This window comes from Larus michahellis, chromosome 7, assembly GCF_964199755.1.
Source record: "Larus michahellis chromosome 7, bLarMic1.1, whole genome shotgun sequence".
NCBI lineage: Eukaryota > Metazoa > Chordata > Aves > Charadriiformes > Laridae > Larus > Larus michahellis.
In genome coordinates this window covers 7146489-7421505 of record NC_133902.1, presented here as the reverse complement: position 1 = coordinate 7421505, position 275017 = coordinate 7146489, and the positions used below count along the sequence as shown (strand labels likewise).

Genomic DNA, 275017 nt, shown 5'->3' with positions numbered 1-275017 from the left:
AACCCAGACCCCAGTTCAGTGAAGGATGTAAATCCTAATTTCGGATCAACTGTAGAGACTCCACAAGACTTCTAAAATGCTCGCAGTTGAGCAAGAAACAACAGCACCTAGTTGTTCACTGCCTCTTGCTTACAATTACAAATCGATGTGGCCAACAGTGGCTGTTTTTCTAAGCACAGTTAGATCATATCTCCATAACAAACCCCAAACTTGCAGGCAAAACCATATGATGAACTGCAGCACTGCAAAGGGGATGCAAAAAGGTAAGAGTTCTTCTCTCCACAGATGCTCTTGTGCATGAGGCCATAGAAATATCTCCGGAGTACTCAGAAGTTGTCAGAATACACCTGAAATTGTATGGCCTTCCTTCCCTTTGTGCAAATCAGAGGTACTGATGCTTTGCAAGCTGAAAAACAGAGATGTATTCAAAGAGTTGTTGAATTAACTAAATGCAGGAGAATGGCTTAACCTTTTAGTAGATGAATGGTATTGGAGACTTAAGATGCCTAAGCAGTTCTGGTAATGCCATTTTTCCACCTTAATCCTTGGATGAGAATGCAGCCCGAAAATGACAGACATCTATACCCATACCTTTGTTATGGGATATTTTGCTTGTTTAAAGTTGATATGTAACTTGTACATTAATAAACCAATGTGATATCATTATATCTTCTATTTATGTGTCTTTTTAAAGGTAAACAGTTTTTGAGAACTAGATTTAAAATACTTGAGACTTGGGAATAAAAGCTCTTTGGACATATATGCAATGCTGTCAGACAGCAGAGGGCACTGCTGGAACGAACAAGCCAGTGCACAGTGAGGAATATGGGATTTTAACCAGCGGAGCAGTTGAGGTGAGCAGTACATCAGTACAGCAACAGCACCATCGATAGCTTTTCTACACAAAAGTGGCTGCTTTTATTTGCTAATGCTTCGTGTGGGTCGGCCTCCGTGTCACCTACATCTTATTCAAAATGCCCTCAGACAAGGAGAAATCAGTGTGCTCTGGCTGCCACCTGGCATCTATCTGCAACCCAGCAGACAGTTTTTGCAGGCTTTCCTTTAGCAAAATTATCCAGGTAAAGCCATGTTACTTACAAAGGTATTCTGAGTTTTGGGGTTTTTTTTTTACTGTTATCCTAACAAAGGATAATTTTGCTTTAGTACCAATTTTACACCACGATGTTGCAGCAGCAGCTCAGCTAAGTTTATGGGCTTTCCACATTCAGTGCTCACATCTGATCATTTTAGCAGCAATTCCTGCTCAAAAACTATAAATCTGTGAACTGTATGATAGCTCTGCCAGAATTTACAACGTAAGAAATTTGTGCTAAAATGTTGAGCTTAAAAAGGAAAATTCTGTAGCTTCTTTTTTCTATTGAAGTGTATGAATGTACATTTAGGTTAGTGTGCAATTAGTAGCACGCAATTATTATATACTAGATGTACTCTATGCAAACGAGAAAAAGGTATTTCACAGGGTCACAGGGAAGTGCAAAGAATGATTATATAGAAATAAGGGATGAAAATTGATTAATCAAGCCTGCTGATGTATTAATAGCCTATAAAATATTCTTCTCAAAAGTGTCACAGCTAAACCAGACTTTGTGCATCCTATAATGAACCTCGTACAGGCTCGCCAGCCCCATCGTTGGTGTGAGGTTGCTGCTGAGCAAGGACTCCACTATTTCTGTCACCTTGTCAGCGCCAGCGCCACGAGTCAGCATGTCCTCTTAATGCCAGCAAGCGTGTCAGCAGGTAACGTACAGCCCAGCGGAACATCGGTCGGGAATGGCAGAGGACACCAGACCAAGGCTCACGCATTCCTGATCTCTTCCGATTGTGTTTTCCGTGGCTCCGTGAGCTGCGGGAGGGGCTGGGAGTGGTGAGGAGCAGCAGGCTGTCCCCAAAGTCTGACAGCTTCAAAGATATCCTAGTTACTAAGATGGGTATATCCGTGAGCTTGGGCGCCAAAGTGCCCGAGCTATTCCTGAAAATGCTACTTGAAATTTCTCTAATTTGAAAATGTGATGTTCAAGCATGAAACGCTAAATGACATGAGATCAGAATGTAATTAAAAATAATATCAATTAGTATAAATAGCTCTTCACAAAAGCTTTGTAATCTTATTTCCCTAATATAATTGCATAAAAATTAGCATAATGTTGCTAGATTAAAGGACACAATATTGTTGTGGAAACTGCTTTTTTTTAGTGTGCTTCAATACACAGAAAAAAACCCCAATTTGTATATTCCAACTCTCTGTAATTTGAGCTCTCAAAAACAGATGAAAAGTAGTTTGGATCAAAAACACGGTGTGAAACAGAAGGGTACTACGTAGCCAAATCTGTACCTATAGCAATCTCGGTTAAAAGATATTCTTACACTTCGGGGAACTTTGCAATCTTTCTTGTACTTACGCTCACGACACTCCCGCCAGGAAAGAGTGTTATCTACATTTTTACAAGTGGGAAAAGAACAATCATATTATTTGCTTAAGATCACACAGAAGTGGAGTACAGAGGGAACTCAATCTAATCTCCTATATCTCAGGCTGACACTTTAAACACTGGCTGTACCTTGCAGTTGGCAAAACTTTGACTGATATTTATCTGGATTTCACCTTCTACAACGCTTTTTGGTTTTATAATTGTTTTTATATTTCTTTATCTGAATGTCCAAATTGCTATTGTTTTGATATTTGTCATGAGTAGGAAATGGCATGATTTTGCACAGAATCTCAAAGCTCAATAATAATTATCTGACGATTATGCCTGCGGAGAAGACAATAATCACTGAACATGTTGAAGAGACCGAGAAAGAGACAGGAGAAGCTTCGGGCTGAATTTTTAATGATCGTTCATTTCAAGTGGCTGTTGAGGAAAATCTATCTTCACACAACTGTGCTTGCAGTTTCAGAAACACCGATAACCTGCAGCTCCCAGACTTCATCAAGAATCGCAAGTGCTCAGCATAACAGGCCCCAGCTGTGACATGCCAAAGTTGATTTCAAAACAGGAAATTAAGTTCAGGAGCTGAGAGTCTTAGTTCTGCGCAGTAACCCTTGAACAACATACACTTTTACCTTACCGTGATGTAACAGCCATTCTCTGTGTCCTTTATGCTGATAATCCCCCAAGAAACTTGAGTTATGCCTGAAACTACAGGAGAAAAAGCTGCATCCATGTAATGAAAACAAGAACTCCGGAGCACAACTAAGCTAAAGATGATTTGGTGTTACTTTCAAAGTCATGTACATACACTATACATACACAAAAACCCAAGGCACTGAAAGGATAAGGGATTTTACTGTTCTGGTTTCTTTCCTGCCACATTCTCCTTCAACTCACATCCAATCCCTACTTCCATTCTTGAAACACCAGACCTTGTTTGTTGTGAAATGCAACGGTCCAGCTTTCTCCTCAGTTGACCCTGCACTCCAACTCTACATTTTACCAAACCGCAGACAACATATGACCTGAGCCAACAAATGGCAAGTGACATGCATCTTGGCTAAGTGTTGAGGGAGATTAATTCCTGCTTGCCATGACCCTATTTATCCAATTTATGTTTTAATTTATGCAGATTAAAGTCTTCCTTTTTGGAGAGGAAGACACAAATGGGATGTATGATCTCCTTCCAAGATTTTTCTGAGACATTTTCATAACAGACAGCTCTCCGTTCCTCCTCCACCCACTCTGAGGAATTTTTGCCTCACAGGTTTTGCATAACCTGATGTCCCAGCGATGCTTTCATGGCCCTTACCAGGAACTAAAAGCGAAGACAATCACCAGGCTTGAATGTCTCCGACTGAGGTTTAGCATTATGTTAGGTACAAGCCACAAAATAATGGCAAGGACAGCTTGTTGCAAGAACACCCCACAAAGCAGGCCCTCTCCCATCTATGCAGAGCCCGAACATTTCTCTGAGATGCCAGAACTGTTATTTTCACCTTTGAGGAACTTGTATTAGGCTGTCTAAAGAATACAAACATTGATAAATACCTGAAACCAAAGTCGTATGGTAAACAAAGCCCTCCACCCATAATTTCTATGTGAAGAAGCCAGAATGCATCTTATCCCTTTAGACATGAAATGGTCCACGCAAAGGGCATCTTCCTTCTGAACTAAACAGCTACAGAGGCACAGTGAGGACTCTTCTTACAAGAAAGCAACGGTCAGAAACGTGTGTGCTTCAAACCAGGCAAAATAACTAGAGAGGCTGTGAACACACAGAGCTAAATGTACAACCTAGAGCCACGCATCCTTCAGAATACATCTTCATAATTCTAGGAAACATTGAATTGCACACGGCTAGTGTTTCATCAAATACAAATACTGTTCGTCCCCATAAATAATGGTGCTCTACATAAAACTGCGAAAAGGAGAGAAGTTCAGCTTTACTAATGATGACATCACATAACACAGGGTCTAATCCTCAGGTACAGCCTAAAATAGATAGTAAGCAGTTAATGCACTGGAGCTGAGCAGAAGGTCAAATAAAGAGCCATTGAGAAATGCTTCTTACTGTCCCACTGGAAATCACCTTGCATTAGAAGGTCCTGATAGAGCAGACTCAAGGAGAATCACAGCCAAACCACATTTTCACAGGAAAGATGGAGAGCTGATGTTTCTGATTCACCAACAGCTACTGCTCATGAAATTCCAGATTTCCTCTTCATGGTCAGGGAACTCTAATGAAGAAAATTACAACACACAACTACATGAAGAGCACTTAGTGTGCTCTCTCACTCTGAAGAGTAGGTTTCCCAATCACCCAGTGACTGATCATGAAATTCATCTGTGTTTTAAGTCTCTTGGAAGTTCTTCCCTCTCCCACTGCAGGGACAATTCTTCCCAGGTCAGAACAGGATTTGGACTCAGGTCAGTCTCTCCATCACAAGCTTTAGATCTTTCTTCTAAGAGCAACAGCTGAGCTTCCCAGCACAAAGAGCTGTGCCACCACCTTGACCCTGACTGGGACTCCTATGCATTTGTGCCGTGGAGTCAGAGCCAGCCTGCCCTCACCCCCTCCTGCCCGTGCTGCTGGGACACGGGGGGACTGCAGCCGCTCAGCTGGAAGGTTAGGAACAGCTCTGGGCTTCCTCCCCTCAGCACATGTTGGGATCGTTTGGCTCAGACACATGCAAGCTTCATTAGCCATCACGTCAGTCCCTCCGAACTTCCCGTGAAGCCCTTTTGGTAGCAGCAGGCTAATGTCAGATCTCACGCATTTCAGAAACCAGGCTGGGGGGAACAACTCCAAAATCTTTGCCGCTGTGGCTCTCGAGGCCACAAAATAAGTGCAGTTTTCAGTGGTTTTGATACTCCCTCCTGTTCTTATCTATCCTGTAGCTATGGACACAACTGCAATCCTTATGCCGGGAAAAAATAGCCTTGAGTTTAATGACCTGCAATAGACTCTCTGCGTAACTTTATCTCTTAGCTACTCTGACCAAGATCCTCATACGTATTTAGGTCCAATGTCCAAAGGCCTTTATGTAAAACCCACCTACAGTGCAAGTCCTTCCAAAGATATCCCAAGCAGGATATCTTATAAAGGTGGCATCGAGAACTGATAGCCTTTCACTGCCAGGTGAGTTTCTTTAGAAAAAGGAGATCACACGATATCTGCCCTGCTTATTTAGATTACAGATCTTATAAGGAAAGGGAACGCCGTCTTTCCCTGAGCCTGACTTCACTTCCTGGCACAAATAAAAACTTAGTTAACAGGGCCGAAATGCAATTTATTACCACTTTAATAATGACAGGATGAACAGTTTACAGAAGAAAAAAAAACAACAAACAAAACAAAACCCAAACCCAAGAATCCTGAATTTCAAGATTGAAATTTCTAACCCTCAGACTTTTCAGTCCTAAACAGATAGTTTCTTGCAGGCTTTTAGCTTTCAGAGAACTAAACACAAATAGAGCGGAAAAAAATTCAAAGGGTTTCGTTCAGTTTCCCCACCAAAGACTGTTCCCAGAAAAGAAAAAGAGAAAAGCCCAAGAGTAAAATGTCTTGTAGGTGCCCTTGAAGGCTGACACCGCCTGCCACTGCCACGTTCACGCCCCCGTTTCTCTCTACGTGCTCAGCATGCACCTTGCTTAGATAGCTCTACCGAGACTGCCAAACTAGGAAGTTAAAAAACGCAACAAATTCCCTTATTGTTCTTGTCACTGCAGTAACTATTTGTCTTAGCACCATGTGCTAGGCAAATCATCGTCTGTTCATGCTTTAATCTACCTAATCCAGGATGGAAAAACACTACCCAGCAAATCTTCATTGTTGGAATGTTATTTATAGGCATCCTTTTTATGAATAAAAGACCTGCTCATAAGTCAGCTGTCAGATTTCCCGTTGTTATTACAGGTCCTGATCCTGTGCAACCCTACTACTACTAACAGCGGAATGGCCACGCTCTTCACCTGGGAGCCCGCAGCTCTTGGTAAAGGCAAGCAGCACTTTCTTAGCTCCTTTGTTTTTTTAATCCAGCCCCTGCTGGATGAGTAGGCTTGCTCAGTGCAGCTTCACTCTCTACACCCCTTCATGGAGGAACACTGGGTCGAGCATCCTGCTCTTCTTGAACCCCCATGGACAGAGAGGCATTTTGGGGAAGGGGAAGAAGTCGTCGCGCTCCCTCTTCTGTTTTCCTCAGCTCTATCAAAGTCCAACCCCAAATGAAAAGATGGAAATGTGTCTATAATAGAGACAACAGAGCAAAAAAATAGAATAGTGCCACTTTTCTGTACACGCCTTTGTTTGCTGAACATAAAGCCTGAATCAGACACATGGAATTAAAACATTCAGATAGGAAAGTAAAGGCGACAGGAAAAAAAATAATCTGCATATCTTATACTATAGTACCAGAAGCAGGAAAGTTAAGAAAAAGTATTATTTAAAAAAAAGAAAAGGGGCAAAAAGCTCCAAAACAAACAAACAAACAAACAAAAAATGTACTCTCAGTTAATTCACTAAGTGCAAAAGTATATATAAATAAGGCGTTGGTATGCCACATTTCTTGTTACTGCACACAGAAGTCCCATTTTCGTCTCACAAATCTACCCCAACCCTGAGCAACTGTTTGGAGGCTGCAGGGTAGGGATGGGGGGGTGAGGGAGTTGGGTTTTTGTTTGTTTCACTGGGTTTTTTTGAAACAAAACATTAACCTTAACACACACATTCACAGGTAATCAAATGTCATGTAGGCTGTCAGAAAAAATAGCTACCAGTAAATAAAAATGTAGCATTTTAGTAATAAGTTACTAAATGTGCACAGGCTGCAAAGTATCAGTTATTCACCACCGGCTACTTGCTCAGTGCTAGATAAACCTTATTCCTTTTGCCATTCATTTTTGGAGAAATGAATAAATTTAGGCAAATGAGGAGTAGGGTAAATCTGGAGGAATTACAAAGGGGAGGAGTTCACCTTCCTGGCTATGGCTTTCAGGTCTGTCCAGGACTACTTACTCCAGTATAAAACTGAGAGCAGAAATATGATCACATACTAAGAAGTCTAATCAATTCTGGTTTCAACACTGAGCCTATTTAAAATAGATAATGGAATTGCTGTTCCTTGTTCTGTTCTCTCTGCACATTCTCAAGACAGAGGCATTAGGTAAGTCCTTGCCTGCTCTTTCTAACCCCATGTACCAAGGTTACATTTATTTATGTTTTGTTTCTGAGTATCGGTACATACAGTACAGACTCTCTAATTCTTTTATATGAAAAAATGGAGAATGTTTTCTATATTTCTTTGCCTTTTATTATCTGTGGTAAAATATCAAGTATGGACTTTTCTCATGAATGAAAGAGTGGGGTTGGTTTTTTTTTCACCTTTAGAGATTCTGGTTGCCTTCCTCCTCCAAGAAAAATCAATGAGGTTTGACTTGATCTCTATAGTTAATTATATATGTAAATTTAAAAAATCAAAATAGAATTTCTTTATCTGTAAACGTCTTAATATTTCAAATAGCTTGTTTTAGTCTTCTACACATATTGCTTTGCAATTTATGATATAAGATGAAAATCTTATGGTTGCCTGCTGAGAAAGAAAGAACAATATGTCTTTGCTGCATTAGCCCGGCAGATCCACCTATTTTTGCACTCTGTGCACTATGTACATAAGTACACTATGCACTTACAATGACTAGATTAAATAGCGGTCTATAATTAGTATTGAAAAATGCAGAAGGTATTTTTATGCTTCTATTAGATCAGCAATGCTATAACTGAATAAATCACCTTTCCAATGTAAATATCAGCACACAGCCTCAAAATTAAAGATAAACACTGCAGTTCTTAATAGTAATGAAGGGTCTATTGTTTGCTCTGAACTAGACTAGACTGCATTAAGAAAAAAAAAGAGATACAATATTATCAGAGGTGTCAGAGGGAAGCACTGCACCAAGAGCCTATTAAAGGGACACGGTTTTAAAGCAGATCAAGGTTCAGCTGCCAGACTTAAAGTAACAGAGGTCTGAAGTGCTCAGAAAGTGCCTTAAGGAGCACAGCCTGAGCGCTGGGGAAATGGGGGTGTTTCCCCGCATTCTATTTCTCTGTTCTTAAATTAATTCTCCATATCTATGACTCATAGCTTGCCTTTTCCAGATTCTTACCGAACAATTCAAATACCTTCCCTCTTCTTCAGTCTGTATTTTGTAGGCATTCTGTGTCTGGAGGCTGCCCACATGCAGTACAGGGAAACAGAAACACAAAGAACCTTTGCTCTTCCTAAGTGTACAACTAGTGTTTGCTTGATATTGATTACTGACTATTTAACACTTGGCTAAATTTACTGCTCTATTGAGGGATTTATTACAGGATCTTGAAAGACTATTTAAAAAACCCTTATGGGCTTTTATTAGATTAGTGTTAGTAATTAGTGCTTTAACAGTTGAAAGTAAGACAGGGAATGCATATAATATTTTTGTTGCTTTTTTTCCCAAGCATGATTATTCCCACTTTCTTCTCTGAGTGTAGAGGCAAACTACACCATCATTAATGCAGAAGAAACACTCTCCTCCCCATCTTCTTTTCCAAACCTTTCCCTCAGGTAGCAGCTTCACAGGATACATTATGCTGAGTTAAAGGCTAAGCATTTCAAGAAACCTCAATGTTTTAGAATCAGTTTATACTACTTTTTTGTTATATTTGGAAGGTATAGTTTTAAAAAAGTAAGGATTTCATTTCTATCTGACCACTTTTCAGAACTAGGTTGAGTGATATCCACTTACCAGCTCATTTAATGCACCTCCACCAGGGCAGCCTCATAATTCACCACACTCAAATAGTCAATATGACTGATTGCTAATCTTTCAAATTGCATTCAGCCTTGAGCTGTCTTAATATCATAGCACCTATGTTTTAAAATGATTACTAATAGTCCTTGCAGGGCTTTATAAAGAAGCAAGCTTCATTATCCTCATCCTACAAAAGGGAAACAGAGGCACACTGGTGCAGCCACCAGCACCAGGAGGGGAGAGCATTCTAGCCTGGATCTCTGTCCACCAACTTATATGTATCTCAGTTAGCACATTCCATTAATAGCTGCACTGATGCACCTCAAATGGCTTGCTTGATTCCTCTGAGAGATCAGTGACCCCCTGGTAGTGCTATTAGACAGGCAGAAGAAAGGCAAAAGGTCTGCAATGTTCCAACAGGAATATTCCAAACCTTTTGAGAGAGAGCTTTTATTAATGATAGATTCAGTCTGGTGTCATCCAGAGAACAGCAATTGTAGAGGACCACGATATACATCCATCTAGACGCTTTGTAGTGGGGTTGCAGCAAACTCCATGTGTTACTGAAAAATAATTTTCTTTAAGAGGAATGGAATGAACCCCAGCATGTTTGAACCTTTTTCTTTATCACAGACTAGAACTCAGCCACGAGAAGACTTTCTCCTACAGTCCCTGCTCTAGTGCTCCAAAAGACAGATGCACGATAGAACATGATTCCTCTAATTTTCTATATTTCTACTTACATACTTTCAACTTTCACAAATATAAAATTTACATGACAGTGCTGGCACTGTTATTATCAGCATTGATTATCAGTCTGATATTTCCTCAGCACCTTTAAATACAAAGCATACCTGATATCTCTATAAGGAGCATAAAAAGAAATGCTTTAACTTCTTCCATTGCCACTTCTAATGGTATAGACTGCACACACATTGGGATGCAGATGCACTCACATACACTCGGGGATGAAAAATTGCATTTTCCGTTGTTTAAGAAAGAAGAGTAATAACTGCCTAGAAATGCCTAATAAGACCTAGAACACACAGAAAAGGCAGTAAAACATAGCTGCTTTAGGCAGTAATCCGTAGGTTCTTTAGGAAATAGGGATTACCTGAATTTTCCTCTCTCCAGCCACCTAATCCAACAAACGAGTGAATACAGCTGACAAGCTGACATTATCTCAAAGTAGTTACCACAGCTATCTCAGTGCAGACAGAATTTGGACCTCAAATCATCATCTTTATGCAGGATATATTGCTTAGGGCTTCCTTCTCTTTCTTCCTTGTAATCATTCAAGCTGCCAAAATAGATTTAAAGGCTTGTGTGAGTCTGCCTGCCATCATCCGTACATATCAGCGTGTGCTGTCATTGTCAGGTCCACTGTATGCAAGAAGAAACAAGAGCTCACATTTGTCAGGTTGCTGAGTGTGCACTGAGAGCGAGAGATACCCACTGGTGCTGCTCTGTGCTGTCCCCCTCATATGGCTGTGGAAACTGCACGAGCAGGCTTCAGGCAGCAGAGAATTTTCTAGCTTTATCATCTGTGCTGGACCAGTAACAGCGCTTTGTGCTTAAATCTTTGAAACACTGTAATTTTTTTATTCATTAACTTCCCCATTAAACATGGATCCTGCAATTAAATTTTAGCAAACGAACTCCGTAAGAGGGACTGTTATGGTGAACAGAGGTTTCATCACTGTCATATTTGGCCTACATGGAGGGGGTTTATAACTGAGAGAAGAGTGGACACAGACTGCTTGACCAGGACACGTAAGGATGCAAATCCTGTAATCTCAGAGTACACTTACTTCCTTCCACAGTTTACGATAAAGGCACAACGTGATAAGGCTGTGTAACAACTTAATTCTCACTCTCTCTTTGATACTAAAATTCAGCAAAAGACAGAAAAGTGCTTGTGGCAGAGCAGCAGGTGAGAGAGTGGAGCCAGAAAGCAGCTCTTCAGTTAGCTGTAACAGCCTGTTTCATTTTGGGAGGCAGAGTTGGTTCCCTTTGCCCAGCAGGCAAAGAAACAACACTGTGTGTCACTGGAAGACTCCTGAAAGGCAGCTACAAGACAGTATTAGAGTCATATATGGAATAAACTTGGAAATGTTTTTAACTTCTTACATTTCTGCCAGGCATGGCATCCAGATGCATCTGTGTTGCACAAACGGATAAATTTGTGTCAGAACAGGAATGCCTTGATTCTCTTCACATTAGTCTATGTGTGAAGTTATTCAAGAATATACACTGTGCAGTCACACCTTGCTGTAATCTACATTCATCTGCAGATCCTGAATTCTCTTAAAGAATTACACATGTAAGCATTATAAGATCACCTCTGCTATCTCCACCACATATGAATCCAACAACTGCCCCTCATCCCCGTGCACGACGTCTGAACCGCTGCAGCGTGATTGCACATAGCATGTACTGACGAACGACTGCCATCACACGTGAGATGAATCCTGCTTTGGTTTATCTACGCTGCGCCTAAGGCAGCATACACCTATGTGATGCCTTGATCAGCATCGAGGTTCTTGAGCAGACATTTTTTACTAGGCTGATGCATCCAAGAGCATCACAGTGCCAAGCTCAAAAACCCTCGTTCACTAGTTTGCAGCCTGCTTCTGGCAACATGCAAGCAGTAGGCAATTTTCCATGTACACAGTGGACCCAATCACATTATTGATGCTCCATTTAAGGATCAGCCTGACTAGCGTGAGTACACTACATTGTCATCAATTTGTTTAGCTGACCTCATGCAGAACTGCAATGTGCTGCATCACCTCATCCTTCTCCAGCAGCCAAGCCAGGGTGCTTTCAGCTCTGGGGGAAGGGAAGATGCATGGTAGAAGCCATACATAGGAACGACATGCAGGTGACAAGGGACATTACTTGAGTTTAACAATTACTCTCCTTTCTCCTATAGCAAGAGATATCAGCGTAAGAACTGGAATATCCCTTATATGCTGCAAGTTGTGCACTGTGATACTTAAGAAAAACGGAGTCATGATTTCTCTTAGCCCTTACATTTAGATTTTGAAGACTGGAAGCAGAAGAGCAGTTTCAGAGGCAGGTACTGCTGAGAAACCCCATTCTTTTAGCTGTCCAAATAACCAGCACAAACCTTTAGGTCTTCAAGACATGTTGCAAGGTCCAGTTCCGCAACGAGGTGTTTGTCTCCATGCAAACAGGCTTTTTTCCCCTCTGTGGCATTGCAGGAGAGGCTTTATTATGCTGCAGAATGTATCCAATGGCCTGTTATTAGATTTTTAGTCCCATGTCTAGCCATAGGATCGGTTATCATAAACCCAGCACAGAAGACTACAAAGGGACAGTAAAGCCACAAAGTAATTTGTTTGAATTAAATTTTAAAAATACTAAAAAAAGGATTTCTGAATTTTGACACTGCCTTTGTTGTAAACAAAGCAAAGCAAAATATCCCACAGAAGCACATCACCTTAGCCCTGGATACTCGTTTTTTGTTAAAGGTCAGCTTCTTTCTTTGATACAGCAAATTTATGAGGACACACATATATGACAGAGGCTACGACAGTATCACAGGTCACAGCTAAAAACATTGTCCTCACTCTCTGATACAAAGGAAGCAGTTTGCAATTGTTTATAGGGCATATCTAGAATCCTCCAACCTCCTTGGATTTTTCCTTTAGTTTATATGTGTTACAGTCAAAGATCTCATTAAGCATGTGATTTATGTATACATGTGCAAATTATAAACACTATGCTCAAATCAGATATGGTTACTTGTAATGCTTCACTACTACAATAATAAAGCTTATTTTCAAGGCTAACTCCCCATAATAGCTTGGAACGTACATAACATACAAATGCATATCATTATGAAAAATAAAATTTCCAGGTAAAAGTGAATAGAAGAGATAGGAATGATCACAAACACTTGTTTTTACATGATTAGAGATACACAAATCCAGAAATAAACATTTGGAACTGATTTTGCCTGTCAAAGTAGTTGATCAGGACTTCCTGAGGATGTGTAATACTTAAGAATATATAAATAGACTTATGTGTATATGCTCAGTTCATGTTCAGCAATCTCATTAATTAGAAAGACAGACTTAGATTCCACTTGCTTTTAAGTTGCTTTGTCTTTTGTACTAAAGATAATAAGTTTCACAAAGCAAGCTAAAAATAGAATGAGCCCCGCACAAACTAAAGCTAAAAATAGACTGCATGCAAAACTAGCTTTTGCCATTTTCATAGAGAAGGCCGGCCTTCACTCTGCTCCAAAGCCGGCCGTTACAACAGATTTTAGGGATGGATTTGAAACTGGTGGACAATAGAGCGGTAACGAGAACTATGACATTCAGGGCAGCCTGGGCTTTCTGAAAAGCAGCGGTGCGGTAGAAGCACTATCAGCTGTGTCGCAGAAAACAACGAATTGCCAGCGAGGACACGGCTGAAAGAGGGTGACAAGAGATCTAAAGGGGCAAACAAAAGAGTCAGTCAGTGAAAGAGAGAGAAGGGATTTTAACTAAAAAGCAACAGAGGGTATTCTTACTGTCTCAGTACTTCAGCCTTCAGTGGCATAAAGGTCATTCACACTTTAAGAGATAAATATAGTTAATAAAAACAGGTAACTGTCAACATATAAAATTAATAGATCTCCAACCGCTTTATCCAGTAGGAAAAAACCTGTTTTAGGAACTCTTTTGTGTGGTTTGTCAAATGAAAGGGGCACTTTTCAGCTAGCCTGAACACCACCTGTCTCGCGGCACTGAGTCAGAGGAGATGCAGGTTTCCAAGCAGCAGCTCAGCAGCTCCAAGTAGGGCAGTAAGCGGGGAACAAGTAGGACAAAGTAGATTTAGGAACTTTTATGGAATTCAGGCAATCTGACCATGGTCCAAAGAGCTTAAGGGTCTTTTCCTAGATCACACAATAGCACACTGGCAAACTGCTAACATCCTGGCTTCCAGCCAGAAGCACCGTCCTCCATCCAGCTGCCTAAGTGAACAGAAGAGGGAGTTCTCAACTGAAGGAATTTTTACCTCAAGTTTCCAAGCTAGGCTTGATAGCTAAAACAATCGAAAACATTTACAATAAAATGAAAACAATACGTAATTGTATTGTTTTCCAGCTATTTTGGTGCCAAGAAACAGCTTTGGTCAGGAAACCAGTTGTAAATTTGACAAGGAAGAAACAGAGATAAGTAGGACTGCTTACTTGCCAAGAGAGACTCCCTAAATTTAACTGTCTTGAACTTTGCGAAGGAAGAAGAGGCCTTCAGCCCAGTTCAGCCCCACTCTAAATTAAAACACAGTGAAGTCAAGGTGACACCTATGATAAGGTGCATCACCACTTAAATCAAGAATCCATAATAGAATGCAAGAATCAGATACAGTTGATAATATAGCGTTTCTAAGTCCAGGCGTATATGTATACTGAATGTATATGTATACTGAATTATATTATTTCCAACAGTGACGACATCGCAAATATCTCTATTTAATGCCAGTTAGGCAAAGAGCTTTTGGAAATCCTGGCTAGTATCTAATACTATCCCGAGCAAAGTGTGGATACTCATGGCTTAACTCACACGTACCAGCACGGTATGGGAGTAAGCTGTGAAACCCTCCAGGGCAGCTCATATCCCAGCAATGGTTTCAGCACCTCAACTACAAAAATGAACAAAAAAACACCAAAAAACCCAAACACGTTCTGCTGTATTTTTCTGGACAATAAAATAAACAACAGGAAGGGGAATGGGGGAGCTGATGTTTGATCAAAAGAGCAGTCGGGTGAGAGGACCACAGGATGAGATCTGACATGTACTGAGTCCCTGTAGGAAAGAAGCTTCAGAGAAAGGGAGGTGAAAGACTTTGGCGTGGAAATGGTGGAAAGGTGAAAGGCACATTGTCAAGAGATGGGACAAAGGATGGATGAAGCAAGAACAGGATTTACAGATTATGAAGGAACTATTTGAATGCTGTAAACACCAGGAGGGAAAAGAATTGTTTAGGGTGGTTCAGTGATATTTCTAGGAGTGATGGGATGCAGATAAGCAAATGGAAAATGTAAGTTATTAAACAGGAAACATTTCCTGATAGTGAAGGCTAATAAACTGTGGAAAAGTCTCCTAAGGGAAGTGGCAGGAGCCGCTCAGACAATTAAAACTAGACTAGACAACATACTTTAGGGCATAATCATACCCAAGACCACAGACAACAGACTGGATGTGACAAGTATCTTTCCTTCTTGCTTCAGAAATAAAACCATTAAGCCCAGGGGTAAAAAAAGACGATTGTAAACGCAAGGTCCCTATAATGTAGGGAGAAATCACACCTCACTCAAATCAAATACAAATGCAAATTTTTCTTGTGACACAGGATATGGCAGCTTGGTTCCTCCTGAGCAGTATCTACACAAAAGATCCTGTTCTCTAATGTTACATTACCACCAGCAAATGTTACATTACCACCAAAAAAAACCCACCCTAATTCACAATAAACATCAATTCATTGTTTGCTCAGGCATTCTGCAATGTTTAATTAGCTCATTGTTTAAGGTTTAACAGCTTTAAGGACTTTTTCCTTATGAATTGCTGAATTTATATCCTGTTCTACTTCACTGATACCAGCCAACTTTCTAAACCGCAACTGTGATAACTACTTGATAGAAAAACAGTAATTCTTTGTTAGTTTGTAGACATTAGGAATTCTGCAGAAAGCTTTCAAAAATTAGACATTGATTATTTGGTGTATGTTGTGTTTGACAGAAGAAGGGAAGAATACTCATGAGTGCTGGATGTAAGGGCAGCAGTAGCTGCCTGAGGAATAGATTTTTTTTATATTCATTTTTTGAACTTTTTCTCCCCATCATGTTGATGTGCAGGCAGTGTGTTAATGTGCTCATAGGTCGATCTACTAAGATGTGACTGAAACCCACAAGCTTATTTGAGAGAACCTGCCAAATACCTCTCAGCAAAAAATCAGGGGTTGCTTTGTTTGAGAAGGGTTGGATTCAGATTCAGCAATGAAAGGCTCCAAAATCCACTTCCATTTCACTCCTCTGGTACAGAGACACTATATCAGGACCACTGACACTATAATTTGGTGATATTTACCATCCTTCAGCATTTCCTGTGGCCATCTTTGACTTTCATGGTTCTATGGTCATGGTCTAAAAGCTCCACAACCTTGCACCCAATGAAAAATGAACATGCTGCACTTACTCCTAATTGTGAATCATATCAACCGTAAAATTTGATTTGCATTACAGTAATGCTTTGATGTCTAAGTCATGATCACCCTCCCATTGTGCAAGGCACTATACAAACCCAGAACAGTAGACCTTGTTCCAAGAATTTACAGTAAATAGACTGGAATACCTCAGCCGACCTTGATTTCTCACCTGACAACTTTCCTCTCCGGTTTAACTCACATCCCAAAGATTTTGAGACCAAAGCTTTACAGGTAACTATCTTCTCATGTCTCATACATGCTACCACCTTTCAATATTTGTGTCCGGGTTATTCCCACAGTGCAGCACTTTCTCTCCTGAAGGCTCACGCACATGTAACTTGGGAAGAAAGACCGCTCCCAATCACAGGGTGCTGGTGCAGCCATTATTAAAGCATGTACTGACCACTGGGCTAGAGCAGTTGCCAAAAATACGTCTGTAGTCATTCATCCATGCAAACACTAACACATTACACATTGTGAAGATTGGCTTACCTGGTGTTGGCTAGGCATTTATTGATTAAAATATCGATTAAGGCATTGGTGACATTCTGTGCTTGGAACTTGTGGTTCTGCTGTTTCCCAGGGAAGATGGGAAGTCGCTCAGTGCTGCTGGGGGTCTGGCTGCTGTCTTGTGTACACAGGCCTGAAAAAACCGCAATGATCAATTTTAGAAATGGCAGGTCCTAAAGCTAAGTTTCGTGTATGTTTAGAAGAGTGTCAAAAAAACTCAACCTTGTCAAAAACAATTTTTTTATAATTACAAAATATTAACAGAAATACAGTTCTTACAATACGAACGTAGCAATATTGTTTACTTTTCTTATCAATGTTACTAAACATTTGCTAAGCTGGAAAGTGAGTCAACATTATTTATAGTTTTCAGCATGAGTTCAATTTTTGAGTGAGGTGAACTAAAACAGTATCATTTTTTCAAGATTATATTAATTGCCACAAGCTCACCCAAGTCTCCATCTGTTATTACAGCTAGCCACATTTTATATCAAGATTCTATTTATAACTTCTAAATACTTAATAAATGGAATGGTATTGCTAGGTTACTGATATGAAAATAAAGGTGTTAAAAGCAGTTATGAGCCTTCCAACAGATGTGTTATAAAAGGGTATAAATTATGATAATTAGCAATCTAATGACAGGACTCCTCCATAATAATCCCTAAAAATTGATTAGCCATTTATTAAAATGTCTATAATTTACTAAACATAGGCAAACAAAAACTATAGTATTAATCATGATTATAAGAGGTTTCGAATTGTTATTGATCAAAGTTAAATCACCAAAGAGAATTATTCCTGTTAAAGTCCATTTAAACTTTATTACTATTATAAACAACCATTGAAGCGTGCTGCGATAAACAAAATAGTCCTTACTTTTCTGACTAGATCAACACATACATAAGTTAAGCCAGCTCTCTTCCTCTGAATTTCACATTTCTTCTGACAATGAAAAAGCAAGATTAAGATGTTCTATTGAAAAATTTTTCAACCATCTGTGTGGGATCACAGCTGAGTTAGAATAAGGATTCTTCATTCCTTTTGGGAAATGAGATCCTTCATTTCTTAAAATTCCTTGTTGCATTAAGTAATCTTTAAAATACTTCCTGGAACAGACTGAGATAAGGCATCTTGCATAAGTAAATTTACAAGTATATGAAAGGATGACAAGTACAGAACTGATAAAAGGAAGTTTATTTTAACACTACATATATTCAGATGTGGAACTTTTTCCAGAAGAAGTTGCTGAAGGCAAAGTTTCAAAACAAATTATTTAGAGCTGCAACCCTTCCAGAGTTCTACTATTTCACACTAGCACACTTTTTGGAAGGGATATTAACAGGCGTAAACTGATTCATTCAAGACCAGAAGGAGATCGAGAGAGTAACAGAGTCGCCTACTGCAGGATTTTTATGTTCTCTTCTGAATTATTTGATATTAGAATCCAGCTAGGCTTGCTGGATGATGTGCTCCACACTTTATAGCAGAAGCACTCACCTCTTACCAGCCTTTGTTGTTTATATATTTAAGATATTAAACATCTTACTTTAATAAAATCAGGCAGAAAAAATGAAGAAGTTCTCAAAACTGCGTGCCCAGTTATCACTCTCTGAGGATCACAAGTTGCAAATCCATTTCACAATTTGTACAGCTTTTAATTAATCTAATTTTCAACATCTGATTTTTTTTTTTTTCAGTTGGAGTCCATTGGTGCTATCAGTCACAGAAGCATGACCAGCCACTTTGTAAAGGTACTGCTAAACAATTTATTTTTCCAATCACATTAGTGTTTGGATTCTTCTGTTTTGCAAAAGGCAAAAATACACACAACTCAGCGTTTAATGCTACACTGATCGTGTTATCTGCAAACATAAATGCTAAACAGGATACATAAAGAAGGTTATTTTGAAGATACCAGTGTTTGTTCTAACTCTTCATTTTGTTTCCGCCAAGGATAATGCTAAAAATATAAGAATAACTCTAAATGTGCTCCAGAGGTAATCATCCCAGCAAGCTGGGTATAGACAGCTATTTAAATTCTTAAGGACAGGTATGAAAAATCCTAATGTTCTACCTACAACTGCACCTTTTGTTTTACCAGCAGTATCCACCTAGGCTGCTTGTTCCCTTGCTCATCCCTGTGTCCTGCCCAGCCCTCCCTGGAACCAAGTCGGGGTGAAACGAAAATGCACTTCACTCCCAGCACCACCACCACCGGCAGCACCACTTTCTCCTGTTTTTTTGTTATAGTTTCCAAGTTCCTGTAGTTTCTATAGTTCAGCCAGCCTCAGTGGTAGTTCACTTTCTATTTTACAGCCATTTACATGTGCATATATTCCTACTAAGCTTAAGAGAATATTCTTGACACATACTAATATTTCTAAAACTACAAAAAATGATATGCTAATAAAGTTCCTGTATTAAATTCCAACATCCAAAGACCTTTCCTGCAAAGATGTCTCCAATTTCCCAAGCAAGACTCTATTGGCTGTTTGGTGGTTTGGCTTTATCAAGAATTTACAGTCTACAGAAAACAATTATATTCTTCATCCTCAAATAGATCCTCGACAATGGTATACTGCATACGCCACCTGCAAAGGAAACAAACAGTCACCTATCAATATTGTCACCAAAAATGTCATTTATGACAAAAACCTTAAGCCACTGAATTTTGAAGGATATGATGTGAAGGGATCTTCAAAATGGAAGATAGAAAATAATGGACATACAGGCAAGTACTATCAAATTTTTACTGTTATTATGTTACTTGTGCCTTCACTTGGAACCATCCGTTCAGTTCTTCCATGCCCTAGGCCAGGTGTTAGATATCATTACTGCTACTTAAAAGCAAGGAAGCAAAAATAAGACAGCCCGCTTAAATTTCAGAAGCAAAATTGTCTGAACCAAGGTCTTCTGGGAACTTTGTGGGAATTATCTAGTTTTTGAATTCCGGACACGGTCCTTGTGCATCTCAGCAGAAATTGGGTCTCTCCATATGCAGAAAGAGAACTCGAGATGTCTAGGGAACCTCTAGGACTAGGAGGCAGGTGAGTATAGGGGTTTAAGACAAAAGTTTTGGCAGAGGTATATAATTTCTGCTGAATGCGGAACTTAATGCTTCATTTCTGGACTCATCCTTTCTGACTCTTGCTTCTGCACAAACAATTCTGCTGAAGAACACCACAATCTGGGAAAGTCATACAACCAGTGGCTTGCAGTATGGGTGTCTTACCAGTTCTTTAATGATGAGCTGAGATCTTCTCAGATTTCAACCTGTTTTCTCTGCACGCGGAAGCAATCTAATGTGAGCTTGTTGATCTGCTACTTACTGATTCAGTAAACAGTGAATCAGTGAATAGTAATTTAGCACTGTTTCACTTCCTCCATTTTCTTCACTAAAAGCAATGCTAATGATGATGCTTCGACAATATTACACTAAATTACTTTAAAGTGTCATCCTTTTTTTTTTTTAATTATCTATAGGTGTTCTTAAAACCTTAGATGGATTGTTTTAACTGCCAAATCCCTAAAATGGAAAGTTGCAAGTGGCAAATATTTTCCTAACTTAAAATGGAAAGGTAGGAAAGTAGATTTTCACAGCCAGAGGTTCTAGTTTAAAAGATCAGTATTTTGACCAACCATAAGAAAAAGACATGTTTTGACTTTTCTCTCGTGTGTGGGTTAATGGCTTTCCCATTACAGAATTATAGTCCAGAATCTCCCTGTTACAGTTGCTGTGCATAGAGATGGCTTTGACACAAAAATTAACATTCATAAGGATTGGTCAGAGCCCTCATCTTTCCCAGCCATGCAAAAGGATTAGGTTTCTAATCTGGGCTTTTAAAATTTCTTCCTTCTGAGGGCAACCAATTCCTGTGCTACAATGAGTACAACCCTGAAACTGTTTTTATTTAAATTACAGCTGCAATTAGAAGCTCTACATGAGATTAGATGATCATTATGTTCAATCATGTGCAGATAGCAAAGGTCAGTGTCTCAAAGGTCCTACGATCTGAATAAATAAAGCCAACAAAGATAGTTACTCATCCATTTACAGGTAAAAAAGCAAAGTAACTAAATGACTCACGCAAGCTTCCAGTTCATTTGGAATTCAGAGCAGAAATGAAATCTCTGGGGCTTCAATCCAGGTCAAAACAACCTTTCCTATGGAAAGAAAAGTACTGTGCTTAATGTAGAGGTCTTAAGAAGTAAATTTTAAAAATACATCGCAAACGTCTCAAGCAGAGGAAGTGATGGTGATTTATAGCTAGAAAAATATTTCCTAAGAAAATTTTATTTTGCTGTTAGCAACAGATCAAGCATCACATTAAATAGCTATAAGTACCTAGATGTTTAGGCTTAAGTTGCAACACTACTCTAAATTAAAACAGAATATCTTTAAACCCTGCCCCAAACAAACGTTACAATGCAGACAATAGGAGATAAAAACAATGCTTAAAACCCAAACAAATTGTGATCAAATTTACTTTGAAGAATACTATGATAGAGGGTATTCTTCTGGACAAAAAAAAATGAAGGAATATAGGGTCTCCTGAAAGGTATAAGTAGCTCTGGGTTACAATGGCAGTGAACAAATCCCTACAAATCCCCTCAGTGCAATCAAGGAAAGACAGCCTATTACCCTGTTTTCTTCAAAATGCAATTAACTGATGACACTCCAAGGGATATGTCAACGGATGCCGTAAAAGTCTACAAAACCCTTATCCTGGAACAATTCAAAGTAGTGCTCTGCCCTTTTCCTCCATTTTACAAAGGGAAACAAGTATCGTCAAAGATATTTTATTTATTATTATTTATTCAACTGAAGTAATGGGTAACTCAGCTCTCCAGCAAGTGAGGCTCTAGACAAGTCAGTCAAGTTCACAGAGCAAATCCTAGGTAGAAATGGGAACAGAAGCTCCAAGTGCTGTGCCACAGAGGGATGTCCAAATGCTGTTGCATATTACTGGGAAGTGGGCAGTGATTTCGCCCTTTCGTCTCAAGTTAATCTCAGTTAGCATTTTGTAAGAGCTCAGCTTCTGTAGAGTTGAACTGCCAGAACGCTTGGTATGAAAAACCAAACCAGAAGTTTAGGATAAACTTGCATCTCAAGAATACGCATCTCTCTACTCTCAAATACTATTAACGTATGATCTGATTATTATTTTTTTAAACTACTTATTTGTTTCCCCCAGTTAAAGTAACATTAAGCACATCCCCTAAAATTGGAGGTGGAGGTCTGGAAAGAAAATACAAGGCGATAGAACTTCATTTGCACTGGGGAGTCCAAGATGGGCAGCAATACATTCCTGGGTCAGAGCACAGCATAGACGGAGAAAAACAAGCCATGGAGGTAGGTGAGAGTGTTTGTGGGTTATGGCTTTGATTCAAGAACTCCAGCTTTTTAAGATACTGTTGCACAAAATCTATTGGCTAGTTCTGTGAAACCCCCACAGTGGAAATAAAGATCCAAGGACACGTTGGTCACTAACCAGAACACACAGGAAAACACTAGTTTGGCATAGCAAAGCCACAGGAGAGACAACAAATCTGGAGTTTTGTAGCCTTTTGGGAGGAGAAATATTTCCAAGTCTATACAGTCTAATTACACTCTCACGCTGCTTATTCAGATGATATGTTAATTTCTGTGACTGCAACCATGAATTGGCCTATGCAACCAAAAAAAAAAAAATATTCTCTTCAAGGCAAGACAAGTCGCCGGTGCTGAGACAGATGGATTGGTGGAAGGAAACCAGCCCCCTTTCAAACCATGACGTAAAAATCTGCCAGTTCCACTGCACAGGCTGAAAATTGGGGGTTCGGCAGCCCACAGAGCACTTCACCTTCTGGGAAGATGTACGAAATGATACCGGTTTTGATAAATGAAGCTTCAAATGATAGCCCATTTATTGCATAGTTCCTGCCTCGGGTCAAGGGCCTCGAGCTCTGTGTCCCCAGCCTGCGAGCAGCAAAGCAGCTCCGGCCCCGCTGCAGCGTAGGTGCAGAGAGACAGCCAGGCTGCCCTGACAGCAAGCGAGTAGAGGAAAATGAGCAAATAATTGGCCTTGACTGTTGTGTTACAGCTTCATGTTGTCCACATAAGAGATGATGTTTCGGATATAACGGAAGCGAAGAAATATGCAGATGGTGTGGCTGTGTTAGCATTCTTTATAAAGGTAGGTAGCCACATTTTTAATTGCCCATCTCAAATCTACTAGCAATTTGTCTGAGTGATTGTGTTAATGTTGCAGTAGTCCAAGAACTAAGCCTCCCTGTCTTCTGCAGGCATTCAGTGCCAGCACTTAGTTCCTTTGCCCTTTTCTACGTTTTGCTTGCTGTTGTCTTTTAGCCTTGTGGTTCTTTTCTGCCTTACTCACAATGAAATTAAAGCAACAAGTTGTTGAGAAATACATGATTTGGAATCAAAATATTTGCATTTCAGGTTGAAGAAGAAAATAAAAACTATGCAGCTCTAATAAATGAATTGGAGAATATTGAATACAAAGGTAAGACACTTATGTTGGTCAAAACGCAACATATGGGCCCAAAACTGAACACAGTACTCCAGGTGCAGCCTCACCAGTACCAAGTACAGGGGGATGGTCACTGCCCCAGTCCTGCTGGCCACACTATTACCGACACAGGCCAGGATACTGTTGGCCTTCTTGGCCACCTGGGCACACTGCTGGCTCATATTCAGCTGTCTGTTGACCAATACCCCCAGGTCCTTTTCCGCCGGGCAGCTCTCCAGACACTCTTCCCCAAGCCTGTAGTGTTCATGGGGTTGTTGTGACCCAAGTGCAGGACCTGGCAGTTGGCCTTGTTGAACCTCACGCCATTGGCCTCAGCCCATTGATCCAGCCTGTCCACATCCCTCTGTAGAGCCTCCCTACCCTCAAGCAGATCAACACTCCTGCCCAACTTGGTGCTTAGGGACATGGTTTAGTGGTGGACTTGGCAGTGACAGGTTAAGAGTTGGATTTGATGATCTTAAAGGTCTTTTCCAACCTAAATGATTCTATTATTCTATATATTTATTTCGAGCACAGGTAGTTCACAGTCCAGGTAGTTCACGGTCCAATCCTGTTCTAATTACAATAGAGATTGTTACTTGAAAGTCAAAGCCAAAAGAAAAAGGTTAGTTTATCCTGCACTCAGAGCATTGCAGGTGGGAGAAAAATCTAGTTTGCAGTGAAGAAAACCCCCAGAACCAGAATGAGCATTCATGCTTCTGCAGGAGGAAGCAAAGTGAGAGGGAAAAACATGCAGGGTGTTAGCACAAGAGGTGCGCGTATCTTGTATGGTGTGGATCCTGCAGTTGGCAGTCAGGGATCTCACAAGCAGCGCAGTGCCCCAGGCGGCCTGGGGAGTGTGCGTGGGGGTGAGCCTTTACACAGCCACGAGCAACAGCCGCATTTGAAGACAAATATGAACAATCCCTGCAGCAACGCTTGTTCCAAGCAATATTTCCTCGTGGCTTGTCTAGGGCAAGCAGCACAGATGGAGCCTCTGCCACTGAGTTCTCTTCTCCCACCTGAGGAAGACCTTAGAAGGTACTATCGGTACAAGGGCTCCCTCACCACTCCCGACTGCCACGAGGGTGTCACCTGGACGATATTTGAGAAGCCAATTGAACTCAGTGTTCTGCAGGTAAGTCACAGAGGGATAGCCTGAAGGGCCTGCTTATGGTTATTTTGCCCCTTCAGCTGCCTGCTCACTCACACGATTTAGCACAGACTTGTTAGCTGCTCCGCTGCTTTGTTCCTGTGACACACACACTTGCTTGGCATTAGTCTAAACACGTGCCAGGTTTTTGACCGTATTAAATCATCTCTCAAAAAATGGCAGGAAAGGGGAAGGAAGGGGAAATGACGATGTGAAAAGAAAGCCAAAAAAACCCCACAGGTAAACACCTAGGTCAGCGATTTGTCAGCAGCACTTCCACTGTAGTCATCTGCTCACCCCCAAATTTCACTGCTTTTCTCCTGTAGTCGTAAGTATTAGGATATCAAAGCAGAATGCTTAAAAATGCAAACTTTGAGACTATCAGCATCAGGTTTAAGCAACCCATTTTAGTCCCATAGAGAGGAACAGGAGACTGAATCATGGCTGCCTCTAAAATGCAGATTGTTCAGCTGACAGAGTACACGATTAAAACATTCTGATGTCCTGGAGTGGACTCTCAGCAATACTACTGGCCAGCACAGCCTGGCCAAGAGCCAGCACCTGTATTTTAGTTCCCTGCCTGCAGTGTACTCATGACGACTTCAGTCACAGGGCAACGCTCAGCCATACACAAGTCAGCACACCACCGCACACAAGAGCGAGCATCTGCTCACTCTGAGCCAGCTTCTTGCTGAAGCAGTGAGTTAGAAATTTGAAGCGAGGGAAGAAATCTTAGTCCTCTTACTTTGTGTCACTGTGACGTGATGGACAAGGACAGGACTGTGTGCGTCAAGAGGACTGGTGCAACCAGGTCCTTGAGCTGGACAAAGCATTTGGCTCACACAGAAAGGAAGTCCCCATGATTTCAAAGGCTAAAAGAAGTCATCTGGTGGTGACCTCTGGCAAAAGCCTCCATCACATTGTTTCCTGATGGGTTTAATGCATCCATACAGTTCAAAACAATGCCACAGAGTAAGGCACTGCAGATTTATAACATCACAATTTCCAGTGTTCCATGGAAAAAGAATTTAACGATCTATTCTTTCTTCAACGTCTGCAGATTTCTCAATTCTCAACAGTTCGCTTTGATGCGGAGAACTCAACCCACATGGCTGAAAATTTCCGGCCTGTCCAGTTTCTGAATGAACGAAAGGTGTACTGGTCCAGTGCCAGCACCCTCCTGCCTACTGCTAAGGTTCTAATGTTGGTCCTGATGCTTACGTACATCCTGAGTTCTCTTTGCCAATGAACACTTCTCACCTCATTCAAGGTTCTGGGCTTTTTGGAGGTGTTTTTTTTTTGTTGCTGGTCGGTTGGGTTTTTGTATCAAGTATTCTGTCTAACTACCAACTCATGAATCATATCTGAATACAGAATTTAACCTCTTCCTCCTCCAGACACTAACCAAGGACTTCTGTTGCTGCTCTTATATAAAATTAAACGCATTGCACTAAATTGCAAGAATTCAAAGGAACCGTAAGATAAAGCTATGAAGATTCAAACTTAAAAAAAAAAAAACAAAAACAAAAAAAAAAACAAACCAAAACTTAAAGAAAACATTAGGATGGCTTATCTGCAAGCCTGTAGTTTTAACACAACACTGGAAGGACACTTTACAAGCTATACAGAGGACCTACGGAGGAATCTGTTCTTAAGTGCCTATGAATGGTTTTTCTTGGAATATGTTTACATTCAGCACTGCAAATCAGGAAGACAGTAATACATGGAGTAATTCTTGTCATCCCTACATGAAGGTACAACACAGAGCAAAGAAAAAGCGCTCACACACAACTGAGCAACATCTGGGTCATCCTACGTAGTGAAGGATATGTGACAAATTTCACCTGTACTAAACCCCCTCTTCTTCCTTCAGAATATCTGAAATTAATTTTTAGATGAAGATACTGGATTTCTTTCATCTGATCTACTGATTCTGGATTTCAAGTTTCTCTATTAAGCCTATTTATTCAGCGTAGTACAGCGTCTTTCCCTGGGATGCCCATGCCTGATACCATGTGCTAAAAAGGGAAGCTCAACCACATATATTAATTGCACATTCATGGGAATTCCCTCTCTTTGGAGGGCTGCATTTGAAGCATGAGACTTTGGTGATCCTTTACAGTTTTCATTTTCCTAAGAAAATGGGACAGCTCAAGAAATGGCTCTTTCCATTTTAGAAGCTTTTAAATTTCAGCTTGAACATTTCAGCATGAACATTTCCCTATGAATTTCCCCCTCCCTTATTTTTGTGTAATGACATTCCTGTAAAATATTCACATATGGTTAAGATTCATAGTTTTCCCAAGAAGACTGTGATTTGAACTGATTTCTTCAGATCTTACCTAATTACTTACAGAAAATCTCAATATATTGGGAAATGGGATTTCCTTATATTATTCCAGTTCTCTCTCTGAAGACAGACCTAACAGTTTTCTTCGTCTATTGCCATATAACACATCTTCTTTTAGAATTTTAGATTTCGGCCAGACCAAAATAAGATTTCATATTAGCAGACTTGTATTTTTTTTTATTTAGGGCAATGTTTGCAGAGATGACTTTATGCTACAGCTATGTGGCCATTTTCAGGAAAATCATGGCAGTGAGACTAACCACAGCTCACCAAAGGAGAAAAAGCAGAGTGAAAAATTATTTTCATATTTAACAATTAGTAATATAAGCTTCCAAAAACCACATGGGAAAGCAAATTCACCTTTTTAAGTTTAGAGGAATGATTAAGACTTTAACTGTATTTTTAGCTAAATGAAAAACTTTTGAGAAACCTACATAAATGAAAGATTAAAGTTTAAGTGACCTCTATTTTTATTGCCTTGAGTTTTTATTTCGTTCATCCTTGCCGAAGGAGAATCCACACAACACTCATTCAGAAAAGGAATGTGATTTTTTCTTCTCCTATTTTCTTCACAACGTTTAGGGTTGGGTTTGCATTTTGAGGGGAGAGGGGGGACAGGGGGAGAGAAGGGAGGGATTTGCAGTACATTGGGATGTTTCTGGTGCCAGGTGGCTTCTGGAGCTTTTACTTCACAATGGACCATCAGGCTCTTACCTGCACATAGCAAAATTGCTCAGCAGAGCTGGTGCACACACACAGCCATCAGCTGGAGGACAGGCAGATTTCTTACCATGAAGGGAAGGGTACCATGGGTTTACCCAGTGTAACTTCACCTCTGTGCAAACACTTGGCTAGTTAGTTAACCAGGATAAACAGTTGCCTACTTGCCCATCTGTTGAACATTTCTGCGTTGACTATGTCCATTACATCCCTCAACATCCCACAAATAGAGAATGCATCAAGAAATTAAGAGAAAGATGCTTTGTTTTTACAAGATGTAATAAATGTAAGTATTCTGAAAGGCTCACGTTTTAATACTCTTTCAAGATTTACAATCAGCATAGCAAACAGCACAATCACATACAAAAGTCCCGTAGGCCTGGAAGCTCCTGTGTTAAGACCAGTGATGTGAACACTCCTCAAGATGCCTCCACTGAGAACAATGCCTTTTGCATTAAACAAGCTCCCTGCATCTGATGGGAATATGTATAAGAGCACACCACCCCTTTCCGTTCAGATCGTTTAATAATTTCATGAAGTGATTCTCATTTCATAGGCAGCTCTCTTAAGGATGGTTGGAAGAAACTATGGAGGATCTGGGTCAACTGTCATTTATTGCTAGTGATAAATGATAAATCACAAGGACAACTTTTCACTAGGTTGTGCCTCAGTTTACCATATGGATAGAGAGGAGCATTTACAGCAACTAGTTATGATGTGGGAGGATCTTATTTACTATGAAATATATTAAAACGTAGCTAAGAGGAAGAAACAAAAAATCTGCTGAAAAGATGGTTAGTCCTCTGTAAGCACAAACCTCAGCATGAATAAAATCTGAATAGACAAAGATGACCATTTTACTGGGCAAATCTGAATTTTATGCCAATGAGGAAAAGGGAAATGCTACAATCTGCATGTGTGTCAATGATCTAGTTCAACCTGATCTTTGTCAGGGGCAGCTCTTTGCAACCAGGTAGACACATTCTGTTCTGGTGGAGGACGTGACAATTACAGGACAAGCATCAATGCAGTAAATCAATACAAACCTACAGCAAAAGCTATTCGATGAAAAAAACAGTAGAAGACAGGAAGGCTTGAAGTGGGACATTTGGTTTTCTTTTGTGAAGGTCCTTATGGAAAAGTAATTTGCTGTTCCACAGGTAGCCTCAGGCAAAGATTTTCAAGAATTATGTCTATGCTACATTTGGCATGAAGCTTCTTACATTGCGAAGACACTGGGAAACTACAGTAACTTCTGAAGAACTAATAGCCAAGCTGTGATAATACAGGAAAGGGCGGGGGGAGAAACAGAGGTATTTAGAAAGACCCAGAAAGAACAATATTTTCCCACGTACAGAAAAGTTAACACAGAACTTTGCTAATACGTTTCACATATGTTGGAGCCAGAGTTGAAGACCGCTTAGCGGTCTTCAGGGTACTGAAAACTGGAGTACAATAGAAAATGAAACAATGCTGGAAGATAAAATTCACTAGAGATGTATGTTTTAGGTTTAAAACAAAAAAAAAGACCAGCATGGGCTTTGTTATTCTTAATCAAGTCAGAGGTAGACTAGCATTTGGATTACAGAAAACCAGACGCATGAACTGATCGTGTTCAAGACTGCAAAGACCAAAACATTCTGGGAGATTATCAAAGTTTGGATGTAGCTTTGCTTATGAGAACTCTGTCCTCTGGAAGCAGCTTGCATTTCAATTTCGGGTTCACCTGTAATGGCTGTCACGGTACAGTCCATTCACTGTAAGGCTGAACAGCAACTAGGGAGTCACCAGACTGCAGCAAGTCCTCCCCATTTCTAAAAATATACCGAGCTGAGATTACATGCTGTTGTATAATGCATCAAAAAAGCAATCCTTTCCCGGTTTTGGACCTTGATTTGAGTGCAAGCCTTCAGAGGTTTGAGAGGTGAAGGAGCAGATCTGCCATATGAACACAATCCCAGCTTTACTTCTATCACAATCTTCTGACAACCAGTGCGGCGGGGGTCGGGGGGGGCAGAGGGGATGACAAGAGGGGCAGGCACAAAACACCCCATACTAATACAATATGTTTTCAGCAAAACATTTTCTCAGGAAGCAGAAAGAGACAAGGAAACCTAGCCATTACTCACAAGAAATATATTTACATTATCCACAAAGAATTTCAAGAAACTTGCCAGCTTCATTGTACAGTCAGCTCCTCCTGCTGACAAACACGAGCTCAAAATGCACTTTTCTTCCATACAGAATTATTTTTCGATGACTGCTTGGAGAAAAGGATAAAGCTCTTTGCCTTTTCCTTTCCTCCCTTGCTCATCCAGAACTGGATTTTACAGGGAAGACAGCGTTTGCCAGGACAACCAGCAGCCTTCCTGTTAAAGAGATGTCATACAGCAAAATCCACATAAAATACCCTTCATCCATCTGTAGTCAAAAAAGGATACAGAGAAGCCTACCTAGCTTCCCAGGCTGGTTTTGAAGTTTAATAAATATATTAGTACCAGGTGTAACATCAACCACCCACGATCCAGAGACAGGGGAGCTACATGTTGCACAGGAGATAACATTCCACAACAAAAATTACAGTTGGACTCAGTGATCTTAAAGGTCTTTTCCAACCTAAACAATTCTATGATTCTAGAAGTGATTCTATGAAAAATGATTATGCTTAGAGATGTGAGGGTCTCTTCAATAGAGTTTAAAGTGGATGTGGTGATTTTCTTCCAATAAGCACTACAAATGACGTGGGATTTAGAGAAGTTTCAAAGACAGAGAAAAAAATGTCATGGTAGCTCTGTGCAGCCAGAAGTGCCTGTGGAAAACGTTTCATATAGGAGAAAATCGTTCATAAATTAAGAGGGGAAAAAAAAAAGAAATGTAGGATTTACTAGTAAATTACTGTACACCTGTGGAAAAGCCAATAAAACTCCAGCTGAGAGGCACCAAAGACGTACACGTGAGGGAAAGGAGCCTGGCAGCTCCTGCCACGCTGCCCAGCCTGACGGGCTGCTCCCCACAGACAGCGGGGACAACACGGCTGACCACGATCCGGTGTGGAGCACCATCACCTGTGGAAATGCACCCCAAAAACCATCCGAAAACCACCTCATTGTACGCTGCATCTCTCGCTGCTTACAGAGCCTTTCAAAAGCGTCTGTTTCCACACAAGGAGATGAACCCGTGAGGATGCAGCTGAGGGACCCGGGATGCCTGTCTGAAGCATCCCCTACCCCGGGGCAGTGCTCAGCCTGACAGGTCTTTGTGCACCTTGTTTTTCTCGGTGTTATGTCCTGTTTGTAATGTCCTTTGAAGGCAGGACTGACTCACCGCTTTGCTGGTCGCAGGCTGTGGGAAGCGGCAGCACAGACGGGTTGTGGCCCCTCTGAGGTGGGCATGGCGGCCTGCAGCACCCACTGCCACCAAAGTCAGGTTCAAATGCCAGGCAGGGCAGCACTTAAGAATTGAACTGAAAAGAAAAAAAGGGGGGGTGGGGAAGAAAAAAAGGGGAAAAAAGAGAAAAGGATCCTCTCAGCACAGCAGTGGTGGCAGGCTAGGGATTGGGCACCCACAGACCTCATCTGCTGCTGGCTGCCATCTTCTGAGGGTCCCTTTCAGTCAGGCTGAGGGGAGCCCAACAAGCCCGGCAACCCCTTTGCTGTGGGTATCTGCCGGGGCCTCTCTCGGAGGACAAAACGGCCCCGTGCTGCCTTCCCCACCGTGTTTCAGGTCTGGTAGCCCTGGGGCTTCAGGTGGCAGAGACACGGCAGCAAACATTGCACCTCCAGGAAATCCCCCAAGACAGCATTGCTTCGGGCTGGTTGAGAGGTGCAAAGTGCCGCCCCAGCAGCTCCGGGGGACAGGGGAGATGTTTCCAGCACATTTCCAGACTGTCGGAGAAGCCGGCCAACGCCTCGGGGCCTATTGCCGGGTAAGAAGCAATGGAAGAATCTGGGACCAGGGGCGACAGAGTGAGGGCTCACCAGGGCCATGGCGACCTCGGCCATGGTGGGTAAAGCCGGGGCAGTTTATCATCTCGGTGCCCTCCAAACTCTTTCTGAACACAGACACGACTCATTCAAGCCAACTGCGGAGAAGGGGAACGTGCAGTTTTCCTGATGAAGTTTAAATATATTTCCTAAAAATAACCCGCTGTTTGGGGCTTTTAGTATCAGAAACAAATCCATATACACCCATAAAACCTGATTATAATTAGTCACACAAGTAAAATTATGAGCGTAATTAACTACAGCAATTAATTGAAACGCCTTTGGGACGTTATTTCCCTTCTCGCAGTTGAATGCAATTTGCATTTAAAGGCATATTATTTAAAGGTATAAGATTGTAATACATTTGGGTCATTTTATTATCTTTTACCTATTAATATCTTCTGAAATTGTTTAGACATTTAGTATTCAAACACAGTTCTGATTAAAAAAGCTCCAAACAGCTGACACTATTTTAATAACTACGGGTTTTGTTTTCTTACCATCTGTCTCCTCCTAGCTAAACTTTTCAATGCCCTTTCTTTTTATCCTTTTATATGAAGAGAACCTCGCAAAAAATATATTAGAGTCCATCTACTGAAATTACCTTCATAATGCCAGCAGCCATTCCCTTCCCACATTACTAAGACTAGTCGTTGTTCCCAGCACGTAGGAGAAAGATCTTGATTGATTAGTTTACAGATATGTGTGGTTATGAAGGATTTATGAAAGAGAAAGGAAGGCAAAAGTTTTACATTTTGTTGATTGTGCTGATGTTGAGATTAAGCCCTAAATAAATCATAGACATTTTCTATCAAGAATGCTGTATCTCTGAACACCTAGAATAATTTGATTTTGTTGTACATGAAACTCTCATCGTGGCACAAAATCCATTGTTACATGCAGTAAACATAATGTGTGTCCTGGAACCCAACAGTCACTGCTGACCCTATGAAAAATCCTGAGAGAAAAACAGTAAACTCCCTCAGGTAAAGAAAAGTTGCTGCTTAAAAGAGCAGGATAACGATGCAACGACAACCACCGAGGCGCTGAGGTCTTCCTCCAGCCCCTTCAGCTGAAATTCCCTGCAACTGATGGCTACTCAGCTTTCTGTGCAGCAAAACACATATAAATAAATAAAATTGAGGATTCACCATGAATTTTCATGTCCTCAGAGAATTTCGGTGCTCCAAATCATCGATATAGCTCAAACATTTTGGGAACTGGGTGTTGGGACAGTCCCAGCCCAAGGAGTGTCCCTGTGTATAGAGCTCAGGTGAAGTCCCTGAAGCAGGTTGTGAGCAGAACAATTGCCAAAGCTCCATTTACTTCAATGGTTTTACAACAGTTTGATGGGCAGAGAACATGGTGTCTTATCGAGCACTGCAAGAAGGACTCCAGTGTCACTCATAAAAACCCCTAAAAAAGATTTCTATTGTCCTGATTGTTAATATTGCAGTGCCAGAGCATAAACGGGAAGTTTGGGTTTATGGTCCCACAGATAGGAATGTACATGTTATGGAACAAGATTGATTTATTTTAAAAAACAGCTATTAAGCTCATAAAACACAAACATTCATATTACATGGAAATATATTTTAAAAGTCAGTGCAATTTCTACTGCAACCCTAGGAATATTTTGAGATTGTGACAGAGAAGAGCTGGTAGGACAATGGGCAATCCATAGCTCGTGATTTACAGATGCCTCATATAAAGCTTATTAAGAAGAAAAATCGCGCCTGACTGTTTCTCAGCAAGTACTGAATGATCCCAGTAACAGATTCAGCCCCAAGAAAGAGCTGACGGCTTGGTGAAACCTGGTGGCTTGTTTCACTAACACAAGACAACACACAGAGGACGTTTATAAAAGGGCCGTACAACAGAAGAATATGCAGAATCACCTCTGACAGATAAAATTCATTTACAGAAGAAAAAGAACATGGACAGTAAGCTATATAGGATGGAATTAACTCTTCCAATAGCTCATTTCCCCCCTTTGACTAAGACATATATGGCTAAATAAGCCTTAACTTCTCCAGGACACAGAGCTGCCTAGAGTTTGCAACTTTCTGGTGAAACAGACTAAACAGAGGCCTAAAGGGGAAAAAAAAAAAAGAAAAAAAGAGAAAAAGGAAACAAGAAGACTGAGAGAAGGGTAAAGAAATTCCAACACACAAGAAAGTAGAAGTTTACTTTATGAAAGTTATTTTTCAAAAGTTGCCCCCAGCAGAGCCTATAGAAGCGATAGCGTAACTTGCTTCTCCATCCAGCAAATCAGGAAGAACAGTACAATAATAAAACCTGCCGGTCGCATGGGCAGCGGTAATAAAAACTTCAGTATCAGTGCCTGCTTCATCTAACTTACTGCCAAGTTCCTGTCCAGAAAGCTGAAATGGAATGATTAACACATCCTGCGCCCTCATTACAGAGCATTCAATTACCCCAGGATACTCTGTGGCAAATAGACCATTTTCAATACAACCCCGTATCACGCTCTCTGCGCTGCACACTCTGTCGAAGCTTGGCCACCAGCCGTCTGCTTTTCTGCTCCCGATCCTCATCCTGGGATTTTGTTTGCTTTTCTTGTCCTCAAACTTACCTGGAAGGGAATTTAAGAAAAGGCAGTGCTCTTATACCGGTGCTCTTAACACTCCTGGGTTAGAATTTTTATTTAGTGATTTTTATGAGCAGCTCCTTGCAGCACGTTCTCAATCAACAGCAAACTTTTGTCCTTATTAAGAGGAATTTGATCATCACTGATGATTTCTAAGAGTATCCTACCACCAATAACATAATTTCTAATATTGGAAGGACAGTAGTTTCCTCTCCTCCCACCCCTTGCTCCTTTTTTCCTTTTTTTTGAAAAAAAAAAGCAAGCCAAACAATAACATACAGCAAAATGCAGTGTTAACAGTCTTGTCTTTTGTTTTCTAGAAAGCTGCTCTCTACTGTTCATGTTTCATGCATTTGGACTCAAGGCATCAACATCACTTTAACCCGAATCGATCCAGAACGCTATTTGTTAAAGCAGGAAGTTTTTAACAAATTAAATCAAAGTGATTTACGGTGTGAATCTGTAACCCGGGCAGGATCATCTCTGTAAAGGCCAAAGGTCCAAAGTGATAGACTGAAACGCGCAGCCAGGGAACAACCTGCCACATGAGGTTCTCTCCTGCAGGTAACTGCAAAGACTAGATGAAAATACTAATATTCTGAAATAAAAATTCGATTAGGGCCCCAACAAAACAAATAAAGTCCCATATAGGGTACAGCACAGCACCCAGAAGCTAACCCAGCCGTGTAGCACACGAGGGGTCTGAACTCCTGCAAAGCAGAGAGCAGAGTTTTACAGCCACCCTGCCAGCAACTGCATCGTGTGCCGTGACGAGGTAAAGTATCTAATACATTTCTCAGACTGACCTTATAACTGCTGTGGCTTTGAAGGAAAACCACATGCGAATCGCAAGGCTTTCAGTTAAACTGGGAGAATAGATAACACCAAAGATTTAAAGAACCCCAGCACAAATAAAGGCCGTGAGGACACTCGAAAACTGGCTCACTCAGAATCTATTCACCTTGAGCCAGGGCGTACAACTGCGGACGTGGAAAAACTACAAATAATCCAAGTGATCCGCCCATAACTCCCTTGATTTTTGGTATCCCAATTATTTAGGGGATCTAAGTAGTAAAATTACGGGAAAATATTGGTTACAGCTTGCAAGGGTCTGTCAGCATCAGTCAGTTCAGCTAGGGAAGGCATTCTACGTTGGAAGTAATTGTAGTAAAGGCAACCGTAAGCAGGCTGAAGGGCTCCGTAAATTCAACAGGTTGTTCTCTAGCTGATGGGCCAGAACAGCCAGCCAAAATAAATCTGGCCTCTCTCTGCAAGTAGTCTTCCTCAAATACCTTCCTTTGGAGTAATCTTTTATTTGAAGTAAAATACATAAACAAAAGCAAATAATGTCAGTGTTTTACTATTTTACGTATGAATCCAAAATACCCATTATAATCATCACCAAAATAAACTATTGTACCGGCTTGAAATGGTGGGAAACTTCAGTTTTCCTTTCATTCAGATGGAGATCATTTTATAGTAAGACATTCCTCTGCAATAGTGCACATTTTCATGCATTCATGGATATTTTTTCATATCAAGGCCACATACATTAAATTTAGTACTGTGGGAAACAGAAAAGGAGCCTGATGAGAATCTTAAATGACTGTTTTCATGCAAGAGAAATAAACAATGCCATTTCCAATGGCTCTTGCAAAAGTCCCTTAAAACAACACCTTTCCACAGACTTCTGAAAACAAAATAGCAGATATTTGTGCAAAGAATCTATTTTCATATTTGAATGACTGTAGGTCTTTCTGTAGGCTAGTAACTGTGCAGCATTTTTCCAGTAGGCAGTTTACAGCTGAATTACAAGACAGAGAACCCAGCTAAGAAAACACTCCCTGTCCCCCTTTTTCCTCTTTTTTTTTTTTTTTTTTTTTTTTTTTAACCACAGAGCAAAGAAAAAGAAGTTTTGTTTAACAGACTGGAGCGATCTGAGAAATCAGAGCTCAGGTTGCGTACGTGTCAGCTTTTCCATCGCTGATACTGTTCCCTTCAGCTATTCTGCATTTATTTTTAAAAGGTCATTAAGCAAGATACAAAAGGTGAAGTGCAATGTTACAGATTTATAACCTGCCTGAGCACTTGTTAGACAAAGGGTCAATGCTGCCCTGAACACAAAAGCCTGGGTAAAGTAGGCGTCTGCGTTCTACCCTGAAACATCAAAGCCCAGCAGTCAAAGGAAGCAAGACCGAACCCAGCTAAGAGTGAAATATATTAGGGGGGGATATTCACATCTGTGTTCTATCCCTTACCTTCCTTTAATCAACCCTTAATGTATCTTATTTATTTATTTGAACTCTACCCTTCTTCACACTCAACCTATCTTTTGCTGATGTGCCTGCCACTCACATGAAAGAGAAGGCGACTTTAAAATATAGCTAGCATTTTTGTCCCAGTTAAATCAAATAGGTTAAACAACAGTCCAAGCTTCTTATCCCCACAGATTTTGTGCCAAAAGCTAAGCATTCTTCAGGTACTCTTAATTCTTTCCACTTTAAACTGCTGCTAGTTTGCCTCGTGCCTTGCTAAGCAGTCAAATCTCTGGATTATGCTAAGAGCAAAATTTAATGACTTCTTTAACTAAGTCACTATTTGAAAATAGCATATACACTGAAGGCAATCCTATTCTAGCCTCTATTTATTCATAAGCATTTAAAGATATATAATTAGAGGGAAAGGTAAGAAGTTTAAACACCCCGTGTGACATCTTTGTTCACATCTCGTGGTCAAATCGGTCCTCTGATATGCTGCCAACTTTTTATCAAAAAGCTTCCACTAAAATTCTCTTTGTCACAAGTTAAATACTGGGCTGCCTATGCTACAAGAGGCTGCGGGCCCAGAGATTTATTCCCTTGCGTATGTCTTTTAAACAGGAACATTTTTATAATCAAAACTGAAGATGAAAAGGCGAGACCACATGGCAAGCAAACATTTACAATTCACTTGCTCATAAGCAAGGTCATAAACATGAGCGTGCGCTAATGGTCCATGTGCATCGTTTGGGTCTTCCTGCGCAGAATCTTTTCCTGCCCCTTGAAGAAGCTAATACAATGTGAATGGGTTTGATCTAAAAAAATCTGGATCCAAAGGGGTTTTACTCCATATCAAAAGGAAAACCTTATCTAACAAAAAGTCATCGAACTTTCTGTTCGCTGGTGGATCACAAAAGAAAACCTCCAGCATCCAGATAAAGCACTGAGCCATGATTTAAATTGCTGCACGAACATCTGACCATCAGAGCTTAAAAATTCAGCTGGTTCTTCCCTTGTGAGTTTGGAAACAAGTTCAAATCATTGGAGAATTCAGGCTGGAAGGGCCCTCAGGTCTCTGGTCCGGCCTCCTGCTGAAGCAGGGTGGGTGTGCAGCCAGATCAGGCAGCTGGGGCTTTTATCCAGGTGGTTCTTGGAAACCTCCCGCAACAGAAATTCACAGCCACTGCGTCAGCCTGTCCCGCTGCTGCACTGCCCTCTTGGTGAAGAAGTTTCTCCTTGTGTCAGGTCAGAACTGCTCTTAAATCTCTGCCTGTTGCCTCCATCCTCCCACCTTGCGCCACCAAAGAGGCTGGCGGCATCTCTGCAATTCCCCCTCGTCAGTGTTGACCGGAGGGGGCTCGGGGAAGCAGGCGCTGTACGCTTGATGTGGCCCGACGAGCGCTGAGCAGAGGGGGATAATCACTTCCCTCAATCTGCTGGCTCGGCTCCTGCTAGCGAGGCTGCGGGTGCTCTTCACCTTCCTTGCTGGCAGGACACTCTCCTGGCTTCTGCCGAGCTCTCGGTCCTAATCTAGTTTGCTTTGAGGCTGCATCACATCAGTGTACGTTCACCCAATCCCCATTGCTGAGCTCTTCCTCCCTACCTCAGGCAAGCCTTCATGCCCAAATCCTGCACACTTTGTTCTCTCCGTGGCATGTTCCCTTCCGCGTGGCACTGGCACCGAGCGCGGTACACGGGGGCAATTGTCAAAATGTCAATGGAGCGCTTTGGAGGAGGGATCTGTCTAACAATGTCCAGGCCAGATCTCTGTAATCACATTGTTCCTTGCATTGTCTCGTTACTCCAAACATCGTAATACAAACATCATTTGTAAGGCTTTCTTAATTTGCCACTGGTGGTGTTGGATCCTGTTTCTGGCTCTGAAGCAGCAGCTTTCCTTTGTTGTTATCCAGTTCTTAACTCACAGGCACTCTTCAGTTTCCCTGCAGTTTCTCATTGGGAGGCCCAGGTTTATTTATAATACAGATAAATATTTTCTCCATCAAAATGCTGCATGAAGTAAAGGGACAATTTTTCATCTGCAAACTGTCTCAGACATTGTACGCTAAACATAAAGAAAGTTTAGATGAATACTCTGCTTTCTAGATCACATTTCAACAAATTTTAAACAATATTAGCCATGTTCCCGGAGCTCCTGAAATACCCAGCCAAACTTCTCTCTGATGTTAAGATTGAGTTAAGCCTGTTACCTCAAACTATTTCTTGGACTCCAAACACAGCCAGCACATAATCCACCACTTTTCCAATTTATTTTCCAGTTTAGTTCCTTCCTGCTGCCTCAGTTTGACCATAAAAACCTCTCAAATGGATGCTGTAAAGACAATATAAGCTGCAAGATAATTTGAGGAAATAAAAAGCTAGAGAAGATTCAGTAAGAAGATATGTATTTGCAGACAAGATCTGAAAGTTTTGATAAGATGACCTGGCTGTTACAGAAACTGACAAAGTAAAAAAGTATTTCAGAAAAGAAAATTCCTTCATTTAACTTTTTATTTTATTTTTTAAAAATCAACTGTATCTGCAAGCATTAGGGCATGCCCAAATTCAGTGATGACACTGCCTTGAGCAGAAGGCTGCCCTGGATCAACTACTGAAGCTTCTTCCAACCCGAATTATTTTATGATTCAATAGTTCCTTGCAAAATCACACACCATGATATTTCATTTGTATTAAGTCTGTGTTACACTCTGTGGAAAAGGCAGATGGTATAAACCAACCCTGACCCTTCGGTTTGAGTACAAGGGAAATGTATTGCTTGCTTTCACGAGAGACCATGCACTCTGCCTCCGTAAGGTCCCCATGAGCTCCCCGTGCTTCCCACTTTCTGGAAAAGGGAGAAGCGCATTATTTTAGCATGTTATATAGAACTGGAACAACTTGCTACGAAATGTTGAGAGCAGTTTGGATAGACTATTTCCAAAATCCAGAAAGCAGAGTTATGATACAGAAGAGCTCTAAGAGCTAATTCATTTGTACTTTGCACCCAATAAAAATCTAATGCTGAAAAAAGTCTCAGCAGTACTAAGATAAATAACGTTGCTTAACCGAGTACAAGGAGTCCTGTATTTTCAGAGTTCAGACAAACACTTTAACAAAGGCTGTGAAGCATCTGCTCCTGTATTTATTTTTTTTGCAGGGGATGGAGCTGCATGAACTCTGATAAACAAAAGCAGCATGCGACCCACCTAGGGACATCTGTCTGCTCTCCAGTCATGATTTTTAAATAAAAAAGCTTTATGAGTTTGAAGGCAAGGTTCAGTAAGTCAGGTAAGGTGGGACAGGAAATTCAGCTGCCTCAGCTCTGCTGTTACAATTTTATATTGACGAGAGACATGAACGGCTGAGTCATTGAGGTGAGGGTTTATAGCGAAAGACTATGCAGAAGATCAGAATCCGAAAGCTTTCAAGAACTGCTGTCAGGTAGCTCACACTGCGCTACTCACCAGAAAAGATTCACATCATTCCTTCTACCCATCCCTTCGTCCAGCCCCAAATGGCGACAGGCGAGTAATGACTTTGATGGAAGCCTACGCCGTGGGAATCGGACTGGAAACACGCAGCAGGATGGCAACAGATCCATCCAAAGGAAGATTTAACTCTGAGAGATCTGTCTGGAATGAACCTAAATATAAATGAAAGTTGGATTTTGCCATTATTTTTCCTCCTTTGTTTTCCACGCTAACAATTAACAGAGAGCGCCTGCTGGATGGGCTTTTGTACAAATGGATGTTCTTGTCACACTTGTTTATTTATCTTTTTTAGTTGTAAAAGGAGTAGCCATACATGCTTTGGTTGTCTCTGCGCTTCTCACAGGCTTGGCTAAACACAGGAAAGCAGTTTAGGCCGGGTTTATCCCCATGGCTACTGCAGGGCCATCACTGCCACACAAGACACAAATGCTGCTGGCAACCGACTGCGTTCAGGCACAACGATTAACTGCAGTTTAACAAAGTAATAGAAATTTGCCTTGTGATTTTCAGTCTTGAGGTCATTTTGCATGAAATTTAAACAAAAGACTGAACTTGATTTTCCAGAGTCCTTTCAATTATGCTTTTAGATGAACAACCACATGAGCCTACGACACGTCCTACGGACACCCCCATGTCTTGCTCACTTATCTCTCCTCAGAGCCCAACGGGTTTGTTTGCCCAGACTAAATTACAAAAACTAGGAAAACCGATAAAGTCTGTTGCAATGACAAACACAATTTAATCCCCCAAAATCCAAGAGTCTTGAGTCTGTGCGTCTATATAATCAAACAGCCAGGATGTCACCCATCTGGTTTAGTTTCTTTGTGAGGCCCACGAAGCGAGCAACCATCAGCGGGAGCAGCATTTCTAGATTCTACAAATATGCTCAGAAAATTTTGATTTATATTAAATTCAAAAGCATCCTTAATATATTTTCTACCTAGTGGTTGATTTTGCTAAAGGGACCTTATCAAACATTGCTTTTAATTTTCACAAACAGGAAGTCTTTTACACGTGAACAAGGAAGTTAGAGGCTTGTCCCAAACAAAAGGCACAATCTTCCAAGCTTCTGTCAGGTTTTTATTTTCCTGAAACCATAAATCAGCAAGCATGGATGACTGCATTTTACTAACTTCTCATTTCAATTTACTGCGCCTAAGGGAAAAAGCGTAACAAAAGCTGCAATTAACACATCGGCCAATCCTCTGGGCCCTGGGCCAGCGGGGCAGCTGTGCCCGCGAGCCCTGCACTTTCTCAGGACACTTGATGGCCCCGATCTGCAGATAACGGGTAAATCCGTGCTATAGAGAAAAGCAAGACACGATCTGTTGTGCCAGGCACAAGGAGTGCAGGGAACAGGAGGACGTACTCCGGCCATAACCAGCAACTCCACAACAGATGCAAACAATAGGATGAAGATGAAAAAGACTTTTGGAGTTGAGCTTTTAAGATTTAAAGGGAGGCGGGAATGGTCAACCCCTTCTGGAAGCAGGGCATCTGCAGGAGGTGGTGCGTCCATGCTCCCCATCACACTGGGGGAAATAAGAGGTTTTTTGCTTAAGAAGGTCCTTTCCCTGCTGGGTCTCTCTCTTCCCAGGAGAAAGACAAAAAACCCATTCAGTTGATGGACTTTACTCCAGGTTTAAAGGAAGGCTACCCAACTACCTTCAAGTGTGGACCACCTATTTTTAGCACTTCAGACACACACACAGGCATGTGGTCAAAATCCCAGCACAGCTCATTTCATAATTCCTCCTATCTGACAAAATGGGCTCTGCTAATGCCAGAGAGTCCTTGTTTTGATCTGGGAAGTAACAGACATTCAACAGCACAAAAAGGTTGCAGTGTTTTGGCAGCGACATGATCCCTTCATCTATTCAGTGGCCCTTAGTATGCTTCCAAATCAATAAAAGTTTTACTACTGAAAACAGCACGTAGGAACATCTTTGGTAATTAGAATTATTTTTTTTTTAATTGCGCTTTCAATACCTAAAAGCCTTAACAGAGGAAATCCACGATAGGAACAACTACAGATCACATTCTTGGATTCAAATTCAGTTTTCAATATTGAAAATGCACAAATGACTCAAATGACGCTGTGGAATTATCACACTTGTGAACAACAACCGCCGTGAGTGCTCTGAAAATGTATCACTAGGCAGTAAAGACAACTGCGTTGAGGAAGTGTCATCATTTAATGATGCACAAATGCTCCAATTGCAGCTGATAAATATAGCAAGAGATGGCTTCATTTCCAGAGACACCAGCTTCTCTGGCATCATCCTTAGTGATACTGATACATGCTAGTGCTTGCTTACATATCAGTTTAGCATCTTCAAGGGCCATAAAATAAGAACAATAGTTCATTTCCAGGTAAACATAACAACACTGTTTTTGGAAACATTCAAAAAACAAACAACCCAAGCGGTATGTGACTCCTGATAGACCAGCTTACTGCGGACTTTGGTCCAGTTGCCAACTCAACCAGATTTACTTCCTTTTTGGAAAAAAGCGTGATTGTAATTGCAGTAAGTCTCTCATAGTCACTGTCTGCTCAGAGGAAATGTCTCAACACTAGACACAATCAAGAAGAACATACGTGAGCAAATACTCATAGGTGTAGAAGCAGCAGCAGGAACATTGTCAGCACACCAAGCCTGTACAGAAAGTACCTTCAGATTCTCGTTTCAAAGGCACTGCTTCCGAGAGCAAAACTTTCCTGTGCGTAAGGGATCATTTCACTTTTGAAATGGATTGTTTTCCAAGAATAAGTGTCATTATTATTAACATCAATACTGAACAAGGGATTCGACTGAGAAAATATCAGACTTACCTGCTGTAAACAACAGAAGAGCTTCAGGTGAAAATACAGTTCGGGTACAGGCTGCTTATTAGTTACTGGAGTTACCGTTTCCTTCCTTTTTGGAAACTCCATGAACCAACAACTGATTCACCTTTTGAAGTTTTATTTTGCTTCAAAACTGCAATCCACCTGCAAGTGCACATGTCCAAGCAACAGCAAGATCCATTTTGACCTCTTACTTCTGTGCATTTGTCTCAGAGTTGTTACCCCTCCACTGACTAAGTGAAAGATTTTGGCCTTTGACTCCACTTTGTTAGCCTAAAGTCTTGCATCAACTAAAACCTAGCGGTGGGACACATCTAAAATACACTGACATACATTAAAATAATATCAACAAACATGCATCATGAATGCAAAAGACTCTAGAAGAAATCTCATGTTCAACTCTGAGTAAAAGGCCCAAATATTTTCTCAAATGGAGAATTCTCTTTCTTCCTTTCCTTTTTAAACCTCGGTGTTATGACCTGACACGTGCAGGGAATGCTTCCTCCATATCAAATGAGACAGATCTCCAGCAGAATTTACCTTGCTAAGCTCAGTTTGCATCCTGCGCCAAATTTTCCCATGGACTTTTTGCCATTAGCATTAACCTCACAGTCAATTGGATTCACGATCAAGTCTATCTTCCTAAAAAGCCAGTGTTAGCCTCTGTTTATATGAAACTCCATCTTATTTCTGCAGGTGGTACCAGAAAGTGGCCTTCAGGATGATCTCAAATCTTTTTCCCTTCTTAAAGAAACCTATTGGCACATTTGCCACACTTGTAATGACAAATAAAACACAACCGAAGCCATCACCCTCTGCATCGACCACAGCCACAATACAGGGCCCCGTTACGTGAACCGAGCCATACTTTCCACAGTTAGATCAGCAGATAACATCCTTTTTTCCAGCCCAAGTTATTCTGTGACTTTACAGACTTAACGGGTTACAAAACAACATCAGAGGAAACCACGACCGCCTGAGCCACAGTGTGTGGCTCTTCCTTTAGCCAGAGGAAAGAATTCCCTCTGCTGGCGAATGCAGCAGTTTCATTCTCCACGGATGCGAACTGCTCTCTGGAGAGCACCAGGCACCGATGCTGCAGCAGCACCGACACAGTTTTGCTTCGCCTCTTATGAGCTCTATTTATTTTTTAACTTGCATCTTTCCTTTTCCTTCTGTGTCTTTTGTATGAATTTATGTTGAGAGCACTCTTTCTATCTGATGGAAACAGATATTCTGCTTGACCTAAAATGCCTATTATCAATTACACAAGAACAATTAAACAAATGCTTATGCGCATAATTACTAACTGTCATCTACTTCAGATTCTATTACAGCATGACAAATTGTATCTTCAGAAATTGTTCCCCCTGCTGAGGCAAAACCCTGCGCTAATAAGCAATGTGCAGAAGACGCCGACTGCAGATCAACTTTGGTTTATGTTCTCATTTTAACAGGTTAAAAATAAGTTTTTTCATGAGAACGCGTTACGAATCCCGAGCGCGAGATCCCGCTGGCGGAGCGAAGGTGGGCTGGGAGCTCGGCCACACTGCCCAGGTCGCCTGAAAGCAGAAATTCAGCACACGCCATTGACTTCCTACCAAACCCTCCAATGACGGAGTCTTTGCACGATTTTCTTATAATCCCATTCTTTCTGAAATATTTTGAAGCAAAGCCTTTTTTTACCTACTTTTTTGTTAAACTCAAAAGGAGCCTTATTTTACCACAGCATGAGAACCTGGAATAAAATTATTACAGCTCGAATTTTAATTGTCCAAGTACACATACAAAAATTAAGCAATTAAATATTTAAAAAGACATTTAATTTTTTACTCCTACTTGAATGACCTGCAGAAGGATTCTCAGGGGTAGGTAAGAAGGGATCCCGTGCGCAGCCACTGTGCTTCTGAGTCATCACTGATCTCCCTTCAGATCTATCACAATTACACCACAGAAAAACGTGAGAACCGCTGATGTGGTTTCAGTGCACTAGTTCTTCAGACTTATTTGTAAGAAGTCTCTCTCTCTCATGTAGGAAAGGAAAACTAAAATAAAAACAAAGTTTAGAGGAGCTGAAATATCTTGGTACTTAGAACTAAATGCTACGCTGGACAAACCGCAAAGCAGTGCTGTACGCTTACTCACCTCTTTCAGTTTTTTGGATTGACAAATCCATTTAAGCTTACTGAAAACAGTACAGAAACTTCAAAGCAGGAAAACAGCTATTAAAAATTATCTGACAAGAAGTGACACTTCATCTGCATCCACAGTATTTAATTTGTTTGAATAATATAGTTACAGATAAACAGGTTCACTCCATATACAATTACCGATACCTTTTTTTTTAATACAGCTCATATTCCAGTACATCAACACTATTTTATTTACAAGGTATTTATGTACATTAACATCTTTCTAAAGTCAGTGCATTTTCAGTAAGTTTTATACAATAATTTACAAAGTGAATGTAGTTAATAGTTAACTTAATAAATTTACTACTAATTCATGAATTAATTTAATTTAAAAAATTAATTACAACCAATGTAACAAACACAGAAGATCAAATAACATTAGTAGATTGTGCTACCTGCTTAAATAAAACATTTTTAAAGTAAATCAGTTGAAATTCTTTCACTTTTCATGGAGTTTGCGTAGGGAGGAGTAGACAAATGGGTACTGAAAAAAGCTTCTAACCTAGAAATTCACAAGTCATGTTTGCTTTTCTGCAGTCTCAATGTTTAGACCACTTTAAAGATAAAAGACCACGTAGGAGAGGGAGCAACACTTCTCCAGTAAGACAATACTTACTTTGGAACCGCTCTGCTGTCCTCAGAGAGGCACAACCTCCGACAAAGGCTGGGAGGTTTTTGCCCAAGTAAAGACAGCCAGATCAGCTGATATAATTTCTTAAATGGATAAAACTCAGATATTTCTGGAAAACTATAAACTTACTGGGAGATTTGGCATTCTTGTAAAACACATTAAAATGAATCCAAACATTTATTTCGGAGAGCAACCGTGTAAGTATCAATTTTGTTAGTGAAGATACAAAATGTAAAGAATTTGGAAGATGACATATGACAAAATTAGTAAGCTGCTTAGATTCAGCTGAAGAACAAAAGGCCGGAAAAGAGAAACTTTTATCTTCATTCAGATATGCAAACTATTTAACACTGAAATTGTTTAAAGAAATGCCTACTCAAAAAATAACCATCTTTTTTCCAGTCTCTGCTAAGTCTCAGTCATGCTTTCCTTCGTGCAATAAGCCCATTGACTTAAAAGAGCACGTTGCAAGGGCACGGAAAGCAATTCTGGTTTAATTGCAAGTATGTGCATAACCTGTTGCAAAAAAGAAAGCTTGAAAAGGCAACCAAATTTTGGAAAAAAAAGAAACTCCATTAAATTATGAAACCAATAAAAACCCCCATCCATGAATGCTACGATAGCTACCTGACAGCCACAGCTTCTTATGTGTTTGAAATACACAGTGGATAATTCACAGCCATTCACTCCAGAGCCCTTACAACAACAAAAACAAACTATGTTTTTGAATTTAATTATAGGAATTTTCAAAAGTGCAAATTTAAAAAGCAACACCAGTCATGAAACATAAGCTCAAGCATCTTTCCTTCCAAAAGCTGGGAACTCTTTGTGCAATGTGCACATTTTAAGACACCATGCGTGTAATCACAACTACTCTCTTCAACCTGAAGTTTCTTCTTGAGGCATCTCAGAAGGTTGAGATGGCACCCCTCAGGCAGAAAAGCCGTTCCTGAAACATGTTGATCTGCACAGCCAACACGTGGAGAAAACACGATTATAATCAACCATTCAAGCGTAGAAATTAATCTCTTCTCAAATTATGATTTGGTTGTGCTCCCAACATACAGAAAGAAAGCAACTGACACACATTAGTGGTGGCAAAACTGGAAACTTCTCTTACTCTTGATGATAATTCTTTAAGTTTGTGCACTTGTCATTCTCTTGCTTTCCCTGTTTTGCCAATAAAATGCAATAAAACTGCAGGAAAAAGGAGGTAGCAATATCATGTTGTCCAAAGACAACACTACAATTTTTTTCCCCATTATCTTAAACCTAAAGAGAGCCTTAGGGGTTTGTTAGAACAGTTGGTAAACTCTACACTACTTCGTTCAGCTCTTATTTGGACTATTTAATTTAGCTCTTATTTGGTCCTAGTCGGCTTTTCTCAAACCATTTAAAGGCCAATGGCAGTCTCAGCCTGATGTCTAACATCAGAAATGTTTAGAGCATGTAGTGAGATAACAGAACAAAACAATACTATCTTTATATTAACTGCTATTTAGTTAGGGTTTTCTTTTTGTGCTTTCAGATCACAGGGGACAATAACTACACTTAGGTTTATCTGTTTCAACAACATTTTCGCCAAATGTAAGTCTCAGGATGTTTTCCCTGACGTTCTCAAAACAGTCCATGGAAGATCACCTGCTTACTGTAAAACACAGTACTTCTTATAATCCGACTCAAAATCTTCATCCATGCTGCTTGTGTCTGCCATCTTTTTGCCGTCTATCTTTGGCAGAAATTGTGCATAGTCCACCCCCTGCTGCTCGTAGAAAAGAATGTAGGCAGAGTCGGTGTCGATTTCATCGGGATGCAATTCCTGAGAAAGAGAAAAACGTGGTCGGAAACATGCAATGGGACAATTGTGTGACTGCCACTGAACTTAAAATACACACAGCTGCCCTAGAAACAGTATTTTTAAGTGGCTGTTTACAACAAGAAGGATCACATTTTCTGTCTCCCTTATTAGACTTATCAGGCTCCATTATTTACTTTAAAAGTATGACAAATTTTATAGTGATAAATGCAAATACTTAGAAATGTTGGAACTTAAGTATTCCATAATTGACTACAAAAGTGCTAGCATCATGAAAAAATATTCTTGGACTTCCATTTTTAGTAATTTTTCCATCTTTTTACAAAATAAGCTTCTTTCCTTAACTACGGTGGCAGCTGATGAACAGATGTTAACTTGAAAAACATCTCATGTACAATTTCAGTTAACAATTTTAATATTTATCCGATGCAACTTTCGCGATGCTCATGATTTCAAAGAACAGTCCTCAGCAAATGTAAACGTCTTTGGCTCTACATAACCAAGATGAACATCATTTGCTACAAAAATAAACGATTTACCTTACAGCTACTGTCATTGTAGCAGTACCACTTGTTGTTCGGGTTTTTGGCGTAAGTGACATAATGACCCCCTCCCATAATTCCTGAATGGCACTGAAGAAAACAAAGAAGAAACAAATTCTGGATCAAACATCAAAACTCAGAATTCACAGAATAAATGATCCACAAACACAACGACAACGGTCCATGACAATCTATACGCCTGGAGCTGACTAAGCTTACATACTCCAGCAGAAAAAACATTATGCAGAGATATACTTTTCAGTTGTACTGTTTTATGGTAAATTTATTTTGCTGATAAAGGCTCTACTTTGTTCTCCTTCTTGATAGATCCCTACTTTTTGCAATGAAAACAACAGAGTAAATGCATTTAGCCAAAACAATGCCACATAGTTTACCTGCATAAAAAGTCAACTTACCGAAATTGCATATAGATTGTAAATAGGGTTAACACATACTTCTTCTCTTTGGTCATCTGTAATATCGTCCTCGCTGTGGTTATCAATTTGACCATTGATACTGCCATTGCTATACGCATTCTGCTCACAGATGTAGCCGTTGGCTAGAGTCAGCTCACTGTCCTGAGCAGTGTACAGTTCGCTCTGGCTGCCACCCAACATCTGCCCTCTGGTAAGAGCATCACCTTGATCAGAAGTAAGTCTCTGTTCCTGGTCAGTACCGTTCTCTTTACTTGCATCCAAATTTTCTTTGCTACTTGACAGTTTGTTTTTACCCAGTTGCGGTAGTCGCAGACGCCCTTTACCTCTTCCTAAAGTCCTTGGGCTACTATTTGGGCTACTGTTTTTACTTGAAGGGCAGCTGGTTCCACTTTTCCTCCCCAAAGACGGAGATGCTAAAACAGAAAACATGTGGACTCCTAAGATAAATATCTAGACTACGTGTTTACTTATTTTAAAAAAAAAAAAAAAAGTTGTTGTTTTTTTTTTTAAATAACCAAACACAAAAACCCCCACTGTTTCACTGCAACTAACAAGTAATATATAAAAGTTCACTGCAACTAATGAGTAATATATAAAAGTAAAACTATCTTTGCACACTTTATGCAGGAGCACACTCCTCACTCTAAATCCAGCCCACTTACCCAAGCAGACAGTGCCAATGTCTGTTGTCACCAAGTAACTCTTTTCCTTTTTTCTTTTATGGTAAAGCTTCGCTAAGTTTTCCAGGGCAAACCACAGAAATGAGTGTTTCAAAATAAATGCAGTGCTTTGGCCAAAGAAACGTTATCATTTTGTTCATAATATAAATTATTTTTTTCCCCTCCAAATATCAGCATTGATTGGAATTTTCCCTAATTATTACCTACCTTTGATATTACTCAAGACAGTAGTGTTAAGGGAGGAGGGACTTCTGTTCAGTATATCGCCTTCTCCTGGTGTGTAAGTGATCTGCAGATCCATTTTTCTAGACTCCCCCTGGAGAGGCCGGGGTTCAGGAAAGCTGTCAACCTGGAGCGTCAGCTGCTTTCTTTGAAAATGACTTGGATCCCTTTGTACCAAAAAGGCACTTGGGTCAAAATTCTCTCTGGGAAATTTAACAATTTTCTGCGATTTTATCCAGCGGCCATTAACGAACTGAAATCTTTTCAGGTGAATGATCTAAGGAGAAACGTGTTTGAGAAAATTACAGGAGGACAATTACACCACAGTGAGGAATTTCACTGTTTAGAAATAATTTTTCCCAAAACATACACATTTTATCATCTGCAAATGTAAACCAGTAACAATGCCGCAATGTGACAGTTTGCATTTGGGGATCAAGCTGGTAAAACATGGAACTAATATTTTCATGGGGAAGTGATGGAAAAGGTTGCTTCAATTCAGTGATCAGCACTGTGTGTTTTGAATAACCTACCAAATTTGAAAAGCAACAAATGCAGGTGTAGCACAACTAGACGAAAGATCATGTTACCGGAAAGACTGCCTAAGCGTGAACTGTATGTCAGAACAGATGACACTGAATGCAAAACACCACCATTTCCTGCAATGTATCAGCTAAAAAGATTCAAAAGGATTTGAGGTTTGTTTTATTTGCCTGCATTACAGAAATGCGTGAAGCAAACTAAGTCAAAGCCTCTCCTGAGACTGGGAAGAAAAGCAAATCATTTTATTCAGCTCAAGGAGACATATGTAGCAATTCAAATTTGTGATCAATGTACTTTGGGTTTGTTGCTGTAGAGGAAAATTACATGAGATCATACCAAAATAGGGGGAAGTCTCCAAAGATCCAGTTTTTTGGTGGCCAAACAATGGGTCTTGCATTTGGAACAGTAGTACATCTCATCCTCCCCCAGTTCTTCCTCACTGGTGAAGGCTCTAAGACAACTATCCAGATTGATGGGCTCTGCTTGAGCTCGTCGGCTTTGTTCAACACTCTCATGTTCTTCTACAATCTAAAGTGAGATAAAACTGTATCTGACTCGGAAACATACAAACTGCTCAGAAGAAGGCTCTAGTCACAGCATCATACAAACAACATCATATAGTTAGTTAGGATTAAAGATAAAAACTAGATGCACTAAGTTTTAGCAGAAATCTTATTTCAGTTATGAAGAGGCAGACACACAAATAATGCACTGTCCATATTCTTGGGTTCTGCTTAAAATTTATCCATAAAGCACAAGTTTATAGATTCAACTCACAAGTTTGAACAGCTATTCTAGACTAACTCAGCTATAGGCTTACCTTTAGTTATGTTCTGTTGACTCAATGAGGAAATACATATTTTGTAATACATTGTGGAGGCTGGATCAAAAGCAACTCACAACAGACTGGAAAATACACTACTGTGGTTTCTTAAAAGCTTCCCTTCCACATTATGGTTCCGTAAGAGGTCTAACATTAACATATTAATTTATCCAGAATATACTGTTCAATGATTATTGACTTTAGTTTAACAGAAAATGGACAAACGAGGCATCAAATTAAAAGAAAAAAATTGGTGAAAGGGCTTGTGCTTCAGATCTATTAACAAACAACAAAGGGTTTGCAGTGAAATTTTACCCGTTCTTGCGACGTCTGGTAGCGCAGATGGAGTGCTGTTGGATCCCAGTCTACAGCAATGTAAGCATTCCCAACACAAGCTCTATCTTCTGTGCACTCAATTTTACATCCACGGCAAAATCTAAATCAAAAAGTTAGATGTGGTAAGTAAACTGTCCGATAACTAAGTTCTACGTTACTGCACACTCCAACTCTGCTCCTTATTTTGTAACATCTGCACCCTCGAAGTTTCAGGCCTTGCCTTCGATGTAAGAGAGGCATTTTTATAAAACAATAATCAGTGTCAGTTTGCTATTTTACTATAAAACTTTAATAGAGATGAGAAGTGGAAGCAGCTGGGTGAACTCAACCATCTACCTGTGTATAATGCTGACCAAGCCTACCTACGACACCAAAAAACCATGATGTTTTGTCTCCACAGGTATTTTACAACATGATAGCTAATGTACTTTATTTATATAGCTGTAAGAGGCTGTTTTTCAAAGTGAGTATATCTTCTGAAAGGGTTCCTTCCAGAAAGGGTTTGAAATTTTCGTTAGCATGTCTTTGTTTAAGGAAAATTCCAAGTGTGCGTCCAGGGTGAATTTCTTATTGTCCACTTTAGTTCTTACTCTTCTTACTTCTTACTCTTACAGGAACTAGCCAGGGTAGGTGATTTACATCTAAAAGTCTGGGTTTGTATGAAAACCCCACAAATCATCCAAATATGTACATGTATGTGCCTGGATATATACACACGTGCACACAGAATACTGTAAGAGGTTAAGAGGTTTTTGATTTGTCATGTCTGTCTCCTAAGTCACAATTTCTGTGTCAGCAGAGCTTTCAGCTCTTCAAGTCATAAAAGCTGCTTTACAGGGAAAGTCTGTCATGTGAGGGTTTGGGTTCAATTAGATTCTAGATTCTTATTGTTTGATATTACCTCTGAAGTCTGAAATGTATCAAAAATGCGTTACCATAAATTCCATTTCTGCTGGAGTGATTCCCTTCCTTAAGTCTAAAAAAAGGACAATTTACCTGTACCATGGGCACCAAGCACAAGAATTTCCATCCTTCTGAACTACCCTCAGGGTGAAGGGGTACTGATAGCCCATGCTGTCGTCACTGAAACAGAAGAGAACACACCACGAAACATGAGCACTCATTCAGACTGCCAATTTCCTTCCTTCACTATGCTTGCTATAGTTGTTTACTTTAAAAAACACCACGAAAAACCCCTTCAGAATTACAGTTTTGATGAGATTAAGCTATTTAAACATGACCTGCCTTAACATAGCCTAAATTTGTCAGATATAATTAATTATCAATCGCTGGATGAGAACGAATCAACCAATTTGTGTAAAGCCAACCTTTAAGTGCAGCTAGAAGGTATACCACATTTAACTGTATTAAAAAGGATTAGAAGTTATTTTTAATTATTGCCATTATTAAATTGCAGGACTCTAAAATGACTTCTTACAAAAATAACCCACTAAATGGAATCTGCAGGCAGAAAGCATTTGGGGTAAAAGCGCAGGCAATTGTTCCCAAAGTTGTTGACATTTAAAGCTTAATTATACATGGAAAAAGCACATGTTCATTCAAGAGAGGTATTATGAGAAGTCAAAACTGATAAAGATGAAGATGAATAGAGTTTTAAATCCTGTAAGGAAATCTGTGCCACTGTATTACACCATTCAAGCCAAAGAGTGAGATGGCAAACTCACCAGTCCTGCGCATGATTACTGGCTTCCTGCGGCGGGAGAGGGCTGGCAAGCCTGGAAACCTGGATCCACACTGCATCATACAGGTCTTTTTTCCGTGTATGAACTGTACAAGGAACAATTAGCGGCATTCCAAAGAGACTAGGGCGATTCTTCTGAGATGAAAGAAAATACAATTCTGTCCGCATCTGCGAATGTGAAATAAAATAATAACTCAGATGTAAGTATGCATTAACTCATGTTACCATAATTACTAGGATGCTGACCTTGTTACTTATTTCAGGCTTTGGCAATTAAAATAAACCATTAATTCTATTAAAAGTACTCCATTTCAGCCATTTTTCCAATATTAAATACTATGAATTTTGATCATTGACTTGAAATTGCCTGAAAACTTTTTGCATTTTATGGTATTATGGCAGCGTTACTCAGGCATTAGACCCCATCAGCATGGATCTGTATTTCAACCATATACAATATTTTCTATTTCATATGACACATATTTCTTTCTTTTCCCACCGCCTGGTGATATTGTAAAGCAGATGTGCACCTAATGATGCCAATTATGTCCTAAAACGACCTCTACGCTAGGCACGCTTATGTTTGCTAGAGAAAGAAAACCTTTATGTCTAAAGAAGGCACTGCAGAGCTGTACACAACTTATTCCAAGCAGACAACTAGCCTTCATGCTACATCTCCCATTTATAAGAAAGATTTAACACGCTGACTTAATGACACTGAGGTACAGCAAACGGCTACTGTCTTGCATAAATTTCGTACAATTAACTCTTTCCATTGATAAGATTTTTGATAATGACAAGCGTGGATTCTTGGAACAGCTTCCACAAGCTACTTTTCCTGGTTTTTAAGCTGTATAACTATCAGCTTGTAATGTCTCAAAAGCATGATACCGATCACCTACAAGAATCTGCAAAATCTGAATCAAGATAACAGAGATGACAGTGATTAGAGGCCACTACTTGAGAAAATAACGCAAAAAAGCCTCATGCACACACAGAGCAAAGAGGGAAGTTGAATGGTCTCCTGGCCCACATCCACCAGGCTCTAAAGCCTGGACACAGCGCACACAGAACGCGTGGCTATTTGAGGTGCTCAGTTAGCCAGCTTTGACATTTAGAGTTCAACTTAACTACAGATGCTTTTACAAAGAGTAATTCACGCTAACAGAACGACACAGGAATGCACTATGTATCTTCACTCTGTTTCTGTGTAAGAAATAAAGCTTTTGCACATAATGGGAAAGCAATGCATTTCTAGTAGCTCCTCTACTTAGAACTTTTTCTGCTCAAAGAATCTGGAACATTTAATCAGGGAGTTAGCGAACGCCCAAGTATGCATCTCAGCATTAAAGAGCTGGGAAGCATGCCAGTACTAAGGAAAGAAAAATACACCAACATTAGACGTTAGGATTTAAATTTACGAGAGTTGTGTTTCTGTAGAACTTGACGGTCACTTAAGAGAGAAATGTATTCATGCTCCTTCTTCTTAAGAAATAAAGATTAATTTATCATATGGACATTACAAAATCCTCACTGACTTTCTCTCAAAGCATGTTATGCAACAGTTTATAACAAATGCACAATCTACTAACCATTTTTCTGTGGACTGCGATTATATACCCTGTGCATGGACTATCAGAGAGCAAGGGCACGTGCCCGTTGAGAGTCCAGTTGGCAAGGTTACGCTCTGTCCCACATGGCACTACCGTATTTGGCATTCCGTTCGGAATGAGGGTTGGTTTCGGAAGGTCCCCATTCATCATTATGTTGGGTGCTCCGTTAGCTGACGGCCCAGTTGAGACATCTGTAGAGAGACAATTACATTCTCAATTATCTGCAGTAACCAGAACTGATCATAAGATTTTTCCATTCTGTTCAATGCGTTTCATGAAGTATCTTCTACTTTCCTTAAGACCAACATCTAACCTTTTATTTGCCTACAACTTTGCAAAATCAGAGCATGCAAGAGCAAAGAATAATAGAGGTGTTTACAACCCGTATATGAAACCTCAAACAATAAACCCAATACCAAACACCATGCTTCCAATCTTTTACATGTCCTGCCTTAGAGCCAATCCACAAGTAACAAATATTTTGTGTGTTTCTTGTGTTTTTAACTAAAAGAAGAACATAGTGATCTTCCAACCGCCATCCTGGGCATCATCCTAAGAAGGATCACAGACCATCAGTACATACTGAGACTGCTCACCGCTTCTTTGTGGATCAGAAATCTTAACTTATTTGTCTTTTCTTTAATAGTCCTCACTGTTTACTTATTACTAAGAAGTAAGGTTCTCTCCTGAATTTCCCCAGTACCAAAGCATCGTGCATTTTAAATTAACAGGAAAATAAATATGTTTTCTTTTACCTGTCTGCACAGGACTTGATGCCGATGTAGGGGATCCTGGAATTGGTATTTCAAATGCACACAAAAACCCACTCACTGATAACCGGACTTTCTGGTTGTCTTGAGGAAAATTCTTCATAAAAAAGGGAAAATTAGTCAGACATGTGTACACTTCTGTCTGTGACTCCAAACACGTTTTGTTCTTTCAAAAACAGTGTATGTCTCAGCTCATCCCTCCCCTCCCATCTACTTTCTTATGCCTTTCTGGAAGGTAAAAAAGAAGCCAACAAGCACATCCCTTTGCAGATCTCTGCAGCAAGACCTGAGAGTTATTAATGGTTCTCTAAACAGACTGGCAGCACTGAGTTTCAAGCAGTTTTAGTCCTATTCAAAGACAGTAAAAAAAAATTATGTATATACACACACATATACATACACAGTATAGAGAACTAAGCCAGTCATTACTTCTGCCTCTGACATCCTGACAGTGTTTAAACTCATCACAGCACTCTAACTTGAGATTTATTACCTCAAGAGGATTTTATCCTTTTTTTTTTTCCTAAAAATATCATTAGTAATCAATTCAATTAAGCTTCTGCAAGCTTCTACTTCACTATTAATTTTGTTTACAAGTGGTTTACTTTGGTTCGGTTCAGTTTGATTTTAAATCTGTTTAAAGTAAGCCAAATTACAGTTTAACAACAAAATAAAAGTTCACATAGAGATATAACAGAGTTTTTTAATCACACTTTTAACTCAATTATTTTACAGTTCTTGTAAGCAAAGCATAATGTCAAAAAGAATGAAGTAGTATGCCGATGTACACAAATAACAAACAAAAATACCACAAGTACATTGCAGCAATGATTAATTTTTTTTTTTCTTCTTACCTTTATATTGGAGCTATGCACTTCTGCAAGTAGAATCTGTTCCGGTTTTAGCCCACAGAGTTCACTTAACTGTTTTTTCAAGCCTGTATACTTTTCATCCATGTTCAACCTCAGGCCATATCGAACAGGAGTAGTACCATCTAATTTAATTACTTTAAAGGGGAAAAGAAACACACTGGTCAGCAAACTAGGAAAGTTTTAATGAGAATAATACATTACAGCTATTTACTTACCAGAAAGTATTTTTTTCCCCACTTAAAAATATGATTTATTTTTTTACCAGTCTATTTTCAAGGTCTGCAGACAAATGTCAGAAAATCTCTTGCTGCATGGACAGCAGAAAATGGTATCAAAATTTGTTTCACTTTTTAATCATCCTTCCTTTTGCCTCTTTTGCAACAATACGTGGGTTCTTCATAGTATAGTTCATGACCTATAAAGTATTTTTTGTTTGCATACTCCCCCCAGCCCTTCTTTTTCGCTCTAGGCAGATTTAGGGCAATCTCCACAACACAGTGAACAGAAGGAAAGTTCTCAGAATTTCCAGCTGACATGTTTCTGTATTAAGTCCTTTAGTCGAGACTGAAAATGGGCCACCTATGCTTTGTTTTTAAAGATTTTATTTCAGTTTAACTGTATTCCAATGAAAATTCTGGTACTCTATTATATTAAAATAGCTATACTATTTTTAAGCGTAAGTGCTAACACAAACAAAATCTGGATGTTTTGTAGCTGTGCTACATACACAATTTTTATTTTAGCAATGACAAGTTTATAGGGAGTTAAACACTACTACTCACCTGTAATTTCTAGGTGCATGTAGCTATCCATTGGCAAAGGCAAGGACAAAAAATTGAAAGGGTCAAATCTAACACTTATATGTCCACAAGTTTTACATTTTACTTGTGACTTCAGCTGCCCATGAAATAAATCTACAACAATGGATCTGTTTCTTCTCAGATGGTTTTCCCAGGCCTAAAATGAAGCACAAAAAAACCAATACGAAGTTAGAAACTGAAGACTACTTGCTTGAACTAGAGGAAGGAGGATACGCTGGAAGACCTCCAAAGTTCTATTGGCCTACAGAAGTCAAATTATTTCCATAGGAATTGTTTACCAATTTCTAATAAATCGGAAGTATTTAGCTTCAACATGAGTAAAGAAAAGTTATTTCAATTAACACAATAATCAAGACATGACATCATTTAACGTACTTCCGAAAGGATCATCAGATATCTTGAAAAATTGTAATACTCCATAATTCTGAAGAGCTGTTCAAAATGATTGTGAAGTATCATCTTTATACCTTTATTATAATATCTAAAAGTAATTTTCATCTCAAAGGTAAAACTGGCTCCTTAAATCACAGATCTAACGAGTTCCAAAAGATGGTACAGTCCTGGAAGAGTATTGCCACAGACAGTCTCATCAACAACTTAGCAGCCTAGTACTATAAGGGAAAAAAACCACCCAAACAAACCAGCAAACAACCCAACCCATACCTCTGCTGCTACTTCCCAGTCTGGTCGACCATCACTGTCTTTCAGCTCAACATATGGCTTATCATGAACTCTGTTTAAATCCTCATGAAGACCATCCAAAAGAAAAGCCAGAAGCTCCTGTGAGTCTTGCTGTTGAAAGCCGTTAAATCTTGGAGCATATTTTGCTATTGTCCACTATAAAAAAAGCCAGAAAGTTATTTAACATCACGTAATGAAAGTTGTAACAATAAATCAAAATGTTGTAGACAAGACGCATGCTGTCAACCTTCCCTTTCTCTAGGGGAGGTACTAATTTGAGTCCCAGAACCATTACAATACAGGTAACCTCAGGAAAAAGTGCATTGAAAGATTTCTACTATTCAAAGAAATTCTTGCTTTCTACCTTTAAACAACACACATCACAGACTTACCCGCAGCTTTAACGGTGCTATATTCTTCTGCGTTCCACTCCACAACTCCTGAACCAAATCCCCATAGCACTTGGCCATGTGTCCTTTCATTCCTATTGGATTTGTCCTAGAAATTGTAAAGTAATTAATACCATACTAAAATTTAAATAATGTTCAAGCATGGGGATGAACAAGGAAGCGCAAAGGCTTCTTGCTGAACTGTTTTAACTCTCCCAGAAACAAAAGAGGTTATACTTTCAATTATCTAATCTAGCATCTGCTGTATAGCAGTGGTTGATCACACTGAAGTTAAAAGGATTTATTCATACTGTCTACTTCTGAAAGCTGAAACTCATCTTAAAGAAATGTTACAGCCTCTAAAATGCCAGTGGTCTCAAATAGAAAATTACCTGTTAAGTTCATAAAGATGTCTTCCTGAGATGAAATACCGCGTTAGAGGCTGTGTGTTACTGACACACTGGATACTGGAGTTCATGAAGCATGTGTTACCCAGATTGCTTAATCCAGTAGCACCCTTTTCAGTAGGAACTGACATAAAGAAAACATAATTATACCAGTTGCGCAGATGTGAAAAATTCAGAATGGTGAATCAGTGAAGTTAAGCATATGACCTTTTCACAGTAACTGGTTCATTTTATCCTGCTCCCAATTACGAGACTACAGCTAGCATAGATGCAACAGAAGAACGGCCTGTTCAACACACCCGCTCTCTCAACTTCACTTAAGTAAACAGAAATTGAGGTATTTTGTTGGATCTAATCGACTATGGACATCGGTACGATCCATAAAACTATTTTTAGGTAAATAATCATGGTTGGATTACTTTGTTAAAATCTTAACTATTCCTTACCTCAAAAAAATCCAAGATAATAAACATAAAATTTAGAATTTCCTATGTGCCATTTTCTGTTGCTGCATCTGAACATCTACAAATTTATCTGTCTATACATCCAACCCTCCCACGTTTCCAGCATCAAAGTTAATAAAACAGAAAGAACATGCAAAGCAGCACAGGCGTAAAAGACCTCTTCCAATGTTAAGAGCACTTATATTAAAAAGAATTGATTGAACATAATACAGCCTCTTGGATTTTTCTTCTCATCATAATTCAATTACTATGCTGAAACACTTACCTTTATGTCTGTCTATTTTACTGCTGTTTGCTATAAAAGACATCTCTTCTGGCCAGCTCATGTCTTTGTTTCGAACTAAAAAGAGATACAGTACAAGGATTTTTTTTTAATTGTTTGTTACTTACTCCAGAGAGCTTATACAACTTGAATAGGTTTAATTAAAATTTTCTAATATTCAATTGAGATTAGAAATTTTAGTTACTATTTTAGTTACTATTTTAGTTACTATTTTTGCTAGTTTTCATTTCAATGTTTCCAATCGTTTTGGGAAATCCTTCTAATGCTGGCATCATTCCAACCATACCAGTAACATCTTTAGAAAGCATCCTTCAGATTTCTTTCCTCTTGGATAACAAATTTTTCAGTACTTATTGTAATACTTAATAAGGATCCACCAGCTTGAACAAATCTGTTCAATTCATGCGCAATCGCTAATATATATAATGAAAAATTCAAGCGTATTTCGAAACAGGGACAAATTACATGTGTTTCGAGATAAAGTGGGACAAAAACCCGCAAGCCTTCCTAAACTAGCTTTAGCACCAACTCCCCATAGGATCCCCGTTCAACCTCTGCCTTGCACTGACACCAGCCATACAGCAAACTGCCTTAAGGGACGGAGCTGGCTGAAAAAAGGGAGTTATTTTTCACTAGATCACTACTCACATCTGGTTTCTCGGATAGGCATCAAGTCCATGGTTAAGGCAGGTGGCATAACACACAGAGGAAGGGGGGACTCCTTTCAGTGGCAGCGTTGACTTAACGCCCATTTGTTTATTGAACTACAGCCTCAGGGTTCTGCTTCACCTGATACAGCAAGGGGCAGTCCCTCTCCCCAGTCTCCACTCATAAATTCCCATTTCTTCTCTTGTGTCTAGTGATTAATGCAGATACACGGTGAACTACATCAACCACTCTGCCAATTTTAAATTAATTAAATATGAGCTGAGCCAAGAGGCAAAAAGCATGAGTCCAGCTAGCACAATGCAAGACCCAGATTTCCATAGAGCCCCTGTGATGTAAGGACAACAGGAGAGTGGATTAAGAATGTACGCTTCTGGTTCTCACATTAAAAGATTAGCCAAAAAGGTCAACCTCATTGAAAACTCAGCTCATCCATGCACCCTGATACCTTTGAGAAAGGCTTAACGTATTTGAGACCAACAGCACTGCCCAGCGTAGCAGCGCGTGGCAGGAGGATGACACACAACCGACATAAATTGAAAGAAGAAAGGCTGAGATTGTTTATGATGCCTTTTCACCATCATGAGAGCCAGTCAAGTAGGGAAGGCCAAATGGTTCTCTCCAGATGTGAAAATAAAATCAGCTTGTAATGAAAATCTTAGACATGAACCTGACATGGACTGAAACATGCAGTTTTCTTCCTCTTTTGCTTTATGAGTAAGAATGTGTCCATGAAAGTATCATAACCTGAACTCTTGTAAAATTAGTGAAAGAAAAATCAGGTAATGAAAAAGCCTCAGATGCCTCAAATTGCTTCTGTTAAATCTCTGGTATTTTATCCACTGTAAGTGCAGTGGATTATTTGAAGCTTTGGTATTTCTTCCTGTGTTTCTTTCAATACATACATACATAGAGACAGACGTCTACTTACACATACTCCTTCTTCTTAAAACATTTCCCCCCCAGAAAAACACTTGGATAGTAGGCCTATATATTTGTGTAGTTTGGGCAATTACAGAAATGGGTAGTACATACAATTTATTATCATCATATATACTCATATAAAACTATTTGGGTTTAGTGTGCAAACCAATTACAGGCCCTTCTCATACCTTCTATTACTAAATGCTGCTCATCTTGGATTTTAAGATACTCCAGTCTGTGATCTTCATCATCCAGCAAAGTAAGATAGTTCTGCAGGAGGAAAAAATACTTCATACAGTTATTAATTCTAGATTTTAAGTTCTCGGAGGGTATTTTAATCTTGAAGCAATTAAATTAAAACAGTATTAAAAATTTCTTCACAAAAATGAGATCATCAGTTTCCTACCTCTGTTAATTCAATACAGTAGGTCAATGATCTCCAGAAGCATCTAGTTCAATGCTTTAATTTTATGTGGTATTTCTTTAGAATGAGAGAATTGCATGCTCTTAATGATTTGGAGGAATATAGTCTGCTTATTCACTCTGATGTGTTCACATACACATTTGAAAAAGATCCTGGATGGCTGCTGGCTTCTGTGCCAACAACATCATGCGTGTCAATGAAATAATATATTTTTATTTCCATTTAAAACAGTTTCTATGACACTTCATATTAAGCCTTTTAGTAGGTCAATTGCCAATTTTTAAATATACCACAGGATAATTTAGTGTTTATCAGGCTACTAGGAAAACAAAAGGTAATTTTTCTGGGTCATTAATACCAAAATCTAAATTTCACTGCTTGGTATGCACAAAAAGCTCTAGAAAATACACAGCAAGAGTCTTCCAACCTGGGTGGTTAAACTGCAAAGGAAACTTAAAACCACTATTTTTTTTTTTTTCTGTGTGTGTATATTTAATCGTTTCTATGAAAGAATAAGACATACAATATCAAAGAGTTGATAAAAAAAAAGAAAAAATGTTGACATTACCTCACTATTGTATAACCAGAGGCGCATATCTTCTTCTTTTATACGTAGCCTCTGGGAGAGATATTCGTGTATCTCTTTAATTGTCTGCATTCGACTAAAGCAGCCGGTATAAGCCAACACTCTTTTTAAAGGAGCATTTGGTGAAGGTACGTTCCCTGGATTCACAATCATAAGAAAAGGGCAAAAGGTAATGTATACACTCATAGGCCAACCAAAATCAGATCATTAACAACTGATACACTACATACACTATAAGTACTTTTTGTGAAAAAGCAGGACACAGTTCTACTCTTTTTGTTTATGGACAAAATAATGAGTTAGATGGAAAGCTAGTTGTTGCTAACCCTTTGGGACAACAAACTTGCTATCGAAAAGCAGATACATTTACCTCCCTTTCTTACCAAAACCTATTAGAAAATTGCTCCCCTAAGGTTCTCATAGGAAAGAAATAATTTAAAAGTAGTTTTAAAAGAGTGAACTATTCTTTTTTTTCTCTTAAAGACAGAGTATCAGAGACTCTGTTAATTTTCAAAATAAAAGATTTCAGCATTTCATGAGAATTTTCTTTTTGAGAGCACACTGTAAGTAAAAAAAATAAGGTTAAAAAAAAAATCAGTCTGACTGTTCTTGGAAGTAGCATAACTTTGCTCCAGCTCTTGTACGGAGATGAACGCTGCTCTGTGAAGATGAAATCAACCTGGCAGTTTCACAGTAAAACTATTCTTAACTGAATTCTTCAAAACATTCTGTGAAGACGCCTAGGATTTTCATCAGACTTTTTCAACAATCTCATGTTTGCTACACGAACTAATTCCATCAGTCGAGACTGTTGCTGTTTTCCATAATAGGAGCTCATCTTTAAATCAAACATTTGCACAAGCTCAGTTTGAAAGAGATGAGACCAGCTTTACATGCTTTATTTTTTGAGCTTCTTTAGTCTAAACTTGGGAAATTCCCCGCTCCTCCCAGAGACAGGTCTGTAACATATTCATGAAAAGCTTTTATTATACAGCCAAACCCAACCGGGCAACTGCACTACTTAAATAACCACAAGTGACATTGTTCTACTTTCACTGTCAAAAGATTAAAATAAAATAAACAGTACCATATGAAAAGATGCAACATCACATGCAATTTGACAAGGGTGTAAAAATATACTGTAATCATCTTATAAGTCAGCAAAGCATCAGTTTTGCTTCAGTATACCAAGCAAAGTACTCAGGTTTTTTTTAAAGAACACAAAAAAGCATTTTCTGAGATTAGGGATCAGAGGATTAGTTGTAAGATTACAGCAAGAAAGCATATCTGAAAACTCAAAAAGATTAATCACTGATTGGACAAATAAATTAGTGCAGAGCAAAATAATTCCAAATCAAGATCAAATTTGGCACATCAGAAGATTCTCTTTATTTGAATTTTGGCATTTTAGGATGTCCAAACAAAGCAGTTTCCATTTTATTAGGTCAAGTAGGAAAAATGAATTTGGGTAGCAGGCAGTTTCTGTAGCGGAACTGGATCAAGCAGGCAGCCACCATCTACACGTTAAGTTTGAGATTCTACCAAAGCAGTGAAAAACTGAACATCTGCATGAGATTTTTAAAGACAGGCTAACTAAAGCAAGGCTGAAGGATTTAATTTTCAGTGGTCAGGTGATCCCATTTCTGGACACACACTACTGTGGATGCCCACGTGTGTCTGTCTGTATCCAGATGTACAGGTGTGTGAATATCAGGTATTTCTTCAAACCTATTGTGCAAGGCAAGTATGCAACTGCGCATACAAATTGGTACTCGAAACAAATCCTGCAACACTTCCCAGCTGAAACGTGAAGCTGCAATCTAAAGATTTTTCCTATAGCCCATTACTTGTACAATCTTCTGGTGAGCATTACCACCACGATTATGGCACATATTTTAGTTGGATGTTCACACTTCTACTGAATTGTCTTTCTGAAATGCATCAAATAACAGTCTTCATATTCCATTAATTCAATCCTTTTCTAAAGAGTATGAAATAATTTGGGGCATTAAACTCTAGCTGCCCAACTAACTCGGAACCAGTTGGCTGCATCATGATTTCATCTATCGTACCACTGTACTATCAGATACACACCCCACCCCGATGCACAGACGCACGTATTCTATGGCCGCAAAATTAACTATGGACAGGATTAACCAGACCTGCCCTTCTTAGCTGTTGGGTTTATGCAGTGCTCATTGCTCACTTTCATCTCCCCACTCGATTTGCAGTAACTCTGCAACTGAACTGACTGCACTGCAAATGCTCCCTCGTGCCTCTTTCTTCCAAGAGAAGGCAGGAGAAAAGCCTTTCAATCTTTACCAACCGCTGATTGTGCCTCACAGTTGATTAGCTGGTGTACAAGCACAGTGGCAGCAAAGCTCCTACAGCTGCGGCTCTCGCTTTCTTAGAAACTGCGCACTTGGGATTCTTGCTGCATTCTTAAGTTACCTCTAGGTAAATGCTGAGGAAACATTCTCAGGCTCATCATACCCATATTCACCCAGATGTTGGACTGCTGCGTTCGAGTGGCAGGCTGCTGTCTCAGGAAGAGCAGGTAGCGAGGGAATAACTCCAGCTCAGGCACATTTGTTTTGCTGTTTTTGATCACCTAGTAAAGACGTTTAAAACACATTTTAAGAGACTGCTGTTCCAAACGTGTAGGAAATCCCAATAGGAACAGGAATTAATGATTAAAGCAGATGGTTAAAAAAATAAACTATGTTTTACTAGGAGATGAGAAATCCTCTGAACTTCTTATGGGGTCTTAAGCAAATATCCACACTGATTTCTAAGCACTTTTTGAAGCTTATTAGTTGCAGATTGTCAAAAGCAAACACCTCATTTAGTGGAGCACAACACCATGGAAAGAACATTTGTATAATCCCTGAAATATATGTGAATTTACAATGAACCTCATTAATTCTGCTCAGTGTATACTTCAATATAAAAGTTTCACAACTGTTGAAAAACACTCACTCTGAACTTTAGGACTGAATTCAAACCTTTAAATTGTAAGAACAGACTGAAACTTACTTTTGTTGCATTTAGATGTTGACAGGAAAAGCCGAAATTACCCCAGAACAGGACTTGCAGCTTTTCAGCCACCATTTCTACAAAGATTGTGCTACCTAGATCTGCCCAAACGTAGACATACATAAATGGCAGCAATGTTCACTATTTTTGTGACCATGTGAAGCAGAAGAAAACACTCAGCTTAAGTTGTGAGAAGCAATATAATGCACTGAAGTGCCATGGGATTAAACCTCAGTTACAATAAAAACAATAGTGATGAAATTTTCTGGAAAGGAACAATGTAGTAGTCCCTGCCGCGGGGTGGGAGCCTGGGACTGTAAGTACCTGTGTGCTGGCTGCGAGTAATCAAATGGTCTTCAAGAATTCAAGTGTTCAGACAACTAAGTGTCAAAAAATTTCTTAATTATGGACCAAAAAGCTAAAGTTCATACATACATTATTTATATTTTTTTTGCAGACAGGATACCCAAACTGAAATTCTCTCATTCTGAATAGAAGTCTTTTTTCTCACAACCCTATCGCAAAAATCTCAAGCACATTAGTTTGTGCTGTGTGTAAAGAAATGTGGCCTTTTCTGGATCATGAAAGGTGTTTGTTTCCATGGAGAATGTGTGGGAGGAGGGTAACAGAAGTCAGTGATTTTTCACTGTAAAATAATTGCCGGTACTACGGCTAACAGATCGAATTGTCAAAAAATCATACAGCTAATTCTCCCCCATTTCTGACACTGAATTTTTGTGACACCGACCACCTAATCTATATTGCTACCATCAAAAAAATCCCTTCACTTCCTTTTTTTACCTGTCACTCCTATAAGAGACTACCTGACACAGAATAAACCAAACACTATATGGAATAAACATATTCAACAGAAATAGAAGAAACTTTCCAGTGCCTCTAATTGAACAGACCAAATTACGTCAGTTTTTCTTGCCTCTAACATCAGCCTACTTTTTTATAAATTCAGTATTAATAATTCAAGTCATGCCAGCTTTAGCTCCAAATGATTATGACCTGTTAATCGTTTTGCAATATTACACACAGAGAAACAGAGAGATAGCTCAATAAATTGTGAGTAAATTATATGATTCAACAATGGCTGTTGCTACATAATTACTCTTCTTTTTCAATACTGTTGCTGTTTTAACTGCAACCAAAAAAAATCTCATTGGGATAACACAGACTAATTATCAGTCCACTTAGTGAATTCCATTTAATATATAGCACTTTCACATTTGAAAATTATATTCTGCAATACATTCTGCATTATGCCCAAAATTAATTTTTAATTAAAGATATTACAGCTTTAATACAGAAAATACTAGTGTTAGTTACAAAGAGTCAATTTCAGTTCTTCAAGGTTTTTTTTCCTGTTTTTTAATAAAACTTTTATGCAAACAAATACAAATACTTTCTTATCTTTGACACGTTCTTCCTAATTAGTTAATTTTATTACAAGGCTTTAAGTGACTACAGGCAACTCAATAAATGTTGATATAAAAATCAGTATTACTGACTTGTGAATATATTTTTTAATCACACAATTGCAACACTTATGGTTAATCATTTGTAGAACTATTTCACAATTTTATTGTGATTCATTGGCTTTTCTGCTTACTGTCAAATGTAAGAAATGTGAAAATTCACTACATACAAATTATTTGCTGGCAAATGAGTATCCCCTAAGTCTGGAGGAGTGTAACTGATGTTGTGCTGAAGAATGAGAATGATCATCACTTGCCTCACCAGTACGACTTTTAGTTACTCATTAGAAAAAAGAAAGGTAATTATCATAATACTCGAATGTGAATGACACGAGAGAACTATTTATTTTGAATATATGATCTGCTCAAAATAATAACTGGTATTCAAACGGCCACGATATGTAATACCTGCAATAAAAATCAAAACTGAAGAATTAAAAGAGCAGCCCGATTGGATGAGTGTATCAGGTGCTGGTCTTTGCTTCTAGCACTGAACATGGTTAACCAGAATCATGCTGATTCAGCCTTTGACAGTAGATGCCAACTCAGTTTTAGCATCTATTTCTTGTGGAATTTCTTATGATAAATGCTTTATTGAAAAACCTTTGACTAGAAGGTGAACAACTTAACCAGTCTGTGGAGTACTCAAAAGCTGCTATGCTCATACGCGAATTCTTTTTAGTAATACCTGCTCCTGCAGCTTGCAGCTACAGCTCAGAAGTGCTTCTGAGCAAGCATTTTCACACAGAATAGTCTTTGCCTGTTTTCTTTACTGGGATCATCTATTGCTTTTTAGATCTTCACCAAATCTTGCGCATTGTGTTTTCTATGACACTTCCCCCCACATCATTAAATTGTAAGAGAGGAGAAACGCATTTTCAAAGATGCAGGTGTTTTAAATTTATTAGTTTTGCAGACCAGCTGAAAATTTATCTTAGCTTTTAAAGATGAGTGTTTTGATCCCAAGTCTTTAAACTGATCTCAAATTTACTTTTGTCTGCTTTAGCAATCATTGTCTATTGAGCAACAGTTCTGCCCTGCTGCAGTATCTCCTGGGGTTTGTGCTGCAAAACTCCTGGCAAATATCTACAACTTTCTGTTTTTGAGACTGCTTTTTCCCAGCTTGCCCTTCAAGACTCTTCATTTAGACTATTCGTTTTTGGATGAAGTTGGAGATGACCATAAAAGATTACCTTGTGGAACTGGCAGAAGCTTGGACACATGAGGTTGTTTAGATTATCTTGGTGGTTATGGCAAGTAAACAGCGTCTACAATCACAACTTACCGGCCTGGGCAAGGACAGATTTGCTCCATACCAATGGTAAAGTGCTCTCCAAACTGGTTCTGGTACCATTACGTAGTCCTTTCCTTCAACCAACTGCGGAGATCGCTTTAATCTTCCACCCTCCATTGTTAGTGACGCAGCCTTTAAACAAAAAGGGATTTCCTCAAATCTCAAGCAGAAAAAACAGTATACAGCTACAGCAATTTTAGTTCACAAACACAGAAGACTTTTTAATTAGTCAAACTTTTAAGTAGCAATTAGCAACTGTTTTTCATACTGAAAGATGGTATTTAAATGTAACAATAATTAATGCTCCAGTTTCACTACTTACTATTTCTCTAAAAGGCTGTCTAATATAAAATTTGTATTTGATTTCTCTCTTGTGTCACCTACTCCAACAACTTCAGATACTGCACAGAGAAATCCAATCTATACTCATCATTGATGGTGCTGGTCTGTGTTTTATGTTTTGTTTGTATGAATACTGGAAAAACTGTCAGGTTTGGTTTACTAGTTAATAACTATTTTCTGGTTTTATGCAATAGCAATAACTCTTATATTTAGATTGAAAACACTGAAGAACAGTGTTTAATTATTAAAATACTTTAGCGTAACGCTGAAAGTTGTGTTTTCATAAATGCCTTTTTCGTTCGTAAGGTCTGTGAAGCTGTTTAAGAACATTTTGAGTGTTTCTCTTCTCACAAAACACTCAATAGTAGCCTTAAAAACAGAAGACCTTTTTTTTCCCTCTTAAAATAAGAGTAAGAAACCCAAATTCTGTTATATGACAAAACAGCGCTAACTTAGAATTAAGCCACTGGCTGAAAAAAACAACACATAAAAAGCTGTGATAAAAGTACACTAAAAAGATACTTTTCCTATATTCACATGACTTAGATGCATTTACCTTCACTGGCTCTTGTGTTACTAGGGGCTGGTTATCAATAGCTCCTGGTTTCTGAGGATTAAGTTGTAGCAAAGTATTCCCATTGGTTCCAAGGAAACACTGGTTATTATTGTCCGAAGTGTTATGCTGCCTAGCAAAACAGACATCAGCCCCTGGTGTGCCAGGGTAAAGAGTATCTGTAACAGAATACAAAGGGGGGAAAAAAAAAAATCATCTCTATTTTAGTTCATGAGTCCATAACATAAACAAAACAGTTAAACTTGTATCCTTTTTTTGCTTTTAAAAAAGGCTGAAGAAGTTTGCTATCCTTCACACTTCAGTAAAACATGCAACTCTTCCAAACTAGAGAGTGACAAACATATTAGCACTCTCAGAAAAGGTAAAGAAGCAGATCTCTGAGATCCAAATACCAAAGCAGATACTTACACAAAACTGGTTTGAAAACAGCTAGGTTGGCATGAGCAAATGTGTTTGGCATTTGCTGTTGTCTGGATGTTTGAATATCAAACCTTTGAAAATCTTACAGAAAAACCTGAATATATATGCAATAATGCCTTATTTTCATTTCTTCCTCTTGAATCAGCACATAAATTTTATTCTTATAGAACCTCCTTTTGTTATACAGCACAACAAATCTAAATTTGAGGTTAGAAAAAAGAAAGAACCTTTATCTAAAACTTGTCTCCCTTCCTGCCCTTCCTCTATTCCCCAACCCAAAAAAGATCACAGTAATTTATCTACTTCAAATTGAAGTTGTGTTTTTAAGATACAGATTTTAAAATACCAGATGCACATTCAGCTGCCTCACAAGGAAAAAAACATCACCTCAAATTCTCACAAGAACTGACTGAAAATCATCACTAAAATCTCTTCTTCTTTCCCAAAGACGGCTCCCAGAATCTGCACAAACTCATTTAGATCTCATGCCCTGTAAAACTATACGTCTGCTTTTCCTAATTGTTTTTCTGCTTCTTTCTTCTTTGTCGTAGCTGAGGTCATCTCATTGCAAGACATAGTCCGATATCAACGAGCTATGAGCTAGAAACAACTTCAGGTGAAGAGGGGGAAAAAAAAATCCACTCGGAAAATAAATTATAGGACAAAAACTATCTTGAAAACAATTCTGGAAAGTAATCATAGCATAAAAGATGAACTGCTGTTTAAACAAGACTGTTTCTTGCTTATCCACCGCAGACTAAAAAATCCTAGTAATTCACCAACGTCTACACGTCGGCCACTTCTGCAATCTAAGCTGTGTTATCTTTCCGCCTGGAGGAATCCATGCAGTATGTCGTTTTCTCAAAACCTGTTCTACATTAAACCTCCAAGGAAATAAGATGTTATGCTTACTGCTGCTAGTAGTCTCTGAGGCTTCTGATGCAGTAGAAATATTATCTGAAAACTTTTCTTCTGTTGCACTGAAGTAATTAAGACCTCCCATTTTGTCTTCTCCCTGTTCTGAAGTATTGGCTGCAGCAGCTATGAGTGAATTCTTACCTCCACTCAAGACAGATGAAGGCTCTATCACAACAGGGTTTGCATCCTAAAATTGGTAGGCAAGTAGAAAAGTTAATTATAAGCCCATATCAAAGACATTTAGCATCAGCCAAATCAATCAACAAAATTCACAGCTGTATGACCACTTTTGCATATCACGACAAGCTTTATAGAAAAACAAAAATACTTTCTACATCTACTGATGAAAAATATGCAGAAAGAGACAGATGTGTTAAACCAATCGAATAAACTCTTCTGCACAATATAAAAATCACGAAATACCAGAATTATTTTCTCTATCTAGATACACAAAAAGACAACCATTTTAGACAGCTATAATTACAGACTATAAATATTTGAGGATTTGTTCTTGTTGAATTTCATATGGTTAAATGAGAAGCGCAAGCAGGAGAACAAAAAAACACTCCTTCCTCAAACCTGCAACATTTTAGTCTTCTCTAACTTTGTTTTGAAACAAAATTCCGTTGTTTCCTTTGGAGAAGCAGCATTGCAAGGGCAATCTGGCTCACGCTTGGGCAAGAAAAATGCGCATCCCCCCAAAAGCATAACTTGCCTGCCCAGTACAGACAAGATGTAAGAAGAATCCTACCCAATTTACAGCACCAGTCACAACAAGAAACGTCAATGAATGAGAAAGCAGAAGAAAAAGGGAATTAACTGACCCTCCGAGGGGAAAACAGAAAATCCATGCAATGAACTGCACTGTAACAACATTGGAAAAAGGGATATTTCCTGTTTTATGCTGTCCCCTCCACTATTTATCACATCACTAAACATAGTATCTTGTCAAATAACAAAACTGTGCAGTAAAGCTACAAGTACAAAAATAAGACAAAAATGTATGTTGGAATTACAGCAATCATTTACAGATTTTCACGGGAATTCTGAGTGTTCTTTTTGCTCAAGAGGTAGAGTGACTAATGGCATTGTGCTGTTATGCAAAGCATGAGGTATGAAATCATGTGTCCATCTGAGTACTTATACTAGGACAAGGATCAAGTTACCCGGTATTTCAGGCATTTAAGCCATCATCTGTCCAATTCATTGTGCACAAAGAATAACTGTAATTACATGGTTAGTTAATGCATACATTGCAGTTTTCTGAATACTTTTAGTTATTTATATTTATACAACTCAAATACTATATGATTACTTATCACTATATAAAACTCTTTGGAGAAATAGTTTATTCCACTCGTGTAACCTGCAAAAAAAAAATTATCTCCACCTCAATTAAATTCTATTAAATATGCTTTCTTTTGTAAACTTCATAGTGATGCTTTAACTTGAATATTTTAGTTGAAGAGTATGAAAGAGCACCCTGTAACTACAAGGTTTTAGTACGACTCCTTTGATCACCATCAGGTACTGGACTACTTTTCATCATTGCCTATAAATCAAATTTATTCGTCCAGAAAACGCACATTGTGTATTTATGGCCCAAGCAAAGTCAAAACCAAAACAGGTAGCTTTATTATCAAATGGATCAAAAGACTTAAGGGAAGTACTATTGTCAGAGTATGTTTTTATTCAAAAATATTTTGACGTGCAGGAATAATGAAACAAATTACAGAAAGAGGTGGCAGTTTAATGAAGTTGTAGTGAAAAGCTCACCATGTGACAATGATTCAGCAAACCAATTATTTTCCACAAAGAGACAGGAGAAGCTTAATTTCAAGCATTATTGGCTAAGCAGTCATTTGCTCCACGCTCTTTTTTCATCAGCACATTCACAAATACAAAGAAATCACTTATTCAGTATACATTATTATTATTTCACTTACGTATTTGACATATTCTTTCCACTGGTGCCACCATGGCACTGCAATAAGAAACCAGTTGTGCCCTGGCTGAAGGCCATACCTGCTTTCTCTTTCTAACCAGCCTCTGCACATAAAGAATGAAGAACGTGAAGTATTAATTGAAACAGGGAAATCACAGTTGAAAATATTAAAAGGTGATTCTGAAACCCATTTAAGATACTGAGCAAAACACACACCTAATAATCTGTCCTTCCTCTTCTGGAGTGGCAGGTCGTAGCCCCAGAACTATATGACACACCTGGAAAAAGAAAACAATTCGTATTAAGAATGACACCACTCTGAAACAAGCATCAGGTAAACGAAAGAAAGAACAACTCTAATGGGACCTTTCAGAAAATTCTTTTTAATTATGTAGCAAGATTACCTAGAATTGAAAAAGTCACTAAAAAGTATTTTGAGCTACCCAACCTGTTCCCCCTGTTAAGACAAAAATACCAAGAATCTTAAATGCCCCAAGACATTAAGAGGCATTAAGGTGAACAGAAAACGAATTTTCATGTCTGATGCACGTGCTATGGAAGAGCGCAGTAACTGACGTGGATTGGACATACAAAAGTTAAGATGTCTATATGTACTGGAGAGAGGGAATGAGGAACTGGGAGAATGAAAGCTGCTGGAAGAATAAGCTAAAAGTTAGGAAAAAAAAATATGGAAAGGGGAAAAATGGGGAGAGGTGGGAACACATGAAGAGACCGAGGGAGATGTCTAAAGCAGCTCAACCAACCAGACACCACAAATGCTCTCCAGTTTCAAAATTGTAGAACGTTCTCTGAATGTCTGATGCACTTTTTCTTTTTTTTAAACAGACACAGAAGAAAAAAGCACCATCCCCAAGACGGCTACTCAATTTGGGTGGGGTTTTATTCTGAGTACAAGACGCAGTCCCAGATGGCTAATTGTAAAGCCACCCCGGGCTGGCTGGAGCGACGTCCCTGGCTGGTTTCCCCAGCAGCTCCCAGCCCAGGGCAAGCGGCAGCAAGAGCTGACTCTGCGGGAGTCTCGGTTTCCAGTGCAGGGAGGAGGGTCAGCCGTCTCCTCTCCCAGACGGTTTTCAAATTGGTTGCTACTCATAACATGATTTATAGTCTTTTCCTTATGTCTCTTTTGAGGCTATCAATTTGCATCTCAGCTGGAGATTTCTAATGACTGGTGAGATATCTTATTTAAATTTATATTACAGTGTGAGAGACCGTTTCACATTCTGAATAAAACAAAGGCCATTAGCTGCTGGGAAGCAACAGATTTTCCAGCACACACAACACAGCTGGCTCTGATGGTACTTTTTAAACTGATGTAACACTGTGCTAGTATCAGATTCTTCATATAAACTAACTCCGCTGCAAACAAACCAACCTATTTGCTGCCAAGCTTTCCAAGGCGCTCCACTCAGACCACTTAGCTTTTCTGTCTGCAGATGAGACACACAAGCTCATGACAGTTCAAATAAATGCCCAGACAAATCAATGGCAGACTGTCCTGTGCGAGTACACTGTTGAGCCTGCAGCATGAGATGAGGGTGCCTCACATGATAAAGTTATCAAAGGAAATAAAAATCTAAAACAAAAACGTAGCAACTCTGTCAGGAGGAAAAAAATATTGTATATGAGATGTCCAAGAAGCAATGTGTAACAATTGTTATGTGGAATCTTCATCAAGACAAATTTACTAAATGTTCATTCATTCTAACTCAATATGGCATAGATTAGATATTTGTTAGTCAATCAATACTAAGTTATCATAGGATATTTGCTGCTAGACAGTCCAAAAATAAAGACAGCCCAAAAATAAAGACAGCCCTTCTTGAGAAGGTTACAATGTAAGCAAAACCTGATGCAATTAGAGACAAAAAGAATTTGCAGAACTTTCTGATTTTATTCTTCTCAGCTGTGGCGTAGCTGATGGCCTCGGAATACTCTCACTCAGTCCCCACGCAGTCCTTGGAAAAGTATAGTTCAAAATACAATTTAGAAAGTAGTCTAGGGTAATAAAAGGGAGAATCAGTAGTATGCTATTCAGGCAGCCTCTCACAACAATTGGTTGTTTGTTTTGTGGTTTGGTTTTTTTTAAAACCACACAGCTTCTTTCTGATGAGATATTTTTTCTGCTACAATCTGACCCTGTAACTGATTAAGCTTCACTCATAAGATGAGCCCTTCCTGGAAGAACTGAGAGTGTCATACGGGGCTGGAGGTGAATACTAAACATTAGGGCAAATCTTCAAGACTCCATTAGGATTATTATTATTTAAACTCAGCCTCTAAGAAAAATGGGTAAGGAACAAACCACAGTGAATGAAAATACTCTTAGGGAGTTATTTTCTGCACAAAGTGAGACAGCACTAAACTATGACCGGTTTAAGGATTTATAAAAATCCAATTCAAGCTCAATTAAAAACAAATTCAGTACACACTTGATGCTCAGCTTTTGCAACACAATAGTGATATGATATCACAGTTTTCAAGGACTGCTTCATGAAGAAAGCAATGAAAGGTTCCTCAGATGGCCGTAACAGAAAGGGTAGAAGGGAAGTGGTTTTAAAGAGTTAGCAATAGCTTTTCTCATTTCCTGTGTCGCTTTCTTGGCAATGATTTGCAAGAACAACTGCTTAAGAACAAAGCCTTTTTCTAACGGAAAATATAACTGCTGATACACTTGAAATTTCTTTTCATTTTATAGACAGTACACTACATTCACTTTAACAAATTATGCTTTAGGCATCCCCATACACTGAAAAGTACAATAATCAAATAGAGAATTATTCCATCAAGGTAATGCACAACTGCAAATCCACATACCTTATTGCAACAGACAAAACTGTAAGCATGTTGGCACAAATGCTGATGCTGCAACTTCATGGCCATGCAAAAAGCTCATGAGTTAATTACTATAATTTTCAAGTTTAGATTTCCTCTAAACATACCTGAAAAAGTAGATTTAAAAATTCATTGGCAAGTGCACTCTTCACACTCCATATCTGGTAGTCCTCCAGAGTGAGGTGGCCAAGCTTAGTTAAAGGGAGAAGGAAAGGGGAAGGAAAAAACATCAAACCATTAACCTATTTATATTAAAATGCTCATTAAACGTGTCATACAAAGCATGACAAAGACCGTGATTTGATAAAAATTAGCATCTAGCACTGATAACAAAATTTGATCCAATGAAAGAAGAAAAGTCCAGTTTTAGCATAACATATGCAACCTGAAGAACCAAAAAGCTTTGCATGTACAGCGGATGAACTCTGCACAGCACGTAAGCTTTGCTCCCACTCTCCATCACTCAGATGTAGTATTCATGCTCAACCGCCACGGTTGTACCTCCTGAAACCACGAAACCAGCAGAAGCAGTATGTGACTGGTCGGGGCAATCACTTTGTAAGAGACACAACAAGACTAAGACATTCTAAGACTTTGATCATGCAAATAAGCTCTGCACATACTCGCATCCATTCAGAAACCCACCATCTTCCTCTCTGGGTTGGGAAAAACTATTTTGGATCATCACGTCCTTATGGTTTTGCCTTACAACACAGGTCCTATTAATTCTTAATCACTTGCAAAGTTACAGTACACTGTTACAGTTACAACACAAAGTTACAGTTACACTGACCAATGTCAGAGGACCTTCTGATTTTCAACAGTTTAGTGACAGGATCAACCTGAATTTTTTATATTGTAATGTAATTCATAGCCATTTTTCCAGCAGTGGCAGTTACTCCACCTCCTCTTACAGACCATTTTCTCCAGAGTTCACACAGGTCAAAGCTAACAGATGAAGAGAGGTTAAGTAATTTATGTAATTACTGCACCATCAGTTCTTTCCACCACTACATTCATGATGCAACTATGAAAGATATTCTGAAGACTCAGTTGTCTTTTTTAACTCTTTGTGGAAACAAGACTGCTATACGCTTGGTTACAAACTACCCTTTTGAAAAGCAAGCAATAAAAACCTCCAAGGATGAAAGAAAGTTCACTGAAGCTGTATTTTCTACTGCTTTGGTAATGAAAGAATTGTAATAGAATATTTGCCCACCACTTTGTTGGAGTACAAGCAGGCAAGACAACTATTCAAACAAGTAATTAAGCACTTCTAGACAATCTTTATAGTTTTTCTTAAATTATTTATAGTTTACAGACGCTCTTCCTAATTAGCGAAGCAAAGGATGAAATAATGGAAACAACTTCCCCTATGTTGTTTGCAGATGATAGTGCCTATCTTGAAAAAGGAAGAACATAATTAAAGATTCACACGCAGCTAACTATAAAGCACAATATAAACTATTAAGACTTTTTGCTGTGTGTCACGACAGTCATGACAGATGCCCCCATAGTCTCCCGGATACTTAGCTCTGAAATATCGTCATACATGGTTCACTCTTTGTATATAATATTATCGCAAACAAAGTAGTTTCATAATAATAATGCATAAGTTACTACTGAATTAATACAATTCTGCTCCAGCACAAGAGGATAACGTGTCTTTACATAGCATAACATATAAGACACACTAATGGCACTACTCCTTTCTTCACAAAATCATTTTTAACGTGAAACAAAAAAATAATTTCTCCAGAAGAAAAGTCAAGCATCAGATTTAAAACTGGTATTAATTATGCATAGCAAAGCCTTGCAAACAGTATATGCTTCAAATTAATTTCATCTGGTTATGTATTTTTGGTTTAGTTTCATATATAAAAATGGCTTATAAAATTCAAACATGGTCTTTCTCTCACAGAACAATATGGAAAATTTTAATGGAAAACTGACATTTCTTGAAAGACACTTTTATTGACACATCTCTGCTTTAAAGAAAGCACAAGATTTTACTTTCTTTCTTATAAACAAACTGAAGATACTAGGATACAAAAATGACAAGGGAAGAACAGCAAATTCCTACCTTTGTGGTATCATGCATATTCAAAATATCTTCTACAATTTCAGACAAATCCATGCCCAACTCCTTCACAAACAGAAGGATTAGAAAACAGAGTTAAATTCTCATAGCACTCTCCCGAGCTGCGTGTGTTCAGAATAAAAACATAACTGCAAGAAATGTTGATGATACCTCTATGTAATTCGCAAGCGAGCGCTTCAAGACAGTTGTACTTTTGTAACTAAGGTTTCCTTATACGAAAGAGCATACATTAGAGTCACATCATTCTGCTTTGGTTAATGGAAGTCCAAGCTACGCGAGGTAAGTTCCATCCAGTTATCAAGGCTCCTCGGCTAACGTAGTTGAAGGAAGCCTGTATTTCACTGAAACCATGTTCCAACAACACTCACATTCCTACTTTTCAAGGATGACTTTAAGAAACAGGAGCAAATGAACAGAAAACCAAATATAACTTACAGGTATTTTATCAGTACGGTTATCTTTCCAGACCTCTAAAAGTGCAACCACCATTTCTTTAAGCTCAGTGCGAGACAGCACACCATCCCGGTCAATGTCAAAAACCTTGAAGCAAACTGAGAAAAAAGGAAATTACTTTTCCATGTTAGAACTACTCAACAACTATTATTTTTTTTTTCTTGCAGAACGTATGTCTGCAGAGTCACAAGAACATGATTTAGTGCTGACAGTTTTGATGAGGCAGGATGCAAGTGTGGTAGTGAGGAAATGGAGCAGCTGTGTTTAATAAACTGAAATCTAGATTCCTGCAATTCTGTGCTGTGTTTTCTGATGTGACATAGCAGGGAACATATGTGCATCCAGAAATTTCCAGTGAATGATAGCTTTTAAGTTGCAGCAATATGGCTTTGGAAAAGTATGGAACAAAAGTATTTCAAAACACAAGAACTTTGCAGGGAGCCAGCTGAAAAATGGACAGTAAACAAGCCAGAACATGCTGTTTACCACAAGACAATCAAATAGGACATCCGTTTTATATTATATATAATGAATAGATAAGTGTTTGCACTTCCTATATGGAGATACACAGTTCTGCATCATAATGCAGAACATTGCAAAGTAACTTCTGAAATGTATCTTTTTTCCAAACAGGTTAATAATTTATATGAAGCTATGGATAAGCTATAAAACATACAGAATTAGGTTTAATCATCCTTTATAAAAGGATGCATTGATATTTAAAATACCTTTAACTTTTTAACTTCTAAAGTCTGTCACCTTTCACAGACACATACTTGTTCAGTGGAAAAAAAAAAAATCTAAGAAGGTGGAAACAAGTAAACTTCATTGCTCAAACTGAAAAACCTCTCTACCATCAATAGTTAACATTTTGCATACTTACACTTCTGTCTTTCTGCCAAGGGTCCTCTGCAACATGCTGAGAGCCCACAGGAAATTTCTTTAAAATCTATGTGATTGTCTCGGTTTTCATCAAAAGCATTAAACAAACCTGCAAACCACAAAAGCATCTCCTGTTACAGCATCTGGCTGAAACAGCTCACAATCATACTTAGCATCTACAAGAGGAGTTAATGGTTAACATTTGCAAGGAAAAGTTCAAACACTTATAACTAATTTCTTACTAAGCGTAATAAAGATAATTAAGCACTACTGAGACCATTTCAAAGGTGAATTAGATCACTTGTGTATGGCTAGACAAAGCCGGGGACAGGGAGGAAACCAAGAATTCTGAACAGCAGCCTTATTTTCACGCCTTCCTTGCACCGACTGATTTATAGGAGTGCACATCTAAACCAGTACTGTCACAACAAGCATTTTCACAAAAGCTAAAGGACCAACATAGCAAAGGCACTCAGATGCCAAATGCTTTGGCTTTTCCAAAGCGCCTGATAGAAACTCCTACGAAAATCACCAAATACCTTTGCAAATCTGGCCCTAAGTGAGCTAGGAGTTTAGTTACTGGCCTTCAAAGGATTTAAGAGTTCTATTCATTCAGCAGATAGAGAAAACTTTTTTTTATCCCATAAAATTGTTTTCTTAGTGACAATGACTCAGTGGCACTATACTCAGAAGACATATAGAATGACCAGAAACCATTCAAGTTTCCCTACGGCAGCTGTGTAAATTTATCTCACTAAGCAGATAAAGTACACTCACAAGGAAAAGGATACGAGGATATATCCTTATTGAATTGTAAGTTCTGGTGTCCTAACAGCTCACATCCACTGCAGATGAATTCCCCACTTTCTACCAACTGCCGACACTTGTCAGTAAAACTGACCATTTGGTGGTAAAAAATTGTCACTCTAGGACTGCAGACAAAAACTAGCATGTAAGTAGAGTGTTACCTAATGTCCTCATGTTGTGCAGTAAATGGCAATTAGAAAACTACAACCTCCAGTTATTACCAGAGCGGCTTCAACTTGAAAGACCAGCTTGGGTATGAATGTGCCTGCCTTGCAACGCACAACCCTCCCGACCAAGCCTTCTGACCAAAATCTTCTTTTAACTTACACTACTAGGGAAGCCTCTTTCATTGACTGCACGATACAGCTTCTGACTTGCATGCCAAATTGCCATTTAACAGATGAAACTCACATTTGCCATTTAAAAAATGGTCTTCTATTTTATCTCATTCAGGGACAGCAGTATATTTCGTCATTACAGAATCTTAAGAAATCCAATGAAAAATTTTAAGCAACTGCAAGGCAAATTATACAGAACGTCTGCCGTATTTCCTGACAACTAATAAGTATGTAACACAAAGAAGCATCACTTCGTTTGCATTCCAGATTTCCAACAAAAAGAGATTTCTCAGGTATCTTTTCTCATTTTCAAACATTCTGAACTCAGTGGAATGTGTCTCTGCAATTTAAGCTTAAAACATATTTTAAAATAGGCCCACTTTTAAAACCCCTAAAATTTGTACATCAGTAGACTACCAGGTACTGAACACCACAGCAACACCACTTCCTCGCAGGTTTGATCCAAGTTCCATACCTTCACTCAGAGATGGATGAATAGGAGGGGAAACTAAGGGGGCAAATGTTTCTAAATCAAAACGTCCAGTTCTTGATTGAGCTTTTAGCAGCCAGTATCGTTTTTCAAGATCGATGATGTCGGATTCTTCCACTGTATAATCAACAAAAATAAAAGAAATTTTTGGTAATATCTAGACCATGTTAGAATTCAGCACCAAATAAAAATGCAGCATTGTTTTGTTACAAAGAGAAACTACGTTAATTTTTTTTATGCCTGACTCCTGCATGTAAAAATTGAAAACATGAGCAGTAAAGAAATAAAGGTCAAATTTTACTTTCTTTATCTACCGAGTCATCTTACCTATTCACCATCTAGGAGTTCAACATAAATAACACATCATCACAAGTGCTTAGAACTACGGAAATGAATTTTTCCCACCACTAAAGGCTCCAGCAGACTCTCAATTTTCACATATTTCTTCTTGGAGAACTGAACAGATAGATTATATGTTCAATACCTTATTTTCCCAATGTATCCAGTATTTAAATCCTCTAAAAGGGTATGAAGTAGCATTAAAAAAAAAAAATCCCAGAACTTCTATGGAAAAAAGTTTAGTACTTGGCTGCTATAATGAGTAAAACAAGGTGCTCGGCAAAGGTGAATAAAAATAGCCAGGGGAAGAACTTGTGTTTTCTTTCAAAACATTATACACAAATGCCAGTCTCCTTACGTTTTTATCCTTGAAATTAAATATATATATATAAAAATATTAAGTTTCTGCTCAACAATACTTCTAACCTTTTTACATATGCAAGTGTGTCACAACACTGCTTTAGGTCAGTGCAAATTAATTGGTTCTCAAACAGATATGTAATGACAAAGCTGTCTATATTAAGAACTACTACATGTGATCCCATTCCCAGATGGTTCTGAGCCTTTAAATCCACGCCAGCTTTCTAATAGGTTTAACTTGAGCTATTTGGCCTGATTTAGTCTACAGAAACAATAATAATCCTGTAAGGCTTAAGAACAGAAGAGACACAAAAAAAGTTATTTGTCAAATTGAAATTTTATTGATTTCTTTCCCTACTTCTGTCATTAGGAGTAGTAATTTAATCAGAATATTAACTTAGGTAACCTACAATAAGCATGAAGTAGCTGTAACTGCCCACGCAGGCACATCATATATAATGCATCACAAACTACACAACACCTTACCCTCATCAGCAGAAAGTTCGGAAAAATTTTAACAAAAGATTAATATCTGAAGTAGAGTTGGAAGAGTGGAAGGGTTTTGCATCTTCCTGTAAAATATTTTTAGGCAGTCTAACTAGAAAAGTAACATCAGTGAAGACATGTCCTGCTTTTCCTCCGTACAGTCAGTAGAATCACCAGACAGACCATACACTGCATGCAGAACAACCCCAGCAAAGCTGCAGTTCCCAGGTCTTGTTAAGGTGACATACCTTCAGGCTGAACGGAGACATTTTACCTTCCCTCTTAACCCCAAGCACGTGCCACAGCATCCTCACACCAGCATTATCAGCTATTGGGCATTTACGTAGTGAGTGAGAGAAGAGAACTGATCCAGAAGAAAAACCAAACTGATTTCCTTTCTCCTCTCCCCTTCCTTCCTAGATAGATTGATTCCCTTATCTGGCTCACCAGCTCCTGGCTTCGGTTGTGTTGTAATCACAGAATGGTTTGGATTGGAAGGGACCATTAAAGGCCATCTAGTCCAAGCCCCTGCCATGAGCAGGGACATCTTCCACCAAAGCAGGTTGCCCAGAGCCCCGTCCAACCTGACCTGGAATGTTTCCAGGGATGGGGCATCTCCCACCTCTCTGGGCAACCCGGGCCAGTGTCTCACCACCCTGAGAGTGAAAAATTTCTTCCTTATATCTAGCCTAAATCTCCCCTTTCAGTTTAAAACCATTACTCCTTGTCCTATTGCTACAGGCCCTACTAAAATCTCCGTCCCCAATACATAAGGAAACAGTAATCTCAATGTATTAAGGAACATCATTCTACTGGAAATCATGAAAAGTGAAATAGAGTAGTTATTTCTTTGAAGATCAGCATATAGAAACATCGTAGGTGCTTAGAACTGGCACAGATGTCAGCAGCTCCATGATCCTACGCAGAACAGTCCAGTGATGTAGAACTCCACCTGGTATTTTCCAAGAAATACAGGGACGTCCTGATAATTTAATGACATACCTGCTCCCCAATGGTCAGTATATTAATGGATGAGAAAAAATCTACCAAACAACATACACTTTCCCTCAATGTTGTTGCCTCTACAGGTGTCAGGGTGCTACAGTACTGGTAAGAAAGAGCTGGCAAGACATGACATTAGGACTAGAGTACCAGCATTCTGCAGGAAATACAGGAAGAAGTATATTCGTGTAGTTTCAAGAACAGAAATAAACAAAAACTAAAATAACAAATGAAAGGTAAGAGCCACCTTATGAGACAGAACCTGAAGTACATGAAGAGAATCACAGTACTATAACACTACCTAAACAACCCCACGCAAAGGGCAAGTTTGTACTGTCATTTAGAAGAATTGCGCACACACATTCTTGCTCTCATTAGCAAATACAAAAGCATTATGCTAACTCTTGGGCATCAGCATGTAAAATCACTTTGTTTCCTTTTCATCTACCTTTGTGACTAGGAAGGATAACAAATGTGCTGGCTGCACTTCATTCTTGAAATGATGCAACACTAAGAATATTCAAAAAACACGCGGAAGGTCACATTGCCTTTACTGAACGGTAACTCTGCAGGAACCTGCTTTCACTGGCAGGTGCATTATTGGTCTTTAGTAATTAAGAACTGAAAGACAGGTTTGCTGGCAAAATAAAACATGCTCAGATATCTATCGTAGAAGTGAGTTGTACTCCATTTTTTAAATTGTACTTCACTGTTTCTACAGTGCTAACTTTATTGCTGTATTATTTTAATCTCAGAAAAGAAAGGTTATCAGCAAGCATCTTATCTGCATTTCTGCCAAGCAGTGGCTGAAGTTACATGGTCATTTAAAAGACAAAGAATTTTCAAATAATCATCTTCAAAAGAACAGCTGACAGCTATTAGCATAAGCGCTACACTGATATTACAGCCAAGGCAGCTCCAGTGTATTGACTTTCTGCAGAAGAGCCAAACAGTTTAGAAAGTAAAACTGGCAAAGTAGCAAATAATATTCTTTGCACTGATTAGACTTACACAACTCAGGTTGAATACAAATAAAAATGTGGCATTCATAGTAGCAATGAACTGTAGCCCACTGCAATAGCTTCACTTACATAAAATACTGAAAGATTGATTGGATTACAGCACATGGGAAAGTTTAACTCTGAGTTGAAAAGCCAGCTGTTACAGAATTTGATTTCTCCAGAGTGATTTTTTGCACATAATCTTGTAAATCAGCCTCAGGATATGTAGCGCTCCTCTATTGCTCTGTTCCTCCAGAAATGTAAACTGAAAGAAATCTCTTGCAATTTATGATATATACATACAATTGTATTTGTTACTGAAGTTTAAATGAAGCATGATAAAAGCAGATGCACTTATTATACAAACATACTAATGTGTATGAAAAAAATGCCATATTCTAAAGAGGTTTTATATAGATAAAGGATGTTACCTTTTCAAAGTATAATTTTTTTCCTAGTGCCTGTTCAGATCACATCAGGAAGTGTGTGTCATCTGAGCTTTCATTCAGTAGTTCAAATTTTAAATAACGTGCGATTATTTTTAAAAAACGTATCTTATATATACAATATAGTCCAAAACATCAGAACAGACTGGCTTTCTACGCCACGTAAGTAGTCATTTATGTCAATTAAATACACGATATGATTATTTGAGGACACATGGAGATACTACGCACCTGTGAACTTTAACCATATACTACCAGTTTACTACCATATGCTATTTTATGGCTCCCTCATCACTGATTCATTAAAAATATTAAAAACTTTCAGATCTGTGAAATTATGAATAGTGTTTCTTAGTTCAATTATCTAAGAATTAGACAAGTATAACTGCCGGAATGATAATGACAAGTACTCCACAAGCTACAGTTTTCATATCGTAAAGGAAGAACAGGTAAATATTTTAAGCAAAAATATGCATCTGAGAAACTGTAAATCTACTAAAAATGAGTTGATTTAAAACCAGCTGCCACACTGTGATTGACAGGCAGACTGCATGACAGCGATAAACACTGAAAAAAAGCACCCTTCATTTTAATGCCATTTCCACAAAATGTATGGCCTTCTTTAATATTACATAGGTACCAAGCCTTAGAAAAAAATTTAAAAACCTGTTTTCATTTCAGGCACTATTTATTACAACTCTTTATATGACCAGAATTAATTAAGTACTTCAATATATTTTAGAACTTCAATTTTTACCCACCTATTGGTACAATCCTCTCTGGTTCACAGCAGTAAAAGCATACCATATTCCCAACATTTTAACTGAAACCTGGTGGTTTGACTGTTTACCATGATATCCTCTACGCAACACCCAGGCCCCAGTCGCAGGGAGAGCTCTTCATCACGCAACAGCCAAGTCGCAACCAGAGACCGAATGACCGAACACCAAATAGTATTTCTGACTAAACACGCTTGTTTGTCGCTTTTGAATTAACACCGGGAAGACTCTGGGACCTCGGCACAGAGAGCCGCTTCGCAGGACATAAAATAGCCTGGGAACTAAGAGGATAACAGAGTGGCAAGATGCAGATTAAGTGACACTGAGGCTTTTTCTCATTGGCCATGTCTGCTCTAATACTTTCATCTTTTCTTTTCTTTTCCTAATTAAAAAATGGACACACAGAGAAGGGAATATTGTAACTTCAACCAAGATCCTTGTGTGTGTCAGACGACTATTCAGGCATTTATCTAACAGAATGCAGATTATCAGTGCCCTAAGATGGGAACGCACACAGGAGAGGTATTAAACACTACAGTTCCTCTCAAAGCACAAGTGTTCACAGACTTGGAAAAAAAAAAACAACACAGAATGAAATAGGCTCTTAAAGGCACCTTTAATAAATCCAAAATCTTCAGAATTGTCCTCTAGCGGCCTTCCATACATCATTAAGAGATGGTGTTTCAAGAGTGGGGTACCACAACTGCAGTGGGCAAGCTACAGAACACGTATTTACATCCAGACAGCCTTTTAATGGGAGCAAAGTTACACGATCACTTCATTTCACTTTCCTGCTACAGACTCACATCTTCATCTTACCATAAAGCCCTACAGATTTATAAACCCATCTCTGCCAGAAGAGGTTACTTCCACAACACTCAGTTTCAACGTTATACTGTTTCAAAAACTCACTCTTCCCTTTCAACCATGCTGTCTGGTTATCCAGGGCTTCTCTCATTTATTTTGTTAAATTAGCAATAACTGTACGTTCTAAAATATAATTATTACACTGATTACACACTGTCTTACTGCATCTCAGTACGTAAGAGCTGTCAGAAAAAGCAGGAGCATTTTGATGATTTTTTCTGAGGACAGAAGAGAGTCTCTTCAATTCAAAGGAGAATTAGGATGCTATTTAAAAAGAACTCAGTGACACAAGAACTGGGTAACAAAGAAGTACAAATTACATGGTCTGTCAGTTTGAAACCAGTAACCCCTCTGATAAATGGGAGTATTCTCGACATGGAAAAGGACTGAAAACCTGAGTATATAAGCCCTTCACAAGACACTGAAACACACAGAAATGACACAGTCATAAAAAAGGAACGACCACCTGCGTTGCAGCAGCAGAAGCAAGGAAGGAAAGCAGTGAGGTCTCACCTGGAGTCAGTATGACAGCACTGTGCCACCCACCTCTGAGATGGAACAGGGGATGGAGCCCTTGGTCTGAAACAAATCTGAACTGGGCTCATTTTACTTTGACAAAAAGGTCAAGAAGAAACATAAGAGTCACTTGCACTTATACTGAATAGCAAAAAGGAAGGAAAGTATCAACTCTGAAACCAAGGACAGAAAATTAAGACATAAACTGCCCACAAATACACGTAGAAGAAGTACTGGAATAAATTTTCCACAACTGGAGGGGAAAAAAAACCCACAAAACAAAAAGCCTCAGTATCTTAGGGGAGGAATGAGACAGTGATCCCCAAGGTCTGCACTCGGTGGGACAGGAGACCTTCCACATGTCCCATGCTCCCGTCCGTCTGTGTGTTGAACTATGCCACAAAAGCTGTAGGCTGCACGTAGGATGGAGTCAGTTCCATTTGGATGCTTCCAAGAGTGCAAAGCAGCCAGGGCAGGCAACCAAGTGATATCCACCAGTCGCCCAAAATTATTGTGCTATTGACATTCTGCATTTGGACTCAAAGTACCAGAGAAGATTAGGGGTTTAATTTATTATTATCAAGGATGTATAATGATTTAGGGGAACATTCCCCTACAGAGAATTTTAGCGTTAGCAGTAGTCCCTGACAGGATTTATCTTTGATTCACAAGCTACATTGCAGTGCTATTCAGTACGACAATTTAAAAAAAACAAACAACAAAACAAACAAACAAAAAAAAACAGTACAAAACACACAAACAAAAACCACAAAACCCCAAAGGTACCCAATCATACTACGATACTGAGAAAATCCAAACTACTGCAAGCTGGACAATACTCAGGTATCCCTGAAACTGGTTTTGGGGACCAAAGGTACAAGAGAAACCTAAGTTATTTTGGTAGCTTTCAAACAAAATGATTCATATTTATGGTTTAAGTGAAACGGAACAAAATTTGATTAAAAGCAGCAAGTGTGTGCAACTTCCTGTAACTTTAAAATTTCACTTCTAATTATGTGTTGAGAAATATAATTAAAGTCATCTGCATACCAAAATAAATGTTATTTACAAATGAAAAATTAGAATTCCTTTGTTTCCCTGATACCTTGGCTCATTAAGCAAATTTAAATGGAGTCACTGATGCTTTGCAATAAAATGTTTGGTGTCTGTTTCTAAATCAATGTTAATAACTTTCACTATTTTTATCCCTGCCATTTTTCATGTCTCTGACCTATCGTCCAAGACACGTAATGGGAAGCAGGCTGTGAGAGGTGAGGCTCGGGAGGATGTGAAGGGTGTGAAGCCGGAGCCAGGAGAGGGCGTGCTGTCACCCAGCCGGAGTCCCACGGCCGGCTGAGAAATTTATAATTGCGCTAGCAAGTTTCACAAATCAGTTTTCATTTTACAGTAGAAGAAATTTTAAAACCTTTCAGTCTTTCACTGGATTCTGTTAAGAGTGTTTGCCTAGGTTTACTAAACATTATTTCAGCTGCTTGTTCTCCCAAAGGGCAACCATTATCCTAGGTAAAAGTATTAAAAACAAGCCTTCATTTAGAGAAAGGAACTGTCATAACAGCTCTTACTGTTTTACACATTCAGCTGGTGTTAAGAATACTTCTGTACTGAATTTCTTATTCTTTAGATTGACCTGATTAGACTGCAATTACTAAACTTAAAAAAAAACAAAACAGTAAGGCCCCAAGTATTAGTGCTTTACTGCAATTCCACCCAAGCGCTCAAGCACTTATATTTTCCTTCCTTTTGCATTTGTTGTATGAGATTCCTATTCTGTCTCAAATCACAAGGGAAATCAATGGATACACTACAATGAAACTATTTGTCCAGCCCCGGGGGAGGCGGGTTAGTTCACCAGCAGGTTAGTTCACCAGTTCATTTTCCTACTATCTCAAATTCCTGTCAGTTTTCCATATCTGTCATTTGAGAGATACCGGGCTGCAGGTATCGTAACACAGCACAACTACTGTCTGTTTTTCTTATTACAGAATTGAACTAGAAAATCACAAAAAGACAGTAAAATTTAATTTTGTCTAGAGGTCCAAACATAACTGTCAGATGAGCTCTCCAAATTTGGCTAAGACATGGAATCACCTGAACAATTTTTTTCCAAAAATCAGAACAGATTTTGCCCTCATTCGTTTTTTTTCTAATACACCTGTCATCCAGTTCCCTTCATTTTGTTTTTAATTATAGCACTTCAGTCTTAATGTCTCTAATTTTTTGTTTACAACTGAAAAAGAATCTCTTAGCCTGTAATTTGAAGAAAGGCAGGCTTTCTTCTTGATACAAGAACATAGGTGTGGGATAGCTGAAGTAGAATATTATGTTATTCAGTCTAAGACCGTTTCTTTCTTCAATTTTTGATTTTGCACATCTGAAATAGCTGGGAATACAGTTGAGGGTCTGTCTGCAGATGGTAACAGTGACAAGTGTATCAAAACCAGAAGAAGTGAGAATAACATTAAATATGAAATAAAATCTATTAAAACAGTAGCTCTCAAAAGAATTTTTTTTTTAATTATAAACGTCAGTTTTAGTATAAATAAACTATCTGCAAAAAGCATAGTAAAAGCTATTCGGAAAAAGTTTCAATTTCAAAGCACGAAACAAATCAGAGCAAGCCCTCAGGGAAGATCCAGAGGCCTGGGGTAAAGCTTTCTTTGAACACTTAGGGCAAAGGAGACTCGCCAAGGTTGTAGTATGGCAGATCTCGATTTGATACGGCTTGAGGGATTTTTCACAGGGCTGAAGTCTAGAAAATTCAGAGAGGGTTGTTTGTCCAGTACACCTCCAAGTACTTAGTGGTCTTCTCTAACCTCAGTGTCTGCTGCAGTCTCTCACATAATGCAAATAAATTACCTGCCTATAAACTTCTAATTTTATTATGCATTTTCATTTCAGATGGTCAGAACAGAATTTTAATGCTCATATTTAAAACCAAGAGGAAAAAAAATATATACGTTGCTTTATTCAAGCAACCCACCCATTAAAGAGATTAAATGCCATGCTGACACCAACAAAGAAAATCTATGAGTACATAAAACACAACCCGATTGCTCAAATCACTGACATCTCAATAGCAAACACCCTTCTCCTAGGGATACCAGAGTCCCTTAGATGCTTTACTGTAATGTATGCTTACATTATACTTGCACATCAAGTATAATTTATCAACCTTTTGTTTTTACATTTAATTTAAAAAACAGCTGCTTCCTCTTTTACATTAATATAGACATAAGGAAGCATTTGTTCTTTGGAGATTATTCCTAAATGCAAATCCTGAGGAGGCTTCTCTTTAGTTAATTTAGTTCCCTGACTACATCACATGCCAGGAATATTACTTATTTTACTGCAGAAAGGAAATTAAGAGGTAACACTTAGTTTTGAATCAAGCATTATTTTCAGAAATGTCTCAATAGTTTTATGATCCACTATATCTAAAAGACCAAGTATAAAACCAGTATTAATGTCAAGTCACTTTAGATAAGCTTATTTGTCAAAGAGAAGATATTTTCCTTTTTATTTTTTTTTTAAATTTGCTTGGTGGTAAACTTTTACTATAAGAAGTGTTGTAATCTCAGTATTGTTATCTCTTAAAAATAATGACCCACATTGTCCTTGTACATAACAATGTTTTACATTGCACAGCACAAAAAGCAGAGAACAAATTAGCATGGAGAAGAAATATATCTCACTGAACAAATTAGCATGGAGAAGAAATATATCCCACTGAACAGAACTGGATGTATCTCATCAGAGCAGTGAGATTTAATGAACAACTATGGCAAGGCAACAGCTTATGTCTGTGAACTCTGAAACAGTTTAAAAAAACGTGTGTAATAACAAGCATCATTTACTTACAGTGCGTGACTCCAGCCAGGGTTTGATAGAAGGTAGGGGTATCGCTGTCATCAGTGAGTGTCACATACACACCTCCAGACAGCAGCCAACGGGAAAATGTGAAAGCATCTTTGTTGTGCAATAGCCAAACCCTGAACTTCTCATAGTTTACCTTTTCACCCTGTAAGAAAAATAAGAAAACATGAGCTGTTTTTCTCTGCTTTCTCAGTACCAGTAAACCGGAACCATCCAGCCGTATCAACAAGAATGGGGACAATCTCCTATAAAAATAAGTACCAAAATATTTTTTTTTTCTTTGGAGACATGCCTGATTTTCCATTTCATTCTGAAATATAGCACTGGGAGGGAAACTAGACTCCTAAGCTCTCTGCATTTCAACCACCTACTCAGTGTGGCCTTTGGAAAGTCATTTACTCTGAACCTCAGGTTAAAAGGATTAGAAGAAAAACGGCTACATACAACTCAAAATAACAGTTATTTTTATTAATTTGAATTTATTATGATAGAAAAAAGCTCTTATTTGCCAAATAACAGGTGCTATAAAATCATAAACATTCTGTTATATCTGCGCAAGTATATAAACACCTAACACAGAAAAATTACATTTGTGAATAACTAATAGTATGATTAATCACTGCAGTAGCATGTCAATTTTTAGCCTCTATTGACCAAAACCCGCTATGGAGCACACATGTAAACATGACATCCACAGCATGTACTAACTCAGTCTCTCTGCTGGATGTCTCCTGGAACTGACTGTTCAGAAATACATAAAAACTATAGATTCACCAAGTTTAAATGCTGGACAGGCTGTTTAAACCATTTAGTTGAGTGGTTTCCAAGCTGTGGGCATGAAACCATAGGGATCACCAGACTAATTTCTACAAGACTTATAAAACTAACTAAAATAAAAGCAAACCTATTATCAGTAGACAAACTCATTATATGGAGATCCTAATCTCCATGGGAAATAAACAGGGGTCTGCAAAGTGAAAGAGGTTTCAAATCATTGATTATTTAAACTTCCCTAATATCACAGACCATTAAACTTCACTGAATTACACCTCTACAAAATCCAACAATTTGCATTTGGCCATGGACTATCTGCAGCTGCCAACTGCAGAAAATTGAAAATCCACTAGTTCCTTTGCCAGGTTACTCAAATGGTTAATCACCATCACTGCTAAAACATTTGCTTCACATTCCAATTATAATGGATTATTTCACGTTCCAGATGCTCATTCTTTTTATGCCTCTTTTTCATAGAGTAAAGAGTGTTACATTTTTCTCCAACAAATACATGCAGAAATACCCCAATACTTACAGCTACTATCAGTGACTTCCACACGGTTATAATTCAAGGAAGTCAAGATGCTACACTGCTGTTCCGTCACCAGTTTAATCTGGATATATCCACACTACTAACTGACAGCACAGTCCTAACCTTCCCCTTACCAACACTGCTTCTGATCCTTCATCCCTTCTCTTTTGTCACTGCGATCACATTAGTGCAGTCAGGTGGTAAAACAGATCCAGCTGAAAAATAACCTACAGGATTAGGAGCTACAGAAAAAGGGCTTAGTGCTCAGCCAGATCAGTTTCCCAATCCAGTTCATCAAGGCATCATATAAATACCCGAGCCAGCACAAAGGCAGGAGAATGAATGACAGTCAGGAGAAGGGCAACTCAACAATGCGGACTTCGCAGGATTTAACCCATTATGGAACCGCTTCCCAAGCAAAAAAAACCTCTACTGACAAATTAACAGAGGAGAAAAAAGCAGCCCTCAATATATATTTTTTTTAATTTCTCTAACAGTTTGGATCAGAGACAAGATCATTTTCTTACTACCTATTCCACTCTACTTTCCCTCTACTTTTTGCACTGCTTTCTGCAAACACAGCAAGAGCTGTGTCACATTTCATAAGACTCTGCACTGTTTCAATTGATCAGAGGAAGGACAAGGAAGAAGAGGGACAGGAAAACTCTGGACAGGGGGAAAAGCATTTGAAGCGAGCAATGTTTACACCTGAGTCACGATGGAACTTGAGCAACTAGAGCAATACAGGTATCACTGAATTTGTTTCCTGTTATTTCAGAAACAATAGTGAGGAAAACTCAGATATATTTTAAAGTTTATATTTCTAGATGAGTACATGCAATAATTCTGAAGAATAGAAGTACCTATAAACATCATCCTTGAAAGCATAAACTCATCCGCCATACAGCAGGAAGGAAGGCCCACAGCAGGAACATTAAACTTTTTCACTCTCCAGCAATGACCTAGTATGATTAACAGGCCAGTAAATCCTGCTGAGTGGGTTATTACGCTATTTTCATTTTAAAAGAAAAATCAATATACAGCATTTTCTTCAACAGAAAAATGGTATGAAGCCAGATTGATACTTCTCTTCCTGCAAGTCTTCATAAAGTATTTCTGGATTTCGTGGACAGTGTGCAATTAACTTTTAGGGTACAATTCATCACACCATATTGATGAGAAATTATAAATAGGAAATACTGAAGTGGGTCAGCTCCAGAAACTGGGCTGCAGTATACATATGATTTGTGATTCAAGCCAAGAATAAAGAACGTAATCATTGCCTACAAAGCCAACCTGATACCACCACCAGATTAAATGAGTCTGTCTCAGCCTATGCCCATAATCAACGTTATCTTCAATACAGGACAATAAAATTTAAGGTAATTAAGTTATCTAATATCCACAAATAAAGCTTCTAGGTCAATCAGTTTTTCAGTGGAATGTATAAGGATTACTAGATTTTGCTGATCTATAGCCCTCTGATAACAAATGAAGTGACCAAAGCACAAAAACCTGACAATTCATCAGGATCACAAGTGCCAAAGAAGTATCTGTGAATGTTTAAAATTAACAATAGCCTGTTTTAGAGGACTTCAGCAAGCTTCATAAAGATTACATCTCTCAAACCACCTAAATCATAAATAAAGGTTGTAGCTCATGGCAGGCACAGTGAGACAAAAGTAATACTACAAAACTATTCTTTTTAAACCACTGCTGGCAGGCATTTTTAAATCCAGGATGCAGATTTTCCTTCCCCTCTCAGATCTGTGTTCCAGATTTCCTCCCCAATTGCAATAAAATGCCCACACTAATGAATAAATTTCCACTAGCAATATTAGTATTTGAATTTACTTGATAACATGATTATCCTTGGGCAATTATATCTTTCAAACTAGCACAGTAAACAAAGCAGCATGGAGAATGCCTACATTTATATACCAAGCTGCCATTCATATCCATACAAACTACATGTAATATTACAACATAAAAAACTACGAGCTTTTACCCAATTTAAACAAGGTCAGTTTGTTCCCATACATGCAGCAGCATGTATGTGTCAAAGAAATTGCCCAATGTAATTTTCACTTTTTTGTAAATGCAATAGGTTAAAACCTGTATGAAATACCTCAGAGAAACATTTCTTGAGCGATTCTGGGACTTTCCCATCAACGACATGCAGCATCTTCTCCATCTCTTCACGGACAACGTAACTCCCAGATTCATTAGAAAAGAGACTGAAAATGTCTGAGGAAGTAGAGATTCGTTTAAGCAACTACAGTAGCTACATTTTTCAAATATTAAGTTTATGACTGGCTGAGAATGCCAAAGGCTGTGCAACGACTAAAGGACTAAAAACCTAGGTTGATTCAATTTCAATACAGGTAAACAAGGTTTACGTCAAGAAGTATCTCCTTTTTCTTTTACCATTGTCCACTAATCAAAAGGAAAATAAATACTATCAAGTCTGATTCACAAGGAAGACAAAACAACAGAAGTCAGTAGGCAGATGCTTTCACTTGTTTTGAAAAATATCAATGCCACCCTCCTTCCTCTGCCCACATACAGTGATCAGCACTCTTTCTGTAGGATCCTAACATTTACATTCATGATGACTTATCAAATATTTCATTTTGGTGAGTATAGAAAACAAAAATACACTGAATTTCAAAATATACAGCAAACGTATGCCCTGGTTACATATAAAAATAGGGACAGTATACCACAATTTATTTTTGCTTTCCATAAGCATATTTTACACTTACTATCCACTATCCTGTTGTTACTGTTGTAAGTTACATTACTTACATTTTGCTTTCTCTTCCTCTCTGCCTCTTGTGAGTAGAACTAATCCAACTATCAAGTTATTGAAGTGCAGCCCTTTGGATATTCCTCCAAATGAACAGTAGATAACCTAGAAAAATAAAACAGAGAAGTTAACCAAAAAGTTAACAGGGAGAACAAGAGATGTCAGAACTAAAACCAACAACTTATACCGAGGCTTCGTCTTATGTGGCTTTTAGGCCAGTCACCTCACATTCAGCGAAACACACTTCTAGTATTAATTCTGTTATACTTCTGTAGCAATTCCAGTACCTATAAAATAGCCTTTCCAGGGTCTTTTATTTAGTGAAATGCAGGTACTTTTCATGAACAGCAATATAAAAAAAAGTTAGCATCCTCCAATGAAGACAGCTTCTTGCTTGCTCACTGCTGCCATTTCCCCAAACTTCTTGATCAAGGTAACGAAGATGGAACCTCCTCCAGACCAGACTTTGATAGTCTCAGAGCCATCAAGAGGTTGTTGCGGCATCAAGCGTTTCATTGCCCCAGTCACAGGAGATGCACTTCCAGTAAGCCATCAAAACCTACTGCTTTGAAAAGACGTGACACACACACAAAACACCATGTTTCATCAACTATACCTTAACTACCTTAACAACGCAACTGTTGCTAGAATGACTGTTCCAGTTTAGTACCCCGCTCTAACAATAGTATTTAATTCTTTCTTCCAATACGAAGCACTAGAAATCAGGACTATTCAGAATTTACTCAAAGATCGACAGAGCAGCCACCAGGAACAACGCAGTCAATGGAAGGGCTGAAGCATTCACCTTTGACATGAAAGGTCTGTACGCTGCAGCTTGACTTACTCAACAGCATCCTAACAGTGATTCAACACTGATATACGAGATATGAAGGAAGTAAGTCATTTTAGGACAAACATCAACTACTTCTAGTAAACAAGAATTATCAGCTCGCTTACTGCAGTATATTACTTCACCTTGCCTCTTAACACTACAGAGCACAAGCAAAGCTACGTAAACTGTACTGCTCTCCAAACGCGGACTCCTCCTGTAATCCCAAATCTATTTCTACAAGCACTGGTGCTTTATCAGTATCACAAGACAGAAATCTGCATTAGGTATTAGAATTTAAAGCAGTCAGAACTTATAAATTATTCTTACATAGAAGAATTATTTCAGTGTCTTTGTCTTTTAATTTGATTTTCTTGTAGGTATCACACTGAGCATCTGTCCATAAAGAGAAAGTATTAAGTCTAGCTGATGGGGAACTATTACTGTGAAAGACCAGAACAAAGTGATTTGTCACTGATCATGGTTTGGATACAGACTTATTTGCTGAACTTGTTTTTTAAATTTAACTTTTTCAGAGGGAAAGATAAAGGAACAGAGCTCGACTTCCATTAAGAAAAGTGTTGTGCACGTTTTAAATAGTATTTTCTCTGCTTGCAACTGAATTACATTCTAAACAGACAATATTAAAACCAGGAAGCATACATGCAGTAATGCAGTGCTTTTTCATTTTTCTCCAGTAAAGCCTTGAATATATTATATTCCTAACTTCCACATCCACAGAGGCTGGCACATGTCTCCTCCGAGTCTCTGGAGGATAACGTGGGCTCTAACATGAGCTTCAGAAATGTCTAATTGCAAAGTTCAGACAGATCTGTGTTTCCTCAAGTACCTCAGCGTAAGTGAGCTGGGATTCTACAAGAGGTGCAGCAGGTTACGTGGAACAAGAAGAAAGTTACTGAAACCAAAATCCCTCTTTCTACCCCCTCTTTCCCCTCCAGCAACAGCAATCACAGCACTGTGGCCAGAACCCCGCAGTCCAAGCGAAGGCTGGAAGAAGAGCAGAATAGCAGAGCCATGGAATGAGTCACTGCTCCTGCTCTCGCAGGTGTGGCTTCCATCGCAACGGAAAATTAAGCCAGGACTGGGAGTGACCAAACAAAACCAGCCACGGGCCTGTCAAGGGCACCAGATAGATCTGGCCAAGCCACAGAGTGCTTTAGTCGCAAACAGAAGAAAAGGAAACACCTAACGCAGACCAGCTACCGTAGATTTGCAACAGTGACCGCCCCTTCTGCTTCAGGTAACAAGGTGTGGAAAATCCACCACCAGCAGCAGGAAGCAGAATAGCAGAATTCAGCTGCAGAATGGATTCTAGACCACCTCCAAAGCAGTATTGGGCAACGAGGTAGTAAAAAAAAAAAAAAAAAAAAAAAATCTAAATTTTTATTCGTCTCTCTCCTATCACAGTTATTACCAGACAGATTCCCTGAAGACACTTACCTCAATACAGTTCTGTGTGTTACCTGTGGGAAATCCACTCCTTGTCCACCCATCAAGCTATCACTGCTATTCACTTAGGACTATTAACAGATGTCTGAAGGCAAGTAAATGTAAATGAGGCTGATAACACAGAAGGATCTAATTCTACAGAAAACATCATGTAGAACCTGCAGTTTCATTCCCCTATAAGACACAGCGCTACCTAAATCCATTAACTTCCCGTCGGCTGCTCACATCAGCCTCTTCTATTACTAATGTTTAATCCATTTACAAATGCTTGAAGGCCTAAATTATTAAAACTAAATTTGTCCTCTATTTGGGCAGAATGATTGTATAGGCTTCATGGAGAGCATCATGGCAGAGATTTGAATTCCACACTTTCTACTCCTAATCATTCTGATTTCACAGGATGCCTTCAAGGCTACAGTGCCTATGTAAGAAATTTACCTTTATATTACATTGAAATCATTACTTTTTTAGAAATATGCAGTTAGCTCTGCTGAACACTATAGTTTACGTCTTGATATAACTATTTTTAATCACAAAAAAAACATGAAGAGCACAAAAAGGAAGAAAAGTCTTACATTTCAGATAACAGAACTTCCAAGATAAAAAAAAAATATATTCTGAATAAACAAAAGAGAAATCACTGGATTTCTTTCATAAATTTGAATAAAATATGATCTTTTTCTGTGTACTTTATGCTTCTCCATCACTCAAATTTAACCTTTCTGTGCTTTTAGACTTTTTAAGAGCAGCTATTTTATAAATTACCTCGAATAAAGCTGTCTCCTCTCTTCATCCGTCTGAAAGCATATTTCTATTTCATACCCTTTTCTGAGTTTTTTCCACTCATTTCTGTTGAGCTTTGTACATCTCAGTTATGATATCAGTTGAATGCCAAATATTACGTTTATATATTATTTCAACATAACACATTGAGTGTTCATTATATAAACATAGAGAAGGAATTCTATGCATAATGTCCAATGTATTTGTATTTAAAATACGTGATTCCAACCACCAGCAGCTGGTATTACTTTGAGTTTATCTGCTTAGCCATTCTTTGGTAAGAGTTTATAAAGACTGAATAGTTGTATAAGAATATATAACAGAGCTTAATTTGCATTTCTAAGGAAGGAGCTCCACAATTTTTCTATTCATGTGGTATTTGGAAAACTTCTAGTAAGATATGCCATCAAAATATGATGCAATTTTGTATTTTTCAAAATTACTTAATACTGCTGCAGCTTTACTTAAAACAGCCACACCTAGACAGTATCATAGAAATTTGCATTTCAGAATATAAAATTTAGTATAATTATATGGTACATAAGTCATACTTTTTCAATAAAATTTAAGTCTGACATGTTACGTTTGACGGATAACTGAAGAGTGTAACAATATGGTTCCTTTTCTGTTAAAAAAAATGGCTCAGTCTATATGAACAGTTCCCTTCAGATCCCAACCCCTGGCCCTGTGCCCACGTGCTCTCATAAGCCTGCCGGAAGAGTAGGAGAGGATGCTAAAGGCATTCTTTTGGCTCCTTTCTCAAGAGAGCATAAAATGTTCTGGATTCATTTCTGATTTTATCCTTATGACCCTCCTTCTCCCAGTCCTTGAGAAGTCTGTGTTCTTCTTCTTTTGGCAGCCCCCTCATTGCGTCCTTCATGTTTCTATTCACATCATCTCTCTTCTCTTTGCATTACTTGGACTGCAGCTTGCTAACCAATTAGTCACATTTGGAGAAAAAGATGCACTGACACTTAACTACTTAGTAAGTACCACAGATTGCTGTGTATAAACCTTCTCACAATCATAATATATGTAGGTATATATAAAAGGTATCATCTATTTAGTCATTTAAATGACTGCATAGGCCAAAGTTAGGAGGGCCTTAACATTCTTCCCCTTCTCAGTCTAAAATACAAAGCTACTAGAAATGCTCTCTTGAAATACTATTAGCAATCTGTCCTTCCACCTCCTCTGAACAATACTTTTTCTATCAAGGTGCCACAACTGCATACGGTAATTGCATTATTTCCTTAGATGCAAAAATAAATGCTGCGTTCATACATATCACCACTTGACCAGCTTCCCTGCAGTTTAAACAACGCAAACACAGCACATCTCTAATTTCATTTTATTAATATCTTCAACTCCATTTTTCCAAGACATCCTTTCAGAACATTATTGTCACGAACATCTAAAAAATTATTTTCGTGCACGACACTCATGCAAATTGTTTGACCAAAGTTCTACTCGCTTCAGTTGTCTGTTTTATGACCCTGCTGTAAAACTCTGTGGTTTTAATTTAATGAATTCCTGAAGGCCTATCACTGCTCAGATATGAAAAACTATTATTCAAAACATGCAGAGAAGACAGCCCAGAGTCTGAGGCTCAAAATGATCCATTTTAATGATTGAAAGGCTGAAAACTCACAACAAGGCTTTACGCTGCCTAATGACTTTGCCTGCCTTTCCACATCCTGAAGCCAGGACTACAAAGTATCCCTTCATGGTATGAGCAGAATTAAATCAAAAGTTTGTCCAAATTTACAGTATTCAAGCTCACAGTTAGGGCTGCTGCATTGCCTGAATACGATTGCTAGAAGTACACGGTAATTTGTACTAGAATTTTGAGATGTGCCGATTTTGATGAGGTGACATCAAAACCAACTATGACTCTCCCATAATTCTATTTCACCAACTGGAAACCAAGAACTGCAGTATAAGTGCAATGAGTGTCAAAAGAAATAATCATCACTAAAAATGTATCTTTAAGGACAGATTTTTAAAATATACAATAGAAGGTAGCCAGCAGACATTTGAAAACCCAGAGTCTCTATTTGTGACCAAAAGTTTACTTCATCCAAATCAGTAATTTAATCCTTAATACTGGCATAAAAGGCACAAAAAGGTACGCGTTAACTAATAATGTAAAATTCTCAACATCTTATCTTATTTCAAACCAATCATATACAGTGTAGGATACATTTTTTGTTTAATCTTATGAACTACTAACAGTCAAAACTTCCAGACAACATATACAGAAATTAATACTAAAGGCATGCTTTAAGCTATGGGCAAATCATATACTCTCTTGTGATGTGATAGCGCTAACACGCATTGCAATTTTTCGTGTTAAGCACATAAAAATCAAACTATCAGTTATATTACAGAGGCAAGTAATATCATCCTCTTTATCAACACTTAGGAAAAACAAATAACAAAAAATAACAAAGAAAAGATTAAGCTTTGAAAAAAAGTAACTCTGCCACAGCGTGAAACCTTTTGCAATGCACGCTCCCATTATCTAAATAAAACTGGAAGACTTGTACGCTGCCTGTGAGGTCAGTACCACTGAAGATACCAGAAATAGAAGCTGTGATTAGAAATGACACGGAGAAAGATATCATTTGAAAGGTCTCACTAATCTTATTCTTCTCTACCAACAATATTTTAATTTCTTTCTCAAGACAGGGGTAATACTATGAAAGAAAATAATTCTTTTAAACATGCATGTGTGCAGGATGGTATTACTATTTTTTTTAGATATTTACACACAATATTTAGAACCATAGAATCATTTAGGTTGGAAAAGACCCTTGGGATCATCGAGTCCAACCATCAACCCCACTCTACAAAGTTCTCCCCTACACCATATCCCCCAACACCACATCTAAACGACTCTTAAACACATTCAGGGATGGTGACTCCACCACCTCCCTGGGCAGCCTATTCCAGTGTCTGACCACTCTTTCTGTGAGGAATTTTTTCCTAATGTCTGTCTAAACCTACCCTGTTGCCGCTTGAAGCCATTCCCTCTTGTTCTATTACTAATTACCTGTGAGAAGGGACCAGCACCAACCTCTCGACAATGTCCTTTCAAGTAGTTGTAGAGAGTGATGAGGTCTCCCCTCAGCCTCCTCTTCCTCAGACTAAACAGTCCCAGCTCCTTCAATCGCTCCTCATAAGATTTATTCTCCAGGCCCTTCACCAGCTTCGTTGCCCTCCTCTGCACTCGCTCCAGCACCTCGATATCTCTCTCGTATTGAGGTGCCCAAAACTGGACACAATACTCAAGGTGTGGCCTCACCAGTGCTGAGCACAGGGGGACAATCACCTCCCTACTTCTGCTGGTCACACTATTTCTAATACAAGCCAGGATGCCATTGGCTTTCTTGGCCACCTGGGCACACTGCTGGCTCATGTTCAGCCGCTTGTCAATTAGAACCCCCAGGTCCTTTTCTGCCAGGCAGCTCTCCAGCCACACTGCCCCAAGCCTGTAGCGATGCAGGGGGTTGTTGTGGCCCAAGTGCAGGACCTGGCACTTGGCCTTGTTGAAACTCATACCATTAGCGTACGTAGCATATTTTGATTCTGTCTATTTTTTCAGTTAATTTATATATTTATTATACATAAAATTATTTTTAAGAGCTTTTAAAGATAATTAGAAAACAAAGTAAAAGCTGATGGAATCTCAGAGAAACCAAAAGCAAGTACATGCCCAGAGCAAATAAAATCTTCTGTTATAATAGCTATGCATAGTGTTAAAACTCCCCAACCTCTTACTTGCCCAAATCTACATATGGATGTTCAGGTTTACTTCAAAGTGATCTACCACCTATTAGTTGGGTTGGAATCAGTAGCTCAGTAAAGCATACGTCACTGACAACTCATGATCCACCTCTGGAACATTATCTTCAGATACAGAATGCACATAGTGATATTGTATGAAAAATGCCAAGGAATTAAATTAGCTCTTGTATTTGTATAGGCATATTTGTGTGTGCACATCTACAGGTGCACATCATCAACCATGTAGGCCTCCCCAGAAAAACAGCATGTTCATAGATTACCTCAGCAACTTTTGGAGGGACTCCATCACCAAGAACTTCCCTGATGAAGCACTGTTGAGTCATATAATAGGAGAGTCCACAAGTTCTCTTGAAAGCATCCTTCAGTCGCTTTAGCTCTATGTCTGTAACTGTGTTGAGTGAGAAGAGAGGAGGAAAAAAAGATTTGGTCAGTAAAGATACTGTAGAAATGTAATAGCTAAAGGACTCTCAAAATCCAATACATCTTACATTTACCTTTACAATAAAAAGAGAGGAAGAAATTAAATGCATGACTTCACCTAAATAGTGGGAAAATTGGACTACTAGAAAACAAGATCTAATAATTTAATCTTCCCCAAAAAAGAGAAGTGAAGCAGACCTGAAGTCAACATCAATGATTACAACAGTTCACTGCCTGTTTTCTCAGACTACAATAGCATATTATAATTTGTTCTAAATTAAGCACCATTACTGTCACACAAAAGAAAAATAATCTAGCTTTATGATCAATTTTACATTGCACGCAAACCAGAGAAACGATCTGTAACCAACAGTGGTGGATATTATTAAGAGTAGCTCCAGCAGCACGCTTCACGGAGTTTCATCTAGCAACCACTCTACTCTTCTGTATAAAAAAAATATTTAATCACCACTTACGTGCTCGTAAGACCATACAGTGAAGCATGAATTTAACAGGATTACTACAGTTAAACTTTGGACTAAATGTAATTCTTCACCTAAGATTTTCTTGCACCGTCAAAATCTGATCACCAGCTAAAACCTGTCCAAACTTGTTCACAATCTGTAAACATGAAGAGTTTGATGACATCCTGTTTATACTTGCACAAGCTTCCTGAAAAGCAGTCCCTGCTTTCAGATTTTACAAGCATAAAGCAACTTTCTATCAAAGTGTTTAAGTGAAGTATCTTGCTGAACAAAAAACATCCTTTGTCAAAAATTAAGTTGCAGAGAGTAACGTGTCATCCAGGTCATGGTGTGTAAGTTACCATGTAGTGCAGGAAGAGCTATTTACCATCTAGAAGCCAAAAGAAATGATGTTGTACATGATAACTATGGCACTGTATTTATAGTAAGGCATTTTCCTTACCCGGATATAACAAGCCAGACAGAAACAACACTGACATGGCCAAAAGCTTGTGAAGCCTTTTGTCAGCCAAAATAAAACAGAACACTTGAGAGCTTAATCCAACTCTCTTTAAAACTTCTATGTTTCAATTAATTCATTCATCAAAAGAAAAATCACTCCTTAAAAGTAAATCACATCGAAACATTCTTCCCTAGTTTTAATCCTAGTCAGCATTGAAACAAGACTAGTGATTTCATTTAACAATTGTGTGTAAAACCAGAAATTGGGTCATGTTTCTTTTCAAAATTTATTACAAATTCTGGGTACTTTTGACAAGGAAAATTTCAAAGGATTTAAGAAATAAACCTAAAGTGTGACCCACACAGCACTGGTTCTGTCAATTAACATGGATTTGGCAAAAGACATACTCAAGTTATCATCACCACTTATCTTGTTTTAATGAAACAAGCACACTTTAATTATACGGCAGAAGGATGTTGGTATAATACTGTTACCTGGCTTATATGGTGTTTAAATTTCACTATTTCATATTAACATCTGTCCATAGAGTTATTTTCTTTCTTTGTGTCTTTACGTGTGATGTTTAATGAATGTGCAAACACTGTTCGGCACACCAGCTAAAGTTTTCTTCCAAGATTTTTCCTTAGCTAACTGGAAACAGACTCTCTGATACAATATTTACAACCTGATGCAAAACTCTACACACTCTCCAGCTCTTCGGAATCACGGAAACAGGAAGCAAAATGAAGATTCCTCAAAGAAACTGACCCTCATGCCACAGCCTCTCCTCCAAACATGTGCAAAAAATTAAGAGAAGTGCTTCCCATTAGAGAGATGCCTCACCTCGTCTCCTCCACACCTCCTATGCACAACGGAACTACAGCTAATTTTCAGCCAACAGGAACAACTCCCACCACGTTTAATGAGCAAAAGCTTGGGATTGCTAAGGGGACAGAAAAAGGGGAAGCTACTGGCTTCATTATTTTGGCAAGGTATAGCAAACAACCTAGATCCTAGACAAAATCTAGCTACAGTTCTTTGATGAAAGTATTTTAATTTGTTGTATTTTTTATATGCATGAGCACACACACACTTTTATTAAAAATAGACTCTGCATTCTGATTTTTTCCCCTCCTCAGTTAATTTTTTTGAACTCCTCAGCAGTTAGTCCAACCTGGTTTGCGATCATTTGGCAAAAATTTTATACACAAACCAAGCGTTAACTAAATAGATGCTTACAGCTTTACAAATATTATAATGGATTTTCAAGTAACCTAATGAATGCTTACTGCAAAAATAAAGTTGAAACATAAACAATATATACAGCGACTTAAATAGCACTGTGTCATTATCAACGTCTGCAGGTTCAGTTTCCTGACTGCAGAGAAAATTCAAATCATTTTCATTAAAAAATTACAAAATATCTTTTTTCCCAGCATTCATTTCTAATGACTGGTTTGTGTCCCTTGTTCCAGCTAGTTAAAGTTTCTCCGCAGCACGGGGAGAGGAGGGAGGGAGCACAGCTCTGCGTCCTGGTTGCACTGACAGCCCCCACGTTCCCAGGCAGAGCATTTTCACCCAACTCCGGGCACCTTCCAGCTGCCGTCACCACTGAGCCCTCTTACAGCAAAGCTCTTCTCAACAGGGACACCACGACAATCTTGCCGAGTTATACTTGTGCACTATTTTCTTGTTAGGATTAATTAAAAGAAATACAACAGCCCATACTGATGTAAAACTTCCAATCACTGTTAATAGAAAATTTTATTAACCCAATAAATGTGAACTGACTATATCTAATAGGCTAGAATATAAAGTTATTTCAGTCAGTCAAGTACTTTCCTAATCAAAAAATTTTCTGGCCATTCCTTTATGAAATTTACCTGTATTAACAGAAATTAAAGCAATTTGTAATCTGACAACCTTAATTGCAGACCACATTAGTACTCCAGAGATATTTTATGTATCACCTTATATCCTTAAGTGCATGAAACAAGTTACATGTTTCTAGGAGTCACCGAAACGCAACCACCTCTCTGGTGACAGAGCTGCATAGAGCGGTATTTCTTGTGTGAAACTCCGATGTAACAAGGAGCAGTGAATTAATTTAACCCCGGAAGGGTTGCTGTTTTTCAGTTTCCACTTGAAGCAAATAGGTCTCACTGTATCACAAATTAAGAAAACATGCACAGCAATGAAACTGGGGCCAACTACATCTTGGAAATACACAGTACGCCCAAGAGCATGGCAGGCAGCAGTTATTGGTACTTCCTTGAGCACCTACGACTGCCAAGAGTGTATTTCAGGCAGTGTTCAGATATACAAAAATCCCATATGTACATCAAGAAACACAGAAGTGGCTGGAGTCCTGCTGCAGAACGGGTTGGCGAGGAGAAGACTGGGAAGAAAATAGTCAACCAATACTACTAACACCTTCAAAAAGAACTGTCAGCATATCATTTAATAGTGGATGATAAATGGACACTGCCAACCCATGTTACATTGCAAAAGCAAGTTACTAGTGCTAGAGACCATGTAATACTATTGTTTGCATGCAGAAACTACAAAACAGGTCATGGAATTACAGGAAAGGTAATTCCATTCCTTCCCCAGGACACATTAAAATGACAGATGCTGGCCATTTAAAATCATCTGCAAAGCTTTGTAAAAATAAGTTCATTACACATTTAGATCCAGGCACATGAAAGTACTACTGAAATAAGCAGAGTATAAATCAAAGATATTATCAATGTTTACTATGAGTCTGTAAGACAAATAAAATATTTGAATACAAAATCCCAACACCAAAGTACCAATTATTCAACATAGAGATAGAACATGATGGCATGTTGAGAGGAAATAAAATTAAGTCTTAAATTATGAAAGTAACATTTCCAGAAGCAATACATCTATTACTATAAAAATTGGAACACTCACATACCCACAAGCCACCTTTTTTTCCTCTCAATTCCACAAGTCCCATGCAGGAAGCATCATAGACCATGGAGATATTTTTAATCCCACCTTTAGACGTAAATGTAGTTAACAACGCTGTTTCCTACACTGACTGAAGTTCCTTCATTAAGGATATTCACTGTTTCCAAAAGCACAGTCTTACCAAACGCTTTCAGGAGACAGTTGTCTACAAACACCGATGAAAAGACCATTCACGAGCTGCTTTCACTACACAGACACTACACTATGGGATACACTGTTGATGCATTCATAACCTGACAGTGAAAAACAGAACACGTAAGACTTCCCGAAGTAAGTTTACGGTAGCCAACACAGCAAAAACCATGCCAACTGCTCCTACCAGTAACAAGTGGCACAACCTCAATATTATGGCAGAGAAAGCAATGGAATTGGAACTGCACGCCTAATTCTTTACACTTCAAGACTATTGAAGCTAGCTTTTTATTGTGAGGTTCTAATTCAAAATAATAAAAACAATTTGCACTAGTTAGATACTGTATTCTAATTCTTAAAATCATATTTGCCAAATTCCAAAAACCACCATTGAAACAAATGGAAAAGTCACAGTTGTTCCATCTAGGTGACTTTTATAATACAAACCTCCTCAATGCTACCTTGGCTGGATGGCTTCCAATAAAGTCAAAGACACTGTAACAGAAGATTAGCGCTGCTTCCAACTCTGCAGGGAATAGCTGAGCTCCAGTTTGTTTAATAAAGTTTAAATGAAACCACGCAACCTCAGCTAAAAATGTCACCGCAAGTTACAGTAATTGTAACAAACCTTCAGCTCATTCAACTGCCGAGGATATTTTTAGTTTAAAAGCGTTACTTAAACATAATGCTGTTTATATTGATTTACAAAACTACTATTTTTTTCAAACTCACATCTCTCCACGTAATGATTTGTATAGTGCATTCCAAAACAGTCCCGTGCTGGAAGCCACCCTCTTTCCACTGCTTTCATTCCACATTATTTATCACCGACTCATGCTGGAGTTTTCCTTTTAGAAAAAAAAAAAAAAATGTATCTAAAGCTCAAATTATGCAAGCCTAGATGCCCAACCGCAGGCTTAAACTTCGTTTTGCCACCCACATAAAACTGAGCTGGATTTCAGAGGGGATCCCCACCAGCTGTGTCACTGATAGAAACGGGAGCTGCAGGGAATCTGTCTCAGAAAAAAATATGCTACATTTATGTAGAAGCCTAATGTCAGATACCCACATTCTGGACATTAGATACAACTTTCCATTTGAAAAGGGAAAGCAGAAAACACAGGTGAAGTTACTCCCTTCCTCCTCATCCTACTTAAAACTCAGCACAGTGCATAGAAACAAGGGTAATTACCTGAAGTATTTACTGTCTAATACTCAAATTCTCAAATTTACATGTGCTCAATCAACTACTCTCAAATTTAAAGTCTGTTTTGTATAAAATTGTAGTCCAAATAGTATACATAAAACAATAATTTATGTATCACAATTGCTCTTCAGGCAACAGATAGCATTCTTTTTGCTTACCCATTCTGTAACTTTAAAATACATCTTTAGATGTACCTTAAGTTCTGTTTAACTAAACTAAGGTGGAGGAAATCAACCCTTACACTGGAGCTTTGGCAAGCTTTGCAGACACATTCTCTATTCATTTTCGAAAGTTTTTTCTTTCCACATCCTGTAGCACTAATGTCACCCCCACATTCTCGGCTTTATCTTGGGAAGTTTTAAAATGCATTGTGAGTAATGTATGGTCCAACATACAGCACAGCCTCTGGCATTTCAAGACAAAGGTCATACTGAAAAGCACAAGACAACTTTACACAACCAACACCCATGCAAAACTCAGCAAGCTGGGAAGCTGTCTCAGCAAAAGTTCCTCTGCTATTACAAGACTGCTAGTGAAATTTATTAAGAGGCACCAATGAAAATATGACTACATAATGAAATATACCAAATATTGATACTTTTGCTTGTTTATTTCCTGTCCTGGGAAAAGAGATAGAAGAAAAATGGTTACATCAAAGCCAATTCCCCACTGATCAAAGTGCCTCCATTGCATACTCCATCATACTTCCTTAGAGACTAATGAATCTTAGCTAAGGTTTGTACAAATTAACTCAATGGTATGTTTTACTCAAATACTGCAATAAAGTAAAGATCTTCCTTAATTTTTTTGTTTTTTAATGATGCAACACTAGGAATACTATTGAGGTGAAGAATGTAAGAACTGGCACTCACTACAGTCTCTGCCTGGCACCAGTAACTAACTTGCACCCAAAGCAAGATCGAACAGAGTAACTTATCTTCCCATCTTGCAGCATACGGCTGCTCTCCAATGCCCTTGCAGAGAAGTTTAAAGATTTACAGAGGCACTAAAGAGAAGCAACACCAAAATTTACGAGCGAGCACTGCTGGTTAAGATGCAACAGCTCACGCATGAATGTTAGGCATTATAAGAAACAAATATTCATTTTGAAGGGAGCTTGTCTAAAGGTTAAAAGAAGTGGTCAGTCAGGCTTAATGGATTTATTACAGCTTATATAACATAATTACTATATACCTTGCCTGTGACATGTGCAACGAGAGCGAGCACAATAAATGCATTTTAAATTCCTATTTAATATTTATTTGGAGAGTCAGACCAGCCGTAAGAATGCCTTCCTTTACAATGCTTTTTCCCCTACCCTTCAAAATCCAAGCACAATTATGTAAAATGCTGTAGTAATACAGAATGAGATACAAAATGCAGCTTTGAAAAGCGTCCAGTTGTCTGTTGTAGGAAAGGATAAGAAAAGTACTGTAAACTACTACTATGGAGCTGCTTTAGTCAGTGAAAAGGACAGAATCCCAATAGTTTAACTGAGGGTAGGTGGGGAGGTGGTAGTTTAACTGAGTTAATCTGCCATGGCTACTATCAACTGACAGCCAATTAACATAACCTATAACAAACTGGACACACAAAGCACATACCTGTTTTCTTTCCTTTCATCTTATTAGAGATATTAGTGACAGCTGAAAACAAATCAGTGATGTGGTAACAACTATTTACACCAGAATCACAAAAGTAACATGTAAATCATCACTTCCATTAGTATGAGTAGTAGTAACAGCACCAAAAAGCTGATAAAATCTTTATGCCTCAAAAGCCTAAAATATTTAATTTGGCTACATGAAAAGAAATTATTTATTCTAGTTTGCAGGAGACGAACAAAAAAAAAAAAAGCCAAATCAAGGCAGAAGACCACAAAGTATCGACAATGCTGAAAATCAAAACAGGAAACAAATTACTGCATAAGCAGGAAGAAAACAAATGGCGAGGATAAAAAGTTCAGTTAAGGTGAAGGGTCAAGAAACTTTAAGCTCATCTGATTTAAAGTATCTTACAATATATCTAGTAGTGCTGGTACTTTTTCCCGAACTGTAAGCATCAAAACGCCTACAATGCTCTACAAACAAAAAAAAAAATCTGAATTTCCAGTGTCACTACTGGAAGAAAAAGAGCTTGCTATGTCAGTGCCTTAAAAAAAAAAAACAAAAAAACAAAACACCCCTGCAGATCTCAAGTATACAGAACAAGCAATAATTTGCAACCATCAGCATAACACTGCATTTATTCTTTACTAAAAATAACCAAACCCGAATTTTAATAAAACAGACAACTTGATCATCCTTCAGAAAGCAAGCAAAATTCACCTACCTCGAGCTCTACCTGACTTCCAGCTCAGGTTTTAATAATTCTAATATTTTGATCTTTAAGCGACAATTTTACAGGTTCAATATCAAACTCACAGGGCATATAATTCTCTAACCAGACAGTTATCTTCCCTGTAATCACTTGCTCAATATTTCCCCCAGGAATCTTCATCCTAGTTATACATGGAAATTTTATTACTTTTTTCATTAGTCTTTATTGTGACTTAATGGCTGCGGTTATGAAGTTGTCAAGAACCAAAGCAATTACTAAAAAGCTTCAAAGAGGTAAAATGTGCAAGTGAATGTAAAGCATGTTTGGGAACAACCCCCAAACAGGAAGAACAAACTGCAAAAATCTATTGAGATAAATGAACCAGCTATGACTAAAATGACAACATCCACACACACCCATTCCTGCCAAAAAGGAATCCACTTGACAATATTTTGGGCAAAAATACAGACAAAAAAATCCTGCCTCCCCTAATGAAAAAATTAATCCACTCTTAAGGAATCTTTCATAACCAGAGTATCAAAAATGGCACCATTCAAATTAAACAGTGCATCTCACTGAAGACTTAACAGTCTTAACATGACCTTTACCAATAACAGGAATTTAAGGATAACAGCAACACAGTTTTGGTATTAAAAATAAAATAAAATAAATATTATTCAATCCAGTTGTATTTTTTTCCTTCTACCTATTCTTTGGGTTTTGGTCCTAGTGGCTCATCCTGGGGATAAAGCTTTTCTTGGTTCTACTAGACCTAACCATAATGCATATCAAAGGTTTAACATCTTGTATGCAGAGAGCGGAAGAAGATTTAGTTATTACAATAGGATTTGCCAATTTTCTGTAACATGAATACTTAGCATTTATGTGACGCTTTTAATCTTCAAAGAGCTTACTTCTCACAGTTACCATCCTCAAAAAGAATGCCATTAAGTATTATCAGCCTGTTTTATCCATCTGTAAAGTATCTCCATCAGGGCACACACTGTCACATTGCTATTTGGATTATGTTTGCTTCAAGCAAAGCTAATCAGCACAGGTTCTGTGACAACCCTCCCCATAAGACTAGTGTGGATAGGAATTGCTACATAATAGCCCCAACAGTGAAATAATCCTCCCACCATCTGAGCACTTAAATCTTATTGGCTATATTTTATATCCTCAGGAATTAAAGGAGCCTAGTTTTATATGCTTTCCAGTCCAACACTGTAAGCCACAGAAGAAACCTGAAAGAACCTGAAAATTCAGAAATCTCTGCAGATTATTAAAATAATTTTGACCATGCATATGACCACAAATTTAATATTAGGGACAAAATTAATTACTGTTATCAATTAAAGAACTGGTAAACTAATTCTCAGTGACTGCACAACGCAATTTCTAGCTCTGATTAATCACAGGATGCCACCTTTCCCGGCCACTGGCCCCTGTCAGAACACTTACCGCTTCTTCCAAGATGAGGTGCTGGTAGATGCTCTGAATAAATTATCAATGACCCTGGAGAAAACACACTCGAGCTAGCTGACCAGCACAGCCAGGCATGGAAACCACACAGAAACGTAAAAGGTAAAGAGGCAGAAGTACAAGTTTTAAGTGGTTTTAAACACAGAGCGTAAGCCATCTTGCAGTAAGAGCACCGAGAACCCTGAACTCCCTCCGAAAGACAGACGCATGGACAATAATGAATAAGGGGTCAGGGAAGCCCTAGAAGTAATCAACTATGGCTGGGACATTTGCCTTTACCTGAGCACAGTCATCGCTCTTTGCTCACTTTCTAACCTCTTCGTTCCTCATTTTTCTTTCCTTTTCCACCACTGTTTTCTTCCAATGCTTCTTCATGGTTTATGTAGTTTGTACATTTCCTGGGATGATGGTTTTAGCTGTCAGTCTTTTCAGTATTTAGTCCAATTTCAATCAGAAACAGAACTCCACTCTCCTGAGCTGTCCCTTCATCAGTTTTCCCGCTAAATACTGCTGGAGGTTTGTTTTGTCACAGGTAAGTAGAACAGCTTCTGTCACAATTCTGAAAAGCTGCTCCCACTTTATTACCACCATGAAAATCATCCAGACATTTATGCTTGTTAAGATACACAAAATTACATTATATAACTAATTTCCAAGAAATAAACAGCCCATTAAAATGAAAAGCAAAGGCAAATGACAACTATGTAAAAGCAAACACCACATAAGGACCTTACTACAAAATAATATAAAAAATATTTCATACCCTGTCTCCCAAAAGTGTCAAAGATACTAAACGCAACTATACTATGAATTGTTCTTTAATTAAAAAAATAAACAAAACCTGAAAGTTAAAACATAATCTGCAATTTCTGCATAGGAAGGCAATGTTTCCTATAGCCTTTTGTGAGGACGAAAGGCAAGTTCTAATTTGCGATTGCTGGTATAGTTTTGATCGGGCATTTACTCAAGTGTTAGTCTCTGGCAGCTAAAAGAGCAAACTAGTTAAGCGTAGTACTTAAATACTATCACAAGTAAAGAATTATAAAAGATTCAGATAATATTTATATACTGCTACATCTTAATTTCTGAAGTTAGAAGAAAAATATTACTCACTTGGAAGCCAAGTGTTTTGGTAGAAACACATCACGCACATGTATGTACACATACAGCTGATGGACAAAAAAAGGCTCCTATTCTCAGCTCTTGGGCATGTATCTGTCTAAAATACAACCTCAGCTCAGATGCGAAGTGAACTATTTTAGCCTCAGGTCACAAATTTATGTCTTCTGTTACACTGTTACAAACACATAACAAGTTTGCTAGCAATCTGTGAGTGGCTGAAAAATAAAGGCAGAATTACAAATAGACACACTAGCCTACATAGTAAAGAAATAAAATAAAAACTAACATGTGCTTAGTTCTGGGACCCTATTACATGTTTGCTAGAACGCCAAGACCTGAATCAGAGATGTTTTTTAACAGAGAATAGTAAACAATCAGTGTCACTCTTTCCAAACTCCATTTCCACTGATGCATCTCCTGTTAAGAGATTTCTCCATTAACACTCAAGGACTAACATTTTTGAAGAACTAACCTGAAAGATGTCATACTAGTTTTAAGTGTATCTGTGCTCTATTACAAAATTAATCTATACAAATATTCCTTATTAAATGCATACTCTTCCTAAGGCCCTACATTCAGAAAAAAGAAGCAGTATATTTAGATACACCATGTAACAGCTGTATGGGAAACCACCTTCCGCTGATGTTACTGCCACTGGCCAGTTTAGATTGATGTGGTAACTCAAATTTCAGAGTTTCATATAAACACACTGTCCATTGTTTCACAGAAAAGAAGTACAGGAACAGAAAAGGTATTAGAATGACTTAAAACCAAAGAGCTATGATGCCCTGAATAGCATCAGCAGTTGGAATCTCTCCCTGAATCCCCGAAGAGGCTCGCAATATATCCCCAAGGACATTACAGGCTCTATTAGAAGCAGCACATTTACATAATGAATTAGGAACGTTTTATATGAAGAGATATTTATCAAATAGTTTATATTCTGCTTTTCAGCCTCTATTCTTGTAATACTCTGGCTTCTGCAGATATTTAGCTAGTGCTCTATATTAGAATTAGTGTATATTATGGTTCCTTCCTTTTTTAACCTATCTACGTTGCAATCTACTCGTTATTCAAGGAGTAAGATTAGTTCACACAAGACATTTACACAATTATTCTTTAAGCAAGGTGATTAGAAGAGAGCACTGAATTGCAGGTAACAAAAAAAGCAGGGAACTTGTTAGTGGCAAAAAGATTGACTATAATTCTTTAGGAAAAGAAAAATAACATTGTTAGCTGCAAGATTGGAATACAGGGACTAAAAAGTTTTTATATTACTTTTCCACTGATAACAACCTCTGTTAAGATCCTCACAGAATACAGAGCAGGCTATACTAACTGCACTAACCGCCACTGTTTATTTTTCTTAAAGCAATGGTGCCTCTGCCATCTGAAGTGCAAATCCACTTTTCTAATTTTTAAACTAAAACCCAGGATTTAACTGTATCACATTGTTCAGGAAAATGTGGTAAAAGTCTTCTTTACAAGACTAGGAAATTTCCAGAGCAGAGTAAGATTTTGTTTCTGGATAACACCTAACAACTAGAAACACAGATTGAAAGGAAGTGTTTCTTCAGCCCAAAACAGATTCATGATGCCATATTCAAGTTCATTTTTAGAACAAATTTAATCTGCAAAACTGAAGTTCTCATAATTACTATCCCAATACTTCCAGTTCTTTTTTTCTACATTCACACACTTATTAAATCTGGCACTTCCTGTTCTGCTTAGGTTTCTGAGTGGAAATGCGGAAGAACACCATTTTTTTCATTCAAGGTTTCAGAATTTTAAAAGAACAATTTTCCAAACTACTGCAGTAAAATTGTTCATTTAGAACAGCTGTCAAAAAATCCAACTAAATCAGTCTTATGGTCACTTGTAGAGTTCAACTGAGACAGTAGAATATACCTGTTCAAGTACTTAAGTTCATGACTTGCTGCCAAAGCAGTCTGCTACAGGACAAAAACTGAGCACTTCCCATTATCACTGTAAATTAAGATAAGGAATATCAATTTAAAACACACAAAAAATAAATGTAAGCACACATTCTACATTAAATACTTAACATGAAATTAAATTGTGAGTGGATGACGACTGAAAGACCAGGTAACAAAAAGATAGATACAATGTGAATAAAAAGTACAGCTTGTGAGAAGAATTCAAAAGGGCTCGTAATAGGTTTTATTTTTAAAGGATGAAGAATACATTTCTATGCAGAACGCAATTATCTCTTATTTTGGCCTGGTGACATTGCCTCTCATAACTTCTGTGTCCATTTCAGACTCTAAACTAAGCAAAACAGCTTCAAAGGATTTGGATATTAAAAAAAAAAATCCTCAAAGTAAGTGTTATACAAGACACAAGTATAGCTTCCTTTTCCCTTTGTAGTTGGTGGTTAGAAGCACGTATGGCACTCAACAACTAGTGGGGCTGCCTCACGCCAGACCAGTTCTTCAGTGCCTTTCTCTGCAGCTCATGACATGCACCCGCAGAGAACTTGACCAGAATAGAAGTCAAATCCCTTTTTAAGGTACAGAAGAATGTCTCACTAACTGTTTAAAACCACTCTAAAAGGCAAAGCTGAAGCGTACAGCAATGCGTAAAGCCAGATGATATTTCTGCCTGTCTTCTCAGTCTGTCCAAAGCTACCCATTGAGATCAGGGTTCTGTCCTGTTAGTTCCAGCAGCATCCTTGTCCCAGAAGCTCTGGATGGTTTGCAGCGCATTCCACCTTAATACATTAGTGAACACATTAACCTGGGCAGCTTAGGAACACCGTTACATAACTACAGAAGGAGATCATTATTTTGCCCCCAAAACACGACATGGTAAGTACTAGTTGTTAGCCTCATCAGCGCATTTCCATGTGATAGGAGAGGCTCATTATGCGTTGTGATAGGCTAAAAGGAGAAGGGAGAGGACTGAAGAGATCAGAGCATGCTACTTGATATGCCAAGTCACCCTACCTGTGATAGCTAATCACTTCAGTGGAGGTAATGATTCAGGTAAGTAACTATTTCAGTGCTTTTGCCATTTTTACATTAAGTAACATATACAACAGGAAATAAACCCTGGTCATTACAAACTGCCTTGATTATCATTTGTCTAAACCTTTCCCAGGCATATCCTATTTTGCCTCTAAACCAAATAAAGGCCTTAGTGCAAACGTTAGCCTATTTTTAAAAGGAAGTAATTTCCTTAACCTATTAAATTATTTAACCAAGAAACACACATCTCTATCTCCTAGAACTCAGCCGCATGTCCATATTACACTAAAATAATGAAGGAACTTTTTGTTGTCATTATGATGAGTAACTTAATGGTCTACACAGAAAAATGCTGTGATCAATTATAACCTGCATAATTTTTTAAACAGATTTGGTGAACCACTATCAAAACTATACGGAGACACATTTTGTTTCAAATTAAGATCTGAACCCAGTTTATACCCATTAAGAATCAGAAATCCAGAAAAGCTTTTACACCAGTTTAATAAAACTGCAGTTAAAAGAGACACTCTTTCCAAAGATATCCCCACCTATAAGGAGGACTACGCCAACGCTGCTCAATTGTAAACACAAGCTCATAAAAAACCCACTTCTCAGAGGTGGTAAAATTCATTACCTAAAAAAGAAATGCTAAGTATTATTAAACAGCTAAGCTGAAAACACTGAAGCTATAGGGACAGAGTCATCATTAACAAAAGTTAAGATGTCCCTGAAGAAATCACAAAAGAGAATGTGCATTAGGATTTTGCCACTCTTTAGGCAAGCAGGGTATTTTTATTCCAGTAAGTGCTAGCAATAATATAGTCTTCAAAGTTTTGTGAATTAGACCCTTTCAAACTCTTAGGCAGAATCTACATTAATGGATTTTTCTTTTACATTCATCTTTGCCCAAAGGCTTCATTGTCTCATTATGTAAATGACCTTTTCATATGAAAATTAAATGTTAAAGATGCTTTTTGTAGTTCCTCAATACTGCAAATATCACATGGACATCCACAGCAACTCAGACTAAGTATAACTTAAAGAAAAAGCAACTGCTTCAAGCAATATAACAAATTAAGAAATAACTTGTTTTTAAAATACTTAAAATTGTAAAGTCTTCTGTGGAATTAAACTCCAGAACTTTCTTTCCCATACATAAAATTAAACTAGGAAATCACCAGTTTCATTATGAACTATACCGAAGACCAGACTGTAAAATGCATTTTGGGAAACAGGCATGCAGAACTTGAAGACCTGCATATATACCTTCAGCACACTCTCCATCTCATTTGATGTTCCTTGTAGAACCCAGTGAGCAGTCAACACCCAACTGGAGCTCACCTAAAGAGAGGTTGGGCACTTCAAATGAAACACTGTGTCCTCCTGAGTAGCCTCCACTGCACACCAAGTCCCACATGTTACTCAAAATAATTCTGTAAGTTACCACCAAATAGTTCGGTACTGCTAGCTACCTAGGGTGCAGTAATAAAGTGGAGAGCAAACACCCCGCTCATTACAAAGGCAAAGACTTATGAGTCAAGGACAGGCAGAGAAACTCTCACACTTCTACTCATTAAGAACACAACTTCTCTTCATAGGTCTCTGTAAATATGTTACTCTAAAGTCCCACGGCGCGGTACCAAACATTTCTTGGTGCACTCCCAGTCCCTCCATCAGCAACAGTAAAAAAAGACTGCAGATCCCAACCCAAGAAGGAGCACAGCACCCACCTGGCCCAGAAGGACTCAGGTGGATGCAAAGCTCCCCACTGAGCAAATCTTTAAAACTAATAGACTACTGTTAAATAACCCAGGAGGCCCTAAAAAGCCCAACTGCTCCAGATTACAATAGTCCTTGAAATAACTTAGTGGACAGAAACAATTCTGGTATTTGAAAATGCAACACTTGTTCTACCCCTCCTCCATTTCTTTTCTGTAAGCTCACTGTACTTTGCATTTCTTCTTGGACCAAAAAAGAGCAGGATTATTTTTAAAATAATTAGTAGCTAAGTCACACAGATGCCATGATAAGAGCTCAAGGACATACAACTCATTAGACCTACCTGGCACTCCCCATATACAAAATTATTTAGAACAAATGTATAAATTCACAACCTAACCAAAAATAAACTCAATTTTCAGAAGATATTCTGTCATTTTTAAGATGAGAGACATTAGTAACATCCGGTTTTTTTCAAATACAGAAAAATCATAATCAGTCCTATCACAAAGCAGCAGTTGTATAATATTAATTTATAGAATTAAATAGACATATCATGCCTCACCTAACCACATAACTTGCTAATGCTATGCTCTTTTTTATTCTCACGAAGCTTGTCATTCCTTCACAGGCCCATGTTTTTTGAATGTGATTTAATTTTTTTGAGTACTAAAGAATGGAATGCCTTACTTATTTTATTAAATGAGACAGTAGGCTGTCTTCCCTCTGACCAGAAGAAAGGGGTGAGGGTTGTTTTACTCACTTCTTCCATAGTGCCAGCAGCCAGAAAGGCTGATACCATTACAGGTCAAGTATAACAGGACTCAAGTAGCCCCCTCTATTTTTTTTCTCCCTTTCATATTTCATTAGAGATGCTTGATATAATTTTGAAAAGCTTCCTAGTTTCTACTTTTGGTTTATTTTATTTTCTCTGTAGGACACTGCCAAGTAGATTTAGGACCCTGATGTTATTTTTCATAAAAACAAGGCTTTACAAAACTCAAGATGAACAGAAATATTTCATAGAATCTGTCAGGTTGGAAAGTATCTCAGGAGGTCAACTCGTTCTACCTCGTGTTTGAAACTGGGTCAACACTGAACTCAGACCAGCTTGCAGAGGGCTTTGTCCAGGCAGGTCTTGAAAACCTCTAAGGATGAAAGTTCAACAACTTTCTCTGGGTGTGTATATAAAAAAAAAAAAAAGAAAAAAAAAAGAAAAAAAGGCCTGCTGTTAAAGGAGTAAAAACTAAAAACTGATTAGAAAGAGGTGACCACAACAATAATTGATTTCATTGCTTAAAATACAAGAAATAAAGCAGAACTAGTGAGAGTGATATGAGCTATGAGATATATAGGCACATAATCTATAAAACAAATCAATGTTTTGCGTATTCAATTTCAGCCTACACACCAATGTAAGAAAATATATTACGCATATAATAGCCTGATAGTGTACTTTTAGCTTATATCAAGACGTTTAACACTCAAAATGAGGATTTGTTCAGCTTATCCTTTAACTTCAGCCACCATGGCTGGAATGATATTATCTCTTTATGCTCATTTGGCAGCTTTCCTGACCACTTTGATTTCAATCTCTCGTAACATGTTGACAGGACAAAAATGCACCTAATATTATGACACTACTATTATTTAGAGACATGATTCACCTGCTGAAGTGAGAAACCAGAGGACTCCCAACATTTACTGACTCATATTTCAAAGTTTTGAGGGCTTTTTGCTTTAAGATGTTCAACTGTTTCTTGCTTATGAAATGCCTACATTCTTAAATCCTCTTTTATCAGACTTACATCACTGTGTGCACATCCAACATTTCACCACTCACTCACCAAGTTACTGCCATGCTTGGTACAGCTGGACTTGCTAACCATCTAAGAACTACTAAAAACCTACTAAAAGGTACGCGATTAGCTCCCTCAGCACCACAGCACTCACAGAAGCCTAAGCAGAAGACAACGTTTTCCTCTAATTCTGAAGTTTTCAACTGGTATTTCGTAAAGAACTTCTAAAGACCACAAAAGGCATCTCAGGAAAGGAAACTTACTGTTAGTTGACTTAAGTTCACTATACAAATGTTCCTCATTTCCAATAGGAAATAACTTGGGCAGTTAAAAGTAAGAAGAGGTTGAAAACCACCGAGTACACTTCTCTAAACTTGGAACCTGAAGTAAAAGAAGAGAAAGTGGTCACTGCAGCTTAGCAGATGAAGAATTACAGATAAATAACTTCTCTTCTAACAGTAGCCTCTTTTCATCAGTTCGTGGAACTTTAAGTAGAATTCCCCAAGTCACTTGTGCATTGTATTACATGTTCAGCAGAGACTACTCAGGTATCCTCCCAAAACAAGCATCAGAACTGAATGCCGAAGTTGTGAAATAATTACTGCTCTCTGAATTTGAGCGGCTACTTGCAGCTCTACAGATTTATAAACAGGAAGTGTGAAGCTATGCATTCATACCTGCTTTAATCATATGACAGAGCCCTAAAGCCATCAAATACCAGCTGACATAACAAGTCTTGCTGTATAATCTAGACTGTCTCAACAGTGGATTCTATTCATTCTGATAGCTAATTAAAAAAAAAGAAAGAAAAAAAAAGGAAAAAGAAGGCTGAGAGAGATCTAGGCATTTTCATCACATGCATCTGAAAACTCAAAGCTCCTTAAACAGAAGGATGCAGGTTTATACCCCTAGAAAACAACATATCCTGAAGAAAGTTCACCTACCTATGGTGTTCACGCACTGTTTTTCCTATATGAGATAATATAAAGTAGAACAATTGCATTTGTGGGATATCAAAAGAAGAGAATAAACCACTAAAATGGTTCCCTGATTATTTTTCCTAAAAACACACCTGGGATTTAAAAGTCAATTTCATAGTCTGGAGTAATAAAAAGCAGTCTTCCATGGGCTCAAGGGCTGAGTCCATTGATTTTGTCACCAGGTTGAGATCAAGACAACCTCGAATAGATGATTACATATTTGCACAGGTTTTCCATCATTCTTTTGTCAGATTTATTACATCTGTACGCTTGAGGATGTTAATGATCAGACACAAGATATATATGCCTTGATTTAAATAAAACAAATGTAGCTATTATTCAAATTCAATCAGGACACAAAAGGTCATTAGCAAGACTTATCCTCTGCCCATCACATAACATCAGTCATAATTGGAAAGCATACTAACTAATCTTTTTGTGGATTAAAGCAGGTTTTCATTGCTTTGATGGGCTTCTTGTTCTGCAATTGGTAACATCTTTGAGATACACGAACAGGAAAGAAAACTGTCTTCAAAAATTACTATTTCATGACCTCTCCAGAGGCAAATCCTGTAAGACTGATACATTTGCAAGTTTTGCCTCAATAATAGCTGGTGTTTTAACTGCATGCACATTTTTGAAACATGGCACTGTTTTTGCTCTTTCTTTTTGTTCTTCTTCTCAGAGATCATTGTGCACAAAAAAACCCCACAATGAAACAGATCTATCAGAAGCCACTGATTTCTTCGAACAGCATACTCACTGACGTTGTGGCAGTTCCCTTTCTTCAATCCCAGCATACATGCAACAACATTTTACCTTGCTTTAAGCAGAAAGAAACCCTGCCTTCCTCTCTGTCACAAATTTGACAGATCCATGATTATTTGCTGACATTTCTTTTAAGTGGTTACCTGACTGAATATTTAGCACACATAAACTGAAAATGGCCTGAGTTAGCATGACCTGTTCCAAGCTGCATTCACAGAAACTTTGACTACAGATCCTATAATCTCAGAATTTTAAAATACCTTCATAAATTTACACTCAGTCTGTAGTTATATTCTGAAAGTTACTTAATCAGTATACAATAACAGTCACTGGAAAATACAGTCCTTACGGATCTGAAATAAAGTGGCCATCAATACCATGTAGCCATCCTGTGGAATCCTTATCAAAATATTCTATACACAACACAGCATAGTGCAGGAACTGCTGTGCTGAAACTAAAACAATAGTAATGGAAAGTTCTTCCTTTTATAAAGTTTTATTGGCCCAAAGCAGCCCTTTAAGGAATCACGTGTCAAGGATGCCAGCAGAACAAGTAAAAGATAAGGCAGACTTGAGAGCGCTACCTCCTTGGCATGAGGCAAGGCCCAACACTGGGCAATTCTAAGAAAGAGTGAGCAGCCAGCCAGCCAGCCTGATGAACAGAACGGGAGTACAGGAGTCAGAAATCAGAGAACATGCTGGAAAAGGGAAATCCCAAACCAAAAAGGGATACTGCCTGAGAGAGGGAAGCCTGCCTTACCTGTGGCGCTGCCCGAGGAAGAAAATTGCTGTTGGAGGTTAGGGATAAGAAAAAAAAGCAACAAATTCTAGAGCCACATTACTAGTTTATGCCATCACAAACTTAGTTTGATAAAATAAACAATAATCTTATGCCCAATTTGGAATGAGGCACTTTTACTTCACCTGTAATGACCTGTCCAGGAATTTCACCTCTTTAAAAGAAGTTGTTCTCAGAAGGAGGTCTACAGGGTCAGGAAGAGCTCTCACCACAAGTTCAGAACCCGTACCTTTTCCACAGCAAAGTAGTGCCTCTGGCTACTATAAATAAGATGACCATAATTTGGTAATATTCATTACAAGAGAAGAGATGCCTAAAATAGCATCCTTACTTTTCACTCCCAACCTACGTAATAGGACACACAACATAGGGAAAAAGGAAGACTAACAAGACTCTGTGTGACCTGCACTGGTGGACACAAGACAACTTCATCATGCCTATCCGCATGGCCACGTCATCCACAGCACAGTCAGCTGTCTGTACCAAGGAGCAGGAAAAAAAAAAAAAAAAAAAAAAGCCCAGTACTATCTCACGCTCCAGGGTTGAAAAAGGACCATTAACACCAGACTGCTCTCACATTTTCATCTCCTTGAATAGAAGTTACACTTTAGCTACAGTTATTTATATTGTGAGTGTTTAACCACAAAAACTCTCCTCACCTTCACAACCTTTGGCTACTCCCAAAATGGAATTGCAATAAATAAAATTGCAGCCATTCACAACCTAAAAGTCAGCTGTACTTTCTGAAGCTTACAGAACCTGCAGCACTCATTGCATTTTTCCAGATATTCTGAACAACTGAAATTAAAACTAGTGTCTCAAAAACATGATCACAACATTCTGAATGATCACTACTTCTACAAGTACAGTTAACCACTATGGATTACATATGAAGAATTCACAGATGAAGAATTTGTACAATATCACCTAAAATAAAACTTTCTTGGCATTAAACGACTAGGACACAATGTTAGAGAAGGTAAATATAATTGGACATAAATATATTTGGCTTTCCTTTTTTAATGTTTATGTTTATCCATTATCACTGTTTGTGTCCACAGAAATGCCACATGTACCAGCATGGTCCTGTGCAAGTAAGAATGGCCTAACAAATAATGTTTTGATAACTAGACTGTTTTATACATACAATGATTCATTGGTTAAGTAAACAACATAGTTATTTAGCAAAACATCAATTTATATTAGAGCGCCTAAAACAACCTTTCTGTTCTCCTACAGAACAACAGTATTAAATGCCTCATACAGATAGAATAACATCAAAGAAAAATATGACATTCACTGCACAAGAAAAAGTTTTAAATAACTTTAAAAAATTCAATCTTAATTTTATGTCAAGCAAACTTTTAACTATGAAACATCCAGACTGACTTCCTAGATTTTGAAGCAATATATGAGTTTAAATCTAACTTTAAAATTCAGAACATTTGGTTTTTCTTATTTATGAACTATGGAATGTACACCTTGAGCAAACAAATGTATTTTCCACCAAAGAGCTTATTTCAAACACTTCCTGTTATATTCAACTTCACACCTCTACCAAACTACATTCATGGCTCCTCTAAAAACACATACACCAATGCTTTTAAAGACTCTCTATACTTTCACTAGAAGTGAAATTCTTCAAGGCTGTTACATTTAAAATCTGCAACGAAAGTGAGTTTGAATCACATATTTGTTTCTTCTGCTTGACAGTACGTTGCTCCATTTCCTATCTGACATGGCATCCCTCAGAGGCTCCACCACAAAAACCAAATAAAATTATGAAATATTTAATAAAAATCTTATTTCACATCAATTTGTTTCTCCTTCAGTTAACACTCCCTGTTTCCTCCCAGTTTTCCCTTATCAGTCATTTCGTGCTTCTCAGATGTAAACAGAAATAAAAAGGGCAGCCATGTACTGGTTTGAGCTTATGAATTTTATCAACGCTTTAAATATCAAACAGGTGAACTGCTTTAACTGTCTGTACTACATCACATGAACGCACAATAGAGCAACAATTATCAAAAAAAACCCTATCCTCCCTGCAAAACATTTACTGCTGAAAATTACTGTCCCTCTTTGTCCTTGGACTTGGATATCAGTTCTGGAGCAAGGTAGCTGACAGGGTGTAGCTTGCCTTGGAGCCCTGCAGCTGCAAGTATTCAGCGTTTAGCTTGTTTATGTTTTCCCTTCGCTAGTTCCTCTTTAGATTCTCCAGGAGGAATCTGGAAACGGACTAAAACAGCAACACAGATAATAAACCACACAAGCGACATCCATCTCCCAGCCCCAAGCCGCGGAGGGGTGCTCCCCATCACGGATAAACACGCGGACGGAGCCCGGCGGTGCGGGCTGACAGGGCGGCGCGGCGGCTCCTGTCACACCGGGATGGCACCATCTCCCAGCGGCGGTTTTACGGCAGAGCCGGCGGCGGCAAGGCCGAGAGCTCCGGCGGCATTTCCCTCAGCCCCCCGCCGCCCTCCCCGGCCGAAGCGGGACGGCACCAGCCCCCGCCGCCGAGGCGGCCAGGAGAGCAGACCACCACCCCCCCCCGCTGCCTCATTATTAAGACAGGGGAGATAAATAAATAAATATGGAGTGGGGTGGGGGGGAGAGGAAGGGGGCGGGGAAGGAGCCTGAGGCAGAGGAACGGCGCAAGTGCCTCCGCGCCGGGGTCTGCCATGGTGGTGGCGAGGAGCCGCCGCCTCACCGCTCGCTGACAGGGGCCGAGCGGGCCCCCCCCTCCCCGCTCCCGCCGCTTCCCCCTCCCGCGGCCCCCCCCCGCCCTCACCCCTTCGCAGGGCCTCGTCGTAGCTGAGGAAGCCGATGCGGGACTCCTTGGCGCCCATGATGCCCCCCTTCAGTCCATGGCCTCCCCCACCGGCCGGCTGTGCGCCGCGGAGCCCGGGCTGCGCCGTTACCGACTCGGGAGCGCAGGGCGCGGGCGGGGGGGGGCGGGGCGGGCCGGGGCCGCCGGGGGGAGGAGGCGGCCGCGCGCCCTCCCCGCCGCCGCCTCCATGGCGGGTCACGTGAGGAGCCCGCCCCGCGTCACGTGACGGGGGGAGGGACGGCCTGCTCCGGCACCGGCGCCCTTGGCGCCTCCTAACGGGCGTCGCGCGCCGGAGCGGCGGGGGTGGGGGGGAGCGCCCCGCGTCACGTGACGCGGCACCCTCCCTTCCCGCCGAAGGCGCCAGCGCGCGGCTCCCGCTTTCCCTGAGGGGAAGGGGGCGGCTGAGGGGAGCGTCTCCGGCAAACCCGGGGGATATCGGTTCCCTCGGGATAGCGAGGGGCCGCGGAGACCGAGAGAGCGGGGCCGGCTTCTCGGCCGTGCCGCGCAGGGCGCGGAGAGGAAGGAGCCCTGTGAGGAAGAGCTCGCTCTCCCTCCGCTTGGGCATTTGGCACTGTTGAAACCGTCCCTGCTTTCCGCCGGTGCGCACACATGCGCTGAGGAAAGAGGCGCAAGGCCGCGGTGCAACGGGGTCCGGGTAAAACGGCCTTTCCGCTATGGCAGCCCTCCCCCTTCATCCCCCTCATACCCTCAGGGGAGCGCAGCTCTCCTCAGGAGGCCCTCTAAGGAGAAGTACTGCAAGGATGGGATGACAGAAGTTCCTGATCCATTAAAATGTCTTTTCAACGTCGGAAACAGAAACACAGACTGAATTGTAGAAGGATCACAAATACCTCTGTCCTTTGCTGTTCTTCAGCATGTTTGCTTTTAGTATTCAGTTCAGTACTTACACAGAATGGGAGGATTTCCCCAATGGCTTTGTTACAACACTAAGCCTGGTAACATACCCTTGGGTCACTCCCGAGCAGAAAATAAGGACTTTGAAAGAAAACATTGATTTCCAAGGGCAGCTCATTCGAAGGATTGTTCTTGCACAGAAACAAAGCCTGTGAAAACAGCAGTCACAAGTCATTCCCTAAAGCCACCGTTTCCGTACCGATCTTACCACATCAGAGCTGGAGAAAGGTCAAGCCGAAGTTACTTTCTCACTGATGTAAGTTCACGCGTAGGTATTTTTATAGCAAACATTCCAAACAAATTTATATCTGATACGCAAAGCCAGGAATGCTGCTTACAGAGAAGCTAGCTTGAAGGCCAGATTTCTCCTCATGTAACACCACTGCCAAAGTGCAAAGACACCACAAATGAATTAAGCTTCATAAATCATAAATTATGTTTTTTTCCTGCTATCATCTGAACTGTTTATTATCTTAGATTTGTGACAAATAATATATTTATTACAATCAGGCATAAGATCTGCCACAAAGGACCTTTTGCCTCTCTGGAATATAGACTATGGGTGTGAGCTAAAGTGCTTTTAAAAAGTATACATGAAATTGTCAGGAACATGCTTCACTTACCAGTCACTTGTTACATACTTATCTTTTAAAAAGGATATAATGGAGTTTATACTACCTCTTATACTACCTTTACATATCTCTTCTCAATATAGTCTCTCACCCAAGCAGCTTTCAATTTAGATACAATATAAACTCTTTAGAATACTTGAGAGAATTAATTCAACAAAAAACAGCAATATGTCAATCAAAAGTGTAAGTTGGCAATATTAGAAATGTCTGGAGAAGTCTGATTTATCTTGTCATTAAATATATTCCAACCCCTAATGATGGTATTAATTGTGCCATGCACTGTTTGCAGTGGATCACTTTTTTAAAGTATTAACTCGCAGCTAAGAAGACATGGTTTATGGTTTAATTCCTGACTTCACTGTGGTATTCCTGTGTGACCTTATGTCTAGTAAGAATCTTCTAATGTTTTGGTTACTCCTCTGAATTACAAAGATAACAATACATAGAGAGTCCCATTTTTCTTGGAACAAGTTGCCCTGGGATACAGCCAGACCCAAACTGGCAGAGCAGTTACAGAAAGCAATTAGAGCAGGAAGCAACCACAATGGTGTTGTAAGATAGCTTCACACCAATTTCTTCTAGTTTTCATGACAATTTCTCCATGAATATTTACCCTTGCCTCACCTTCCTTAAGTCTCAGTAACAGCAAAACCCCAAGTAACAAGGCACACCACAGAACTGACATTACACTCCCAGGCCTGTTTCATCTAGACACGTAGCAGTGAAGGAACCTGCTAGGATGAGGATTCTCATCCCATGTAACTGCAACCACCACAGTTTATAACTGCTGTCCTGCAGTTATATCTTTATATACGCAGTTATATATCTTTATATACGCAGTTATATATCTTTATATACGCAGTTATATATCTTTATATACGCAGTTATATATCTTTATATACGCAGTTATATATCTTTATATACGCAGTTATATATCTTTATATACGCAGTTATATATCTTTATATACGCAGTTATCTTTTTACTCAATTCCATGTTGCAACATGGATGAATTACCAACATCCTTTTCTGTATATTTACAGAAACCCATCTAACTCTTTTCAGCTTTCAAAAAAACTCAACAAATTAAGCTATTTTAGTTAGTTGCCCCTCTCTATAGAGTACATCATTCCACCAATTCTTAACGGACTCCCTCTATGCCAGTTTCAGATCACTTTTTTGAGTACACATAATGAGACTTACTCCATTTTCAACTAAGGCCTTACCAGCACTTTGCAAAACCATTCCATTTTTATCTATTGTGTCTTGACAGAACCTCTACTTGTAGCATACGCAAGCCCTGTTCTCAGGCAGCAGAGATTATTGGGCAGTATAGGGTTTTTAATGACAACTGGTTCACTTGCTAAATCATAAAAAAATTAATGTCTAAAATTATAATTACAAGTCAGATCCTGCCACCATCCCAGCCTGAAGTATAGTCACAAACAGATGACTTGGTATTTGATGCAAATGAGGAAGCAGAAACTTCTAGCGAGGACGTCCTCTCTCTAGAAGGAAAATGGATTGGAATGACAGTTAACAATTCATATTTTAAAAACAGCTTTCCAAAATGGTTAAAAATATTTATCACATTAAAGCTGGTTGCTTTTCACAGCTAGCTAAATTGTTTAGACTTACACTGCATTTTCGTATGACATTTTAAAAAATCCAACCTAAAGTAACATCTCTTTTATGTCCCAGAGATACAAATGATGTCTAACAAGCAGTAGAATTTTCTTCAAAGAGTGCTTTAAAATAATTTACTTGATCCATTGTATGCACCATGGCTTGCACCAAATTTAATAACAAAGATATTCTAGATTGGAAAATCAGACTGGAGGCTTACTACGACGGCAGTGTCTTTGTTCAGATTAAATTAAGCATGTTCTCAAAGGCATTGAAGCAGGAACCTAGAGATAAGACTTTGTATGCTAACTGTGGATTAGATCTGGCAGTAAGTTTTTAATGAAGCCTTATTGGGGAGCATAAGATTATAGATGCTGCTACTATTTAAATGTAATGTCAAAGGTAAATCAAATTAAGATACAGTGAATTTAGACTTGTATTAGATGAGTTGAGCTCCTCTATTCTGGTGGAAAAGTGCTATGTATGCAAATCTAACTGTAACTGGCCACGTGTCTTTTTGATTGCTGTGATTTATTTAATTATTCACTAATCACAAATTAATTCATAAGCACTTAGAAAATATCTTTAAGTATCCTTGCATCATTGTCAAGTATCTGTGGAAAAACAGACATTTACTGCTGCACAGAAGCTGCAGGAGGCTTGCGGCAACGTTGCCTTTTTGGCAGAGCAGCCGGCAGCCACGAGGAGGGTGGGTTGGCAGGCCACAAGGCTACCAGGGACGGGGGAAAAAAAGTCACAAAGACTTCAGCCAAGGCTGAAGTGGGCATCTGCTAAGGAGAAGGTGTTTCCAGTTGCATGGAAAAGGCCTGAACTCAAAAGAGATAAGCCAAGTAATTGTGGAACTGCTGCATTGAATCAAAAACAATTCTAAGAAGAGCAGTATAAGTCCCTAGGATTTCCTGATTTAAAATTCACCAAAACCAGGAACCAAAAATGCAAGCTCTAGGCCCTTCTCTATTATTTGACTCTAAATCTTTGCCTCACTTTTCCCAATGTCTGTCTCCCCGCTCCATCCTGGAACATTATTCATTTTTTTAAGGATCAGTTGATTTTTTTGCAAACTATTTCAAAATATATAAATGTATTGTGCTATTCTATGTAAATGCTACACGCTATTCTCCAGAATAGTTGCAATCTTTAGTTTTGAGGATGATTAAAAAAAAAAAAAAACAACTACAAAACATTAGGCTACTCTTCAGTATTTATACTTAATACAATATTGGGAAGTAGGACTGAAGGCATTTTCAGCACAAAGATGAAAAAGCATCCAGAGCGCTAAAACTAAATCTGAATCTGTCAGAAGTGTTGTATAGAAACTGATGGCCTAACAGACGAAAAAATATAAAATGCATGAGGGGATAAAGAATTGGTAGATGAATAGGAAAACTCATGTCAGAGGCCTAGGTCACCTAGAGAAGAAGCGATCTCAGATTGTGTACTTCCACAGAATAGTAGCCCATAGCTATTACGGATTATTTACAAAAAGCAGAATTTTGCTGAAACGTGCTGTGTCATCTTTAGGAATTTGTATATTAGGAACCCAGTAAGGGAGTTTTCTAGGTTTTTATTACTCCAGCAAGTGAGCTTTCGGTCATCAAAGTCAAATTTGTGACTAGGGAAATACGTGAGCATTGTGAATGCTCAATTATTTAGGGCTTAATTCTTTACATGTCAAAGGTCAGCATTTCAGTCTGTCCTGATCTGCTCCAAGCAACTGGAGGCAGGGAGGGGAAGTCCATCCCAGGCATTTAAACTTGATAAAAGGTTTTATTTTTTTTTAAGGAAAAAACCTAAACGTGAACAAAACCACGGTCCCATGCTAGAAGCATATAGAAAACTTTGTTTTCTCATATGGTCACAGAGCAGAAATGTAAAAGTAGAACTTGTAATTGCATGTAATGGATTATGGTCAGACAAGTCCTACTCACTGCATTAGGATTTATTCTTTTAAGACATTTATGCGCTTTTGAAACGTAGATCCCAAATCTCCAACACAGACATAACTAACAGAACTCTCTTCACCCATCAGTCTAGAAGGAAACTTGGTAAAGGACTCTAAGAGCCGATTATTGTCTGTAATTTGCATTTATGGCCACCAGTGAGGATTTGCGACACACTGTACTAGGCACTGTACAAACCTGAGACAACTTTTACCCCTTGCTGCCTCACAGAGAGTCCTGAATGGAGAGCAGCAGAGCACATCTCAAATATTTGAAAAGAGCAGAAGGTGGGAGAGATATCATGGTATAATAAGAGTATTTGTAAACTGTAGGCCTGCAGTGTTCATAGCTAAATGGTTTCACATCTTTCTAATTATAATGAACTGATGAATGAGAAAAATACCTCAAATCGTTATCTGCCAGTCTAATTCTGATGTTGTCGGAGAGAGAAGGGAAAATACAAGAGGCTTCCTCAGAGAACAACAGAACTACATATGCAAATTACAACTTTTATCACATCCCACATTTTCTAGGAAACAAGTGATTTAGAATAGTAGTCAGAGGATGACATTCACTACAGATTTATATGAACCAGGGAGAGAAAAAAACAAAACAAAACACAATACAGATTCTTACCAGCACCCTCCTATGTCACATTGGTACCATATAAGCTGTACTCCCACACTATTGCCAGGATGAACTTTGTGGCAGAACATTTCAGGGGAAAAGGCCGTGGCTTTTATGGACAAAACTGAATTTAAAAAAAAAAAAAAAGATAAGAAAATAGATGTAATACTTATAGAATTCAGTTTTAATAAGCTCACTGTAACTAGCAGCAGCAGATAAGAAAACGGAGTCTTAAACATTATCTTCTTTCTTGGGAAGCCCCACCTATTTTTAATAAATTTTGTGTTTATTTTTTAACCACAAATAGTCAAACAGGATTTCTGCAAACCCTGTAATCATCCCCCTCGTTGAAAGGATGTGTTAATGAATGCAGTGCTCACCAGGGTGGCAGTGTGGTGTAGCCAGGGGACTCTCAGGGTGAGATGATTTGGATTTTTCCCCCTTATTTTCAGTACAAGGGCAATTCTCTTTTTACACTTGCCCTATAAATTCCCACTTCCCAGCACTCGCATGACTTGTTCAAGCAGGTGCCCTTCCTCACCCGCCCTGACATTGCTGCCTCTGCCATAACAGCCAGGGCCTGGAAATCGTCCCCTGCTATTTCACAGCAGCAGCAGGCACTTCATACCTTCCTCTTTCTTGATGAGTTGATACCACACAAGCAGTGTGGGGAGGCAGGAGAGAACAGTGTGTCCCTTTGCCCCAAAGGGCTGAGCTCTAGTGTCATTACAGCATGGAGGTGACAACTACTGCTACGTAGGCAATAACGACAGGAGACCTGCAGTGCACACCCTCGTGTAGCAAAAACCATAGCTGTATATCAGGTTGCAGCAGATAGGGGAAGAAGGGTTTGGACAACCGTTCCCAGTCCTCTACAGGAAAAGACAGCAAGGGAAGTGGAGGTATCCCACAGGCCTTACTGGGGCTGTGGGTTTCCTCTGTTTAATCTTGTCACCCCTTTACAAGAGAATTAATTAATATTTTTACTAAGCCACTTCCCTCTGGATGTTTTTGTTCAGGGAGTTCATGACATGTTTAAAGCCACTCAGAATTGCTGCTCATATTACTACTCAATACTTAATTTCAGCTCATGTTATTAATAGCATTATCTACACAACCAAAGAAAATGAGGTACGTCACGCGCATTCTTAGCTATTTTAAGATTGTGGGTAAGTGATCCCCTACTTTTACTGCAGTTGCCTATGAAACACACAGAAGAAAACACCATAAGGCACTCTCCACTCTTGATGTTCCCTTAAGTAAAGCTTCCCTGTGCGTGGAAGGGTGATACAATCACACTTGAGGCCCACAAAGAACAGTAAAAACCCTTTTTTTTCCTGGCAGATTTTGCTGACATTCCTCCAACCCAGAAGAAACAAGGTGCCACAACTAATGAAAGTCACAAGGTAAGTATAAGGCATTAGGATTTTTTGTAAATATCACGTCCTTCCTGATTTTCTATCAACCTGTTTGATTATGCCATATACGGGGAAAAGCGTGATAGAATTAATCAGTCTGCTGGAGTGAACGCTAAAGGAAAGATGAGCTTTGGCAAGTCTATTGCTAGCACTGAAAAAGAAAAACTGTCACATACAAAAAAAAAAGCAGACCTAAATCCAGAAGCATGTCACTCAGAAAGTGAGACATGCTATGATTTATCAACGTAACAAAAATTGATGGGAACATAGATCTCCCATTTCAAAGTGTTGTCTCTTTGTAGATTAAGAGTAGTATCTGTCATCAGGAAACAATGGGAAAAGAAATATGTTTGATAAAAGCAATTCTGTACTCTCTTGTAGGCAGAAAACCAGTGTGTTTTTGGAATGGTAGTAAAGGATTTCTCTGCAGTTCCATCCTCAGCAGCAAAAAAAGTGTTGTGACAAGAGGAAGTACAAAAAATTAATAACAGAAGATCAAATGAAAGGAGTGGCTTTGCAAGAACTGACTAACATTTACTCCATTTCAGAAAAGTCCAAATAGCATTGTAGAAAGAGGATGCTTGCATCGCCCCCAGAGTGCAACAGCAAACCCGGTGCACAGCAGGCAGTGGCTTACCGCTGTGGCACAACAGGGCAGCTTTCCCTTTCAAAGAAAGGGCTTCTTTCTTCTCAGCTCAACAGCTGCTGCACACAGGGTCTCCAACATCTTAGCAGTTTGATTGTTGTAGATAGAAAAAGCAATACCAAAGCATAAAACGTGTAACAACTTCATGAATGTTTTGCCAGCAGCTGATACAATGGAAAGCGCATCTCAAAACAGCAGGGCAGCGGAGTAAAACAAAAACCATGGAGCCAGTACTGTCACGTCATTTGGCACATCTTTGCACTTCCCTTAATTCCATTTCAGATCTTGGAAGGGAAGGCCAAAGCATCTTATTCACTAATTAAGGTTTCACATGATTCAAACACTGAACAAACAAAGGACATCCTCAAATAGAGAAACCTGCCAGCCTTCATGACCTTGCCAACAGACTGATGTCTCAGTTCAGTGCTTTCACAACACAGATAGTGAAAGAACTCTGGACAACCGCATACACAAACATGTATGCATACAAACACATGCACACATTTTTATGCTGCTATGGACACCCTGCCACTGAGGATCATCCAAAAGTTACACCTCCCTGTTTGAGTTAAGGACACTCCAGACACCCTACAGACAGGGGTTAAAAAAAAAAAACAAAAAAACCAAAAAAACCACACACCACACACAAACAAAACGACACCCATAACATTAAAATAACAGACCTCTGTTTTATGGTGTCAAATGGCTATTGATAGTAATTAATGATTTTAAAGTTCTTTACCAAGTAGCATTATCTAAGATAGTATCATGCCTGCAATCTGTCCAGAGTCAATGAAGAGCTGCTGCTGAAGCCAACAAGGCAACAAAAAAAGTCTAACAGCTTGCCATCTGCTCAAACCACTACCTCACACCTCATTCCCCTAAATACAGCAATAAGCCACAACAGGACGTAGATGACCAGATTGCTTAGCTGTCACTTCAGCTGAACACGCAGGGGCTGATGATGTGTTACAGTGGATTCTCAAAACCAAACACGACATGTTGCTGCTGGACAAATAACTCCTTCAACGTTATGCCTTGCCATTTTTGTGGATTGATCATACCCATTCAGCAAGGTAAGGCATTAGGCATTAATGAAAATTTTGCCTACTATATTAAGTATTTGCATGTGTTTTTATTATATAAAACATACTGTTAAATGATCCATAGAAGCCTTTGGCATTGACTCTCCCTTTGGTTAGAAGGCCAGCTACTCGTATGAGCTTTTGGCCTAGCAGCTCCTTTCAGCTACTATATTAAAAGTTAGGCCTGGAATATTGAGTAGACTCTTGAGCAGATTCTTAGCAGTAGAAGACAAATTCCAAGGAGCTGGAGGTTGCCAAATTGTTGCAGCTTGAAGAAAATTGGTACATTCAAGGAAGGGAGCAATTTGAAGTTGTTATGCAGCACTTGGACACCACAACGATAGGCAAGAGTTTCTCCACTCATTTCTCTTTCTCTTATCACTTCCTGGCTGTTTCTTCCACTTTCAGGTAGTTTCAATTTATCCTTCCATTTTTACCCACACAGTTAGCTAACAGCCTTCTAGTTGAGATTCTGCTAGTTTTAGCGATGAGCTACCAGCCATGCATCCGTGCAAGCTGGTGCCTGTATGACCTTGAAATCTTCCGTGTAGCCAATCAAAAAACACCTTTAAACAGTGTTTTGTATCTCCCAGAGAGCATCTCTCAATTTTTAGCATTAGATATTTATTACTTTATGGCATCCAAAGCACTGTGTGACCATTAGCCAGCTAATACCAAAAAAATCACTCCTCTCCCAGCCCGTTACTGTCTAAGTATCAGCTCCTCCATTTTGCTGAAGCCAGCCTAGGGAGTTCTTTTTGCTTGCTCCTCTGCAGGAATATTAAAACAGAATGAGAATGAAGATAGCTGTTAATTTTATGTCACAGCTAGGAAACTGAAGGTCTTCGGATCACACTTTCTCCTCAGTCTTTTAATTGCAAAATTATACTTCAAGATTAGACACAAGTTTCTCACCTTCCTGTTTTCAAGCTACTAGCAAACAAAACCAGACAAAAACCTACATTTTTTTCCCTAATCTGCAGAGCCTGCACAATGCTTTAATTTCAAATAGGTGAAATTCTGCTAATTACTAGCATATTCTAACAGCCCTTGCGACTTTACAGAGAGCTGTGTCAAACTAAACCAAATTATAGGTTTAGTTTGTGCCAATCTTTTCATCATTATCACTAATTCCCTCTGTGGTTTATGTCCCCGCTCCCCCCCGCCCCAGCACGTGTCTTACCAGGTTCTTTGAGCCTCTGGCTAGCATTGCTCAGACGCTCCATAATTATTCATCACCCTAGATCCATCAACAAGAGGTTCACAGCATACTCTTCTCACATTTTGTTTAGACATTAGGTACAATAGCAGGTAATAGAAAATTGAGATTTTTGAGGCAAGAGATGTGGGGATTTGGGTAGAATCAGATGACTAACAGAATTTTTGCTAAAAAAAAAAAAGAAAAAAAGAAGGGGTAAAAAAAAAAAAGGGTTCTTGAGCAGACATAATGCCTTTCTTCTTTTTCTGGATAAGCACTAATCTAGACCCTAGAATACTCCCACTTCTAGATATGATGCTTAGTAACCCATTCCTAATTTCATATTAAATGCTAATTAAAACAATGGGTATGTTCCCTAAATAAGTTAGATCATAACTTCCTATTCCAGATCCCACACTTTTTGCCTTTGCCATCAGACATACACTGAATCCTCAGTGCTTTGACCAGCAGTGTCCCGAGACCCTCGCCTGGCATCCCAAGTCATTCGGCCCCACCATTCCCTGTAGCCACCCACAACCTCCTTCCCTGCCATTAGACTCCACCTTCTGAGATAAAGATGCATGCCCTGCATCTGCATAGCACCTAGCACAACACGATCTTATCATCTAGAGCCCTGGCTGTGAATTATACAAGCAATAAATCATCAAAACCAATTTTTTTCTGCAGATTAATGTTATATAAGTTATGCCTGCCATAAAGTATAAACAGCATAAAATGCACCTCTCTGCATTCCAGCGTGTTGTGAAAGATCATAAAAGCACTTAATATATTATTTAAGCCAGTTAAGCTAGATAGCACAACTGCAGTAATTAGCAACAATTCTCCAAGTCCCCATATGCCAGACAAAGGATCATGTTTAGCATTTTCAGGCTGGTAGGAGGGAATCAGAACATTGCAGAAATTAAATGGCATGCACTGCTTTTTTTTTTTTTCCTTCTGCCTATCTCAGCACAGCCTACATTTCACTACAGCTACCCCACTGCACTATCATTACAAGAGACTGAAACCCATCACGTAAAGAAGGCTGGCCTTTTTTGCTTTTATAATTTTAAGCATAACAGGGTGTTCAATGCTTTAAGAAAGAGAAATGAAGCCACTGCTCTTGATAACTACATTCTGTAGGTTGCAGGGGAATTTCCTTGGGTTTTGCTTTTTTCTTTCCTTTTTTTTTTTTCTCTTAAGTAAAATGAACAACAAAAAAATACCCCCAAAACCTGACTTCCTCTGGAAAAATCCATGAACTGAAATAAGTGTTAAGTGGAAATTTAAAAATACTCCAAGCACTGGCCACCCTTCTCTCATACAGGGTCAGGCGTGGGGCAGGGTGATATGAGGCACAGGCATGGGAGCAGGGGAAAGACAGGAAATGCAAGGAGGGATGTGCACGAAAAGGGCATCAGTGACAACAGAGGGATGAGACCTGAGTCCTACCAGGAGACTGAACTTTGTTACCCCTTGCAACCCCGGCACACATCACATGCCCTGAAGCCTCATCACACTTCGTGCCAGCAGGCAGCCAGCCCAGCGGCACTGATTGCACTAGGAATAGTAGCCAGTCTGACACTCCTGTGCAAAGAACAAGATCACTAGAGGCAGATACCAAAATCTTCTAAAGGAGCAGGGAAAAGATGGAAAGAAGATCCAGATTGGAGAGCCTCTGCCGTAAAGGGTGGCTTTGAAATTGCGGGTGCCATGACTCAGAGAGGGGAGAGACCTGATGCAGGCGGTCTCCTGGCTCTGAGCCCCAACTGCTCCGACCAGTTGTTATTTTCCATCCTCTTCATATGCACAGATACAACATGGCAAAAGTTTTTCCCCATTGAGTTGTTTAGAGAAAAAGCCTCAAGACTGGGAACAAAAAACAGGAGAACCCCTTCTGGTGGCCTAACATTTTACTTCTCTATTGCAAAGAGAGGAAAATCCCTTTTTATTCCACTACAGTTTTTATTATTTTATGATTTATTTTATTATTCTGTTCCTCTCAATTGCAAAAAGAGGAAAAACCTCATGGAAGCGCAGCTGTTTTCTGAGAAGGGCTTGCAGCATGCCCAGGGCAGAGCTGTGAACGTGGGGCACAGGGCACGCACAGGAGGAGATCTGCAAACTCCTCGCTTTATATCCCCAGCAGAGAGCTGTGCACAAGGGGGCTCGCACTTCACTCTCTGAACCAGCAGGGGTTTTCCCAGGAGTTAATTTTCTTTGTATATAACTGAAAAAAGCATCACCAAGTTCTGTACAGCCTCCCTGAAGGTATTCTTGTCGTGATGGGCATTTATCTACCAGGTTGTCTTCCTCTCTCTCTGCTTCAGGCTGTTTTCTTCCATTTTGAGACTAGGAGAGCTCATTCACTGGCTCCTGGAGCAACTGGCTTTCCCACCTGGTTATGCCCACCTTTCTCCCTTGCTGTTGATTTCAAGCCCTCTCTCCCCTCCCAAACAGTGCTTAGTTCTCCCATCTCTCCCTCATTTCTTTTTTTTTTTTGCGCCCTACCTCTACATTGTGAGCTCCTATTTGGCTTATACATTTGGTGCCTCTCTGCACATCTTGCTAATCCCGTGCAAACCCCTGCCACATTCCCTAGGAAGAACTGACCTTTTGGCACAGGCATACCAGTCTCATCATTTTCCAGGCTGCTTCTATTTGTTACTAAGATGGTGGGCAAGTTTGTTAGGGAGAGTGAAGTGAACAAGGCAGATATTACCTACCACACTTTATATTACATGATCCAAAAGAGTAACAAAAGAATTTAAATTATCTTCAATATTAAGAGGTATCCAACTTGTTATAGATTTGATTTTATAAGCAGCAGCAAAGGGATGGGCTTATTAATATATCATTAACAATGCCTATTTCAATTTGCATAAGAAATTGAAAACTTACAAAGCCCAATAAGAAAGAAAGCCTTCAACTATCCTGTTTCCTACAGGCTGCAAGTTGCAAAGTATGGAGGAAGCTGATAATGCTCTTTCAGTTCCTGAGGACTTCAAGCAGCTTAAAAAAATCGTTATATGATATTAGCAAACACCATTAATAAGTTCACTAACATCTGACTAAAAAGCTGAAGACAAACACAAAACTGTTGAAGCATAAAATAATGTAGGAACATCTGAAGATACATCTATTGACAAGGAGGTGTCCAGCGCATGAAGTTAGTCACTTTGGGCACCGTGGAAGGTTTGGGTAGTGGTGTCTTCCAGTACGGGAATACTTGGAACACCCCAATCAGATTTTACAAGAAGTGGATAAAAGAGGGACAGATATATTTACAGCTTCTACACACCACTGGTCACAAATTGTGTTTGGCTTCTTTACCACATTAGTTAAAACAGGCGATTAAATGAGCAACTCCCAACACTTACCAGAAAGGGATTCCTATGGTATCTAAGATGTCTCTAATAATGCCACATAGAAACAATAACTAGGCCCAAATTCTCTTTCAGATCTCTTCCCCTAATACAAGATTTATTAACTTGATATGTATTTATTGACATCCAGCTGCAGGGAGTAGATGTGTCTCCAGTTCTCTGTGAAAGTTTTCATCATCCTTAAGCACCAGGAAAGGAATTTCCAGATCCAATTAGCAAAGCCTCCGCCCCTACAGTCTGAGCAGTTGCACTGAGTATCATTAATCACCCCATCAAATGAAGCATTCACCACCCTCCTGGTAAGAACAAGTTACTGAAAAACATTCCTCATTACAATTCCTTTTTTAGTATTACATTGCAATACATCTAGCAATTATGTTTGGGTTTTATGTTTAACTAAACCACATGTACAGGCAGTTGGTTTAAGTATAATGTAAAATACCTGTATATTTATCTTCATTTATCAGCTCTCCTTCCCTGTGACCTAGCAGTAAATAAATATTGCATCAGATGCCTGCGTATATTACATGCAACCTGACTCATCACATCACACGTGGTATTCAGGCTAAATCTGCCTAAAACAGCAAATAACAAACAGCAGCATAAACCTAGCATCTTCACAACTGTTTCCTTTTTGGCTACATGCCTAGTCTCGCACTGGAAGAGCTGCTGTACTAGAAAACTTGGTTAATGTTTGCACTTGCACAGCTCCTGGAAGACCAAGGCACTCAAGTAGCAGAAATTAATATTCACAAAAGAGCTGTCAGGGGAAAAGGAAAACTTTTCCCTGAGGTGCAGTGTTGCAGTACAGTGTGTTTGACTGGCACATCAGCTCTCTTTGCTTCACGGGGAGAAATAGGAGATGCATAATCTGTTTGTACTCCTGACTTTTCCCCATCCAATTAGAACATTGTTTCAAAGGATTCCTGCCCTTAAGTAGGCAATATAATACAATAAATTTACATAGATGTGGTCTGGGTTATTCCATCTTCTGACATGATACGCTTCAAAGTAGAAATTAATTAATGTCTTCCAGAGGGGCAGGGGGACAGGATACAAACAAAGACTTCTGAGGACTCAAAAGGCATGTCTCATGCCTGATCTCACAGGAGTAGACTCGTCCACAAGACCTTACACAATGAACAAAATGAACTGAAATCTGACTCAGTGCTACCAAAAAAATTCAAGAGACAGGGAAGGTTTATAGCTTTAGTGGTCAGAGCACAGCTTTGAACATGATTGTACAGTTCAACAGTAGAAAAAAGGCATTTTGCAGCCTCAACTGTCTAGTCTCCTGCTCTGCTACTGTACTGAGTAATGCCATAGAAGACAAGATCTCTGCTCTGCTGCAAACCATGTTAATGGACAACTCCTAAATACGACGAGATCCTCAGATGAAGACAAGCCAAGGAAGTCCATCTATACCTCCTGCTTATGTATTTATGGTTTTGGCTGAGATCTGAGTGCAGTGTACACAGAAAGGTAGAAGAACAAAGACTGGGATTTTCAAGGGGAACTCAAGGCCTTCTTCATCCTCTGAAACAGTGAAGTGTACACATGATAAGCCAAGAGAGCCTCTCCATGTTGTAGTCACATGCTCCATGGAAGCTGTAATCTCACAAGGACACAGATAACGGCCATGCAAATATGGGTTATGCCTATGCTAACAACCGTCCCTAGAGCTCCTAAATGGCTTTTAATCTAGCTGTTAATGCGTGTGAAAGCTTGTGCTGAGGCAGCTTCCTTTCTCTTGTGCTCCTGCTAGCCAGCAACACACTCCCCTTCAATACCCTGACTTGAGAGGCAAGGACATAAGCTGGCAACTTCTAGATTTAAACCTTCAGAGGTGAAAAGGAGAGGAGCTGCCTGCCGCACTGGGGACAGATGTCACGATTGCAGGCAGCAAACACAGCAAGAGGGCGGTTGGTAATAGACATTGAGAAACTAGCTACATTTTCAACATCCCCTTCAACCAAACCACCTCTAACATAGTCCTCACAACAACCAGGCTGAAATGGTGTAGGTACACTTATCTGTGCTATCACCACTGCTTCACACTGCATAGCTTACCTTGTATTAAGTAACACATAACATACTGTAAAATCCTAGTATAGGCAAAACAAGTTATAATATACCTCAGATGGTCAAAACAAACCTAAGTGCAAAGTATTAGAAGATAATTGTCTTTGCATCTGCTCAGCACCAGCCTGTGCAAAGCTCCTGCGTCAGAGAACTGACAGCTAAATTTCAGACGTGGGGGAGGAAGAAAGCAGACACAGGAGGGAGAATGCCACAAACATCTTAAGGGGAGGGCTTGTCTTAATGGATTTTTGTCATTATCGAGTTCAATCATGGGTAAAGGCCAGACTTCCCTAAGACAGCCTGAAAAGAATAACCTGTCTCTGTTTCCAGACCCATCAATAGGCACTTTCCCAAGGCTACTACCTGCACCAGGCATTTGGCTCGGCAGGTGCTCAGCCGAGAAACCAGCTGCACAGAGAAACCCTTGACCAAAAGCGTTCAAACTTCTGCCAAGAGCACTGTGGGTCCCTCCGCACAGCCATGCCTGGGGGACCTCAAAGAGAGGGGGCCTTTGTATAGCCCTTGAGATGACTCCCAGTGCCAGAAGTGACCTGGCACAGGAGCACAGCTGAATCACAGCTGCAGCAATTATACTAATTGTCCAAAGAACAAAACAATTGCACTTGTCTGACTGGTCAGGGCATGATGGGAGCCTGACACATTTTTCTTTGTGAAAGCATTTCGCCTTGAAGTAGATTTCCAAACCAAAGTCTCTTTAATTCTAAGCCTTTTCAGATTTCTTCCTGGCAACTGCAATTTATTCTTTCTAAAAAGAAAAGAGCTTTAAAAGAGATGTTACCCAGGAGAGTGAGATCTCACTGTGGTTGGCTTTCACCTCCATCTGTGAAGGAGGTAACCCTGAATTTCCATTACACCGTGATGAGAATTGAGGCCTCAACTCCAACCAGTTCCTTTAAAAACACCTAGGTTGCAGCCCAAGGTCCCTTCTCCTGGTTGCACCTCTGTTCCCCATCAAATGGGACTGCCTTTGTTATGGAGATCATCCCCGGCCCTATGTAAACCAGACTCCCTGGCCCCGGCCTCGAGGCCAGTGCTTCCACGCAGCATGGTGCAGCAGGTCTAGTGAGAGAGTTGGAAAAAGGCCCATCTTGAACTTGCTGAGGGACAAACCATAGTGGAAAATTGTGATTGCTTACACCAGGAGCTGCACCCACACTCGCAGATAGCCAACATGGTGCACACAGCCATGTGTGTGACTCAGAGCTGCACTTTGCACCTCCTTCAGAGGCCAAAATAATATGGACCAATCCACAGTTACAGGTGCTGGACTCGCTGCAGGTGCAAACCCAGCACCAACCAAGAGCCCCAGACACTCCATCAAACTGCTATAGATGCAAGGCAAAGCATTTCCCTCCCATTGCCCACGGGAGCCTTTGACAGCATCGAGCATCCTGATCACTGCCAGCAAGGGGAAAATCCAGGGTTCTCTGCCTGTTTCTTTAGGACCACGAATCAATGGCAAAACTGATGGGGAGAGGTGACTCTGCCCCAGAGGGCAGCAGTGTTGTGGGACTAGAGGGCAACAGCAGTCTCCGTGGTTGGCGGAACTCAGAACCGGTGTCCAAGCACCCTGGTCACCCCAGCACGTTTTGGTCCAAACACAGGTCTGTGGCAGTTTTCCGTCCCTACCTGGCACAAGTGAGGGAGTGGGGATCTGTGTCCCATGGAGGAGATGGGCTTTAAGAAGGAATTGGACAGACCCAGGGCAAGGGACAGCAGCAGGGACAGCACGGACAGCCAGGTGAGCATGGGCAGGGAGATCAGCCCATAGAAAGAGCAAAGCAGAGTCCAGCTTCAGTTTCACCTCTGAAATGTGGTTTGGGATCAGATTTGCAGAGCAGTAATCTTCAAGGGAGCAGAGCATGTCAGGGAGGAAAGGACTGCTCTTCCTACACGCTTCAGCATGTTTTAAAACACAAGCTTATGTTGCCTTTAAGTCAGTTATATAAGTGTTGTTTTCCAAAAGATGACTGGATGAGTTACCTACACAAATGTTGACACAGGGAAAACAGACATTCATTGCCCTTTGCAAGAGAAAATATCCCCCTCCCTGGCCCAGGGAGGTGCAAGTTCAGTGGCTGAGGATTTTGTTTTCAATCTGGCTTTGCAACAGGTCAGCCCCAATACTTTTGCCATCAATAAAAGCTGTGGATGGAGCAGTGTGGTATTACAATGGGCTCATTGTAACCACATATTTCTACTTAACAAGTGACTGCCAGCCCATATTTGATTAATGCCATTAAGAACGAGTGGCCATTGTTTACCTTGTAATTTATTAGAGGGAGGATTTCCAAAAGGGACTTCAAATAGGCACCTAATTCTTATGGACTTTCAATTATAATTGAATACCTAGCTTCATTAAGCACCTCTGAAAACCCAATCTGAAATGATTTGGCAGGAAGAGAAATGCTTCTGAGCCTTAGGACAGGGTTTGTCCTTGGCAGTTTTTTAGAGAGGATGCAAGATTTACATGAACTGGAAGACTAACCTATGGCTTTGGCAATTTGCAGACCACGAAGAATGATCTGGCTGGCACAGCAAAGGAGGCAGCCTTTGTAACTGGCAGTGAGAGTTCTCCACCATGCAAGACCCCACTCATCTGCTGTGCAGAAGGCCTTGATCAGGACACCTTTAAAATTGTGAGATACTGAATAGAATTTAGCAGTAGAAACACTCAGTGGCATCTCTGAGGGAGACATTTGAGAGAGAGAGGGAGTGAATAAAACCCAGGAATCTGGCAGAGGGAGCAACTAAGCAGGACAAGACACTTCATTCTGTAGCTTTCTTTCACAACTGAAAGGTTTTTGCCTCATCATTTTTCCGGCCATCTGGACATCACATTTTCAGTTTACAAAGAAAAACCACCAAACCACAAAAAAAACCAAAATAACAACAAAACAATCACATTTCACATCCACTGTTTTTTGAAAACAAAGTGGGTTTTTTGAAAAAAAAGTTTTTTGAAACAAGTACTGCTACATTATCATTTCACATGACACCATGTACGCCCTTGGCCTCAGTGGTTTGGTTCCTCTGCATCACTTACACCACAGCCACAAAACTCCATCTCACACCATCCTCCCCCGCTGTGGGATATGACCTTCCCATTCCTGGTGCATCATGGCATAACACACACAGCACCAGTCACGGCCCAGTGCGCGTAACAGACAAAAAAAGACAGACAAAAGGGAGGGCATCTAGACACAGCGCTTGCTCCTGCATCATGTGCAAACATTTGCAACACATCCCAGGTTTGGCCACAGGAAGAGGCAGCGTGAGAAAAAGCAGTAAAGCAGTTCCCTTTCCCCTCCCTGCAGAACAGCAGCTATTTTGTAGCCTGAAACTTAATACCTTTCACCTTACAAGGTGAAAGGTATAAAGGAATTCCCAAGTCTTGGAAATCCCTCAATTCCCTTTTCAAGTCACCTTCGACATGCTTCACCTGGGGTGTCACCAACCTTGGGATGTGCAGGAGTGACTCCTGCAGAGCTATGGGAGCACCTAACAGAGGTCCTGCTGGAGACCTACATCAGCTCCCCCATGTCCATGCAGGAGACACTTATGAAAACATTTCAGTGCTTTCCCAGCCAGCTATTTAATGAGTTTATTTAATGAAAAGGAATGCCTGAGATCTGAATTTAAAGTGCTGAACACCTATGCCAACACTTTTTCTTTGCAGTGCAAGGAGCTTTTGAGTCCCTTTAAGAAGTCACTTAGGAAACTGCATTTGCCCCAGCACGTCCCCACAGAGAGAAAACTGAAGTACACGAAGGAAAGTTTGACCATAATTGGGGAGCGCATTGATCTGTTTCTCCAGCAGTACTGCAGAGCCTCAGAGGTCAAGCACTGGCAGAAGTAAGGGTCTCTGCTTAACTAGCACCAGTGGTACCGTGCCGGTGATGCTCCCAGCATGACAGGCTCCTGCCCCTGCTGCTCCATGTGGGCATAGACACATGTACTTTGGCCTGACATTTACAGGCACTGGAAATCGTGTTGGGTATCTACAGGAGATTTGCCTAGTTTGCTCTAACTGCGAAATACTCACAGGTCTTGCAGGAAGTTGTAGCAGAGGCTATGTGGTACCTAGTCCTATCCAGCACAAGGCCAGTTTTGATGTGCTGCCCATCATCAACATCCATTTGCAAGTAAATTGGTTACTTGAGTTAACAGATAACCCTTCCCATGCTTAGGGAAGAGCAATTCTTCAAAAGTTTATAAGATCCGGCGGGGGGGGGGGGGGGGAAGGGCAGGGGAAAACAAAACAAAACAAACTCTGCAAAGGGTATGTCAGTAGTTACACTCACCAAGCCAGAACTAGGGAGCAGAATGAGAAAGAGGATGAAGTTTGTACCCACATGCACGATCTGTGTGTCTGTCTTTCCAAGGAGGTTGTGGCGGTTTGTCTCCCTCTTCTCAGAGATGGATGCAAAGCAGCTGCAGAAGCTGTATACGTACCTCAAGAACAACCAAATGGATAAGTTTCTGGTAAGCAAACAGGAAAGTTAATATCCCATAAGGTATTTCTGCTGTACTAACTTTAAGGGGATAGCTATACTATGCAGCTTACTTGGATTGATCCATGTCAAAGGAGAAACCTGCTACCGAGAAGCCTGTTTATCGACAGGCCATGAATCCTGCAGATACTGCCAGTTCCTACCATAATGCAGGCATGAGCTATCGCAGCCACTGCAGCTTTCCTTGCCTAGCTCTTGGGAAGCTGAGCTTGCGTCCACAGCACCGTGATTTACAATTTTTGGAGATGTTTGCTGATCCCATGTTTCCAGCCGTGCTTAACACACAAAATCTGATCCATAGTTTCATCTGATGATATAAGAGTTAAACTTTGAAACAAACAACTAGTTCAGGTAAAGCCAAATTCGCCAAAGCTCATTTCTGTGCCTGGGCATCAGCTACACAAAGAAACCAAATGAATATTTTCCCAAGAGCACTGACTCCAAAGGGTTAACCCATTTAAGCACACTCGCAGCCAACCATAAACATATCTCCTGAGCAAAGGCTGAGTATATACCAGGAAGTTCAAAGGTCCACAAGAAACACATACTTTAAGAAGTTTATTAAAAAGAAATTAAAAACAGATCTACAATTTATTTCAAAAAAAAAAAAAAAAGAGTCAACTAGGAAATTGTTTTGAGTAAATTAGAAAACAGAGGCAGGCAAGACGTGAGACCTTGTTGGATTACCGGAACACTGCTTGCTTCGCGTTAAAAAGGGAGCTGTGGTCATCTGATAGCTGGCAGTGATAAGGCCATAAATAAGTTTGGGGCCGCAGGTAAACAGCGCTCTCCTTTCCAGTTAGGGAGACGCAGGGAAGCCAGCCACGCGGTTTTTGCTTTTGGTTTATGGGGAAGCAAAACCATTTATTTATTTTTAAGACTCTAAAAAAGATATTCCAACAATGAGGAAATCAAACCTATTGAAAAGAAAAATCACCCCAAACAAATTCCTGTTGCTAGCGTGAGACGCCTGAGATTAATTGGGAAATATTAAAAAAAAAAAAAAAACAACAACAACTGGCAGCCCTGAGAGGCAGGCGGCGACAGGCATTCATGCTCCCTTAAATTCGTGAGCGCTGCAGAGGGTGAATCAAGCTCCATTTCCAGCACAGCCCTTCTTGGAGGCTTGGCCGAGCCCAGGACACAGTCTCGGCTAAGGACAAGGCCCGCTGCTCCCCACAGGGCACACGGCTGAGGGTAGCTTCCCATTCCCACCTCGGCACAAGTGCTAAAAAGCAAATAAGCCCCGCAAACACCTTCCCATCCTTTTGCTCCCCTACATAAAAACCAAAAAACCACACAATTCCACATCTTCCTTTCCAAAGAAGGGAAAAAAAAAAAAAAAAAGGAAAAAACCAAATGGTGGGTGACAAGCATTAGTCACACACTGCATCGTGCGCTATCGGGATGCACCGGCGTGTGCGGGGAGCGTGCACAACCTGCAGCCAGCAAGAGCCTGCCGGCTATGGCTGCGCTGGGGACAAGGCTGCCTCCAAAAAGGCCGACAGAAGAAGCGACAAATTCTGCCATTATGTAACGGTTGACAAATGCCTTTTGTGATGCAAGACAAGTGGGAGAAAAATAGGCATCTTTGCCCTTTGTGGGAAGGGAACAGCAGTCAGCTCCCTGCTAGAGCATAAACAACAGGCTGTGGATCCGGGGAGGGGGGGGGAACGGCACGCTGGGCGCAACAGAAATAGATTATTTGGAAATGCCTCGTTATTTAGATGAGTGAGCATAAAAATACAGAATCAATATGTAATTAGTAAGCGACTGAGGTTGTCAGCATGGTAATTTTACAATTTTGTGAGTTTTGTTAAGAGAGAGAGGCTAGCAAGCAGCCACCCGCTAGCTTTGCTCATCAGTCATCTTAAAATTAGGGATCTACATCCACTTCCCTCCCATTTGGGCTTTTAGGTCTTTTTGGGTTTTTTAATTAAAAAACCCAAAACACATTTGAATTTAAACACTGGTCCAAACTCTCTGTTTTTAGACTTACTGAAAATATCAGACCAGATCCACTTCTCATCTTAGAGCTAGAACAGAGCATCATTTTCCTTTTCAATCTGCTGGCTCCCGGTACACTGCCGAAAGCTGTAGAAATCAGCCCCATATCTCAGTCTAAGAGAGTAAAGAAATAAGGATTCTGGACTGATCCTCAGGAAGTTTAAAAAAAAAAAAAGTGAAACAGCATGACCACTGGCAACACAAAAATTTATTTTTCTCTGGGACTGCCCAGAAGGATGCACAGCACAGGCTCCATCCAGCTCCATGGTACCATCCCACCACCCTTTGGATGTTCAGTGCAGGGACCCATCGCTGTCCCAAGCCATCCTCCCAGTACACAGAGTGCCATAAAGCGACAGTGACATCCAGTGGCAGCGCACACCCATCCACAGCACCCCCCAACCCGGGGCAGAGGGGCTGAGCAGCACCCATGTCCCATTACACACCCTTGCGCCTTGGTTCGAATGCTGCCACCAGCCAGCACCATCGGCTACCAACTGTCTCCCCAAAGCACCTGAGAAATAGTCAGCCTCTCACCAGTGTGCTGAGAAGGATTCTTGCTTTAAAACACAGATTTTTAGGTGCTTGGGCAGACTGGGCTTGGTGAGCTGGGCATCAGTGCAGGGGAACAGAGGCAGTACAGAAGTCATGGCTTTGCAGAGGCCAGCAGGACTGGGTGGGATGGAGCCTCAGATCTCAACTGCGAGGAACAAACACTTCGCGGGGCGAGGATTCGTGCAGACAGTTCAGTCATTTCTCAGCTCATTGCTGCTGCCACCCAACAGGACCATGGTTAAGCAAGAGTTATTGCCCAAGCATGAGTCAGTGTGTGGTGTTTGTTCATATAAATATCTTTAAAAGGTTTTTTTGTTTTTCTTTTGTGTTTTTTTTTTTTTTTTTTCCTCCTTTTTTTTTAAAGCAATTATGCTGTCCTTCAGAAAACCCAGATTCCCATCCAGGACTCAAAGAAGAAAAAATGCAGCAGCTTTACATCATTTGGGGTCTCTGCAGAGATACAAGAGACCTGCAGGAGCACCCAGGTCAAAGACCCAGTCACCACCAACACACCCACAAAGTCACCGCCCAGCAGCAGCACTCGCATAGCCAGTGTCATGTTGTCACCAAGCAGGAGAAGCCTTTTCCTGCTCAAGTAGAGCCACCTACACTTGGCATTTCTGCAAAAGGATCAGCAGGTGAAGACGTGATCAGTGGTGGAGCTAGAGGAGTTGAGCAAGTAGAACTGCTGTCTCAAAAGAGACATGGGAGTAGGAAACACAGCAGCAAGAGAAACTACTATAGCATAAGGCAGTAGTAAGGAAGGAGAAGACATCCCTTTGTTGGCCCACGTCAGTTGGCATTAATTAGTGTGCCTTTACATAGCAATCTGGATGCTTAAAACATAGCTGTGGTTTGCCTTCGGGCCCACCCTAGCAAAGCCACACACGCTTGTCTTCTGGAGCAAAAATGCAGACCAACCTGTAGCAGGCGTGTTTGGTAACCAGTCACTGTCAGCCTGTTTACTCCAGCCAGAACTCCGGCAGATGCAAACCCCGAAGGAGGAATGAGAAAGGGACATTAGAAGCAATTGCTGATGAGATCGGCTTTGCCACAGACAGGTGCCACGGTCTGCCTGCAGAAGGAGGATTTGTCCCACATAAGCCTATTTTCAAGCTGCTAAAATGCAATCACATGTCCTGTGGGAGTGCTCATGCACTCATAACCATCTTGCTTTTCATCTCTTTTCTCCCCAGTCTCTCTATTTACCTCTAAAAAAGTCCAATCTGGTATGTAACAGCTCTGAGGGAGCACTTAAAATCCAAATTGATAAACTAAAAGTCAAAAAACAAGAGCTAGCTAGACAGCATGATCCGGGAGGCTGAGTAGGAGTCCCACACTAACCTGCCGGCTGTGCGGCTCCAGGCGATCCTCCTCCGCTCGTCTGCTCCCCTGAAAGAATGAGGAAAATACCACCCAATCAATTCTTACGCAGATAAATGCACCAGAGACACAAATTGCGTGAAATACTAAAAATTAGTGCAATTGAAATGTAATGAACATAGCAAGGGTTTGGGATTGATGGTTGCTTGAGAACCTGGGTGGAGAGCTGACACAAGCAGCCTGGTGTTCCTATATATTTCTGGTGACAACATCTTTGTGGGGTTGAACCATATGCAGAGTTCACCCAGTAAGTCTCCAGAGGACAGCCTGGGCACACCAGTATCAGCTTCTGTAGGAGACAGCTTCTCAGGGGACTTATGCCTTCCATTTACTTTGTGGGGTTTTTTTGTTGTTTTTAAGGTTCCCAGACAACTTCAGAGGTCAACAGAAAGACAGAAATCAATTAATACAGTACCATCACCTGAACAAAAAGCAGTCTCCATGGTTTCCCAAAGCCACAAAATACTGAAATACTTGCAGCGTCATAGCAACAAGCTACAACCCAAGCAAAATTAAAATTATGCTGTTTTAAACCATGTGATCTTCTTTATTATCATCCTGGAGTTTCCTAACAGCTGTGCACCAGCATCAAGACTTCATCAGGGATATGTAAGTATCAGATCTACCTTTACTACCTCATATTTTTTTTTTTTTTTATAAACCCCAATAATGGAAGAGCAGCATTTGTAAGGAAGCAGGCAGCTGCTCCTTTCCTTGTTATGGCAGAAACCCTCTTCTGACGAGAGCAGGGTCTGTTCCCTGCTCATTTCTACTCAAATATACGCACACACACAAACCTTCTACATGGTCAGCAGCTGTGCTGACCAGAGAGGAGGGAATGGAAGAGGCAGGGAAGAGACTGGTGTACAGAATATATTCTGCTAAAAAAAAAAAGGTCTTATAACTTTTATACATACACTTGCTGTTTTAACTGTTCTAGGCAAATAATGGTCATGAGCCCGTGCACACATCAGTTCTTGGCAGCTGCAGCAGCTGCCATCCATTGATCCAGACAGAGATGGCTGGAGCCCCGTTCTACTGCTGCTGCAGGAAGACACTCATCTGAGAGCTGACGCTCTAGGACAAGAATAGCAAGAAGAGAAAGCAGTAACAAAAGTGGCTGGTTTAGGCTTTAGGGTTGGCTAGATTTAATTTACTGTGGATTCCAGGTTTTAAGAGAACGTCAGAAACATCAATAGCTTGGCATGGAAACCTTTCAGTCTGACCAGTTAAAAAAAAAAAAAACAAACAACCAAAAAAACCCCCAAAACAAAAACCAAAGATCCTTCCTTCCTACATGCCAAAAATCAGATGGTTGGGTAGGGGGCTTTGTTATTGCCTTCAGGTCTGAACCCAAGCAAGAAAAATCCCTCCTAGATCCCTTTGAAAGGGCGGATAACACAGGCCATTTTTAGAATCAAAACAACAGATTTCCTTTTTAAATGGCATCTTGGATCACATCCACAGACCTTGGCAAGAGACTAAAGGCCCTGGCTGTGCTGCCCGCGGAGGCACTGCTGCCAAGCGTGCACAGAAGAGTCTTCATGAGAGGCAGCGAAGGAAGATGTCGCATGTTGCCTTCACCAGGACACAGATTCGGCTTCTCGCATTGGGTTTCACTGCGCATAAGAGCAGACATGCGGTTATACTGGGGAATCCTGAGCACTTGTGTGGTGCAGACCTGGTTCAGCAGCAGAACACAAGGAATTTTCCTTAGAATAATGGAGTATCTCCTTCAGCCAAAGGTTTTGAGCTTTCTCCATAGCACACACTGTATAAACCACACGTAGTATCGCATGCAGCTGCATCAAAAAAATACTGTATGCCCTCAAAATGTCACACTTGTTTAAGATGAAACTGAGCAAGATTAAAGCCTGGATTATTCTACAATTTTTCCAGCAGGACTTGAGGTGACATAAAAGCGACAGGAAAGCTCGCAAGGAAAACTGAGCTCTGCCAGAAATAGCCTCACCGAGTTTCCTGACTGGATGACGTGAGCAAAGAGAAAAGATTTCACCTTTGAAGGTCCCTGCTCTAAATGTATGATGAGAAAACCCTTGGTATAAACTACGGGGTGCATCAGTGCCACTCACGTGATATTACAGGGGTTGCTTTTTCCTGCTGTTTCATTCTGGAGCTGGTGGGCAGTGGTGCTACCACAGCGGACTTGCACAACCACACGGCTTGTGGTGCTCAACGCACATTTCCTAACTCGGGCTGTTTGCTCTTTTCCATTTAAATGGAGCATCAGAGAATTCATGGAAGTGTTGCACAACCTTGGCTTTGGCTCTTAAGGAAAGTAAGATTTTAATGCATAATGTAGAACCAAAGAAGAAAAAAAAAGAAAAAGAAGAAGACACAAAACCCCATTTCCCCCACCAAACCGCAACATGAAGAGATGCAAGCAGAGGCTGCTGTTGACAGCTAAGTTCAGGACAGTAAAGCACACATTTTGTACCACAGGGAGCAGAAACTTTGTTCAGTAGGAAACAAAAGATGTCAGAATAAGCGGAAAATGTACTGCCCACAGCCGTGACGCCTCGCGGCAGCCGGTCACCCTGGGACAGCGATCTCCAGAAGCCGTCCCTGTCAGAGATGCGCTAGACTTTCTGGCAGCCAAAAAGAGCTCCCTGAGCTTCAGAATGACCAAAGGAGCATTTCTCTTAATGCTTAAAGAAACCCCAAAACCCAACACAAAACCCAGAAACAAACCAGGCTCCCCCCAGCAGCTTGCCTTGGGCCAGGTTGAGGGGAACTGTCACATTTCGTCAGCATGAGAAAGAGCGTGATCCTTGCTGATGTCAGGGGTTTGGACTTTGCGCAGACTAACCAGGGGAAGAAAGTCCTTCCTGGAAGGCAGCTTTTTCCCAGCGTGATTTGTTAACTCCCCAAAAGTCAGCAGTACAGCCTCATACCTCCATTTTCAACAGCAAGTTACCTTTACCTGGGCACAAACAATTTGGGTTTTTGTTGTTAATTTTTCCTTCATCCCAGCTGAAGCAAATACCCTTTTTACTGAGTCCCCTGTTATTGGTTTATGCTTGGTAGTTTGGCTTCAGCACTCCCAGAACATCATTGTTCCCCTGGGGAAAAGGGAAAGAATTGAGAAAGTTGTAGGAACACACGCAGATGCCCAGGGACTTGCATCTTTCACCCATTTATATTTTCACAGATATGACGTTATCAGGCTACACCACTGTAAAGGGCACTGCCACAGCCCTGAGGGCTTCAGCCTCACCACCTCCAGAGTCATCCTTGCTTTATAAAAGGTGAACGTGGCACAGAGACCTTACCTGGGCTGCTCAGGCTGCAGCGCCTTCCAGTTGCACTCAGCCTCCTAACAGCTGGATCGGTGTTTAAAGACTTTTTCCTTGAAAATTGAAATCACAAACCTGCGAAGTGAGGAGACACCTCTGCCTGAGCCCAGCACAAAACTGGAGGGTTATAGGTCATTTACAGGCAGATCGAAGACAAACTCAAATGACTCAAACCTGATGGTTTAAAAACAAAAGCTCCTAGAAATGCTGATTTCCAGCCTGTCCTGGGCGCAAGCAGCTACACGAGACACTTTCATGCTGTGACTGCTCACTTGCACAAGACACTTGGTGTTCCTGCAGCTACTTTAGGGGGAAGAGACCAAAAAGCAGGGAAGGATCCACATCTGACAGCAAACGAGGGCTCCCACCCCCTACGGTTCACACCTCACAAGTACGCAACAGGCTCAGTCAATCACCACCGCAGCTCACAACCATCTTCTGGAGTGATTTGCCCATAAAGGCTGGTATCAACATCTTGACTTTGTATCCACAACAGCATCTGGGTATTAAGGATTACAGCAAGTGCCCAGATGAATGTGGAGCAACTGACACATATAGTTTATCAAAAGTAAAAATCTTCACAAGTGCCATTAAGAACCAGAAATAACTTCATCATGCTGTTTGCTTTCTCCTGGCAATACTCTCAGACTGCCCCATCCCAGTGAAACGTGGAAGCTTGGGAGAAAAAGGATTTCCCTGGATCTGGACACCACTACAAGACACAACAACCACCACCCACTCAAGGTCTCTTACAGAGCTGCTCTACAGACCAGCAGCAGCTAGACTGTACCCATCTGCTCCTGAACGCAGGAACAAACCCGTCTGCTCCTCCTCCCGAAGCAGCTGGGATACAGCCCCCTTCCAGAGGCTTTTACGCAGCTGGAGGCAGCAACTCTTCATCAGCATTGCACTTTGAGGGAGGTTTGTGGGTAGATCTGCATAAATGGTCAATCAAATTATCAACGTGACAAGTTGAGAAGAGGAAAAACCAGAACAAAAACGAACCATGGCACCTCTCCCCACGCAAGTGCTCTCTTATTAGTGAGTGCACGCCTGAAAACTGGGTCTGGTCCATGGGAACAGACAGAACTACCTCCCCGTGCAACACAAGATGTTCCGGTGTAAAACTGATGGTGGGTTCATAATGCTCTGAGCACAACGTCCTCCCTTGGAAAGGGCAGGACATTCTTCCTCCTGGGTGTGTGCGGGGCTGGTTTTGTTTTTTTAAAATCTCACTACAGTCACCTACCAACAGCTAAAGGTATTCTCACACACAGACACTACCACACCAACATAGTGTAGTCTGAACTACAGAACTACAAATACCACTTCATCTATTTTGGGAGTGCATTGTCTATAAAGACTCTAATGTAAATAAACAGAATAGAAAAACTAAAGCCATCAAAATCTATAGCCTATTTCATTAAGTGCTTCTGCTTTTTAAATTCAACTGCTGGAGTATCAAAGATCCTAGGTGAAAAGGCAACCACATTTACAACTCGATAGAGCACCAAACACAAAGCGAAGGGGCCAGCTACAACGGAAGCACCCAAACCTATGTGATCAGCGACTTACGGAAACCAAATAAACTCGAGCAAGGAAAATTAGCCAGCCTTACACAGCTTCTTCCAGTAATAATGGCAGTGATGGTATCAGAAGTTACCCAACCAATATTTATTCTGGTTTTGAAGCTGGACACACTCACAGACTGACGGCGTGACCTGCTCTCCCTGCGGTTCATAAATTAAACCGACAGCAACACAGACCGTCCTCCCCTGCTGGGGGCCACGCTGCAGTGAGCAGTGCCGAGGTAGAAGCTGACAGCAAGGCGGGTACCGCACTCCAAGGAGGGGTGCAATTCTCTCCCTTCTCCCAGGAGCCAGCCTGGACGCAGGCCAGGGCTGGACTCACCAAAATAAAGGTAATGTTGGCAAAACGGCTCAGAGGAAACGATGACTGCAGACCCACAGCCAGCCAGATTCAGCGCCCTGGAAACTAACCTCAGGTCAACTTGACTCTAGCCTTGCTCGAACTTACCGTTAAAAAGTAGGTACGGCCAAATATCCACTTTTATACACGTCACGATGAGGTGGGGTAAGGGGAGCAAGAGGGCAGGTATTTGCTGAAAGCAGAGTTTTAACCAAATTCAATGCAGATACTTCAGAATGCGGGAACACTATATTTATTAGGTCAATATTTCATTTTAGCAATACAATTACAGAATATCACAATGCTGGTTACAAACATAGTATGGTTTGATGGTTACAAAGAATGTCGGGCACTGCAGTCTGTGAGAAGGAGGATATGAAACGTTAAGTCTTGACACGACAAGTAGGGTGGTCTTCAGAGTCTAGTAATGATCAAGATACTCTCAGATAAATGAATGTGGCACTACAGGTAGAGATTCTGGTTTAGAGGTGGGGCTTGTGTAAGCAGTTTGATTTATACAGTTATACAGTTCAAGCAACATCTTTTTTTTTAAAATGCTATTAAATTAAAATCCCCTGTAGTTCAATAAAGTATAAAAATAGTACTGAACCTGGTAATATTCAATAAAATGTAGAGTTCATTCACATCATTAAGTAGTAAAGAAATTGTAAAGTTGTAGTTACCATGGCAACATCGCTTCCCATAAAGGAATATACATAAAAGAAAAAAAGTTACACATATGGTACCTGCGACAATTATTTAGCGATCCAACACTGAACTTGTGCACCACAAACCAAGTTTCTAAATATCTCTATATATTTATATAGTATATATCTTTTTCATCTTAAAGTTTACTTTTGAAAGAAAAAAAAAATGTGCACTTCAACAAACTCACTAAGGCCACTCATGCTATAGATACCTAGGATTGCAATGAAATATCGTTAAACAAAACCTAGAGCACGCACCTTTATGTCACCAAAGGGAAACCTGTCTCACTGCCTAAAACATTCCTGAGATATAGGGACAAAAGCATTACCAATGCCACCAATTTTTTGTACGTCGTTTAAGTTTAATTTCTAGGTAAAGGAAGTTTCTTCCCCGCTTCTCACAGAAATCCTCACAAGGCCAAGAAACACAGCGTGCAAAGGCCAGTCGTGCCAAACACGGAAACACCCACAACCAAGAGTCATTTGCAACATTTGGCCAGTAATTTTCTTATTATAAAACATAAGGGGAAAAAAAAAAAAAGGGAAACAATGACCTTTAGATAAAATAAGGTTTCTGCACAGGCAGCAGAGGGAAGGATCTCCATTTAAAGATCGGTAACGGCAACATCCCCCCCCAGCTATTTGCTGCCAGCCTGCAAAGCCAAATCCAATCCACGTAAATCAAGTAAAGTTTTTGTCAATAGCTTCAATCATGTTTTAGGCACGATGCATTTTCCTTTTTGTACTCTACCAATACGTAGGACTATAAAAAGGAAATCAAGTTAAATGTGCATTTTTTGTACCATGAGAAGCAGCGCAATGGCACCTTTAGCAAATTTCAGACTGCAGCACACTTAAAGAAAAATTTACTTCATTTGTCAAGTTACAAAACAACATCGTTGTCCTAATAAGTTAGAATTCAACAACAAAAACTCTTCAAAATTATTTAACAAAAACCATGTGCAAAAAAAAAAAGTCTTAAACAACAGGTATCGATACAGAGCAGAGTGCACGTGAAGACCGGGACACCGAGGCAGACACTGACCGGTTGTAATTAACATCATGCTATTAAAGTGACCAAACTCCTGTTTGGGGCCAAACAGTCACTAGTTGTTTTACTTCAAGTAGCTGAGGGACATATTTATTTTCAAATATCTTCCTGCAACTTCCCCCTTCCCCTTTTGTCAGCTCTTAAAAATCTCTGTGTACTTTTCCCCTGCCATTACGAGTCACCCAGAAGAGGGGCGGAATCCTGACATCACCTTCCTCCCTGTAAAAGGTCCGACTGAGCAGGGCAAACTGCAGCGTTCCAACAGGGCATACAAATCACCGATTCAAACAACTTTAGGCTACAAGGGTTTAATTTGAATAATTAAAGTAGTTTTCCTTAAAGGTGACACCTGTCCTCACCACTTGCATCCAATTCATTGGTTGTGATTAAATTACTTACCTTCAAGAAAAAAAAAAAAAAAATCAGAAGATGCATTTCCCTGGGTTCCCACTCACAGGGCTCCCCCTTTAACGTCAGCACCTGCTCAGCGAGCAGTAGGTGCACTGTGCATCCAGAAAATGCCAATAATTAACTTTATCTAGTGTTTCATAGTTGGCTACTTGAGTCACAGGGGCATTAGCTCTCCTGGCATCCCCAGCACCTACACTCAGATGCGGGTGGGGAACCTGGGGGGTCCCCAGTTCTGCCTCTAAGGGGGGGTGGGAGGCGCAGGGCTCCTGTGCTGGCAACCTGCGCAGCACAGAGAACGCAGGGCAGCGCACCCTCTGCTCGCTGCAGGAGTCAGGAAATACTGAAGTCATACTAGAAGATCTACTCCAAGCACGTCGGCATGGAAGGCCCCTCATGGAGGGACAAGTCATTTACCTTCCTCTGAGGGCATCCCATTGGACTCCCACTTTCTCAAAAGTAGCAACAAACAAACTGCAACAGCAAAGACAGCAACAGAAATTGACCAACACCATATTTCAAACAGTCTCCAGATGCCAATACAGACATCTTCTGAGAAGTCAATTTAGATGATACACAGCCAAAAACTAGAAAAAGTCAGCTTTACATTATTATATGGAGAGTAAGTGTTGCATCTGCAGCAAGGACAGAATTCGGTGAAGGTTCCAGGCTACGGCAAAGCAGGCAACAGAGCACTTTGTAGGCAGCTGCAAAGTTGTTCTGCAAACGTCCTGTGCTTTAATAACTTCAGCAACCAGCCACAGCTACATTTCTCCAGAATTTACATGCCTTAGCATGGCTGGAGTTGTGGAGGTGCTGCAGTGAGAAGTTCAACCCAAGAGTCAAGTCAGGATTTGAGTCACATGAAAAGTATGCTAGTTGTCCTACAAGGATGACGGCATCTGCTCTTGGCCAAGTCACATTTCTTGGCCAAAGTCCATTACCAAAGAGAATTCTGGGTGACTTCTAATACCTTCATTCCTTCCAGACAAGCCAATGGACCAAAGTACACAACATGCTTCAGGAAAGAAAGGAAAATGCATCCACCCAGCAAGATTTGAGAATAAAGCTACCAGATAAACAAACTGAACTAACACATTTGGGTACCAGACAGAAGCACAACTGCTCCCTACCTGCTCCACTGGAGAGTTGGACACTCTCCTGGCTGCCCCAACTTGAAGGCAAACCATGAAACACATGCACGAAGCAGAGCTGAAATACCAGCAGCGGCTGGTGTAGACCACTTCCACTGGTATCAGCCAAATAACGCTCCTCATCCCAATCACAAAACCTTGAGATCTCTGAGATTCCTTAGTCAAAAGCTGGAAGCGGAGACCCAAGACTGGGAACCCTGAGCAAATAAATGCTCTCCAGGTAACATATGCGTAAGTCCATGTACCCAGGCTGAAGCTTTTAAACACTTCTGCAGTACAGAAGTTACAGAGCTTCTTTAGGACAGTTTTAGGCACATCTCCTCTGCCTAAGTTCTGACATTACATACTTCATTTACTTTTGAATAGTTTTCATAGGACTTAAGAAAATAATTCATAAGAACTTTATAATTCATCACTGCCCTGCTGTATGGGCATTCAGGGAAAAAAATGTTTTGCCTTGTAGAGAGCTGAATTTGTTTGTAGTACCTAAAGCAGTCATAAAGAAAAATTGCTACACAGAAATTAGATTTTCTATCTACACATAATTTTAAGTTGGATTTTCATTGAACAGCTGTTAAGGATACACTGCAGTCTAAGTCTTAATACCACAGGGGGCTTTTTATGCAAATACTTCTTTTCACATCAGTGAAGATATTCCAAGTATGCAATCATTAAATCCGCATTCACTAATTACATAGCTGCATTTAAAGTTGGTATTATTCAGCCTTTCCCCCAAAAATATACTTGAAGGCACCAGTATATGAACTATTGGCCTGTAAAATTTCAGTTCCTAAAAGAGCCATTAAGCTCAAAGTCGCATCTGAAATTGAAATTTCTTCTCTGCACTCTTTCTTGGAGACCAACAAGCAGCTTTCCCTGTCCCAAACTCCATAAATTAAAAACCAGACCCCAAAACAACCTGCCCAGTCCAAGTCCCGCAGGTCCCAGTGCTTGCTGAGCCCCGGCTTGGATGGACCCACCACGGCCAGGTTACAAACCCCTGAAAATAGGGGGGGGAGGGAGAAACCCCCAAACCTGCCAGAATCCTAACTATAGGAGCACTCTCGGTGCCGCTATAAGCACTGAGGTAACAGCAGCGAGTTGGTTCTAGTTTGCAACGTTAGCACAGACTTTCAAACGAGTATTACCTCAACACCAAAATAAAAAACCCCAAACCAGAAACGACACCCAAACCAAAACAAAAAACCCCACACAATCAAGGAGACCCCCCCAAGAGAAGAAAAATTAAGACAAGCTAGTGAGATAGGCATTATTAAAGATCTTTACAGCTGACTTCTGCTTTTTAAATTAATATAAAGGAATCAGTTTCTGGTTGTACTATTGTTTAATGTAGAAACGAAGCATCACAAAAAAGACCTGTTGTGCTTTTTGGCATTTTCCACTGACCCCTGCAAACTGTACAATAAGTTGTGTTCTCCAGAAACATAAAATTGAACTGGATTGTAATACAAAACTATTAACTGATATAAACAAGTTACGGCCTCAATTATTAGAGTAAGCCCATTCAAAAAGGAAAAAAAAAAAAAGAAAAGAGATGGCTGCAGCAAATAGTTAAGCGTTTCTAGTTCTTGCCTGTGGCATTGACATTAATATTTGTATAAGCTTACTAGGTAAAGACATGCCATCGCAACCGCTAAAGAACGTTCACTTCCTAGTTTTGTATCTATTACATGAATATAATTTTGCACTGATCATACACCTAAATGAAAGAATTCTACTGTAGAAGTGAATGCAGGGGCAGAAATATTAAATTAAAGCCACTGGTCCAAAAACTGTTTCTAGCAGGCTGGTCCGCTTTCGCTTTTCCTGGTCCTGGTCAGAAGGTTAGCACTCTTGGTTGGTACCAAGGATCGCTGGTCTACTGGATCTTCTATCGCTTACAGATGGTCACTGGTCCAGTTCAGGATATTAAAAACAACATACGGTGGTTACTTGCTTAACAGCCTATCGTGGTTCACAAAGAGTATGTTGCTCTCCAAAGTGGTTCTTTGCCACTTCTTCTTCCTAAGGCAGCAGCCAAGGCTAGGGCGTTCTCATTCTCCCTTTTCTTGGTATTTACCATTAACTTTGCTACAATGCAGACAGGAGAAAGACCTCTCTCGTATAACTCCTACGGTACAGCATTTGTTCTTTCTATTGTCAGAAGAAAGCTCTTGATGAAACCTTCCATTCATAACAAGAATGCAACTCTTTTGAACTCAAACAGTTTTATTTAATGTTTTCTTGCAGACTTTCTGCAAAGTAGCTTCTTTTGAAAGAAGAGAGAAAGAAGGGGGTTTTCAGGAATACCAAGTTAAAAATGTGAGCCGAACTAAACATGCCATACACATGCTGATAAGAATTTAACACACATTCATCCGTATGGGCACTCTTCAGTAGACTGGACCAGTGTTTCAATGCAAATTCCAGCCCCCAGAGAACTACATGGTTTAGATTTCACAGTATGACTTTTCCCCCTGTAACCTGGGGGAAAAAACCTTAACTGGTTAATTGACCAAGTTCTTAGCTACTCTGTCCGTCAACGTTCTGAGACATCAGAAAAGACTGGACCACTTCTTCAGTGGATTGAGGGCTGGTGCTTACGTCCTCCAGAGCATCTGTCACTGAGAACTGCCGATCCCGCAACCGGTTCCAATTGGCCAAAATATTGTGGTATTCAAAAACTTTCTCATAATTGCCAATGGAATTGTACAGTTTAATGAGACCTCTGTAATCATATTCAAGTCCACTGTATCCTTCACCAAAAAGCTTCTTTCCTAAAGAAATCCAGAAGAAAACAAAATTAAAAGGTAATCCACCCACACGTTACATCTTATTTCTTATGTCTTTTTTACCAACAGTGAGAATGTTTTTGTTACAGCAAATCAAAACGTTTTTTTAACAGTAAATTAAGAACACAAGCAACACGGATGATGATTTGAATCCTGTCTACTTTCTCCCTTAATGGCACTGTAACGTGTCCCCAGGGACCCTACCATCCAATCGCTAACTGTGCCACAGCTTTACAGGCAGAAAAATCTACCAGTCATATAAAGAAGGCAGTCATTTTGTGTCCCAATTTCACACCAAATTCAATTTAAACAGTGAAGCTGTTTTTCAGTTTTCTACCTTAAAATCATACCTTTTTCTGTAACGCATTGTACATGACTGTAAGAACTAAGAGTGTCTGTCTCAAAACTGAGCTACTGCACAGCCCAAAGACGCATTTGATTTGGAAGTATAAGTCCACTGCAAATGATAATGGGCAAGAAAAATGTTTAATGAGAATATAGTTACACTGATGGGCACAACAGTTTTCCATTTCTTTCAATATTTAACTACATTCTGCACTTCCGTTCTAGCCACAACTCCAAAGTGTTGTCTAAGACTAAGACCCAAGCTTTTGATTAGTTTCCAGATTTTTTTTCAAGAGTGAATTCTGATGGAGCACTGAAAACAATACAACTCCAGAATTCATTCCCCAGGAGAACATTCAAGAAAAAGCATTATATTTAGACTGAAAACACATACAAAATAAACACCTTGCATTTCACTGAATTCTTTACTAAAAGCTTTAATTACGATTGTCAACAATGTTTCCTGTACTATTAAAACTCATTGTATATACCTCTCACGCATTTTAAGAATCACCTACCAATTGCTATGGATCTCAAATAAAGCTTTTCAGCATTTTCATATTGATTCATATCATAGTTATAGAGCGATGCTAGATGACCCACTGACAGCGCAACTTCATAATCTTCCTGACCCAGAAGCTGCTCCTTAATCTGAATTGCCTTGATGTGCATTTCTTCTGCTTCCTATGAGGATCAAATTCACATAGGTCAGTCAGACACCACTCATCGTGCCAGAAAAAGAGGGGAAAAAAGGACGGTTTAAAGAAACATAACTACGTAGTGGCTAAATAGCCTGTAGTATTTTATAAAAAGTCAAAAAGTAAGAAAGCCAAAACCAAGTTAAGTTGTTCAAATTCTTAGTGAGGTGGATCAATTTTTCTATCTTCAAAATTGCCGTTGCCCTGTTTCTGAAGGCTTCACACATCTTCATGGATTATTTCTGTGCTAAGCTTTGGAGAGATGAATTATAAAGAACAAGTTTTCCAACCATAAAATGACCAGCTGAAGTTATGAATTGGGGACACTGAAAATCATCATTTGTTGCAACAGATTTATAGACGTCTTTCAGATTTTAAGTCAAGACCTTTACATCAACATAACCTTACCTTAAACTTCCTCATGGACTGATACAGTCTCCCAAGGTTGCCATAGTGTTTCGCTGTTTGTACATTAAACTCCCCGAAGGCTTTTTTAGCTAACTGGAGTGAGGACAGATGTAAGTCGTGAGCTTCTTGAAGTAACCTCTGCTCAGTTTCCTTGTTGTGACAGTCTATTGCAATCTCCTCCAGGATAAGTGCTGAGCAGGGGAGACAAAACCACAACATTACTGTGTTCCAAACTCAAAGAGGTGGTAACGGGGGTAGCAGAAAGGCAGCCACCCAGGACATCTCGGGAGACATCTACTCAGGCTTTGTGTTCATTACAAACTGTTTTCACAGGCATGACCAGATATCAAGCTCCCAACATATATTTTTATATTCTGTATTTTTACTTCTCCCCCCAAGTCTTCTGGCTGAAGTTTAAAGAAGTTTTTCTTTGTATTTTACAAGTGTGTTGACAAAGAACACTGAGGACTGCAAATATTCTTGAGTGACCTCCAAAAAAAACCAACTGGAGTTACACTGTCTCTGCTAGGGAACAGGATAAACACATCTGAATGACTGATTTCAATCTGTCCCATTAATGCAATTAAGGTACTACCTTTTACTCTCTTTGAAGACGCCAAGAGAAGATGGTCTTCTGGGAGAATGTGAGTTATAATGCCAATAGCACGTTCAGCATGGAATCTGAAAGAGTTTAAAGAAAAAATTCAAGATACGGATTTTCAAATTAGCAGCTTAGTGACAAAATATCAGAAACACTTCTATAACAAACAGAGGCATTTAAATTTTAATTGGAAAGTCTGTATCATTTAAGAACATTTTTCTCCATTTACAGTACTACATTTGCTGCCAGCACCCCTGACAATTGTACTCACAGTGCATTGTCAAATTTTCCAGAGCTGTACTGGTGAACATAGGAAGAATAAGCCAAGTCTTCATGAGCTGTAGCTACATGTATGTTTTTACCTCCAAATACTGACTGCCGGATATCAAGAGCTGTCTGAAAGGGTTACAAGAACACCACTTCATCAGTTAATACAGAAAAAACCCAAATGAATCTCTCTCACTGTTAAAAAGAGGGAAAGAAGTAATCTACTGGCTCAAATATGTAACTCCGGGGAAAAAAAAGAAAGCAAAACCCCATAACTGGGGGTGTTTTGTTTTTTTTAAAGAAACAGCATTGCAGTAATTAAATCAACTATTACCTGTATGTGAGTTTCAGTAGAAACCTTTGAGAGTTTATGATTATCAAGAGAAACTGAAGGCAGACATTTAGTCCTGCTGCGTACCTGATAGATTGCAACAGATTGGCAAATATTGTCTACATTGAGCAAGTAAAATCCATAGTCTAGTAGAGTATCGGAATATTTGGGGTGCTTGGCTCCAAAATGCTCCCTGTAGAAACATACTTAGATTACAAATTGAGGCAAGTTTCGCACAATTTTAAAACAGGGGTTTTTTTGGAATTGTACTTACCGGGCAAGGTATACTGCATGTTTTATCAGCTGTTCAGCCTTCTTAAATTCACGTTTTACAACACAAGCCTAAACGGGTTGAAACGAAGCATGTGAAGACGTGCATACTCCAAACTCATCTCCTACACATACTGGCGCAGTTGCTAACTGCTATTTTTAATTTCAGAATATCATCATGGTTACTAAAGGACCTTTCGGTGATTTAAGACAAGTTCACAAATAACGTTAATAAACTTATATTTTATTGTGTCATAAATGCCTAACTAAAGGGCCAGTACTGTGCCTAGTCTAGATCAAACAGGGGAACAGACCACCTTTTTATGGAATGCTCTCAGGTTAACTGTCATCGTGTTCATTTGAACAGCTGTAACTCCGTCTCAGACGGAAAAAAACCAAAACAAAATCCCCACAAGGTCTGAGACTGAGGTGGACCATGCGCCATAAGGCTCATGAAATGGACCCAGTTACTCAAGTGCTCTGGAGGTACTACCTACTCTCACCCATTTCTCAATAGCAATTTAGTTAAAAAAGAAATGTGGAAAATTTTAAATTCACCTTTGAAGCTTGTCGTAAAACATCCACTACTACTTTTACAGGCAGCCCAACTGTGATCTCCTTCATAGCTTCTATACACCATTTATAAGCCTGTTGAACAAAGAGTTACCAACGTAACGAAGCTGGAATTTCACTACGTTGCAACATTTAGAAAAATATTACTTGGCTCTGAAAAATATACTGGTCATTTACATTACAAAATTTTAAAAATACTGTTTAATAGCTGAACAACTTTCATTACACATAAGCAATGTCTTTAAGACAGACTTTAAAGGCGCTCTTAAGGTTAATACTGAATGCGTAAGTACTTTATACCAGCCTGAGGTATGTATTATCACCATGCCTTATACAGACACAAAAAAAAAAAAAAAAAAAAAAGAGTATTTTATAACCTTTAAGTAATCCTCACAATTCCCACTGTGTAGGACAACTTTTGGTCAGCGTACTTAGGAGCTAAAGGAAAACTGCAGTTTATACAGCAGTTACACTTAAGACAGTTTTGATAAAATAGGTGCAAAGAATTGTTATCTATGTTCTGCTACTCATTTTTAAAATAAGTTTTTTTTATAATACTTCATGTACAGATGACCAACACATACTACCAATCTATCATGCATCATTTGTTAATGCTGGTCAAAGTACCGTTAGGAGCTTGTAGAACATAGAAATAAAAGAAATAAAATACATAGAAATAAAAGAGGTCAGCAATCAAGTATTCCTCCGGTACTGCCAAGGAGGTACCAAAAAAGATCAGGAACTCCAGCTAGAAAAAGAACGCGAATAACGAGCCTGTCATGGAACATCCAAGCAGATTTCATAATCAGTTTTCTGAAGAAAAACAAAAACAAAATCCCACTCACCTCATCATAGTGGCTCTTGGCAAAGAGCAGCGCGCACAGCTCCCCATAGAGCGCAGCTTTGTTTGCCTGCTGACCGTGTTTTGCAAGTTTGTCCATGTAAGACTGAGCAAGTTTGAATGTTTCCTCTCCCAAGTGATATTTACAGTTACCATTTCGAACATGCAGCAACCTTAGAGAGAGGAAAAGAGATCTTCTAAACAGTGCCTGAACAAACCGTTTCAGTATACAGTAGTGCCAGCATCGACAATTTGGTATGATACTTACAATGGAACCGGTCTGTCATCCCAACAAAATTGCACTGTCTGAACACAGTAATACAGAAGAACTATTTACAGAGTATCCTTTCAGTACACCACGCTTTGTATCTTGCATGGCAAGAATTTTTACTTTTGGAGATGTCAAACGATTTTACATATTGATGGATTTTACATATCTAACGCTTGAACCACTTTGGTGTGGTGGCTTTGTGTTTTATTTTTCATAAAATCCATTCTTCTCAACACTGATAAAATTCCATTTCCAACACACTGTAATATACAGTATTAAATCCCTTCTACCACCTTTCCAAAGCGTGGTAAACTGAAACAGACACTGACCAAGTACAGACATAGCTATTTTTTTACGCATCTCTCTCTGCACTTTTTCCTCAAGCCTGAAGTAGCACAGTGCTTCCCAAGTGGGCGGGTTTTGTTTTGGGAGTTTAAGGGGGTGGGGAAGGGGGGCGTCTTCACAAGAGATTCAATCGCATCCATTCAACGTGACATCCAGCACCAACTTAGCACCACCAGAAAAAGAACTACTTTGTTGACCCAGTTCACAACAACTCCAAACAAAAACCTCTCCCCCCGCCTTGCCCCATCTCCAACCCACTGCCTTTCCGTCTGAAGGATTAACAGAAGCTTCGTGAAACAGCAGCCAAATGCAGACAATAAAACACAGCGCTATTGAAACATGCTCTTGTTTCTCCAGAGAAGTAACAATTTCAGCTTCTGGCATCTACTTAAAACAAAAGTAAAGAAGTTTTTTTGTAAGTGTAAACTGATGCTTATTTACTTTAAAGAGATACATTAAAAATGTGTGTGTTATCATATTCCAAGCCTAAAGGGCAGAATTGTATTCTACCCATCACAGGCTAAGGAGAGACAGCTGTTCCTTCTCTATTGCAAATGCCTGCCGTGTAGCACACACGAAATTTTGGTAAATTAACCTCCATTGTCCCTCCTGGAAATCTGTTATTAGACAATGAGTTAACAGAGATTCAAGAGTATCAGGCAAGCCTTTGCAAATCGGGAGGACAACGTAACACAGGAAGAGAAATACACAAAGTGAAGTGAAGCAGAATATGTAATGCTGTATTGCAAAGAGAGACCGAAACTCTGAAAATGTGAGCTGATGTATAGCCACAGCATTTTATATCTTTTGTAACACATTACAATAGATCTTCCAATAAACTGCTAAGGGGTGAGGAAAGAAGAGTGAGGGTTTTGATCAAATATTTCTCTCTCTAAGCCTGTTTCCTGTTACCATTTACCTTGAGCAGAGATTTTTAAGTTATTGTAGCTCTGCCTCCTGCAATGGCAAAGTAACAGATCCAAGTTTGCCCCATAAATTCAGTGCCCTGTAACCCAGCCTCCTCCTATACTTTCCTATTGAAATATATCATGAAACTCAAACACTAACAAGAAAGGAAATAAAAGTTGACATTTTCACAAGGGAGTGGCAGGCAAGCACCCAGCAGATGGGTATTAGCCACGCATGGAGAAGATCAAAAGAAAAGACCTTCAAAAAACCCCCTGAAACAAGCTACATAAACAAACACCAGCTTTCCAACCAGAAACACAGAACGTGGCTCAAGAACAGAAAGAAAAAAGCAACAACCACATTTTTCCTTGAATAAGGTCTGAGAACTAAACACGATGTAAAAGTGCATTTTGTTCTTGGGCACAGGCAGCAGAAAACTATCTAACATTCAAGCAACAAGAGACGGGAATTTTAAAGAAACTAGAGAGAAAGACTAAGCAAGTACAGTTTCCCTAAAGAGGGAAACTATTTTGCCTACACCATTCAACTGGGAGCTGCTATGCAACATCAAAAATACAAAGCCCAAATCCCATGTAATGGTATAAGCCAGTAGGGATAGTTTTGCAATTTAGATAAGCGCCTGGGAAAGATAATATCCAGTATCTGGATGCTTCAGTGATAGCATCTAAAAACAAATGGATCGACCGAAAAACAAGCTAAACCTAACCCAATCCTCTAGGATGTGCGGAGTTTATGTGATCCAGTTCTGAGTAACAAAAAATCCTTTATTAATCCAAAGGAATTTTAGAAGATAAAGCCAAGAGGAAGAAAAAATGCCTTAGGACATCTATGCTAATAGCTATGAATCATCTTTGATGTCTGCAATAATAGCTTTTGGGGAATAGCTTGCCCCCCCGGTCCCAAAGAAATAATTCTCTAAGAGTATACAAACACAGCAAACACTTACACAGCAGCTTGGGAAGTCTAAAAATATCAGGAAAAAAAACCCCAAGAATCAGCAATATGTGAAATAATGAAGTGGGAGAACCACGTATTTGTATTATGTATTTGTGCCTTATTGTTTAACATACAATAATCATCGACTGGTTTGGGTTGGAAGGGACATTAAAGCTCCTCCAGTGCCACCCCCTGCCCTGGGCAGGGACACCTCCCACCAGACCAGGTTGCTCCAAGCCCCGTCCAGCCCGGCCTTGAACCCCTCCAGGGATGGAGCAGCCACAGCTGCCCTGGGCAACCTGGGCCAGGGGCTCACCACCCTCAGAGTGAAAAATTTTGTCCTGATATCTCAACTAAATCTCCCCTCTTCCAGCTTAAAACCGTTCCCCCTCATCCCATGGCTCCCTTCCCTGATCCAGAGTCCCTCCCCAGCTTTCCTGGAGCCCCTTTAGGGACTGGAAGGGGCTCTAAGGTCTGCCCAGAGCCTTCTCTTCTCCAGGCTGAACACCCTCAGCCCTCTCATAATGAGACAAAGGAAACCAAAAGCAGCACAACACCTGCAGGAAAGCAGTATATAGGCTTGTAGAAATCTCAAATCTTCACATTTGCTCAAGTTTCTCCATATAATTTACTACTGCCACTACAAACACAAGACAAATATGTCCAAATAACATAAAATGTACATGTTTTTAAACTGCATTCTATTAATAGTGCAATGTATTAATTAAATTACCAGAGATTAGACTTCCTAGCTTTTAGAATAAGAAGGGGCACTTTTTTTTTAAAGAGTGTCACATTCTCAAAAGCTGGATTTTAATTTTGTTCTCTTGAAACTCCAACACCAGCACAAGCACAGCAGTAAGAACTAGGTCTTCTACAGCACGGATCAGATAAACAACAAGTTTATCTCACTGCCTCATGGCTTTGAAGCCAAGTATAATTACTGCGCTCTCCCATAAAATGGTTTTCAGATTTTACATACTTAGCACTTCTGAAAGTATTTCAAATTCTTTCTATTTGACACATTTCCAAATAAACGATGCTGTTATTTGTTTGGGAAATGCCTGAGCATAAAGCCGCGTCTCCTCATTCACACTGTTGCCCAGAGGGACTCAATGTTTCACGCAGGCCACCAGCTTTCATTGCAAGAACAATGCCTGTCTCTACCCAAACAGAATTAACATCTCCAGTTCAGAAGAGTCCATCCTAACATTGCACGGGGTTTTATTCTAGCACAAAATGAAAAACTATCCACAACTGTGCGGGCTGCACACTGCCATCCAACAGAGAGAGAGTTTACCTTTTTTCCCTTTCTTTACCTTTTCTTTTTTTCTATTTGTAGAAGAGGAGGGAGTTTATTTTTAAGGCATCTTCTCCAGCTTGTCAAACAGCCCGATACAACTAGGAAACTTTTTTTAGATTAATTAGAAGGCAAGGGACCAAGTACTAACAGTGGTACTATATCCGTCATTCCCCAGTTCCAGGAAGGTGTATGTGTGTGCCCAGTCTTCTCCTGGCATCATCTTATTTCTGGAATGAAAGCCAGCGGTAGCTGGCAGTGCAGAACAAGGCAGAGCAACCGTTGCCATGGCCCTCTGGTTGGCACATAAAATAAGCAGCTACTGGCAAAGCCCATTTACTCTTCATATTTGTCCAACTATAAACAAGACGCAGAGTTTTGGAGCAGTTTTCCAAAACAAGTTTTGCCCTATATTCAGATAAATATAGTACATACTTTGTTGTTCATTACAGCGGCTAAAAAAAACAAAATCCTTTTTCAGCTATTCTCACTAGCACCCAGGTTTTCAAGCACCGACCTGCAGCACAGAGACGAGGTCAGTCGTGGTGTTACCAACACAACAAACCTGGCCGCTTGCTGCGGAGGCCATCAGTCCAGCACACATCTGGACACACAGATGTAAGAGCAGAGCAACTAAATACTAAAACTGATAATCTTTGAGACCCCTGCAAATAGAATTTGAATTTCAACGGACCCCACTACAGGCCTTGACAAACAAGCCAGGTACAAAACCCAAATGCCTCCTAAAAACAAAAAGTCTTTTCCAAATCTTTATGCTGTGCCTGAGGGTGTCCACATGAACTGGACAGCTAGATATTTACCTAATCACATCGTTAACTAGCTCAGCACGGAGCAAGAGAACTTACTGGGCCTGGAATCATGAAAGGCATGTTTTTATTTCTGCTCAACTGTATTTATATCATTTGTGTTTGGATTTGGCAAATTCTTCTTGTAGTAAATATAATTTCAGCAAACACTGAAACAAAACATTCCTTCACATGCAAAAACCCTTGAAAAAAACCCGAGGTGCTGGACCTCTCTAACTGTTGTTATCTACAATATATTATGCAGAAAGGCAAAATGGTGGTGGGTTTTTTGGGTGTTTTTTTTCCCCCCAACTTAACTGTGCTGCCAGCTTCCATGTTGAAAACAGAGGGATCAGTGTAAAACAAACACCTTCTCATCTTCAGCTCCAGCCAGGGAAGTATTTTGGTGCAGCAGAATACCAAGGGGAGCATCTGAAGCTTGATGGCTCCAAGGCAGTCGGTAACACATCAATGTACATTTCACCATGAGAAATCCAGGCACTAAAGGTGAACTCACCTTACGCAACATTCTACAGCACGGAACCAATGAAGGATTTCGTCATGAAGGGTGCACAACTGAAGGCAGGAAAGAAATACCTTCTCAGCATCACTGTACCAGCCTGCATCCGATAGGAACCCTCCTGGGGGGGGAGGAAAAATAAATCAAGAACAAACAGAAATTTGAACAGCAAAACACCTTTTTAGGAGAAAAAGGGTTTGCTCAAATCTTGCAAGACGACTACGAATCTCATATTTCATTACAAATAAAGACAGGAATACATTAGTTCAGTATTCCCCGTGCCAAATACAGGAAATCATTGCTAAACAACTGGAGGAAAAAAGAGAAAAAGTGAGAGCAAAGGAAGCCTTTTTCCCCTTTCACAAAACAGTTCTGACAAAGCTTCACAGAACTGCATACTACATATGGGAATCCTGTCAAGGTTAAACCCCCAGTCTTGAATTGAAAAGGAAGAAATATAGGAGTAGAAGAATTCTCCTTTCTGTTGAGGATGACTTTTGGTACTACATAGCTTTCCTACAGTTTGCTGTCAAGAAATACTTACCAATACTAAAACTATGCAAAGTCTTAATATTAAGCATCACATCTGCAAACAAATTTTAAATCTAAAACATTTGAAATAGCAAAGATAAGCCTACATAGTCTTAAATATTAAAATCCAATATGTCTTTCTTAAGACATTGTTTTCTAAAAATTGCATTCCAAAACCATAGATGTTCTTTAAAAAGAAATCACAGGCATTAACATGAAAAAAAATAGCATTAGCTTAACTGAAGCTTGCACGAAAGAAAGTATCATACTTTAAGCAGCCCATCACCACCAGTTACCTAAAACAAACCCAATCTGGATTGCTTTTTCTTTTACAGCAGAATCCGATTCTGCTATGTAGGAGCACCGTCTACTGAAAGAATAGGCCAGTACAGAAGCAACTTTTACTCCATGGTCCATCAAAGCCTGAAAACAGTGATGAAGCAGATGTCTGAAACAAAAGGAAAGAGAATTTGATTACACATGAAGTTTTTAAAACACTGCAGTCAGTTGGCTCTTGAGTGCCATGAATTCAAATGAGGAGTGATTCAGAGAAATAACTCCAACCCTCTCTCAAACCAAAACCAGATGAATACAAGCATAATTGTGAATCTCAAGGCTAATGGATTACAGTTGTTGAATTATCCAACAAATAAAGCGAGCGTACACAAAGTTCTTTACAAGGACACCCCCCAGCGTAAGCAAAACACAAGCTACCCACACAATACTAAAACTGGAAAACAACATTTTCAGCTAAAACTTAGAGGGCAGAAGCCTCAAATCCACCCTTACCCCACAACTCTCACAGAAATTGCAGATAAATGAGGAATGATGAACCCATTAACAGCATACACACGCAAACAACGGGAAGAAGGTATGTCTGAAGACTCAACACTTACTCCATTTACAAGGAATCTGATCTAAAGAAGCCAAGTTCTGAGCATAACACCACAAATTAGAATATTTAAAGACAGGAAAATGCTTTAAACTGGTGCGATCCTATCAGCTTGACAACCCTTCACTTAGTGTTTGCTACAGCAGGAAGAACAGATACTTTGACTGGCACTGCTCAGGGACTGGCTGGGCACTGACCAGCTGCTGGTGAGCAACCTGGGGGGTGGGTTCTATCACTTGTTTTTCCTCTTTGGGCTTTTTTCCTCTTTGTTGTTTTCTTTTTCCTTTTTTTTTTTTAAATTATTAAATTGGCTTTATGTCAACCCACAAGTTTTGACACTTTTACCCTTCCAATTCTCTCTCTATCCCACCAGGCTGGGAGCGAGCGAGCAGCTGCGTGGTGCTCAGCTGCCTCTCGGGGTTAAGGCAACCGACTGCATAGCAATAAGAAAGCACTTTGGGGACCGAGTACCACAGATGACTTCATACATTCACAGAGAAGTTCTGACTGTTTTGTTTTTTGAGACAGAGAGAAAGACACATTTTAACTTAAAAGTTCATCTGTAAACCTAACAAAATATTCTTACGTTATTAGATGGGCTAATAAGATCAAGAAAATTAGAGACATCTTCCAAATTCAAAACATAGATCAAGAGGCAAGAGCTGAAATGAGAACTATCAACATATTAAGGTACTTACCTTTTATCTAAAGCTCGTAGCACCTTTGCAAAAACTTCTAGTTCACAAAATTCACTACCCAGCTGGCATAAACGGCCCTGTTGGTAAAGCTGAAAGAAAAATATAAATAAATTTTAAAATTTAAGACTGAGTTCTTCTGGGAAATTTAGCTTAATAGCAACATGACTTATGATGAAGTCTAGACTTCAAAGTATTGAAATACAGCAGACTGAAAAGTAATAATTCCACTATCTCTACACGGGAGCACGACCGTAGTGTTTAAAAACTGCGCAGACAAGCTATGAGAGCTCCTTAGATAGTTTCAAGTTGGTTTCATCTATGAACGTATTTTCAAGAATCTACTACATCCACAGGCATCATAAAACACTGCAACACATATGCTAAAAAGCCAAGACAAAACCAAAACACTCCTGAAGTCAGCAAAAAATACAATTAATAGCTATGATAACAAATGCTTTGAAAACATTTTTTTAAATGACACAGAATCTAGCCTACAGCAGTGCAAATAGATTTGATATTAAATATAAATATATATAAAATAAATCCCAAACCCACAAATTCTGCAATGGGTGACTGACCAACACGCAGAGCTAAAGGCAGGCACAAGCCCTGACCCCACTAACACCTGAGCTTACACAAGTCAATCTCGCACAAGAAAATGGGAAAACTCAAGTGAATTTGTTCGTGCGTTTACTAAAAGCAATGGCTAGTTTACATCCTTTCTGCAATGCACAGTTAATGTGCAGAGCTTTCTGCCACATTATGCTACAAATACTAAGAATTTACATAGGTACAAAAATGACTGTACAAATAGATGGCAGAAAAATCCATTGGAGGCCATCAGTTCCTGCTCTCTTGAAGCCCCTGACCCAGGAATGACCGCAAGCTGGCTCTGTAACCTAAGGAAGCAGCACTACACGCTTGCGAGAGTCACATGTGCCATCACCAGACTCTGGCAGAGGCACAGGACTGCACTACAACTGTTTGTTATTTTAGGTGTTTAGAAAAAACACACCCCCACACCCTATCTTCATTAATAAAAAAATAATCTTTCTGTGAGGCAGTAGTTCCATGGGGAAAAGGGAGGAGGCAGTAGCTCCTGTCTCCCAAGCACTTCTCTCCGGCAGCTGCACCTTCCACCAGCAGCCGTCCAAGCCCTGTTTCTGTCCCTTTGTGGATCTGTGCTGTGCGATGTAGGGAATGGAAAACTCCAGTTTACCAGTAGGCACAAACCAGATTATACACTCCAGTTTCATGCCATCATGAGCAGGCAGGTAAAGCACTGCTACCTCGCACTCTTAACAGACTTAATTTTGAGTCCCTACATTACGACATTCACACATACGCTGCCCACGATGGACATCCCCATACGTCCAGCAAGGTCCCGGTGCAACCTGAGCAGGTTTTACAGCTATGAGGAACTCTGACATGAGGAGTGCAGCCCCCTTTATGTAAGCAAAACTAAGGCTGAGAGAACGCATTATTTAGCAATGCTCAATTACAAACACAGATTTAATGAAAATTTTAATCCTCTTAGTTTTAATAATTTCTTTTAAAACTTGTATTGGTAAGCAGCTTTTGTCTGGTTCCTCTTTTTCTCCACAAACACTGGAAGCAGATGAATTAGTATTCAAAACAAAGCATGTGAGAAAATCTTCTCCAGCCAGAAACTGACTTTAGTCAACTCTTCCTACAAAAGCACATGACACTGATTCTACAGCACAGCAAGTTTGCTATTTTAACAACAGAACCTACAAAAAAACCTTCAAAAATACTTTGACCTAATAATGTCAATTGCCAGAAACGAATGTTTTCCTTTTAGTCATCTATTTCCTGGGGGGGGGAGAAGTAGTCTTTTTAAAAGCAGTGCAAGTTTGCATGCAAAGTTACTCCTCAGATAAAACAGTGCCGTGTCCCTGGACTTCAAAGGGATCCTTCTGAAGCGGTATTCTCTTTGGCAGTGAAAGAACATCCAGTCTGGTGTATTTAAAAACTACAGTCAGGGCTAAGTGTTTGTTCTCATTTTCTTCACCACAGCTGTCTAATGGTAACTGTTCTAAAAAACCTAAAGCATATTTTCCGCAATCAAAAAAGAGGATTAAATTTCACCTAGTATTCCAGGCCCACAACTGAGGGTGGACATCCTGTCAATAATTGCTAATTTCTGGACAAAACTAAGACATACACCCACGCTATTTTACCGGACTCAAAGCAATCAAAAGTACTATCACACGTTCAACCGTTAGGCTTTCAACCAAGCACATCATCATTTCCCCTCACCACCTTGCAGTTCTAACTAAAAATCCCAGAGATTACTCTGATACTAGTTTACCAAATACTAACTGTAGTAAGACATTTAAAAATTAATGTATTTATGAAGTTACATAAACACAAGTTGTAATATACCCACTGTTACGCATGATTCTTAAATTCCTAATGAATAAATGCCCTGGTTAGAGGGGAGGGAGGAGGAAAGTCCCAAACTACACTCTCAATTTTGATGTATCAGTTATTTCAGGCACATGTAAAATTCGGCTTATGGCGCAAAGGTCCAAGGCTGCTATCCGCCTATCTCATCCCAATTCAAAGGTAAACACTTGCAACATTCTGGCACGCTGAAAAAAAACCAATCTATTTTTCACTGGTATAACCAGAAATACAATATCCTTGGGACACCTACCACACTATTCACCCCTTCCCTCAACATACTGGCAAACGTTTTTAAGGAACTAACTCAGATTGAAGTTTCTCGACACTGTTGTAGCTGTTACAGCAATATTTTCAAACAAAATTTGACATGGAAATAGTGAGTATACGTCAAACTGTGAAGCAATTCCAGGAGGTTCAGTAACACTCGTTTGTCCATTGAGAAGCAGTTGCAAGCACTGAAGAAATGGTTCTCTTGTTACAGCTCCAGAGAGACAAAATTCCTGACCACAAGCCTTGCTACATAACACGAAAAACAAAACAAAATAGTGATTCAAGAAAAACATGCCCTGACAAGAATGGCAGAGGTTTGGACTTCTGAAGAACTATTCTTTTCTTAAGAAACAAATGTCTTCTAGACACAAACTTAACCTATTTGGAGCTTAACAGAGACTTATTTTTCTTTAACTCTAGAAAAATTAATAAAAGCCTACAACACGACTTCCAATTTCATCAGCTCACTTTGACACATTAATTCTGGCACTGAAGACAGGAACCAAGGTATAAGTTTAATATATAGGTCTATTACTGCATGCATGCACAAACTGTTTTGCATAGCTGTGAGAAAAATCACCATGAGCCTCCTTCAGTATCTAAGGCTCAGTATTTAACTCCCAACACATCCGCCTAAACATCCAAAAGCTGCATATAGTGGTGTCCCCGGTTAAACGTATTAATAATGTTAACTTTTAACTTATCTATTATCATATCATCACGCACATGTGATTCTCTTAAAGTTCTTGTCTGATTTCTCTCTCTGGAGAGATTAAGCTGAGCTCTAACTGCTTCCTAGCAAACCCCTGAAAATAAAAACAAAGATATGTTAAATTGCCAGCAAAAGCAAAGCTGTAACACAAGAGAAAAAGCTATATGGTGCATGTACCACCAACGCTCTGGGCTGTTTCACTACATACAAGCAAAAAGATTTTTCTAAACCTAATGAAAAAAATCGTAAAAATGTAAACTTTTTTTAAAATCACATTTTAAAGCAGCTGGAGATTAATTCTAACCAGTTGTAAAAAGACACTCCAGAAGAGGAACTGTAGCATACGCTATTTGAAAAATATGCTCCTATTGCTCCAGTTTGGAAGAGGACCGAAACATTAATAAGGACACTTCAGTAAGAATTAAAGAGCATGTTTAGTAACGTCTAATAATGTAATGTGGAATATTGTGCCAAATCTGGGAAGGACTGGATACTTAATCAACAAACATCAGTATTTGGGAAAAAAAGTTGGCTGTAGCCACAATCTTCCTTCCCTGCTTAACAAGGAAGGAAAAAGTTTATTGAGACTCAACAGCGCACTGAATCAATCTGTTGACAAATGACTCGTTATAGATGGGGCAGGGGGGGAACAGCCTTAGAAAATAATCAGCTCGAAATTTAAGTACATTTGATCCTTATAAATCAATTTCAGAACCATCTACAAAGCCTCTGCACAAGCTCTAGGTCTAATGGATATTGCGTAGGGCATAAAAAAAGCAAACTTTACAGCTCTTCTTTGAAAACATACTGCCAATTATGAGGCTGATCTTCATGAACCTCACCCAAATAAATAACCAAGAAAAAAACCAACCCACTTTATTGAATAAGCCTAACTTCAGAGGCAACTTTTGGAGCTACTGCTTTCACACACAGCACACTTCGACACACCTTCCCACTCGCTCTGCTTTCTGTACTGTATCAGCACAGTTTTTTGGTTCACATCCACAGAGTCCAGCACAAGCGATACGAAGTCAGAGCCTTACAGTCACACAGACTCATGATGCTCCGCAGCAGTAAGCAGGGAAACCCAGTCTGCTTTGAAGTTAAATCAGTACAAAGGAAACAAAGTGGAAATAGGAATTATTGTTTTAGCAGGAGATGAACACCTCTGTTCATGATGTGACCTCATTAGCTGAATTATGATGAGTTCTAGTATCTTACTCAACAAGGATACTAAAAAAAATAGGGGAAGCCAGACCATATCAGGGTTAGAAAACATGCCCCATAGTTAGAGGTTCAAAATAAAAAGAAAAAGCAAACTCAGTAATATGAGTTAGAAGAACAGTAAGCAAAGGCAAGAATTTTCAAACCAGTAAAGACATAACAAGGAAAGATGGTTCAGTTTTAATCTAAGTTTAGACTACAGAAATAATGCACGTGTTAAAATAAAAAGTAGTAACAATCGGAAAACACTCATAAAGCAACGACTCTCCTTCACTGTGAGGCTTTAATTTAAAAAGGCAATACAAGGATGTGATTTAATTCAAGCAGTATTCAGTGAAGTCCAACTGCATACGCTACTCTGGAAGTGTAACCAGATGATGAGAGTGGTTGTACGTGTGTGCACACATGCAGAAATCATGATTGTTTTCCACATGCACATTTTATTTCTGACCCCAAAAATACAGCAATGTGAATGTAATAAAGTCTTTGTGAAGACACGCTGATGGGTCACAGCAGAAGTCCTACAAAATATGACCCATTTGCTCAGGAATTTTTTGCCTCCTTCGTACATTGCCTATGACCTTGTTGGTCCTCAGAAAGCCTCAGAACTCAAGCAGCACAGCTACACTTCATTTCATGGCTATTTTATCCTCTTCACTCTCAAACACCCAAAAGACTGAAGCCTTGGGACAAGCTGGTTTTATTCTAATCTTACAGAAACTATGCTTATAAATATTCTTCGTCAGTAAAAACAATCTCTACTGCAATGCAGAGAATGGATGTTCTACTGGTTGTTGTGAACAGTCAGCAAATTCCTGTTTAATCATTTTGTTTGTTTCAAAGAATACCTAGATGCGATACAAGAGCTTTCATTAGCCATGCTTGTTCATTTTCGGATTAGCAGAATACAGCGAGGAGACACGATACTGCAGCCACACTCCTTATCACAGAAGCTGGCACTATCAGGATCTAAACTCAAAATCTGGTATTTGAACTCACATCAAGGTAGGAGCAATTCAGCACTTTTATCTACCACTTCAAAGAGAAAGCATGATTATAACCTTTTGGATTTTGCCTAAAAATTTTAATGCAAAACAAGTTACCATAGTGCAATTACTAAAGGTCACAGATCTGCACTAACTAAAGCAAATTAATGTCATCTCCAATTGTTCCTGTGGTTAATGGTCTCATCAGAAAACATTCCAAGAAAACTGGACTCAAATGATTTTCAAGAAAAATCAATGTAAAATAAGAAAAACACAGAATCCAGAGAAGATATTCCAAAAGGAAAATAAACATTGGAGGAAACTCCTTGTTAGCCAATACAAGTCCAACATCAGCCAACCAGTGCGTAACTACAACAAATACCTATGGACAGAGAACACTAATGAAGCACCATCTCTTCAAAAGCACCATGAGAACCAAAGGTATTAGATAATCATGCATAATAGAATATAAAGCCGAGGCACAAGGGAAAGAACCGAATTCTATATAAGACACCAACTATCTAGTCCGATAACTGTTCAGTTAAAGATCTTATTTCTGTCAACAGAAACTAGATTCTTTACATGAACTCCCTTCCTCAAAACACTATCCTCTCCCCAACAAACTACAAAACATAATTTCCTCATTTTGTGGGTTGGTTTGTTTTTTGGAGGACTTAAAGTTTATTCCAGTTGTCACCTACTTTTTAATACAGAATTTTGGCATTTGCAAATGCTGCCTACCTGCCAGGCGTGTCCTATTTTAACTGTGATCCAGCATATTTCTTCCTTTGCTGTCTAAGAACTATACGCCCTCTCTCTCCTTCCCCCCCAAAACCAAGGAGAACATAACTAGTTTTACTAGGAAACAACACAACCAGGTTATACATAAACCTGGCAAAGACACAAAGGAAACAAAATATGATATATTTGCACATTTATTTCCCACAGCCACCAGATGCAGGTGTTACTTGTGACAATACTAGTTATTGAGCTCTTCAAAATACAGCTGTGATTAATAAGACACTTCAAGATTTTTTAGCACAGATGTAGAACTTGAAAATTTCCGGGATACCCTTACAAGCATTCTGCTCCACCTCTATCTTTTTTATCTCTAATGGTTGTAAAGAAAACTCAAATGCCGCTTGAAAAAAATCCAGCAACACCCTGCTGGACCAGTACAGGTTTGTTGTTTTACTACAGTCATGATTATTTGATATTGCCTTTTTTTGAGCTTTATTCACTGTATGAGAATGCTACAGAACAATAAATATGCTTATTAGAAACCTGCCTGGTTCTGTTACCTTGCCACAGAACCCATTTCTTACCAAGTCCACAACAACGAACATTCTGCAATGATCCCAGGTTTGATTCCTCATTGTTAACTGCAAATGCACAGATTTATAAGGCATGTCCTAGAAGTTCACAATTCCGGAATATATATAATTAAAAGTAATTGGGTTTTTTTAAGGAATGGGAAATAAAGGCAATATATTATGACATTAGAGCCGAACACTGGATTACAGGGTACCTCAGGGAAAAAACAAAAACCAAGACACTCTGCTAGCGTTTTCCTCCCTTTTAAATAATAGCACAATGACTCTCTGTTGTAATAGTACTGTGTCCTACCTATGTCTTCTTAATCAGCATGAACAGGTTGGCAAGCTGGGCAAGACTGGCAAACGTTAAGTGTTCATACTAACGGACATGATAAAAAAGTTTCATACTGCCACAGCCACTTAACATCTGTCTATCAAAATAAAGTCTGACTGATACTAACTTTTATTTTTCTACAAAACCAGTGGCAGTTTCTCCACTATAACAAACCATGATTAATACCTGGATAACAAACCATCACTTACAAGTTAGATGTGGACAACTGGGAACCTTTTTATTCCTTTTAATAATTACAGAAAGAAAGTGATTCTTTACCTTTTTCAAGGTCTAAATGCAAGTATACTCATGAAAATCCTCAGTTATATACCACTTTTCCTCAGCTGTATTTCAAGAATAAGTACTATTCCGTACAATACTAACAACTGACACCCCATCAACACAGCAGCACCAACCATGACCATGGAGTCAGATTAATGATTTAAAAGTCTTCTAGTTTGTCTTCCTTTAGTCATAGTGACTTTTGAAATTCTACTTGTGCTTTGAACAATTTGATGGTCAGCATGTATTGAACATAGCTCACCAACCTAAAATGGTATTTAATATCCACATGGTTTTGAAAATAACTGTATCCAGAACCAAAACACTAAAACAGGCACCATAAACAACATGAGAGAACCATCTAAAGGTGTGACGCCGTCCTCATCCTAACTTAATTCAGCTACGTCAGTGGTATTGCCACAGCCACCCAAATACAGAAAACAAGAATCAGCTACTAAGCATTGTATAGGTGCATAGAAAAATGCAAATGCTGTTCCAAAAGACTTGTAATCTGGGGTAGGCTTCGAGGCACTCACTGCAGGCAGACATCTCTGCACGTAGAAGCCCATTTAGTAAGGGCTGAGGGCCTTCCTTTCAGCATCTCATCCAAGGTTTACTTATATTTATGTATAAGCTAATTTGAATGTGACTATTAAAGAGGACGGGTTCTCCTACACAGAAAAGATATAAAAAAAATAAGTAGTGAAGCTATGGAAGACTAGCCTAGCCTTGCCAGCAATGGGAAATCACCTACTACGCACCACGTGGCCTCGTTTTATTTATTCTGTATGTGGACATCTCATATTTTAAAAGGAATATAGGTGCACCTTAAATGTTACAGATTATCAAACTGTCCAGCTGTAAAACACAGGAATGGGAAAAGCAACACAAATGACTGTCACTAACAAAAGTTAAACTGGCTAGTGATTAGTACAACAGAAACATTATTTTGAGGACGGGTACTTAGCGTGTTTATCATCATCTGCCCAATGAGACGAGGTACCAACGTACACAAGCAGAACAAACAGATTAGAAAGTCTCTTCAGAAGTCAGATATGCTGCTGGTTCCTTTGTCATCATTGAACAACTCCATGTGAATCTGATTCAATGCAACCACTGAAGAGTGCTAATAAAAGGGTTAGAAGTCAATGATCTATTAAGCTCACCTACAGATGAGGTTTTAAACAAACTGGGAATAATACGTAATTGGAAATTTCTATCATTAGAAGGAGGTTTTGGTTTTATGCTTCTAAAAGCCACAGAGTCCCATCCTTTCATCTGAATGAACATCAGGACACGCAATACTAAGAAAGTTTCTTTGCCAATGGTCGTACCTACTAACAGTTAAAGACAACCCCCAAAATATTCTCATACATTGTTAGTTCCATATCTTTAGTCTTTATCTGACAGTTGCTATATGTCAACCACATCATTATCTGTAAGCATGCTCGTATGTGATAGAAAGGGGTTTCCATATTTCTCACCACGTAAGACAGACAAGTAATAGCTGGTACACAGAAAATGTACCCGCATGTTTCAATGCTGTAGAAACAATTTCCCTGCCTCTAGTGAAGAACAGCCTTCCTTATAAATACTATTACTCTCTATGTAGGTGATGGGCCTCTACTCCTCGTTCATAACGATTCATCTAAAGAATTACTCCATTTAGCACATCCTAGATTTTTACAAGTTTACTGGCAGAGGAACGAAGGCTTGTTCCCCATCTTAGGGTTTTTTTTCACACGTTGTTTCTCCCCCGATGAATGCTCATTTTCAGCTGTTCCTGTACATGGATGAAATGCCTATTTAGTGGACAATAGAAATTAATGGTCTATCTCAGTGTACCTTTTACTTTAACTCTGGATATTTTAGAAGCAGACGAATGAGAAACAGCCCACTCATGAAAGAATGATTTAAGGCTAATAAACTATATCATTAAATAGGTCTCAGTTCTTTTCATCTGGTTCCTACCAGACGATTAAAGAAGGTAGAAGAGCACAGCAAACTCTGCTCCTTCTACCACTGACATCATCTTCTCCAATACATTAAAATAAAAAAAAAAAAAAAGGGGGGGAGACTGGAGGGGGGAGAAACACATCCCAATACAGACAGCTTGGTCTCATCCTCCCCCTGCCCGTTCTCTAGCTCCAAAGGCGGGGAGACATCTTCCCCCGCCCCCGGGCCTCACCCCGCGGCCCCCAAGGACAGGCCCCTTCTCCGCGTCCTCCGCTACCGGGCTCCCCCGGCCGCCCTCCCCGCGGGCCCCGGGCCTTTCCCATGGGCCAGGCGCCCACAGGCGGCAGGGGGGAAGCCGCAGGCCCCCGGCCCTGCCTCAACCTCCCCTCCGCCCCCCCCGAGCCTCCCCTCCTTCAGCCGCAGCCCAGGCGGCCCCGCACAGGCCCTCGCTCCCCCAGCCCGTCCTTCGGGCCCTACGCCGCACCGGGGGCCAAGCGGCTCTACGGCCCCTCACCTCCGAGCCCCCCGGGGATGGGCCGGGAGCGGACCTTCCCTCCCTCCTCCTCCCCCAGCCCGCTTCTCCTTCCACCTCCCTCAGGCCCGGCCGGGCCCGGCCTCGCTCTGCCCCCGCCACCGCCGCCGCCTCCCCCGTACCTTGTAGTACACGTCGAACTGGATGTTCTCGGGCAGCGAGCGGATGTCCCGGCGCCGGGCCCGCCCGTAACTATCCACCACGGCCGAGATCGCCGTGTTATAGAGCGTCTCGGGCACCCACTCCAGCTCCACCGCCGCCATCTTGGGTGTGCGGAGCCGCCTTCCCCCCACCCACCTCCCCCCCGCCCGGCCCGCTCCACCTCCCGCGCCTCACGCCCCGCGGCTCCCGCCGGCTTGCCCTGGCGGGGAGAGGCGGCAGCGGCCGGAGCGCGGGGGATGTGGGGGCGACCGGGGGTAGAAGGGACGGAAGGGGAGTCATCCGCCTGCGCGGAGGCGCGAGAGAACGAACTGTGGGGCGGAGGGCAAAGCCCAGGGCAGGGAAGAGCTGGGGGGTTATATCGAGGGGGCGAGGGGAGATATGGAGGAGGAGGGTGTGGGGGCGAGGGGAGTCGCAGCTGGCAGCGGCAGGGGGTGAGAAGGGAGGTGGTGTAGTAGGTAGGGCAGTGAACTATGGCGGGACAGTGGCCTGGCCTTCAGGTGACCACCATGGTCGGGCACAGTACCTTCCCCATGGCCGACGCGGGCCTTGGGGCTGCCAGCCCTTGGGGTTTGGTGGCTTCATTTGCACCGGAGGAGCAGGCTGAGCACCCCCAGCAGCTGGCCTCAAGGGCGGCCTTGAGGGTCCCCCCACACACATACTGAGCTCCAGGGCCTGGCCAGCCACAAACCTCTCCTCTGAGTGGAAATATCGGTGTTTACAGCTTCACCTGTGGTAACATACTGCTAATATTGGGCCTTCTATGGCTTTCAGGTGTGTTGGCAGCTCAAGGTGAGCATTTAGGAGCCCGGCCTTTGAGTGGGTTTGCTAACGTACCTGAAGTGCACCTGCCTCATCTGGTGTTCCTCCTCGGCTGCTGTGCGGTAAAAACACCCTTTTCCCTGCATAAATTAACCCCATGACCCCACATAGAAATGGTACTATATTTTGTCAATATCTCATTATCTTTATCAAGCTGTTTGAGGCATGTTTTTCTTCCTAATTTGCTTTCCATGTGGGGCTTGCACACGCCACTAAGAACATATTGGATAGTTCTCGGACACAGATGGTAGATTTTTAGGCAGAGGTAATTAAGATCATTTGGTCTAAAACAGACTCTCACTGTGTGTAGCCAGTGATTTAGCCACCCCAGTGCAACGCAGGGAAGGACTCTGAGATTACTACTTGGTGTAGATTTTGATTTCGCACTAAGTTAATATCACAACTGCTCTAGCGTGGTCTGGAACAAAACTCTTATTCAGGGTTAAATGTTCTTCATTTTTCAAATTTATTATCATACCCTGGATAAAAAAAACCCAAACCCTAGCTGCACTAACTATACTGGGAAGTATTTCTCCTTCTGTCAAGTCTTATTTTGGTTTTCTTAGGTAATGTAGAACTGCTACTGTGACTTATAGTTTGCTCATTTTTATTTTAAAAATCATAGGAGGTAGAGCTGCTGCTGTTTCACTTTGGGGATTGTTTTTAATAATCCTAAATTGTTGCTATTCCTCCATTCTCCTGTTTTGTGAGAAGACATTATTCATTTGCTTGCAGAAACAAATGTTATGGGGTGGGAAGAAAGGAATGTGACATAAACAGACCATGGAAGATTGTTTTGTCCTCTTTTTGCTTTTGCCTATTGGTGGCTTCAGTGGTTTTTTTTTATTATTATTTTCTGCAACTGTGTGGATTTTTTTCAGTTGAGGAGAGACAGCTGGTTTCTGTTGGCAATTAGCCTGCCAAGAGACAGAGGCTATTTACCTCAGTTGCTTTCTAGAGAGCTAGTTTGGAAAGGTTAGAGTTGGAGGCCTGTTAGGAGGGGACGGATAAGGCAGTTTTCCAGTGTGTGAAGGAAAAAGTATTGATAATAGGTAGAAAATGGTAATTCTTGAACTTATTATGTTCTTTATTTTGATTTAAAAGAAAATATCTGATACGACTTCTGAAAATAACGGCTAAGGTAAATATACTTTTCAAGACAGCGCTGTGGCAACGGACTTTATCTTCTTGAGAAGTTATTATGTCTTGAAAGATTAGCTAGGCTATGCCTTTTACTGTCTTGTAATTTTTTGTAGACAAAACTATAGTGTGCATGTTCAGGGAGAGGAAATAAACATATCTATAAAAAAAGGGCATGCTGTAAACCCTCTCTGGAGTATATTATGTTACGTATTTGGTCTGCAATTAATTTTGTCAGAGCCTGAGGAATAATCTTTATAGCAAATGTGGTTTAATCTCTAGCTAGAAACAAAATTTAGGTACAGTAGCATTTGTTAGTACTGTATGACTTGATATATTTACGTATCGAACAACTGGGTGATCTTCTATCATAGTTACATATTTTATTCTTAAAGGCATTATTAGAGAGTTGGTGGAGTCCTCAATTTAGGGTGTGTGTGTTTAAGGTTGAGATAGCAGGCAACCATTCAAAGTAACATAGTAGCGAAACCGATTCATAAAAGTCTGTTTTATTAATTAATTTGGTAAGTTCTCTAAATACCTTTAAACTTAAGAGGTATCCCGTTTGTTGGATGGATTTTTTTTCCTCAAGCTGTACTGGGAACTTATTATCAACATGGCTCCATTCAATGATATGCTTTTCACATCCGTGAATTATTTGAATGCAATTACTCATTAATAGTTACAGATGTTAGAAAATCTTTCTGACTCCAGTACTTGTTGGCAGAGGTTCTGATGGATATTCTTATCTTTGTTGGTATCTTTTCTTTTGTCTTTTTTATACAGGGAAACATTTAAGGGACACTTACGAATACTGCCTGTGCCTGAAAGCAAACTGGTAATGTATGTTGTTTGGGCAGAAGCATTCAGTCAGTCTGTCTTCTGTAATCTTAGCTTTTGAAGATGCATCTGGGTATCTGAACAACTCACGTGTAAAGCGTATGGAGTGCAATGGCTCTGTACATCTGTGTATCATTGTAGTGGATGGGGATGCAGACAAGACTAATAACGGGTAAACTTATAAAGAAAATCTAATCATAGTCTTCTATTATAAAAACTGCTCCTAGACATCAAACAACCTCTTGGTTGTCAAAATTCCCTCTGTTGAAGAAGTTCATATAGAGGAGATTTTACATCTGCAAAGAGAGAGTTGTGTGGTTTCAATAGAATGTGGTTGGAGCCCGATGGTGTTCTGCAGTGTGAAAAATCTCCTCAAAACCCTTAAAAAAAAAAAAAATCCCAGCCAGATATATGAACAGCAGCGGATTGCTGAAGTTCACCTCTGCTAGAGGAGGTTGTTCACATGAGCATTTCCAAATCTGTATCTGAAACCATGGTTTCATGACTAATAAGTCAATTTGATCTGCAAATTACTGCAGAAAGTAGCAGTGTTGTCTTTTCTCTCACAATTTTTGACTCTGTGGCTCAGCTGCCAACTGAAAAGGTTTGGGGCTTTTTTGTATGTGTTTTTTTTTTTCAGTTCTGCGTGCATATTTGTGTTTCAGGCAAATTAGGAGCTATGCATGTGTTAGATCTTGCACAAGAAGCAGCAGGATTGCCTCTTCTATGGCTGCAATTTTTTCACCGGTGTATTCTTAGGTCATGTGAAGCCAACCACAGTTTCACCTGACTCATTTTAAACTTAAATTCATTAGAAAGAGATCACATAACAAGCCTTTTTTGTGGCTAGATAGATGCCAATTTTTGTCAGAAATATGGTGTTTAGTGTTTGAGAGTCCTTTCATTGACCCAGTGAGGAACTGCGGTGGGATGTCTGCAAGTGCTCTGCGTTTTATATGCCTATTTTGATTTTGTCAGTGTGGTGTAATAGTATAACTACTACAATTATATTGTTTCTGAGTCAAAAGAATAAATAGTGTTATATAGTTTGAGATGTATAGGTGAAAAGTACTAAAATACTGTGTCTGTTTTGCAGGAATACAGTTCTAGAAAGCCCAGATGAAAAAGATCAAATCTCTTTCATATGCTGCCAGTGCAAGCTTATTGTTTGTGTGTTTTCATTAAAGGTAAGGTACTTGTCAAAGAGCAAAAATGTGTTTGTGAAATTGATGTGTTAACATAGATGAAGTTCAGTGTGAATGTAGTTGAAGATTCAAGTTTAACTCATCAATGGAAAACTTAGATTTGGTTCATAATGCAGTTTAGGCTTAGTTTAGGTTTTTCAGATTAGACCAGCAGTTCTCATTTTGTCATAGTTTAAATGTGAGCTTGTATATGTGAACAGCTTTATTTTTTTAATTACTATAGCTGGACGTACTTAGTGGAAAAAGAGGTTCTAAGAAAACAATAAAAAACCTGCTGAATTTTCCTGCAATGTGCTTATTTTGAAGTGGGAAGGAAGTGAACTGACATGGATAACATATGAACCTACTATATCTCCTTGATGTGGATATTAAAGGAACCTTGAAAATAGTTTATGGGGAAGTTGTTGGAGGCTTCTAATTTTAAATTCTTAACAGGAAATCATTAAACTGTAGAGGAGCCAACATAACAGACTGTTGCTCTAAAACAAGAGCTAAATGCAGAGCATTCACATGAACTTGTCAGATCTTTTTTTAATGCTGGTGGGTTTTTTCTTTCATGTTTACTGCAACCCAGATAAACACATTTTTATATTTTTCATATATTGCAGTTCAGTAGTCACATTCTAGATGAAATGTTAAAGCAATGCCATTATGGTCATACCTCAGGGAGTATGAAGGAAGAGGTTATACTCCATCAGACCCAGAGGGTGTTAACTCCTTGTGTGGTCAGGTCCTGCACCCCTTCATTGGCTAGGAAAAAACCTTTAAAAATGGGGATACTGTTTGGTTTTATTTTCTGCTTTTACATGAGTTTCGCATGCTTATCTGGGAGTATTGCTGAGATGACATTTCACATAGGCTATGCAAGAGCCATAAGAGGTACCAGAACCTTTGGTCACTGTCAGCTTGGCTTGTTGAAGCCTATTTAGGGGCTGGAGGACGGAGAAAGATGTGCCTGTGAGCACTGAGGCATGAAGGTTTGTCACTGAAGGCAGCTGTGGTGCCTTACAAATGAAGAAGGCTTTAAGAACGTAGGTTTGCCAAAGCCAGGTGGGCAGTGCTGCTTTCTGCTGTTCTGTGATTGATAAGTTTGTGCCCAGGTTATGAGCTTTTTATATTTCTGGGCTATTGATAAATAATTTTGTATTTTTCATCTGTCAGACAAAATTAATCACGGCTTTTACAAAATATAACTTTGTGTAACTTTAAATAAAGCATGCTACTAGAAAAGAGAGGGCAGGATGCCGGGCACCCTGCACTGGCTTGTGATGTGGAATGAAGATGAATGTACCTGTCTCAGTTCTTTTTATTGCCTGGTGCAGTTGAGGGAAGGGAGTGCTGCTGTGAAAAATGTTAGCATCTGTGTGAGCCTTCTTCCCTGCCACTCCTGCTGAGAAGATAGACTTGTTTATTCACTTGGTTGAGTGTAGGCCTATAAAATGTTTAATTTCAGATTCACAGGAGGTGTCGTTTGAGGAGCGATGTAGTGCATTGGTGCACAAGGCTTTCTTCTCTCTCTGCTACAATGTACCTCCCTTTTCTGCGGCATTTGAGCTCCAGGCAGGTGACCTTATGCATCTTGTTCCCCTTTGTGTATTTCTTTTTCTTCTTTTTGTTTTTCAGTCTTTGAGCCTGTGGATAGGTAATCCTCAAAGGTACCCTTGTGTGATCACTGATGGTTATATCTAACAGACTGCATGATGTGTTAGCAAACATTAGAGTAATTCATGGAAGTCTTGTCACTTTTTTTCCGATGTCAGCTAACCTAACAGAGTCATCTGGGTTTAAACTACATCTGCTTAATCTATTTTGGCTAAAGATGGGGTCATTCTTTTTTTTTTCAAAATGTGAGTAATTTAATTTAGCTTAAATCTATTTGAGAAATATTTTTAAACTACAGTTAAAAGAAAAAATAAAAACTTTTCATCCATGAAAGAAATTGTGGCCTTTAATTTTGAGAAATGGTTCAAATTAGTTGAACCAGACCACGCAGTAATAATGCCTGTACAGCCGCTCTGAAATGGATTTATTTCAATAACCGTCAGCCAAAATGAGAATAAGCTATCATCGAGGTCAAGTAAATATCTGATTGTATTTGGTTGAGAAACGTTTTATGTTAAATGATAGTAACTCTTCTTATATAAAGACTTTTAATTTTGATGAGCCATTTAATCTAACCTCTGTGTCTGAAACAGCTGCAGGACAATGGGCAGTTTCCACTTAGCATTTGATTCCTTTAAGTATAAAAACCAAGAAAAGCACTCCCTATTTTTATATGCAAGTGAGAGGTGTGTGAAAAATGCTAAATTGCCCTTCGATTATTGCCTGTTACTTAGGTCCTGAAGTGTGGAAACTGCAGTGGTACTCTCCATCAAACTTTGTCTTTATTTAAAGGTTTTTCTCCCTGTATCTTTATTTTTTTTATATACGTGTTCCTATTCCTGAAAGCATCTGGTTTAGTTGAACTGAAGTTTCTTATGAGCTCAAGGACTTCAGGAGAAAATTAGGAAATATGGTTTTAGTTGCTGGAGGATCTGTTGGTTGTGTGCCCAGTAAATCTTGAAGCACTTTTGTTTTCCAACGGCAGTTTTGGGGATGTAATTGTTGCACACAAAAACATCTTTAATGTACTGTAATTTGATTAAATTTGGGACTGTAGGTATGACTTATACATGGTGCTATTTTCTTGATTGTAAAAGTTAGTATTGACCAAAATGAGGTACTTTATTCCACTTGAAAATGCAAAAGTGATACTTGGACATAAAAAGGAGACAGAAATGCCTTGGAGTTTGAACGGGAGTTTCTTCCATCATATCTGATTATTTTTTTCCCCTTTATTTCCTTAACTTTTTTACAAATGCCAGACTACCGAGAATATGTTTACATGAAGCATAGGGAGGGCTAGGAGTCAGTCTGTTTGCTCTGTTCCTGAAGTAGCCTATGATTTTCCACTCCAAATTGTTTAGGAAAGTATTACCTACACTGAATGGTAATAATCTGTACATAATGACACTGCTGGCTCCACTTATTCAGCTATGAAATAGGGATATTGTACTTTTTGGAAGTGATAGACTTTAGTTGCCCCTATGATGACATAGATCTGCCAATATTATTTTGTCGTATTTTTTTTTTGCCAATCGTTTCAAGTAGTTTTACTTGTTTTCTGGCTACTTTGTATTAAAAAGTAATTGAAAATAAGCTATTCACCCCCTTTTATGTTCCCTGATGTGGATAGCAGCGGATCTGCTGCAGGCTTGGCAATTGACATGCTGTGCTCTGTATGTAAATTAGAAGGGAAATAGGGATATGTTGTGGTATTTTGGATTGTATAAAGCTCAAATTAGTCTTTGTCTCCTTTATGCACCTTAAAAGCACACATCTCAGCGTATATGCGGCAAATGTGCTGGTATAAAATACTCTCTTAGGAAACTTAACGGGGACAGATTTTTAAAGCAAGATTTCTTAATTCTAAATCTGGCTGCTGATTGATCTGATGGTATAAGCACCTGTAAAATAGGCAGGGATAGTTATTTTATTGGATTAGTGTGGATTAATTCATTAATGTTTGTAACAGGTTTTCACATCCCTAGGCGCTCTAGAAATTCAAGGCTTTGTTGATATATTTCTTATTTTTTAAATACTGTTGACTTTAATGTGGTTAACGGCAGGAAATCCAAAGTACTTGGAGTACTTCAGCCAAGCAACTATCTCTGTTTTGCGGACAGTGGAAGTATTTTTGCAAAAGTCGCTAATGGTTTTTAGCTGTTTTGAGCTCGTAGCGGGAAGGGGCCTGGGGAGTTGGAAGTGGTGGTAGGTAGCAAATAAAGCAATGGGTAGAATTTCGGCTATAAAAATGAAATGCACACACCCCTCCAGTATGCGGGGAACGTCCTCAGTAGTCGCGAGCGTAAACAGCGCATCGGCGTGTCCCCCGGGGAAATCACCGCCGGGAATCCTTATCGTCCGAGCGGGGAAGCGGGCAGTTCGGGCCGGGAGGAAGGTGCTGGGATTCCTGGAGGGGCGGGGCGGGCCCTGTCGTGGGGGTGGCCGGCCCTTCTCGTGGAGGGGCCGCCCTATCGTGACAGCACGCCCCCGCTCTGCGGCGGGAGCTGCCTGCGTTGCCGGCGACAGGGGGCGCCGTGGTGCCCGCGGCCGCCCCTTCCGCCGCGGCGGGGTCCGGCGGGCGGGGACGCGGCAGGGGGCGCTGCGGCGCGGAAGGCGGCGCGCCCGGCGGCCGTTCCGGCGGGGTTTGTTGGGGGCGGGCGACGCGGACATGCCCGAGCGGCGCCGCCGACATCAACAATAGTCCGCGGCGGCGGGCGGGGAGTCATCGCAGGCGGGGAGCGGCGGGCGCCGCCGCGCCGAGCCTTCCCCCCCCGCCCCGTTCCCCGTCCCTCCATGGAGGGGTTGTACTCGCTGGGGGTGAGCGTGTACTCCGACCAGGGCGGCAGGAAATACATGGAGGACGTGACCCAGATCGTGGTGGAGCCCGAGCCGCCGGTCGAGGCGGAGCGCGGTCCCCCGCACAAAGGCGGAGCGGCGACCGGAGGCCCGCGCGTCTCCGAGCCCCTCGCCGAGAGCAGCCGGCGGAGGGGAGGGAGCCCGCGGGCGCCGGAGGAGGGAGCGCCGCCGCCCGGCCCCGGCTCCGGCCGGCGGCCGCGCCGCTCCGTGGCCTTCTTCGCCGTGTGCGACGGGCACGGCGGCCGGGAGGCGGCCCAGTTCGCCCGGGAGAACCTGTGGGGCTTCATCAAGAAGCAGAAGGGCTTCGGCTCGGCGGAGCCGGCCGAGGTGTGCGCGGCCCTGCGCAAGGGCTTCATCGCTTGCCACCGGGCCATGTGGAAGAAGCTGCGTAAGTTAGAGGCGATGGGCGCCTTCCAGCCGCCCCCGCTCCGTCGGGCCCCCGTCCCCTCCCGCCTCCGTCCCCGCCGGGCGATCCGGTAGCCCTGACGGCCCGCGGCCTTTCCGCCCGGCCGCCGCGCCTGTCCGTGCCTCTCCCTTGGGTTCCTGTTCTGCTTTCTGCAGGGCCCTGCAGTGAGAGCTAAGGGGACAGCAGATCCGCCTGCCCACCCCTGACATCACCCCCAGGTGCCGGTCGGTCCCTTTCCCCAGATGCCGGTGTCCCCGAGTGTGGGACGTCCCGCTTTTAGCCGCCTTTTTCAGCCCCCGCCCGCCCCCCCTCCGCACTATTGTGAGTTGCGTGCTTGGAAGCCTCCCTCCATCTCTGCTTTAGGATCTGGTAGCATCGCTGCCATCTGTGTGCGGGGAACAGCGAGGAGAGCAAAAAGCGCGATGTGATCTGAGATGTTGAATCAAGTAATTCGGTAAAACAAGAAAAACTGGAGAGCAAACTGTGGGAGAAAAGATAGAATCAGAGGGTGAGGACACAACGTAGAACGATAGTGCTACGCAGCTGAAGATGGTGTGACTGTAGAGCTTGCGGTTTGTTTTGAGGCTGTTACAAGTCCCATCTCCAAATTCGATTTAGCGGGAGGTCTTCATCTTGGTTGCCTTGGGGAACTGCATGGAATACCCCCTTAGATTTCCCTTGTCCAGAGTATCGTGAAAAGGGGGGGGAAAAAAAAAAAGTAATTTTGGCAACCTTAAATGGTCTGTGACTGTGTTTTTCCCCTAACTGTGCCTTGATTCCAACTGTTTCTATAGAGTCCTGATGGAAGGATTCAAAATGTGGCTGTTTTATAAAGGATAATTGTTTGCTCGTTTTATCGTTTGAGCATTAGGGAATATGCAGCATAACTGCCAAAAGAGAAAACACACTTTGTATCCTGAAGATTGTATAGATTCGTTGCTTAACTGCAAGATTGATTGCTTAATTGCAATAGGATAGAAGTTGGGGTCCTAAATAGGTAAGGGTAAAGGAGAGAAGGGTGACAAGACAGGTGACAGTAATCATTCTTGCACTGTTCCTTCTCCCCGAGATCTAGTGAAACTGCAGAACTGTGTTTCTGAAAGGGTTTGGGTTTTTTTCCTGGTAAGCTAAAGGTTGTGGCTTAGTTAGAGTATGCTTGTTGTTTATGTATAATGTGTAAAGTGTGTGTGTTAGGTATGCGCTTATATATTCAGAAGCCCCAGAAAAAGAAAATATAAGAACAGTGAACAGCAAGTGAAGACAGGAAGGCAGGAGGATAACACAGTAAAATTGGATCAAAAACATAGGTAGTGATAGTGACAGGTGGGCTTGGGAGGCAAACATAGAAAGCAAGAATTGCACTTTGAGTACTGTGGGGTTTCAACGAAGTGATTCGTTGCGGGGGGGATTATAGTGTCAAAACAGTTTCATTTTCTTTTTCCTTTTTCTCGAATACCAAAATAGAGAAGTTGTACAAATGTCAGGTACTTGAAAAGATACGGAGGAAGGAATGGCGAGATTGGACAGAAAAGAAGGGGTCTGAATTTTAGAAGCACCGGAACTTGACCGCAACCTTGATGCTGGTGAGCAAGTGGGGAGTGGAACATGATCTCCCGGGCTGCAGACGTGTGTGATAAGGAGAAAGACGTGTGAACAGGGGAAGATGGTATGGGGCAGAAGGATAGGGAGTTTAGTTAGTATGCCTCTCTGTCTTTTGTCTCTGTAACTATGTGTGACTGCAAAATGAAGAGAGGTGGGGTGAAGTGACAGAGTACAGGAAATGCTCTTTTAGTCATGAGTGTTTAGCAAATAGTATGTCGGTTGTGGAACCAATTTAAGTTGTTGTGAGAAAAAACATATCCCTGGCTATGAGCATTTGATGACAGTTTTAGGTAGACTATATAGTAAAATTCTACGTAGGGTGTTTGGTCTTACTGATTCCTTCTGCGTGTGCGTAACAGCTAGAGTTTTATGGGACAAAAGCTTTACTATAGCTAGTTTATAACTTCTCATGCTGTGTTACGGAATCCCAGTGCAGATTTTACTTAGAGTGAATAATTTTGCATATCATCATATGTAAACTAGATCTTTAACTGTATTGGTGACACTATGGACATGAAGGTGAGACTGGGTATTTTGGTATCTCGAAATGGGGGTGGGAGAATGGTTTGGATTTTTGGTGTAAAGGACAAAGTCTTTATTGCTTCCAGTTGATGGCCATTGGAAGAGAATCCCATTCTCAGCTGCTCTGTTGTTAGTTCTTGGAAACTGTGGGGTCATCCCAGTGCCCATCTCCTATGATAGACAGGAAACACATTGATGATGAGAGTACCAGAAAAAGTAAAACAGAAAAATACCTCGTTTTCTTTGCTGATAACTTTGCGATTACTTATATAGTAATAAAATTATCTGTCTACTAAAGAGCTTCTGGAGTAAAAGTTCTTACTTTGAAGCCTGTTTCTACAACTGGCAGTGGCAGGAAGGTTGTTTACAAGAAGCATTATCAGGAGGTCCCAGATTTTGATGTGACTTTACTGAGGATTGCATAGGTTTATGTTTCTTTGGTAACACGTTATTTGTGTAGCCAAGAGCTTGTTTCAAAATGTTTGTGTTTAGCTTGATGATATCAGAAACATTTTTCAGCATTACTAGTTACAATTTAGAGAGAGTTGCATACTTCTGCTTTGGTTATAACTCTTCCCGTTAAATTTAATTGAAGCAATAAAAGTCAAATAATATTTTCATCTCTTATGTAATAACAAGCGTTTTTGTAATTTTTACTGCAGTCATAATTTCAAGATTGTTCTTAGAAATGTTTAAGCGTTTATGTATGTATTCTGATCTGAAAAAGACCTAGACTGTTTGAGGCAATGCAGATTTTCAGGATAGTGTAAAATTTTTAGGGCCTCTTGCTGTGTTAAAAGTTCGTATAGCATTTATTTTTTGAAAGTTTAATAAGAATTTTAGAATTAAACTAATTTGAAATGAGGTATTGTAGCTTGACTTAGTGTATGTAAAAACATGAAATAAAAATGAAATGTATTTGGCAGTTTTCGATTCCCAGGACAATTCTGAATCATTCTCAAAAATAAACAGGAGCAGAATTTGCACAAACGTGTTTTGGAGCAGTCTGTGTGTTTCAGATCACACTCCAGCCATCATAAGAGAATTTGCTTTTTAGACTGTGGCAGAATATTTTTTTTCTTCTGTTACGGATGTGGTATCCAGGTGTAGGATCCATATTTTGGTTTAACAGACATACTGTTTGGGGTTTCAGGTATATCTTTGAAGTGTGAATTTTGTTTCGAGAGCTTTGTTGTAATTTTAGGATTTCTTTTAATTTGTCAATTGGCGGTGTGAAAAATGGGCAATAATTTGCTCTGGATGCACTGAAGGTCTAAACTCAAAAGTGGATGGCATTTAATATTGTTACTTTGAAGGGATGTTACTAATGCCAGTTGCGTGCTTAAGAAAAAGCTTGTGTTTCTGTTGGAGCTGGTGTGGGCAGGTAGGGAGTGTTATGTGTGTATTTAAATAAGAATGGCAACTGCAGCCGATGTTTCTACCAAAGGAAGAGTTTAATGCGCTGCTACTCTTAATTAGTATATATTCTGAGTTAATTTGTTAGAGGAGAAAATGCCTTTTGATCATGCCTAATCATTTGGACTATTGTGGTATCTTATAAAAGAAACGTAGGTGCTTTTTTAAAGTCGAAATAATATTTTGTCTTGTATCTTGCATCTAAATACAGGACAAAGAACAAGGTAACAAGAATAGGCTTTAAAAATAGCATTTGGTGAGTTTTGCTGGGTCATGGTGGCATGTAGGAAAAGAAGTCAGCAAGTAAAAAAAACTTTCTTGATCATAGTATCCTCTGCGTATGTATATGTTTTTAGGGGTTCCATATAGTTTGCACTCAAATGTTTATTTTTCCAAATGAAAGGAAAGGGAAAGAAAAGATGCAACCAAGTCAGATTTCATGATGCAAAACGCTTCATACTTCCTGTCCTAGGCAGCAGGTGACAACTTCAGTTTGCTGGCTGATATGCCAGCTGCAAAATGGGTTGAGTTTACAAACTCAAAGTTACAAACTGAGTGAAGGTAGTGCTTTTCAAGTAGAGGGAAAAATTCTTTTAGAAAGATGTCCTATTGCTTAAGTTACAGGACTGATTAAAAACATGCTCCTGATATGTGGAGGAGTTGTGTAATTGACTTCAATTTTAATACTTGAGCTCAGAAGAAAAGTCAGGAGTTCTGACACTTTTGTTAATTTCTGATGAGACACAATCTGTAAAGAAAGGAATACGCTATCCTTTGTATAATACTTATCTCTAAAGAGGAGCAAGGCATAAAGTGAAATGCCTTGCTGATAGGCAGATCTAATTTCTGGTTCTATTGGAGCCTAAAATCTGAGGCTGCCATATCATTCTTTTACGTGTAAGTGGGTGATTTCACTCTGTGCTCTTTGTTTCCCATAAAGACTGATTTGACTCTCTAATGTATTTTATGGCTATTGAAGGGTTGTTACACTGACACAAACTCGTTAGTTGCAGCTTGTTTTCTGTTAAGTGCATGGTTGAAGTCCTCATTACCACTTGGCTTCCTCCCTCATTTGCTTTCCATTTGGAATGTGTTAGGTTTAATATCCACAGTTAAAATTGCCAGACAAAGTACTTCCAATAAGCTCGTTGAATGTTTGTGTTCTTGAAATAAAGCTACTCCTAGGGAGAAAGTGTATTTGGGTATTTAGAACACAAAGCTAGAACTCTGTGTTAGAACTTAAATGTTTAAATTATACTGGACATCTCAGTAGCTAACAATGAGGAATTGCAGCTTTTATTCTCAAACTGTCTGTATAATTCTGTTTCCCGTTCAGCACGGTCTTCCATGTATTCTCTTTCTTGCCTTGGGCATCTGAACATTTTTCAGTGCCGCTAGAACTTAAGTACCTAATCTTTTGCTTGTGCTTAAAACTTTTGAAGTTTAAAATACCTGTTTTCACTGAGGGGAAGGCCTAATTGTGTTTTGGTTTTCTCTTGTGTGTTTGTTGTGCCATAGGAAAATAAATAATATAGTACTTTGGCAGTCTGGCTTGGGTATTTCCTGCAAACACAATGGGTAACACAGTGGAATTTTTATGTTGTACTGCGTGAGCGTGACTTGTGAAGTGCAGAAGATAGAATGTGACAAGGAGATGAGTCTCCCTTCTGAGTTTGTCTGAAGACATGAGTGGGTGCGGTGAAGAAGAAACATGAGGTTGCTGTTGACAGTTAAAATCAAGCGATAACTGGGAACTCCAGCTCTGTCTTCTGAGGGCGCTGAAGTAGGGAGGAGGACTGTTATGGCTGATCTTTCTTAATTGGGATGTTGTCTCAATCATTTTGTGGTGTTTTGGAAGAAGATGGACTTGGGTGTGTAGACATAAAAGTAGATAAGAAAATAAAAGGCATGAGAGAAATTTGGATTGGACATAAATGGGGAGAGTACTGTAATAGGAAATTAACACAAGTGTTTTGAGGGAAAAGCAGTTGGGAAAGAAGATTTCCCCAACCATACGCAGTTCATGCTCGTTATAGGTATTTTATTGTTCTGAATTCAAGGGGTATCTTTTGCAGAAGACTTGACGTTGGGTTATGGGATAGCATACTTAAATAGTCTGCATTATTCAGTCCTCCAAAAGGAAATGTGAATAAAACAGTTGCACTGTTATTTACCTTAAAATGTTGTTCAGCATATAAAAGTAAAAAAGCATTTTCTTTCCTTCTGAGGGGATCACAAATGTTGAGACAACCTGATTCACAGTCAAATGCCCAGACAAAATAACCTAATTTGTAACGTTTCTACCTGTTCAGACAGGGAAGTGAACAGTAGATCTTAACAAAACGCTTGATTGATGCTCAAGGAGTACATCTTCCCCCATGTTCTTCTAGTGATGCTTGGACTATTAAACCAGAGGAGACGGTTTCTTGAATCCTATCTCGGTGCTTTGATAGTGGCTTTACATATATGTGCCAATTTACGTTGTAGCTAGGGGAGTGATGTTATGAAAGTAAAGGGGACCCGAGGGCTCTGCTTTGCCTGGCCACGCTATAGTTAAGCACACACTGAGTTGTGACATTACGCGAGCCTCTGTGCCACACTTTTCATTTTGATCTTCAAAACATTACCAGGTCCACAGAATTAAAAACAAAGGTATTTTTATTTGCTTTTTTCCTCATTGCAGCAGAGTGGCCGAAGACCATGACAGGTCTCCCAAGCACGTCGGGAACTACTGCCAGCGTGGTAATTATCCGCGGGTCAAAGATGTACGTTGCTCATGTTGGCGATTCAGGAGTGGTGCTCGGAGTCCAGGATGACCCCAAAGACGACTTTGTGAGAGCTGTGGAGGTGACGCAGGACCACAAGCCAGAACTTCCCAAAGAAAGGGAGAGAATTGAAGGCCTTGGGGGCAGGTAACTGTCTCTGTGTTTTCTACTTCAGGTTTGATCTCTGGGTGCTGTTTGTGTTTTTCTGACTGAACTACCTTAAGCTTGCTTGTTTTAGGGGGGGCAAGCAAGCTGGTGAATCTCATAGTCTTATTTACATTCTTTCCCTACCTATGCTCTGTTTTTTTTCCTAGCTTGTTGGGGACTAAGTTATAGTGATCCATTGTTACGCTGTTGTGCTTTTTGCTAGTGGTTATGGTATGAACAAAATTTAAATTTCCGGGTGGATTCCCATGCAGCTAAAGCACGGTTACAATTCTAAATGTTCACTGAAAACTTTGAAAGTGGGGATGCTGCTTTTTGACCTATTCTTCATTAAAATCTGAGGGGAAAAAAATTGCCTTTCCATATAGGTAATGATATGGGGTCTGGAAGATCTGTTTTGTCAAATGGTGGAAACACAGCAGTTTTGACACAAAATGCTCTATAATTTCTCATGCATTCTGCATTGTTCCTGAGGTGACGCTGGCAGCTGTTGAGTAGGCCCTTCAAAGCTTCTGTTTAAGAAACATAAAAAAAAAACTAGATTTGAAACAAGATACTGTATTTGCTGTTATTAAATATACACTTTAAATGTTAGAATACCTCATTTTAATGCGTATCAACATTAGGAATTTCTTCGCTGTCAGGAGCTGGCAGATGTTAGAACATCTCCGAGTTGTAGTTGATGCGTGTTCCCTGTGACTGAGGAGGAAAGCAGGCAGGTTTGTCAGATGGCACTAATGTTTTGAGACAAACCTCAGGGCTCGCATTTGGCGCAGCTTCACAGGAGCTCTCTGTTCTTTCGTTCTACAGTACCGCACCAGATGGATGGGCACAGTTTCCTTCTCTTAGCAGTTCAGAGGCAGAGATCACTGAAGGTTTTCCTGTTGACATCATTCATACGAGAACCCTGTCAGCTCATTAACCTTCAGATATTTGTATCTCTAGCAGGTGGAAGTTGATCAGTTAGCTGTATTGGGGATGGTAGCTTTTCAGAAAGGGTAACTTGCAGTTTTGCTAGGTTGGTACTTGTAAACGTGTAGGTTTCCAAGTTTTTTATCTCAGAGTTTGAAAGTCTCTGAAGCGTCAAAGAAGCGTTCCCTGGATCTTTGTATCAAAAGGAATGGTTAAAAATCTATGTATTTTTTTTCAATTTTTATTTTTACCGGTGCTCCTTCTGTTTTTCCCAGGCTGGCTGTTGCAGGCTATTGTGAGGCAAATGGTAGGAGTGAGGTGGAACCGTGCGACTCTGCTTATTAATGTCTTCTCTTTCATGAGAGCAAATTAGGAAAAGTTAATAGGAGAGCATAATTGAATCTTTCATTAAAAATGGTATTTTTCTAGTAACAGTCTCTGAGTGTGGGATGAGGTCTTCTTTCAGATAATGCCTGAAGTTAGCTTTGTGTGGTCATTAGTTCTACAAGCGGATGAGATAGATTTTAGGATGTGGTGTTTTTGACTTTGCCGCACTGTGCATGCGAAAGGATGGAGCTAAACATGCCCTTGTTGTTAAGGCCTTTGAAGTCTCAGGAAGTGAATCTTGAATAGCTTCAGTATGAGGAATCTTGAGGCTGTTCCAGAGCTTCTCAGTTTCTAATTACCAATGGCTGTTCTTGGATAAAAGCTAGCTTTTAAGTATCTAGTTCTTAACTTGGTTGGGACCAAGCTTTGCTAGTTCCTTGTTCCATTGCCTTTTCTTGCTTGATGGCCGATGCTCTCGCTGTTCTTTTTTCTGTGCCTCCCCTGCCCAGTAACAGCTGGCCCATTTACTTGCTCTGTAGCTTCTCCTTTGACCCTTCTAGTGCCATCTGTGAGAACTAAAACCAGTGCTCAGTGCCTTAGAGCAGGTGTCAGCATTCAAATGGAGAGCTGTTTCTTCCTATCTTCTGCTTTCAGCAGATAGCAACTATGAACAATTCCTCTTTTATTTCTGCCTGGTGTTGGTGCACCATTAAGGAAATCCCTACAGAAAGCTGTTCTGTTTCCTTTTGTTTTTTGGTTGGTCTTTTTTTTTTTAACTGTACTGTGCTGCTCTTCACTGCCAAACTTTGGCAGATGGAGGAGGAACTACATGATATTTCCCCCAGAGTGAGTTGATGTTGATGGTCCTCATCTGAGGAAAGCAAATTCAGTTTTGCTTTTTCTCCAATACATTAAAAGACAGTCTTACATCTGGTTATTGCGGCCAGACAGAATTTCTTCCAGTCGTCATTCTCCTGCTTTTTCTTTTCTTCTGCCCTTCATCTCTCACTTTTTGCTTTGGCTTAATATGGAATGAAACTAATCTAAGTGATACCGTGTGTTTTGAAATACTTAATTGTGCTGTGGACTTTCCTGAGGGTGCTCTCATTATTGACTCCATGTTTGCATATTTAACTGGTTTTGTGTCACTGAAGCTAATTTTCATGTTTTCATTTCTATTCCTTTTTAACCCCTGCCTCTTTCTGATGGTTTTAGTGTGATCAACAAGTCAGGAGTGAATCGTGTCGTTTGGAAGAGACCCCGCCTGACTCACAATGGCCCTGTGCGCCGCAGCACCGTCATCGACCAGATTCCGTTCCTGGCAGTTGCTAGGGCGCTTGGTAAGTCATGCTCATGTTCGCAAAGCGAGACACCGCTGTGAACTCAGTTCTGGCCACCAGAACTGAATTCTACTCTGTTTGCCAAAATATATCGTTTAGAGGGATTTACTCATGTGCCTGGCTTACGAGGCGTTCTGAAAGTCTGGGCCTTCTTACGGTATTTTTAATACAATATAGATTTCATTTTTCAAATAAAGCTGTGGAAGGTGTCATTGGTGAGTGAAGGACTTGCCCAACAACATGCAGGACTTTAAATGTCAGCCTTAAAAGGATGGTACTTCATTTTTCTTGCAAATGAAGACATACAAAGCAGTATGTGTCTCCAAGATGGAGAGCACATTTGTCTCTTACTGAAAAAATAGGACTGTAATTTTTGACTAGGTGGTGGTAAAAGTAAGTTTTGCTGCATAGCATACGAATTACTTGGGTCTTCCTTTTGTGGTGAATCTGTTTTCTTTCAAGACTTAGCATACAATGAACAAAGGGATGAAAGTCAAGTCTGTTTTATCTATAGCTTGCCTTTGCAAGAGTATTAGTAATGGGAAACTATCTTTGAGGAGCACCATTCAGAGGACATATTACAGTACTTACAAACTTGTTATGAATGGCTTTTGGAAAGTACTTCATAATTCAATCTTTGGATACCTCTTGCCCATGAGCGTTAGTGGTTTCTGGTCATGTTTTTTTTTCCTCAAATTTCATTGCAGAATTAAAATCTGCATTTTGTTTCTTACTTTTCTCCTTTTGTCCCGGTGGAGAACTCTCTATCCAGATATAGCCAGTATAGGTTTGATTTTTATGGAAATGTGGTATCGTAGTTTTACCTGTGAAAACTGTCCTGTGACTTAATTCCTTCTTGGCAAGCTTGACAGTTACGTGATAGTGTTGTCAGTGTTCCTAGATCAGCTGGCAGTGTGTCATGGGGACAGTCTGTTCCTGGGACCGTGGTCGTCTTGATAATTGCATGGCATAACTGTGTCTCATTTCAAAGGCAGTGATATCGGTTTCACATGGATTTGTCCAGTATTAAGAATTCTGCAGTGATAACTAACTTTATAAAAGATAGCTTTATATCAAGGAAGGATTCACAGGTGGCTAAAAATAAAATTTTAATTTTATGGACATTTTTCTATCTCACAAGTCTTTATTACATGTCATATTTTAGGCAAGATAGATGCTTATTTTATGATTAGTGAAACCGACTCGAGAGTTTGAATAAATCCTTTGGAGTTAATAGATGACCAGCAAACAGAGATGTTTATCCACTGAACAACACATCCCTCTTTTTTCCCCTTTTCTGCAGAAGGGCACGCGTTCCTCATTACAAAAAGCATATGCTTAATTTTGATGAATCTTTTAATTCCTATGATTGCAAGTTTGTTGTTTGTCTAAATAGCTCGATGACTTTTGATCCGATTCCTCTCAGCAAGTTGAACAAAAGGATTTGGCTAGGTTTTGTGTGCAGATGGGAATTCAAGGAATGATGTGTCTGTTAGGCCCCTATTGCATTCTTTCCCGTTATGTGGATGAAGAAGATTACTGGAGAGTTTCAGGTCCAAGAAATGAGAACACCTAGCTTTTAACAATTCTTCGTTTCAAAAGTTAACAGGTTTGAAAGCTTAAAAGAGGGCTTTGACATCTTCAAATCGCGGAGAAAAACAGGTTTACAACGTGACAGTGTTCTGGTGTTTGCCTGCGCAAGCAGCCTCTGTAGGCTCTTCATATCCCCTTCTAAGGAGGTATGACAAACCTCCTGGAAAAAGGAACGCAGCTGCTTCGCTCTGTAGGACCCAGATGGTGCACAGACGCTCACAGTTTGGAAACAGGATTTAACTTCTTTCTGAGGCCAGCATGCCCCTTACGCTGCTCACAAAAGACCTACCACGACTAAAGCCGTTCGCATTCATGCTGTTGAGGCCTGCTCGACCTCTTGGCTGGCTCCCAGATTGCTACCCTGGTTGGCACAGCACTGCTGCGTTGGAGCCTCTGCAAGCAGCGTAATAACTGTCAGTGTTGACATATACTGGTTACCAATAGTCCAGTCAATCCTACCAAGATCTAGCACAGTGATTCTTTTTGCTAAGTCCAAACTCTGTTGTTATTCTTGATAGAAATCCCATACAGATCCCAGACTGGATAATAATCAGACAGTAATTTTTAGCAGGAGAGCAAGAGTCTCTCGACACTCTGCACTGTGGAGAGAAACCTAGAGTTGTGAATTTACTATCTTTAAAGTGGGAAGATTATCTGATTAAAACCCCTAAAATTTAGAACATAGGTGGTTTTTTTTTTTTAAAAAAAAAGTTTGTCTTCCTCTTACAACACTGTAAAATATGTTGATGTCATCTCATCCAGTCCTCAAGTCTAGCGCTCGTTGTAAGGAGGACAGCGGAGGTTTTAGAAATAGCAGGAATAAAACACTGTGGAAAAGTATTTTGTTGGCCAGATATTTGGACAGCAGAAAGGATACTGGTGCAATAGAAGTCCTTCTGGCCAGATGAATTCCGTTGACATTCCCTTTACTGTTCTGATTTTCTACAGTGTCTTTCTGCCCTAAAATAAGCATTTGTGGTATGCGCTTTTTATTACCACTGCTTCTTCCAACAGTAGTTGCATTTAAGTAATGTTTAATTTATTTATAGCCCCATAAGAAGTCAGAAATATTTAGGCTTCATACTGTCTCTGTAAAGTATCTGTATGGTACTTGTACCATATACAAGTTTTAAGTCTTCTAATGAAATATTTTAAACTGTAGCAGAGTATTCTGCATTTTAAGCATAGCTACTTCTGATAACCTTTTCTGGGCAATGAAAAACATCTTTCTTTATACCAGTTTGCCTTGTAATAGATACTTAGGAATCCTGTGCAGTCTCAGAATTGTTCCCCTTGGGACTTGCTACCTGTTCTGATCAGAAGAGCATTTTGTTTCCTTACAGTGTAATCACTTGAGTAAGTTTCCTGGCACCCAGAGTTTCATGGTAACTGTCCATTTTTTATGGCTGTCCCTAAAACAGGTGTGAGGTAACGCAGATTACTTGAATCCCCTTGCATAAAGCAAGGCTCCGTGTGTGCAAATTGTTGGATACTGTAGAGCAGACGCTCAGGGGCAACAAGCCATCGTGTTACTTGCTTGTGTGTTTTGAAGAGCCCGTGTGTGTCATTGCATCATATATTAGTTACTGTCTCTGTGTGGAGACAGTCACTCTATGTGGCACTTGGGAAGGCGTTGTAGACTCCTGTGTGCATGCTTACCTGTGTGTGTCTTGGGGAAAGAATGCTGAGAACCTGCTCTGTGTATGCAGATGAGGAAAACTGAAGGAGGAACTACGTGATATTTCCACCGGCATGAGCTGACGTTAATGATGATGATAACAGCCAGATACATGCTAGCAGAAAGGTTACATTTCAGCTATGCCATCTATCTAAATACATTAACTTAGACCTGTTTTCTGGGATGACAAGCACAAGGCTATAAGTGTACAAGATGATGTGTGTTTAGTTCCCCTGTGTTAAACCATTGTGGAAAAACAGAATGAACAGTTTTAATCTTTGGAAACTCAATTTTGTAGTAAAATCTGGCCGTGTGTATGACTTTCAAAGATGGTATACAAAGTAGGGGAAGTACAGAGAAGCTACGGTCTGAGCTCTGAATACCTTACTACCATAAGATAACTTGAAACAAGAACAGAATGTAGAAACAAGTAGACAAATGGTGTGATTAATCACCGAGCTTTGTAGGTTGACTGTAAGTGTAACTTAAACTCATTGTAGTTTTCTTAAGTTTCTATTTAAGTTCATATCCCCAGCTGTCCCCCAGCCTGATCAAGTTGACTCATAACATGTGGTGGCAGAAGGGGGTCTTGATTGTTTTTTAAATTACATGAGATCTCTCTTGTTGGTAAATTAGTTCAGGTTTAAATCTAGTAAATCTTCTATGGACTTTTTTCCCTCCTCCTCCCCTTTTCTTGGGAATTAATACCCAGCCAAGATCTGCAGCTGTCAAAAGGGTTATGGAGTAAGCGATTACCTCACAGTATTGTAGCTGTTTGGTGTATCGTGTTTTTTCTTAAATTAATGAATGATGAAACCTGTACCAAGAACCGGTTAGTTAAACCACTCATTCAGGTGGCAACATGGAAGTATCTTTCCCCTGTGTTTTATGTAGAAATATCATAGACTCACCCCCATATCTTAGGTGGAGTGGCCTCCACCATACAGGTTTGACTTTTCATAAGAAGGTGAATTTCCTGCTGACCCCTAAAAGGAATTGTGTCCCAGGGCGGTGAATGCTCAATGTATTGCTCTGTTGGCTCTGACAGCGATACGGAAGCTGTTTTCCGCAGCAACTTATTGCATGCCAGAATTGTTTTGGGAAGCTCTCTGAACATGCATGCCATGAAACCCTAAAGAGGGTATGGCTGACCTCAAATTATCGAAGTAGATTCCTGTTTAAGTGTTTAGGTTTTTTATGTGCATTTAACTATTAAAAAAAAAAAGTTACCAAATCGAATGGGCACAGTTGCTACACAGTGTTTGCTCGTAGTTCTCTGTTCCTGCTCCTTTGTGGGTCCCACCCTGAAGATCAATCACATTGAATTGCACAGGCTACTAAGTTACACTGAAGTTATACAGCATTTTCCAGCTTTTATTGATAATCACTTTCTTATTTTATCTATATAAAACCAGACAAACTTGAAGCGCGTTTGGGTTTCTAGCGTTGTCCTTGGGAAGTCTTGCTCTAGTTTGTATAATTTTCTTCACCCTCAAGACAAAAAATATACGTAACGGAGTACATACTTTACTTTGCAGATCTGTGTTAGACGGATCACGTGAAGGCATGCATGGATCTGTGTAGCTCAAATGAAAGTCTGGGACTTCCCCCCCCCCCAGCCTTTGGCAGACTGGAGGTCCCTGTGCGTGCCCCTTTAGTTCTCTCTTCTTTGCCATTGTAGAAAAGCAATAATAAAATTTTGCTCCTAAAGGTAGAACTTTATCCAGGTTTGGTCAGTGCATTCTTCTGTTTTACACTTTGTCTTCAGCTAAGCGAATGCTGTCTAGGATTGTCTTTTGAAGCTTGAAATTCCACCGTAGTCTTAATTGGAAGGCCAGAAATTGTGAGTAGCTTTCTGCATGCCATTTTAGCTCTTTACCCTGTTTTTGCATACCAGTTTTTGCGGGCTTTTCTCATGCAGTGTGCTCTGGCATAGCCCTAGATAGACACCTTATTTTCTCTCTCACCTGTGATTTTGCTATCATACAAGCAGAGATGAGCAGTCAAGGTGAAGACTGCCTTATGAGCAGCTTTTAATTCACCATTCATTTTAAATGCAATTATTTGTTGAATTTGCTGTTGAAATAATGTTCTCTTGCCTGTGCTTTCCTTTTCTACATAGTGTTGAGAGTGCCATTCTTTCAACAGGTTTGGCTGAAATAGTATGTAAAAGAAGCTACTAAAAAAAGTACTCCTAAAGGAGCAGTGAAAGTTTTAAAGTCCCAACTGCTATTTGTGTAACTCTTCTGATCGCAGCTACCTTCAGTTTTGTCCCCGTCTCTCAGACTGAACTGTCTAAATTTAATCATTCCTGGGTTGTATGAACGGGACATTGCATTCATCTTTAGACTGCTGTGAAGATGCCCTCTTGTGGCTGTAGGACTGGGTTGCCATGAGTTTTGGTGACAACATTTTCCATCCCAGCTCAGCCTGAATGGTTTCTGTATCCTTGCTGAGATTTGTCTCACTTCCTAGCAGAGCTGCCTCATTGGCAGTGAAAAAAGGAAGTTCTGCAAGTTTTCCCTTTGTGCTAACAGACCTTTTAGATAAAACTTTGATTTAAAAAGATCTGGGATTAATCAAACTGGGTTTTCGTTTTGGACTGACTTATAAAAGTAAACTTTTCTTTCCTCTATTAAAACCAAAAGATATTTTTGTGTTCGAAACAGCATGCTGCAGAAACATAAATGAAAGACTTGATTTATATGACTTCTGGACATACTTTTGCTATGAGAGGCTTTAGGCTTAATCCAGTCCAGTCTACTTATACGATGGGTGTTTCTGTTTGTAACTTCAATTACTTTCCTGGCAGCAGCTGAGTTACAAGGAGGTTGTTTTTTTCCTTGTATTTTAAAAGGTAATAGTAAGCAGATAAGATAGACTACGTATTTTGATATATTCTTATAGGTAGCTAAATTAGTTTCCTGCTCCTTTAGTATATGATTTCAAACATCTATTTTTCATTTTGTAAGATGCAATGTAATTTTTGTGTAGATCTCTGTATATTATTCTACTTCGAGTCATGACTAAGAAACAGGTATGATTTTTCTGCAAGATGTGGAAGGAACTACATTAATACTTTTTTTTTTTTTTGGTTTGGAAAAGAAATATACAAACCTCACACCAAAAGGAATATTCCTGGTCTGTAAGTTTTTAGAGAACAAGATTGTTAAGTTTTGTAAATGTTTGGGTTTTAATTTGGAACAAAAATAGCATGGCTCACAAAGTGAAGTCTGAGAACCTGGCATTCCAGTTCTGTAATACTAGCCTTTGGCGTGTCACATCGTCTTGCTATCTTGGCCTCCCAGGCTGCTAAAGGCTCACTTGTCTGTCTGCTTGCTTTGGGACAGAATTGAAGATTTCAGAGCACTTTGAAACGCTTAGGCAAAAGTGTACTCTGCTTTCTGGCTTGCTTTGCTCTCCCTTTTTCCTTCTCAGAATGGTAATAGGGGCTGCCATGTAAGGTGACTCTTCCTAAGTTTGTCATATATTCCTCAGCCGCTGTGGACGCTGTGCTCTCCAGCTGGCCAGAGAAAGATATACAGCTGACATGAGTATTCTATCTATGCGGCAGCTCGAAAAAGCATTGACTTAATCTGTGGTGCCCTGCCCTTTAGAGGAAGAAAAAAAAAAAAAAAGAAAAAGAAAAAAATAGTGCCTCACCCTAGTGACATAGGTTGGCCCTTGCTGGCTTGGAGTTGAAGGACCTGTGAGAATTATTTTTTAAGTGAAGTACTCTTTACTCTTTACACAGTACTGTTCTACCAAGGAGCACTTGCCTGCTTGGTTAGGCTCAGTTTGTGGGTTTATGGGAGTAGACTGACAAAAGATTAATGGTGAAGGCAATTTTTTCTTTTCTTTAGGGCAATCATAAGAATCGGTTGTTTCCTTCTAGCATGAGGAAGGAAGAGTCTGGATTTTTCTATGTGCCTCAGGCATTAAATATACTTGGTGGAATTTTACCTGAGTCAAAGATCAAAACCTTTATTTTTTTCAGTTTGTGACATCTAAAGCTCCATTTAGCTTTCAGTAGCTCCAGACTTCTCTGGAGTTGGTCATTTAATACCTGATTGTGCTTTAGTGCTGTTCCATGGTACAACTTTGTAAATAAGTTATTGTGTATTTCCTACACGTTTTTGAGCTTGACTAGATGAGTACAGGTGAATTTAAAACTGATGGGGATTCAGTTCTTACTGTACATTTACTGCAAACTCGGAATACTGCTTTGACAGAGGTGCTGCTACAGGAGATGATGTGAAAGAGTCCATTTTGGGGGGTGTAAGAAATAAGTTCCGGTCTGAATGGAATAGGCTCAGGCAGAATCCTCTGTGAAGCACATTTTTATTCACATTCTTGCAAGAGCGGGTGACCTAGCAAGTAGGCGCACTTTCAGTTCTTGAAACACACCTTTTTATTTCCTAATCCCGGCCGAACTTTTCCCTCCACTGTTTCCCAATGGTTAGGTACTCCAGGGTTCACAGTCTGTCCGAGCTGCCTAAAATTCTTCCCGGATGTCCTGCCTCTGTTTACTTCTCTTTATGCTACACCTAAAGGGATTATCTGACTAGTTTATTTCTTTCCTTTTTGGTAAAAATTTGCTCAATGTCATTAGCCCCAGTTAAATGTTTGACTACCCTTCTAGACACTAATGCAGTAGGAATCAGTTTGTCCTTTTGTCTGTGTGATAAGAGATGTTCTACAAGCCTTTGCTGGAGCCTCTTTGTCTCAGTCATTCCCTTATCCTGTCACCACTGATGGAAAAGGGTTTTCTCCTTTGGAAAAGCAATACCTGCCTTTCTTGGGGGGGGAGGAAGGCAGCATGTTTAATAAACTTTGTCTTTGAAGCTACGAGTCCTTGAACTAGTCTAGCTCCTCTCCACCATTTGCTTTCAGGAAAATTTACTTTATTCTTGTGGTAGCTAATTTTCTCTCTGCCCTCACTCCCCGTTAATGATAGTACTGTGGAGATGTGGTTAGTTGCAGATTTGCACATGGATTTGACCAAAGATGTGGACCACTGTTATCAGGTATAGCTTGGCATGGCAGCGATTAATTCCTGTGTCCAGCCCACACCCTGGGGTGCTCATTGTGGAGGGGAGACACAGGCTGGAAGCCTTTCAAAGGCACCCAGGACGGATGGGCTCTGCTTAGGGGTTTGCCCTCTGATTTGTGAGGTGTGGGTTCATCGTGTGTGTTCCCGGAATCTCTGCGTGCCTTTCAGCAAGTTCATGATCCGTGGGGTCCCCTTTATAACCAATATGATACTCCCGATTATTGCCTTCCTCTTGGAGAAAGGTTCTCTGAAATCAGTGTGATTATTACTCAGCTGTTTTCTCAGGAAGGGCAGCAGATGGGCATGATGACATGTATGTAGATGAACCAAAATTAAATAGCATCAGGTTATTTTTATCCTACACCACAGTATTTTTAATTAAAAAAGTGATTCAGCGAATAACATTTGTCATTTCTCCCAAATGAGCGTGAACAAACTAGCAAATAAAAGCATAAAAACATTATGCACGTTGGAGATTGATGCTGCCACTGACTCCAAGACGTGGCTGTTGTAAGATCCCCAGCTCTTGTTTACTTTACCTGCTGCGTCCGTGACAGGCACGACGTGAAGAGCTCTCAGCGCGCGAAGACTTTTCGTGGCAGTTCGTACACAATAATTGCTGCGCTGGAGCGAGCTCGGCTCTTCTGTTACAGTATTTATTTTGATCTTGTTGCCAGCTGGCTTGCTTTGTTGTGAGTCTGTGGAGGGAGAGTGCACCTCTATACAAGCAGGCTCGGCTTTTAATTAGCACTTATTAGAAGCATGTGTTTCTGTCTGCTGCTGCTGCAGTGGAGGTGAATTGGTGCTTTAATGAGGATGGACCATCCGTGCTTGCTGTGGTGAACGGGAGTAATTGAGTTGAAGTATTCCCTTTCCTGATTCTGGAAAAGTCTTTTCAACTGGTTGATAGCTTAAGGCAAAGCTAATGGAAGGAAGTAGGAAGACAAAAAGCTTATTTATTATCTTTAAAAGGGTGGTGATGGATGTGTAAGAAGGCTACAGGCATGCTTTCTGAAGCCAGCAAAAAGCAAAGAAGAAAAACCTGAGAAAACCTTACCCTTAAACTGGAGTTCTTAAGCTTCTGTATGCTTTTACTCTGACATTTTAATTAATTTCTACTTTTAAAGCCATGAGTTCTGCACAGAAAGATATAGTCTGTGCTTGCAAATAATAATGTTACTTTATTTCTTACCCCTATAGGAAGCTATTTATGAACATTAAAAAAAAAAGAGAAGGTGTTAGTGCAACATAATACCATTCTTGATTTAAGGGCCCAACCTTTGAAAAAGTTTTTATTTTTTAAGTATACTTGATAAACAAAATTGAAGTAAATTTATATGGAAATGCGTTTTTCTGTTGGAGTGGGTTTTACTTGAGGATGGTTTGGAGGAAGCACTTGAACCAATGGATGTTTTGATTCAACTGTGTTATTTAAATTCCGTTCAGGCCATCGTTACCGGTGATGTGACCCCGAACTCATTCGCGTAGCAAGAAAGATTTAAAAATAGAAAGGCTCACTGCATGAGGCCTTCCAAGGGAGAGGCTTTAGCTCTCATTTTCTGCTTTCCTGCTGGAACCCAGGCACTACTTGTGTTCCTGTGGCTTATTTCCAGCTCCAAAATTTGGCACATGGTGTTCAGCTGGAAAGACGCTCTAACACGGCACTGCATGGCTTTGGAAATGATGCTGTGGAAGGAGGAGGAATGGGAAAGAGAAATTAATAGGGGAAAGGCTTCAGTCTCTCCTTCTTTCCCCTTTTCCTTTGTTCCATCTCTGTGGCACCTGCATGCACAAATACACACGCAGCAAGACATAACCCTGTGGTTCTGTATTGCTAAGATGGCTGTGGAGGATATTAGGTTTTGGGGTTTTTTAAAATAAAGAGGCAGGTTAGTACCTTGAGTGTGAAAAGGTGTGATTTTTAGTAGGTAGTTTTTTGTTTCCCTTCTATGAACAGGACTTGTTAGGGTGTGCAGGGCAGCATACCACCATCCTGGTGCAGACTGAAGTCTAATGCTGTATGTGATGTTGGGGAGAAAAAGTGTACTATGTGATTCCCCCCCATCGAAAAGCCCCAGCCTAGTTCTATAAACTGTACCATAATTGCCTGTACAAGAGGTAAGGATTTTGTCTCCAGTGTTTAAACTGTACCAATAACTGGAAAGGCAGATCTTCTCAGGTTTCGTGTGGGTGCAACAAAGTAAGGCTTTACTTCTGTTTAAGGAGAGAACTTTAGTTGCTCAGGTAGGTTTTAGTTTGGATATTGAGGCTTTGCATTCTTCTAGGTATTAATCTGTTATATTTCCCCTTTTTCTGAAAATCTTAGTTTTAAGAGAGTAGAAGACCTCCTATAAACATAGACTGGTTTGAACATGGTTTTATTTAAATTGCTACATGTTAACAAATATAATCAGAAAGTGACAGCAGCAGAACAGTAATTGTGCTGAAATGACTTTGTGTTGCTGTTGGTGACTTGAGACTGGTGGTAATTGTTTTCATAGGAACATTTTTCTGTCATTGCCAAGATTCATATTTTCATGTGTAATGTAACAATTTAAAAACGTTTTCGTCTTCGCTAGGTGATCTTTGGAGCTACGACTTCTACAGTGGTGAATTTGTTGTGTCTCCTGAACCTGACACTAGTGTGCACACAATTGATCCTCAGAAGCACAAATACATTATCCTTGGCAGTGATGGACTGTGGAACATGATCCCACCTCAAGATGCTATCTCTATGTGCCAGGATCACGAGGAGAAAAAATACTTCATGGTAAGAGCAGTGGCTATAAGTCATTGTGGAAATGGTTTAGTCTGGTGTGTATGAAAAGTATCTAATGATGGCATTTTGTTTAAGCATATTCATAGTTTTGCCACAAAATAGAAGTTGTTACAATGTGGCTGACACTGTGCTTGCATATACTGTCAAATCAGATGTGTTGTTAACATTGTTTAAATTATTTCATTGTTGGTTTTGGGAAATTTGACTACCAGGATGGCATCTGTGGGAAATAAAGAAGATAACGTGTTCTTTCTCTAAGGAAGTTATACAAAATACTGTCTGAAAATTAAATTCATTTCACATTAAGGCACATGTTATAATGTAGACAATTGTTTATTCGTTTTTACATGATTTTACAAAGTCTGAAATAAATTCTTCTCTGGTTTATTTTACAAAACAATTTAGAACTTATATAGTGGCACATCTGATAGTAAATAGTCTATAAACTCCTTGAGAGACTTTAGGAAAGACCATAGGGTGTGTTACGACCAGGCTATTTATGCGAGTCATTGCATGAATTTTTTGGTTTAAAGCAGTCATATATATGTGGATTCTCCCATAAAATGATTTCAAAGTTATATTTCACTAAGAAGAAAGGTACGTTTCAATTAATATTTCCTCTTGTGTTTCTGAATCAAGCTACTTTAGCACATGATACATAGGAATATATATATATTAGGCTGTCCACGTAAACTCTCCATTTATGAGTAAAATGGCCCTGACTGCTTTCTCTGTCTGTCCCTCTCTTCTATCCTAAAGGGAGAGCACCGACAGTCCTGTGCCAAAATGCTGGTGAACAGAGCACTCGGCCGGTGGAGGCAGCGCATGCTTCGTGCAGATAACACCAGTGCCATTGTAATCTGCATCTCGCCGTTGCAGGATAGCAAAAGCAACTTGGAAAATGAAGAAGAATTGTATCTCAACTTGGCAGAGAGTCCCTCCTATAGCAGCCCTGATACGAATGTCATGACACCCTCCCGCTGCCGTACCCCCCCTGTCAAGGTAACATTTTTTTCAGTGTTTTAAGTGTTCCCCTTTTGAGTGTGGAGCCCATTAAATATGTAACAGTCTCCCTTTTCTTCCCCTAGAGTGGTAATTTCTTTTTATGCAGTTTACTGTGATATCTAGGATTAGGGCAATGGTGTAGTCAGACTATTGCCAGGGATTGAAGTAATAATTTTCGAAACTACTGGCCTGTCAGTTTAAACCACTGTTTAGTGCTGCTTTTTTTTTTTTGTTTGTTTGTATGTTCGTTTTCAATTTTAATTGCAGTGGACCCTAGGCACTGTGTATGGCTAGATAATAGATTTCAGTTGGAGGACAGTAACTTGACAGCAATTGCCTGGCCATATTGTCACTACTGCGATGTACAGAGCATTGGAGAAACAGATGAACTTCTAATAATGTTTCTTAAAAGACTTTGGAATACCAAAGGCAGAGTATTAAAGTATGAACTTCTCATAATTCCTGAATTTAGGGACACTGTGCTTTTTTAACTCTTAAAATCCTAATCGTTTATTAGTAGGTGTTGATCTGCGTTCCCTCCTTAAGGTAGAAGAAATGATTACTGTAACTTCACGCCTAGTTGACACAACTTTAAATGCACTGTTTCTTAAAAGTCCATTTTCCAAGATCCCCCACAAAATCAGAAGTCAGCTGTGAAAGAGAGGAATCGGACTGTGGGGGTCAGGGGTTTAAAAAAGGAGAAAACACAACACATCCACTTAGACAATGAAGCTGGGCTACAGTTTCTTTTCCTGCCTTGCCAGGTACTTGTAGAGCTTGCACAGGTGATGAACTGCAGGCTGCTTGTAGATGTGTTCTTAATCTTGGTGTGGTTTGGTTTTGTTTGGTTGTGGTGGTGGTTGGTTTTTTTAAGGTGACCCATGGTTAGTGTTTTCAAACACACATCACTGTAAGGAATGTTTTCTTTCTGGATTGGGAGATCTTATTGTCTTACTCTGGTAGATTTAATACTCCCTGTTAGAGGAAAAGACATTATAATACAAGGTCTGTCTTCAGATTAGAAGTTTTAACCATAAACATAAAGCAGAGCTGTTCAGAAGCCTTTTTTTTTTCCTTCTAAGAACCGGAGTGCAGTTATGAGTGGATGTTTGTTTCAGTAATTACAAGCTGCCTCTGATTTAAGTAATTGTCCTTTGATGTTCTGCAGTATCTTTGGATAACTGTCCTTTGGGCAAACTAAAAAGAAAGCAAAAATTAAAAAGGGAGTCATAACATTCCCTTGGTAGAAACAAGCTGATAATAAAATGGCAAGCTCAACCTTTCTGTCTCCTTCCCTTCCAGCCAGTGTAGCAAAATACGTGAAAAGAGCTTAAAATCAGGCAAAATCTTGAGTGGAAAAAAATTGATTTGAATTCTGAATATTCCTAAACTTTTAAGTTTTACTGTATTTTGGGTGTAATCTGTTATCAGTACACATTGAATAAACGTTGAGCTATGATGACTGCAAAATATTCTGGATAAGGACTTAGTGAAAATGCTTTTTTTCCTTAAGATTCCTCCTCTCATCTAAGTAGATTCCGTGAAGAGATCAAAAGTTTAGATGACTTACAGTTTTGGTGTTTGCCATGTAGATAAGGCCTTATTTTATGTTTTTGCTTAATGTGCAAAACCCAAAAGAAAATTGTGACTGGTTACAGGTCTGCATGGAAAATATGAGTATAAATCAGTTCTGGTTTAATGCAAAAGCTTCTCTTCTCCTGGATTAAAACAAAACTGGTGTTGCCAATTTAAAATCCTATTTTCTTGGGACTTGTTTTTTTGTTTGTTTGTTTGTTTTTTTATGAAAAGTGCTAATCTAATAGGTTTCTGCTTTAATAACAAACATCCGACCGTCCTCACAGAGTACCTGTAAACAGCAGAAGAAAAGAAATGTGAGAAGGAAGTTGAAAAGAGACAGAAAAAACCCACTATACTCTCAGAATGATTTTGAAATACTTCAGGAAAAAAGGCAAATATCTCCAGGCACATCATAATAAATGAAATGTCTTAGCAGTTGTGCCTCCATGTAATGGTTTTTTGCGAAACAAGAACTTTGTGTAGTTATCTGTAAGTGTATTTGTACACCATCCTGAGCAATGTTATCTTTTTCATAGTACAAAGAGCTTGGTCAATTAGGTAAGAGTCACAATGGGAGAAAAATAGATTTCCGTGAACTTTGGTCATGCAGTGGCTGGACTGTAGGCTTTTCATTTACACAGCCTTCATGGGAGCCTTCTGGGTAACATTTGGTGCATGAGCTTGTGGGCTCAATGTTTTCTTTAAAATTAAAATGATGTGAAATAGAATTGAGGCATTTAGGACTCTCCCCCAAAATGGTGGAATACGTGGGTTTCTTATGCCGTGCTTCAGACATTAAATGGGAACCTTATTACAAGGTGCCAGTTTTCTTACAAAGTACAGCCACACAAATCTTCCAGAATATGCATTTCGGAATTTTTTTCTGATGGTGATAACTTGTGAGAGATTCAGGAAATGCCCTTATTTCATGATCCTTTGTGATCGCAAGGAGGGAGAAGCCCCCTCTTGATTACACAAAAGAAAGTATGGCAATAGATGACATTATCCATTTGCAAAACAATACATAAATACCTTGATACTTGAATCTGCAGGTAAATATATGATTAGGCCAGTAATTAATTTTCTTACAAAATTACTGTTGAATTTTACTGAAAATGGATCATCACGGTTTCTGTAAAGAATCCCCACATCAGTCTGAACTCCTGGAGGTTGTGGTAGGATTTTTGCCCAGAGAGAACGGGTCAGTGAAAAGAGGTGGCAGTGGGAAGGATACGTGTCTGTTATCTTCAGAGAACTGAAAGAATCCTTGACTCTTAACAGCTGCTACCTTCCAAAACAATTAATTTGGAAATAGATCAAATCAAAGTTTCTCAATTAAACAGAAGTGTTTGTTAATTGCATATCCTTCTGGCAACAATTACTAATACCAAATTAATTCAAGTATTCCTGAGGCCAGTGATAAAATTTGATTGATTAGATTGTTGAGAAATGAAATGGGTGATGCGTGTTTTATTTTCCTTGTTTTGTTACATCACTCGTTAGCGGTCCATCCTCTGACTTCATTTGGCTTCCCAAAGCCTTATCCGATCTCAGCTGTTCATACCAAGCAAAAGACGTTGGCAGTAAGAGCCACAATGGTAAGCGTCTTGCACAATAAAAACGTAAAACCTAAGTCATGACTAGAGACACAATTTCAAAAATTAAACTGAGCGGATTAAGTAACGTTGCCAGAGCTGCTCTGTGTGTGTCATCTGGCTTTCTTATGGCTTCTGCAGGAACTGAGTGGAAGAATAACCTCTAAAATATCCGTAAAGGTCTTCCTTCTTGTCTTGCTATATGTAGTGAATAAATGGTTTTATCGTGGGGAGCAACAGAAGAGTAGAGGAGAGTAGAAAACCATACGATGCTAGAAACAATTCCGATTATTTCTCTTTCAGAGTGCATTTTATTAAACCTTACTATTAGATTTTTGAAAAGTGCTGAGCGGTCATAGATCCCTTCTTGAAGGTGAACTGAAGTTGTTCTGTGTTGTGACTTCAAAAGCATCTATTTGTTCATCTGAGATGTTACATTCACTTACATTGATTCAGCTGTGTGTGCATTTGAGTCTTCAGCACGTTATTTTCTTTAAACAGTCATTGTCGTTTGCCTTACATTGATGGTATGTAGAGTAATATGGCCTTGAAATTTACTTTTGAAGGACTTGCTCAGTAGCAAGGGATTTCTTTACAATTAAATCTTTAATAAGGTCATAATTTATATCTTCAGGGCACTGCATAAATACTCATTTTCCTAATCCCCCTGTGGATAGTGAAAGCAAGTATCGTCCCCATTTTCCGGTCGGTAAAACCGAGAACAAGGCAAAAACGCTTCTCAAAGGCTACAGAGGTGTGTTAGAGCTTGGAAAGTCCCTGGTTCTCAGGACATCACATTAAGCAGCTTCTCTTCAACGTACGGAATGACCGTGCTTCATAGAGAGTGGACAAATGTGCTGTGAGGAATGGAGTTGTTCTCTTTCCAAGTTGTAGAGCATAAAACTAGGCAATAAAATGCGTTACTCTGCATAGCAAACAGTGACTGTTTTTAGAATAGCTTTGTCCGATGCTCCACCTTTCTGTATGCAATCAGGGCACCTACGACGCAGAGCGTGTCAGTCTCCCTGATAATCTGGTTATGCAGTAACTAAGAATGGTAAATGTGACAAAGGTCAGGAGACTTTTTCAGCTGGTTGCCCCAGTAGTGTTTGGCCATCTGATGATGTATAAAACGTTGAGAAGGCAGCGTAGGTGCGTATAGCGCTGTGTCTGAGGGAGGGATGGCATGTCTGTGCGTTGGAAAAAGCCACTGATGAAAATCATAGGACGGAGGTTGCAGGCAGCGCCTCTTACACAGCTTCCTAAATGAACAGCAGATGCATGCAGATTTTATAGCAGCAGAAAGGAAGGTACGCAGGCTGACTAAGTCTGAACGGCCCTCTGAATGAAAAGATTCCGTCTGCCGCTTGCAAATTGGTCGATTGAAGTAAACGCGTTCATGAAGTTGGTGCGCACAAAGTACCGAGTTCAGGTCCGCAGTCTGAATCTGTTTCCACCTCTCAACCTGGAGGAAAGATCACTCTGGGAGTAGGATTTTTCTGTCTCTGATAAGGTTCAGAGAAGGTCTGTCACACACTGTCTCTACCTTCAAAGGATAATGCGGGTGAAATAATTATATTTACGCCTAAATATTTGTTTCTTTTTCCTCAGCTTTTAGAAGATGATCCATGGCCACGACCGAATTCTTCTGAGCCTGTTCCTCCCCTCATGCATAGCAACATGATCTCAGAAAAATATTTAGAGCTGCCAAGCGAGATTGCCAAAAGCAATTTACCTTCATCAGGAGCAACCCCGAAGGATTCAGGCCCACAGGAGGAGAAGGGCAGTAAAGCGTTGGCTTTGAGGATACATGAATCCTACAGTAATGGTTTGTCAGTCAGTCTCTCCCCTTCCAACTCCGCAAATTCAGGCATGGACCAAAAAGGCTTGAAAGTGTCTCCTAATGGCCAAACAAAAGCCCAAGATGCAGAGAGGACACCCACAGCAAACTTTAAAAGGACACTGGAAGAATCCAACTCTGGCCCAGCTATGAAGAAGCCGAGACGTGGCCTGAGTCGAAACATTAGTGTCCAACCAGAAGGCATGTCCCCAACTCCCCAGCGCAAAACCTCCAGCAAGCTGACCATGCGCCGCAGCCTGCGGGGCCAGAAGAAGCTCAGCAACTCGCTCTTCCACCCGCCCAGGAAAGCTGTCTGCGTTTGCTGAAGGGCGTTTTGCGTAAGGAGGTGTATTTTTTGGTCTGGTTAGAATTTTAAAGTTGGTGCAAAAGTCTAAAACTCTTCCTGTTTATCTTTTTTTAAAGTAGAACCTTTTTTTGGTATCCAACAGCTTTATCCCAGCCTCGTACTTGCTTGTATTATAACTGTGAATTTTGTAGATGTGTAGGGTATAAGTCACTGTAAAATGTGTGTAAATTTGTATTCCTTCATATAAATGTAGTCTCTTTTCTTCCTTGTATAATTGTTACAGCGGGGCTAAACCTTGTTTAAAAAAAAATAATCCTTTTTGTTAATTTACTGAAGTCATGAATTTGTATACGCTTCTTGTGATGAGAATTTCACAACTTTTTAACTAAAGTAAATTATTAAACAGAATGGAAGATATGTATTTTCGTAGCACTATACGTTCCACCTAAAGTGTGTCTTTTAGAGAATACACTAGGTCTATATTTTGTTTTTAAATTTTAGATTTCTCTACTCAGAAATGAAATGTACTTGGAAGCAGAGATGTTGAGTCTTGCTTTACACAGCTCAATGTCGATTTCTTTATGTTAATTAAAATACTATGCAGTATCTTATTTAGTTGTATTTTTTGTAACATTAATCGTCAAAGTATTTAGCAAAAAAAGTGTGTTTTAAAACTCCAACTCCCAAAAGCATCCTATAAAGCCATTCCCATCCCCTGTTATAAATGATGGCATTTTTATCTAGGCATAAATGTCTGCCCTTCGGAGGCGTGAATTTTCTGCTATTCCAATACCGATGGTGCTGCTAATACCTTTCAACATAAGTTCTTAAATTATTTTATGACTATTTTTGTTGAGTATGTGGACCATGTGTATGTTCACCTAAATAAAACACGTGAAAATTTGATGGGAGTGCCTTTTTTTTTTTTTTTGATTTCAAGCTTCAGTTCTGTTGGGCACGTTCATATTTATTTTGTATTCATTAAAAATCTCTCTCCCCTTCTCCACTGCGGGTCCGTGGCTTACGACACGAGACATCCCACACAGTTCTATTATTGAACTGATCTTGGCACTTTATACTGAATGTTCAACTGTAGCAATATATAACCTGCTTTTTATTTTTTTTTTTAATGGGAAGTAAAAGGCCAGTGTTTTATTCCAATGGCTAGGGTGCGATTTATAGAATCTAATTCTTTACTGCTGGAGCAATAAAACATGGGCTGAAACGGGGCCTGCTATCTATATGTGTTACCATGGTTACAGAAATCCTGGGGGGAATCGAACGCTTTCTGAAAATGTATAATTCTCTTTCATCCAGCCTGCGAACGCAGCGTGCTCTTACGAGATGAAAGTAACGGTCTGTCCAAATCGGATCCTTCAGGAATTTATTTCTGCGTACGTGGGATGTAACTTCCAGGTACCAATAAAGTTTTGCGCTAAGTGATGTGGAAATTATACACCGTCCACGGGGAGAAGCGGAGAGAGGCTGACGGCGGCTATGTGCGCTTACCTGGCAACAAATAAGACGGTAATTGTCTATTTGCAATTTAACCTCACAACGTTCAACCTTTTAAAGATGACTGGGTGCGACAAAGATGCTGGTATAAGACGTTAAATGAGTATCCATATTGCTGCTTATGATACAAGTATGCAAAAGAAAATAGAGCCATTTTCCCATTTTCTTTGCCCTATATAGAAGCAGAATTTCAATTTTCATCAAATTCTGCCACGTGCATGAATGTGTGCCTCGTTCTCCCTCTTTTCCTCGCAGCAGTTCTAGACTTGGGTGTCTCCAGCCGGAGGGACAGACATCGGCTTTTTTCACTTTTAGTAAACTGGACAAAACGTGTACTTTTTGCTGGGAAAGCTGCTGTATGAGGGCGAGTGTTACACTTTGCAGTCATTAATTTTTTTGATGCTTAGATTATGACTTTTGGTTACAGAAGTCAGGGTGGATTGCCAGAACGGCCAGCAATGTGCAGCCAACGGCCTCCTGGGGTGTGGCCGGGAGGTGGAGGGAGGTCATCCTCCTGCTCTGCTCTGCTCTGCTCTGCCCTGGGGAGGCCACGGCTGGAGCGCTGGGTCCAGTCCTGGGCTCCCCAGTTCAAGGAAGACAGGGAGCTGCTGGAGAGAGTCCAGCGGAGGCTATGAAGGCTGTTGGGGAGGCTCGCAGAGGTTGTGGAGTCTCCTCCTCTGAAGATACTCAAAACCTGCCTGGACATGTTCATAGAATGCTTTGGGCTGGGAGGGACCTGAAATCTCATCCAGTGCCAGCCCCTGCCCTGGGCAGGGACACCTCCCACCAGACCAGGCTGCTCCAAGCCCCCTCCAACCTGGCCTTGAACCCCTCCAGGGATGGGGCAGCCACAGCTGCTCTGGGCAACCTGGGCCAGGAGCTCACTGCCCTCAGAGTGAAAAATTTTCATCCTTGTCTCTAATCTAACTCTCCCCTCTTTCAACATAAAACCCTTCCCCCTCGTCCCATGGCTCCCCTCCCTGATCCAGAGTCCCTCCCTGGCTTTCCTGGAGCCCCTTCAGGGACTGGAAGGGGCTGGAAGGTCTCCCCGGAGCCTTCTCTTCTCCAGGCTGAACCCCCCCAGCTCTCTCAGCCTGTCCTCACAGCTGAGGGGCTCCAGCCCTCCCAGCACCTCCGGGGCCTCCTCTGGCCCCGCTCCCACAGCTCCGTGTCCTCCTGCAGTCGGTGGGGATGCGGCCCTGGAGGCAGCCGGACGGGGCGATCTCCCACGGTCCCTTTCCACCTGCGCCACTGCGTGACCCTGCGAACCCCGACCGCCTGTGACGCACTGCCTACGAAGGCAGTGACGCAGAAGCGCATCACCCCCAGCACGCAGCGCAGACCCCCCCCTGCCCGAACCCTGAGGTGATCCCGATCCCCCTCCCGCTCCCCACCGCCAGCCGTGACATCCAAGGCCCCGCCCCTGGCCCCGCCCCGCCGTGGCCCCGCCCCCTACGCGTCACCTCGCCCAGCCGCGCGGAAGGTAAACACTCCGCCGACGCCCCGCGTGACGCCCCGCGCGGAGGCCCCGCCCCCGCCCACGTGCGCGGGACTGGCGCGGCCGCTCTCGCGAGATCGCGATGTAAACAAAGCCGCGGGGGGGGAGCGAGGGGGGGGCGGCCGCCGTCCGCCGCCTCAACCGAGCTTGGGGCGCAGCCGCCCTCCGCGCCCCGCCCACCCCTGGAGAGCGGCGCCAGGGATTGGCCGGCGGCGGGGAGCGGCCCGCCTTCGGAGGCGTCTGATTGGCTGGCCGCGCGCGGTGCGCTGGGTGTCATCCCCGTGGGGGTCCCAAACACTGTCAGTGCGGCGCCGGGCGGAGGCGGCAGGTGAGGGGGGATGCGGTGGGACGGGGCGGCCGCCGGTGGGGACGGGACCGGGAGCGCTGGGCCAGGGCTGCGGGGCGGCCCCGGTCTACGGGAGAGCGCTGCGGCCAGCTCCGAGGGGGTGCGAGGCCGGGCAGGGGCCGGGGCGCTGAGGGAGGGAGGGCGGGCGGAGGCCTGAGGGAGCCGCCGGCCCGGGAGGGCGCGGGGCGGGCGGAGAGCGGTGTCCGGCGGGTCGGGGCGCTTCCCCGGGCGGCCGCGGCCTGATCCGCTGTGAGGGGAGAGGCCGGCCGGGTCGGAGCGTTTCGCTGTGGAGTTGCTCAATAGCGGGCGGTTGAGGTGCCCGGCACTTCCCGGCCGCCTCCGGCCCGGGGCCGGCCCCGCTGTCGCAGCCCCTCGGGGGCGCGGGGCTCGGGAGCGGGCAGGCAGCACCGGCTGGCGCAGGTGTCCCCCGGGTATAACCTGAAGAGATTTTTTTTATCTTTTACGCGTTGTTTTCTCGTTAAAGGTTGCTTGGTGCGTGTCAAACTCCAGTGGTATTGCCGGACGTTTTATTGGTAATTTCTGTGGGGCTGAACGTTAATTCTTGCCTCACTTCATGAGATGGCCCTTACACAGGCTGCCCAAACGCAAAATGATCCTGACAACTGACACCGCGTTGGGGATTTGGCTTTTTCTCTCGCTTTTATGTACTGGTTCTTGGTTTTGGGGCAGGGGGGACAGTGGAGCAGTGGACCGAAGAGGTGGCTGGGATCTGTGGTGCTCCTCAAGTGGTTTTTTTTGCCTTTAAGGAATGTAATGTTGAATTTTCACATGGGAGAACAGATGTGTGAAGAAAAACTTGAAGGTGACACAAAAAGCTGACAAAAAAAGTAGAATGTGTTCCATCACACTTTTTGTGCTAGCTTCAGTGTAACCCATTACAGATTTTCAAGAGTACAATACACTGCAATTGTGATTGTGCATTATTTTGTGTAATTATTTTCAAAAACAATAGCTCATTAGTAAATAGTAGTCTTAATGCTGATGGTAACTGTACCTCTGTCTTTAACGCACAGTTTGAAGAAAACTTTCTGCTTTATCATGTAGGTTTGTTGTTCTTTGCTTTCCCATACATTGCAGGAGCTGTAGTGATTGAGGTACTGAAAAAAGAAGTTTGTTTTTAAGAGTGCTGCATAGGGTCACGGTGCCTTACAGGTTTGTATAAGTCAAGTTTCCTTTTTCAAGAGGTTTTTATCGTCCTGAAGAATATGTCAAGAACTAGTGTAATAAGTAATCCTGACACAAATTATTATTAAGCAGTAATGTGTTTCTTACAGGTATCTGCAAAGAAACAATGGCAACAGAATCTCCACGCCGCCCTAGTCGATGTACTGGAGGAGTGGTGGTTCGCCCACAGGCTGTCACGTAAGCACCTTCTAGAAGAATAGCCCTTACTTGAAATGTTTTTTATTTTCTTGTAGAAGAACCACCTAGCCTGAATTTTCATTCAGGGCCAGCTGTGAGGGCTTGTGTTGACAGTACAGTTTTGTTGCACCGAGTATTTTCCAATAAAATAAACAGATGCTGCATTCCTTTTTCCTAGGACTTTGCATGTCAAACTGTCTCCTGAAGTGGGATCATTGTAGCTTAATATACCAAAACCTTGAAAGTGTACGTTTTAAAGACATGATGTTTTGTTGTTTGTTTACACAATTTTGTTTGCTGTACAAACACCAGCTGTAGATCAATGATTGCAGACTTCTTCCTTAGGCTAGAAGGAGCATGTGTAGCATGTTCTTTTCTTGCTGTCCTTTTAATAATACCTTGTCACAGGGGTGGATATACTAAAAGATATGAGCCTGTCATTAAAGTACTTCAGTAAGTAGAATTGTGGATTCTAATTTCTTTTGCTTGAGAGAACAAAACAAAGAACAAAGGAAGAAGCTACCTCTCTCCAGTCAGAGCGCATAAGAGACCATTTTTTTGTTTGGGTGTCCTTATTTTCATTGTGTTCACATGAAAATACCTTCCTGGCAAAAGAGCTTAGTAAGACAGTCTAGAAGATTCCTGGGGATGTTCATACTGCTGAATTGTTCCTGCAAAATGGCACTGAATCAAAATGTTCACTTGTACGATCAGTTTCAACAGATGTTAGTTTGCTGCTGGAGATAGCTGTGTATTTCAACATCAAGATTCACTTTATTTTTACCAGGGAGCACAAGAAACGGATCATTGTAACACAGAAAGTTGTGTTAGAGGTTTGTCTTACAGCCATGGGATAGAATAAGCATTTTTTCAAGTTGTAGAATTTCTCATTCCTATATGTAATGATCTTTTTTCAAAGTAGGCTTAAAAATATAATAATGAAAATCACTGTAAAAATAAGATTATTCTTTTATTAAATGTGGTGGCTTGTTCTTGAGGTATATCTTTTCACCTCAAAAATTTCCATCTTTTTGATGAGAGTTTGTGTACGTTGAGCAGCCTGCAGCAGCATTCTGCTGATTATGTTAAACTCCTAGATTCCTACCAATGGAAGCTCTTTTTTTGGTAAGTTTTGTTGTTGTTTTGGTTGTTTTTAAACACTTTACAGATATCTTCTTGAAAGTTTTTCAACTTCAGGAGAGACTTAGAGTACATACACTAAATAAAACATTTCCCATACATCAGCTTTGTTTCAAAATGTACTTGGGGGGAGGGAAAATACTCATTTCATGAGCTGAAAAAAGGAAAACAGTATGACTCTTGTTGGTAGGCATTCACGTGAGAACTTCAAACGCTGTGTTTAATACCATACCTATAGACAAGTGTTATTGCTAGGTAATAAAGGGCTCTGAAGGTATACAAAGACAGTTTTGGTGACCTACATAAATGAAAGAAGAATCAGCACTAGAAACCACAGCTCATTTATAAGGCCTCAGCTTAAAGCAGTAAGACAAACTTTGATGCAGTAATAGCTGAACAAAATCTAGTTTTGTCATGAGTTGGAATAAGCTTTCTAAAATCTAAAACATAAATGATCTTTGTTTTCAGAGAGGAGGCAACCAGTTAAGCTGATCCAGGTGTTGCAGCATTTGGCTTGAAGTACCTTCTGTATTGCTGTGTATAGGGCAGAGTACTTAATTCTTAAATACCAAACACTCTAATTTCTATTAAAATAATCTTACACAGCACAGTTTCAGAAGGCATGAAGAAAGCACGTGTACCTTTGGACATCACGAGTCTAGATTTCCTGGATTACAGTTTTTCTTTGTTGCTGTTAGAAACCTTGAGTTAGCCACCAATGTCTACCAATATAAAAATTGATTTGGGGGCTGCCAAAGCTGTTACCTAAGGTGTTTTAAAGATCGTTTCAGACTTGATGAAGATAGTTCTTGTTGCCAGCATGTTTCAGTATTATTTGTTACAGAAAGCACAAACTCTTTGCGCAGTTTCGACACCGTCTGGCTAAGATAGTCAGCCCACAGTGTAGGTTGCTCAGCAGTTACACAAGACACTCACCGCTCATGCAGGGATAAGCTAATAAAAGCATTAGTTTAAATCTACCAGAACAAATGTATCTTCCACTATGTACTATTCTAAATCATTGATGCTAATGAACTTCCAAGAAGGAATAAGCTTCCCAAGCTATAAAATCTTATCTGAAAATACCACCTTACTATTCTTAGTTAGGGTTTTTTCTATCTCCTGCCCCCAAGAGCCACCACTTACTTCATCGTTGTACATCATGCATACGAGCTCTTAGAGTTTACTCTCCCCACAAGGAGAGCTGCAGCCTTTAGCTTAAGTCTGATGATGTAATAGCCAAATCAAGTAGAAAAATGCCGAAGAGTAACTTCCAAATACCCTTTCTACTTCAGTCAGCTGCTCTGATGTGGACAACATGGTTTATTTCTTAACTGTTACTTTTTATACTTTTATCCCAAGCAGTTATTTTATAAACAGGTATCACTTAGCTTTTTACAGAGTTTTAGGTTACTATTTATATTATCCGTGTGTTTGGCAGTATATGAAGTAACTGCATCGCATACTTAGTATTCTCCTTTGGGCTAAGGTTTGTACGTGTTTTGCCTGGTGATATATCTTACTTAATGTATTCAGGACTGTTTCTGAACTCATGTGGTAGTTAAAAATTCTTCTTCTGTTTTCAAGGGAACAGTCATATATGGAAAGTGTCGTTACCTTTCTTCAAGATGTTGTGCCACAGGTACGTGTAGATTTTGAAAACTATTTTTTCAGTGTACAAAGCAGTTTAAATGTGTGTCAGATGACCAAAATATCATTGAAAAACAGAAGACAAATTTTTTTGTTTTTTGAATATGAATCTTGAGACTGGGTTTTTGAAAGTGTAGACTGCATACCATCTGAAGACTGGGCCTACGAATTTCCTCTGATAGGTAATCATTTAGATGAAAATCTGAGCTACATAGAAGTTGAAGAATTACAATATAAATAGCAAGAAGAAGATTGCAGCCTTTTCTTAACAATAACTTTGGCAATAAGATAGTTGAGGAGGGGAGAGACTGGGCATAATATTTGCTCTGCCTATCGCAAATACGTCTTTTTCTGTGTTGTAGTTGGAAACCTGTGTATGAACCCTGGCTGGATTGGTGTTAGAACGAACAACTTGGTAGACACCTTTTGTCACCTTAGCTTTTATCATTAATTGGCCGAAAAGGAGAAAGTTTCTTTTGTCTCCTTTACTCCCCCTTTTTTATCTTGTTTCCTTAACTTGCCTCTGAATGTCCTGGCTGCTGTGGGACTGTGGAGCTCTGCCTAACCCGCTGTTCTCCAGCAGGCTGAGTTTTGCAAAACAGGAGTCCTCACTTTGCTTTTTTTAAAACTTTTTTTTTTTTTTTCCCCATTTCTGAGATCTTCCTCTCCGGAGGATAACTATGATGCTTATGTTTGCTCTTGGTCATAGTTTTCACGGGTAGCAGCAGCATGAAACTGGAATGGTCACTTCTGTATTGCTCATGGGCCTCTTGGTAGCAGAGGGAAACTAATTTTGTTTTGTTACTCTTTGGGAAGGCTGTAGTCCGTAGTGGGAGAGCATTGCAGCTAATGGGCTGTAGCCTCAGGAAACTATCTTGGTTCCTATTTGAAGGATTATCTTGGTTAGTGAGTCATGAATTTCCTCAATAACAATATAAAAAAAATGCCCCTCACTAATATCAATTTGTGAAGTGCATTTTGGATTCATGGTCAAAATGAAAAATAGTCAAACTTCCATTTAAAAGATTGCTACATTCTACACATGCCTCCATTTTTTCCCTGCTGCAGTTAAAGGATACGGTCTGTGTTTTATTTTACAAATCAGTTTGCCTTGGAAGCATGGAATGTGATTTGTTTTGAAAAGTAATACCCACGCTTATTTTTTGAATTTAGTTCATGTTTCTGGCAAGTATAAAGTGATTATACAAGCTCTTTTCATATTTAATCCAAAATACTGCACAGTATTTTGTTATAATTCATTTGGAAGTGATGGTATTTCTACTGTAGCTCACGTTCTTACTACCACAGTTTCTCCTGAGAACTGTAAAACTTGCAGTTTGGAAACACTACAAGTCTCCTTCACAGTTTCTTTTTGTATCTCATCTTTTAATGGAAGTCTGTAGAACAGAACTGAAACATGGATCTGTTCTACTGGAATTACAGTTTATTCTCTTTTAAATGGCTGTATTAAAGATGCCACAAATATAACTAAAACATAAAAATAAAATAAACCAGTAAAATAAACCATGTACTAAAGGTCTCTTTTTTTTTTTTTTTAACCCCTCAATCCGGCTTACAAAGCTTTTAAGTGAATTAAAGAGAATTTTAAAAGTAAAAATGTCTCACATGAGAATCTCCAACATCGCTTTTAAAAGTAGTGTATAACTGCAAAAGTTGACGACTGTAGACGCCACTGTATTTTAGCTTGACTAAATTGCTGTAACTCACATGGCATTTCTGACCTGCTGGAGAAGACTTATTGTGATACGTGTCTTGTCATTCCTACATTAGTAAGTGATGTTACACTTGTTGAGTTATATTTAGTGTGGTATATGTTGATCGTGGAACCATTTGTTTTTGAAACAAAACCTCACAGGAATACTCACAGGTGACAAAAAGATACGTGTATCTGTTTTTCTTTTTTAACTTGCATTCCCTCCTATGGTCTATAGAGGGAGAAAAAAGGGTATTAAACTTTCTTATTTCAACACTTTTGCTTTTTGTCCAGGCCTACAGCGGTACCCCACCAGCAGAAGAAAAGGAGAAGATCATTTGGGTCAGATTTGAAAATGCAGATTTAAACGGTATGGCTTCATTTTTCTCTCCCTTATTTTTGTGATTTTTGGGTCCATGTACAATAATTTCAGTCAGCTTTATCAGTAAGCATTGTTGATTCAAAATTAAGTATTTCGTTTCCCTGTTCTAGGTAGACTAAATTCTAAGAGGATAACTGCATTCTTGTTCAGTATCTACCAAATAGCAAAACAGGCCTTGTGTCTTCATCTAAAGGCAAACTAACTCTTGCTTAGGAGGAGGAGCAAAAAAAAAAAAAAAAAAGCCATTTCTTTTCCTTAAGGTAGTTGAAAATAAAGCATAGAACCAAATTTATTTCATCTACTGTTCCATTTCAAAGCCAGATTATCTAACTGTGAATCCAGTCCAGATCCCAGATATATTTTCAGTGGAGTGATAGAACTCAGAGGAACGAGAAAGGAAGAGCAATCAGGTAGAGCGTGCAGGAAATTCTATGATGTCATTCAAGGAAATAATAGAGCAAAGCCACAAAATATTCTTAAAATGTAACTTGTTTATCACTCCAGTATATCTTAATAAATCATCAGCAAAGACTTAGTGCAGAGAACAGATCTCCAACCTTTTTAAGAGAAAATAGTGATTGTTACAAGCTTTTTCTAAGAGTGTCAAGTAGATCCCCACTTAAGATCTGAGCTGTTTTACCTGTCTATCCTGGTTACCTTTTTTTGAACTAGGAAGGTTAGGGGCTGAATCAGAGGTGGTTGAATGCTGGCGGTCAGGTAGTTACTTCTTGAATTAATTGAACATCTTGGGGTCGCCTGCGGTGTGTGGTGTGCGTGCTGCTTGTAGCCAGGGAACTAAGGGACCTGCTTTCTGGAGAACACTGGATTTAAGTCTTTCAGCAAATTGCTGTTTCTTTTCTGTTGTCTTATTTTCCTGTCTAGAACCCTATGGTAAAGGCTCATTTTGGTCTCAGATGAAGTAATAGCAGCCATAGCCAGAGCTGTGGTGGGAAATTTTCAGCCTTTCCAAGAGGTTAATAGGGAAGATTATATGTTTTCCAGCTGTTGAAATGGCACAGAGGCTGGCAGTTCATAAATTCATGGTTATTAGAACTAGAAAAGACCTATCAACCTGTACATGGCATTATGTCCAGCTTAGTCTAGTTAAGGTTTGTTTGCTTGTGGGTTTGTTTTCCTCATATGTTTATTTTTAAAAATCTCAGACATTCCCTCTTCAGGTTCTTTCCTACAGTATAGCAAAAACTTTTTAGAATAGTCTTCAGAATCCTTCAGATTCTGTTTATTTTTATGCAGCCTAATCTGATTGGGCCTGCATACATTCTCTTTCACCATCCTAGATATTTCCTCTCTTTCTTTGATGCTTACATGCTTGCAGGGAGATTTTTGTTCATTCTGTCATGGTTGAAAGTGTAGTTTTTGAGGGCTTTACTCAAGAAAAGCTTAATATTTTTGATTATTATGTTCTGTAGCACTTTTCTTCCTGGGGATTTTCTTCTTTTGGTAAGGTTGATATAAAGATTAATTACATAGTATCTAGAAATAGTTTTGACCACTCTCTGCATTTGTAATTTCTGTATTTGTTAATGTTTATTTTGTTGTTCCTTTGCAAATTTTTCTGTTTGAAAAGTTTGCCATGTTTTATTAATCATTGGAGAAAGAATTACAGAAGTTTTTGGGGTATTTAGTGACAACCCACATTGTAATCCAGAAAGCTTTTCTCCATAATTTTAAATTTGAATGCTTTCTAGCCTCTCTGTGAAACTTTTAACAAATCTTTTACGTTTGCCTAAAATAATATATTTCAGTATTGTGCCAGCATAAAAATGTAAACAACTTGGCTTGCTTTTACTTATGACAAGGGAAACGTGCATTGAGAAAACACCATCTAGTGTAACTGACACCAGCCATAGTTGATCATAACCTGTTAATAATGGCTTTGGTATTTAAACCCAATTTAGACACATCAAGGAACATGGAGTTTCATGAAATACATAGCACCGGGAATGAACCCCCGTTACTGCTCATGATCGGATACAGCGATGGAATGCAAGTCTGGAGCATACCTGTGAGTAATGAGTTCGCTTCTGTGCCAGAGGCTTTTTGGTTTGTAATGTTGTGTTATTACTTTAATATTTTACTTTTAATTTTTCCTATTGAAATGGAAAGAGCCAACATTTACCATCAATGTCATATGATTTGTATGTAATATGCTTATCTCAAGGTTAATACTGAGCGTAGATCAAACAAGTGAATTCATATACCTTCAGATTTGAGGGCTTTTTACAAATTATTTCTGTTAAGTAAATTTGAGAGTGGAATTGGGAGTGGTGTTTGATGTTATAGAATAGTTTGTATCCCAGAAAGGACAGAAATCTTTTTAATCTACAGAAAGGAATAAGGGCAGAAAAATAAGAAAAGAATTTGTTTGTCCCAGGAATGCAAGTATGACAGTATTAATTGTATTTTACAATCACGTTTGTCATGTACATGATTTGCAATTTTAATTTTATTAAAGTCTATGTATGCATATGGGTTTGATTTCATCCTGTCATACACACACCCTGCAGTTTGTGTTTCAGAGTGGTTTATGAGCACATGGTCTTAATTTGGGGAATTTCCCCCAAATTTCTTGAAACTACAGAATAAAGTTTAATACAGTAGGTCATAAAATTCTTAACTTAAAAAAAAAAATTGCTCATAACACCTTGTCCTTCAAAATAATGTAGAGAGGATGGAGTTCTTTCTCTTTGTAAAATACATTGAGGTTTTTTTAGAAGTCTGTATATTTTTTTATAACTTTTTGGTTAGCTATGTAGGACATGTGTTTATGTGCCAGTAGCTTAGCATAATAGAAAATAATGTTAATTTGTACACCAAAAGTTAAGTTAAATTGAGTTTCACGGGAGTGTGGGAGAGCTGGCATTTCCCCTTTCGATTACATATTGTTAGCTGAAGATGAGGAAACAAAAAACTTTTGTCTTTGAAGGAAGGTTTAATAGAAATGGCGTAAGACCTAATATACTTTACTAACTTTCAGTATTTAGTAAATTTTTACTAAAATTTAGGAACTTTAACCAAAATTTGGGAACATTTTAACCAAAATATAGGAAATTTTGTGTTCTGAAAAACTATATCTAATTCTAATTTTCATGGCTTTATTTTTAATGGAGCAAAACAGATCTTTGGACCATGGGTGTGTTTGTGTTGGGTTTTTTTTGTTTGTTTGTTTGTTCTAAAATTGGCGTTACACGGGAATGACTTCGAATACTAAGAATGGGTTTATAGTATATAATTAGTTTTGTACACTATTTTTATGACTGATCAGTTTTATACTAGTCTACAAATCAGATTATTAAAATGGTTCAGAAAGGCTTTGCTTTGTTCTTCGAAGTGTATTACAGAAAACAAACATTAGGTGTCACTAAGATACTGAGCTAAGAGAGGAAATACAGCTGCAGCAGTACCAGGAGTTACAGCACAAGTTGATCAATTAGTTACGATACTGTGAGGAGTCACATAGACTTAAGCTAAAGAATTTTTATAAAACAGCTTACTTGGTCCTGCTGAAGTGTTCTTACCAAATGAACGCGTGCTTTCTGAAAAATGGGTGGAAGTAGGTTGTGTTGGGACTTCTGGACACTGTGATAAGAAGAGCTTTGCATTTAGCAGAGTTTGTTTTTACCTCTCTCAGTGTGTGTGTATGTAACATGCCCTTGCTCTGTGGTTAGGGGACAGTTCTGTCCATCCCTTGTAAGTGACTTTCTGTGTCTGAATGAAAGAGTGTCTCCATCAGAGCTGTATCTGTATCAATGCCCTTGAGAAATTCCTTGTGGGATGGGATTTTACACGTATGAGGAAAGCAGAATGAAAGGAGAGAGTCTCAGTTCTTTGGTACATGAACAGGTTAGCTCGGTGTAACCTGTTCTGCATTAACTGGCTGCACTTAAACTCTTAACGCCGTGCTACTCTACGGTAAAGATGAGATAATTTGATGGAGATTGCTAACAAATGACGAGTTAAGCTACTTTGTTTGTCTGGGCTTATGTGGAGTAAGCATGTGCTTGCTGGTACTGTCAGGCGGGTAGTACAAGGTACCTTATCCCTTATCCATGTTTCCTAGTGGAAAAGAGGAGGTTTCTTGGGGTTTGTGGGTGGGTTGGTGTCGTCTTTTTCTTTTTTTTTTTTCTATCTTTGTTTTCTTTACCTTCTTGTGTCTAAATTGGCCACAAGTTAGGCCATGGAATACCTGGTGTTACCTTCTTTTTTTAGTAGGACAATACAGCCAGGTTGTCTTTTTTCCCCAGTGTATTTCACTTCTTCATAATTCCTAGATTTTGATAGCATTTAATATTTTTAGGAAAAATAAGAAAAATGAAATTGCAGGACGGTTTCTCTTAGTGTTCATTTTTTGCAGAGGTATTTGTAATTGGGAGGGGGCAAGTCCAGTGAAGTGAAAAAAATGCCAAATGTGGAAGTATTTTACAGTCCATCTTATGAATGTTAACTGTAGAGATACTGCATCACTTTGTCAGCCCTTCATGTGTATATTCTGTGGAATTCTGAGGCCATATCCAGAGAGGTACAGCTTCAGCCTGTGCAATTTGTATGTGTTAGTATAATGTCAGTGTTGGAATGGTCTTGGAGAGTTTCTCAGATTGATAGTCTTTAACATCAATTTTAAATATCTTTTCAGAGTAGGATTTGTATATCCAATGAATTTGGAGGAAATATAACCTGGTTTTTTTTCCACGTTGTTTTTTTCTCCATCTCATTTTTTTGCCTATTTAGTCTGAGTAAAATAAAATCTGGCAGTTATGTGCTGGACTTAAATATTTAGAGTTTATTTGGCACCACTTTTTTGTGTCCTTTGATATAACACAAACCTTCCTTGATCTTGCTGAGTATTTAGCTTGTAATTAAGCAACATTATTCCATTTAAGAGAAAACGGATCTCTCCAGTTTAAAAACCTTTCAATCTGAAAAAGCAACAATTTGACATTTATGTGAAAATCTACTCAGCGAGGCTATTATCTGTGGCATTGTGCTTTTTATTCATACAATTGAACCTCTATTCAGCACTTAATAAAGTAATGTGTTGCAGGCAGTCCGGTTTGTGTCTGAGTGATTATGAAGTGTTTATGACAGCTTCTAAGCTGACACTCTCTGTAATGGTGTTACATTGACTTCTAAACACCTTCCCAGTCGGCCTCCAGGAGTGTGTGTCTCTTTGCAGTCTGAGTGGTTTCACATTAACATCTCCTTGGAGTAAGATCTTTGACTACAGAAGTGTTACTTGCAAATGGAAGATACCATTAGGGCTGCTTCAAAGGACTGAAATAATGTTTGGACTGCTGGGTGCTGGAGTAACGGCTGGGGTTTTGAAGTGCAGTGTCTAAATCTGTATTGCATAAGAAGCGGAAGGTGTCCATCCAAACGACTTTTCTTTGATCTTTGTTTTGAAATGAGGGTGGGAAGGTTAAAAGTGTTCTTAAAATATGCCTTGCTAAGTGGGGAGAAATCTGGGAATATACAAAAGTATGACTAGAAGTTCCTACTTGATAATTGTGCGGTGTAGTTTTGTGTTTTATTTGGACTTTGTTTTTCCCTTGCTCCCAGTTTCATGTTTCAAATACAATTGGAATTGGTTTCTGCCTAATGTGGTTTCCAAGGATCTGTTCTAGATGTTCCTGTTCAGGGAAATGCATGTTGGCTGGTTTTGTGGCAGATAGGTTTGTTTTTTTTTTTTTCATCGTATGCTGGAAGCTTCAGAAGAGGAAAAATCATCTTAATTTAATGGCTCATATTACAATTAAAAAAGAACGATCAAACTTGAATTGAATAAAGTAGGAACTACCAAAGGGACCTTTTAATAACAAGCACAACTGTATATTTAGCAAAAAATACTTAAAGGCTGTGGTATAATGATGCTGCCACAGATTGCTGGGATGTGTCAGCCCATGTGGTAGGTGACATCCGTGTGGAGATCTCTGGAATGCAGAGGACTCGTTGGGCAAGGATGGCATCATGCAGTGTCATTTCTCCACTGCCAGACTTTAAATTTCTTCAAATGCTGCTGTCAATAACGCTATGGGTTTTTTTTAAGTTGTTAAAACTGCAGTTGTACAGCAGATGCGGGGGGGGTGTGTATGGATAAATGGATGTATATGGTAAGTCAGACATGCCAGTTCCATCTTGTTTTCTCAACTGTTTATCAAAAGCCCTGTCTGCTGGGGTTTCGATGTGGTCGTCTTAGTCCCTTTGTAATTCTTTGCCTTTCAGGACTGGGAAAAGGACTAGTTGCTTATCACATAGTAAGCTGCAGTCCTTCCTCTGTCCAGACCTCCTCCTGATAGAGGCTACTGCTGTTAAGACTTCTATTAGCCACTTGGAAAATGTAGTAATGACCTGACCTGGTAACCCTGAAACATGTCTAAGGACTTTACAAAACATCTATGCAAATCATTTTCTGAGGCTTTGGTATTTTACACTGCGGATGCCTGCAGTATGTAAGAAATTTTCTGTTTTTACACCGATGAAGTGACTGCAGAACTGGTGGAAGGTTTTTTTTATTCTTGTCATACCCTACACCAGTTGGAAAAAAAAATCTTGTGCAACAACCTTTGCAAAGGCTGTGGTGAGAGATATCAGAAGAATCCTAACAGCGTTTTGTGTAGCTCTCCTTGGATGGGTCAAAGCTAAAAGGAAGAGTCACGAAAGGTGTTAGTACCTGTGCTCTACCTGCTTCCAGTGTTGTCTGTGTCATTCTTCTCTTTGTGTAGAAATTAAGTGATTAAAAACAATGCAGAACTGTCCCCCAAATTAGAATTTTATAGTGAGCCTGCAGCCTGATCATGCTAAAACTCCTCAAAATGTATGACAAATGAAGTGAGAACATTGAGGAAACTGTAACCACAACCATTTCTAAGCTTTACGTTTTATAAAAATTCAGTTAGTGTTGTCAGAATTTTAAATGTTAGGTGCAGTTTAATACTTAATTCAGTCCACAGAGTAGACATCTGTAATATTCTTTAAGCATCTAAATTCTTATAATCTCTAGGTAATTACAGAGATTTGTTTTGAATGAAAAAGCAGACTGTTTGAATTTCTAAACTAAAGTGATAAAATTTGTCCTTTTACTTAACAGTTTTTCCGTACTGTCTCAGTAGTGAGATGACTGGTAGTAGTCTGTAACCCAATATGATTATATCAAACAATATTTTATGGTGGTATCCGTCAATTGCTTATTGTCATATTATATCATATCATGATATCTATATCATATTTAAAACATATAATAATAAAAACCCCTTCCTGCTGATATCTTCCCTGTGCTTTGTGGCAGTTTTTTAATGTACAAGTAGTTTCTTTTTATATGGTTGCATAGTAGTTTAAGCATTGAGTTTTGAACTCAGTTTTGTTTCAGTTTGGTGTACGTTTGACTTTTTTTTTTTTTTTTTTCACCATGTGAAAACCATTTTCTATGGTTGGAAACTATTAGTTATCCTTAGTGTGAACAAAACTTCCTTTGTTCTGTTTTCTTATGGGTGCAAACTGGTATGCTCCAAACAATAAAGCTCTGTCATCAAAAATTAACCAGTGCTCCAGATTTCTAGCCTGTCATATTTTAAGCAGAAGCTCAAGACATCTAAGTGGAGGAGAGAGTTCTTCTTCCTCTTTCAGTCTGTCATTATGGGAAGAGAGCGATGAAGACTTCGCTGGGGGCCAGGTTTTAAATCGGAGTGTTCTTTGCTTGCAGCCATCCATGTAGGTCTGGGTCTTGTCGTTTGATACTGGGCGCTGGGAAGGCTGAAATGTTCTATCAGACCAGCTTGGAGCCGTCATCTTAGATTCACTCTTTCATAGAACGAGTACCTGGAGCTGCTTTTATGGCTTAATATTCAATTCTTGAAACCTGTTTGGAAATATTCTTGGCTTTCGGAATGGGAAAGAAAAACTTTTAAGAGCTTTGAAAGCTGCCACAGGGACTCGCTACTTGGCTGGATCAAATCCAAAATGGCAGCCACAGCCTAGTTTCTTCACAGGTGCTTTTTGAAGAATTTAAAGCTCTGTTTTCAGTTCATGAAGTCTATTTATATTTTGTCTATGCTTATGAGACTGTGTAGCTCAAGGGACTGGTAATGGGATGTGGAGCCTTTTACCTTATACGTGCCAGCCCACATCTCGCCCAAACTGGCAGTGACAAAGTTGTTCGCCATCTAGAGATGGAGTGGGCTCGTCTTAAATGTAGTTCCTTGTCCTGCTTCAGCGCCTGGTGGAATAAGTGTCCTGTTCACAGGAAAGATTGGCTGTCTGTGTTGGCTGTCTCAGGAGTGAGATAAGGCCTGACCTTGCAGGAAGATCGGACTATATAGTCTCTCTACCCTGAAGATGGTGCTTTCAGTCAAAATTGATATGTGTGGCCTCAGTAATGGTAATAAAGTTTTATGTTTTATATAGATAAATGAAGGGCAAACCACAGTTAATTCAGAAGTTTATAGGACTGCAAATAGCAGAAGCTTCTACTGGTGGTAGTGTTTAAAAAAGTTAATTATAAGTCAAAGAAAATCTTGAACTCTGAAGCCATGATGCGTTTTTCAATGCCAAACAAACCAGAGGAACAACCAACCTCCTACTAATTCAGGGCATACAACAAAGTCCAATGCCTTCTATGATTTCCTGTTTCTATAGAACAGTTAAGGACGCACAACTTTAAAAAAAAAAATCTTTTAAGAAAACTGTTATTTCATGGAGCTATGGTAGGTTAAGTATTGGTGTTTTGATTTAATCCATGTTGTAGCATCACATCCATGTGTTTTGTAAACTTCTTTGTGCTTTTTACTAAATTTGTTTTTTTCTTTACAAATAAGATGCCAGTGGTTGAGTTGAATTTTGTATTTTAATTACAAAAACTACAGCGGGGTATATCTTAAAATTTTCTCATCTTCGCCTCCCAGGAGTCTGCAGCATGAAACCTGCTAAGTCCATGAGCTGTACAGATGGCTAAAGTTATATGAACATTTACTAGCCTTTTTCCTTAGTTCTAAACAGTTTCCCCTTTCCTGGGTGGGGGGGGGAAATCGTACACAGATTGAGAGGAAAGGACATGTTACAGTGCAATATTAAACATTACAATGGTCTCAAAACAGGAGCTAACTACCTGTAATCATCTCGTCTTTGTCACTGTCTGCTCCAGTGGCTTTGGTTCGTCCATTTAACCTTTCTTTCTCTAATTTCCCACCATTATAAAATGATAAAATAGTTCTGTTTCAAGTAATGAATATTAATTATTAAAAAGTAAAAGCATTATATGCACGGAAAGAGCTGGGCTGGGATTTTCGCTTTAGGTGCTGAAGTACAAATTAACTTCATTTGTATTTATATGTTCTAGGCTTTTCTTTGAAAATCTCAACTTTGAGCTCTACCAGGTCTTGGCATCGCAGGCTAAATAAACATGCTCTCTGGAGTTCAGTGTATTTAGGAGCAGAAACTGAGTTAAGAAGGTTTGGCCTTCTTAGTGTATCTTACTTCTGGGACTATAACTTTATTTGAAGTAGATTGGAGTTAGAGCTGATGCGTTGGCATAGTTAAAAAGTAGGAGGAGGTGACTGAATTGGGTTGGATTCTTTTATGTGAATCACTTCTTCCGTACTTTTGTTATGCTAGTTCTTTTCCTTCTTGTTTTTATTCATAGCCATTGATGTGCATACACATGTGAAACAGCATTTTCATGATTTGGGGGAAAAAATCTTTAATTGCCAATAATAATAGTTCCAAAGCCTTATATTTTTCTTCATTTCCTCCTTTCCCTTTTCATAGAGCTGATGTGTTCTGATGGATAGAAAATGCGCTGTTGTCTTCATCTCTTTCGTCTCTTTATTACTCTCTCTCTTTAATTTTTCTCATTTTCTGCTTGGCTGTGTGTTACTTTTTATATAAGCTGTCTTTTCTGGATGCAGATGTTATCTATGTGCTCCCCCCACCACTGTCACACAAACTCATGATTTGTTAAAAACAATCAGCAAACCTTCACTGATTTGATTTCTGATCATCGTTCTTTTGTCTTGTATAGAATCCGGTCAGCAAGGTCTTCGGAGCAGAGGCCTCTTGCTGTCCCAGAGGGAGAATTAAACTTTCTTTGCAAAAGCTGGAGTGCTACAGGGTTTTATGTTGTTCAGATGCTGCTTCTAGCTGGAAGAGGAGAATCCACTGTGATTGGAACATCTGCCTAATAAAATAAAAGCAGGGCAGACTAAGGGATTAATTCTCATATTGATTACGGTTTTAAAACCGTTGTGTCCATCAGGAGTAATTCTGATCGCATCATTGACAGTAATGTTGATTCATACCGATGTGGAACTGCTAGCTGTCTGCAAAACTAAAATGGCTAAGAATTTTATTTCCCCAAATTTGTGTAGCTTGAGTGTTATTCTAGGTGTAATATGTAAAAGCCATAACTCACTACGTTCTGTGCTTACTTACTGTTTACAGAATGATGGGCTACCCATGTAGTAAATCACGTTTTCAAAGTAATCTTAGGAAAGACTTGGGCTTCAGTGGGGCAGGTTTTGTTCTGCCCACATTATCTAAAGCAGTGAAAATACTGTGGCTTGGTGTTAAGACTGGAAGTAAGCTTAGAGTATGAAGTACTGTACTTACAATTTGTTGGTTAAACACTAGTAGTATTTTAACTTTTTGAATGTGTGATCGGAAGTGCAGAAAGAAATGGGAACAACTATAAAATGTCATTTCAAAAAGCTAACTTGGTTTTATAGTTCATTGATTCATAAGAACCTTGTTCCAAATTGTATTCACTTCTGATATGGTAAACTGCTTGTTTGGCAAAACTTTATGCCAGCACATTGGCTACGTTCTTAGCCTCATTACATCTGTTTTAAGTTGTTGGTTATTTGGAAATGAGCTTCATAATGTTTGCCATTTTCCTGAAGTTTGACGTTCCATATCGGATCCATTACCATCTGTTATGAAAATGCATTCTGACTGACCATTTACAGGAAGTCTGGAAATTCTTCTTAACTGCTTCTGGTTTAATCTCTTCAAGGTTGCCATAAGTGACAAACTTAATTAGTTTGACTCCCTATTTTTAAACATAATTTTCACACCTGGAGGATATGGAATGTACCAATATATCACATTTCTCTGTTTTTTTTTTTTACCACTGGTGTTTGCCACTCTTGATCATTGGTTAGTTAGCATTTTTCTTTGAAACATGCGCTGTGTAGAATAAATGCTTCTGTTGTAGATTCCTGGAATTTTTGTTAATTTAGTCAGGCAGTCAACTTAGAAGTTTTGTTTCTTTTAAAACATGTATAGTCATTAATAGTAGATAGTGCTAGTATCTTATTCACGCAGTCTGAGGCACGCATTTTTAGAGGCAAGCCATCTTTGTTGCTGTAATTTGTTAGTCAAGACTTCTGGGTTATTCTCATTTAGTGAAATTGCGTATGGTTGGTTAGAAAGGCAATGTCTTACCAACTTACTTTCTTACCTGCCTTTCATACAATGTCTTTCTACCTACTTTCTTACCTACTAAATATATATATTTTTATAAGTATATATGGTTTTTGCATTGTGTGGACATCATCCGTATGTTTTGCAGATCAGTGGTGAAGCCCAGGAACTCTTCTCTGTCCGCCATGGTCCAGTGCGAGCTGCACGGATTTTACCAGCTCCGCAGATCAGTAAGTGTATATTTATATGGTTCATAATTAACCTTAACTTGTTTTTTTACAGATCTTTGTCCAAATCATTGCTATAAGGCGATAGGTAGATTCTTCTATTAATTTTAAACTGGTCACCTTCATAACAGCTCTCTACAAATATTACTTACTTCTTTCTTCCTTGTACTCTGTAATCCAGTGCTCCCTCGAGTTTAATCTTCAGATTTTAGCTTTGATGCTTCTTCCTTTGTAGTTTAGAGGGTATCTAGGTATATCTGTGCTCAGAGATCAGTCCAGAGATGTTAGCAATTCTCTTTGGAAACTTTTATTATCAACATATTATTGCTATAAAATAATATTGAAATTACTTCTGTATAGCAAGGCAGTGGCTAATAGCAGATGATCTAGAAATCATTAACATTTATTAAAAGCTTCTGTTATCGTGCGTTATAACGTCTATTCATAATGTGATGCCCTTCTGCACTCTTAAACTCCTTAGAAGAAGGATAGTATGTCTTTTTTTTTGTTACCCATTCAGGAGCTGAAACTGAAACAATGTAAGTAAGATAAAGCAAGAAGGAGTTGATCTAAGTAATATAGTTTGTACAAAGACAAAACGTCCTTTCCTGATTATTTAAGTATGTTACTTATGAAGAAAATATCAAGTATTTTCTAAACTGTGAAATGATCTAAATGGTCTACTAGTACATTAAGTTTAGCAATTGCAGCTTTTTATGAGGTTTTTAAAAAGGGCTGCTTTTCCACTCCAGTAAAAGTAATGAGACAATGGAATTTGGTTTTGGGGTGGTACTAGCTTCTAATTTGTTCCCATTCTGCTTATTTTATGTAAACTTTATTCAAACAGTTTGACGTTTTTAGTGGTTGAACTTTTATCATGATCCCTTGAGTGCCAATAGGCACCTCCTCTTTTCTACTGCTTAAATACTGTTTTATCAACTTTGGAGACAAGCTGCATAGTTTGTTAAACAGGATTGTTTGAGAAGTTCTGAGTTAACCCCCTGGAAGAGCTTGCTGCAAAATTTAAGGAACTATATGTAAACAAGTAAATCCCTTTAAAAAAAAATGACACTGTTCAATCTAAACACAGGATCTGATAGTAGACTTCTTTAAAAGCCCAAGATCTGTTGGTGTCCTGGCTCATTTTTGGTTTCGGCAACGTTTTGCTTATCCACTCTCCCCACAACTTCAGCTGGGCAAGGTATTTTGTACAGCTGCGGAGTAGCATTTCTGGTTTAAATTGATTGCCGTGTTTTACTTTCGGGGATGAAATGAATGTACTTCTAGATACCAGAAGGTTTTTTGGGTTTCTGCTGGATTGCAAATTGTACTAGTATATCATGAATTAATTAGTGAACTAAAAAATATAGCCTAAAACCTGATTGTTTAAATTTTAAGTACAAAAATAGTAAATTATAATAATTTTGAGTGTTTCAAGGAAAGTAAATGAAGAAAGTTGAAGGTTTAATGGACACATTGTACATTGTCCGAGTGATTGCTGAGCGGAGGAATATACAAAGTATGAGCATGTGCGGTTCTGTAGCTCTATGATAGGTTAAAGTCATTTAAAGCAAAATACTTCACAAGCATTTTATTCTGCTTATGGGAAGGCTGTGTAATTCCTGATGAGCTGTAGTTTTTTGCTGTTGTGTGTGTCATTAAGTAATGGATGTCTATGCCCCTTCACCGCTCAAAGGAAAAAAGAAGAGAAAGAGAAGTGTTAATGAAAATGAAGTAAATTAATTAAAGGACCTATAAGCTCTGTTTTTTCTGACAGTAAAATAGTGCTTTCTGATTTTTCAGTCTAGTAAGTTACACTGCTTATGAACTCCTTCAAGCACTTACTCTCTGTCTATAAATTGCATATATTTAGCATCTGACAATGATAATTGTTACATTAGAAAACTATTCAAATTAGCTCATATTAAATTAAGTCAAACCTTTTAAAAACATGTTTTGGTCTCTTTTTACATGGCTTGGTTTAAATAAATCTTTGATTAAAAATACATGAATGTATCATTGACCAGTATCTGGAATCAGATAAAAGTAAAGCTGTAATAAGAGGCCTTAGATAACGAACACATGAGCTTTAATGATTCTGAACCAAATAAAAGGAGTTTGTAAAGGAGAAGCTGATTACCATCAGTAGGCTCAAACACTATTTTACTGTAAAGCTGTAAAAAGGGAATTATTGAAAATAGGACTCTCTTGGTAGATGGATTTGGCACGTTCCTAGAAACAGATCTTAGTTTGTGATAAGAGACTCATTCCCAGGTGTGAAAGGGAAGCTTATGGTTTTTAACTTGGTGACTTTACAGTAGCAGAACTTAATAGTTTGTCAACTATTTTGTTAAAATACTATAGTCCTTTGATGTTAGATCCTCTGCTGCATTTTGTGCCTCGTAGCATAATAAAGCATTGTTTCAAAAGAGTTATTTCATACAGGCTTACTTTATGCAGGCTTATTGCAAAGGCGACCTCCTCAAATCTGATTTAGCAGGTTTTAAGTGGTCCTAGTAGCAGGAGCGTGGTGCGGTATCTGGAGCTGGCCCTGCATGCTGCCAGCTGGGATCCGGTGGAGTTTATTAGCTCAGGCTCTGTGCCATGCTGGAGCAGTGGAATGGCTCCTGGAACTGGGCTGACCTGGCAGCTCCACTGCAGCGTTCGGGCAGGGTTTTGTCGGAGCCAACAAACCAGGCAAGACCTGACCTGGCCCAACACCGCAGCGCTTTGATGTCTCTCTGTGGCATGATTGGTCTGCAGCCTGGATAAGATGTCCATAAAGAGCTGAGAGATTTCTGTAAATAGCAGTGAAAAATGGAGATACTAACTCTTCTCTGTGAACAGAGAATATCTACTGCTGCCTTCAACAGTAGGTATTGTGTGCCGCAGAAAGTAATCAAAGCCGCATAAATGGCCTTTTTGGAGTCTGAAGGTTTACACTGTGACCAAATTTTGGGCTTAAGAGAGGAGATAAAGTTGCATAGCTAATATTCGGAAGATGAGAACATCTCTGTCTGGACGCTGTCACTCTTACCAATGAGAATACTAAGTCCTGGCACTTTGTGTGCCTCATGTGGCATTATCTGCTGAGCCATCTGATTTGGCGCAGCCCTCTAACTCGCCTAGCTCGTCTTCACTTTCAAATCTGCGTGCTGTGATTCTGTTTAGTACTTATTTATATGTGTACAGGTGCCTGGTTTACTGTACTCTGGATTTCTCTGTCTCTTCAGATAAAACAAGCGTACAAAGATGTGTTTGAAGCCAAATTGATGTGACTTTGTGCTATCAGAAAGGAAAAAATATTAAGTGGCAGATACAAAACAAAGCTGGAACTATGCCGCTTAAATTTAGCTGCCATTCTCAGTGAAGAGGAAACTATGGTTGGTAACATGATTGTAGTTAATGAAAGTGAGAGAACCACGCAAAAATCAGGGTGTTCTAACTCCCTCCATTTTATATGATTCCGATTTGTGATGTCCTCGCTGCTGCTCAAGTTACTCTGTATTGAGCTTCCTCTCACACAGTACCTAATGGCTCTATTTAGCCCCACTAACCTAATTATTCATATTCTTTCTTCAACATGTTTTCCGATTTCTCACCGCTTCCTCTAGATGATGTCTCTCGTTTCTGAGGGAACTGACTGCGCAAAGACGTGCTTGTAGAATTGAAATGATGCTGAGTTTGAGTTCTGTATGTTATTAAGTATTCTGTCGTGGATATTCCTACATTTGTCTTGTGCTTTTTCTCTTTTGATTAGCATTTCTGTGATATTTATAGAAACATTAAGAATATTACCTATTTAGGTTTTCTGTAGTGGTTGTATGTTCTTTGACCTATGAAGTCACTAATAAAACAGTATCAGAACTCTCCTAGTATTTTTAAAAATCTCTTGTGTTTTGACTTCGTTTTGAGGTCCATTGCATATATACTTCTGAAATCAGTGCTACGGAAATAATACATTTACTTCGGCTATCTTTGCTATTCTTTTTTCTACAAAACCAGAATATTGCTGCTTTCTGAAGTGAGTTAGTGCTACAGTCTCCCATTTTTCATTACTTATCCCAGGTCGTTTTACAAAACCCTGGCCAAGTACCTGCTTTCTGCCTTTGCTATCACATTTATTAAGGTAGGCTTGCCTAGTTTAAAGTTGATCAAGAAATGAGGAAAAGCTGCAGGAGTAGCATTCTGCATGGTAATTCACGGTTAAAGGGTACATGATGGCAGGCTTGTGTGTCGAAGTTTTGATCAGTCGTTGTCTGTGAAACCTATTTCCATGTCTCAGAATTATGAAAATAAATTCCTCCAGTGAACTGAATTAATTTATTGCCATTTCCTAGATTATGCTGCTTGCACAAAAGATGAAATAGTCCTGCGTGTCTCAATGAATTTGACTGCTTAGTCAAATGGACTTATAAGGGGGGGAAAAAAAAGGAAATAAGAAAAGAAATAAAAGAAATCAGAGGTATTATGTTTAAAATAACTATGGACCAAGGGAACCTTATGGATGAAGGGCTGAAAACTAGAATTAGCATGAAAAGCTAAAATTAATTGGGACACAGTACTTTTGCATTTGAAAATCTAAAGCTGTTAAAAGTTTAAATTTTGCAGCAGATTTCTCTGTACTCCGCTGCTTACATCTTTGATTTTGGTAAAATAAAATTTGAACCTCAAAAGCTTACTCAGCTTTATGTGCAGGTATACTTAAAAGAACTGTAATGTTTAGGTTGCTTTCTAAAGGAAGGCAGATGTGAGTTTTGTATATATTCAACCACTTGGGTGGCTTAGTGGTTTTAAGTCCCTGAAGGCCAAAATAATTGCACGGTGTGTAGAGCAAAGGAACTGGCCCTACGAGCTGAACAAGCAGGAGTGTTGGTAGCCAGACTTGGGTTGGTGTAAGTGGGTCATGCAGGTGTGCATTTGGGTTTTGGTGTTTTGTGACTGTTATGTGGGTTGTTATGGCATAATGAACGTTAATGTCTGTGGATTATAGAAATTACAGAACAGAATTCTCAAGCGTAGCAAGTAAGCCTTTTGTAGATATTATAGGGAAGAATTTTGGAGCACGGCATTTTAAAATACTAATTTCTTTGAAGCTATGTGGACTGACCTGCATCCCACCATTGCAGTTCTGGCCACATCACGTCAATGCTTTAGACAATTACACCTTAAACTTTCACCACATTAGACTGATAAGTCTTTTAAATTTTTCAAACAAGATTCAGTCAAAATAAAATATTTCTGTTTGTCTTCAATTAATCTGTGACTCTAGGAACGTTGATCTCTAACCAATGTTTCAAGGTCATCTTTTTGGTGTTTTTTTTTTTTCTTTCGTAATGAAGCTACATAGTTATCAGAGAATGAAACTGTGGTGCTCTGCAGAAGAGAAAACAACTTTCTTTTAACATCATAGCTCTGTCTCTTTGACAGAACTGCCAAGAAAATGTTCTCCAGCGACCACTGGTTCTTGCAACGCTGCTGTCTTATCTCAGACGTGGGAGGGTGGGATGGGCTGAGGCGGCAGCAGACATGGAAATCAACTGGAGTTGAAGAGGTTCTGGGCTGATGACTTTGGGGGGGTGTGTTAGGAACCAGGTATGATGACGCAGGTATTGGACTTTGAAACTTGAAATGTTGGGGTGATGTTGGGAGTTAAGGGAGAGAGAATAATACGATGCTCGCAGTCTAGAACATTAAATCCTTAAGAAGCACCTGAAGGTCTGGGATGAGGATAGCAGTCGCAGCATCGTTAATCAGGCATGATATTGAGTAATGCAGTTAGAGCTCATCTGTGCAGGAAATGGGGTGTTTATAGATGCTACCCTATAGATCCTACCCTTGAAGCTGAGTAAAGAATTCATTCCTATTTTTAGGACTGACACGAACCTCTTCTGTTTCAAGTAGCACGTCTGCTTTCCTGCATTTGTCTTCAGTAAGAAAGGAGAGACAAAATAGTATTGATTAAGAAAAGTGAAGAAAGATTTATTTTTTTTATTTTTTTTCCCTGAAAGGAAGAAGCAAAATAGGGAATGAAAACCACACGTAGTGAATGCCAGCCATGTGGCCTGATGCGTTTCCAGGTACTGGTGGGCTGCTACACTGACGTGGGGCAGGACCACAAATGCAACATGATTTTCAAGTGAGAGATAGGAGGGGTTTGGTTGAACGGGGGATGCACTGCATTGTTAAGTGGCTGTGATAGAACTTGGTCAGTGGAATTACGTACCAGAAAAATTACTCCGTCGTGCATATATGCTATTGTTGAATAGGTCAGCATTTGATATTTATACAGTGGATTTCTTACTAAAGGGAAATGAGGATACTTTTCATAGTTTTGAGTTGCTTTTGAATTCCTGTGTGGGGTTTCATTTTTATTCTTCAAAAAGTCGTGCTGCTGCTGTTGTTGTTATTGGCGTTATTGGCCCAAGGGATATCTATTCACAGTTTCATCAGAAGTACAGTGCATAAGCTGCTTTGAGCTTATGTGTACGTAACCTTTTGACTTCATAAAGTTCTAAATGTTGGTTTGTATGAAATTTCATTTAGCTACAGATATATTTTTTTTCAATTTCAAGTATACTAACTGAAGTTAGATTTTTTTTTTTTTAAATGTATCATTTAGCTAAATGGAGCTGTAGATAAGGTGGTGCCTTGTTGGCAGGAAGGACAGTTTTCATTACTTTAATTGCATGATTTGTCAGGATTTTCAGCTTTTTATAAATGCTGTAGTGTTATATGACAGAATTAAAAGGATTTAGAATAAAAGGAGTTTAAGAAAAGGACTTTGCAACAGGATTTCAATACTTTTTGTATTTGAGGGATTTAGCTAGCTGTTTTTCATTTCAATCATCCTGCTGCATTTTGTTAAACACTGTTTGTGGAGCAGGTGTGTACAACGTCAGTGTATCGCACATGCAAATACACACAATTTTACAAATAAAAATTAATCCACCATAACTTGGAAGATTAAATCCCACTGCAGAACTAGAAAGGGTTGCTGACTCCATTAAGCATTGCAGAGAACAGCACATGGCGCTTTTTGCAATCTCATGAATGGGACTGCTATTAACCTGATTTAATGCCCTGCAGAGTCCTCAAAATAATGATCCCTTTCTACAGTATTAATATTTACATTCTGAAAGTATATATTTGAAGTAGAAAATGGATTTTTTTAAAATGAGAGCCTCAGTCATTACAGACTGAAATCAGAAGTTTAAGCACCTGTTGTACAAATTTTGCAAGTCTGTATTGTGGGTATTAAAACCTGGTATGCCTTTTGATTTTTGTGCAGTTGTTTCCCTGTGCTCCCCACCACCTTGCTTCCTCTTGCTCCCCCTTCCTCGTCGTTAAACTTAGAACTAGACCATAAAAAAACATGTGAATTCATGTCTCTAATATATCCTAGCAAAAAAAAAAAAAAAGGAAAAGAAAAGTTAAATACTTAAGGTAAAATCCTGGCTCCACTTAAATCAATGTCAGAACTCCCGGTAGAGTCAGCATTTCACCCTTAATGCTGAGGGACTGGCTAAGTGAACAGAAACAAATGGAGTTCATCTGTTACTTGTATCGAAGAAAACAAATTGGTTGCCAGATTCTTAAGAAGACTATATGTTTCATTTATCAATTTACAGGTCAGTACATACAGTACAGATAGGACTCATAAAAGCCCTTGAAATAATAGGAATAAATGCAAAATACATTTGTCTGTTTTAGGTTACTTGTAAAGCTATTGTTGATGGTGAAATTATTGATGTGACCCATTTGGCATTGTAAATACCCAAATGTGTGGGAGGGAAGACTTATCCTTGTACAAATGAGAGTACTGAACAGTTTTTGTTAGAAATTGCATGTACCTGAGTTATTAATAATTAACAGAGACTGTTATGTCACAATGTATATTGTTAATTGTTGTGCCTTTCTGAATAATTGATTTAGTGCAATACACCAGTATTTGAATTAAATTTTGAACAGACTATATCACTAATATTCTTTATAGATCAAAGGGTTCGGTGTATAATGAAGAAAAAAATTTTCCATTATTCACCACGCACATGCATACCCATAGATAATTAAAAAGGCAAAGGTTGAAAGAAAATGGAGGAAATTTAGCAGTGGGGGTGTTGGTGGTTGTTATTCTATTATTTAAGTTGCATAGAAATGTACCCTGGAGTTTAGTAAACACTGCTCACAAGTAGAGGAGAGATTATTATTTTTATTTTTTTTTACTCAATTTTAGTTCTATTTCTGTTACTGTAGCAATAAGGCAAAGTTTTCAAAACTTCTAAAATCCCATTTTCAGAAGTGTGGTGTATTTAACAATTGGATGGTTCCGGAGGGAAGGTGTGACTGCAGTTTGGGAAGACAGGAGGCTGGATTTGATTGCCCGGCGCTGGTGCCAGTGGTGGCGGGATGCTTGAACCCCCGGGCCGGCAGGGCTGGCGGAACTTACTGAAGACTGTTTTGAATTTAATCTTGTATTTTCTTGGGCACAGGGCATGGGCTGAAGCACGGCTGTGCTTCAGGTGAACGCTGGCAGCCCAGCTTGTCACGCGCTAAAGAGAGTGGCCGCTTTTATGGTTAACGCTCTTATACTCCACTTATACCTCGGTAGAATAAATTGGAAACCAATGTGGGAAACCCATGCAGAGTTGGTGACAGCCTTATTACAGACAACTTTTATAAAACAATGAGAAGTGAGCAAGTGTTACTTGTTACAGAGTCCTTAACCCCAACTGAAACGAATAGAAAATAACTCCAGAATCCCAGCCAGATTTTGCTACTTGTTTTGTTACTCATTGCTGTCTCTTTCAAGAACAGTTCTTCCAGTGTCTGTGACTCTGCCTGTTTTTTGTATTTCTATCACTAATCTTGTCCAGCTGTGAGTTCTGTGTTACATATTCAATATCCTTCCAATATATAGGGCCCCCACAACATGCACACCTATACTTTGAAAGGTAACACAAACAGTACACAGTGATTTACTTTTTCTTTTTTGCTTTCCCCTTATTAGGTGCTCAGAAATGTGATAATTTTTCCGAGAAGCGGCCTCTTCTTGGTGTGTGCAAAAGCATTGGATCTTCCGGGTAAGCATATTTTTCATTAATAAAGCCTTGTATATAGATTGTAAAGCTCTCTTCCTTTTTTTGCTAAAAGGATAACTCTGTGAAGTGCTCTTAAAAGTTTTTGTTTTTCAGTACGTTGGTAGACATTTGCCTATGAATTAAGCTTTTTAGAAGGAATGAAAAAGAGACTCTTTATATGAAATAAATGAAGAGGTATTTTGAGTTTATGTTGTTCTCGGTGTAGTCACAATTTTGTCATTAGCCTTTTCTGATATTAATCCTGGTCAGAATTATTACTGAGAAGTGTCTACAGTAATATCTGTGTCTTAAAAAGTGATTAAAAGATGCTTTCAAGCAGCACTCATATACCAAATGAATGACAAACACGAAGCAATTTCATTGTTACAGCTACTTACTGCGAAATACATGTTAAATCTACTTCTTTGAGTTAGAAAAATAGGTTAACAGTCTTGTTTTGTGCTCTCTGGACAGTATTGTTGTATCACTCCTCTTATAAAAGAAGGTCTTAAGATATTTTATGTCCGCGTTAGGTAAGTTGATTCAGGCAATGCAGGGGATTTATATGTATACCTACAGGAAAATATTTGCTTTTCAAGGGTAATCCTCTACACAGAGATTCAAAGGCTAAAGAGTTGAAGTAAATCTTCTTACAGCAGTAAGACTAATTCTGTGCCACACCTTTTTCAATTAAGAATTTAATCACTGTGGGTGTGGAGGAAGACTGTCAAGTCTCTGTAAATTGCTCTGTATGTATGATTACTGTGATAAACTACAGTATTAATGTTACCTGTCTTAAATGTTTAAAACAAAACCCATGTAGGGTAGAGAAGTGAAATGTCTTTCTATTGATGTGTTTACAGCTTGCAAAGCTGCTTATAGTGCCTTTTCGCCTTCCCCCTCCTGCAAGTGTATGTAATCTCGTGAATAACTTTTTGTAAATACGAGTGCATGTAACCGGTGATGCAAATACTGCTCTTGTATGACTTTTCTTGTCGTAATCCAAACGTTGTATTTATATTTTTATATATATATATATATATGTTGTTCTTGGTGTAGTCACAATTTTGTCATTAGCCTTTTCTGATATTAAAAATATATTATTAATTAAAGGATATGTTGGAAGGAAAAACTTCCCTTTATGCCTTTGCTTTAGAAGCTGAGATATCTGAGAAATTAACAAACTATAAGGGTTGTTATATTCATTGTGTGATTGTATTCCTCAGTTCTTCTGTTAATGGGCAAGACTTCAAAGATTATTGGTAGTTTCTGCTTTTTTTAAAAAAAAAAAAAGCTCCTATGTTTTCAAGATGAATGGATAGGTTTGTGTTACTACATACCAGTAGTTAAATATCTGCAAATAGAAGATTTTAAATCAGGCTTTCCGCTGTGACCAGAAGACGAGTGTGTCATTAAAAAAAGTAGACACCGCTACAGGCTCTTGTTTTATCCATTTCATAAAGAACCATTTTCCACATGGTGGTAGACCTTCAACAGAAAATTCTGAAACATTTTTCTACATTTACTGTTCATTGCAAGTTATTTCTGAAAAAGTCCTTGCAAATTACCTATTTTGTCAATAGCTTTCAGACTAAGAGTTCTTTGATAGTTTGCCCTCAACGGGAGTCACGCTCCTTTTAAATTGGCTCAAGTGTCACACTTATTTTTTCTTCTGTTACATTCATAGATCATTTGATTACATTTCTATAATGATTGTTATGCATAAAGAATTTGTGTAGAACATTAAAATTGCTGTGTCACGAGTGGCCTCTGAACCTGAATTGCAATTTCAGTTCTGTTCTTAACTTGAGGTTTTGTGCTTAACATCATTTCCTGTATATCTTAATGGTTGTGGACAGATAAAACACCTTGTTTAATCATATATCTGAAGAAAATACTACATTTATTCTAGAGGATTTATTCCGAAGCACTTGATATTTTCACTACAGTCATCTCCTCACCTACTTTGGAGATTATGCTGGCTATGGCATGAAATACTGCAGCTGTCAGCACATTACTGAAACTCTGCAGGGAACAGGAGGCCTGTTCTGTCTAATGCAATGGCAGGTAAAATAATCAGTGAAATGATGTAGCACTGACGCTAAAATATTTCCCATTTAACAGCAAGGTAAACGGAGTGCCTAAAAGACTGAATGATTTTTCTCAAAGGCAACTAGTCCAAAGCAGATCCAAAAGTGAAATCCAAGTCTTCCAGCACACAATCTGTGATGCTGATACATTAATCTACATTGTCTGTCTTTTGTATAAACTGAATTATATCGGACATGGTTATGACAATGGGGCCAACATCCAAAATAATTCTGCCAGCACAGTCCCCCGGCCCTTATCCTCCTCTTTTCTAGGACACCAGGTGGTCACTTTTTTTAAAGGAGAAACCTGTGACCTCCTGAAGTGATTTGGCTACTTCCAACAGTCCTCCGACTTGCTCCCATTCAAGTTTTACCCAGGTTATTATCTAAAATCTTTCAGAATCATTTACCAAGGAGAGTGATTCTAGGGAAAAAACGTTTGACTTCTTCAGCCTTGATCATCGTTTGGATTTTCCCTAGCATTACTTCAAAATTTTGGACTTCTGGTTGCTCTGCTCAAATTTGCTGCTATTGTTACTCTTTTCTTGGAACATCCCTGGAAATTTTGACACTTTCAAATAAGTTTTTGTTGCTTAGCTGTTATTAATAAATAAGGGACATGGTTAACATTTTGGAAGAGTTGGTGGCTGGCATCACGACTTATGGTGGAAGAATATTTTTGGACCCTGCCGTGTCTGGAGGCAATACTCTAATTTAACCTCTCTGTGGCAATCCTTTATATAAAATCCATTTTCAGTAGCTCTCCTAGAAAGTGCTTTGAAGCCATTAATTTTTTTGATGGAAGGTGAAAAAGAAATGCATTTTACACCTGACTTATGACAAAACCTCAGTAGGTTATTAACTTTTCTTTACAGTTTAGGAGTTGCTGTAAATTGGCACATGCTATTTTTGACCTTAAGAAAACATACGTGTTAGAGTTATTAATACTGTGTGTGAACAGTTTTAGTTTACTACACATAGATGAGTGATTATACTTACAAATGTGTTGATACGTTTCATGATTTTATGGACTAATACGTATATTCAAATGCATAAAAAAATCTTTGAGAAATTTGAATTAAGCATGTATGAAAATTACATGAGCAAGTTTTAAGAGTTAAATATGCTAAACCATTAAAGTAATACAAATCTGATAGAATATAGTTTTCATCTAGATCCACTGCACTGTCATTTAATAGTATTTTGTCTTTTAGGACTATATCAATGAGATATTGACATGTTCAGGTTAGGAGCTGGGATTTCCTGGTTCTGACCACCAGTCTGCATTAGTGGTTACCGTCAGGAAATTCTTCTCTTTTCCTTTAGCTGTAAAGTAAATTCACCATAATGAGGGAAATATGATAAAAAAGTATTCTTTTTAATGTACAACACTTGTAAATCTGGAATCCAAAAAATTTTCAAATAGTGATGAATTAATAATTTCAAAAATATCACTTATATGAAGTAACTTCAGTACTTTTCGCTATCCCTCTAATGTACCATGTACTTTTAAGGAAAGAAATTAATGAATAATTTTGTCTGTGATAATATGCTTGGACTTCTTTCCTTCATTATGAAACAAAGATGGGTATAAAAGTACTTTATGCAAAATAATGTTTGCCTAAAAGAAATGTTTAGATTTATGTGTCATTCATGAATTTTTTTTGTCATTTACACAGTGAAAGATCTCTGGTGACTTCAAAATGCAGTAGTTTACCCAGGAGATCCCCTTACGTTTTACTGAATTACAGATTTTTGACAAGTATAAAACCACCTTGTTAAATTTTAGTATGTCTTCCACAGATCTAAAAACGTATTCACTTAGAAATCAACTTCTGCATAACTTGGTGTGTGGATTGCATCTCCTTTGTAATGTAATGTAATACAGTAGTAATTGATATAATATATGCTGATAAAACGTACATTCCTTTGAATATCAGATTAAGGTCTTAAACCTTCAGTTTAACATTTATTAATTTTAAATCTTTGTTTGCGAAAGTCATGGTTGAGAACCTGCTTATAAAAATTTATTTTAGTGTATCTAAAATTTTAAACTTTGCACTTTGAAATTAATTTCTGGCACCTGCTTTATATAAAAATACTAGAGAGAGAGAGAGATCTGCTGCTTACCTCAATCCTTGTATTCCCCACAATGAGGATTTTACCAGGGATGATGAAATTTGTGTTTTCTAAACTTTTGCCTTATATCTGAGTTTCTGACTAGCTTTCAGTATGCACGTTTTTGTATTTGAAAAGTCAGTTTTTCCATCTAGTAAAATGACAGAAATGTCTAGCATGGTTTCACTATATAGTCTTTTCAAAACAATAGTTTTCTCAGCCCCCAGAAAGGATGCAGTCTTGATACATAAATGGGAAACAGATTGTGTTTTTTGGCTGATACTACTGTACTGGTTTAGATGTTGGTTCGGTTAACTTCAGTCTTAGATTACAAGATTTGCAAATTAAAGTAAAACCCAAAAAGGAGAGACCATCTGCATAAATTTTGTTTTTCGTGGAGTTTTGTAGAGGCATACTTACTTTGTTCTTGGTGGTGAGATAAACAAATCTGTATAAACACACAGAAAGGATTTATGGTTTTCGGTCCATATTAATGAATTTTCTAGGTGGTGAAACATCAAGATTAGTAATCTGTAAATTGAACGGAGGATTCCCCTGCCCTCCCCCCACCCCCCCAAAAAGAAAGAAGCGGTAGTGGTGACCGCAAAACTGCATGGCAGAACTCGTCAATGTGTGCTGTTCAGAGCTACTCAGTTTAAAAATAAATGGATAAGACCAACTATGTTGAATGGAAATATATTCCTGTTTTCCCCATATGGGTGGTTGAATCCATAGTTTGGAACATGCTGGATCTGTAGAACACCTTCAGATACCTCAGAGAGGTGTAAATACATTAGATATGCTTTTTGTTCTGGTCAAATGTAAATGTACTGGTATCTTTAATTTAAGTAAGTGCTTCATTTCAGATAATGGAGATGTTTTAAGGGGAAATTGACCACTATAATTTTGTTTTTGTTTAGATTATTGAGGCGGAAATCAAGGTTTTGAGAGGGCCTGCAGATCTGCCCTTCAGTAGATGGTGTAGGTAACAAGAAAGCAAACGAAACAGAAGTGACCATGCCAGCAGGAAAAACCACAGTGTGTGTAGGTGCAGAGAAAGGGAGATGGGGGCGGGGAAGGCAGAGATGAGTAACTGTACTGTCTTACATTTGAAACCACCTGAGTACAGAAGGTTTTAAATACTTTAAACCCCAGTATCTACCTTTCCTCAAATGCCAAGTGTTCTGATGACTCAAATGTTTACCCCATCATGCTTGATTATGAGTAACCAAACTTCGTTTCTACTCTAAAGATTTTCTTCTTTTCTATTTGTTTCCCTTATTAGCTAAGTAGTTTATGATACATAGGCGAAAAAATTCTTGTGCTGAAATGCATACCAGTCTAGCTAAAGGACTGTATCGGTACAGCTGTGGCCTTAGAGCAGGGCGGGCTTTAGGCGGTGGTTGTGTGACTCAATGACCAGCAGCAAAGACAGCTGAACTCCTGCTCGCCTTGTCGGCTTGTGCTGCTGCCCCTGCCTGCTGCTTTCTTCAGCTGGTTAGGGAACCGTACGGTAAAGGAGACAACAGAAATAACCCAAGTAAAAAATAACGCTCCAATTTTATTTTTTAATGATATGGATTATTTCAGTCAACCAGTCAACTGGTTTACGAACAATTGCATGCAAAATGGCAAGGTGCAACTGAGAATATTGTAGTCCATTGTAGCATGAGAACAGAGAATGGGATTTCTCTAGGTTAGCTTTGCTGCTGAAGCTGCTTAGCCAGGAACTGCGGTCTCACTCGCTTGCTATAATGCTTTATTCTCTTGCCCATCCCTCTTTTAAGAGAGCAAAACAAAGAAGGTAGAAATGCTAGAAGTGATTTGTCCCAACAGCCATGTTTCTGGATAGCAATATTTCATCTTCTGTTAATGAATCATTCAGAAGGAGATGGGGGGAAAAGGAATCTTGAAGATTTCCTTGAAACGCAACCTGGATCTCTAAGCCATCCTTACAAAAAGTATTCGACACTTTGATGTACTTGTCCTTTGTCCAAATAGCCAAATACGGATGCATAAAAGATTAGGAATTTATGCCAAAATCTTATGCAGGCACATATGATAATCAGGTAACTATACAAGTATAGCTAATTGAAAGATCAGTTACAGAAGATTAAAAAGTAAGAGTTTGAAGGCAGCAGACTTTCTAGTCTTCTGTGGTATGGAGACTAAAGGACCTCAGGCAGTAACCTATGGAGCCAGCCTGAAGCATGTGTTAGGTTTCTAGCATATATTTTTAGAAAGACATATTAATTTAATGATGTCAAGTGATGGAAAATTTTGGATGACTTGAATTGGATGGGGGTCATTTGAGGGCATGAGAAAGAAGAGGTAATCTTTTTTAATCATGGGAGGAGGAAGGAAATAAGGACAAGTTAAAGGAGGAGGAGTGGATGGAGCAAACAAAATGTACAGCTTTGGCTAGCCAGCATTTTTTTCCCCTGCTGATCAGTTTACAAGACAAATCAATTGGCAGCAGATTTTCAGGAAGCATGCTTTATTAACGTGGCTACTGTAGATTAAAACCTACTAACCTTAGCATATGTTTAACTCAGGAATGTGTTTATGGGAGTGGTAGGATTTAGGTAGAAAGCAGCTTTACATGAGTAAGAAGAGAAACAATGCAATTAAAGCGTTAATATTTTCTCACATTAATATTTCCAAATCACATGACCCCTGTTCCTTATCTGGCAAAGGAACTGGTTAATGCTGAAATCCAGTGTCCAGTCCTAAGTGTCTGTGGCTTTTAACGTTTAAAATTAGCTAGCTGTGAAATGATTTGTCAGAGACAAACAGCAAAGCTTTCTGGAAGGATCACCCAAGAGAAGGAAATTAGCTATGATGAATGAAGTTCTTGTTCACAGTTCTCACACTGCTCAGAGGAACTCTCCCTGGAATATTTTTACTGGAATGCCATTGCAAATGCCGTGGTTACGCCGTGGACTCACCCAGCCGTGCCAGAGCCTGAATCATGCAATTGAGTGTGTAAAGGGTGTAGCCACTCAAGATAAAATATGGCATGTTTTTTTTCAAATCACACATAAAAATGGGTTGTACAGATGGTTATGATTTTCAATTGTATTGGACACCATGAAGTAGATTTCATGAAGTTCGTTACATATTTGTGGTCTTTTATTGAAGACTCTGCAAAATTTGGTCATATTTTTTCTCCCCGGCCTTATTTTTTGCAGACTGTCAAGGATTTATAAGTTGAAATTTCTAGAAAGCGAACTTAATAGGTTTTATTCTAAAAGTGTAGTAGAAGCTTTTAAGTTGGGTAAAGCACTCTCGTTTCTGTTATCTGTGAGGGATTGAGTCCCTTGCACTGTTGAAAAACTGTAAAGCACCATTAACTGCAAAGTGTGCCGTCCTATCAACTGCCTTGCAAAGATTTCCTTCCGTTCTAGCAGATGAAAAACATTATCATCTCTGGTGACTGTAGGGGAAAAAATCAGTTTAGTCTTAACAGGTTGTGTGGCAGCTTTTAAGACCCAGAGAGACGCAAGCACTGAATAAAGTAGTTTAAATTCCTTGCAGTGATGTTGGATGTGATTTGTTATGTTACGTGCTAAAGATAGCAACGTTCTTCGTTTTAAAAAGAGCTCTTCAGATCCCAGATTTTTTTTCTTATAACTTGCTTCTATAATTATATTAATGTACTTCAACTATTTTTGCAAGGTTGAAGTAATGTTTACTGGTAATTCTGTGAATTTTCTAACAGATTAAAATGCTGGGAGGTGCGGCTTTAATGGACTAAGGTAGTGGTTCCATTTGTAAATACCGAGGATAGGAAAGATCTGGTGTTCTCCTGATATACCAAATGTTTGTCTGAGGGAACTGTAGTAAGAAATAACCTCTGAACTATAATAAACTGTTAATCTTGGATCAAAACTGGAAGGAAGAAAATTAGTATTTGGGGTGAAACTTTGACCAGTTGGTGAGAACTGTGGGTAGTTTTGACCTTCTAAAGTTTTGATTTATTAAGCTGTAAAAAGATAAGCCCTTTTCTGGGCGATGTTTGGGATAGCATGGAGGTTTGGGAGAGCAGATTTCCAAGCGGAGGCGTAGTTTCATTTTACCGCTGTTCCAACCCCCCGTGCATGGAAGGAGCCGGGGAGGAGATGGAGGGAAGGAAGTAGCCGTTCGCTAAACGCGGCGGCAGATAAACCCAGCTGGAGCACATACCTTCCCCCAGAAACTTGTCAGAAGAAGCACTACAGGGAAAAGATAATGCACAGCGCCATTACAGGCAAAGCTGCTGGTTCCAGGGCCACTTTAAATTCCACTTTAAATTATTAAATACTGTAAACGCTATAAAGTTAATTAGAAGAGGAACAAACTCTACAAAGATAAATGTGTTTTCAATATGTTTCTCAGGGAGGGTACAGTAGAAACCAGTGAATGAGAGGAAATTTATTTCTGGCAGCACTCTAGACATGGAACTGTGGTTGAACTTTTTACCCTAATTACGTCCCCGCTAATGCCTGCAGCGGTCTGGAATCAAAGCGGCCCTTCAGGCCCTGGAAAGTCTCTGATGTGGCGAGCGTTTGTTGTGTGATGAGGGTTACTTAAGAAAAAACGGAATATTGTGACAGGATTTTTCAAAATTTCTCAGTTACCACCCACCTCACTTGTTGCCTACAAAAATAGAGTAATTGTTTGCATCTGTGTGTTTTTGTCTGTCTTAGAAATAACTGTTATAAATCAATGTGACATAGACTCAGAGAACAGTTGAGGATTATATTTTCTTTTCTTGTAAGTTTTAGGGTTATTTCTATGTTTTATAGTATAAGTAGGATTTAAAGTACGTTGCAAAATAGTTAGAAATTTCAGGATGATTTAAGTCATTCTCTTCTTCTGAGGGTACTAACACCATCAGATGTTGAGTTCTCAATCAATTCAAAGATGATGTTATTTAATACGTTTTTTTCCTGAATAACAGCTGTCACTCATAGTTTGAGCAGCTAATTGCAAAGTGCATTAACTTAGAGCCCTGCTATCTGTATTGTCACACAATTGCTGCCACTCAAGTCATTCACTACAACTTGACGGCATTTGAACTTTGCATCTGTTGCTAAATGCCATTTTCTGTCTTACAGTGGTCTCTCTGGAATCCTTCCTGTCCTTTTTCTTCTCTTTCTTTCCTTCAATAATATTTAATGTACGGAGGAACAGTCAAGGGAGTTTGAGCTCAAGCATTCATGTATGGATTAGGTTCTTTTAAATCTCTGAAGTGTGGAAAAAATAAGTGGAATCCATTTGAAAAATCTGATATAATTATTCTTTTTCTCTAGTTCTGATCTGTTGATTGAAGCAGAATGAATACATTTTGGTAGCTTTAAAATTTTAAAACCACAAATAATTTAAAATGTATAATAAAATAAATTTTCCTCCAGTGCTTCAAAACAGAAATTTAGAAGGCTCCTTTGTGAAAAAGCTGTAAAGCATGTTTTTAAAAAAAGATCTTGCTTAATCCCTTCTTTCTTTAAATTCTGACTAGGTAATATATTTAGAATATCACCTGAGGAGACCTGTTACCACATTTTTGGATGGTTGCTCACAAAGTTCTTTATGAAATTAATTGTGTTTTAAATTATTAATAGAATATTTGTACAGTATAATGATCTCATTTTAAAGATGAAGCATTAATAAAATAAGACTAAAAGTCTTAATCAATTTTGCCTACATAATTTGAAGGACCATGTCTCCCATTTCAGCATCGGCTGCACTAGGTGAGTGTCTCTGTGGTGAGAATGCAGTATTTCTGTGTGCCTTCCCGTAGCAATTGTAATTCCTCCTGGAAATACCGGCTGCATTTAACGATGAAATCCCTCCAAACTTTGTGAAAAGTGGTCCAGTAAAGGAGGTAGCTGTATTTGGGGCGTCACTGGGTGGGAGAAAGACTATAACATAAGCTAACACTTTTTTTTGTTTGTTTTTTAATGTTAAGCAATTCATATAGATTCTCAGCCTTCGGGTCAGGTTAAACAAAAGCAGACTATTGGGTTTGCCTTTCACTGGGCTCCTTGTTCAGAGTAATTATTTTCAGGTACTATTTCATGTGTTCAGGCCAGCTTTCAGTCAGTTCAGTTACAGTGCAAATTCTGCACGTCTGAAGATCATGGTCTGCTATGGCAAGTCATAAATTAATCAAGTAAGACGTAAGAATGTAAAATTAACAGGCACTTGTGAAAGTTTGGACCTACCTGATGTGACCAGAACCTCACAGAGGCGCTTTGCTCTCACAGCGCTTTTCAAGTGTCTTAACTGTAAGAGCGTTCAACTTCAGTCATCTGCACTCTGAAACCCTCTGGTTCTTTCTTGGAATTGTTTTCAAGCTTCTCAAAAATTGTAATTCGAGCCATATACTAGCATATAAACAATTAGGTTTTAGTAGACTGGCAAGCAACTGAAAGATGTCTTGCTGTCGTGCAGTCTGAGGCAGCGAGGCTGCGTAATGTGGAGGTGAAGTGTTGCACAACCCCATTAGTTTCTGTTGATGTTGTTAATGACATCAGTGGCAAACCTATTTCAGATAAAACAGGTTGGTACAGGGTTTTGTCTTTCATGTTGAATCCAAAGAGTGCGTTTGCATGGGGGTTGGGATGACGGGGCGGGCTGCTGGCTTAATTTGTCCTTTGTTGGAGGTGATTACATGCGAGATGAGAAGATGCCAGCAGGCCTGTCAGAGCCATGAATCATAAGGCAGAGCACAGAAAAAGAAAAAAAAAAAAACCAGAAACCTAAAGAGATTTGTTACAAGAATCAACAGGATAAAATATTTGGTCCTTCATAATACTTTTGCCATGTTAGCAGTTGCAGGTAAAAACACCTTTTAAATATTGATTATTGAGTATTCAGCCACACACAAGCTGGGCCCTTTAATACACTGCAGAGGAACGGGACACAGTAGCTCCACAAAGATTTGGTTTGTGTTTTTGAAGAAGCTTTATAGTGCACTTCAGAAGAATGAGTTCTGTTGACTCTCAGTTCAGATTGTTTTTTGCTTTTGGTAGAATTCTGGCTTTATTTATAATGTGACAAATAATGCCTCAAATATACAGAGTTAGTGTGCATATGCCGGAATAATCAACGGACATCTGTATTAACTGTTCTGTCTTCTGATATGCTGTTGATCAGAAAGTGCTGTCAATAAATAATGCCTTGAATGAAGAAAAAAACTTTGGTATTTGGAGTTTTACACATATTGACAGTCACATATTGCTGTGACTGCAAAGCTGTAAGTGGCTCCACAAAATGCTCTCTCAGGGTTCCGCATGTGCTTGGTGAAATTTGGCTGGAGCTGGGATATTTCAGTATCAATTTTCTCTCAGACTTGTGCTCCCAGAAATATGATATTTTTCTGTTAAGCTGTGACACGTGTCTGTCTCTTGATATGCAAAAAGTTTATATATTTTTGGTTTTGGCCCAGCTTGTATGATCTTGGAGATCCGTGTAGCACTTATTACAATACAAATTGCATGTGTGTATTTCAGTGGTGAGTTCTGCTTTGTTTTACAGCAAGAAGAAGGACAAGACAGTTCTTATATTTATTTCATTCTATATTTTTGGAGGAAATATATCTACCAGATTGTAAGCTTAATCAGCTGATCATAGACGTATTAATCTTTGATAGAGGTATGACAGAAATGCAGTTTTATTCTACTCAGAAGTTAATCTTGGCTCACGCTCTCCAGGATTCACAGAAACTTTTCCAGTTAAGCATATGTTCATATGATCAAAGATAGCTGGTGCAGGTTCATAATTCTGTATAAAAGGACTGTTCGGTTACACACAAGAACAAAATCTAGTTCAGAATATACCAGAAAAAATGATTCTGATCTGAAAAGTGGAGCTCCAGATGTACTTTTCCTCAGTGAGAGCTACACTCAAGTAAACCTTGTAGATAAACAAATCTCTTGAGATGCCGCTAATCTTCCTATATTAACTAACTCCAAATATGATGGGACATCCATGTTTTGTAGCATGTGGTATGTCTCGGTGAAGTGGAAAACGTGTCGCGCTCTACTCTCTCTGTAAAAGCGTGCCACAGCTGAAAAGCCAGCTTGTGCGATATTTTACACTTCAGCGACAGGCCTGCCACATGCCATGGGACGAAGCAGCGTGGTACGACAGGCTGCGGTACATGGAGGTAGGTTGTGGGCTGTTGTATGGCTTCGTTTAGCTTCATGCATTTGGAAATTTTAAAAAAAAAACAAACCCAAATCCAGAAAGTCTCTTCTGATGGCGAGAATGAGTAATCTTGTTATGGGCAGAAAACACAATAGTAGAAACATGTTACGTACTGCTGGGAATGCAGAATGGGGGAAGAGCCATCTGCTGCCAAAACTGAAAAGTAATTTGGAGTTTGCTAAGCATTTTACTATTTTGAAGGATTCCCCTTCCCTTTTACTTTTCTCCTTGAACTGATGGTACTGTTCTTGTAGTATCTGCTAGGATAATACCAATATGTTGATAAAACCTAGTCTTCAGTTTTCCTCTTGTTGATGTACAGGATTGTCAAGAAAATTTGTATTTTCAGATTCTTCCCCCATACAGCCTGTGAGAGGAAACAACTTTTCATTCTGTGTTGGATCAGGAGTTTTGCCTGCCATGAACTGTGGTATGCGATTGCTGATACAATGAGGTTACTCACAATGTTCACCCCAAGTTGCAGACAATAGCAATGTGCAAAACTGGTGAGGAATCTGCATTGCCCCTCAGTAGGATGGCTTCTTACTATATTGAAACGAATGTTTTGATCTTCATTTATTTAACATAGAATTGTCGGCTCGCTCAATAACGGGGTCTCTTCCTGTCCCCTGCATCACAGGCATTCTGCTGCATCTTTTCTGCTGACAGAGCTACGATAAACTTTAGGAACCAGGTGGATCGTTGTTGTAGAGGCTGCACAGAGAAGTCTCTTTCTGGCAGTACCCAGCTAATGACAAGTTCAGGGTATGATACTGTACAAACCGGAGAGTGGAAATAGCTTGCCTTGACCCATGGTTAAGTATGAGTGCAAATAGGAAGGGATGGCAGGAGTCCATGTATCTGCATTTGTATTCATTGTACAAGAAAAACATCATAAAATTACATGAATGAATATCCTGAAAATGCTTGAAAGCGAAGTTCCGTGTAATGGGGTCTCAATTCGGATAATCTTATTGTGTCACCTATAAATGCTTGGTAGACTTTTTTTATATTTTCTGATGAGAGTTACTGCTTTCTGCGCCTAGAAACATGTCTTAATCATAATTATCCTTGTTTTGATCTTTCAATTCTAAGTAAAATGTTAGGAACAATTAATTAATCTTTATACTAGTTTGGGTTTTTTAAATGAATGTGCAAAGCACATTTATAGAGTGGTAGATCTCCCTACAGCCATCTATCTGTTTTTAATGTTATATTTTCATTTGTTTGGGGGGAAAAAAACAACCGAACAAAAACCAACAAAACTTTAAGTAGCTTTTATGTGGATACTCATTTTATATTAAAGCTTTGTTCCCATCCCTGTCTTTTTCCATATTTATCTCTTAGTAGCATAAGTAACTGTAGCCGTGTTTCACTTTCAGATTATACTGAGAACAGTTTGAAATCCAGTAGATGTGTTCTATTTTGTTTTGGAAGCTTATTTCTTTGGTGATAATTTTTATGTATTCTGATCTCTTTAAATAAAAAGATGCTGTGTAATATACTAAAAGAGCAGTATGCAGGTTTTCTGATACAGAAAGCTATATTAATTTCCAGATAACTTGCTGATACTAGATTATTTTTTTTCTGATTGAACTTCTTGTATGTAATCATTTTGTACTTATCAATAAGATGGAACATTCTTAAATATATTTAAGGGAAAACTTCCTCTATAGGGCTTGTAACCAAGGGCTTCTTTTGGCACCTTTTAAAAAGAAACAGCAACGTCTGGAACTATACAATTCAACATAACTGCAGATTGGGCCCACAGTACTTTGCTTTGAGCGTGTGAAATGTGTCTGAAATTCTCAGATCTGAACTTTAAAAATGGGCTGGCGACTCTTTTTCACGGGTATGAGACTTCTGTATTGTCTGCTAAAGTTAGGATGTCCAGTCTGGTGATGAGTCAGTATTAAATACTGTGTTCCAGCATCTTGCTTGCTGCATTATTAATGCAACACCGTCTCCTTCTTTTCCCCCCACCACCCGTGTTCTTCCTCTAGTGCTTTTTGGATAGTAAACCTTTTGAATTAGGGCTTTTCTTGCTGTGTGTTTTTGTGAAGTGTCTCGTATGTTGGTGCCACTGTGATAAATGCTATTTGTGGTGCATGTGTGTAGTATGTACATTCTGCTCCCTTGTTAGGATAAGTGGATGCACTTGATCTCCTGGAGGGGAGCGCTGGCCTTGCCACTTACAAGCAGCACTTGACAACTGATTCATGGGATGGTAATTAGAGCAGCTTCACAGGAGTCTGTATATCTAACGCTCTCGACAGCAAATATCAGCTAGTGAACCGATAAATAAGGATAACACAGTAGAGAAGAAGCCGGCTTGTAAGCCAACAGCAATTTTTTATTTTTTTTTTTAAATTAAAAAGGGGATCTGATGGAAGAAACTGAGGCTTGTAATCTTCTGTAATAGAACAGAGAATGAAATATGTGTAGACAGAGAACAAAGTATTTTTTTTTTTCTCCTCATAATCAGTGAATTCCAGATATTAAGTTAATTCATTACCTGAGCTATCCATACAGACTATAGAAGTAAACAGCATAGCAATTCACTGGCATGAAATTGGCTTTTTATTAAAAGTTCTTAAATGTCTTCCAAAGGTATGCTGTTGCACAGTGTTTTCCTAAAGCTAAGTATCTTTTACCGTAGCTCTTTAATTGATAAAATGTTAATAGAATATAAAAAACATATGTGATTGCCCTTGAAAAGCACAATGTGTACAGGGCTGGGAAGAACATTTTAAAAAGCCAGGTGGAAACATATACATGAGGATAGACATGAAGAATAAGGCAAAGAATGTACTTGCTTTACAGTAAGATTATTTTAATGTGCTATTACCATTAGGTATCCTTTGAACAGTGTTACAAAGCTTGTAATCATATGACAACATAATTCATTTAGTTGCAATTTTGCCTTTTAATGAAGTTTAGCTTCTTTAAGAATCACTTTTGCCAAAGACAAAAGGGACATAACTTTGGCTTAAATAGATAGGACATAACATGGTTGCTTAACACATTTGTCTCCTATAACTTGTAGAATTATTTTGTACCAGTGCAGCTAGTTATGATCATATAAATTTGCCTGTAAGCAGGAAAGGCTTGTTATACAGTAGTACCACACCTTGCAGCGAAAGATAGTTATTTTCATCTGAGGATAGAGATATTTGTCACTGCAGAGGCAGAAAAAGAAGATACCGATGGTTCTCCTGCGGTGGTTTCCAGCCTCCAGGGCCAACAGAGCACTGTTGGCCTCGGGCTCTCGCAGACCATGACCTTGTCATGTGCGGGGACGAAGACCAGCCTGTCCCGAGGCCTTCTGACAGCTGGGCTCTGCGCGGTGCAGAAAGGACCAGAATTACAGAAACAAAATACTACTGACCCCGAAATCAGAAGAGTAGAAGGAGTTTTTAAATACTGGCTGTGCTAAGCTGTAGGGATCAACGCTTTAGATACTGTTTTGATCTTTTTCAAGAATCTTCGTGGGAAGCCTTTGAAAGGAGTGGTACTTCTATTCCCCTTCTTTGCATCTGTTCTGCCTGCCTGATGTAACGTTGGACAGGAACTGAAGCCTGTTAGTTCACCTTTTGTCTATTTCCATTGTTCAAAAAATTAGTTGTTTACTTGCACATTGTACACAGAGGTGGCTGTAGTGCCTCTTGTCTAGTGGTTCTTTTGGAACAATCAAACCATTTCCATCTTTTTTCTTTCCACACATGAGCAAACAATGTGGTTTTCTTTTGGTATGTCTCTTTTTTTTTTTTTTTTTTTTTTTGTTATTCAGGCTGAGGCTTGTAACTTTTTTTACAGTTACCTGTAGCAAAATGGTTTCTGCTGAGTTGATGACTTTTTGAAAATATTTTTGTTATATGCCTGTGAGACTACCGGGATGGAGAGGTGAGAGAATCAGATGGAATGTTTTTTACCAGACTTACAGACTTGGTCAAAATAGCTGAGGAAGGTACGAGAGTGAAGTTTGTATCTCTTGGTATTAACATGAATATTTTAGTGCTGTATCAAATAATGTCCCCTCTTGTATTTAAAAGATTAGATTTAGTAACATGTGTCTAAGACCAGTACAGGTTTTTCTTATTTAAAACTAAGTGCTTCCATGTTTTTTGCAATTTGTGGTACACTTAAAACGTCTCTGCTGCTTTGTGTTTCACTGCTACACGCATATTTTGGGGGAAGTGTCACTTTCTCAGAAATCTTACTCTGCTTTTCCTGATATTGAATAAATCTGTTAAGTACTACGAATGAGAGTAAGAAAATTACTTAGAGTTGAGTTTTCAAGCTTTCGTTGTGGAAAGTTTTGATGCGAAGAGCCAAGGAGTTCTAGGGGACTAGATGGTGAAATTCTTAATGAAAGCTTTTTCTGCAGCGGTGTTTAAAGAATAAAGAAAGAAACATATGAGAATAATGAAAAGTGGTACTCGCGTGGCCATAGTAGAATGGAAAGTCAGTCTGGGAACTTGCAGTGCAGTAACAGATGTAGGCTAGTGATTATATTTTTTTAGAAACAGTGAAAGGTTACGGTTTTGAAAACTAATTTGTACTTCAGAATAGAATAATGAAACCAGTCACCTGACCTAATTTTGAAACACTGAAATTAAAACGGAGCTTTTTTGTTGTGAAACAAAACTTTAAAGATAACAGACAAATCATGCCAGAATAATTACCAGATTTTTTTTTTTAATTCATCATTTTACTTTTATGTAAAGTGGTGGTGACTATATGACTGTATGGTAAAAGTCAAATTGCTTTTGACTGGAAGTACATAAGCTGCTGTCTGAAGTTCATCTAGTGATCGCTGTTAAATTCACTGATCTGCATAACGTGTGCTAGAAGGCTTGAAGCTTCTCTAGGTTTAAATGTTACTAGATTTCCCAGGGAATGTAATTCCAACGTGTGGATGTGTCACTTTTTCTATCAGTTGGTACTCATGTGCGTAAGGACAGCGAGATTTGGCCTCCAAGGTATGGAAGCAGCATTTTCTAGCTGCTAGGAAGCAGTGTTCTCTAGTTGCTGCAAGAACCAAAACAATTTTAGTCTTTAATAAAACAAATTAGCTATATTTAGCAAGGCATTTTCTGTCACTTTTGTCTTTTTTTTTTTTTTTTTTGTGTCTAGCTTCAGTGGGTGGTGGGCATTGTTCTGTTGAGGTCAGTAGAGGTTTTATTAGGCTGCTTCTGTGTACTGTGCAGTAACTCATACAGTTTCACAGCCCAGTTCCATCAAATTGTAATATGAATTTGTTCAATGTTGTTTAAATAACTTCCTAGATAATACCTGTAAGTATCAAAACTGGAATAGGGATTAAATGGAAGACTTTTTTGTTGTATGTTAGATCAAGTACACTGATGAGTGGAAGGGTTTTATTTTCATTATAGAAAGCTCTTTCTGTTGCCATGCCCATTAGGAAGGGAATTATGTGATGGAAGAAGAAGAAATTTATTTTTTTTTTAAATGTGGAAAATATAAAAGAGAAAGAAAGGGATCATTACTACAGAAAACCTGCTGCTAATATGTGCAACATTTGTCCTGAGTAAATATAGAAAGAAACTGCCTTGTAAAGCTATGGAACAAGGCAGATGTAATGTAATTCTTTGTGTAATTAGAGAAAGATGGAGCTCATGGTAATGCAGTTTCAACAGGCGAGAGGGACATGCAGCATGCTGCGGCGTGGCACCTGAGACGAGGATCAATTCATACACAGCAGCTGGAAATAAGCTATTTCCCTTCTTCCATCACATGAAGTCAAGTTACCGAAAAGAGATTCCAGTAGAGAACGCTGCAGTGATTGCCTGCGGGAAGCTATATTGCCTTTACTAAAGGACAGCGAGGCATCACGACTGAATCGACAAATCCTGAGGTTAACTAATTTTTGGAACAGCTTTTTCCGGCAAGCTTTGGTAGCCTGTTTGTAACACTGATATTGCTTAGAACCCCTCTAACGTCATGTTCTTGAGAAGTGATAGGGTTTTTTCTATATTTGTTGTATCAGTCTGCGTGATCTCTTTATGTGATTTCATTGATAATTTGATACAATTTCACCTTTTTCTAAAGTTTGCATTCATTTTGTCATTTTAACACATTAACACAATAGCAATTAATTGACTGTTTTCCAAAATAAATTTGCAGAGCCTGTGTAAAGGAGTATAGGTGATAGAAAATATTTTTACTGTAACGATGTCCTGTATACCTGTATACTTTTCCCTAATGAAGGTTGTAATTATTGTTCTAGCAATTTTATTACTACCTAAACTGTGTTAAGATGCCATAACTTCTCTCACTGTTCCGAAGTGACATCATTGTGTATCTCATCAAGCTTATGTTGTATACATGTAGAGTAAAAAAGTAGGTAGATAGAGATGCCTCCCTTGATGTCTTTTTCTAAAGATTCTACCCATGTCTTTTGTGAAGCCGATATAAAATATACAATGATGGCTTTGTTGGCCAAACAGCTTCCATCCTGAAGTAATTTTTTTAAATGTCACGATTTACTGCAAAATGCCTCACATAAAGGCCTGGTGGTCAGCTTTTTCAGCAAAAGCTCTCTTTCTGTTTTATGCCTCTCAAATATATATTTTTTTAAATCTGGACTCATGAGGCCATTCTGTCATTGATGTCCATTCTCTCTTTGAGGGGGATGTTGGTGATCACGTGGCAGAGTGAGGAGAGGCAGCAGGGAGGAAAATAAACACTTGTGAGCAGGCAAAGGAAAACCTTTCTAGGCACAGAAAACTTGGGCCTCAGGTTGGTTCCATCAATCTTTCCTTTTTTTTTCCCCGTGTAAAAAGTGTGTGTGTTTTGTACAGTATGTTTGTCCCTGTGTGCAAACATTTTACACAGAGCTTCTATAAATGGTGTGACTCATTGCTAGCAAATCTGTGAAGAGGTGATAGTTATGTCGTGATGCATCAGCACAGATGTAGTCAAGTGCCAGCTGTACGAGGCATCTGTTATTTTTCTCCTGTCCCTGTACTGTAACAGTCAAATGGAAGACGATACAAGAGTCTGGCTGTATTTGTATATTTATTAATGCTAACATTTGGAGGTTGTTGCTGAATTTGTGCCCATTACCTTTAAAGAAGTTGTTGATATCTCTGCATTAAGCAGCTCTTTTAACAACCAAGATACATAACAAAAATTCGTCAATAATCTGTGAGAGTAATTTGCGAGAATTATATTTGTGACAGACTTAATGTTCTTCCCAAATTGCAAACCCCAAGTGTTTTCAGGTTCCTGTCTTAATCTCTCCCCTTTACACAACCATCGCTGGTCCGCTGAATGTGATTGGAGCCCTTCTCATCGAGACTTGTGTGAACCTGCAGTGTCTCAGAAGAAAAGCTTCTTAGCTAGAAGTCTCCTTGCTTTATTTTCTCCCAAAAGACAGCAGTTTGTTAGCAGAGCCTAGGATAGGCCATCAACTACTATATTTCTGGCACTTTTACTTCCAGTGTCTGTATGATCCTCTGATGAAATTAATGTTAGTTAGTCTATTCCTGAAACAGCACAAGATGCGGTAATTTTAGTTTCATACGTTTCTAAGGTTTCGAGAACTTCCGACTGTCAAGAGATATTTTGCAAGTTTGTGGGGCTCCGTCTTGCAATTTGTGGTGGTTTTGGTGGTGTTCCATGGTAGTTTGGTTACTTCTGGTTTTGTAGCTGAAATTTAAGTATACTTACGTTGATTACACTTAATGTTATTTTTTTCATTCTCATAGGTGGTGTCATTTTGAACATTTAATATTTAATTGTGTATTTGTTTTGATAATTTAGTGACGAAAGTTGTTAAGAACAAAGCATTATGCCTAAGTAAATCTTCTAGAGACCCTGCAAAGGACTCCAGGATATTAATCAATAATGATGCATTGTCTCACTGAACACAGTAACTTTTTGTGTATTTAAATGAGTCATCTTGCTTAGTGTAAGTCTTCCTGCGATGTGGTAGCTTCTAAAAGCATATACAGTCCAGATTTTTAATTTGAAGAATGTAAAGGGAACACTGTTAATTGAGTCTGACTTCCTCTGCAATGTGGGCCATAGAAATCCCTGAATTCCCTATCTGAAGAAGACTGGGAACGGGGACTAGTTCAGTGGAGGTCACAAAGGGTCAGGAAAAGCTGCCTGGATCTGCAGGTCTGTGCTGGCAAGTTAGTCCTCGCTTTACAGCCCTATTGCACTGCTTCTATTGCTCAATTCACGTGCTTCTGCTTCCTTTCTTGTGTTCGTGCTTTCACTGAGCCCTTTTGGTGAATTAACCTGGGGGAGAATTCCCTCTAGAGGAGAAAGAAAGGACAAAGTGTCATTTTTCTGTTGATTTAATTCGTTAAAATGGGTTAATATAAAATCCATCGCATGTCAGGAAAGGAAAGTGCACAGAACCACTGAGCCTGAGATTTTGACATTACTGAAATGAGGAGGGAAGGATAGCTCTTATTGCTGCGTGTCAGTAGTGTAGGCTAATCGAGGCACTCCCATCATTCCTTAAGTACCATGACAGAGAAATGATTCCTTAGATCTGTGTCTGTTACCCTCATTCTCCTGATATAGAAGAATTGATCTTGCTGCTAGCTGAGGAGTTATAAAGGAGGGTAAACAAAGACCATTCAAAAGGCTCATGCTTTTAGAATGGTTGAGAAATAATGTCTTTGGAAAAGAAATGAAGTTTTGCAGTGTTTGAGAATCCTTACTGTGTGGGGTTCTGTTGAAGAACTAAATTAAAATCGTTGAATTTTTTTTTTTTTTTTTTTTGCCAACAAGTTGAAAACATGTTATTGAGTTGTTACTGAGGCCTGATCAAAAAAGAACTTGACATTATGGATCTCAACATTGGATCCTTCCTCTTTTAGGTACTCAGCTTTTGGAGTAGAATTTGTGAATTATGCTAATTTAATAACTCTTGTGTCTCATGAATTGAGAGCGCTCAGTAGCAAATGAGGTTCGTAACAGTCATTACTTTTAACAGGGGGAGGCACTAAAGTAACCAGAAGGAAATGGTAAAGAGAGAAGTCTTTTCTAGTGAATTAAACAGGTTTTTTTTTTTAAGTTTCCACCTTTGACAAGATTGCCAAAGAAAGAGCGAGCCCTTGTGCTTCCACCCTTTTGTGTCATAGTTGGTGGGTAAAGCACTTCGCCAAAAAATGGGACTTTTCCGGGAAAGCATTGTTGGCTGTGTGAAGACTCATGATAATGCTGAGTTGGTATGGAACAAGAAGGGACTAAAAGTGTGACTTTTTCTGGTGACTGCCATTTGGTTTTGCTGATCAGGTCACAGGACATCCTCAAATGTGTATGACCATGTCTTTTTATTTCAGAAAATAATAAAAACCAAACATGCATATTATTTTCTGAGCCTGGATCACAGTGTACCATGGAATGAAAAGAAAGATAACATTTGGAAAGAGGGCTTTTGAATTGGAGCCAGATAGAATTTCAGAGTACGTCTGACCTAGTCCACACTACTGCTTGATCATTAGCACTTGAACTCTAGTTACTGGTTTTTGGCCAGTGCAGTTTAAAAAAGCATTGGTAGAATGGTCTTACCACGATCAGCCAAAAGAAAGGTATGACATAACAAAAATTGTTCATTTGAGTGACAGGATTATTACCCATAATTTTGTTGGTGCAAAACGTATTAGAAGGTAGATACTCTTGAGTGGTAGTTACGTAGTTAGCTATGTGCCAAGTCAAGATGGAACTCTTCAACACTTATATGGAAATAGTAATTGATATCAATTATGCTAATATGATTTTAGCTATATCAACTTCTTTGATTTCTGTTGTGAAATAAGAATCTGTGTACCCTTTTATCAAAATAATAATTTCCTGTAGGTAATAAATGTACTTAACTCAAAAAAAGTTTTTACGTAGACCTCGCTGTGGTTTTCTGCCTTTCCTAGCAGCAATGAGCCTCTAACGTAAAGTAACTAGACTTGGGTTTTACTGTTTTGGAAGTGTTTTTGAAGGGCCTTTGAAGTGCTTAAAAGTAATAAATAGCACCCTCTAGTTATTAGCCTTGGTATGCGCCTAGAAAAATGTGTATTTTGGGAAGAATTTCAGTAGGCAAAATGTCAAAAGTTATTTTTTCTATTATTTCTTTGATAGTTGTCTTTCTGTGCATATATTGTATATTGTTTCTCTACTATATGTACCTTTTTGTTATCTTGAGGCATTTGAGGTAAATGGTCGGTGCTTGTACTCCAGTTCTTCAGAAAATTCTCGAGCAGCTTGAGCAGCTCCGAAAGACAAGCAAGTGTTGTGTCAGGGATTGTGTTAAACTCTGTAAAATAAAACAGATATGGGCAAGGGGAGACACCCTCCTTTACCAATACTTAGTATATGTTTGTACAGCTGGCAATTTGTGCTGCTTCATATTCGTTGACCTAGAAGTAGCCAACATTTTAATGTGTTCTTGGAGGGGAAAAAAGGTGTTATGGAAAAGAACTGCCACATCAAAGCCTCTCCTCAGCTTGTAAAATGGTTTCCACCACTACCTTCCTCAACCCTATCGGAACACTCAGACTTTCTCCCTCTCAAAAGAAAGCAAGCCTTTTTATTAAGAAACAGCCTTAGAGTTTTATTTATATTAAAATGATAAAAGTGACACAGAGCAGTTGAAAAGATCTATATAGTTCAAACAAAAGTCCGTCAGAGACGTAATGTAAATTCTGTGTAATGTGTCTCTATCAAATCAAGTCAAATGATTCAGCTGTTGCGTAGAGGTCAGTAAGTACTCCCTTTAGAAAAGCGTTACTCTGCGGAATAGTTTTTAAATAGCTAGAGTGTAGCCTAAAACTGCGTGCCTATCAACTGGCTTGTATTTTGCTGGTCAGATCTGATCTCATGTTCCAAAGTCTGATTTGGGACAAAGGAAATTAAATGCTTGATAATTAGTTGCACAGTATAAGTTCTTGACCATTGTGGACATCGTAATTCAGTTTTAATCACACCTTCCCTTAGTGTAGAAGGCTTATATTGACCCTTTTGTTCTCCAGCATTCTGCTCATATTGCTGGATTTTTCATTTAGCGTGCTAAAGAATGTAGGGAGGATGAAATAATTTAAAAAATATTTTTACAAAAAAGTCTTCCTGTCCTTTAAGTTCTCTTTTTATTCATTTCAGTACAAGCCCACCTTACTGCTGCGTGGACCTTTATTCTTTGCGAACAGGAGAGATGGTCAAGTCCATACAGTTCAAAACTCCTATTTATGATCTGCATTGCAATAAAAGGTAAGGGTAGTTACTACATAATCTTCCTGTGTTAGGGCATGTGAAATTTTGGTAATTAATATAATTTCTGATGAATGTGCTCCCTGATTTTATTATTTTTACTTTGCTGTAATCATAGCTTCGGTTCTCCGTTTCTCGAGTAATATTTCAGTTTGAGAATGACAGTAGGCTTCTCCGGTGGCTTTCATTTAAGAAGCTCAAAACATTTTGCATCTGAAATCATTTAAGCTTCTTTCAGTTGTGATGAGGGTGAGCAGGAATCATTGGAATCCTCTATCTTCTACCTACAGATGGAAAAATGGGATCATCGAGAGTTTAAACAGTATAGAGCACTAAAGAGTTTATGTCTCTCTTCTTCGTGTTCTGTTGCTTTGTCAGATAATATTGCCTTCCTGCACATCCAAATTCCTAGTGTACACTCTGTGGTTTGCAGGAAATAACGTTCCTGTGAGTCAAATAACAAAGCAGCATCTCTTAGTTGGGATAATGTCACCTAATTTCTGAGAGAAAATGGCTTAGAAGGCTGAGCATCAGGTTGAAAATAACTTGTTTCCATAGAATCGTGAGTTCAAATTTTTCTGAATTAACTTTAGATCTTCATCTCTCCAAGACACAGTAGTTTACTGTATCTTTTTAAGACAGAAGAGAAACCTTGGGATCCTACATGAGGATTTTGATCCCTTGGCACTCCTGATGTGAGACTCTAATGCAGTGACGTTGGTCAAAGTCCGTGATCGTGCTGCTTGCTTTGATGCCTCCTTCCACCCAGCTATTGCTGTTCCTAGCCATTGTGTCTTGAGGTACCTTATGGAAGTTGTGGAATATGATTCCTGAATGGAGAATTTGCTGCATTTCTTTGGGAATTTCCTTGCTGGAATTGTTTATCCTTCAGTAAGGAAGGTGCCACAATAACGCAAATCATTAAGAACAAAACAAAACATCAGAATGGTACATTTTATGTGCTTGTTTGGTATGGCAGTAGCCAGCACGCTTGCCTACGTGAAGACCACAAAAGAATATGGGCATGTATTGAACTCATGCAACTAAGGGAAGGTTGCAGTGTTGGAGGTTGGCGGGGAAAAAAAGACAGAAAAAAACCCAACCTTAGAAGCCACAAGGGTTTTGTTAGATAGAAGTTTGTCTGTCATTGTACGATCAAAATCTGAACATCAATGACTACAGAAGGAAACTAGTACTACTGAACAAACACCTTTAGTACCACAACTAGTCTAATAACGAGGAGGATATTTTGATGGTGTAAATGTTTAAAGTAGTAAAGGATGGTAGTGGTTTTTTTAACCCTGGTCTTCTTGTAGCATGTGGGTATAATTATTATATCAAAAAAGAGTTTTACTGAAGTGGATGAGTTGCTGAGGGTTATGTACCATGAATAGGTCACTGTTCCTTTAAAAGCTGTCAGAAGGAGTTCAGTACTTATCTGTGCAACTGTCCCTTGAAAAATTTAAAGTTCCCTTGTGTACAGTGTGATGATAGTAAATCTTTCCAGTCTGGCCTCCTCGCAGAAGAAAAATCCAATTGTAAAAACAGTCAAAAGGCAAATCATCATTCAAAGTCTCTCCCAACTAAAAAGTCTTTCCAGGTGCTAATGTTTCTTTTCCTAAGTGGTAAAAATGGAAAAGCTACTTCAAAGCAGCGTGGCTGTATCCAGGGTAGCTGCTTTTCTGGAACGTATCACATTCTGTTGTTATCCAAGGAAAGCTCACTATTTCAGATTGAAAATGCATTAAATGTGTCCAAGAGCAGTGCTAATGGTGCGTTAACCGTACTACAGACTAATGGAGTCCAAAATTAGAATTTAAAATAAAACTTGAGTTGCAGAAGAAGGGAAAACTGTTTATTATTTATGTATTTATACTCCAGAATCATCCATCTGGTAGGTTTCATTTATGCAGAAAGACAGTACGTCTTCAAAGAGCGGAAAAGAAAAATCTACAGGATTGGGAAATATTGCAATCAAATAGATATAGGTGTTCTGTTTCTAAGAATTTGTGCTTCTCCTTGTTTCTAGATAGAGGCATACTGATAAACTGAGCAGCGACAAAGTCCCAGGACAAGATGTTGTAAACCAGAGAGTCCTGAAAGAATTTGAGATACAGAACAGTATTTATTGCTTTAATCAGCTTCTGTATCAAAGAAATAGGAAGTAGTTAGCGTTATACCAGCCGGTTGAAAAGGCTTCAGGAGTCATCTTGGGAACTGCACATACAATCTACATTATTTGGCAAACTGTTGGCAAAAATAATAGCAAAATCAAATAACAGACGCATAGATAAACCATGACTGTGGAGGAGCACTAGTACAGTTTTTAGCTGGAAATCATGACTCAGAACTTTATTTATATCTCTGAAAACATCAACAAGCATGTGGATCGGGTATATCAGCTATATATTTTGATTTTAGTGTAGTCCTTCATCAAAGAGTCTTACAGGTATGGAGCTCCATGGGATAGGAAGGAGGAGTTCTCCTGGCGAAACAGTTAAGAACAGGAGTGGAAAAAAGAGGAGTTAATGCCTGATTTTCACACTAATGGGAGATAAGCATCAGCCTTAAACCAAGGATATGTGTTGAGACTGATGTGATTCACCATCTTTTTAAACATTATTCTATACTGTAATATGCAATCGTAATTTTCAGATAAAGCATTAGGTGTGTATTTTAGTCATGGCCAGATGAGAATTATTTTTTGCCACCTCATATCTTCACTATTAAAACTATCAGAACAGCATTTAATAATGCTCCATATTGTCAACTAATTGAAAAGTACTGTCTCATACTCTTCCTAATGAGAAAATAATGAGATTCTTAATTATGATATGTTGCTAAATGTTCCAGTAGACTTTATCTGTTTATTTGTCGGCATCCCAGGTGGTTCTTTCATTTCAAGAGTTAAGAATTTGGTTTTGGGAAGTCATCAATATAGAAGATGTGTCCTAGTTATAAAGCTTTTTAAGATGTTTCACTTTCCAAATTTGGCCTCTGTTCATTTAGACAGCACGGAGTTTCATGCATAGTTATCGCGTGGCTTTTGTTCTTTTACTTTGTTTCAAGTAACGAACAGATATTTTACAGTAAAAGTGTGTACAAGTGAATACATAAACACACACCTGTAATTTTGCTAATTGGCACAAATCCTGCTTCTCAGCTGCATTTGGGTGCTGATGTTCTTGGTACAAAAAAACACCCCTGCTTTTACTAAATAAGATGGCTTAATAAATTTGCAATGAGCTGGGCAATGGGATTATTTCAAATTTAGCTTGTGTTCTACCGATTGTTGATTTGATTGTTATTTCAGTCATTGAAAGTAATTCAGGATCCTTGCAATTCCATTCTTTCTTTTTAATGGAGCTTTTACTGCAGGAGGTATATCATAAATATGCTGTGTTGTTCTGTATCAGATCGGTGTACTTCCTGAAACGAAGGTTATGTGGTTGGGATAAGAGAGAATCCTCAATAACTGCCACGTATTGGTAATCTGGCAGTTTATCACTGTAGAATTTATATTGATGCTTTTGAAATAATTACATTTAGATATTGAATCTTTAAACCAATGCATTTAATGTTTAAAGTACACGTTCCATTTCTGTGTTTTCAGGATACTTGTTGTAGTCCTGCAAGAGAAAATCGCCGCCTTTGACAGCTGTACTTTCACCAAAAAATTCTTCGTTACAAGTATGTATAATAATTGGGGTCAGTCTTTTTGCTCTAGTGGTTGAGTGAGAGAAAACAGATTTTTTTTTGGTTTGTTTTCATTTCTAAAGCCTCAAAGCAGGTCTCCATGGCTTCGTTTGGAGTTTCAGGAAATCTATTGCTTCAAAAAAAAAATTTTTTTAAAATATCCAAGTGTTACTCCATGAATCTTTGGCCCTTGCATGTTTATTGTTGCCGTAACTAATTTCTCACTGTTGTGAAGAACATCTACGCTGACATCCGTAGGTAGCTGAAAAATTCTTTTGTTTGTTTTGCACAAATATGTGCAAAAGTTTCAGGTTTTGAGTTTCCGGTTGTACACGTAAACAGCAGTTTGAAAACAAATCGACAGCAGTCTGCCCGCTTTTCATCTGTTGTTGTTCCTTAGGCCCAGGTACATTGGGTTGGGTTTGGTTTTGTTTTTTTTAATGTGTCCTTAATTTAGCTGGCCACAAAGCTCAAGCAGGTCATTAAAGTGTTGTAGTAGAAAAACTATAGGCCAGTATCTGTCAGCAGGCACTTTCCCATCTATCCTGAATATGAAGGAGATATTTGCTCAGGCTCCTTTTATCCCTCTCTACCCTGCGCTTGCCTCTCAATAGGAGGCAATGGCTTGCAATGGGTAAGGTGCTCCCCAAAAGCTGTTTCTCTGCTGTAAGTGTCCCTTTGCTGCCTCAACAGCTGTAACACAGTAATTGGTATGTTAGTAGAGAAAAATAATGTGCTTTCTGTTGCTTGTGCTCTGCTCAGGACGTGGTTAGGATTAGGATGCCGTTTACCTGCTCCCAAGGCTGTGTGTGTTGTAATGCTAAACATCAAGAAAAGTATTCACCTCTGAAAAATAATCAAAATTTTACTTCTTCAAGCAGTTAGTGACTAGTTCTACTGTTTTATCAATTAGAATAGCCTCTTATAATCTGGACATTCCTGAGGGATCATAATTTACTTTGGCAGGGTCAGAGTCTTATTGTTAAAAAGAGTCTGAAATTTTCTGGGTGTATTTTCAGTCACAATTGGAAAAGTTCTAAATGATCTTTTTATATTATCTGTGTATTTAAAGAAAAATCTAGTTAGGAGGAGCTGTTTCTTGGAATAGTTTGAAGAAAAGCAGCTTTATGCAGTAATATTAAAGTTGCCAATAGGTGTCAGTTTCTTCCTATACATGGTTGTGAGATACCAGGAACTCGCTGGGGTTCAGTGAAGAGGCTCGAACGGGAAAAGGCTGGTTTGTGTCTCTCTGTTCCTCGCTCCTCCTTACTCCACCAAAGAGAATTAGGCTACAAGCCTTGCTTTATTTTAGATCAAAAATAAAAAACCCCTCAATTTAGTGTGTATTTTGACAATACTTGTGCTTTTCTAATTCCAGTTATTGTTTGTTTTTTTTAAAAAAGATACTACAATTTGTTTTTAAAAATTAATCCACTGAACTGTATATTGAGGAATAGGGGTATCCTATCCCTAACCATAACTTTCAATTTGCAGTGCATTTTTGTGGACCAACGGTGGAATTTAGAGAGGATAAAATAGAGCTTTTGCAGATATTTACCAAATTATTTGAAAATCCAAACTCCAGCTGAGTTGAGAAACTCAAGATGTTCTCAAACTTTGTTCTGGTTCTGGGGTTCCAAAGGTTGGTTAAGAACACCCCTGATTTTGTACTGTGCATTTCAGAAAGCCGCGGGACCCAGCAAAGAGCCGGAGCTGCGGCCACCGCAGCCCTTCTCCCCTGTTGCCACCCCAGCTTGCCTGTGGCCAGTGACAGCATGTGACTGGGCAAAAAGACGTGGTTTTTTTCCTGGGAGAATGGGTTTCTTGGACCTGTGCTGCTGAGTAGTTGTCCTGAGGATTTTGGAGCTTAGTTGTTTCACTTAACAGCTCATGCGCTCAAGCGGGTGTTGTGCTCTGGCATGTTGAA

At 39.6% G+C, this 275017-nt stretch overlaps 6 protein-coding genes and 1 long non-coding RNA gene across 38 annotated transcripts in view; 5 read left to right on the top strand and 2 right to left on the bottom strand.

The window, feature by feature from the left end:
* The first annotated feature begins 7441 nt into the window (after positions 1-7441).
* CA4 (carbonic anhydrase 4) lies at positions 7442-27463 on the top strand. Its single transcript, XM_074595699.1, has 8 exons — positions 7442-7618; positions 18680-18733; positions 19543-19713; positions 22178-22335; positions 23066-23158; positions 23425-23488; positions 24469-24632; positions 25708-27463. The coding sequence occupies exons 1-8, from the start codon at positions 7561-7563 to the stop codon at positions 25894-25896; spliced, it is 951 nt and encodes a 316-aa protein (XP_074451800.1). The 5' UTR covers positions 7442-7560; the 3' UTR covers positions 25897-27463.
* Positions 27464-45165: 17702 nt separating this feature from the next.
* Positions 45166-123009, bottom strand: USP32 (ubiquitin specific peptidase 32). Of its 10 annotated transcripts, none has more exons than XM_074594353.1 (35): positions 122822-122950; positions 105575-105690; positions 100627-100754; positions 93474-93579; positions 92794-92912; positions 89345-89504; positions 79655-79786; positions 78036-78143; positions 77135-77250; positions 76682-76744; positions 74706-74789; positions 71962-72023; positions 71747-71849; positions 69795-69987; positions 68445-68620; positions 67538-67678; positions 64184-64343; positions 61715-61869; positions 60911-60992; positions 59115-59189; positions 58371-58509; positions 57982-58087; positions 57572-57745; positions 56870-57044; positions 56070-56221; positions 55201-55312; positions 54425-54636; positions 52816-53000; positions 52127-52213; positions 51110-51230; positions 50308-50499; positions 49414-49705; positions 48506-48939; positions 48087-48179; positions 45166-47550 (listed from the first exon to the last, which is right to left on the bottom strand). In XM_074594353.1, the coding sequence occupies exons 2-35, from the start codon at positions 105651-105653 to the stop codon at positions 47377-47379; spliced, it is 4890 nt and encodes a 1629-aa protein (XP_074450454.1). In that variant the 5' UTR covers positions 105654-105690; positions 122822-122950; the 3' UTR covers positions 45166-47376. The 10 variants fall into 10 exon arrangements, with proteins under 10 accessions (XP_074450454.1, XP_074450456.1, XP_074450461.1 ...); XM_074594355.1 differs by having other exon boundaries at positions 64226-64343; positions 122822-122949; XM_074594360.1 differs by having other exon boundaries at positions 69942-69987; positions 122822-122949.
* Positions 123010-129811: 6802 nt separating this feature from the next.
* Positions 129812-137325, top strand: LOC141746290 (uncharacterized). Its single transcript, XR_012588297.1, has 3 exons — positions 129812-130025; positions 130419-131759; positions 135914-137325. It is a non-coding gene; the product is annotated as an uncharacterized LOC141746290 (long non-coding RNA).
* A 3646-nt stretch (positions 137326-140971) lies between these two features.
* Positions 140972-149623, top strand: CHCT1 (CHD1 helical C-terminal domain containing 1). Its single transcript, XM_074594538.1, has 4 exons — positions 140972-141094; positions 142135-142310; positions 142841-142940; positions 145896-149623. Exons 3-4 carry the CDS (start codon positions 142875-142877, stop codon positions 146286-146288), a joined length of 459 nt encoding a protein of 152 aa, XP_074450639.1. The 5' UTR covers positions 140972-141094; positions 142135-142310; positions 142841-142874; the 3' UTR covers positions 146289-149623.
* A 2774-nt stretch (positions 149624-152397) lies between these two features.
* APPBP2 (amyloid beta precursor protein binding protein 2) lies at positions 152398-180172 on the bottom strand. Its single transcript, XM_074594400.1, has 13 exons — positions 180000-180172; positions 169836-169924; positions 168542-168693; positions 167712-167835; positions 162611-162779; positions 161751-161840; positions 161197-161264; positions 161010-161115; positions 160596-160720; positions 160319-160404; positions 159724-159914; positions 159136-159301; positions 152398-158257 (listed from the first exon to the last, which is right to left on the bottom strand). Exons 1-13 carry the CDS (start codon positions 180138-180140, stop codon positions 158004-158006), a joined length of 1761 nt encoding a protein of 586 aa, XP_074450501.1. The 5' UTR covers positions 180141-180172; the 3' UTR covers positions 152398-158003.
* An 8092-nt stretch (positions 180173-188264) lies between these two features.
* Positions 188265-216293, top strand: PPM1D (protein phosphatase, Mg2+/Mn2+ dependent 1D). Its single transcript, XM_074594827.1, has 6 exons — positions 188265-188892; positions 195134-195362; positions 197835-197959; positions 208863-209053; positions 209822-210064; positions 214852-216293. Exons 1-6 carry the CDS (start codon positions 188442-188444, stop codon positions 215404-215406), a joined length of 1794 nt encoding a protein of 597 aa, XP_074450928.1. The 5' UTR covers positions 188265-188441; the 3' UTR covers positions 215407-216293.
* A 2224-nt stretch (positions 216294-218517) lies between these two features.
* BCAS3 (BCAS3 microtubule associated cell migration factor) overlaps positions 218518-275017 on the top strand; it is a 363020-nt gene continuing 306520 nt past the window's right edge. For 13 of the 23 annotated variants that reach the window (XM_074594820.1, XM_074594824.1, XM_074594804.1 and 10 more), the window contains exons 1-9: positions 218518-218728; positions 220042-220129; positions 222857-222911; positions 224928-225003; positions 226935-227041; positions 236594-236675; positions 245683-245755; positions 269287-269394; positions 273008-273084. In XM_074594820.1, the coding sequence (XP_074450921.1) occupies positions 220059-220129; positions 222857-222911; positions 224928-225003; positions 226935-227041; positions 236594-236675; positions 245683-245755; positions 269287-269394; positions 273008-273084 (649 nt within the window). In that variant the 5' untranslated portion in view covers positions 218518-218728; positions 220042-220058. Of the gene's footprint in view, positions 218847-219551; positions 219570-219844; positions 219920-220041; positions 220130-222856; positions 222912-224927; positions 225004-226934; positions 227042-236593; positions 236676-245682; positions 245756-264816; positions 264916-269286; positions 269395-273007; positions 273085-275017 lie in introns of those variants that run through there. The other 10 variants (XM_074594808.1, XM_074594805.1, XM_074594815.1 and 7 more) reach the window with 5 other exon arrangements.

Coding starts and splice junctions, on each gene's coding strand:
- CA4 (XM_074595699.1), top strand. CDS start 7,561: ATGGAATTGCTGTTCCTTGTTCTGTTCTCTCTGCACATTCTCAAGACA. Junction 7,619..18,679: donor TCTCAAGACAGAGGCATTAG/GTAAGTCCTTGC, acceptor TTTTTTTTTCAG/TTGGAGTCCATTGGTGCTAT. Junction 23,159..23,424: donor TGTTAGCATTCTTTATAAAG/GTAGGTAGCCAC, acceptor TTTGCATTTCAG/GTTGAAGAAGAAAATAAAAA.
- USP32 (XM_074594353.1), bottom strand. CDS start 105,653: ATGAAAGCAGTGGAAAGAGGGTGGCTTCCAGCACGGGACTGTTTTGGA. Junction 79,787..89,344: donor CCTGGCTGGAGTCACGCACT/GTAAGTAAATGA, acceptor TTGATTATACAG/TGGAAGAATCCGACATCATC. Junction 60,993..61,714: donor TCTGGTTATACAATAGTGAG/GTAATGTCAACA, acceptor TTCCTCCTGCAG/AACTATCTTACTTTGCTGGA.
- CHCT1 (XM_074594538.1), top strand. CDS start 142,875: ATGGATGCAAAGCAGCTGCAGAAGCTGTATACGTACCTCAAGAACAAC. Junction 142,941..145,895: donor ACCAAATGGATAAGTTTCTG/GTAAGCAAACAG, acceptor TTTTTTTTAAAG/CAATTATGCTGTCCTTCAGA.
- APPBP2 (XM_074594400.1), bottom strand. CDS start 180,140: ATGGCGGCGGTGGAGCTGGAGTGGGTGCCCGAGACGCTCTATAACACG. Junction 162,780..167,711: donor GCTGTAGAATGTTGCGTAAG/GTGAGTTCACCT, acceptor CCTCTCTCTAAG/GTTGCTGCATGTTCGAAATG. Junction 161,841..162,610: donor CCAAGAGCCACTATGATGAG/GTGAGTGGGATT, acceptor TTTGTTCAACAG/GCTTATAAATGGTGTATAGA.
- PPM1D (XM_074594827.1), top strand. CDS start 188,442: ATGGAGGGGTTGTACTCGCTGGGGGTGAGCGTGTACTCCGACCAGGGC. Junction 188,893..195,133: donor GGCCATGTGGAAGAAGCTGC/GTAAGTTAGAGG, acceptor TCCTCATTGCAG/CAGAGTGGCCGAAGACCATG. Junction 210,065..214,851: donor GCCGTACCCCCCCTGTCAAG/GTAACATTTTTT, acceptor CTTTTTCCTCAG/CTTTTAGAAGATGATCCATG.